Below are 278,722 nucleotides of genomic sequence, written 5' to 3' on the forward strand. Positions count from 1 at the left end.
CAAAAAAGATCTTCACGACCCAGATAATCACAATGGTGTGATCACTCACCTAGAGCCAGACATCCTGGAATGTGAAGTCAAGTGGGCCTTAGAAAACATCACTACGAACAAAGCTAGTGGAGGTGATGGAATTCCAGTTGAGCTATTTCAAATCCTGAAAGATGATGCTGTGAAAGTGCTGCACTCGATACGCCAGCAAATTTGGAAAACTCAGCAGTGGCCACAGGACTGGAAAAGGTCAGTTTTTGTTCCAATCCCAAAGAAAGGCAATGCCAAAGAATGCTCAAACTACTGCACAATTGCACTCATCTCACACGCTAGTAAAGTAATGCTCAAAATTCTCCAAGCCAGGCTTCAGCAATACGTGACCCGTGAACTTCCACATGTTCAAGCTGGTTTTAGAAAAGGCAGAGGAACCAGAGATCAAATTGCCAACCTCCGCTGGATCATCAAAAAAACAAGAGAGTTCCAGAAAAACATCTATTTCTGCTTTATTGACTATGCCAAAGCGTTTGACTGTGTGGATCACAATAAACTGTGGAAAATTCTTAAAGAGATGGGAATACCAGACCACCTGACCTGCCTCTTGAGAAACCTGTATGCAGGTCAGGAAGCAACAGTTAGAACTGGACATGGAACAACAGACTGGTTCCAAATAGGAAAAGGAGTACGTCAAGGCTGTATATTGTCACCCTGCTTATTTAACTTATATGCAGAGTACATCATGAGAAATGCTGGGCTGGAAGAAACACAAGCTGGAATCAAGATTGCCGGGAGAAATATCAATAACCTCAGACATGCGGATGACACCACCCTTATGGCAGAAAGTGAAGAAGAACTAAAGAGCCTCTTGATGAAGGTGAAGGAGGAGAGTGAAAAAGTTGGCTTAAAGCTCAACGTTCAGAAAACTAAGATCATGGCATCTGGTCCCATCACTCCATGGGAAATAGATGGGGAAACAGTGGAAACAGTGTCAGACTTTATTTTTTTGGGCTCCAGAATCACTGCTGATGGTGATTGCAGCCATGAAATTAAAAGAGGCTTACTCCTTGGAAGGAAGGTTATGGCCAACCTAGATAGCATATTTAAAAGCAGAGACATTACTTTGCCAACAAAAGTCCGTCTAGTCAAGGCTATGGTTTTTCCAGTGGTCATGTATGGATGTGAGAGTTGGACAGTGAAGAAAGCTGAGCACCGCAGAATTGATGCTTTTGAACTGTGGTGTTGGAGAAGACTCTTGAGAGTCCCTTGGACTGCAAGGAGATCCAATCAATCCATCCTAAAAGAGATCAATCCTGGGTGTTCATTGGAAGGTCTGATGTTGAGGCTGAAACTCCAATACTTTGGCCACCTCATGCGAAAGGTTGACTCATCGGAAAAGACCCTAATGCTGGGTAGGATTGGGGGCGGGAGGAGAAGGGGACGACAGAGGATGAGATGGTTGGATGGCATCACCGACTCGATGGACATGGGTTTGGGTAGACTCCAGGAGTTGGTGATGGACAGAGAGGCCTGGCGTGCTGCAGTTCATGGGGTCGCAAAGAGTCGGACACGACTGAGTGACTGAACTGAACTGAACATTATTTTGGATTATTTTTATCATAGGACCTATTCAAAATACGTTTACTCTTTAAGGTTCCCCTGACCCCTCAGAGCTGTGAAGCACAGCTGAGAAAGATCCTTTACATGGGCGATGTGCCAGGAGAGCCACAGAGGACTGGAGGGGATAGAGAATATCCTGGGAGGGCAAATCCATCTCTAGGACCCACTTCTAGTAGAGGGCAAGGAGGACCAGGGTCTGTATGTGGGGAGTTACAGGGGAAGTCTGGCTTTCAGAGCAGGCAGGGAGGATGCTCTGGGAATTACTAGGAACCATGCTTACTAGAGGAGCATCATTTAAAACATTTATTATGAAAATGTTCAAATATACTTAGAGAGGTTCTATGAAACCCTATATACTTAATTCAACAATATTGATTTTTGTCCCTTTGTTCCTTCTCCTTTCTTTCTTTTTTTATTTGCCAAAATACTTAAATACATCACTTCATTCCATGCTTCAGTATGCATCTCTAGGAAATAAGGACCTTTTCTTACATAACCTCAAGGCCATTTTCACATTTAACAAAATCAACACTGATTCCTTGGCATTGTAAGTACTCGGTTCATAATTAAATGTTTTTAACAGTCTAAACATGTCTTTTTACAATTGGGAGGTCCCCATCAGGAATCAAACAAGGTCCACTTATTCTATGTAGTAGCTACCTTTGTACGCCCCCTCTCATTGACCCTCCTGTTTAGCCATTGACTAGTCAAAGAGATCAGGTCAGATTTCCTTTAGAATGTCCCACATTCTGGATATTTTGTTTTACTTCCTTGTTGTGCCATTTAATTTGTTCTCCACCCCCCATATTTCCTATTAAGTAGGGGTTAGCGGTAGGGTTTGATTAGAATCATGTTCAGTTTTTTTGTTTGTTTCTTTGTTTGGCAAGAGTCCTTTACAGGTGGTGCTGAGTGCTTCAGATTGCATCATATCAGAAGGTACAGGCTATGTGGTTGTGCCCTTTTTAGTGATGCTAAGATTCATCAGTGGGGTCAGGTAGTTACAACTCCATTCCTCCATCATAAAGTTCTCCATCAACCACCATCCTTAGCTTCATCCATTGAAGAGTCTTGCTTTGATCAATTATTTCATTAGGGGTTGCAAAACGGTGATTTTCCTGATTCCATATTTCTTCTACATTAGCTGGAGTTCTTCTGTAAAAAAGAAATTTTCTTCACCACTTAGAGCTATTTGACCACCCTGAAATATAGTTTACGCAGGACAGGTAGCATAAATGCATAATTCTTTTTCTTTTTAGTTGCCAATTTTCAGAATATGAAGTTGGGAGAAAAAAAGGTTTGGACTTAGAGCTAAGTAAGGATAAGATGGCCTGGACAGTGGGCAGGGGATAAAGGGACTGTTTGGTAGCTATGTCCAGCCCTTGCTCAGTCCAGGACATATGCTGTTTGGGGGACAATGGAGGACTTGGTGTCCTGCCCCTTGGATAGCAATGAGATGGGTATGACGTAGGCCTGTGTGCAGGAAGCTGCAGGACCCAGAGAGATGGGAAGAGACAGACAGAAAGCCAGATACTGGGGAGACAGAAAGAGAGATAGGAATTGAAAAACAGAAGAACAGAATTGGACCCAGAAAGACGGGAACAAGACAGAAAGACAAAGAAGGGAAATAGAAATGGAAAAGATCTAGAATGACTTGCTCCCAGAAGCAGAATAGGACAGAAAAGGAGAGAAATAGGAGGTGAGTCAAAAGACCAAGGAAAAGATCTTAATTTATCTACTTAAAAAATAATTGTAACATATAGTGGAACTATATGTAACTTTGTCCTGTTTAAAAAAAAAGACCAAGGAAGAAAACAAACATAAAGATACAAAATGAGACAGGGAAAGGGGAAAGAAAAAGACATATATGTTAAGTAGATTTTAAATTAGATGGGGAAAAGAAGGGACAGAGTGGGAGAAACAAATGTAAAGACCCAAGTTAGGTGGAGGTAGAGTGTCCAGGTGATAGAAAAAAGGAAACAGAAATGGAGAGAGTGGTGTAGAAAGCTGGAAGGAAGGATAAGCAGAAAGATATACAGAGATAGAAAGGAAAGAACAAAGGGTCCCAGAGAAGGAGGCAGAGAAAGAGAAGATTGAAGCAGATGAGTGTCACATAACTTGGAGAATATGATGGGATGCTTAGGGGCTCTCAGCTTAAGATCCAATCCCAGGCAGATAACAGCATCTATCAGCTCCATCTTCCTTTTTGTGGCTTCTCCAACTCCCCAGCCCCACTCCCAGGGACAGGGGACTATGACTAGCTACGTGTGGATGGAATCATTGGGAACCTCAGTCGAGGGCTCCCAGCTTCCATCATCCCTTGCCAGATGAGCATGAATATAACAGATAGGATTATTGCTGGAAGATTGAGGTCATGAGGCTGGGCAAGCACTCAGAGATTTGATAAGATAAGACATTCAGGTGGAGAGCGCCAGGTTCCTAGAAGTAAAGGACCATAAAGGATGTCATGATATCCAAGGGGAGGGAGGAACCAAGAATCCTCTGTTCAGCCTCTCCTTTCAAGAGCCACTGCCCTTCCTCCAGGCTCACGATGAGAGGTAAAGTGTTCAGAGATTCTTGGGTTATTCAGGGATATGAGTGAAGGTCCATAGGGTAGAAAAAGTGGTCCCTGGATGAAGAAGCCATCTTATCCATGCAAACTGCAGAGAAGACGAGCCAAGAAGGGTCTTCTGGGGAGGTCAACTAGAGGGGGAAATGGTCAACTTGCTCACCTTCAGGGACCACAGGGGAGGCCCTGAGAAGAACATTTTCCACTGCAGAAGTTGCAGAAGAGGAGGTTCTGGAACCAGTGAGAGCGTGTCCAGAAACTAGCTTCAAAACAGATGCCTGACTCTCGCTCCCAGGACTGAGGAGGCCGGGGGGCTCTGAGCAGCCTGCCCCTCTCCCCACCTGGGAGAGGGTCCAGCTGATCTTCTGCCTGCAGAAGTGCTCCAGGAGATGGGCACTCTCCCAGAGGGCAACCGCCCCCTAGACAATCAGACAGTGCCGAGAGGTGCGCTGTCCCCTGAAGCAGCAGCTGCAGCGGCCAGTGGAGGCTGGAGGTCCCCAGGCAGCCCCTCGACCACAGCCACAGCTGTCACTGCAGCCCAAGCAGGAGCTGGAACAGGTGGCTCGACCCCTGGAGCAAGGGTACATGGGGCAAGGAGAGGGGCGGCAGCAGGTCAAGTGCTGGCCAGAGCACTGGCTGCAGGCACTGTGGGGATAAGTCAAGGGAGGACAGGCGGGGCAGGGAGGGCAGGAGCAGGTACAGGGTGGGCCCGGGAGGCCGGGACAGGAGGGGCAGGGAGCTGCGTAGGAAGGATAGGCGGTGCAGGAGCAGGTGGGAGGGGGACAGGCCGGGCAGGGGCAGGCACAGGCAGAGTGGGGGCAGGATGGACAAGGGGAGGCAGCTGGTGGGCCGTGTCCAGAGGGCGCAGGTGGCTGTTGATGGCTGGCTTTCTTGTTCCGAGGTCCCAGACGTAGGCCCAGAGAGAAGTCCATTCAGCGGCAGGGAGCTGCCAGGCTGGGGGTTGGGTGAAGGGGAGGGTAGGGGTGGGGTCAGAGTAGGGACTGTGGGGAGCAGGGGTGGGGGCAGGATTAAACCTAAGACACTGCTGAGCCTCTCTGAGCCATCAGGAGCTCAGACCTCCCCAGCTAGCCCTCCCCTTTCCTGATTGCTGGCTCCCCTCCCCTCCACAGAGAACCCTCCATGGGCACCAGATTAGACCAAGTCCTCTATGATGTGCACTCGTCACGCCTCTGTCCTTTGTTTACTGTTCCTTCTGCTCGGAACGCCCTTTCTCTTTTCTCTACCTGGCAAGATCCTTTTCATCTCTGAAGACTTCCCCTTTATTCAATCAAAAAGTATTTCTTGAGCTCCGGGCACCTGACACCTGCCCATCACTCTCCAGTCCTGATAGCCAGAATGACTGCTTCAGACTTCCAAACAGTCCCCAGCAGAGACACAGGGCAGTGGCAGCAGCACAAGCAGATGCTCTGAAACTCTGCCTGGGATATTGGTGGCAGCTGGCGGGGAGGGGGGAGACCTAGGTTCTGGGAGTTTCCAGACAGGGCAAGTCCCAGGTGTCAGGGAGAGGAGGAGGGCCTGGCTGTCTCTGGGAGCCTGACAACCAGCCTGGACAATTATTATTGGAGGGCCTGTCATGCAGCAGGTACTGGTCATGTTACAGAGCAAGATAGTGAGGTTTCCTCTTATGGAGTACCCTTTAAAGTGAGGGGTGGGGCTGGGTGGGGACAAAAAGCAAACAGGTAAACAAATAAATACATTAGCTTGTCTAGGAGCATGGAATGGCTGTGAAAAAAACCCAGAGTGATGTGATACAAAGTGACTCAGAGAGGTGGATCCTTTAGAAGGAGCAGCTAGACTGCCACCACACAGTCAGCTCCAAGGGCCCTTAAGGATTTGGGAGGAGATAAAAGTCCTGGCAGATCACAGGAGAGCAGCCTGAGGCTGACTGGAACCCAGATGGCTGGACTGTGCGGAAAACAAAAGCTGAGAAGAGGGTAAGGAGGCCTGGAAAAATTTGTGATAGAAAAATTCAGTGGCCCGGCTCCCTGGTGGTCCAGTGGCTAAGACTCTGCGCTCCCAATGCAGGGGGCCCAGGTTCGATCCCTGGTCAGGGAACTAGATCCCACATCTCAGCTAAGAGTTTGCATGCCTCAAGTAAGAATGTACAGGCCACAACTAAGACCTGGCACAGCCAAATAAAGAAAGAAAGAAAGAAAATTCAGTGGTCAGGGACAGTGCCACTGAGAAGTGACATTTTAGCAAGGACCTGAAGAAAGTGAGGGAGAGAGTGATGGAGATGGCTAGTGGAAGAACATTCCAGAGAGGGGGACAGCAAGTACAAAAAGCAAAGAGGAGAGTCATATGGCATAGGTAGAGAGCCAGGTAGAGGCCTGGGAGCCACAGCAGTAACTTGGATCTTACTCCAAGGAAAAGAGAGAACCACTGAGAGTTTTAGGCAAGAAAGGAGTATGGGTCTTCTTGATTTTACACCTGCTCCTGATTAGAATGTTCTACTTCCTGTGTAACTGGTACAACCATTTGGGAACACAGTTTGGGATTATCTGATAAAAATTGAGATTGCCTGCACATACACTTTGACTCTTAGCTTTATAGCCTAGAAAAACTCTTGCATGTATGTGTTGGGAAATATATACAAAAATGTTCTTAGTAGCATTATGGTAGCCCAAACTAGAAACAACTCAAACTTTCACCAACAGTAGAATAAAAAAAAAAAATTGTGGTATATTCATGCAACTGAATACTCTGCAACAATGAAAAAGACAGTTATGTGCAACAATTTGTATCTCTCTCACAAACAAGTTGAACAAAATAAGTCAGACAGGAAAGGGTAATACAGTGTCATATATATATGTCATTATATAAACCTCAAAAACAGGCAAAATTAAGTAATATTATAAAGGGATGCATACATAGGTGCTAATACTATAAAGAGAAAAAAGGAAATAATTATCCCAAAAGTCAGGATGGTGGTTACTTCTTCAGAGAGGAAGAGGATGATGGGAGAGTCACACGGGAACCTCTGGAGTAGGAAATACTCTATTTCTTGAGCTGGATGGCAGTTGAGTAGGTATTCACTTTATTCCAATTTATTCTGTATACTGTTCATAATATATTTCTATACTCTTTTATGAACAGAAAATAGAAATACTATTTCTTTTCTTTTTTAAAGTTTATTTATTTATTTTTATTGGAGGATAGTTGCTGCACAATATTGTGATGCTTTTTGCCATACATTAGTACGAATCAGCCATAGGTATATATATGTGTCCCTGAACCTCCCTCCCCACCCTATCCCTCTAGGTTGTCACAGAGCACCAGCTTTGTGTGCCCTCCTTCATATATCAAGCTCTCACTGATCATCTGTTTTACATATGGTAATGTATATGTTTCAATGCTATTCTCTCAAATCATCCATCCCTCCCTCTCCCACTGAGTCCAAAAGTCTATTCTTTACGTCTGTGTCTCCTTTGTACTACTTCATTCTCTACTCCATGCCACGTTGTTCATATCATCCTGCTGAAGTTAGATACTGCCTAATTCACACACCTATCTCTCCCACCAGACCTTGAGTCAGCAACCTTCCAGATTGCTGGTCTGGCACCTATCAGTGGCTGGCATAGAGCAGATGTTCAATAACTGTTTTCTGAATTGGGTTGAATTGAACTGAATTTTCCAAGTCTCATCTCATGGAGAGGTGGGCAGCTACAGAAGAAGAAGAAGCCTGTGGTGGTGAGGAGAGCTCAGGACCACCAAGACCTAGGTTCCCATCTTAGCTCTGCTACATCCTAGCTGTGTGATATTGGGCAAGCTGCTTAACCTCTCTGGTTCTCAGTTCCCTCCTCCGTGAAATGGGATGATAACTGCTACTTCTCTGGACCGCTGTGTGGATTAAGTGAGTAATGTACATGCCAAGCATAATGCCTGGCATATAGTAGGTGCTCAACAAAGGATAGCTTCCCAACTCCCTCCCCACAGCCTCCCATCTTTTCTTCAAAGGAATCCACTAGAAAGGGCAGCCAGACATCAAAGGTGGTCCCTGAAGGTGGTCCTACATCCACAGGGCCCCTTGGGGCTAAGGCAGAGATGTAGTCTGGAGGAGAGCTGGCAGACAGGGAGCTCCCCCTGTAAGTGAAGTGGGAGAGCTGGCAGAGGAGGCAGGACACCAGGGTTCTGGGAGTTTCCATCTAGGGGAAGTCCCAGATGTGGGCGTGGAGGTGCCAGGTTGGCCCCACCCAACACCCTGGCCCCAGGGGGTGTGGACACAGGGAGAAAAAATGGGTCGTTGGAACAGGTCTAGAACTTAACCCCATTTGGTCCCATGACCTCTGTGCCGGTTCCGGAGGAGGAACAGCCACAAAGAAGCCTATTCTGTCCTCAAAGGACCCTCCATCCCTTTTCTTCAGAAAGGAAGAAGCTTGGAACCTTGGTGTCTAAGCTGGAGGAGCTGGAAGCCCCCCAGTGGACAGAGGAGAGATAACCCTGTAATCCGGGATGGAAGTTCTGTACCAAACAGACTGCTCCACCCACCCACAGGGAGACTGGCAGACACCTGGAGCTCTTAGCTCACAGGCTCCAGGCAACCTTGGAGGCAGACCTGCTCCTTGTTCCAGGGAGCGGGACAGGTCAGGGCTGGATCCCAGAGAGGGAGGGTGCACCATCGAACAGCTCAGAGTAGACAGGTTTTCTGTCTGGTGAGGCTACAGCAGGGCAAACTCAAGAGTCCCTCCACCTCAGCATGGGGCCTTGTTTTCTGTATGGAATCTGGGGCCTAAGCTTGTGGATTGCTCCTCTCTATCTGTGCTTCTGTTTCCCTTTCTGGAGGAAGAGATGAAGGAGTGGATGGAATCTTTCCAGGGCAGGAGCACCAGATATCCTAGGGTCTTAGAGCGCTTTGGCTAGTAGGAGGTGCTCACCATCCCTCCCTTGTGGTGTATCAAAGTCCAGCAGAGGAGCAGGAATGGAGGGCCCCTGTTCTTTTGGGGGGAGCAGGGTGGTTGGGAGCCAGGACCCTGATTCCAGGGCCTTTGCACATACTCTTCTGCTGCCCTCCCTTTTCTCCCCTCTGCTCCTCACTTCCTCCCCTCCCCAAAGTCTTTCCTGATTTCCTTGAATACTTGGGCCCAAGGAGATCCCTATGGATTCCTAGGGCCTAGCATATTGCTTGGCATACAGTGGGTGCATAATAAAGATTTGTTGAATTAATGAATGGTGCTGCGTGCTCAGGGAAGAAATTCCTAGAGTTGTTTAGGCTAGTTCTAAAATCCTGTGTTGCAAAGTCAAGGCCTTATTCTGTGGGGATCTGGGCATCTCTGATGCTGGTAAGACCTTCTCCACACAAAGTCATTCACTGGGAGAACCAACAAAGTGGCAAGCAGCAAAATAGGCCTGATTCAAGGGGTAGAATTGAGAAGCACTCAGGGCAAGGCCGGCACCAGCCTCGGCACAGAGCAGTCCTGGGGGAGGAGGTCGGAGGGGAGTGGAGGACGAGAAAGACACGTGTTGTACAAAACATGTTTTCATCATGCTCTCCCTGGGTGCCCTGGTCTCCAAGCCCCGATGGCACTTCCGTGCTTTAATGATGTCCTTGGGGGTTGTAACAGAGCTTTCCCCTCCCTTTCAAACCCCTTCCCACCCCCACCCCTAGACATCTGCCAGCCACCTCTGAGGGTGGTGTGGGACGTCCACCCAGTAGCAGACTGGGCTTGGGCAGATTACCTATTCAGTGTCCTGATGCTGCTGGGGAGGAGGCAAGGGTGAAAATTATGGGTGGGCTACATGGCAAATCAGGGCAGGTAGGCTGGAAGTTTGGATCCATTTTCTCTCCTTTTTGTGATGTAAGGAAGCCTGGTTCTAGGGCCCCCAAGATATCATTTCTCAAGTTGCCAGGGTGATCAAGTGGAGCAACCACAAACAGAGCAAAGCCTAGAACTAGGGATGACCGAAGAGGAGAAACGAGGGGAGCTCTCTCCGCCAGTTTCCAGAGTGGGAGGCCCTCTTCTCAAGCTTCCTCCTGGAATCACTGGACAGAGCACAGACTGCAGCACAAGACGGAGAGAAGAAACTGAACCCCTCACAATACCCCTCTTCTCTGCTCCCCAATCTGCCAGTTTGGTTTGACTTCCAGACCGCTGCAGGCCACAGACCCCAGTCGTTCACTGGGTCCTGGGGAGGAGCGGGGGCGAGGCAATCCCTAGGGGAGGGACCGGCGCAGGGCGGGTCTTCCTGGGCATCGCCCCCTGGCTGCTGTCCTTGGCTGGGGATCACAGAGGCCAGAAAGGCGGAGCCACAGTTTCCAAGACGGATGGATGGACCACCACCCACCAGAGACAAAGACACAGGCAGACAGACAGACAAACCAAGACAATGAGGAAGGCAGAGACAGATGGAATTCCAGACCACTCCCTCTTTCCAGGCCATCCAAGAGTTTTGTCGCCCCCTCCCTTCACCCCCTTAGCTTCCCTGGCCCCATTCGCTGTCCTGGCTGCGTAGTCTCAGAGCTCTAGCTCTGGGGGACCAGCCCCTGAGCCCCTCTAAGAAGGGTAAGGGGAAGAGTTGGGAAAGGGCTACCCAGCAGGGAGAGCGTTCCAGGGGTGGGTGGCGCCTGATTCTGTGTCAGGATGCCCGGCCAGGGGCCAGAGAGGGAGTGGTGCCCTCACCCGGTTCATGAGGACAGGAGACTCATTCACTGTAAACCAAGTACAGATGTGCTGGGAGGGGGAGGGGGAATCAGGGCCACATTCACTAACCGCAGTTGGGCCCGCCCTCCTTCCGCCAGCCGCCACCATCACCAGGGCAGGAGGGGTTAACTTCGCAGCCTCCTGGCAGGATCCCTGCCACACAGGCTGAGTGCCATCCCACCCCAGCCTGGACTCATGGGTCCAACTCCCCAACACCCGCCCCTCCCACACTACTGAGAGCTGCTCCCAGGGTAACCAAGCAAAGTCAACAGCAGCCAGGCCACCTGGGGACGGGACCCTGGAGTATCTATTCCCAGCTCTTCCCACCCCCAGAGTGGAAGGGGGAGCCTGTCAGCACCCCATCAGCATCTCCTGTTCTCCCGAGAGAGCCACAGCAGGCTCCCTCATCCCCCTCCCCTTCATCTGACTCTGGCTACCAAAAGTGGCCTTTCCCTCTCCTGGGAGGGAGGGTACCTGGTCCTCAGGGTAGCAGTGTGGACAAGGTAATTCCAGTACGGAAAATGTGACGCGACCGAGTCAATGTCCCCAGTGCCGGCTACTTGGGACTGTTACTGGGAAGGTCCTTTGGGTGCATCTCCCGCTCAGCCCAGCCCTCCCTCCTGCTGTTGCCCTTCTCCACTCTCTCACTCCCACCCTAGTCCCTGTAAGAGTGTTGGGGCTCTGCGCACAGAGCTTGGACTTCACACTCCCTCCTCTTCTCTGGCTCTGTCATCAGTAGGATGGATGCTGACACCCTGGGTGTTCCCACTCTAGGGTTGAGAGTCTGTGGTGGTCACGTTGAAGTTGGAGGAATGTCCCCATCAGACACTGACATTCACACTGGGTGCGCGCGTGCGCGCACACACACGTACACGTACACACACACACACACACACACACACACACACACACACACACACACACACACACACACACACACACCCCTATCGTCAACAACATTCGTGGCGCATCCACCAGGCCGGTAGGCAGGCAGGCGCTAGTTAAGGCAGACACACACCCTCGGCTTGGGCTTTCTCTCTCACACTCAGCGCAAGGCTCCTCCCACCCCCAGCTACAGTTCCCCGGCCCTCCTCCTCAGCCTCTCCCCTCCAGACCCAAGCCTAAAGGTGGGGATGGCCTTGGCAGCCAGCCGGGGACCCAGGAGCCCTAGCTCCCACAGCTTAATCAAGGCAGAGAGAGGAGGAGGTCTTTAAGCCCAAGCCTTAGAACCCCTACAACCTCCACTAGTTAAACCAGTTTGCTCCTGGGACCTAAGGACCGGCTGGGGTAGGCATGGGGAAGAAGAGTCTACTTTGACACGCAGGTGAAGGCTAAGCGCGGGGTGAAGACAGTGGCTTCTGCTCTGGCGGATCCCTGCGCGGTCAAGCCACCCCTGGGAGGACGTGGAGACAGCCCTCACTGCCTGTCCTGAGGAGGTACAGAGACTGGCCTCCGGGAACCACAGCCCGGCCAGAGGACTCAACCAGTTCCCCCCGCAAATGGCAGGAAGGGGAACAGTGCCAGAGAGAAAGGGTGGCATAATGGGCCCAGGACACTGACCTCTTCTGCCAGCCTTGCCCGGCCTCCCGGGGACGGAGCCACGGAAGCCCAGCAAATGGGAGGGGCAGAGACCCAGGCGTCCCGGGCCGCCCCGCCCCGCCCCGCCCCCCGCCCCCCGCCCCCCAGCCCCAGGGCACCGAGGAGGGAGCCGGGCAGGGGCAGGCGGCAGGGGAGGGAGGAGCGACGGCGGGAGGGGGAGGAGGGAGCCGGGCTGGGAGGGAGGTGGGGGGGTGGGGAGGGAGAAAAAGAAAGAAAATATTTTCCGTGTCCCCGCCTGCAGAGTCAGTGTGCGGTTTGGGAGAAAATGTGTCGGATATTTTGGGGCGGTCACGTGGGCGGGCGGGCTCCGAGAGGCCCCGGGACCGTCCCAGCCTAGAGTCCGTGCCCCCCGAGAACCCCCCATCACCGCGAGCCCCTGCCACTGCGACGCTCCATCCCCGCGACCGCCCGACGCCGGGACCTCGGGGCTCGGCGGCCTCCCTTCCCCCTCCCTCCCCCTCCAGGTGAGTCAGGCGGGGAAGTAGGCTCCGCCACCGCGGACGCCCGGGTCCTCCTCGGGCGAGGTGGGCTGGGGGCGGGGGCGCCGGGAGCCACGCCGGCTCGGTTCCTCCCCGCGCGGGTCTGGCTGTCCGCAGGGGTGGAGGGGGGCTTCCTGGCCCCGACTTGGGGGTCAGCCCTGAGGTGGGAAGGGATTGGGGAAGACAGGCTGGGCTGGGCTGGGCTGGGCTGTATTCACCCTTCATTGAGGTGAGTATTCTGGGAGAGCTTTGGGAGAAGAGTCTTCAGCCAGGGGGCTTCTATCCTTATTTTTGTGCCCGGAGTGTGAGGGGAGATAGGGTCCTCTCCTGCGGGGAAAGTCCACCATCCGCCTCCCCTCAGGCTTCCCCTGGGGAATCTGAGGGGAGGATTTTTGGTCCACGCTGATCCAAGTTCCTCCTTCCCTAGTGGAATGGCACCACTTGGACATCAGAAGGGCCAGAGGCAAATGATTCTGTCCCTTTGAGTCCGGAAGTTTGGAGAGACAAGTGGATAGGATAGGGATCTGTATAGCTGAACCTCAGTGAATTTGAACCGCCTTGAACCGCAGTGCAGGAGTCACTCTCTCATGTCTGCAACCTTGGGTGTGAGTCCTGGCTCCCTCCAGCCAAGGTAGGGAGCTCCTCCGGAGTATTCTTGAGGGGAGCCTGAATGGAACAAAGGCAGAGCAGGGAGACTGGGGCAGGGACCCAGGAGTTCCAGCCCCAGAGCCTTACTGGCGCTGCCTCCCTGTTTCCAGCTCTTACAGCCCAGTTCCCTTGACCTGACCCAGTCTGTAGGAGGGAATCTCTGCAGGTGGCCAGAGGGTAAGAGAATGCTGGGGGCGGGGTGGGGGGCAAGTAGCCTGAGGAAGGGTCTGTGGGGCAAGAAGCTGAGATGGTCGTGCCCCTTCAGGGTCCACATCTAGGGCAGTTATGGTATGAGTCCCGAAGTCTGAGGTTTGTACCCTTGCCATCACTGCTCAGATGCTGACTTAGGGTTGAGGACCACAGGTAGTGTCTCATTCCCTTGAGGCGAGAAAAGAGAGGGCAGAGGAGGGGGCAGGAGGCAGTGTGGGAGGGGTCCTGGAGCTTGGGTAACCCAAATAGACACACACTCTCACACACACACATGCTTGGAGCCTAGTAGGCAGCACAGGGCACACACCCCCATCCCGGCACACCCCCACCCCTGGCTCAGAAAGCCACCCAACTGGCACCTCCAGTTCCCCCCTCTGCCCCACCCTACCCGTGCCCTCCGATGCCCACACACATTCCACTGGCATTGCCTGCCTGCCTCCTGGGTACTGCCCCTCCCTGGGGCCAGTGAGGTAGAGGGAGGGCACACGGGGATGGGAGGTGGAGACTCAAGGGTCTGGACTCCCCCAAGGGTGGCAGAAGACCAGGGAAACCCGGCCTGCTCTTGCCTCCTGGGGAGCAGGCTGGGGGCCCAGGCCAGAGCAGAGGATGCCTGGGTCCTCCGCCCAGGCTGGGGATGGGGTCATGGAAAAAGGTGGTCGTGTTTATACAGAGGGGAGGGGGGCAGCGGGTGGAGAGCCGCCGACAAGAGCAGCTTTGTTCCAGGCTCTGGAGCGGGCAAGGCAGCAGAGAGACACCCCTGCCTCCATCCAGCAGCCCCCTTCATCCATGCCCTCCCCTCAACTCCACCTCAACTTGAAGAGAAGCAGCTTTGTAAGGGACCACTTTCCCCTGGTCAGCCCCCTCCACCTGAGGTGGCATCTTGGGAGGAAAGAAGTCCATTGTCCCTTCCTCAGGTCCCCCTGAAGTACCATGGTCTCTGGGTTCCTACTTTAGGATTTCCTTTTACACTGTGTACCAATGTCTTCAATTCCTTGGTCCCTTCCTCTACCAAAGACTTAGGACCCTCCCCTTCTCTTCCCAGCCAAGGCAGAGAAACCAAGGTTCAGAACTGGGATGAATCTCTTTCCCCTTCCTCTCTTCACTCAACTCTCAAGTTCCTTCTCTGAGGCAAAATAAGAGGAAGTTCTCGGGAGAACTGGGCTGTCCTTCACTCACTCACAGCTTCCCTCCTCCATAAGGACTAGGAGTCTGAGCATCCTTCTCTGGGACCCTCAAAGCTCTCCTGCTCTGCCCTCAGGTCTCTGTTTCCCACCCACAGGTGAGAAGCAAAGACAGAGAGTGCTGGACCACACAGCCAACTTATCAGCCTAAGACAGTCTGGGGAAGATGGGGGGACCTCTAGTAGCTTCTCATCCTTGGCGTTGGAGGGGTTAATCCACCTGGAATGTGGCCCAGCCTGTTAAGCTGTGGCCCAGGGGCCTCAGGGGCCTGGACTCCTGGCTCTACCCTGGCTTAACCTGGAAAGAGGACTGCAGGGAATAGGGTAAGGTGAAGGAGATGAACCCTGGGGGCTCAGAGCTCAGGGTTTTAGGACTTGGGGAGACACTGGTTTGAAGAGTCAGGGTGCTGGGGATCTGAGTGGTGCCAAGTGAGGGGCAGTGGCTGCTTTATGCATTGAGACTGAGTGATGGCTGGTGGCTTGGGGTCTGAGTTCCTGATACCTCCATGACAATTTACCTTCAGGAACTTGAAAGCCAAGGCAGAGGAGAGATAAAAAAGAAAGGGAAAAAATGAAGAAACAGAGGTACAAAGATGGAAAGATATTGATCGTAGAAGCAAAGACTGACGGAAAGAGATGTAAAATACCCATTATCTACCTCTGGGCCTGCCTACCCTGAGGACTCTGTGTTTCACTCTCTTCCGTCCTTGCTCTCTGACCTTCTTCATGTAGTCCATTATGGTTCTGGCTGGTAGAGGAGGCACCTAGGCTGAGATGACTCTCCTTTCCCAGTCCCTAACTCCCGAGACAGGTGGGCGATTCTGGCACTCCTAGGAAAGCCAACCTTCCCCTTGTCAGAGCATCAGGAGAGGAACCACCTGCCTAACCTAGGATTCCCACTTCCTCTTTCCCTCCATCCCCCTCGCCCTCCCCTGGGCTCAGGGGTCAGGCTATATTAGAGGAAGGGGGGATGCAGAGAGGGCTTCCTATATGTGGAGGGCTCAGAGAAGAGAGAGAAGAGATGGAGAAGCAAAGTAAACTGAGGACAGAGAGAGGAGCTTCCTAGCATCATGCCTGGCATAGAGCGGGGCTTCCATCAACCTCCGTGGATGTGAAGAGAGGTTAGGAAGTGAGGCATAATTGGAGACAGAGACAGACTAGGAGGGGAAACTCTCGGAGAGGGAGCACTGAAGAAGATGGAAAGAAAGGAATGCAAATTAAAGGAGGTATGGCGGAAGAGAAGGGGCAAGGAAAAAGAACATGAGGTACACAAAGCATTTAGTATGTGTCCTATATTATTCTAGACACTTTACATATGGTAAATTATTTAATCCTCGTAATAACCTTATGAAGTGGGCCTTATTATTCACAGTTGGTAAAGGAGGGAACTGAGGCCCAGAGAGATTAAGTAACGCTAATACATCAGAGGTCTTGCAGCTTGGAAGTGGTGGGGATCAATTCAGATAGTCTGGCTCCAGGATCTGTGTTCCAGAGAGGTGTAACATTTTTTGATAAAAGTGTTAAAACAGATATGATCACTTTCTCCAGAGTGGTAGAGAGTTTGAATCTTGGCTCTACCATTTACAGCCATGTGACCTTTAATCAGTCCCTTAACCTCTGTTTTCTCATCTGTGAAATGGGAATCATAATTCCTACTTGGCAGGATTGATGTGAGTGTTAAATCAAGTGTTCAGCCCATGATGGTGTTCAGTGGTCACTACCTAGCTTAGGAGTCCATTCTGCTGTGAGTCTGGAGGCTATCAGTCACCTTGTAAACTCAGTTTACCCTTTCTGGGAGAGTTTCTCTGAGCCTGCATCAGCTCCCACCCTGTGTCCCCACACTGAGTGCCCTGAGCAGTATGAACTGTGGCAGCAAGGAGAGAAAAGACTAGCTGGGTGAGGGTCATGGGGCTTGGAACCTCAAAGTGATCATTCTCTCATCCCTCCTTTTCCTTTCTTTCTCCTTAGGACTCTTGGAGACCCAGTGAGCAGGCCAGGCAGGGCGGGCACGGAGCCTCCCAGGCCAGGGCAGTGGGCATGGGCGGGGGCTGTGGCTGAAGAAGTCCCCCGCCCACAGCAGACCCCAGGGGACTCAGCCTCCCACACTGCCGCGGCCATGGCCACCAATAAGGAGCGACTCTTTGTGCCTGGTGCCCTGGGTCCTGGCTCTGGCTACCCAGGGGCTGGCTTCCCCTTCGCCTTCCCAGGGGCACTCAGGGGGTCTCCACCTTTTGAGATGCTGAGCCCTAGCTTCCGGGGCTTGGGCCAGCCTGACCTCCCCAAGGAGATGGCCTCTCTGTGTGAGTCTCAGGGATTGTGGGGGATGAGGGCAAGTGGAAACAGGAGGGCATTAGTGGGTGGATGAGCGAGAAAACTGGTGTCCCTGTTAGGAAGGCAGGCAGGCTTATGGCTTTGATCTAAAGGAGTAGCCATGAGGGGGTTTGGATATGAGCAAATGAACATCTTTGCGAATGAGAGTTCTCCTGTACAGCTAGGATAGGAAAGTGGCAAGCCTAAAATTTGGGACTCTGCAATTGCCTCCTGAGTGAATCAGCTAGCAGGGAGAACCTCTTTGTATGGGCAGCCAAGGGTGGGTCTGGGGAAGTCTGAGGCTGCTGCCTGCCTGCAGTGGGGGGTATGGGGAGTCAGGCTGTGAAGTGGAGGAGCCTGGGAGGACAATCTGCTGACTCTTGGATCAAGAGGTGAAATTGTCCTGAATTAGGGGGAGGCTGCAAAAAAGAGGAATGGAATCTAGTGCCAGGTACCCAGAGATGTCTGGGGTCAGGAAACTTCCCTCTTGCTTCTGGTTAAGTGAAAGTCGCTCAGTGTCCATGTCCGACTCTTTGTGACCCCATGGAATGCAGGCAGATTCTTTACCAGCAGAGCCACCAGGGAAGCCCCTTGCTTCTGGGAAGGGTGGAAATAGCCGCAAGGAAGGTAGCTCTTGTCTCATAAGTAATCCGGGGAAGTGGAGGGGGGGGTCCCATCAGCATCCTCTCCTCCAGCCATGTGGGCTGTGGACTCCTCTCTCTCTCTCCCTCTCTCTCTCTCTGGTCTGGCCCGGTGCCCACATGCTGTGCAGATCCCTGCTTGTCCCTCAGGCCTGCCCTCTTTGGGTGAAGCTGACAGTAGCAAGCCGAGGCCTCTCCTCTTCCCTCTGGGTCCCCTTTCCTTCCTCTTGGTAGTGAATCCTCCTCGCTGGGGTCATTTCAGGCATGGGTGCCCAGGAGCTGGAGGGCTAGGATGCTGGCTCCGTGTGATACAGGGTCAGCATGGGAGCCGGTGTAGAGAAGTTCCCACCTGGAAAGGAGGGGAGGTGATAGAGAGAGGGGCAGCTCCAGAGAGAGAAACAGAGAGGGAGAAGAAAAGACCAAAAGATAAAGATACATCCTTTATAGCTCCACAAGCTCAGAGAGAGAGAGGTGGAGAGAAGGGGCCTGTGTTCAGGAGCTGGCACTTGGAGGGTTGTATGTGTATGTGTGTGTGTGTGTGCGAAGGGGTGATTAAACAGGACTGGGGCTGGCAGCTCTGCTGGAAAGAGCAAGCTCACCTAGAGAAGGCAAGTGTGTGTGTGTGTGTGTGTGTGTGTGTGTGTGTGTGTGTGTGTGTGTAAAGCCATATGCAGTTGTATGCACAGTGTGGCCCTGAGACGCTGCTCATACACAGAATTCCAGGGTTGCAACAAAGAGTCAGTGTGAGGAGTGAGGTGGTATTTCATGGGCTGCTGACGGTGTGTCTGGGGTTTGGTGAGGCCTGCTGGTGGCCTGTCTGTAGTCCAACAGGGGTTATTTGGGTGGCATGCAGGTGAAGGAGAGAGCACAAAGCCCCCCTTATTGTAAACCTCAGCTGGGCTTCCCCTACCTCATTTGCACCCCATGAATCTGTCCCAGGGTCTTGGAGGTGGGAGGGAACCACCCTCCCACATGAATGCCCCTCTTGCAAAGAGCAGTACAACTCAGTCCCTTGGGACTTGATTTTCCCAAGTTTCTGAGGCAACTAAGGGAGTGGGGGTAGAAGGCAGAGGAGACAGAATGGTGTCGGCGAGAGTGTGGAGAGCCAGGAGCCAGCCCCCAGCAAAGTTCTCCATGTGCCCCTATGCCCTGGACACATGGAGAGCAAGGTCAGGGTTCAAAGTGAGGTCAAGGCAGGGGAAGGGGTCAGACTAAGCTCCATCCCCAAATGCTGCCCTGAAGGAGGGGGGCTGAAAGAAGCAATCCAAGGGAGAAGCCAGAGCCTGGGCTGGTAGCTGGGGAGGGTGTGGCTGGCAAGGGGGACAGGCCTGGGCAGAGAGGTGGCGGTGGGGAGGGGAGGAGGGGAAGGCCTGGGTCCAGACAGCTACCTGGGAGTGGGGCTCGAAGCACCTAGTGGTGGAGGAAAGGGAGGCAGCTGGGAGAGTCTGAGAGACCTCCCACAGAGGGGCAGCAGTGGCTGAAGGGCAAAGTGTAATCTCACTTCCCTTCCCTTTGTGACTGGGCCATCTAATGGAAGGGGACTGGAGGCCTAAGTCAAAGCCATGCTCACCTGGTGGCTGAGTCTCTTTCCTCAGCCTCTGTTGCTGGTCTGTGGGAGGGAGGGTGGTCTGTGAAGGACTCTGGAGCTTCACCCTGGGGCTGGCTCTTGGATCCAACTGCTGGGTCCCCAGCACCTTGGAGACATTAATGTTGAGAAGGGCAGTCTTGTTTCATCTCTTGGGGTGCTGCCCTGAGTGGGTAAGGCATCTCAGAACCGCCTGTTGGAGGAGGGGAGGGGAAGGGAACATGTGCTGCCAAGGCAAGCACAGGCCTGCGTGTGTGGAAAAGTGGAGGGGTGTGTGTGTGTGTATACATGTGCGAAGGTTTGAGTGTGCTTGCTCACTCATACACATGAAACCCTGGTGTCTGTGTCCCTGTGTATCTCAGTGTTATGACCACTGGTGTGGTCTATGTTTTATCAAGACTGCAGGGAACAGAGTGTGATGGAAGGGAAGGGAAGGCCTGCTCTGCCCGCCTCCCCCTCTTTAGAAGATAGCTGGTGTCCTGACAACCTAGCGCTGCTTGTCCTCTGAACTTGGTGACAGTGTCTCTGGGTCACAAAGCCCAGGCTGCACCATACCAAGTCACATGGAGAAACTGAGGACAGGCTGGCACAGGAAGAAAAAGAGTTCTACTTAAAAGAAACTGAAAAAGAGAGACTCAGAGATCTAAACAAGATGAGAGGGAAATATACAGGCTGGAAGGCGCAGACACAGAGAGAACCCAGACTCCGGGAGAGGCCAGGGGCCTTGTCAAGCGGGCAGGCCTGGTGGTGAGCAGGCGGCAGCGAGGCCTCCTCCAGGAAAAAACCCCAGCCGCTGCCTCCTTCCCCTCCCCTCCTGGTCTCTCCTGCTCAGGCTCAAGCTCCAGCTCCAGGCCGACACAAACGGGGCTTTGATTGCAACAGGAAACCTCTCTAGCGGGGGGAGCTGGGCAAGCCGCCGCCGCTGGGGCCCAGGCTGCACCCCCCTCTCCTGGCCCCCTACCCGGTCCCAGCCCCCATCCTGCCCAGCGCTCCTTACCGCCCTGCTTTGGGCCCCGGTCCTCATTCACACCTCCCTATCCCTCGGCTCCACTGCTGCCCCCACCTCCGGAGACCCCTCCCATTCATTGCCCTTCAGGTGGGACTCCTAAGTTAGGACTTACCCTTGGGGTGGGGCCTTCTCTGCTTTGAAATGCCCTCTTTTCAGTTTTTTGAGGGAAGGTTTTGGAAGAAAAGGAGAATTTAGCATGAGGATTTCAGAGCCAGTTATCCTCAAGCCCCTTCCAGAAGGTGGCAGGAGGGGAGCAAAGGAGAGATGCAGAAGGAGCTAGCTGTCCCTCCCCCCCACAGCCCCTTGATGGCCAAATGCATCCTTGCCAGGGTGGTCGGGGCTCTGAGGGGTGACCATGCCAGGCTCAGTGTGAATGGCTTCATTAGTGGGGGAGGGGGTACGCTCTTCCTTGCCTCTGGGACCATGCTTTGTGGGGCTCCAGCTGGGAGGGGTGCGCTTTGGTGGCGGGGATCATAGGGAAGGGGGTGAGTCAGGCAGCAGCCCCCCCTTATACTCCCACCAGGCTGGTGGAGAACATCTGGTTCCCATGAAATGCTAGAAGGCTAATGGGTCTAATTGCTGCAATAAGGGCTGGGGGGACTTTGGGGAAAAGAGGGGGCACTAGATTCCCCCATCCTTTTACCTTCTCCTCAAGGCTAAGACTGTCTAGAATGGGGGTTGGGGTTGGGGGTTAGGGTGGCCCTGACACCGTATTGTCTAGTCCCTTCTAAGGCCCCCTCTCCCTGCAATGCCTGGGAAAGACACACAGATGGGGTGATGAGGAGTGGGGTGCATCTGGTGACTAGAAAGGGGGGCTATTGAGGACTCATAACTTCTCGGAGCCCTCCCCCCACACCTCCTGTGCCCCACTCCCAACCCCCCTCCCTGTGACAGGCCTGGCCACTTCTGGTTCTAATTACCAACCAGGCAGGCCTGACTTAATTGGGACCTTTCAGATTTCTGAGGGGGAAGGGTGGGGTGGGGGGGACTGACAGCCTGGAGTTGACTAATCAGGGCTTTTCCCCCCTTGTTTTGGGGGTACTCCTCATTTTGCACTTAATTGATGTTTTTGCCACTGGCCAGGTTCTGAATCAGAAATCTGTCACCCGTTTTTTCTCTTCGTGGGGAATGGCTGGATCCAGAGATGGTGTATTTGGGGTGGAGGGCAAGAACTGGGAGCTCAGGCAGGCTGGATTGGAAAAGACCAATGCATTCCGTCTTCATCCCTGCTTCCAGCCCCCCAGTCGGCCCTGCCACCCCAGACCCCCCCATCCGCCAACCAGGCCCTCCTTCCCAGCCCAGCCCCCTTCAGTCCCCGGCAGCCACCCCAGCCCCTCCTCCGCGCCTGCCTTCCCTTCCCTCGCCTACTCTGGCACCCCTTCCTGCTCTTTATTCTTCCAAACTGGCGCCCCACTCCAGCGGTACCCCAGTGCGCCCCCCACCCGGTACAACAGATTCTTAGAAAAGCGCGCCCCGCCCTGGCCCAGCCACCGCCGCCGGGCGGGGGAATGGGCCGGGCCGGGCGCCGCTCCTGCTCCCCCGGCGCTCCCCGTGCGAGCGGCGCTGACAGAGCCGGCTGGGCCGGCCCGCCGGGCGGCCGGGCGGCGGGCGGGGCGCGGAGGAGGGGGCGGTTTCCGGGAGTCGCCGCCGCTGGCGCTGTCCCGGGGCCAGGGTCCCCGAGTCGGCCCGGCCCGACGAGGGCAAACTCTTGACGTGGCCAAACCCCCGCCCCCTCACCCCCTTCTTCGCCGGGCGAGGGCGCTCAGTGCCCGGAAGGGGCCCGCGAGGAAGGAGTGGGGCGGCCCTAGGAGATCCGAAGGGCACCAAGTGTGGCACTAAAGGGGAGAAGGGGCAGTTTGCCATTGGTGGGGGTATCGAATGGCTTGGAGAACAGTTACCGACCAGGACTCGCAGTTATTGCCGAGAGGGGCACTGGGCACTTGGGGGCGATTGGCACTCTGGGGGAGGGGAGTTGGCACTCAGGAGGGCAGTGGGGTCTGAGACGCAGACGGCATGGTGGGAGCAGTCTTGCGCCCTACAAGTGATGCCAGTTTCGAGGAAGGGGCGCTGGGAGAGGCAGTGGAGGCGCTCCGGGGATGTCAGCCCCGGGATGGGCCTTGCGGGACTCGGAGGGAGGCGGCCCGGGCCACGGCGGAGGGAGGACCGCTCGGGCTAGGAGGGGTAGACTCCGGCTGCGCAGGAGGGGCGAGGGGGACTCCGCGGCGGCGCTGGCTAAGGCCTGGGCGGGGTGGGGCGGGGCCGGGTCAGGGGGAGGTGAGCGCGCCCGGCCACCCGCCCCGAGGGGGGTTCCCGGAGAGTTCACGGCGGGAGCGCGCTCCGGCCCTCGGACCGGGGGTGGGGAGGACGGGAAGGAAGGAGCAGGCTGCGCGCGCCCAGCCGCAGGAATGTACTGTTCGGCCCTGCGGCGCGCGCGCGGAGGGAGAGGGAGGAGCCAGGCCTGGGAATGAGGGGGTGGAGGTAGTGCAGGTCCCTGGGCTCTGGAGAACTGCCGCGCTCAGGGGACCTCCATGTTCCCCTCTCCCCAGTCCTCCGTGACACCCCTGCCTGTATAGACTTGTGTAAAAAAAAGGACTGTTGGGGGAAGGGGGAAACTCGAAAGGAAATGCGTGTGCTTGGTTCCTCCACTCCTTCCCCCATCCCCGATCGGGGCACGCGCCTGAGTGCAAAAGCTTGCAAAGCCTCCCGGCTGTAGAGAGAAAATCCTTGCAAGCATTCTCCCGAGCCAGGTGTGTCTGCAAAAACGTGTGTGTACACCTCTGATTTTATGCGCGTGCAGACATGCATGTGCACTATTGCATATTTGCAAATGCGTGGTGCCTGCCAAGATAAATGCATGCACGGATGTGTGTCTAAGCAAGCAAGCGCGCGGCGGTGCGAGTGTGTGTGTGTGTATGTGTGTGTGTGTGCGCTCCACTCCCAGCTCTGCTCATCTTGGTGCCCGGCCCCCTTAGCTCTCCAAGCCCCACCCCCCACCCCTCTGGGCTTCGCTTTTACAAAAGGTCTCCCCAGTGCTAGCTGCCGAGGCGCCCAGAGTGAGCTAGACCGCGGCTGGAGCGGCAGCCCCGGCTTTGCGCCCCGCCCAGTCCTTTCCCCTGCTGGGGATCCCCCTCTTCCCCGCCCACCCCTTACCCCCCATGCAGCCCGGCGCCCTACGCTAGCCCTCCCCCTCCCCCTCCCCCCCTCCAGGAGCGGGGCGCCGCCGGGGGAGGAGGGGGAATCGGCCGCGGGTTCTCGGTGTTCCCAGCACCCAGCTTCCCTCCAAGCCGGGTCGCGATGTACGACTGCATGGAAACATTTGTCCCGGGTCCGCGACGGCTGTACGGGGCAGGCGGACCCGGGGCTGGCTTGCTGCGCAGAGCCGCCGGCAGCTCCTGTTTCGCCGGACTCGAGTCTTTTGCCTGGCCGCAACCCGCCAGTCTGCAGTGTAGGTACCCGAGCCTGGGGGTGGGGTGTGGGGTGCAGGACAGGCAGCGGCTCTCTCTCTCCATGTGTAAAAGGTGGACCCGGGGTGCAAGGGGGCATTCTGACCGTTTCCATGTGAGGGTCGGGTGTGTAGGAAAGAGAAGTACTGGCCCTTTAAAAGTGGGGGCCTCAGCGACTCCTTTGGGTGTGGGCAGTAGTGTTTGGAGTGTGTGTGTGGTTTCGATGGTGGGTGTATAGCTAGGATCTGTGGTTGATGCCCCTCCAGGGTTCCCGGAGATAGGGAGAGGCCGAGGTGCGTTGGTAGTTTGTGTCGGCAGGTTCGTGGCCCCGGAGGGCTATGGCACCCAGGACCATGGGTGGCGTTTGTAAAGTCCATGTGGGAAGTTGCGAGTGTAAAAAATATATATATCGTTTGCGGAGCGTGGGCATCCCTTGTGTGTGCAGCGCCTAGCTTAGGCGGTGCGAGTGTGGGTGCAGGGGTCTCTCCACGCAGCATCACCCTCCGCCTGCTTTGGCAGGTCCGCATGGCTGGCCCCGTGTGGAATTGTTTGTGGTGTGAGGCCGGGAGGGTGTGTGCCCTGCGTGGCTGCGGGGGCGGTTTTGGAAAGGGCTGTGTTGGAGCGTGCATCCTCTGGGTGTGCTGTGTGCGGGGTGGAAGGGGTTGTGCACACTAAGGCGGCCAGATTGGGTTCTGGCGCCCCCCTCCCCCACTGAGAAAAGAAATGTTAGGAAATGTGTATAGGGTTGTGTGCACTTTTTCCTATGGCTCCAGCCCACAACTTCAGTAGGAAGGGAAAAGTTTCAAGCAAAGTTTGTGTATGGTGAGGAGGGGCCTGGAGGTAACACCGGCTGGGGAAGCAGGACTCCTGGGTCCCCAATACACATCTTTCCCTCTCTGTGAAATGGGAGATGCCAGGCCTGGGGCCCTGGAACCCCTTTCCAGAGCGGTAATAAAAAGCCGGGGACTGAGAGGCAGTAAAAATGAAGTCCAGATGAGAGGCGGCTTTGAAGCCCGGGCCGAAGTGCCGGGCGGGGGTGGGGGGGTTGGTGGGGGGGTGGGGAGGAGCTGGGAGGGGAGCCTGGAACACCCCCGAATTTCCCCGGGGCTGGGACGGCGCTCCAGCCCGGGGATGCGGGACTGGGGGGCACTCTGGGAAGGGGCGGGAGGCGGGCGCCCGGGGAGTGTGCGCGCGGGGTCACTGAGCCCCCGCCAACGCGCCTCGCTCCTTGGCACACGGCAGCGCTGTTTACGAGATCGCTTTTTTTTTTTTGGGTCTTTTGGTTGCAGGGCAGAGCTGCTCAGATTTAACAACTGGGAGACTGGAAGAGGGAGGTGGCAAATAGGAGACCGAACTGTGGGGTGGGGTGGGGCAAGAAAGAAAAGTGTAGCATTTAAAGGGCGGGGAAAACATGAACTAGTGCCTTGCACCAAACCAAATCCTTGTGAATTCTTAACTTTCCGCTCATAGTCGGACAAGATGGGGATTTGGGGTATGTTGGGAAGTATACTGAGATGGAAAGAATCTCCCAGGAAGGGTTTTTGCGGGGACTGGGCAACGACTTGGTTTTTTTCAGGCCCAGAGAAGCCCATGGGACTTGGCTGGCAAGTCAGTTTGGACCAACAGTTCTGGCTTCTAGGGTCTTGGCGGGGCTTCGGGCCTGCTCCACACACTTGCAGAGAGAAAGTAGTTTAGACCTATGTGTCTAGACTAGGGAACGAAAGAAGTTCTTTGGTGTGTCTGCGAGTGCTTGGCAGCTCCAGTATTCTGGTGCTGCGTTGGCAGGCCATGGGTGTCTGTCTGGTGGCAGAGCTTCTTGCTTGCAACTGTGAAGCAAATGCTGGATGTTGTGTATCTACCTTGTGCATCCACCTCCACAGTGTGGCTGGAGTACATGTGCCTCTGTGGCAGGGTCCCCGTTGGGGTATAGGAGCTGGTTGGTAATGTGCCTGCTTTTGTGCCCTGTGTGTTGTTGATGTGTGAGAGTGTCTCCAAGGAGGTGTGTGTCGTCAGATTGTGAGTCCGGGCTTCTCAGCCCTGGGCCTCGCAGCTGGGAGTGTTTACAGCCGGTTATAAAGAGTTTGTTTGAAGCTCCGCTCAGCCTGGCCAGGAATTTCCTCAATTTCAGCAATTTGGGCTTTAAAAGGAGAAAAACCCAGAGCCCACCCCCTCCTCCGCAGCAGGGGCCCCTGCTTAGCCCGACCAGGCATCATCATGGTGGGGTCTCTGCCCAGGGCTGAGAAAGGAATCTGAGCAGAGCTGACCCACTTAGCCTTCCTGTGCCCTTCGCTCCAGATTGACCAGAGCCACTGAGCTGCACTTTAGGGTTCAAGGGTGAGGGTGTGTCAGAGGGGTACCGAGAAGGGACCACAGTACCATGAGTACGAGAAAAGCTGCCCCTGGCCTGTCTCCCTGCCACCCCCACTCTCGTGATTGGCTGGCACGGGCCCATGCCAGTCTGACCGCACCCAGGCCCTTTCGCAAGAGAGGAAATGAGGCAGCGCTCTGCGGGCAGGGAGGGCGTCAGTGCGGGTAAGCACCACCCCACGCACCGGCCTGTGGGCAGCACATGTGCCCTCAGACACCGGGACCATCCTGAAAGAAAGGCATTCCAGCCCACCCCCCATCTCTCAGCACTAGCCCCCCTCCCATCTCCTGCCCGGTTCTGAATAGGCTCCAGGCACCCTCCTATCCTCCACTCCTCGCTCTCCTTTTTCTTTGGGGAATCTCACTCTAGCTGGATTCTTATGCTAATTGAGTGTCTGTGTGTGTTGGGGGGCGGAGAGGGCTTCCCTCCTGTGGGGAGGGTGGAGCTAGTCCGGAACCCCAGCATCCTGGCATCCCAGGCCTTTCTGTCCTTCTGGCAGCCTGGGTGGACTTCTGACCAGATGGGCTACAGCAGGTTGGAAGGAAGAAGGTGTTCGTGAGGTGGGTGCAAGCAAGGGACACTTGTTAGGGAGGGTTTTAGGGTTTTCTTGCATTAACTTAGGCCTTCCAGGTTTGGGCAACTGGTCCTACAGGTTGAATAATTAAAAGATTTTTTTTTTTTTTCACCCTCTGAAGACCAACCACACACTCAAAAGAGGTTTACTCAGCAGCCTCCTAAACAGAGGGTGTCCTCCCCACAAACTCTCTGCGTGGCATGGGCTGAGATCTTTTTTGAGCAGTGTGTGGCTTTTGCAGGGGAGGTTTAGGAGTGAAGACATAGCTCAGAGATGGTCCAGAGGTACTCCCCTCCCCTATCAACCCCGGTTACCCACTGTCACCTGACTTCTGGTTTGCTACACCCCCAACAACTTCTAGACCTGAGAATCTGAGCAAATACCTGTCTCCCTTTCCTAACTTCTCTCACTCCTAGCCTGGTCAGTTAGATCTAGACCTGAGATCTTCCGCTCCCCCCCACTCCCTACTACCCCCACGCCTGTCCCACCCCCATAGCTGGCAATGTGGCGCTGGGCTGGCCCCATCCCTCCATAGGCCTCCATTTCTTCAGGTGTAAAATAAGGCTTTTGCATGTGCCCTAACCTACTTTCCCAATCCCTGCGTCCCATTTGTTCCACCGTCGCAGCGGTTTCTAGGGAAAAGGACATTGGTGGTTATTTGGGGGATGGTTTGAGGGGGGACTGGAGAAGGAAATGGCAACCCCATTCAGTATTCTTGCCTGGAAAATTCCATGGACAGAGGAGCCTGGCATGCTACAGTCCATGGGGGTGCAAAGAGTCGGACATGACCTGAGAGTGCAAAGAGTCGGACATGACCTGAGAGTGCACGCGCACATACACCTTGAGGGGGGAAAAGATGCAGGACTGTCCACCCTGTGCTGCTTGAGAGAAGATGAGGCTCTCTTCTACCTTCTGAGTCTCCTAGCAGGTGATTTAGCCAGGTGCTAGCCACAGGTGGCCTGGAATTGCCTCTTCACCCCCAGATCTGTGGCCTCTTGAGCAGAAGGGTAGGAGGGAGTCTTCTGACAGGGACCCAAAGTGAGAGGGAGTGACTAGAGAGTTCAGAACCACAGGCCGATACCCCTTTACACACCCACTTTGTAGCTGAGCAAACTGAGGCCCAGAGAATTTAACTTCCGAAATGGCCTGGACCCAGAATTTGGAGAATTGAGCAGTTGTATAGGACATTATTATAGGGGGAGATGGCCAGGTTGGGAGGTAATAGTAGTCATTTGAGGGTTTCTGGAAGTGTTTACTCTGGGGCTGTATATGGGTTGTTGGGACTTTAAATCAGTGTGGTGGCAATGGTGTCATCGCTGAGCCAGAGGAAGAAGTGGGAATGTGGGGTGTGTATCTGATGAGGATGCCTAGAGATCTGAGGGGGCTTCTCCCCTGACCCTCACATCACTGCTTCTCCCCAGCGGTGGAGACACAGAGCACTAGCTCAGAGGAGATGGTGCCAAGCTCGCCCTCGCCCCCTCCACCTCCCCGGGTCTACAAGCCGTGCTTCGTGTGCAATGACAAGTCCTCTGGCTACCACTATGGGGTCAGCTCTTGTGAAGGCTGCAAGGTGTGTATGGGGTGGATGTGGGTGTGTTGGGCATCCAGAGTTGATTGAGTGAGATCAGAGACTGTGTGTGGGTGGGTATCCCTCTGGGGTGGGAGGGGCTGGCTGCTTTGCACAGATGTGGTTGAGCCTGGGACCACCTGCAAGGCCTGTGAGAGGCTGGTACTCCCAGCATCCTGCTTCACTGACCCTCCTCCCTTACCCCCAACCCCAGGGCTTCTTCCGTCGCAGCATCCAGAAGAACATGGTGTACACATGTCACCGTGACAAAAACTGTATCATCAACAAGGTGACCCGGAATCGTTGCCAGTACTGCCGGCTACAGAAATGCTTTGAAGTTGGCATGTCCAAGGAAGGTAGGCCCTTAGGCTTGCCTGGGCAGGAGCACTCCTGTCCTAGCCTGTGGCTGCCACACTCTTCCCACTGGCTGCCCCCACTTCCCTGACCTCTGTGATCAGCCTCCAGCCGCCCTGGAGTGCTGCCTCCTCCTGGGCCAGTCCTATTTGATTAGTTCCATTCACCCAGGAGACCCCACCCCTTCCCATTCCCCCTTCTCAGAGCTTAACCCTTCCTCTGAATGAGGGAATGGGGGTTACCATTGCACATTCCTTGTTTCATGGGCAAGTTGGGGGGCTTGCCAGTCTCCTCCCCTGCTCCCAGCACTCAGCCTGAGGTGGATCTGGGGTGCCCCCCCTCCCCTGCGCCATTGTGCTGCCAAGGCTATAAGTGGATATCCTGCCGCCTGCATATCCTGCCCCCCCTCCCCAGCTCCTGCAGGGTGACAGGAAGGGCAGGATGGAGCCGAATGGCCTGGAGAGGGAGCAGGGGCTGCAGGCCCTGGGTGGGGCTGGGGAGAGCCAGCCTGGTAATGGGAGCTCGTGTAAGAGACTGGGAACCCGAGGCACTGCCCTAGGGTCCCAGGGAATGGGTGCTCTTGAGTGTATTGAGTTAGCGTGAGAGGGGATACGGGAGGGAGATTCTGAGGGTCCTGACCCTCTCCTGATCTGCCTCTACCCCCAAGCCGTAAGGAATGATCGCAACAAGAAGAAGAAAGAGGTGAAGGAAGAAGGGTCGCTTGACAGCTATGAGCTGAGCCCTCAGTTAGAAGAGCTCATCACCAAGGTCAGCAAGGCCCATCAGGAAACCTTCCCCTCGCTCTGCCAGCTGGGCAAGTACACCACGGTGAGGAGTGGGCAGGGCCCCGGTGAGGGCAGGGGACTGCTGACTTTGGAGAATGGATAGGGATGGTGTTGGAGGCCTTGGTCTGGTGCTGCTGGTGCTGATAACAATGAGGGCATCTGGATGCAGAAGGGAGAGCCAGGGGTTTTGGCAGAAGGAAGACAGCCCAGGACGACCCTTAGTTTGTTTTCTAACCTGCTGTTGCTGCAGAACTCCAGTGCAGACCACAGGGTGCAGCTGGATTTGGGGCTGTGGGACAAGTTCAGCGAGCTGGCCACCAAGTGCATCATCAAGATCGTGGAGTTTGCCAAGCGATTACCTGGCTTCACTGGGCTCAGCATTGCTGACCAGATCACTCTGCTCAAAGCCGCCTGCCTGGACATCCTGGTAAGATAAACCCTGGGCCCTGTCTTCCATCATAGCCTGACCCTCAGACGAGAACATGGAGTTGGTCCACACAAAGATTTTGTTATCTCCAATCTGGGACTGCCCCAGATAGCCTCGAAACCCAAGCTCTTTTTTATCTTAATCTTTGCCCCTGAGATCTGATCCTAGACTTCTGAATGCCCTGCCTTCTGACTTCTCTTCTCTTCCCCCAACTTCAGACCCTCCATCTGTCTTCCTTCCTTCTCCTGCCTGCTTTAGGTGGCCCTCCTTTAGGACCTAACTTCCTCGCTTTCTACCTGCACCTCATCCTCTTTTCCCTCCCACCCTATGTGCTCCTTCCCAGAGACAGCACTAACCCTCCCCGCCCCCCCCCCAGATGCTGCGGATCTGCACAAGGTACACCCCAGAGCAGGACACTATGACCTTCTCTGATGGGCTGACCCTGAACCGGACTCAGATGCACAACGCCGGCTTCGGGCCCCTCACAGACCTCGTCTTTGCCTTCGCTGGGCAGCTCCTGCCGCTGGAGATGGACGACACAGAGACAGGCCTGCTCAGTGCCATCTGCCTCATCTGCGGAGGTGCAGGGGCGCCCCCTGGTGCTGACTCAGATTACTTTCCCACTGCACCCCACACCTGATCTCCAGCCTGGCTGGAGACCTTAGTCCTACCCCAGACTCCTCAGCTCCAGTTACAGACTGCCCAGCAGCCTGGAACAAGCAACGAGAAGAGGGGGAGAGCTGGGACGGGGGATAGGGAGCTGAGGAGACCCCCGGTACTAGTGCTGACATAGAGGTCTGTGCTTAGTCACTCAGTCGTGTCTGACTCTTTGCGACCCTATGGACTGTAGCCCGCCAGGCTCCTCTGTCCATGCGGATTCTCCAGGCAAGAATACTGGAGTGGGTTGCCATGCCCTCCTCCAAGGGATCTTCCCTACCCAGGGATCGAACCCAGGTCTCCCTCCAGGTCTCCCGCATTGCAGGCAGATTCTTTACCGACTGAGCCACTAAGGGACGCCCTGGGCAGAAATGATTTACCAGAGAAAACCTCTTGCCAGAGCGGGAAGGAATAGGGATTGGAGCAGGGGAGATGGCTTGAGTGGGGCTCATGGTCAGGGTTTGGGGCCTGGAGGGCCATAGGGCAGGGATCCTTGGGATCAGCCACTCGTCACTGTCTTCCGCATCTCTCTCACTCACCTGTGCTTGTCCCCACAGACCGCATGGACCTGGAGGAGCCTGAGAAAGTAGACAAGCTGCAGGAACCGCTGCTCGAAGCCCTGAGGCTCTATGCCCGGCGCCGGCGACCCAGTCAGCCCTATATGTTCCCCAGGATGCTCATGAAGATCACTGACCTCCGGGGCATCAGCACCAAGGGTTAGTCGGGAGCGAGCCTCCCCTCTGTCTTCTTGGAGCTGCTGGTCTCCCAGGTCAGGCAGAGACAAGAGCAGAGTGGGTTAGAATCAGGTAGCCTGCACTCGCATCCTCGCTCTGCTACATGCTAGTGGGAACACTTGGTGCAAAATACCTTTCCTTTTGGTACCTTGTTTTTCTGTTTGTGAGGATGAAACAAGTTAACACACAACAGGCTTACAACTGTGCTGAGTTATAAAGTTCAATGCCTCCTGCCCTGGACAGAGGAGATGTTTCCATCATCACAGGAAGGTTGATTGGACAGTGTTGGTTCAGGAGGATGCCTGGCAGACAGTGTTTGATAAATGTTAGTCCTAGTGATAAAATGTTATTAAGAACAGCCCTAAGAACAGCTGGCAAGCTATGGGCTTACAGAGGGGGTCCAGGGTGTGTGGCTGGAAGGTGGGCACTGTATGATCTTGGAGGAGACAGCCTGAAAGGAAGGGTGGGCAGTGGGCTTGGCAGAGAAGACAGGCAGAGTCTCCAGGCAGAGGAGTGGTCCCTAGGAGCTTTAGAGTAGAAAGAGGGTGAGAAAGAGGCAGACAGAGGTAACAGGCCTGTGCTGGGAGCCCCCAGAGGGCAGTAAAGCAGAGTTAGGGAGGCCGCCGTAGGGGCTGTACCTCAGCCCCCCTGAATCTTCTTGTTCCTCCACTGCAGGAGCAGAAAGGGCCATTACCCTGAAGATGGAGATTCCAGGCCCAATGCCTCCCCTGATCCGAGAAATGCTGGAGAACCCCGAAATGTTTGAGGACGACTCCTCGCAGCCTGGCCCTCACCCCAAGGCTTCCAGCGAGGATGAGGTTCCCGGGGGCCAGGGCAGAGGGGGCCGCAGCCCCCGTCCTGACCAGGGTCCCTGACTTCCCCTGCCTTGGGGGTTGGGGCTCCAGGCAGCAGACTGACCATCTCCCAGACACCGCCAGTGACTGGGGGAGGACCTGCTCTGCCCTCTCCCCACCCCTTCCAGTGAGCTCCTTGTTTTTGCCAAAGTTTCCAGGGGTGCCTCTGTGTTCATCCCCATCTTGCTCTAACCGGCTCCCTCTCTAGTCCTGGGGGCCTGCCCTGTTCCCTCCAGGAGAGAGGGCAGAGGGGTGAGCCTGGGTTTGGACTCTGAAATCTTAGCACTGCCCCTCAGACACCAGGGTCCAGGGTCCCCAGGGTAGGAGGAAGACCCTTCATTCCACAGCCCCTTCCTCTGCTGGGTGCTTAGGCCTCTGGGAGCAAACAGGAACACTAGAGACCAAAAAGGGGGCCGTAGGGGGAGGGCTGAGCCCACCTTCTTGCCCCTGTCCTTGGTGCCTAATGCTGCGTGAGGCACCTGCTGGGTGCATACTGCCCGCTGTGCCCCGTCCTCATGCCAGGTCAGAGTGGGGCAGCCCGGGCCCTGCATTTCTGTTGGGGGGGTGCAGAGGGTGAAAGGGACAGATGTGGATTGCTCCGCACCTCTTCACTCGGGCCTCCGTTACAAGCCCCTCCCCCATCCCTGTCACGTGCCTTGGGCCTCCCTGCCCCTCATCTCAGCCATGGGGCAGGGACCCTCCTACACTACAGAGGGGCCAGGGGATCCCTCTCCCCCTAGTGCCTTCCCCCTTGACCCCCCAGAGCAGCTTGGCCCAGGGAGAGGTGGGGTGGGCACTGCTTAGCTGATCCCGCCCTGACCCAGAGGAAGCCTCTATTTATTTATTAGCTTTTGTTTACACCCTGGAATTGACCCCTTCCTCCAGGGGACTTGGGAGGGGGAGCCCAGGGCCCCTGTGACCCCGCCCTTCCTCCAATCCCCAGTTTGTATTTAGCTGCCAAATAAGATTCCCACTGGCTCCCCTTTTTCTCTGGGGGGTCCGGGTGCTGTCCCCTCCCCTCTGTTTACATTTCTCCTCCACCCCCACCCCAGCCCCGCTGTATCGCATATTGCTGAGTTTTCTATTTTTGCAAAATAAAGTGATGGAAACTCATGGGATGTGGCTCCCTGGGGTGGGGGAAGCAACCAGGTGACCTGGAGAGGGACTGGATGGGGAGGGTGGATCATGCAGGCTTCTTAGGGCAACTGGGAAATAGGATGAAATGCACTGGGTGGGCATGGTGGGAGGGGGACCCAAAGGGAGTCCACAAGGGCCCTCCCATGTTCACCAGGTGTGGGTGCTTAGATTGGACTTTGTGAACCTCCAGGAAGGTGCTGGGCCTCAGAGGTCTTTAAGCTGTCCCCACCCCCAGTTCTGTAGACTGTGCACATCTGCCCTTCTCTGGGGAGGGGGTCGTTGCCGTTTCATTTGGTTCTCAGGAGGGTCCCTGGCCCCAGAAGAAAAGAAGCACGGTGTACATCTCAGTTACAGTGTGTCTGTTTTACGCCAACCCCTCACCCCATGAGCCACCTGCACTGTGACCCCAGGATCACCTTCTGAGTCAATCCGTCTACCCTTTCTGAGCCCACCCTTCTCTCCATGGCCCTGCTTGCCCTCCACAACCCCACTCTTACCTTTTGTCCTAATTCCTCTCCTTGCCCCTGCATGCCCTAGCCCCTGCAGCACCCCAACCTCAGCCCCACTGCCTTTGACCTCTGCCATTGTGCCCCTAGACTCTCCCTGGACCCCTGTGACTCCCCGTCAACACCCACCCCTCCCTTCTTCCCTGGGATAGCGCCTTGCCTACCTGTGCTTGGCTGTCTTTACCGAGGACCTGTGCATATGGGGGAGAGAGGTTGAGGATGTGGGAGCAGGGGAAGAGAGAAGAGGGGGAAAAGCAGAAGAAGAAAGTGAAAGAAGCTCTAGAGGAAACCACAGGGCCTGTAGGGAAGGAGGGGTCATTTCTGTGGCAACCCTGGTTGTGGGGGAAGGGCAAGAGGTCTGAGAGCCAGAGGCTGGCTGAAGCCCACCCAGAGGAGGACCCCCTTCTCCCCAGTTGCTCCTCTGGCAGCTACACCCCTGCCACCCACTTGATGTTCACTGAACACCTGCCAGGAGATGAGCTCTGTGGCCCCTGCACAGTAGAGACAGACCTGTGAACAGACATCACGTCCAGTTCCTTCTTAAAACACCCTGTGGTCAACTGCAGGCCTCAACCTCTTTTCCCAGCAGCCTCATCCTTGCCCTGCTCCAGTTGCCATGTGGGTGCTCATTTTTGCCCAGTTCACCTCTGCCACCCCCATCCCAGCCTCCACCGCTGTTGACTCCTTGGACCCCCAACCTCATCCTTTGAGCCTGCCCTGTGCCAATGTCTCCCAACTTTCCAGAGTCTGGATTTTGAATTTTTCATTCTCCCACTTCTATTACTTCTCACCCATCAATTCTCACTCTTATCCAGCCCCTAGTAAGTGCCACATTCTCCACTAAACAATTAATACAAATAATCTCATTTCATTCTCACAACAATCATATGAGCTTCACTTGACAGATGAAACAGTCACAGGAAGGGTAAGTAAAAAACTTAGGGCCCCACTACTGGTAAGTGACAGAGCCAGGGATTTGAACTTGGGCAGTTTGGCTCCAGAGTCAATGTAGTTAAGCACCCACTCTAAGACAGTGGGCTCCAGGTTTTCAGAAAGAACAATAGTCACTAACTTCCCCCTCCTACAGTACTTACTGCCTCCATATTTCTTCCTTCTCATCATGTTCCTATATGAGGAAGTAGAGAGATCATCAATTTGGGAGGCAGGCAGACCTGGATTTAAATCCAGACCAGCTAGTTTGCTAACTTTGTGATTTCGGGCAAAATTCTTTGCCTTGTACTTCTAAGCCTCTATGTCTGTAAAATTAGGGGGCTGGGGGAAGTTTCACACCCATGTCATGAGGTTCTTGTGAGGATGAATTATAACATTATGATGATACATCCAGCGCACAATAGGTACTCAGTAGACGAGCTTCCTTCTTCCAGATCCCTGTGTCACCAACTCCCTTGACCCATTTTCACCCTTATCTGCTCTGTAGTCTCCTAGATCAGTCACCCCCACCACCCCCAAGTCTCCCCCACCCCGGGGTGTGTCACTTCCTCCTCTGCAGCCTCCCAGATCAGTACACAAAGGCTGCTGCTACTGCCGGAGGAAGGGCTGCTCCGCACGCAAGCACGCACCTGTGAGTACCAAGGCACCAGCCTTTCTGCCTCTCGCTACGCGCCCAGGCCCCACCTGGTCCCAGCCTCCTGGGAAGAGGCCTATGGCCTGAAGACACCCAGGGTTCAGCTGAGTCTTGAGAAGGGCTCTGAAATCTCTTCATCCCCAAGATCTTCTGTTCCTTTCCCCTCATCCAGTTTCACAAACCCTCCCTTCCCCCACCCATCTCTCCTGGGTTGGTTTCCCAAGAGTGGGACTGGAGACAGGGAAAGGAGGTAGGGGATGTATGAGTGCCATCATTTGCTTTACAGCTACGTGTCAAGGACTAATACAAGGTAAGGTTCTCCCCATATTACTCCCCAGGTGCTGCGCCTGCTGCCTAATGCCTTGTGCTCCCTCAGGCCTCCTCCCTTTGGGCAGATCCCACACTCCTTGGAGACAGTGGCTCAGTGGCTCAGTTCTGTCTCCTTGTGACGCTGAGTGGGCAGCAGAGGTTCCTCCTGACTTGGGAGTTCTGGATGGGTGGGGAATATGCTCTCTTTCTCAGCTGCTGAGGGGGCAATAGGGTATTGGAGTTAGAATTAAGTCCAGGAAAATGGACAACCCAGAGGGAGCGAAGGGAAGATCAAAGAAGACCCCAAGGAAACAGAAAGGGGATTAGGTAGAGCCCACGGGGACTGGTGTGGAGAAGGTGAAACTTTCCATGAAGATGGGGCCTGGGTTGGAGGGGAGAGACCTGATCGGTGTCAGTCCCTGCCTCTGTTCAGGTTCGCTGGGGACCCTGGGCAAGTCACTCACCACTCTGGGACTCGGTTTCCATCTGCGAAAAGATGGGGTTGAAATAGATTTTTCCATTCTATGTTTAGGATCAGAGGGGGAACGGAAGTAAAATCAAGTACTGTAAAGAAGTGGAGGAGAGAAAAGCAGACTAGAGGTGTAATCAGATTTCTGAATAGGAAGGGGAGAGAGAGAAAAGCAAAGAGATTAAGATACAATTGGTGGTAAGTCCTGCATCCCAAGGAGGGGAGAAGGGGGTTGGGGGGACATGTCCAGGGCCCCATTTAGGGGAGATGAGCAACTCCCGGGGAACCAGTGTGGTCCGGAGCCCCACCTGTGAGAGATGAGTCAAAACTGGTCTCTGTTCATGCTGCAGCATCCCCAGCCTGGGCGACCACAGGCAAGCCGAGCCGGCAAGCCTAAGGTTAAGCAGAGGATGAGTCCTGGGCTGGTCTCTCTTGCAGAGGGTGGAGGCTCTGTTAAATATATATCTACTACGCCTGAGGTCACAGGTGGTGGGGAGCAGGACGGAGGCGGTCAGCGGCTTGACACCCCACCCCTTCCCCACACCCCATGTCGAGTGTCTGGTACTGAGTCTCAGCCCAGGCTGAGAAGGATGTTGATGCTTCCTGAAGGAGTGAGCTGGCATTTCAAATGCACCGCTGATAGTTGTGTGAATTGTTACAGCCCTTCAGGAGGTTATGTCGGTTATGTCTGCACTGCTCACCAGTATTACAAATGATTCCTATTTATTAACTCTACAAATCCTCTTCCAGGGTTTATCCTATTAATACAACATGCACACCTGTGAAATGATAAATCCAGGAATTTTCACTCCAGTATTGTTTATAATAGTGAACAATTAGAAACAACATAAATTCTCATCACAAAAACTAAATACAACATGACATATCCGTGCAATGGAAATCTATACAGAACAAGGGAATTCTTTATTTCTTGGGTAGTGGGAACTCTAAGTAGTGAAACTGAGGAAGATGAAAAACTGGGTGCAAAGTATTCTAGCATTTGTGGAATTCTGTCATTTGATTCTATCACTTGAAGACTATATGTATGTTCATGTTAGTTTGTATATACACTAAAAATCTCTTGAAAGATGACAACCAAGAAAAATACTAATAAATGATGGTTATTTGCTTGGTGTAACTGTGGGAACTGGGGTGGATTGGGAATAGGAGAGGGACATTTCTCACAATCTTAACTTTTTGATTTTTAACATTGTGCTAAAAAACACATCAAATTGATCATTTAAACCATTTTAAGTGTATAATTCAGCGGCATTAGGTACATTCACAATGTAGTGTAACCATCACTGTTATCTAGTTCCAGAACTTTCTCTTCACTCCAAAAGGAAACTGTCCATTAAGCAGTCACTTCTCATCCTCCTCTCCTCCCCAACCGTCAGCAATCACTAAGCTACTTTCTGTCTCTATGGAATTGTCTAGTTGGGCTAGTTCATATAAATGGAGGTGTATAATGTGTGCTTGTCCATGACTAGTTTTGTTCATTGAACATCATGTTTTCAAGGTTCATCCATGTTGTAGCATGTATCAATACTTCATTCTTTTATATGGCCAAATAATATTTCATTGTATGGGTATGCCGTATTTTATCCATTCATCAGATGGGCATTTCTGGTGGACATTCATGTGGGTTGTTTCTGCCTTTCAGCTATTGTAAATGGTACTGCGATGAAGAGTCCTGCACAAGTCTGTGTTTCCTTAAACATCCGTTTTCAGTTCTTTTAGGGATATCCTTAGGGGTAGAATTGTCAAGTGCCAGGGTGATTCTGTGCTTTAACTTCATAAAGAATCACCAAACTGTTTTCCACAGTTGCTGTACCATTTCACATTCCCACCAGCAATGTATGAAAGTTCCATTTTCTCTGCATCCTCATCTACACTTATTTTCTATGTTTTTTTTTAATGCTAGCCATCTTAGTGGGTGTGAAGTGGTATCTCACTGTGGTTTTGATTTGCATTTCCCTGAAGGCTAATCATGTTGAGCGTTTTTTAATCTGTTGTTCATCACTTATCAATCTCCTTTAAAGAAACGTCTAAGTCCCTTGCTTATTTTAAAAGTAGAAAAAAAATAAAATAAAAGTAGATTGTTTTTCTCTTTGTTGTTGAGGTGTAAGAGTTCCAGAGTAAGAACATCCAGAGTCAAGTTCTGGATACTTGACAGATACGTGATCTGCAAATATTTTCTCCCATCCTGTGGTCTGTCTCTTCACTTTCTTGATAATGTCCTTTAAAGCACAAAAGTTTAAAAATTTGAAGTTCAGTTTATCTATCTCCTTCTTTTGTTGCTTGTGCTTTTGATGTCATAGCTAAGAATCCATTGTCAAGTCCAAAATTATGAAGATTTACCCCTATATTTTTTTCTAGGAGTTTATAGTTCATGAACTTATACTTAGGTCTTTGGTCCATTTTCAGTTAATTTTTGTGTATGTTGTGAGGTAGAAGTCCAACTTTATTCTTTTAAATGTAGATATCCAGACATTCCAGCACCTTTTGCTGAAGACTTCTTTCTGTATTGAATGGTTTGGCATCTTTGTTGAAACTCAATTGGCCATAAAGGGATGGACTTGTATGTTTCTTTCTTTTATTTATTTAATGCTTTTGGCTGTGCTGGGTCTTCATTGCTTTGCAAGGGCTCTCTCTAGTTGCTTCTAGCAGGGGCTACTCTGTTGCAGTGCGTGGGCTTCTTATTGAGGTGGCTTCTCTTGTTGTGGGCACAGGCTTTAGGTGCATGGGCTTCAGGAATTGCAGCACACTGGCTTGGTGGTTGCAGTTTGTGGGCTCTAGAGCTCAAGCACAATAGTTGTGGCACACGGGCTTAGTTGTCCCGTGGCATGTGGAATCTTCCTGGATCAGGGATTGAACTTGTGTCCCCAGCCAGATTCTTAATCAGTGGATCACCAGGAGAGTCTAGATTTGTATATTTCTGAACTCTCAATTCTATTCCATTGATCTCTTTGCCTGTCCTTATGCCAATACTATGGGGTTCTCAGGTGGTTCAGTGGGTAAAGAATATGCCTGCAGCGCAGGAGATACAGGAAACGTGAGTTTGATCCTGTGTTGGGAAGATCCCCTGGAGAAGGGCATGACAACACACTCCAGTATTCTTGCCTAGAGAGTCCCATGGACAGAGGAGCCTGGCGGGCTATAGTCTATACAGTCACAAAGAGTTGAACACGACTGAAGCTACTGAGCATGCATGCACGCATGCCAATACCACACTGTCTTGATTACAGCAGTTTTGTAGTAAGTTTTGAAAGTTAGAAGTGTGAGTCTTCCAATTTTGTTCTTCTTTTTCAAGATTCTTTTGGCTATTCGTGCAATGCTGTATGAATGTTAGGATCAGCTTTTGCATTTCTATAAAAATGGCCACTGGAATTAACTTTTTGATTTTTGAAACGTTATATTGAATTGCCTATTCAAATTTTAATTAGTAAGTTTCTGTTTTGTTTCGGCAGTGCTATGTTTTCATTGCGGAGCGCAGGCTCTTCTTGGTTGCAGCAAGTAGGTGTTTCTCTACTTGAAATGCACAGGGGCTTCTCTAGTTGCAGCGTGTGGGCTTAGTGGCCCTGTGGTGTGTGGGATCTTAGTTCTCCAATCAGGGATCAAACTTGCATCCCCTGCATTGGAAGGCAGATTCTTAACCACTGGACTACCAGGGAAGTCCCAATTAATAAGCTTTTAAAATTCTCAAATTTGCCTGGTCTTCCCTACAGGTCATTCCAGGAATTACCCTGACTTCAAGCTTTCTCCAAAAATCTAGATCCCCTTTGTGCAATGTACAGTAAAGAGAAAAATTTACCAACTCTGGCCTTTCTTTCTTCATTATCCCAGACTTTTAGACAGCTCTTCTTAAGAGCTGATTGTGATTCCTCTTGCTGTCATGTTGGTCAAATACAGCTGATTTCCCTGCCTTTTTCACATACTCCCTCAACTGCTCCAGCATTCTTTCCTCTCATTGCTAACCCCTGACTTCCCAACCCCGCTTATTTAGAGCCCCTGGCCCTCTTCCTTTAGAATCCAGGGTTATGAAAGCTACAAGGACTGTCAGATTACTTTTTGCAGCTCAGTTACTTTAAGTTGTGGAAACTAAGGCTCAGAGAGAAAGTCTGACTTGACACCAGCCAGTGAGTGACTAAGACTGGATCAGATCTGGTCCATTTCCTCTCTGCTTTGTTCTCTTTCCACTATAGCTTGGAATTGGTGAATAGCCCTGTATGCAGACCTTCGTGCATCCATGTCCCCTCTCCAGACTCTTGCTTAGGCCATTTTGCCCACTCTGGCCTCATAAAGTCTGCACACAGGGGACTTCCCTGTTGGCCCAGTGGCTAAGACTCCACGCTCCCAATGCAGGGGTCCTGGGTTTGATCCCTGGCCAGGGAACTAGATCCCACATACTGCAACTAAAGATCCTGCTTGCCACAACTAAAACCTGGGTCAACCAAATAAATAAATAAATATTAAAAAAAAAAAAAGTCTGTACACAGGAGGAACGGGTCTTTTCCAAGGCTCCTACCTCAGCCTGGGACATGCCCTTTCCTGCCATTTTGAAGAAACTGCTGAATCCACAGGAGGAAGTGAAACTATGGGGTGAGATAAAGAGTTGGAGTAGAGTTTTGAGAGGGACAACCACAGGCTAAGTTTAGAGGACCAAGAGTTTGGGGGCCCTTCCTGAGGACCCACGTGACCCCCTTTATATCCTATTACAGACTATGGTGGCTTTGTCAGTGGTCCTTGTTCTCCTGCTGGCCCTGAGCAGAGGTGAAAGTGAGTTGGACGCCAAGAGCTCATCCCCACAGGATGCCACAGAGTGGAGGGATCCCAATCTGTCCCTGCCAGGGTCCTGCCAGCCAGCTCCCTCCTGCCAAAAGTGCATCCTCTCACACCCGAGCTGTGCATGGTGCAAGCAACTGGTAAAGATGGGCCTGTGGCCTCTGAACCGTGTGTGTGTGTGTGTGTGTGTGTGTGTGTGTGCGCGCGCAACCTGGATATACAAGTATGATTGTGTGGGCACATGTGTGACTTTCTGGGTACACTCTGTAGTCCTGTATATGATTGAGTTTGTGCACATGACTTCTGTCTATGATTGTATGTGTGTGGGCACACACATGCATGTAAGATTCCTCTGCATATATGTTTGTCTGCATCTGTGTATCTGTGTATACATGGAGAAGACTTGTGACCTTAAACTTGGAGGAAGCATGTTCTTGCTGAACTCTTGTTTGTGTATAGCGAGAGGGATCTTTTGTGGGTATACCCATGAGAGCTTGGGGCTGTCAAAATACCTAGACTGGGGGGCTTAAGTGACAGGAATTTATTTCACAAACAAATTGATTGAGGATGTGAAATTTCAGATCAAGGTGGTAGCTGATTCAGTTCCTAGTGAGAGCTCTCTTCCTGGCTTGCCGACAGGCTGCAGACAAGCTGTCTGGTGTTTCTTCTTATGGGGATCTAATCAATAAAACATGAGGGCTCTACTCTCATGACCTCATCTAACCTTAATTTATTCTCTAAGGCCCCAACTCCACATACTATCATGCTGGGGGTCAGTCCACTGCAGAAAGTGTGTGATTGGGTTTCTGGATCTGGGTTGGGGGTGGAGGTGTGTTCCTGGATATGCAGCAGCCTATGACTGGGAGGGTAGGCTGGAAGGAGCTGGAAGCCTGTGGGCTTTGGGCAAAGGCTTGAACTACCTAAGTGGCAAGAAGGATGCAGGGGAGAGGGTGTCTCCCTGGTTGATCAAACAAAGCTGCTCTTTGTTCATGCCTTAAAGAGACAGGGCTCTGGTGTAGCAGAGCACAGGGGTGCCTGAGCTGGGGGGATGGGGCAGAAGTGTCTCACAGGAAATGGGGAGTTAGATGAGATAAGAAATGCGGGCACGCTCATGGGAAGACAGAGCTCCAGAGCTGAGTGGGTCCAGGAGAAAGGCACGTAGTGAATCTGGGAGGCCTGGAAGGGGAAGACTCAGAGTCAGCGGGAGGCAGAGAGCAGAGGTGCCAGGCCAGAGGAGCCAGGCAGGGACTCTTGGGCCAGCTGGATACGTTTCAGTCTCCTCCAGTCCCCAGACCAGAGCCTGGCACCTGGGCCAGCTGAGAAGCTGCTCTAACCATTTCCTTCCCCTGTGGCTCCCCAGCCAGTCCAGGGGTACCAGACACACTGAGGGGAAGGGAGTATCCTCTTCTGTCCCTATCGGTCCCCTTCCCAGGAACTGTCTTAATCTGACCCCCTTCCCATTTTGGCCTGAGTTGGCAGGGGAAGCTGGACTAGGAGGACAGGTTCTTCCTTTTTTAATGGTAGTGAGGTCCCTAAGATCTCAGCAGGAACTCTGTCCTGCTTGGGGAGGTGAGAGGTAGGTATCTGGCGGAAAGGGGGTGTCGAGATAAGAGTAGGAGAAGGGGGATGCTGTAGGAAGTGGGCTCTAGACAAGGAAGCAAGTATGAGGTTCGAGTGTAGCTGTGGAAGGAGGAGGGGAGGGAATTGGGGGTGGGTGCGGGGCTCAGGGAATTGCCTGACAGGGGAGGGCTTGGAAGTGGCCAGGATGGCAGGGTGGTTCTGGGAGCCGGGCTGAGGGTTTCGGGGGACCAGGGTTCCCCACACTCCTCCCCTTGCCGCGCAGAACTTCACGGCGTCCGGGGAGGCGGAGGCGCGGCGCTGTGCTCGGCGAGATGAGCTGCTGGCCTGGGGCTGCCTCCCGGGGGAGCTGGTGGAGCCTCGCGGCCGGCAGGAGGTGCTACAGGACGACCCGCTCAGCCAGGGCACCCGCGGCGAGGGGGCCACCCAGCTGGCGCCGCAGCGGGTCCGGGTCACGCTGCGGCCGGGTGAGTTAGGGGGTGGTGGGCAGTCAGGCCGGGGGCTGGGATTCCACCGCACCCCGCTGACCTCCCCACCACCTCCACCCACAGGGGAGCCCCAACAGCTCCGGGTCCGCTTCCTTCGAGCGGAGGGATACCCCGTGGACCTGTACTACCTTATGGACCTGAGCTACTCCATGAAGGACGACCTGGAGCGCGTGCGACAGCTCGGGCACGCGCTGCTGGTGCGGTTGCAGGAGGTCACCCACTCCGTGCGCATCGGTAAGCCCCGCGGAGCCCTGCCCGCTCCTGCCTGCCCTCTGCCTCCAACCAGCCACACCCCAGCCTCTGCCAATGTCTAGGACACACAAGGGCCTCTCCTGCCCTCTCCTGTCCACCCCCCACACTCCAAGAAAGTAATCGGGAAGATTCCCTGGAGAAGGGATAGGCTACCCACTCCAGTATTCCTGGGCTTCCCTGGTGGCTCAGACAAAAAGAATCCACCTGCAATGAGGAAGACCTGGGTTCGATCCCTGGGTTGGGAAGATCCCCTGGAGGAGGGCATGGCGACCCACTTATTATTCTTGCCTGGAGAATCCCATGGACAGAGGAGCCTGGCAGGCTCCAGTCCATAGGGTTGCAAAGAATCGGACACCACTGAGTGACTAAACACAGGACAAGAAAGTAAAGCGAGGGTTTATTTAAATGAAAGTGTGCTCTCAAGGGGAGAGAGAGCAGACAGACTCAGGTGAGAGGCTGCCCTGAGGTTTTTTTTTTTTTTCCTGCAAACCTGTTACCTGGGGCGTAGAAATGAAGGGGCAGAACACTCATGCCCTCTCCTGGTTTCTAACAGACCTGGCCAGGCCACAGGTTCCTGATATCTATCCCCAGAGACATCTTCTAGGTCAGAGCTAGGGGAGGTTTAAGAGTCGTTCCTGTAGGACCCCTCATTTTACTGGAAGGGTAACTGAGGCCCCGAATCTGGAGAGACTGTGTTCAGACAGCTCCCAGGGTCAGACATGCCTTAGACGTACCACCTGGACACTCCCCTGATGCCACGTCTCCTGGCCAAGGTGTAAATGCACTATCCCTGCTACACCTTCTGCTCTCATCCCTTCTGTTCACCATCCCCTGCTTCATCTTCTGCTGCTGCTGCTGTTACTACGCTGCACGCTCGAGCCTTCTTTAGCCTTCACCAAACCCCTGCCTGCCACCACCATGTCCTCCTCCTCATATCCATCCCCCACTTCCCTGAGCCTGTGCACTCTCCCCTTTGCCCCTGCTGGGTCCTGGGTCCCTGGCCCTTTAGGAGGACCGTCTCTCATTAGCTCCTCTGTGACTGTCCCCCACCACCAGATCTTGGGGACTGTCTTCTTGAGTCCTCAGCAGTGGCCCCCCCATCCAGTGACGTCTGGCACTACCTTCATGACTCTTCCCAGGCTTTGGCTCCTTCGTGGACAAAACGGTGCTGCCTTTTGTGAGCACAGTGCCCTCCAAGCTTCGCCACCCCTGCCCTTCTCGGCTGGAGAGCTGCCAGTCACCCTTCAGTTTTCACCATGTGCTGTCCCTCACTGGGGATGCAAAGGCCTTCGAGCGGGAGGTGGGACGCCAGAATGTGTCCGGCAACCTGGACTTGCCTGAAGGTGGCTTTGATGCCATTCTGCAGGCTGCTCTCTGCCAGGTGAGGGGGCGGGGAGGGTCTTTGAGTTGGATGGGCTGGTAGGAGTCAAGATGCACACCTGTGGTTAGCCAGTGCACAATTCTAAGGGGTGCGCTTTGTATTATAGTCCTGGTAGTTTGCACATTTATTTTGGCAGTTTCCTGGTGGGTTGGAGTGAAATGTCTGGAGGAAGAGGCATACTTTTCTAATTTACAAAGCCTCCACTAGCAGCAACCCTATTTGGGGAGAAGCAAGGAGCTGGAGACAGGGGGATGGACAAACTGAGTCAGAATGACGCCGGCCAAATCCTTGGCTAGTAGAGCTGGTGGGGGTAGCTCAAGAGCCCTCCCAGCTCAGGTGCACAGCCTACCACCCACCCCACTCCAGAAGCAGATTGGCTGGAGAAATGTGTCCCGCCTGCTGGTGTTCACGTCAGATGACACATTCCACACAGCTGGGGATGGCAAGCTGGGCGGCATCTTCATGCCCAGCGATGGGCACTGCCACTTGGACAGCAATGGCCTCTACAGTCGTAGCCCAGAGTTTGTGAGTCGCCACCCTTCCCCGCCCTCCCCATGGAGCCACACCTCTTCTCCTCCCAGGACATCTCCCTGTAGCCTCACTGTCCTTACGGTGACCACCCTGCCATCTTCCCCAGCAGTTCCTCCTCTTCATGTCCCTCCACGCCTCAGACAAACCCAAGTCACTCCACTCCCCAGCCCCTCCCCTCTTCTAGCTGGTGGAACCCTGGATTTGCTGGGCACCTGGATTTGCATTCTGTGAGGGGGGCCTGGGGTACTCATCTTGTCCCCACTCCTTGCTCCAGGACTACCCATCCGTGGGTCAAGTAGCCCAGGCCCTCTCTGCGGCAAACATCCAGCCCATCTTTGCTGTTACCAGCGCCACACTGCCTGTCTACCAGGTGAGAGCTGTGTGAATGCCAAACCCTCCCATGCCCAGCCTTTATCAGCTCCCTCAAATGCCCATTTTCCTCCCCCTATATGCCCTCCTTCCAGACTCCTCCCCCACCCGCAAGCTTATTTCCTGAGAATTGTGACCCACCATTTCCCTCAACTCCCCGCCCCCTGTCACAGGAGCTGAGTAAGCTGATTCCCAAGTCTGCAGTGGGGGAGCTGAGTGAGGACTCCAGCAACGTGGTGCAGCTCATCATGGATGCTTATAATGTGAGGGGTTGGGGGGGGCACTGGGGAAAGTGGAAAGGGACCCCCAGGTAGGATGGCAGAACTAAGAGGACAATCACCTGTTGGTATCACACCCCACAGCTCCTGCCTACAGTCTGTGTGTGGCTGTCATTAACAGCTCATTCACTCAGTCTTGCACTCATTCATAAATCTTAAGTGCCTGATTTGTGCAGAGCATGAAGCACTGCTCTGGGCAAGAAAGGGAATTAATATTGATTTTTATTTCATGCCAAGCACCATCCCAAGTACACACTGTTTGCTGTCTCATTTACTCCACTAAAACCCCTCCCTGCTTGGAAACTATTATTCTAGTTTTATCCATGGGGATACAGATGTAGGAAGGAGGCTAAGTGACTTGCCCAAGGTCACACAGATAACAGACAAAAGGGCTGGCACTTGTCCCATAAAGAATGTGATATCTGGAGACTGCCTTCACTATAAGCTTATCAATAATTCAGAGATATTCTTCACAGGAACCATAGAATTTTACAGGTAGACGGAACCATAAAAAGTCATGTTTCTTGGGTGTAGGTCTTATCTCTGCAACTTGACTGTAGGCTTCTTGACGACAGAGACTGTGTTCTAAACCCATGGTGAGAAAATGTGAGACAATATCAAATTTCCCAGGACAAACTCAATTGAAAGAATCTGTTCTTTAGACCTTGTATGCTCACAGACTACATGTCCAGACATGAGGTTTGAAAAACACAGCTACTGCATGTTTACAGCGCTGGCTAGCCCCTGAGCCCCACCAAGTCTTTGCTGCAACGGCCGTGTTAGAGACCTCTGGGCCCTGTGTTCTCGCTTGAGGCTATCCCAGGTCCTTCCTGCAGAAACTCCTCCTGACTGGGCAGAACGGAAGGAGCCCCCAGGTGGGCTGAGGGTGGGGTTCTGGCAGGATGTGGAACAGCTGGAGAGGGCATGAGGTGTAACTGGCTTTCACATGGTCACTCTCACTTTCCCCAGAACCTGTCATCCACTGTGACCCTCGAACACGAACACTCTATTCTCCCTCCGGGGATCCACATCTCTTATGAATCTCAGTGTGGGGATTCTGAGAAGAGGCAGGGTGAAGCTGGAGACTGGGGCCAGTGCAACCACGTCCGAATCAACCAGATGGTAAGAAGGAAGGGTGTGGGGGTGGCAGGGGGAAATTGAGCAGGCAGGAGGGGATGGGGGAACAGGCCTGGGAAACAATGTTAAAAGCCTGGGGTAGCCCTCCACCCGTCCTTTCTGAGACACTTTAATGAGCAGCTTCCTCAAATGTGTTTCTAGGAAATGGGTGTTAGCAGGACACTGTCCCTTCATTCGCTAAGTAGGGTTCTGGATGACCAGTGGGTTTGGGGTGTGTGTATGTGAACAGGAGTGTGTATGCGCCCAGGATCTTAGTATGATTTCCGCCTGCCCTGTCCTCAGGTGAATTTTTTGGTTACTTTCCAAGCTACCCGCTGCCTCCCAGAGTCTCATCTGCTGAGGTTCCGAGCCCGTGGCTTCTCCGAGGAGCTGACTGTGGAGCTGCACACACTGTGTGACTGTAACTGCAGCGACGCCCAGCCCCAGGCTCCTCACTGCAGTGATGGCCAGGGGCACCTCCAGTGTGGGGTGTGCAGGTGAGGGCCCACTTCCCTTCACCCACATGGCACCCCCGTACTCCTCCCACCTCATCTTCCATCCCTCCACCGGCAACTCTGTCTCTAGGCATCTTTTTCGTAGACCTCCCAAGACTCCACCCTGATTTTCACCTCCTGAAGCTTCTTCCCTCCACTGGAACTCTCCCTGCTCGTCTACTCCTTGGTACTCCATTATATTCCATACTCCTCTCAGCCTCTGCTCTCTCTCCAGCTATCTTGAGATCTTAAGTTTAGAGGGTTTGGGGAAAGGCAGGTCAAGACATAGTCAGATTCTCTGATCCCTCCCTTTCCCTCTCCTCTCTTCCCCTCCCAGCTGTGTCCCCGGCCGCCTGGGTCGACTCTGTGAGTGTTCAGAGGCTGAGCTGTCCTCCCTAGATCTGGAGTCTGGGTGCCGGGCCCCCAATGGCACAGGGCCCCTGTGCAGCGGGAGGGGACGGTGCCAGTGTGGACGCTGCGCCTGCAGCGGACAGAGCTCTGGACGTCTGTGCGAGTGTGACGATGCCAGCTGTGAGCGACATGAGGGCATCCTCTGTGGAGGTACCTGGAGACTTGGGGAGAAGGGTGGGGTCAGAGTGGCCCCCCAAGTGCATTGAGGCTCTGGGAACTTCTTGATATTAAGGGCAGGAATCAGGCTGTGATGCAGGGGTTGGAGGTTGTCTGACACACTCGAGAGGGAAATGGACGCACAGGAGCAGATCAGCTCTAGGCAGCCCATGATAGCATGTGGTGCCCAGTGGCTGTGGGGAGTATGGTTGTCACCCTACATGTGGCCCTACCTCAGGCTTTGGCCGTTGCCAATGTGGAGTGTGTCACTGTCACGCCAACCGCACGGGCAGAGCATGTGAATGCAGTGGCGACACGGACAACTGTGTCAGTTCTGAGGGAGGGCTCTGCAACGGGCACGGACACTGCAATTGCAACCGCTGCCACTGCAACGATGGCTACTATGGTGCCCTCTGTGATCAATGCTCAGGCTGCAAGACACCATGTGAGACACACAGGTGAGCCCTCAGGCCTTGCACCTTGGGAACAGGGCTCACTGAGCCCCTCCTGCCCACCTGCTCTTTCTGTGGGTCATCTGGGTGACAACTGTCCAGCTGGTAACTTACTGGCACCCACTGGACAGGGACTGTGCAGAGTGCAAAGCCTTTGGGACTGGTCCCCTGGCCACGAACTGCAGCACAGCATGTGCCCACGCCAACATGACTCTGGCTTTGACCTCTACCCTGGATGACAGCTGGTGCAAAGAGAGGACCCAGGACAACCAGCTCTTCTTCTTTCTGGCAGAGGATGAAGCTGGAGGCAGAGTTGTGCTCACAGTGAGACCTCCAGAGAGTAAGTGGGCAGGGATGCTGTGGACATGCCACATGAAGCCCGGCAAGTTTAATGGGTAGGGGGCCAGAACCCTGGAGGTGAAGATGCCAGGCAATCAGGCTGGGGACTGAAGCAGAGCTGTAAACCAAGGAAAGAGTGCAGGTGCTGGATCAAGTGGACCTGGCTAAGGCCCTGAGCGCTGGGATAACCCTGACCCTGTGGAAGTTCCCTTTGTTTTCAGTGACAGGCAGGACTAGGGAGGCTGGATGGGGCTGGACACATTGTGGGTGACGGGCTATCAATTCCTAGGCCCTGGCCCCCAGAAGTCCATTATTTCTTCCCCATAGAGGGAGCAGACCACACTCAAATCATTGTGCTGGGCTGTGTGGGGGGCATCGTGGCGGTGGGACTGGGATTGGTCCTCGCTTATCGGCTCTCAGTGGAGATCTACGACCGCCGAGAATTCCATCGTTTTGAAAAGGAGCGGCAGCATCTCAACTGGAAGCAGGTGACGAGGCTGCCTCCTCCCCTACTGGGTGGGGTTTTCCATGCTTCCCCTAGCTACAAGGGTTTTGCTTTCTGCTTCACCATCCCCAACTCCACCCCATTCCTTCTAGCACCCCACACCCCAGGCCTATGCCTCCTCTGCAGGCTTACCCTGGTTCCTCTGCTCATTTCCATCAGTTCCTGGGGTTCCTGCTCAAGTTCTAGGCTGGCCTCTTAGACCTAGATAAAAGAGGAGTCCTGGGACTTTTCCTCATCACTGGCGACTTCTTTCCACAGGACCACAATCCTCTCTACCAAAGTGCCATCACGACCACTGTCAACCCCCGCTTTCAAGAGGCAGACAGCTCCCTTCTCTGAAGTGGGGAGAGAAAATCACTGCAGGGCTCTTCTCTGAGATGAAAGGAGTTGAGGCGTAGGGTCCATCAGGCTACAGCTTGGCAGGGGGCTAATGCCCTGCTGAGCAGGCCCCTCTACTTCATTCTCAGAGCAACATTGAAAGGGCTGCCTACTGCTGCAACCTTGCTTCACTACCTCACAAGCAGTGGGGGCTATCCCACCCAAGTATACAATAAAGTCTTACCTGAGAACGCACCTGTCAGTTTGTTTTACCCCAGGCCAGGACAGGTTGTGGAGCCTGGGCCTCACATGCATTCCTCCTCCTGCCACCTGAGGGCAGGGTGAGGGAGAGTTTCTCAGACTTAACAGTACGCAAGAGCCGCTATGGGCTGCGTGGGGAGCAGCAGCACTGGGCTGGGTGGGCTAGTGAATCCTCAGGTAAAGCCGACAGAGGAGTGCCACAGGCCACACTTGGAGAGACACTGTCTTGGCTGGTGTCTAGCCTCGTTCTGTCCTGCTCCATGTATTTTCTTTCCTTATTCAGAATTGATAGCCTGTTTTTACTTCTCCTTGTTGTTCCTCTGCGAAGGGGAGCTCACAGGGTGCTGGAAGTTGTGGGGTGGTTGTTACATTTGGTGGGAAAAAAGAAAACTACTTTGGCCCCAGTGAAAAAACTTCTCCCAAGGATATCCTTCCCAAAGAGATAGTATGTACAAAAGCCCCATTTTTCTTTATTTAAATATCCTAAATATATCACGAAGGAACATACACTGCACTTTAATGGTAAAAAGATACAAGTTTATAACATCTTATAAAAACTACCATTTAAAAGTGATCTTGTTCATTTGATATTCCCCTCCCCTAATAGCAAAATAAGTATATTAAAAAAAAAAAAAGGTGGAGAGGAAGGGTTGGGTGGGAGGGATTAAGATAAAAGCCCCAGGGCCACATAGAGGCAGAGAACATCTGGGGGGTTAAAAGTTGTGGTGGGACCCCACACCTCATTTAACCCTCCGATGTCAAGCCACGGGGCACAATCAGTAGCTAAGTGATGACAAGAGGTTGTTGGAGGCGGGGTGGACGGAAAAGACTTGAGGTGCTGGGAAGGGCAGGGCTGGTGCCAGCAGGGCCGGTCCAGCAGCCCACCCAGGAACTGGCGCTCTTTCCCAGGTCCCCAGATCCCATGTCCTGGTCTCTTAAGAGCTGGCCCCACTGCCGTCCCTTCACTCCAGACACACCTGAGGCATCTTTCCAGTGCTAGACCCCACCCAGCAGAAGGGTGGAATGTTGGGCCCAGGAGCCTTTGCAGCGGTCTGTCTGTGATTTCCCTGGGGTGTAAGTGGGACTCTTGGGCACTAAGTCACTCCTTTTGCCTCTCAGTTCCCCTCTCCTCACAAATCCATGGCCTCATGAACATCAGCTCCTGGAAAACTGAGCTAACCACCTGCTCCTGAGTTTCCACTCACCCAGTCCTCGGCAGGGGTGGTTCTGGTATGGCTCTCTGCACATATGCTTAGAAGTTCCCTCTCCCCCGCACACCCAAGCAGGAAGCCGAAGCCTGAAGGGGGCTAGGGCACATTCGGACCTAAACACACATTCGCACATGCAAGGGCACACCTCACTAATATGATTCTCTCCACACACACCCCCAATCCTAAACTGACTAGCTGCAGGTGGCAGGGAGTGAAGTCTTCTCCTTTCAAAAGCACTGTCTGGAAGGACAGTTATCTAAATGTCCTAGACAAACCCCAGCCCCCAGCAGAGCTCTCTAACAGAGAACTGGCTCACAGGCAGAAAGAGGCCTGACTTGCAGGGACCAAGGGCTGGTTTCACGACTCGCCGTCTAGTTTCTGGACCACGTCAAACGTGCCAATACAAAACTAGGAGAGAACCGGCTGCAGGCACATTCCCCAGCATTTCCCCATAGGATTTCAGATGCTGTCAGGGAAGAGATAAAGGGTGCCACGCTTCCTTTCTTTTCCCCAAATCCTCACACCTCAGAGGTATGGAGACCGCCCCCTCTGCCCCCCCCACCTCCTTCAGAACAGCTAACAGGAGTGTGCTGTTGCCTACCTTTTCTGTGAAGAGAAATCACTTCCTGCAGACTGCCATCTCAGACCCCCCACTGACAGCCTGGTCAGGTTCACCAAGTCTCCATGATTCTTCTGTAATCACTCACCACACCCCCATAGGTCAGGACAGCCCACAACCTGGGAGTCAACCAAACCCCCAGAACCTCCCATAAGGATCCTTTCCTTAGCAGGAAGAAAGAGGGTTTTTATTTCACTTTAGAAAATTCATATTCACAAGCCCTGGCTTGGGTCAGCAACATCCTAACCAGCAGTCTGTTGAATCAATCCTAAAAAAACCCTCCAAAACGAAGCCCTCCAGTCCCCTCAAGCTGAGTTCTTCAGCTCCTCTTGAACCTCAAGGTTCAGGCCTTCAGGTTTTGGGGGAGGGGCAGTCAGGAGAAGCTGTTTCACGTTCATCCTCCTGAGCTGGGGCTAGAGAAGGGTTTGGCTCAATAATATGCCATCTCCAAGCATACAAACACGAACAGTCACATACCACACACACGCTCACACACACACCCCTGATCACTTCTGGGGAGGGTGTCGATAAGGTGGTGGTGTTGGAGCAGAGAAGAGCAAAGAATATAGTTAAGAGTAAAACCTACATCAGGTTTCTTCTTCGGTGTTTTCTCCGCAGCAGCCCCCCACCCCCCCCACGCTTCTCTGTTGTGTAGGGACGGCCATCAAGAAGGAAGCCAAGATCTTTTCCTTTGGGACCAAAAGCTAGACCCCTATCTCCTCTACCTGAATATAGTGACAGGACGTGAGCCAGGAGAACAGCTCACGCTGCTCAACAGTCACGTCAGGGGACACCAAATTCCTCTGTTTCTTGAACAGCTGTCACCCAACTTGGGGCTAGTCTTGGGTGGTTCCTAAGAGGGCACAAGGAGAAAGAACCCACTGTAACATCCACGACTCCCTGTTCAACACCTCTGTCTGGCTTAGGAGTCAGTCAGTATCAGCGAGGTAGCCAAAAACTATCTCCAAGATCAACTACCCAAAGAGAGAAAGGAAAGGGCTTCAAGGGCCACTCTCACCCAAGTTTCTTCCAAAAGGCACTTGAGCTGACCCCATTAGGTACCAGTGTGGTACTGGCCACTGCAATAGCCTGGGCCACAACTCCTGCTCTTCCCTGAAGGAAATGAGAGGTACCTGGCCACTCTTCCTGGATCCAGCCCTTGTCTGCTCCTCCCACTGCTCTTCCTTTTGTCCCTACAGTGTATAACGAGGCCAAAGCAAGCCCAGCTGCCATCCCTGATCCTGTTCTTCAAACAGGAGGTGAGGTACAGGGCTATGGAACATCAAGGATCAACTGCAACTAAAAACTCAATCTGGGGGAGGGCTGGACCAGCCATAGTCCCTGCTTTGACCAGGACTCTATACCTCCATATTATCTATTTCCACAGTGCGCCTGTTGAAACTGCTTTTGGATAAACAAAAACAAGAACAGAACAAACAAACAAATCCCTCTCCCCAATCTCTTCCATTTCAGCTGCCAGCGGGAGTCCAGAGTTGTGGGAACCATACTTCAGTCTTGGTCCTGTACCTTGAGTCCCCACCTGTGACCTCAGCCAAAGGTCTGGGGACTAGCTTCCCTACCCAGGAATGCTGAAGGAACTTCCCCGAGATACTCAGAGTCTCAGATTATTTACAGAGCTGAAGCTCTGGGGTCTGCCGTCCCCTGATGCACTCTTCCGGTCTCCTGGGTCCACTCCTCCAGGAGGGAGACAGGTACAGACGGGGCGGTGGTGGGACCATCAGACCAGAGGGGGTGCACTCTTCGGTGGATTCTTCTGATCACTCCCACCACCCGGGGCCCCTGCGCCTAGAGAGAAAACTGCCCGTCGGAAGTCTTGGACTGGCACCCTTGGCACATCCGTTTGTGTCTGAGTAATCGATCTGTCCGAGAAAAACACTGAGAAGAAACGGAGGGTTAAGTGCCTGAGAGAAGAAACTTGGTTACCTATTGGCTAGAGCTGTCCTTCCCAAATGGAAGAGGCGCACGTCCCATTCTACATTCCCTTGGCATGTACACAGACAGCATGAGTGCACAGTGGTTAGGAACACAACTCTGAAGTCTAAATCCTGGCCTAGCACGCAGTAGCCATGCAACCTTGGGCAAGCTATCTGAGCCCTGAATGCGTCCACTCATCTGTAAAATGGGGCTAAAGGTACCTACTCACAGAGCAGCTGCTTCATTTATCATGTATTTATTCATTATCTCAAGGCAGGTACAGTTCCTGGGGCTGAGGACAGAGTGGAGAACCAGAGGGACAAAGTCTCTGCCCCACAAAGCTTTCATTCTAGTGTTCTGCAGATACAACCCGAGAGCGTGGAGCAAAGCTTGAGACCCAGTAAAGCATCCAGAAAGTGTTCATTGTTATCATTTTTCATCTCTTGTTCTTGTCTCGTTTTGGTCCTGGATTTTACAGTCACAATACATCAGATATTGACCGCTCCCCCAGGGCAGGGATTTTTATCTCTTCCTCCTAAGTGCACCTGTTCTGAAGTTCCATTCAGTGCGTCGCTATCCCTGATCTGCTATGTCCTTGGGAAACTCAATCTCTGTAAATGTCAATTTCCCCATGGGCGGAATGAAGGCAACACAGCTACCTCACGGAGTTAATGTGAAGGTAACGTCACATATGCTCTCACTGTGCCTGGTACACAGGAAGTACTCAAGAAACGCTATTATTATTATTACCATTATTCTAATGGTCCCTCCCCGAGGGACCAGAAAGATATACCTCGCCCCGATGTACTAACACCATCATGGCCAGGAATGCGAGGTGGCCCCTTGTCAGGCAGGGAGTGGGGGCGAGCCCTGGCTACTGGGGAAGAACGTTTGTGTGTGGGTGTGAATGCATGACACGTGAGCTTACCTGGTGACACCGTTCACACTGGTAGGGCTTTTCCCCACTGTGTACACGCTTGTGACGCTCCAGATGGTACTTCTGGATGAAACGCATATCACATATGTCACACTCAAATGGCTTCTCACCTGGCCCAATCAGAGAGAAGGGAACATCAGGAGGTACACACAGCAGGGACCTCACTCCAGCTATTTTCCCAGAAATCTTTATCTTTTAGTAATGTGCTAATGGGGAAAGGTCCTCAAAGTTGCTGGTCTCAGCAACACCAGACACATACAATCTCTTTTGCCTCATTCACTTACCTTTTTCCACTATTTCTAATACTTACTCCTTAAAATAAATCCAACAGGAGCTACACACAAACATAATAAAACTATGGACTATGCACCCCCTCTGAATGTGAGCAAGAGACTTACCGGTATGAATAAGGATGTGCCTCTTGAGGTGATAACTGCTCCTAAAGGCTCCAAAGCAGTGTTCACAAACAAAATTTTTGGGAATCTTTACTTGAAAAGAACCATTTTGTTCCACTACCACCACCTGGGGGCAAGAGTCAGGCACGTCATGAGGCTCTCCTATCCCTCTGCCCCCTTCTTGCCTCCATTCTGCCCTGGCCCTATTTTCAACTGCTGGACAAAATAACTTCTTTGATGCTGTCATCTCCCATTTCCCTCAGAGTTAAGAGACCCCTGGAGAAAGGAGGGAGGGTGAGCAAGCTGCCTGCACTGTCGAACTTCACACTCTGAACTGACCTTAGAGGGAGGCTGCCTGCCCCTCTGCCACAGGACCTCATGCTGCCCCGACCCTCCCCTTACCAAGGATGTTTCACAGAGGGCAGAGATAAATTGCCAAAGTGGTCTCTGGATGGAGCCAGGGTGACTCACTCACCAGCTTTGAGGAGACCTCAGTGCTGAGCCAGAGAGGGAAGAAAGAAGAGGGCTGCCTTATTCCCAAACTGAACCAGTTTGGGGGTTTCCCCATTACCTGCCTTTTTCTTCCTTTTTGGCCGCTCTGCGTGGCTTGTGGGATCTCAGTTCCCTGACCAGAGAATGAACCCGAACACTCAATAATGAAAGCGTGGACTCCTAATCATTGGACTGCCAAGGAATTCCCCATTACCTGCCTTTTTAACAGTCTTTTTTGAATGAGAGGCCTCAGCCAAGCTGTCATCGTCTTTGCGGCTCCGGGATTTATCACTGTCTTTTCGGTGGCCCTTTAAATACAAATCAAATCTAAATGCACAGTCAATCTCAGAACACAAGACAGGAGGCCAAAAAGGTGCTTTGAGACAACTTGTAAATCACCTGCCCCAGAGGTTTAGAGAAAGTACGCATCCATCTCCTCTCCAAGTACCTTGGTTTTAACGAGCTGTTGTACAGAAAAGACCTTCCTTTCTTGTACCCTCTAAAATACCCACACTCATGCCCCAGCTGTATCCCCTTTCCCACTTCCCTAAACAGAAGCACTGAGGACTCAAAGCTGGGCATCTCCTGGCAGAGAGCTTGGGCCACCCGACCCCCAGGTGCCGCAATGGACTCAAGTGCTGTACCTGACTCGAGCACCTCAGCACATCAGGGCTACCTGCCCGCTCTCCATTCTCGGCCTGCTTGCTGGCAATCTGGCTCAGCATCATCTTCTTGCTGGCTGCAGTGGGAACCAAACTCACACCTGCTAGGCCTTCACAAGCCAGGAGACTTGCCTAAGTTGAAAGGAGATGAGGTGTCAGGTCACCTGGCAGGGCAGGGCAAAAACAGACTGCCAATTTCCAAGGAACTACCTTAAACACCCAGCTACTAATGTGCGGCTTCTCTCCAAGGAGCGTCCCTCCTCACCACAAAACCCTGCTTCCTTCAAGAGTCCTCCCTAACTCATCTCACCAGGACTAGTTATTCATTTTGTCAGCTGTCAGCATTTAGACACAGACCAAGTGAATAATCAGATGCTACTGACATTTTTGTCATTAACACTGTGCTAGGTAAAGTGTGTATCTGTATGTTACTTTGAAGCCACATGAGGCTTAGAAATACCAAGAGTCCGTCCTGTTGACCCACTGACATGGGAGATTTCTAGGGGAACCTCCTTCTTTCTGTCTTGATGACACTTGGCTACACAGAACCTGCTTCTGACTGGCAGATCTCACTGGTGCCAAATGTATAGTCTATCAAGCTCTACAAACGTGTATCAGTAAAATTGGGTCATTTCTCCCTTTAGATTTAAAATTCTCTAAGTGTTGTCAAATTTAAAAATTTTATATTTTATAACAAACATAAAAATTAAACCACTTGGAAGGATTGTGGAGTTGAACATACAATTTCTCTTCCTCCCCTCGTCCTCAACATTCATATGTGTGCATGTTCGTATTTTTCACAATCCTTGCTACACATAGCTTAAAAATTACTTAAGTAAGGAATGCTTAGGAAAATTGCTGCATTCTTCAAACTGACTTTGTTTACCCAGCACTAGACAATATCCTTTTCTTACTAAAGAAACACTTTCAAGAAACAGTTGGTCAGCAAACTTCCACAAGTAATTTAAAAAGAAATTCCTTTCAGGTGATCAGTACATCCCAGGAACCCCCCCTCTCATCTTCAACGATTTCGGAGGGAAAGGTCTGGAGGCAAGACGTAACTCTGCTGTTTGCATTGTACAATCTCAGGCAGATTACTCCACCTCTTTAAACCTCGGTTTCCTTAAATGCAAAATGTTTACCAACGTATCTACCCTCACAGGGTTGATGAGACTTAAGTTAACATAAAAGCAGCACCCCAGTACAAAGTTAGCAGTTAGGGAAAAGCAGTCTTCTCAGAGCTAGAGTGAACAGGATGCTGTGAAGTGGGTTGCAAACAAAGGAGGAAGAAACTGCACGGCTCCTCCTCTGCGTGGAAAAGAAGGAAGCTACGCATGCAGCCAAAGAAAGCCAGTGATTTCTTCCTGGTGAGGCTGGTAGCGCAGGGTCCCTAGAAGGAAGCTGGCAAAAGCTCTGGGGATGCTACAGACAGCTTTTCTCCCCAGATAACTACAATAACCTGTTGAGCCATCCTGTCTCTCCAATCCATCTCGCATCCCCACAAGGGGATTTAGAAGGACAAGTACCTTCCAAATACACTGATCTGATGTCACTCTCATGCTTAACACTCTTCAGAGAGTCCCCATTCCTTATGGAATAAAGCCTAATTCCTCAGCAAGGCATAAAAAGCCCTTCAGTTACACTCAGCTTACTTTTCCAAGAAACAACTCCCTCAGCCTAACGTGGCCGTCTATCACTATCTCCTGTCTTTAACCATCTGCCCCCCCCACCCCAATCCTTTCCTCAACTAGCAAACTACCCACAGTACTCCCCACCTCACCACATCCTCCCAGGACTCTAAGTCTCTGCCCATGCAGTTGTCCTTGTCTGAATGCCCTGTTCTACTTGGTTATCTAGCAAAATCCTATGCATCCTTCCACCTTCAACTTCTTTCTTCATCCAGGCAGAAGGCTCATTCCCTCCTCTACAGTGTACATACCTCTATTATTGCATATTCCTTCAATCAACAGACTCATTGAGTCTGTACTACTAGCCAGCCACCACGCAGTGTTGTGTATATAAAGATAAATAACAGATTGTCTCTTCATCTCCCCCAACCCCAACCCAACTAGCCTGGAAGCCTGCTGCTGGGGTCAGGGTCAATTTTATTCATCTTTATATCCCCAGCACAATGCCTCGCATGTAACAGGAGCTCAATAAATTCCTGTTGAAAAAAAAACAAATGAAGCATTCACCAGACTGTTTACTCCCTCATGCCCCTCAACAGTTACTGTACCAAGTGTAAACTGAGTACATGTTGCTTTGTAAATGTCCCATCAGGGCCTGTGATGCAGTATAGCCTACCTCCTTCATTTGACTGGAAGCTCCCTGAAGGCAGGGGCTGTGGCCTGTCTCCTTTCCTTCCTCTAGATCTCCCCCTGGTGTTTAATACAGAGCTTGGCTCACTGGGTTGGTCAATATGTTGACTAAGGCAGCATTCAAGAGTGAAACTGCAAACACGCTTCCCAGTGATCTTGAAGGAGGAGGACTCTAGAGCTTTTTACCTGAGCCATGCTGATTTCTCACTTTATGCAACTCAAAAGTTCGAGTTTCTTGCTTCACCTTTCCTTAAGACACTGTAGTTTGAAGAACTGTCACCAAATCACTGTAACAACTCTTTCGTGTCCCTTTAGTCCTGCTGCCATACTGAAGTGCCTTTGTCTTCAAATAGAATTTAGTGTCCTCCAAAGTAAAGATAGATGTTCCAAGAATCCTTGGTCTCTGCTTGGCTCCTGCCTATTGTCTGAAGAAAAAGTCTGCCAGTCTTGGTTTTCCAGCTGAATTCTCTGAATGAAATTCACAATCTGTTTCAGAAACCTGAAACCAGAAAGGGAAATGGAGCTGTTAGGTGCAACATCCTCAGGCCATACAACCTTCAGTGGGCTGAACTCTTTTGCCAGGCGCTCTCTGTGCGACTCTAAACGAAGACATAAGAGTCTTCTTTCTAGGTCATGAGAAGAAACTGGTCTCCAGGACATCGACAGGACCAAAAGTAACTTCGGCCTCTAGTGGAGGCACTGCAGCAGGCCAATTGCTAGGATTTGCCAACTTAGGACTGGAAGAAGGGGGCGGAGGCCCTCTAGGGCTTTTGTGTCCAGTGGGCCGGCCCGCGAAGCTCGCACTCTATTAAGGTGACCATAAGTGGGGTGGAGAAAAGCTCAGGAGTTAACGCTGGGCGCCTGAGCAGCAGGCAGAAACCGGACCGGCAGTACGAGCCCAGGCCGGCCCACACGTGTGCATTCCCCGAGACCGCCCCAAGGTACGTAAACTCGCTGCGGAGGTGGAAGACAAGGAGGCGAAGCCCAACGCTGCGCGTTCCCTCCCATCTTCCCTCCCTCCTTCCAGCCAGCCAGCCAGCCAGCCAGCCAGCCGCTGCGCCCGCCGCACGCACCCAGAGAAGAGGGCCCAGGAGCGCGCAAGGTGCGTGCTCGCGCCCGCGTCCCTTCCGAGCAAGCCCCCTCAGTCCGGCCGGTGACGCGACCGCACGGCGGTGTGCGCGTAGCCCCTACCTCTCCTCGGGAGCGCCCTCCCTTCGTCCTGGGCCCCTCCTTCCCTCCCCTCCCCCTTCCCGCGCGGTGCCCCACGGCCTGCGAGCTGCTGGAGGGCTGCCGCCTGCCTCCACAACGCTGCGCTCCCTGGGGCGTGCTCTTACCTGCCAGGCGCGGCCTCTCGCTGTCTCCCCCGCTGCGAGGCGCCTCCTCCAGGCCGCAGCACTCCGTGCCAACCCCGTGGCCGCCGCTGCCCCCGCCGGGACCGAGGCAAGTTTACAAACACCAACCCGGGGCCCGTTTCCCCGGAAGCACTTCCCCTCCCCCGTCTCCTCTCCTCTGTGCAGCACTATCCACTTCCGGGCAGGGGCAGACAGGGGGTTAGGCTGAGGGCGCACCGAGGGAGTGCAGCTGGTGAGTGTGCAGTGCCGGCGGCGCGCTGAAGGACGGGAAGAGGGAGGACCGGCGGTACGGCGCTTGCGCCGTGTTGCGGACGCGCCCCCGCGGCCATCTTGATTCAGGGCAGGGAAGAAGGCCCTGAAATGTTGGTGTGCGGAGTGTTTGTTGAGGGTTTTGCTAGGTGAGTTGGTTAGGACTCCTTGAAGAAGCGTCATCACTCTCCCTTCCTCGCAGATGCTCTCCCTGTCGCTTATGCCTGGAGCCCCAAATAGTGCCAGAATAGTTCGTACCAGGCCTTTCACGTAGCTCTGTCGAGATCATCTTTACCCGAGCTTTCCACCAGGCGCAGATCTGCAGATTCCGAGGGCCGCCCGTCGGGTGGGAGGGAAGTTAACTTTTTTGCACGCTCTTGCTGAGTACACGGAGAAGGCAATGGCACCCCACTCCAGTACTCTTGCCTGGAAAATCCCATGAACGGAGGAGCCTGGAGGGCTCCAGTCCATGGGGTCACTGAGTCGGACACGACTGAGCGACTCCACTTTCACTTTTCACTTTCATGCCCTGGAGAAGGAAATGGCAACCCACTCCAGTACTCTTGCCTGGAGAATCCCAGGGACGGGGGAGCCTGGTGGGCTGCCGTCTATGGGGTCGCACAGAGTCGGACACGACTGACGCGACGCAGCAGCAGCAGCTCAGTACACTCAACTCCAGTCGGAGAAAGGATTCCCTGGCATGTTCGGCGCACTCCGAAGCCTTTTGATTTCCTCATGCCGCTTCCGCCTTTATTTCTAGACCGTCCAGTATGTAATACTGGGTTCCTCGCCTCCGAAAATGCATAGGACTGTCTTGTTGTTCAGTCGCTCAGTCGTGTCCGACTCTTTGGGACCCCATGGACTTAAGCACCCCCGGCTTCCTGTCCTTCACCGTCTCGCAGAACTTGCTCAGACTCGTGTCTGTTAAGTCCATGATGCTGTCCAACCATCTCATCCTCTGTCGTCCCCTTCTGCCTTTAGTCTTTCCCAGCATCAGGGTCTTTTCTAAAGAGTCGGCTCTTCGCCTCAGGTGGCCAAAGTACTGGAGCTTCAGCATCAGTCCCTGCAATGAATATTCAGGATTGATTTCCTTTAGAGTTGGCTGGTTCGATCCCCTTGCAGTCCAAGGGACTCTCAAGAGTCTTCTCCAACACCACAGTTCAAAAGCATCAATTCTTCAAGCGCTCAGCCTTCTTTATGGTTCAACTCTTACATCCATACATGACTACTGGAAAAACTATAGCTTTGACTAGACGGATCTTTGTCGGCAAAGTAATGTCTCTGCTTTTTAATATGCTGTACAGGTTGGTTATAGCTTTTCTCCCAGGGAGCTAACATCTTTTAATTTCATGGCTGCAGTCATCATCTGCAGTGATTTTGAAAGAAAGAAAATAAAGTCTGTCATTATGTCCATTGTTTCCCCATCTGTTGGCCATGAAGTGATGGGACTGGATGCCATGATCTTAGTTTTTTGAATGTTGAGTTTTTGGTTTCCTCATAGCGCTTCCGCCTTTATTTCTAGACCATCTAGCATCTAACTTTGGCTTCCTCCCAGAAAAGGCATAGGGCTCTCCTCAGTAGGAAACTGTGGTCTCGTTGGAGATTTGGCAATGCAGGGTGGCCCGTTGGCCCGGCTACATTAGGAAAACTCGAGCCTATCTTTAAATTCTGTTCCCAACTTTCCTGCTAAAGATGGGCTTCCCCAGTGACTCAGAGGGTAAAAAAATCTGTCTGCAATGCAGGAGACCTGGGTTCGTCCCTGGGTTGGGAAGATCGCCTTAAGAAGGAAATGGCAACCCACTCCAGTATTCTTACCTGGATACTTCCATGAATGGAGGAGCCTGGTGGGCCACAGTCCATGGGGTTGCAGAGAGTTAGATACCACTGAGGGACTAACACTTTCACTTTCTGCTAGAGATGGACTATGCATTAATGCACTTGATGGAGGGAAATGTCCATTTTATTTAGATGCTGTCAGGTTGTGGGTGTAGGGGAATTAACAGAGATGCCTAAAGAAAAAAAATCTTTGTTTATGTATGAAGACAATTTCCAGCCACTTTATGTACATAGATTTCATTTCTGTGAGCACTCCATTTATTTGACCAATTGACAGCAAATCTTTGTGGTGTTAAGATCATCATAGAACAGATAAAGTTGAGTAGATTATCAGAAATAAATCTTGAATTAAGAAAAAAAATTAGCTCAGGGACTTCCCTGGTGGTCCGGTGATTAAGAATCAGCCTTGTAATGCGGAGGGAGTGGGATGTGGATTCCATACTTGGTGGAGGAACTAAGATCCCACATGCCACTGGACAGCTAAGCCTGTGTGCTGCAACTCCTTAGCGGGCTGCTGCAAGTAACACCTGATTCAGCCAATAAATATTTTAAAAAAATAGCTCATGCTTATTTTAATAAATCCACACAGCACAAAAAAAAGGCAAAAAAAAATTTTGCCATCTGTATGCTACTCCATGCTCCTGAAGGTAGACACTTTTATCAGTTTGTTGTATATACCACGAGACTTTTTTCTATGTTCATAAAAACTTTTTTTTTCATCCAGAATTTGTTTCCGAGCACCACAGTGGACCAGACAAATGTATTTTACACATCTTCTAAGTAATTTCACATTTTAAAAATTGTTTCAGTATTTCAGCAATTTGTATTTTAGTTTGTCTAGGCCCATCCTCAATGAACATTTAGGTTAGTTCCAGTTTTTTTGTTTTATAAACCATGCTGTGAACATCCTTATAGTGATCCTTTTGTTTTTATAGATAGATTTATAGGTAGGAAATGGGCATTTAAAATTTTAATAGGTCCCATGAAATTGAATTTCAGGGGTTTTGTAACAGTTTACACATTCAGAGCCATGTGTGAAAGTCCCCAGTTCTGCAACCTTGGCAATACTGGATGCTATGAATTTTTTATACAGTTGCCAACTTGATAGGTAAAAAATAGTAATTTCATTATTTTAATTTGCATATCATTAATAGTGAAGTTGAACATCTCTTGTTGCTTTTTGACCATTTTAATTGTTTTTGTAAACTGCCTGTTCACATCTCTTGCCTGTTAAGGAAAAAGTAGATCGGTTTTCTGTTTTGTATTGATTGGTAGAAATCTTCTCCATGTTACACTAACTTTTCATTTGTCATATGCTTTTAAAATATTTTTCTCTTATTTTTCATTGATTTTTGAACTTTTTTTTAGAGTGGAAGTTGTGTTTTGTGGGAAAATACTTGAAACATTTGTATGAAAGTAGTTACAAGAAAAGAATGTTTACAGTCAAAACTAATATTCTATTAGAGCTACTGGCCACCCAAAAGTGATTATTATTATTTATTTATTTTTGGCTTCACTGGGTCTTCGTTTCTGCAGGTGGGCTTTCTTTAGTTGCAGTGCATGGGCTTCTCATTGTGATGGCTTCTTGTTTCAGAGTGTAGACTCTAGGGTGTGTGGGCTTCAGTAGTTGCAGTGTGAGGGCTTAGTTGCCCCACAGCATGTGGAATCTTCCTGGAGCAGGGATGGGACCCCTGCCCCCTGCATTGGCAGGCGATTCTTAACCACTGGACCACCAGGAAACTCCAATTTTCATATTTTTATATTCAATATTTTCACATGATATATCCATTCACAAAGAGAATCAAATTGACAAAATACTAAAGCCAGTGAGTTCAGCAGCATTGCCAGATGTACAGTTAACAAACGACTTATATAAATAAAATATGAGAACAATAACCAGCCATAAAAATATTGTAGAAAGATATCATTCATAATAAAAATTGACATTTATAGACATAAATGTAACAGGAAATTGCAAGTTATGCATTAAGAAAATCAGATTATTTTAGTGAAAGACAAAAAGGGCTTGATTATTATGATTTTTGACTGTGCCACATGGCTTGTGGGATCTTAGTTACCTGACCAGGGTTTGAACCTGGACCAGGGCAGTGAAAGCACCGTGTCCTAACCACTCACTGGTCCACCAGGAACATCCCCAAATGCTTGATTAAGTGGAGTTTTATCATGTCTGTGAATAGGAAGATTTAATATTGTAGAGACAAAGTTTTTGCTTTAGATTAAGTTAGATTCTTATTAAAACAGGACTTTGCATGGAACTTAAAGTGACTTTTAAATTTGCAAGGAAAGGAATAATTGCAAGAGAGCAAAGGCCATTTTGGAAAACAGTGAGTAAGTAAAATGATGATGGGGCAGGGAGAGAAAAGCCATGAATCATCTTTAACTACTTTAATGTGTCTTTCTTTAAACAGAATTTTTAAAGTTTTATGTAGTCAAATCTGCCTGTGGTTTTGGGGTTTTTGTGAAATGCTACCTCAATATTATAAAAATATTTCCCTGTATTTCCTTCTGGTATTCTTAGAATTGTATATTTTCAGTTTTATGCTTTTACCTCAGCTGCAGTTTATTTTTGTGTGTGGTGAGAAGTAGTGAGAAATGCCAAACTTAAAGGGAAAGGGAAGTCGCACAGTCGTGTCCGACTCTTTGCGACCCCATGGACTATAGCCCACCAGTCTCCTCCATCCATGGGACTCTCCAGGCAACAGTACTGGAGTGGGTTGCCATTGCCTTCTCCGGCCAAACTTAAAAGGGACCAGTAATGTAGTGGGAAAGGTCCTAGCCTAGATGTCACGTTTGTAATCTTGGACAAATTAATTTCACTCTGTCTGGTTCAAGAGTCCTTGACTTGAAAATGAGAGTCACGCTAATTTCTAGCACTACTGTGAATCCCAAGTGAGATCTTAGGTGAAAAGTCTTAAAGAAGAAAGAAAAAACTCTTTGCACATCTTCTAAAGTATCATTAATACTGATTTGTGGTTTATACACATCACATGTAAGTGAAGTGCAGCCTCATTTTTCAGAACTTGGAAATAGTTTATTCAGGTTTGTGCAAGAGACATCTGTGCTGTCTACCTATTACCCCACCGACTCAACACCCACGTTAGTAATGGCTTCAGTTCTTGTGTGTAGTGTTTTCTCCCCTTCTAGATTGTAAATTCCTGGGTGAGGGAGAGAGGTCTAAGTCTTATCCTTAAGTAAAGCACCAAGTAGAAAATAGGCATTCAGAAAAAGTATTCATTTTCATCTTTCCAACTACTACTATTGCTTGGTGGAAGGAAGAGGAGAGTGGGAGAGATGAAGACGAATATTTTCCCAAATGCTTATTTTGTATTTGGTGCTTTATTTAAAGGGCTGGTGCAGTGGTAAAGAATTTGCCTGCCAATGCAAGAGATGCAAGAGATATAGGTTTGATCCCTGGGTTGGGAAGATCCCCTGGAGAAGGAAATGGCAACCCACTCCAGTATTCTTGCATGAAGAATTCCATGGACAGAGGAGCCTGGTGGGCTATAGTCTTTGGGGTTGCAAAGAGTTGGACACGCCTAAGCATGCATGCACATGCTTTACTTAAAGAAGGATAAGACTTAGACCTCTCCCCGCCCAGGAATTTACAGTCTTTCAGAAGGGCAGAAAACACTGTACACACAGGAACTGGAGCCACTATTAACGTAGGGGTTGAGTCAGTGGGGTAATAGGTAGACAGCACAGAGGTCGGTGTTTTCACTTTCTAACAATAAATAAACCTGACTGAAAGTGCTTTAAGAAGCAAGTGCCCTAATCCCTTTGCCCTCATGCAGGCTTCCTCCTGGGCAACCTTCCTCAGCTTCCTTGGTACACCCTCCCTTCAGGCCCACCCCATCACTTTTTAAAGATTACCGATTAGATTGGTCTTTTCAGATTAGTTTTTTTTCTGCTCCAGCTCTCTGTCACCTTAAGGAATGTTGGAGTGTTTTCTCTTTGAAGGCTGCCCTGGGCCAATTGAGTGGACTTAACCAGCCTTCCCTTTCTCTAGTGAGCGACCGTGCCTTAATTTTACACACTGGCCTTCCTCGTGACTTGTTAGTTGTAGTGAGCAAAGCAAACACACAGCACCTGGGGCAGTGCCAGGCAACAGATACTCAGTCACTGTTTGTTGAACTAGCTGAACCCGTTCCTCTCAGAGCCACTTGGGCTGTATAGTAGAAATGAGCGGTATTGGCTACCTTGGTCACCTGGTAGACCTTTTAGATGGGAGTGAATTTTAGGAGTTGGGAAACCACGCTATGTAATGGGGTCATTCCTTGAGCCTGGTATACAGTTTGGAATTTTTGTTGCCCCTTCGTTCCTTCTTTTATGTTGCTTAAAAATAATCTTTATTTTAATTATGTAAGTCAATGGAATTATCACAGAAAATTATAAAAATGTAGAAGTACATAAATAAGAAAATGAAAATCATCTATAATCCCAATACCCAGAAATAACCACAGTTAATATTTTGAAGACTTTTCCAGTTCTTTAAAAAAATGCATGGGAAGTGACTGCTAATAGATAATGGGGTTTCTTTTGGAGATGATGACAATGTTCTTGATAGTGTGATCCATGCGCAATTTTGTGAATATACTAAAAAGCACTTAATTGTACACTTGAAAAGGTGAACTTTGTGGTATGTGAATGATATCTCAATAAAGCTCTTATATTTAAAAAAAAAACTTGTAGGTGCGTATACGTAGCATTGTTTTCTAAACTGAGAGAAAGTGCATATACTATGCTCCTTTGCTGCTAAATGTTTCAGCATATGTTTCCAAAGAATGAGAACATTCTCTTCCATAACTGCAATGCAGTGATCAAGCCATTCATAGATTCCACCAGTTCTTCCAGTGACTTTCTTTACAGCAGTTTTTTTCTTCCTTATCCAGGAGCCCATTTAAGATCACGTATTCCTTTTGTTTGTAATGTCTCTAGTTTCCTTCAATCTGGAACAGCTCCTCAGTTTTTCTTTGATTTTCGTGATACTGACATTTTTGAAGATTACATGCTGTGTTGTTTTGTAGAATGATCCTCAATTTAGATATGTTCCCTCATAGTTAAATTCAGGTGGTGCATTTTTGGCAGCAGTGATGCTGAGAGCTTTTCCATGCCTCACGTCAGGAGACCTACAATGACTGTCTACCCCACAATTGGTGATGTTATCCTTAATTACTTGGGTAAGGTGGTGTCCATCTTGTTTCTCTGCTGTAAAGTTACCACTTCTCTTTGAAGTGCTTTTAAGGAAAAGAATTTTACAACATCACCCAGAGGAAAAAGCTTTATCCAGGTTTTAGTGTTACCTTGATGTTTTGAATGAGAAAGACAAAGTAACCTTTGAAGATTAAATAAAAAGGAAAAAAAAAATCAACTGAGGAGGAGGAGGGAGGAACTCATTAGGCTTCAGAAGATGGTACCATTCATGTAACCAAGGAACTCGAGGTCAAGAGAAGATTTGAGAAGGCTGATAATGAGTCCACTTTTGGACCATTTGAGTGTAAAGTCCTGTGAGACTTCCAAATTAGGCAGGTGGCATCATGGATCTGGGCTGGCGAGAGAGCTCTTGGATGGGGGAGTCACCAACCTATAGCTCTCGGAGTGGATGAGTGTGTAGGGAGAGGTGCAAAACACAAATGAAAGCGGCCCTGGAATAGAACCCTGAGCGGCTCCCGAGGGAGGGCCAGAGGAAGGTGAAGCGGCAAAGAGAACTAAGAAAATGGTCAGGGTAGTCACATGGAAGCCACTGAAAAAATATTTCAAGATGGAATGCAAACTCTGTCTAATGGCTCCAGAGGGGTCAAGTAGGATAAAGATATGTATCCGTTAGATTTGGATGCAGGGACATTCTTGGTGGCCTTGAAGGTGGAAGCTGCATAGTAGTGGGCTCAGGAAAGTATGAGAGGAAAGAAATGGAGTGGAGCTAACTGTTTTAAGAAGGTTGGTTGAGAAGAGGAGGTAGCTGGAGTTGGGAACGTGAGAGGTTTAGACAATTTAAAATGCTGTGATAAAGAGGTAGTGGGAAGGAGAGTTGAAGAAATGGGAGGGGGTAATCAAGAGGGTATCCATGAAGGAGGAGGAGAGAAAGTCTTTAGATCAGTGGTTCCAACTCAGACATCTACAGGGCCAGGTTGGTAAAGCAGATGAGTGAGGTGGGCTATGTGGACTAAGGGGAAACAGAATGCAAAATCCTAAGGGCCTGTGGCCAGTTGTGAGGATTGTCATCCAGTTGTCAACCATCGCCCTGCACTTTGCAGTGCCTGCATGTGGGAGGATTATACATCCTCACCCCACTCACCCCAGGGCTTGTTTTGGTCAAGTGGATCTGACCAGGTGTGCCACGTGCTAGGTCTGAGCTGAAGTTTTAGGAGTTGGTGCATGGTATTCTCTGCCTTTTGCCTTTTTTCCCTCTGCAGTGAGAACTTTGTGTCCCAAGTAGGGGCTGTTCCTTCAGCCTGGGTGTTGGAATAAAGGTACATGAATCAGAGCTATAGCTAATCCAGTGTAAGCCATGAAAGAGAAATAAATCTCTGTTATAAAGCAATGTTTGTGTGTTTTTTCTTTTTGCTGTGCCATGAGGCCTGGGGGATTTTAGTTCCCCAACCAGGGCACCGCTGCAGTGGAAGCACCAAGTCTTAACCCCTGGACTGCCAGGGAAGTCTCAAGACAGTGGAGTTTTGAATCCATTATTTATCACAGCAAAACTAATACAAGAGTTCCACTAAAACTATATTAAGGTAATTTTTACTCCTACAGTTTAAAAAATTCAGAAGTTTGACAGCACACTCTTGCTGAGGCTGAGAACACAGGCTCTTTCATACATTTGGTATCACTTCTATGGATGTTGGCAGTGCTTACTGAGGTTACAAATGCAGATGGCTGTAGTAAAAAAGACAGACAATAACAAGTCTGGCAAGGATGCAGAGAAATGCAAACCCTCATGGGAATATAAAATAGTGTAGCCACTTCAGAAAACACTTCAGTTCCTCAAAAAGTTAAATGTGAAGTTACTTTGTGTGTGTGTGTGTGTGTGTGTGTGTGTGTGTGCAGTCGCTCAGTCACGTCTGACTCTCTCTGACCCTATGGACTGTAGCCCGCCAGGCTCCTCTGTCCATGGGATTTCCCAGGCAAGCATACTGGAGTGAGTTGCCGTTTCCTTCTCCAGGGGATCTTCCCAACCCAGGGACCAAACCCACATCTCCTGCGGCTCCTGCATTGGCAGGGGGATTCTTTACTGCTGAGCCAGCAGGGAAGCCTGAAATGTATATACCAGACACTGAATAAATATTATAGAAAGGGAGGGCTCCAGAATGCAGGTGACAGAGTGAATTTGGATGGCTTTTTGTTTGTTATGAAAAATTTGAAGTGAGAGGGAAACAGAGAGAAGATTGATGGGTCAGTCATTTGAGAGGTGTGGAAGATTTTGAAATAATAGCTCCAGAGACTTGGAGATAGAGCTGTCAATAGCAGAATAGTAATGTTGCCAGGCAGTGTTGTGTGTTCAGCCAAGCAGAGTCACTGCTGCTTTTTGCCTCTGAAGATGGTTACCACCCTCATTACAGCCCTGGGAATTCCCTTCACCTGTCTTCTGCGTTGGGCAAAATTTGATGTGGTCTGATTCTCTGCCCTTTGTCCATGACCTGCTTTGGGTGTGTTTGTTTAGTCGTGTCTCTGGAAGTCTTTGGATCCTCTGTTGTTCTGAAACAGTATTATAATCTGTCTTTCTGTTGGTCATTCAGTGGATCCTTTTGGTCTATCCTTCTGTTCTATAAAGTTTTTCTTTTTTAAAATTTTTATTATTTTCCTCCATTTTTTTGCCCTTCTCTTTCTGTAACTTCTGTTAGTTGACTCTTGAGACTTTTGGATTGATCTTCTAAAGTTCTTTTCTCTTTTACTGTCTATCTCTTTATATTTTATCTTTCTGTGTGATTTTCTTGACTTTGTCATTTCAGTTGTCGTATTTTTAAAACTCTAGAGCTGCTGCTTCTCTGAGTACATATGATGGCAATCTGTTTTTTCTTAATGGATTCAATATCTTCCTGAATTTTTGAAGTTTTCTTCTGCTTCCTATGTTTCTCCTCTTCTACCAAATGCCTTTTTATCAGTTTGTCTGTTTTTGCTTCCGTGGTTCACGTTAGGGGTTTTCCTCAGATGTCCTGTAGTCCCTGACTGTGTCTGCTTTCATTTAAGAGTGGGGCATTAAGGCATATTGGAAGGCCCAAGTGCATATATAGGATGTATTTACTGACTTGTGAGCATCATTGAGTAGGTGATTAGTCAAGGACTGAAAGAAGAGTCTCATTGAGGTCAATATCTCCAGAGAGGGAACACTGTAGTCTCTTGGAAGATTTACCCCTGGCCACTGATTCTGAACATTGGTTGGGAGAAAGGAGTTGACTTGATAGGTTACTTCCTCCTAATCTTCCTGTATTCATTACAGTGCTTCATCCTCACCTCCTGCTGTGCTTGGCATCCTTCAGTCCCAGACTTTCAGTTTCTCTACTTCCTGCTTCTTTGGAATCAGGTGGAGGAGAGAGGAGTCATTTGGCTGAATGGACAGGGGAGGAGAGTGAGGGTCTAAATGTTCCTTATAGAAATTTTCATCTAATTTTCATGTTTTTAGTTGTGCTTCTCCCTCCTGTCTTCCAGGATACCTAGCGTTATAAATTCCTGAGCCTTTCTGGGCCTTTGCCCTAAGAATCAGTTTATATCCCTCTGGCATAGCCCCCTACAGACAGACTGACTTTGACTTTCTGCTATTTGCTGAACCAGTTACCACTTCTCATCTGCTTTCTCTCCTCTACAGTTATTGACATCTCTCACCTCCTGTCTCTCATTTGTTTTATTCTTCAGGATTTAAAATTCCACTGATGTAATTTTAGTGGGGTTTCAGGAAGGAGTAGTGGTAAACATATGTGTTTAATCTGCCATGTTTAATTGGAATGAGCACAGAGACCATGGATTTATAGCAAAACCAATTTGAATGTTTAGTTGGTTTTCACTAGCAGAATCCACAGTCTGGGTGGATTTGGTAAGATAAGGACTGGCCAGCTGGAGTGGGATTCTGCCAGGTGAGTTTGGTGGAAGGACATTAGGGCTAGGGAGTTGAGGATTTTGGACAAAGCGTGGTTGAAGCAACAGACTGTACAACCTGGGTTGTGTAAATAAAGGAAATAAAGATACAAACAAGTCGATGGTTGGAGGAATTTATGAACTGGAGATCCCATGAAGTCAGAAAAACTTGTCAGTTTTCAAATGAACCCTATTTGGCCCTTGCAGCATCTTCTCAGCCAGGGGTGAAAGCGCTCTCCCTAAGTTTATTATTGTTTCTTGGCTTTGTTATTCTATTTTAGGGGTTAATGTCCCTCTTGCTTCGCCACTCCCCCCCACCCTTGCTTTTTAAAAAGAAGACTGTGTATGGGCAAGGGCTGTTCCCTTCCTCAGGTCCCCAGGACAGGATTCTGTACGGAGTGTGAGGGTACAGATGCCTCATCTCCCCATTTACCCCTGGAGGAAACTGGTTGTTCAGAGCCCTCGCCTCAACCTTTCATTTTTTAAAAATTAGTTTTATTTTTTTATTTTTGACTGTGCTGGGTTTTCACTGTGGTGCAAACTTTTGTCTAGTTGCAGCAAGCGAGGGCTACTTTCTAGTTGCAGTGCTTGGGCTTCTCGTTGCAGTGGCTTCCCTTGTTGCAGAGCACAGGCTCTAGGACATGCAGGCTTCCTTAGTTGCAGTTCCTGGGCTCTAAAGCACAGGCTCAATAGTTGTGGCAAGGGGCTTAGTTGCTCTGAGACATGTGAGATCTTCCTGGATCAGGGATCAAACCAGTGTCTCCTGCATCGGCAGGCAGATTCTTTACCACTGAATCACCAGGAAGCCCCCAGCTTTCATTTCTGAGCAGTCACTTTGGCCCAAGTGGACAGAGCCACATCTCTCATGCAGACCTCTCTTCAGAGCTTTGGAAAGAGCCTCCATCCAGGCTGGGGTCTTCCTTTCTTCACTAGTCGTTCCCTTCTCGCAGCCTGTTTTTTGCCCTACTGGCCTGCTTGCCGTATCCAATGGCTTGAGCTGATCAATACCAGCAGATGCCTTGGCAGTTCTCTCTTTGAAGCCCTTATTTCATAAAAACAGGCCCTGAGGTGTCCTCACTCCTGTCCCAGAGGTGTTTGCACCACAGCAAGCTCTGGCCGAGGGAGCCCTGTGTGAGGCTCTAGAGCATGGTAAATTAGGAGTGGGGGCTTCAAAGTCCAGACCCAACTCTAGACACATGCTGGCTGTGTGACCTGGACAGGTTATATCCACACTGTCTCTGAAATCTGTTACCTCATTTAAAAAAAATTTTTTTTTTATTGGAGTGTATTTTGTTTATAATGTTGTGTTAGTTTCAGGTGTTCAGTTCATTTGCTCAGTTGTGTCCAACTCTTTGCGACCCCAGGGACTGCAGCACACCTGTCCATCACCAGTTCCCAGAGCTTGCTCAAACTCATGTCCATTGGTGATGCCATCCAATCATCTCATCCTCTGTCGTCCCCTTCTCCTCCTGCTTTCAATCTTTCCCAGAATCAGGGTCTTTTCCAGTGAGTCAATTCTTCAAATCAGGTAGCCAAAGTACTGGAGCTTCAGCTTCAGCCTCAGTCCTTCCAGTGAATATTCAGGACTGATTCCCTTTAGGTTGGACTGGTTGGATCTCCTTGCTGTCCAAGGGACTCTCAAGAGTCTTCTCCAACACCACAGTTCAAAAGCATCATTTTTTCAGCACTCAGCTTTCTTTGTGGTCCAGTTCTCACATCCATACATGACTCCTGGAAAAATCATAGCTTTGACTAGATGGACCTTTGTTGGTAAAGGAATGTCTTTGCTTTTTAATATGCTCTCTAGGTTTATCATAGCTTTTCTTCTAGTTCTCCAGGCAAGAATACTGGAGTGGGTTGCCATTCCCTTCTCCAAGGGATATTCCCCACCTAGGAATCGAACCCAGGTCTCCTGCATCACAGGCAGGTTCTTTACCATCTGAGCCACCAGGGAAGCCCTGGTTTCAGGTATGTATGGTGAAGTGAATCTTATACATATATTCACTCTTTTTCTTTAAAATAGGATTCTTTTTCCCATGTAGGCCATTAGAGAGTATGAATAGAGTTCTCTGTGCTATACAGAAGGTTATTATTAGTTATCTATTTTATGTATAGTAGTGTGTATATCTCAGTCCCAATCTCACAATTTATCCCTCCCCTGCCCCATTTCCTCATCTTTAAATGTGGGTCATAAACTTACCCTCGATGATTGTGAAGATTAGATTAACACATGTTAAGTTCAAGAGTGAGGCATGTAGTGAATACTTCTACGGTGCCTATTTTTACTAGCCTCTGCACTCAAAACGCCCCCTCAGGGGAGCCAGAGTGAGTGCTGATGAAGGATCAAGTCTCGTTCTCAAGGCTGGCCAGCTCCTCTGGTTTCCCCAAACCCAGTCTACTGGGGAGAAGTCTTAAGCGTAGGACCACTGGTTCCTTGGGGTCCAGTGGCTTGTGACAATGGATTATGTCAGATCAGTCCACTTTGAGGTTGGTTCTTCCTTACCATGTTTTCTGGACCCTCTTGCCTCCTCATTTGGGGGGTTCCCTAGGCCTTGGTTTTGCCCCTCTCTCCCTGGCCATGTCTCTGAGCATTCTCTCCCTGGGGGGAATGGAGCCCATCACCAGGCTTCAGTTATACCCCAGCTCCCAAGGGTGCTTTTCATTCTCACACCTCATCAGGGCACTGGACCTGACTTCCTTCCAAATGAGTGTTTGTAGCCCCGGCCGGTCCCCACCACTTGGATGAGTATTTCCAAGAAATAACAATTTTGCTTTCCATCTAGCTTCCGTTTTGTGCATCCCTATTTTTTTCAGGGGCTCTCTTCTTTTTCCTGGGGCTTGAAGTCCCAGGGTCATCTTTGACCCTTCTCTCCCCTCCAGTGTAGATTCTGTAAGTGTTGAATTGAGTGTAAACCGGCAAGTGGTTAAGCCTGCATGCTCCTCTACCTGTCTTTTCCTCCCCACACCTCCCTTGTTCACATGTGGGTCACCTCTTCCCTCTTACACCAACGGCCTGTTCATTTTTCTGCATCCGGCTGCTATACGCTGGTCTTCTGAGTGCATCATTTTCATCATGTTAACTCGCCACAAAATCTTTCAATGACTTTCCATTTTCTGCAGATAAAATCTAGATTCCTGGCCTGGCTGGCACTCAAGGCTCTCCGTAATTCATGTAGCCCTGCCCCCCTTGGCTTTCTCCCCATGATGTCTTTGCAGATCTTTCCAGTGGCCAGGTGCCTTCACTGACCCCGAGAATCAGCCACACTCACTCCCAATGTCAGCTCGTGGCCTTCCTTCCCTGGCACTGCATGCCTCCCTTCCTCCTTTAAGACACACCCCCAGTTCCCCTGCAGATCTTCCCCTGTCTTCAGCCTTCATCCATCTCCTCTTCTCCTGAGTGGCACTGGGGATCAGCATCTAGACAGTGCCCCCTCCCCTGGCACCCTGGTGTGAACACAGTTGGTGCTCACTTCAGACGCCACCCCCTGTTTCTTGAGCGGCTCAGCCTGCAAGGCACAGGACTCTACTTGTTTAGCGAACTGCTACCCTCAGTGTGCCCTTCTTTCTTCCTCCTCTTCAAGGGAGAGGGCTTTAGGAATCAGGACAGTCTGAGAAGACTCCAGGGGTTGGGATGCAAAGAGATTGGCCTCTGAAAGTGAAAGTTGCTCAGTCGTGTCCGAGTCTTTGCGACTCCGTGGACTGTATAGTCCCTGGAATTCTCCAGGTTAAAATCCTGGAGTGGATAGCTGTTCCCTTCTCCGGGGGATCTTCCCAACCCAGGGATTAAATCCAGGTCTTCCGCACTGCAGGCGGATTCTTTACCAGTTGAGCCACCTCTGAGGCCTGCCTAAACCATTTTACCTCCCTAGTCTTGCTCCAGGTTGCTCCCCACCTCAGCCTCTAGGGTCAGCTGCTGCAGTTTCCTGCCTCTGCCCCACTCCCCACTCTTATCTCTTAGCCAAGCAGCCCTCTCTCTCATCCCCTCTTCAGGCCCTTTGGTTCTTGGTGGGAAGTCCGACGTCCTGCTCGTTCTCCTCTCTGCTCCTCTCCAGCCTGAAGTGGAGGTGGCCCGTGTTTCTGCCTTGTATTGTCTCTCCTCCCTTCATCGTGTCAGCTAACGATTATTCAGGAAACTTATCTCTTACCTGCTGGCCTTGTCCCAAATCTTTAGGGCAAGGGTCATGAGCGTGATGTCACGGTCATGTGACTGCTGCCTATACCTTGCCCCCTCTGCTGCCCTGGTCCTAACCCTCTAAAAAGCCAACTGTGTCCCCTACCTCCAGTTTATCTGGACAGAGACCTGAGCAGAAGGGTAAGTTTCTCACCTTTGCCTTTGGTGAACAGTGGCCACTGGATTCTACCTGCTAAGCACTAACCTCCTTTTTCTTTCCCGCCTGTGTCTGCTGACTCTCCCTGGATGCTCTCACTTGCCCTTATCTGTACAATGAAGGCTGGGCCTTAGGCCCATTCCAGAGTTGAGGAATGGGTTAGGTTAGGTCTCACTGGTTAGGTCTGGGTGGGGTCCACAGGCTGAGTAGGGAATAACTCCTTCTTTGCTCACAGATTTTCTCCTGATGGCTGACTCCCCACCGCTTGTCTCCCTTGATGGGGACCCTGTGGCTGCAGAATCCTTGCTCCAGGATGTGTTTGGGATTGTGGTGGATGAGGTCATTCGAAAAGGGACCAGTGCCTCTGAGAAGGTGGGTCTTTTCTCCCTTCTCCTCCTCCTGTCCATCAAACCTGACTCAGAACTTTCCTCCTCTGTCCAGGCTTCTCCCCAGAACCCATCACCGCCTCACTGTGTCCCTCAGGGATTGCATACTGGATCAGACTATGTTTACTTACCCTTGTTCATGTGCTTCTTGGAAAATGTTCCAAACTGGTGTTATCAGTTTGTGATGTCTATTGTCTGTTGAGATGTGGTTTGGGCAACTGGTCAGTTGGGTGCGTCAGTGTCCCCAGAGTCTCCTGCTGCTCCTCCTAGGTCTGTGAGTGGAAGGAGCCCGAGGAGCTGAAGCAGCTGCTGGACTTGGAGCTGCGGCATGAGGGCGAGTCACAGGAGCAGATCCTGGAGCACTGCCGGGCCGTGATCCGCTACAGCGTGAAGACCTGTGCGTTAGGGGCTTGGGGGAGGCGTGTCTGGAATTTGTGCCCAGCTCCACTCTGAGCCTGCGTCCCCCTTCTCCAGGTCACCCTCGTTTCTTCAACCAGCTCTTCTCAGGGTTGGATCCCCATGCCCTGGCCGGGCGCATTGTCACAGAGAGCCTCAACACCAGCCAGTGAGCCATCCCAGGACCCCCGCCCACTACCCCACAAAGGATTTGGGTTTACGTGAGACAGACCCTGGGAACAGGAGAGGAGAATGGTGTCTGCCCCCTCTCTTTTTGGGGAATCTCTGCTGGCAGAGTCTTTCCCCTCCTACCCTTTGGGTTTCCTTTCCCAAACTTTCTCTTGTATTCCAGGTCCAGTGTTTTCTCACTCTTTCTTTCCTGGCTCTTTGTCACCAACTCAGTTGTCTCTTCGGTCCCTCCTTGCACTCACACTCTTCACCTTCTCTGAGAGTCCCTCCCAGTCTCTTTCCCATTCTCATCATTCCCTCTCCTGGCAGGTACACGTACGAAATCGCGCCTGTGTTTGTCCTCATGGAGGAGGAGGTGCTGAAGAAACTCCGGGCCCTGGTGGGCTGGAGCTCTGGGGACGGGGTCTTCTGTCCTGGTATGTGAAGAGGAGGGGGCCTTTTCGAGAGTTCCTCCTCCCCCACCATCCTCTTTCTCTGGGCTGGCTGGGAGGGGTGATTCGCCTTTGTTTCTTCTCCAACTGGGCTTGGGCCAAACCAGAGAGAAGCTGCCCAGTCCCCTATATCCTCGTGTTTGCCAAACAGTCCATGGGATTGGTGCCTGCCGTCCTGGCAGGGGGGTGGGGGTGGAGGGTGGATCCTGGATCGGCCCAGGGTGAGGAGCAGGGGTAATCAGGAGATCTGCAGATCCTGCCATTCTGGGTCACCAGCATGCCATTTGTCAAGTCCTCGGAACCCATGGCCGGGTAGCCAGTCACTTGTGCTTCTGGGTGGAGAGTTCAGGAGAGCCAAGCTCCAGTTTTGACCCATTGCCACTCCCTTTTGCCACCACTCCTTCCTTCCATGTGACAGGTGGCTCCATCTCCAACATGTATGCTGTGAACCTGGCCCGCTATCAGCGATACCCAGACTGCAAACAGAGGGGCCTCCGGGCACTGCCGCCCCTGGCCCTCTTCACATCGAAGGAGGTGGGAAGAGGCACAGGCCAACCCTGGGCTCCTGGTTCTAATCTCTAGCCAGCTGAGTCTGAGACCCGCAATTCAGCCTGCCTAGACCCATCTCCTCCGAGGCTGGCCTCCCCCATAGGCGGATGTGCTTCCTTCCAACCAAAGGAGCTGTGTGAACGCCCTTGTTCACCTTGCCTGCTGTCTGGGGTAGCGGAGAGGCATCCAGTGCAGTGTACACAGACCACACCCTTTCTCCTGAGAGTGTGGTCCGTGGACCAGTGGCATCACTATCACTTCTTGTTGTTTAGTCCCTAAGTCATGTCCGACTCTTTGCAACCCTGTGGACTGTAGCCCACCAGGCTCCTCTGTCTGTGGGATTTTTCAGGCAAGGATACTGGAGTGGGTTGCCATTTCTTTATCCAGGGGATCTTCCCCACGCAGGGATCGATCCCGTGTCTCCTGCATTGCAGGCATATTCTTTACCACTGAGCCACCAGGGAAGATGAGTATCACTTGGGAGCTTGTTAGAAATGCAGAATCTTTGGCCCCTGTGCAGACCTACTGAATATGAATCTGCATCTTTACCAGACACACTGGTGATTTGTAGGCATGTGAATGTTTGAGAAGTCCTGGTCTGCAGGGTCTCAGCCATTTAACCAGTCTCTTTCCTCCCCACCCTCCTTGCCCTCTTCCTTCCCCCACAGTGTCATTACTCCGTCAAGAAAGGAGCCGCTTTTCTGGGACTTGGCACCGACAGTGTCCGAATAGTCAAGGCAGATGAGAGGTGAAGGTCCTTCTGTCTGCATGGCTCAGACCCAGCCTGGCACAACATGTCTTCCCCTCGCCAGAGGTGCTGGCCTTGGGGCCACGCCCTGGTGGACTTCTCTCCCCAGTCTCTTCCCTCCGAGTTGTCTCTTCTGTCTGCCAGTGCCTGCTAGAGTCTCCGCCCTGTCCCCTGAGATCTGTTTACCCCTCTTAGGGAAAAATCAACATTGTAGCCTCCGCATTGCTAACCACATGTTACCCTGCTCTTGAAAGTTCTGCAGCCTAGCCTAGAGAATCCACTACTTCTCTACCCACTCAGTTTTCTTTTCCAGAGGGAAAATGATCCCTGAGGATCTGGAGAGGCAGATCAGCTTGGCCAAGGCCGAGGTGAGTGAGTGAGAGGCGCTGGGGCAGTGGAGCAGGGCCCCTCTGTTCCTTTCTTGGAGGGGTCTTTGACTGGCCCTACTCAAGGCTCCCCTCCTCCCTCCCCCTGCACTCTGTGCCTGTCTTCCCTGGTGGGCTGAAGTGATCCCTCCCGAGCAAGTGATCCCAGTCCTGCCGAGACTGACGAGCAGGATCAGACCCTGGGACAAGGTCAGAACTGAGTCCTTGAGTCGAGTCCCAGGGGGCACTGCAGGGAGGATGTCGGGGATCTGGAGGGTAGCGCAGAAGGTTTCTGTGAATTGGGAGGGTCTGTGCAGGGCGAGCAGCGTGGACTTGGAGTGATGGGAGATGTGGAGGCCTCTTCACCTGGGGAACAAAGAGCTGCTGCAGCCATCTTAGAGGGCATTTCAGCACTGTCTGTACTATTTTTAAATGTATCTATCCACTGACTCAGAGTCCTACTACTAGGATTAGCCTATACATTTTCATTATAAGTGCTTAGAATTGTGTGCACTGGGATGAAGTATAAAATTTTTTTTTAATTTAATATCAATAAATTATGGTGTATCTATGTCAGTTTCTTCCTTTGTAAAATAAGCATGATATAGAACTGATCACAAAGTTGTTATAAGGCTGAAATTAATGGTATGCATAGCACTTGAAACAGTGAAGCAGTATATACATATTAGCTGCCATTGTTGTTATAGTTATTGTTAGAGTAGTATGTAGCCATTTAAAAGAATAAGATGGGAATATATGTATTAACATGAAAATGCCTCAACTATGTACTTAAATATAAATTTTAAAAATATGTTTATATCTCCACATGCAAATAGTTGCAGCACCATTTTTTTTTAACTTTTTATTTTGTATTGGGGTTAACAGTGTTGTGATAGTTTCAGTGAACACCAAAGGGGTTTAGCCATACAGATACATGTATCCATTCTCCTCCAAACTCCTCTCCTGTCCAGGCTGCCACTTAGCATTGAGCAGAGTTCCATGTGCAATACAGTGGGTCCTTGTTGGTTATCCATTTAAAATATAGTTGTGTGCACATGTCCATCCCAAACTCGCTCATCCTCCTCCCCGCATCCCCAGCAACCATAAGTTTGTTCTCTAAGTCTGTGAGTCTCTTTCTGTTTTGTAAGTTCATTTGTATCATCTCTTTTTAGATTCCTCATATAAGGGATGTCATAGGGTATTTCTTCTTCTCTGTTTGACTTACTTCATTCAATATGACAATCTCTGGGTCCATCCATGTTGTTGCAAGTGGCATTATTTCATTCTTTTTAATGGCTGAGTAATATTCCATTGTGTGTATGTACCACATCTTTTTTTTTTTTAATCCTTGTTTAATTTGTTACAATATCACCTTTGTTTTTATGTTTTGGTTTTTTGACTCCAAGGCCTGTGGGATCTTAGCTTCCCAACCAGGGATTGAACCTGTACCCCCTGCATTGGAAGGCAAAGTCTTAACCACTAGACCACCAGGGAAGTCCCTGTACCACATCTTCTTTATCCATTCCTCTATCGATGGACATTTAGGTTGCTTCCATGTCTTGGCTATTGTAAACAGTGTGCAGCACCAGTTTTTGAAAATGTCTGTTTTCCCCAGCGAATTGTCTTGGCACCCTTGTTAAAACCCAGTGAGTGTTTAAGTGTGAGGATTTATTTCTGGACTCTCAGTCTATTCCATTGATCTGCATGGTTATCCTATAGACCACACTGTCTTAACGTAGCTTTGTAGTAAATTTCGAAATCAGCGTTTGTGAGTCCTCCAACTTTGTTCTTTTTCAGGATGATTTTGGCTTTCTAGGTCCCTTAAATTTCCACTTGAATTTTAGGCTCAGCTTGTCAATTTCTGCAAAGAAACCAGTTGGGGTTTTGATAGGGATGTGTGCCATTTGTGGATCCATGAACATGGAATGCCTCTGTTTATTTAGGTCTTCTTTGATTTCTTTTCAACAGTTCTTTGTAGTTTTCACAGTATATGTTTTGCATTTCTTTTGTTGAATTTATTCCTAAGTATTTTATTATTTTCAGTGTTCTTATAAATGAAATTTTCTTGTTTCCACTTTTGATTGTTCGTTTCTAATGTATAAAAATACAACTGATTTTTGAATATTGATCTTGTACTCTGCAAATTTGCTGAACTCATTTATTAACTCTGTCTTTTTAATGGGTTCCTTAGGATTTTCTAGATATCATATTATCTGTAAATACAGATAATTTGCTTTTTTCCTTTTTAATATGGATGCCTCTTATTTAAACAAAAAAAGACCTTTTTTCTCTTTAATCACAAACTAGACAAGATTGGCATCAACACTGTTTTATTTACTTGGCCGTGTCGGATCTTTGTGCGGTTCCGGGGTTCCTCTTCTGGTGGCACCGGAGCTGTAGAGCATGTGGGCTCAGCGGGCCCCGTAGTTACAGTGCACTGACTTTGTTGCCTGTGGCATCTGGGATCTTAGTTCCTGGGCCAGGGATTGAACCCATGTCCCCTGCACTGGAAGGTGGATTCTTAACCGCTGGAACACCAGGGAAGTCCCTGGATGCCTCTTATTTTTTTTTACCTAATTGCCCTGCTAGAACCTCAGCACAGTGTTGAATAGAAATGAGGAGAATGAACATCCTTATCTTGTTCCTGGTCTTAGGGGGAAGGCTTTCAGTCTTTCACCACTTGAGTATGATGTTAGCTGTGGGTTTTTTGATAGTTGCCCTTTATCAGGTTAAGGACATTCCCTTCAAATCCTTTTTTTTTTTTTGAATGTTTTTGTCATGAGGATTTTGTCAAGTGTTTTTGTATGTCTGTTGAGATGATTACTATACCACATTGAGATGTGGGTTTTTTTTCCTTTATTTTATTGATAGGATATATTATATTAATTGATTTTTAGATGTTAAACCAAACTTGCACTCTTAGGACAAATCCCACTTTGTCATGGTATATGATTCTTTTTCTATGTTGCTGATTTTGGTTTGCTAGTGTTTTGTAGATTTTTATGTCTTTATTTAGAAGGGATATATTCTGTATTTTTCTTGTGATATTTTGTCGGTTTTGGTATCAGGGTAAAACTCATTTCATAGGATGAATTCAGAAGTGTTCCCTCCTCTTCTATTTTTTTGTAAGTTAATGAAGAGCTGGTATCAGTTCTTTCTTAAATGTTTTGTAGAACTCATCAGTGAAGCCATCTGGGCCTGCACTTTTCTTTGTAGTAGTTTTTTGAATACTAATTCAATTTCCTCATAAATTTTATACTATTAGAATATTTAAAATAGTATTTTGATCTTCCAGTAAGACATTCAACTTTTTTGAAAGAGTATAAGCTTTGGAGATAGACTATCAGACAGACATAGGTTTGAATTACATCTCTTGGAGTTTCAGCTCAGGGGCAAGTTTCTTAACACCTCTGAACCCTAGTGTCCTTACTTGCAAATTAAAAGGGGCAGTAACACATAGTAAGGTTGCCAGGGCCCAGGTCAGGCCTGTGAAGAGTTTATAGAGCTCAGCACCAGGCTCTGGATAGCTCTTCAGATGAGTTCTCAGCCTTGGTCTCCCTCTTCATTTTTGCCACAGGGTGCTGTGCCATTCCTGGTCAGTGCCACCTCTGGTACTACCGTGCTGGGGGCCTTTGACCCCCTGGAGGCAATCGCGGATGTGTGCCAGCATCACGGGCTATGGCTACACGTGGACGTGAGTTGGGACGGGCCTGAGAATGGGGTGGGCTGAGCCAAGGCCAAGGCCCATATTGTTCCTTCTGCTCCACAGGCTGCCTGGGGTGGGAGCGTCCTGCTGTCAGAGACACATAGACATCTCCTGGCTGGGATCCAGAGGTGCAAATGGCCCCCTACACCCTGAATCTCACCCTTCAAATTCTTGATCCAGAGAACACTCTTGGACCGGGGAACTCAGATGGGAATAGGGGAAGGAGGCTGGTGGGAGGGAAGTGGGAGAGATGATTGATTGGGGCTGGGAGGTTAGACGTCAGATTTGGGAATTCTCCTCTGGGCTGAGGTGAGACCAAAGCCCCTTTTACTGGAGATCTGGAAAGGGGCGGGGGGGCTCCAGTTGGGCAGCTTGACTGGGAGCTGGCTGACCCTGCTTTGCTCTGCCCACCCCAGGGCTGACTCCGTGGCCTGGAATCCCCACAAGCTCCTCTCCACAGGCCTGCAGTGCTCAGCTCTTCTTCTCCGGGACACCTCGGTGGGTCTGCCCCCACCCTGCTCTGGGCCCCCTCCCAACATGGACCTCTGTTTTCTCTACTGTCTCACTGGAGGGGAGCTCCAGGCCTTACCAATGTTCTTACCATCCCATCTGAAGTGGAAAATCTGTGACAACCCTAATTCCCGGTAGTGGGCTCTCTCACTCCCCCTGTCTTCAGGCAAAGGAAAAACTTCCCAACATAAGTTGTAATCAGAGGGATCCTGGGTCATTTGGGAAGAACTCTTGAGTGTTGGAAGAAAACCCAGAGAAAAGGTTTCAGCCAGCAGCCATCCCATCAATGCTGCCTGGTCCCAGAGAAAGAAACACGTGGACTGAGCTAAGAAATCACCTAGTGCAGCCCTGGAGGGAAGCTCGGTGGAGTGAGTCTGACTGTCCCCCCACCCTCCGCAGAACCTGCTCAAGCGCTGTCACGGGTCCCAGGCCAGCTACCTCTTCCAGCAGGACAAGTTCTACGATGTGGCTCTGGATACTGGAGACAAGGTGGTGCAGTGTGGCCGCCGTGTGGACTGTCTGAAGCTGTGGCTCATGTGGAAGGCACAGGGCAGGCAGGGGCTGGAGCGCCGTGTGGACCAGGCCTTTGCCCTTGCCCGGTAGGAGTGGGGGCTACAGCCCCGCACCCCTTTCCTGCTCTCGGTGTTCTCTTGGTTCGCTCTCTGGGTCGCTTCTGTTTCTGTATCTCCGCCTTTCCTCCTCCACCCATGATTTCTCACTTTCTGATCACAGGTATCTGGTGGAGGAGCTGAAGAAGCGGGAGGGATTTGAGTTGGTCATGGAGGTATGACCCACCTTGTGCTCTTCTGCATCCTCCGGCCCCCTGCCCCCAGCCTGTGTCTCACGCAAAACCCAGATGGGAGAAGAGGGGCGGTGAGAGGGGAACGGTCCCTCTTCCTCTGCTCACACCTTCCCCCTGTTTATTCCTCCCAGCCTGAATTTGTCAATGTGTGTTTCTGGTTCGTGCCCCCCAGTCTGCGGGGGAAGAAGGAGAGTCCAGATTACAGTGAAAGGCTGTCTAAGGTAGGCTTTCTCCCTGCTCTGGTTAACCAGTGCAGCTGGTGCATTTCCGCCCCCTGCTGGCTGTGAGCGGCATGGCGGCTACCTTTGCTAGTCTCTTGCTCTGATGTGGGGACAGTGAACCAGAAGATGACACCCGCTTGTCCCCATTTCTGTGAGCCTGGGGGATGGAGGATAAGGTATGCTTCTATAAAGTAAGAAGAAGACAGAGAGGGGCATTACAGAAGTCACCAGTGTGCAGTACATAGATTGGCTCTGTGGGGCGTTCTGGGAGCTGAGTGAGGCAGAAAGGTCTCAGAAGTTTTACTCACTTATTCTGGGTACAGAACAACCCTGTCAGGCTAGGAGATATGTCCTGGCCCCTAAGGTTAGATCGGTACTAGGGGTGGCAGATGATCCAAAAGGATAAGAATATTCTCGCCCTTAAAGTAAAGTCGCTCAGTCGTGTCTGACTCTCTGCGACCCTATGGACTGTAACCCTGCAGGCTCCTCCGTCCATGGGATTTTCCAGGCAAGAATACTGGAGTGGGTTGCCATTTTCTTCTCCAGGGGATCTTCCTGACCCAGGGATCGAACTCAGGCCTCCTGCATTACGGGCAGACTCTTTACCATCTGAGCCACCAGGGAATCTCACCCTTAAGGAGTCATTCATTTAGAAAACAAGCATTACCTATTTGAAACCTGTGTGTTCAAGGCAATCTTGGAAATTACATATTAGGTCACAGGGTGCAGATCAGAAATGTTACAGGAATTTAGAGAAGGGAGAAGAGGTGTCAAGGATGATGAAGGCCTGAGGTTAGACTGAAAAAGCGGTTGTTGAGATTCAGTGAAAAGTCAGGATTTAGCAGAAAATGGCCCGTGTGACAATTTGGAGAATGATGAGATGGAGGAGAATGCAGGAGGTAGAGAAGGTCCAGTGGGCCAGGTGTGGTGGCAAAGGTAAACTGGCGCCACGGTCAGAATCCAAGCAGTGAGTTGCTGTCTCTGGAAGGCAGCTAGAAGGAGAGAGCTGCAAGTCGGGGAACCCATCCTTTCCCCTGACCCCAGGCTGCAGCTAAAGGGTCCCTCCACTCCTCCCGTAGGTAGCCCCAGTCCTCAAGGAGCGCATGGTGAGGAAGGGTTCCATGATGATTGGCTACCAGCCCCATGGTACCCGGAGCAACTTCTTCCGCATGGTCGTGGCCAACCCTGCGCTGACACGGGCTGATATGGACTTCCTGCTGAACGAGCTGGAACGGCTGGGCCAGGATCTCTGAGTTGCTCCATCTCGCTGCTGGCCTGGACCCCTCCCCCCACCGTCACCATCTCCCTGTATCTCCTCCCTACGTTCTCAAGAAGAAACTCTCTAGGAAACAAAACTGTCTTCATTTTTATGTGCTTTGACCCACTAGCTCTCCTGTAAATTTTGGGCTGGCCAAAAAGTTCATTCTGGTTTTTCCTTGTAACATGAACTTTTTGGCCAACCCAATGTTTGATATTAAGAGGATGTTTAAATAAATGGTAGGATATCTATATGGTAGAATATTACTCTGCCATTTAAATTGTGTTTACAAAGAGGACTTTTATAGATAGGAGAAAAATAATTTTAATACAATGTTATGTTGAGAAAGCTGGATGTGACTTTATATATGGTAATATTTGAGCTATATTCAAAAATATATAGGAAAAGACTGATGAGATGGAATATGCCAAAATATTAATAATTTTACCTGGGATGGGATTATAAGCAGTTTTAAAATTAACTTCTTTATGCTTTTTGTGCTCCCCCCTTTTATAATGAATATCTATTTTATAATAGGAAAATAATAAAAGTTAAATTTTCAGCCATATTATTTAGGTATATTGTAAAGTTTGTTACCTTTCAACAAAATAGTGGGGAATGCAAATTCATTAAAAAGGTATAATAGAGGCTAAAAATAGGGGAAAAAATTCTTTTTTCCCCAGAAATCTTGAGTGGGAGGAGAAAGACCAAAAGTGGAGTTGCTCTGAAGTTAATTGTACTTTAATGACACTGAAAACAAAATGGGCACTGATTGTATCTTGAGACCAGAACCTTGTCCACTAATCACTCTTGAAAAAAATCTTCACATACACCAAAAAGGTAAGAATCCTCCTTTTCTAATTTAAAGAACAGAGACCAAGTTGGAAAAAAAAAAAGCCCAGCGACGAAACCAGCCACTGTTATGTCTTCTATTATTTGCTATTTTCTTACATAAAAACATCCATTTAACACTTCAAATCCTAAGCTGGTGTTGCTTCTCAGTCACTTTTTTGGAAAGCGGCGTTTAGCTACACAAGTTATTCAGGACAAGTGGCAAGTCTTCCAGAACTTTCTGTTATTTCCAATTCCTAAAAATACCGTTTATGAAAACAATAATGTGGTCATGTAAAAGTCATCCAAAATTATTTGAAGAGGCAAATACAGACTGTACAAACCATAGTAAAAGAACATCCAAATCTCAAACCCAATTCTCTTGACCATTTGGGGGAAAAAGATTTTCTATTCATAAATTACTAATAATTTCCCTATAAATTTGTTATTTTTATTATAAATGATATCTAATTTATTCCAAACAATAAATTTTTTTTAAGAGTACTAGTAATCTGAGCTCCAAGCCCTAATCTTTTTTTTTTTTTTTGTGCCCCTCCCACACCGCCTCCCAAGCCCTAATCTTAAAGAGTTATTTGTCTGAAAAATGTCTTAAACATTGTAAAAGCAAACTAAAAAAATCCCTGTTTTTTAACTCAAAGCAAAACCAGAAAGCAAAAAAAAAAAAAAATCTTCAAATTTCTTGACTCATCTCCATCAGCAAAGTATTTTTTAAGGGTAGAAAGACAGGACATAAAATCAGTCAAATATTTTTCTCCAGCTTTATGAAACTGATTCTTATTTCCTCCATTCCCAAAATTCAACCTCAAAATCTCTGGATACAATATGGTAACCTCTTTCTTTCTTCTTCTCCCATCCACAGTTACTGAGCTCCCGCTGTGTTGTAATTCCTTTCCCTGCCTTCCAAGAGCCTACCTAAGATTGAAGCAGTCATTCCTCAACTGAGGCTCATCCCTGCTCCAGGGCCTTTGCACTGCTGTCCCCTTTGGCCTCAGTGTTCACCTGTCTACATGGTTCTCGCTCCCTCATTGCCTTTATATTTTTGTTCAGATGTTATATCCTTAGTGAAGCCTTCCTTGAATTCTTTATTTGAAATTACATTTTCACCCTCTATTCTTTTATCTGCCCTGTTTTTCTCTATAGCATGTATAAGCATCTGGCGTACACTATAATTAATTAATTAACTTATTTACTTACTTCCCCTAGCCCCGCAACACCTCCGTCCCCCTGGGTCTCACCCAACTAGAATGTCAGCTCTGGGAGCAGAGATTTTGTATCACTGCCTCCCAAACTGGAGTCTGGTATTTCCTAGGTGGGCAATGTTGAGTAAGTGTTTAATGAACTCCAGGTACTAGTCGGCTTACTCTCAGTCACATAACTTTTTTTTTTTTTTAATTTATTTGACTGTGTGGGGTTTCAGTTGTGACATGTGGAATCTAGTTCCCTGACCAGAGATTGAACCCAGGCCCCCTACATTGGGAGTTTGGACCTTACCTGCTGGACCACCAGAGAAGTCCCCAGTCACGAAACATTTAAGTGGTGGGTCAAAGCTAAATTCAGACCATCTTCCTCTGGCTGTTAACCGTGGGTCTAGTCTGCTTCCGATGACAGGTGTATGCATGTCAGGGCTATTTTATTAACCCTGTGCCTGGATCTACTGCTTGTGGGAAAGGATGAAGGCATGTGCAGGTTTGGTCCCTCACCTTGCCCTTGGCCTCAACAAATCATATTTCTATCAAACAGGAAATAAGGTTTTTGGGAACACCTGAGTGAATTACAGTATTGGAATGGGTTTTTTTTTGTTTTTGTTTAAAGGGGTCAAAGTATTAAAGAGGCTAGCCTCCCCATGGCTCGGGAAGGAAGATGGTGACTTTACAGGGTGGCAGGCCAAGATCTGGGGAACTAAAAGCTAGGTGGGGCTCAATGGATGTGGCAGCTCTTGAGACTGGGGTGAGAGTCTTTTTAGGAGAGTGGATGAAAGGGACCAAACTACAGTAAAGTTAGTATTTGGATACTTAGAACTGGTGTAATGCATCCTAGGTCCTCAGTTGGCTATTTCTTTTCTGTTTATATACTTTAAAAAAATCTTTTTATTTTGAAATAATTTGAAACTGCAAGTACTTCAGTATACTCTTTACCTGAATGTATAATTTTCAGAAATTTTCTTCATCATTATATATGTACTATAATCTTTTTTTTTTTCAGAACCATTTGAGAGTTAGTCATAAACAATACGACTCTTTATCTCTTAATATTATAGTGTATATTTCCCAAGAACATTATCTTAACCATGATATAATGATCAAATTCAGGAAATTTAACATGACACTCTACATCTGAAGTCTATATTCCGAAGTTGTGGATTGTCCCAACAATGCATTTTTTCTCCTTCCAGTATGAGAGTCCAGTCCAAGATCATGTATTACATTTTGTTGTCATGTCTTTTTGTCTGCTTTGTTCTAGGATAACTCCAAGACTTCCCTGGTGGGTCCAGTAGTTAAAGACTCTGAGCTTATAATGCAGAAGTTTGATTCCTGGCTGGAGAACTAAGATCCCACCTGCCGTGTGGCATGGCCAAAAACGAAACTAACTAATTAATTAAAATAGTTCCTCAGCCTTTCTTTGTCATTAGCTTTGACATTTTAAAAGAATACAGGCCAGTTGTATTATAGAATGTTCATCAACTTTGTTTTTTCCTGCTGCTTCCTCACAGCTGGATTCAAGTTATGCATTCTAAGCTGTAATATGATTTGCCATGTGTGTCCTTTTCAGAGAAGCACATCACAGGGTCTATACTGTCCATCTTCTCCTTATTGGTGATATAATTTTCATCAAGGTCAGTAGTGGTCAAGGTGGTATCTGGTTTCTTCATGGCATAGTTACTATTATTCCCTTTGCAACTAATAATCTGAGGAGACATTCTGAGATTTTGCAAATACCCTGTTCCTCTTCATATTTTCCCCACCTAGACTTAGCATCCACTCGTAAATCTTGCCAAGCCAACTTTTAGTGTAGTGGTTGCCAAATGGTGGTTTTGTAACGCCAACATTCCCTTCACTTTTACAGTTTGGGATTTGACTATAAAGAGCCCTCCCTTCTCCTTACTCATTTAGTCGTCTATATTTTTTTCAATATAGACCCTTGTTTTATTCAGTCATTTCTAATCCATTTCTATCCTTACTTATTTTTTAATGCTCAAATTGTCCCAGTTTGACCACTGAGAGCTCCTTTTATCTGGCTCCCATGTCCTTTAGACATATCTTAAAAAAAAAACCCAAAACTCACAGCTTTTGTTTCTGGCACAGCAAAAACCTCGTCCCTTCTCTGCCCAGTCTTGCAATCTGCAAGGAGCCCTGATTCCTTTTAGTGGAGAGCAGCATTTAGAAACCACAGCCTAGTCACAGGTGTGTTCATTGACACTGGATATATGCATGTACTCTTAAAATGTATACTAACATCCTTGGGAGCTCCTAACCCATCTTAACTATGCTAAGGGAAACAAAGGACCAGAGCTTTAAAGGGGGAAGTGATGTACCCCTGGGAGCTGGCACGGGAACAGCAGAGAGAATGGATTGATAACCTAGGATGGTAGTGGGAGAGGTGAGGTACAGAGTTAGGGTGCTTAGTTTATTCATCTTTATCTTTTTGCTTTTTTAAAAAATATATTTATTTGTTTATTTGGCTGCACTAGGTCTTAGTTGCAGCATTCAGGATCTTTAGCTGTGGCATATGGGATCTAGTTCCCCAGCCAGGGATTGAACCTAGGCCCCCTGCATTGGGAGTATGGAGTCTTAGCCACCAGACCACCAGGGAAGACCCTTAGATTTTTCAAATCTTTAAAAATTTTTTTAAAAAATTAGAGTATAGTTGCTTTACAATGTTGTGTTAGTTTTTGCTGTACAGCAGTGTGAATCAGCTATATGTATACGTATATCCCCTCTCTCTTGAGCCTCCCTCCCATTCCCCACATCTCACCATGATTCATCTCTTTTTTTAGAGAGGTTTTTTTTTTTTTTAATGTTAAGTGAAGAACCTTGCCAATTGGGTTTTGTATAAAGTGGCAATTCTCTTACAGACCCTGGTTTAGCATTGGCATTCCAAGTGTCATAGAATTTTCCGTCTTAGAGTTGAGAGGCCAGCACAAGAACTCGTCTAGTACAACCTCAGTCTGTAGGTAGATTTTTAAAACCCATATTTTACAAATAAGGCAGCTGAGGCTGGGCAAAGTTAAGATTCTTAACAAGGTCATGAAAGTGTCTCTTAAGCAGAGGCTACATTTTGTTCTAAAGAGGAATATGATTTGTTTGTATAAGCTACCATCTCTTTAATTTTATACCCCCAATGCAATAGTTCTGTGCTTTCTTTTCTACACTGATACTCTTTTAGTTCTTGAGATCCAGTTTCCGCATGTTAGAAGAATCCGGTAGTCTGATGGCCTAGTTTTGAAAATTTCCTGAAGTTCATTTTTAGCAAATTCTCTGGTGCCAACATAATGAGCTTGCACATTTCCTTAGTTTGTAGCATGTTATTTTTAGCTCTTTCTTATTACCATATACATTTTAAAGTTGGCTCAGAGGTTTAAGTGTTTTTACTGTCAACTGGAGGTGTTGTGCCGTTCCCTTCTACTACATACTGTCACACATCAATGCTGAGACAGGGCCATGTCCTGAACGGAACTTCAATCACAATGGAAGCTTTGATTACCACAAAGATCCATTAATCAAGACAGTGCGGGCTACAGGATAGACATGCAGGTCAATGAAATAGACTGAGAATCTAGAAATAAACCCTCACATTTGCACTTAATTGATTTTCAACAACAATGCCAAGACAATTCATTAGGGGAAAGAATAGTCTTTCAATAAATGATGCTGGGACAACTGGATATCCACGTGCAGAGTTTAACCCCTTTGTCACATTACACACAAAAGTTAACTCATAACAGATCATAGAACTAAATGTAAGAGCTGTGCTGTACTTAGTCGTGTCCAACTTTTTGTGACCCCATAGACTATAGCCCCCCAGGCTCCTCTGTCCCTGGGGATTCTCCAGGCAAGAATACCGGAGCCAAGCTCTCCTCCAGGGGATCTTCCCAGTCCTGGGATCGAACCCGTGTCTCCCACATTGCAGGCAGATTCTTTTACTGTCTGAGCCACCATGGAAGCCAAAGAATACCAGAGTGGGTAGCCTATCCGTTCTCCAGGGGATCTTCCCTACCTAGAAATCAAACCGAGGTTTCCTGCATTTAGGGTGGATTCTGTACCACCTGAGCTATGAAATGTAAGAGCTAAAACTATGAAACTCTGGGAAGAAAATAGAGGAGTAAATCTTTGTGAGCTTGGGGTAGGCAAAGACTTCTTACGTATGACACCAAAGCACAAGCAACCAAAGAAAAAATAGATAATTTTTCTTAGCAAAATTTAAAAATTTTATACTTCAAAGTTTATGCATCAAGGAGATAAAAAGACAGCCTAAAGAATGGAAGAAGATATTTGCAGTCATACATCTGAAAGGGACTTATCTCTAGAGTAGATGAAAAATTCTTACAACTCAATAATGAAAGACAAATAACTCACTTTAAAAATGGGCAAGAATTGGGACTTCCCTAGTGGTCCAGTGGCTAAGACTTTGCGTTCCCAATGCAAAGGGCTTGGGTTAGATCCCTGGTCAGGGAACTAGATCCCACACGCTGCAACTAAAGATCCTGTGTGCCACAACCAAGACTGAAGATTCTGCTTGTTGCAACTAAGACATGGTGCAGCCAAAAACAAAAGGACAAGGGATCTGAATAGACACTTCTCCAAAGAAGATACATAAATGGCTAATAAGTTCATTATGAAATGCTCAACATCATCAATTATCAGGGAGCAAGATACCACTTCATACCCCCAAAGATGGCTATAATTAAAAAGAGAAATAGCAAGTGTTGATGAGGATGTGGAGAAATTGGAGCCTCCTACACTTCTGGTGGAATTATAACCTAGTGCAGCCACTTTAGAAAACAACTGCCCGACACTGGAGGGTTTAGAGGGAATGGGTACAAGATTTTTTGAGACAGTGATGAAAATGTACTAAAATTAATGAATTCTGGTGATGGTTGCACAAATCTGTGAATGTACTAAAATATTAATTTCTACCCTTTTAAAGTGGATAGACTGAATGGTATGTGAATTATATTTGAATAAAGCTGATGAAAAACTCATCTACACATATCCTTCTCTCTAAATCAGGGGCAAGGCAAAGATGTCCACATTCACTCATTCTATTTAAAGTCGTGTTAGAGGTTCTACCCAGGCAATTAGGTGAGAAGAATAGAGGACATGGCAATTGGAAAGGAAAAAGAAAAGTTGTCTTTATTTTCAGGTGATAAAATCATCTATGTAGAACATTCTGATGAAGCTGCAAAATGCTACTATTAATAGACTTAGTTTAGCAAGATTAGAAGACACAAGATACAAAATTCAGAAATTGATTTTGTATATACTAGCAACAGACTATTGGAAGTTGAAATGAAAAGACAGTATCACTTACAATATCACCAAAAATGAAATACGTAGGGACAACTCTGACAAAAGATGTGGAAATTCTGTACACTGAAAACTAGAAACGTTGCTAAGAGAAATGAAGATTAAATGGAAAGGTATACCATATTTATGGATTGAAAGACACAGTATTGCTGAGGTATCAATTCTCAAACTGATCTAGAAAGTAAGTGTAATTTCAACCAAAATCCTAGCATTATTTTTGTAGAAATTAACAGTTGATTCAAAAATTCATGTGGAGGGACTTCCCTGACGGTCCAGTGGTTAAGAATCTGCCTGCCAATGCAGAGGACATGGGTTTGATCCTTGATCCAGGAAGATCCCACATGCCTTGGAGCAGCTAAGCCTGTGCGCCACAACTACTGAGCCCACGCACCACAACCACTGAAGCCTGCATGCCTAGAGCTCGTGTTCTGCTACAAGAGAAGCCACTGCAATGAGAAACCCATGCGCTGCAACTAGAGTAAAGCCAGAAAGACAGTATGGTATTAGCATAATAATAGATCAATGGGACAGAAATCAGAGTCCAGAAATAGATCCATACATATAGGATCAGTTGGTTTTTGACAAAGTTGCAAAGGCAATACAGTGGAGAAATTAGTGTTTTTCAACAAATGGAACTGGCTGTTTATATACAAAGTTAAGCTAAATATCTCCTGCTCTTAATATGTGAGAAAATCTCATGCACTGATGGTGAACATGTAAATGACTCCAAGTCTAGCTATCCTGGAGAATATTTGGCTGCTCTTAGTAAATTTAGTAAAATTAAATATGTCTTAAGAACTAGTTCCTAGGAAATCCCAAAGAGAACCCCAGTCTCCTCAGGCCCATACTAAATGTCCACTGCAGGGACTTCCCTGGTGGTCCAGTGGTTGACTTTGCCTTCCAATGCAAGGGTTGCAGGTTTGATCCCTGCTCGGGGAGCTAAGATCCCACATGCCTTGCAGCTGGAAAACCAAAACATACAGCAGAAGCAATATTGTAACAAATTTAATAAAGACTTTAAAATGGTCCACATCCAAAATAAATGTCCACTACTAAATGTCCAAGGAGGGCTTCCCTGGTGGCTCAGATGGTAAAGCCTCTGTCTGCAGTGCGGGAGACCCAAGTTCGATCCCTAGGTTGGGAAGATCCCCTGGAGAAGGAAATGGCAGTCCACTCCAGTACTCTTGCCTGGAAAATCCCATGGATGGAGGAGCCTGGTAGTCTACAGTCCATGGGGTTGCAAAGAGTCGGACATGACTGAGCAACTTCACTTCACTTCACTTCACATCACTTCAAATGTCCAAGAGACATAATATAAAATGTGGTGCATAAGTATGATGGAAGGAACAGTCAGCAGAAATTAACTAAATGTACTTGTAACCTTGGTGGAGGAGGTGGCCTGGATTGAGCCCAGCTGTGTACAAGTGTCGGTATTAAGAACAAATGGGAGAACCCAATGTAAGATGAGGCAATGATACCTCCCTGGAACTGGATTACTTTCCTTGTCCCCCAGAACAGTATCATTTTGAAGAAGATGAAGAAGGAAGGCTTGGTTTGATATATTCTAACACAGAGGTTGTCACATTGTGGTTCCTGGATCAGCAGCGATAGCATTCTCTGGGAACTGGTTAGTAATGCAAATTCTTAAGCCCCACCCCAGACCACATGAATCAGAAATTCCTGGGATGAGTTTCAACCATCCATATTTACAAGCCCCGGAGATGATTCTAATTCACGCTTGAATTTGAGAACCACCGTTCTAAGGGAATTTTTTACTCCCATCTCTGAACACTTCTCTCTCTTTAGCCATATTGCTGCTGGGGCCAGTGGGCAGGGTATGCAAGTGTAGGCTTGGACTTGGCATTAGTCTGGGGAAGGCCTGGTATAGAGACAGGTGAGGAGTTTCCTCATTCTCACCACACAGGAGCCTGGAGAGCAGCTCTGGAGAGCCCTGGAGCAGAGGTGAGGACAGTGGGCATATTGGAAGAGCATGACTCAGAGGGCCGTGGCCCTACAGGAATGAGGTCATTACAGCTGGTCTTGCCTACCAGACAGCGCAGGAACCACTGAAGAGGTATGGGACAACTCAAGAAAACATCAGGAGCAGCTAAAAAGATTCAAGTAGTGTACTAAAAATTTACTTTCTGAAACTAAAACTAGTATTTTCAACAACAACAACAAGAATCAGCATACTTATTGAAAGAAAGAAGTCTGTTCACTGCCGGGACTCAAATTAGTGGCTTGGCAGAACAAGTGGAAAAATATTTCAAAGCACGGAGCAAATAATACAAAGAAATGGAAATAATGAGGAAAATATGAGACTTGGAGATAGACCCAGTAATCCTAACATTCAAATATATTAGTTCCAAAAAAAAAAAGGCATAAAAGAAGGAGAGGCAATAATTTAAAAATAGGATATTTTGCTGACCCGAAGAAAGTTCTGACTTGCAGACTGAAAGTGCACACAGGAAGATACAAAAAGAGAAGGGAGACATCTATGCTTGGAACTCCTGAATTCCAAGATTAAAGAAAGACATTTTCAAGTATCTAGACAGAAAGAACAAGTTATCTACAAAGCAAAAAGAATCAGATTGACACAGAACTTTTCATCTGCAGCACTGAAATCTAACAGTGCATGTATACTGAGAGAAAAGGATGGCTACCCCAGAATCTCATACCCAGCTGAGGAAGCATTCAACTGTTAGTGCAAAAGAAAGATACATGGAGATATAAAGGATTCAGAGGGTATATCAATTCCATTTCTCACCTGAGGAAAATACTCAAGAAAATTTTGGTTAGAGAACAGAGAAGTCAAGATAGGGGAAGATGAAAAGGAGAAAGAACACAGAGTGAGCAACAAATCTGGTAAAATATTATACTGTTGTTACATGTTTATGGAGATTGATAGGCATCTAATTATATCTAGAACCATAAATATACGATTTCAGCAAAACCTAGGAATCAGAAGCAGAGTGAGAGAGGTAAGTAAAAGAATTCTAAAGGTTTCTTTTATTGAGGTGAAAGTGACAGGAAATAAAACACATTAATGGAAGAAATAATTGGTATATTTTCAAATAATGGTAAAGAAATACATATTTTATTATCTGTGCTGGAAAGGAAGATTACTATCAAAGGAATGGAGAAGTATAGTATTACTAGAACTTTCAAAATAGCAAGGAAGGAGGGGAAATGGAATGAATAATGACTTGCTCAAAACAGCAAAAACATAGATTGAAGAACAATAAAATATAATAAAACCTGGGACTTCCCTGGTGGTCCAGTGGCCAGGACTTCGCGCTTGAACTGCAGGGGGCGCAGGTTCGATTACTGGTAGGAGAATGAAGACCTTGAATGAGGCCAGGTGTAGCCAAAAAAAGAAAAAAGAGATGAAATCAAATGTGCCATTCATTCCACTTGTGGAATCATAATTAATTCAGAAGTACACAGAGAAGAGGCAAAATTGGAAGAAAGGCAGTGTGATTATAATAGTATTTGGTGAGATAGATTTCAAAGCAAAGTATTTTACAAGGGATAAAAACGGCTGTTTTATAATGAAAAAGAGGTCAGTTCATTAAAAAGGCATAACCTAATGTTTATGTACTTTCAAAAAGAGCTTCTCAGACTCACAGCTGCTGCTGCTGCTGCTGCTGCTAAGTCGCTTCAGTCGTGTCCGACTCTGTGCGACCCCACAGACGGCAGCCCACCAGGCTCCGCCGCCCCTGGGATTCTCCAGGCAAGAATACTGGAGTGGGTTGCCATTTCCTTCTCCAGTGCATGAAAGGGAAAAATGAAAGTGAAGTCGCTCAGTCGTGTCCGACCCTTAGCGACCCCATGGGCTGCAGCCTACCAGGCTCCTCCATCCATGGGATTTTTCCAGGCAAGAGTACTGGAGTGGGGTGCCATTGCCTTCTCCGAACTCACAGATACAACAGTTAATAGCAGTTACCAGTGAAGGTGGAGGGTCAGTGTAGGGCTGGGGGAGTGGGACGTACAGACAATTGGGTGTAAGGTATGCTCAAGGATGTATTGTACAACATGAGGAATATAGCCAGTGTTTTGCAATAACTGTAAATGGAAAGTAACCTTTAAGAATTGTGTAATAATTTAAAAATTATTTTAAAAAGAGCTTCAAAATATGTGAAACTAAAGCCAAATATAAAAACCCACAATTATTTTATCATCTCTCTTTCAGTAATTGATAGAACATTTAAAAAGTCAGTAAGGACATAGAAAATTGAACAATACCAGTAAATAATTTGACCTAATTGACATTTATAGATACTCCACCCAACAACATATTGTTTCCAAGTGCCCACTAGACATTTACAGATAGACCACATTCTGGACAGTAAAACAAGTGTCAGTAAGTTTAAAACAATGCCAATCAAACAAAGTATGTTCTCTGATCAAAATGATTTAAATTAGAGATATAAAACAGAGGGACTCCCCTGGTGGTACAGTGGTTAAGAATCTGCCTTGCAATGTGGGAAACATGGGTTTGATCCCTGGTCCGGGAAGATCCCACCACGGAATGACTAAGCCCGTACACCAGAGCTACTGAGCCCCTGTGCCACAGCTACTGAAGCCTGCGTACCCTAGAGCCTGTGCTCCACAACAAGAGAAGCCACTGCAAGGAGAAGCCTTTGTGCCACAGCTAGAGATAGCCTGCGTGCAGCAACAAAGACCCAGCACAGCCAAAATAAATAAACATTAAGATATATTTTTTTTTCATTAAGATATATTTAAAAAAAAATAAAACAGATGTCTGAAAAGTCCCCTAAATATTAGGAAACTAAGGCACATACTTCAAAACCACCCACAGACCAAAGATGAAAAGTGAAAATATGAAGTATTAATATTTTGAACTGAATGAAACATATCCAGATTTGTGGAAGGCACTTAAAGCACTGCTTGGAGAGAAATTTACACACCAAATACCTATATTATAAAGAAAAAAAGATTTCAAAGACCTCAGCTTTTGCCTTAAGATATTGGAAAGAAGAAGAGAAAATTAAGCCCGAAGTAAGAAACAAGGGAGTTAAAAAGATCATAGCAGAAATCAGGGAAGTAGGAAACAGGAAAACAGTAGAGGAACTCAATGAATCCAAAAAGTTTTTTGTGTGAAGATGAATAAAATTGATAAACCAAAGTCATACATTATTAAGGGAAAAAAAAGAGAACACCCAATTACCAATATCAGAAATGAAAGAACTTCCCTGGTAGTCCAGTGGTTAAGGCGGCATGCTCCCAATGCTGGGGGTATGGGTTCGATCCCTGGTGGGGAGATCCCGCATGCCTGCATGTCCCTTGGCATGGCCAAAAAAAAAAAAGACAATAAATGAGAGAATGGACATAACCACAAATGTTACAGATATGGAAAAGGATAAAGGAATATTATGAATAAAATTTTGCTCATAAATTAAAAAAAATGCTTATGTATTTGGCTGCGTCAGGTCTTAGTTGCAGCACTTGGGACCTTCCTTGTGGCCCACAGGCTTTCTAGTTGTAGCGTGCGGGCTTGGGTAACACAGGCTCAGTAGTTTGGCACACTGGCTTAGTTGCCCTGCAGCACCTGGGATGTTAGTTTCTTGACCAGGGATCGAACTGGTGTCATCTGAATTGAATGGCAGATTCGTAACCACTGGACCACCAGGAAAGTCCTGAATCTTGCCCATAAATTGACAATACAGATGAAATGGACAATTTCCTTGGAAGTCACAAACTACTAGAGCTCAGGTAAGAGGAAATAGGTAGCCTGAAAAACCCTAAATATATTTAAGAACTTGAATTTTAAAAACCTTTTTCCAAGAAAACTCTGGTCTCAGGTGGCTTTACTGTTGAACTCTACCATACATTTAATTTTTTAAAATGGCACTTCTACACAAACTCAGAAAATCAGTGAAGGGAGTATTTCCCAACTAATTCTGAGGCCAGAATTGCACTCATATCAAAGTAAAGGAGTTACAAGAAAATTACAGATCAATAGTCCCTCAGAACAGAGATGCAAAATTATTTTTAAAGTTTAGTAAATAGAAACAAATGATACATTTAAAAATGTAACATCATTAAGTAGGATTTATTCCAGAATGTTAACTCAATGTAATTTACATACTGAAAGTTTAAAAAAGGAAAAAATATGATCATCTCAGTAGATGCAGAAGAAGCATTTGACAAAATTAAACATCCATTTATTTTTATTTTATATTTTGGCCATGACACATGGCTTGCAGAATCCTGGTTCCCTGAACAGGGATTGAACCCGAGCCCACAGCAGTGAAAGCATTGAGACCTAACTACTGGACTGCCAGGGAATTTGCTAAACATCCATTTCTGGTAGGGAAAAAAAAAAAAAAGAAAAACTCTTAGCAAACTAGAAACAGAAAGGAACTTTCTAAACTTCATAAAGGGCATCCATGAAAAACCTACAGCTAACATTAATATGAAAATCTGAATGCTTCTCCCTGAGATCAAGGCAAAGATGTCTACTATTATTACTTCTTTCCAACACTGGAGGGTCTAAGTAGTTCAATAAGGCAAGAAAAAGGAATAAAAGGCGTTAACATTGGAAAGGAAGAAATAAAATTATCTGCTGATGACATGACCATCTCTGTGGAAAATCCTTTGGAGTCTTCAAAAGTAAGCAACTCCTAGAAATAATTAGTACATTTAACAAGGTTTAAAGATACAAGGATAATACACAAAAATCAGTTGATTGGGACTCCCCTGGTGGTCCACTGGTTAAGAATCCACCTGCCAAGGCAGGGGACACAGATTTGATCTCTAGTCAGGGAGTTTAGATTCCCACATCTGGGTGAGCAACTAAGCCCCTGTGCCACAACTACTGAGCCTGCATGCCCTAGAGCCTGTGCTCCACAAGAGAAGCCACTGCAATGAGACGCCCATGCGCCACAACTAGAGAGTAGCCCCTGCTCACTGCAACTAGAGAAAGCCCACACTCAGCAATGAAGACCCAGGGCAGCCAAAAAAAAAAAGTTGACTTCACTATATTAGCAATTAACAATCAGAAATTGTAATTAAAAATATCATTAAAACATGTGAAATACTTAGGGGAGAGATTCTGACAAACTGTGCAAATCCTGTGCACTAAAAACTACAAAATGTTACTGTAATAAACTAGAGAAGATCTCAATAAATGGAGAGATATAGCATTATCAATGGATGGGAAGACTTAATTTTGTTAAGATGTCAATTTTATCCAAATTAGTCTACAGATATAATGTGTAATTCCAACCAAAATCCCAGCAGACTTTTCTTTCTTTTATTAAAAGAAACTCACAAGCCTATTCTAAAGTTTATAATGAAAATTCAAAGGACTTCAAATAGGCAAAACGACTGAAAAAGAAGGTTAAATGACTTACACTACCTGTTTTCAAGACATTATAAAGCTACAGTAATCGTGGAAGTGTGGTGGTGTGTAAAGAAAGACCAAATAAATAGATGGAACACAATAGAAAGTTCAGAAATTGAACTACAATTGCAAAGTAAAATGCAATGAAAATCACAGCAGTGAAAGCATCAAACCCTAACCATTAGACTACCAAGGAACTCCCTAAATGTCCATTTTATAGCTGTGGAAGCTGAAGCTCATGAAGTTAAAAGATTTGGCTAAAGTCTGTACAGGAAGTTCTTCTCCTGGGTCCTCAGAAGGAAAGGAGGTCAGCTATGTGCTCTCTGAAAACGTGCTGGAGATTGCCAGGATTAGAAGGATTAAAGGGTTGTGGAAATATGATCTGAAGGAGTAGAGGTAGAAGGAGGAGTGATCTGAGTTTTGGGCAGATTGGGGTGGCATAGAAAAGATAAGGGAGGATATCACTCAGTCCCTCAGCCCCTCCCATCACAAAGTCCTGCCTTTGCAGGCACACTCTTCAATTATGCCTGTCAAAAGTGGGCCGTCAACATGTTGTTCAATTGCTAAGTCATGTGTGACCCTTTGTGACCCCATGGACTGCAGCACTCCAGGCTTCCCTGTCCTTCACTATCTCCTGGAGTTTGCCCAAACTCACGTCCATTGAGTTGGTGATGTCGTCCAACCATCTCATCCTCTGTTACCCGCTTCTTCTGCCCTCAATTTTTTCCAGCATCAGGGTCTTTTCCAGTGAGTTGGCTCTTCACATCAGGTGACCAAAGTATTGGAGATTCAGCTTTAGCATCAGTCCATCCAGTGAATATTCAGGGTTGATTTCCTTTAGGATTGACTGGTTTGGTCACCATGTACACAATGCTGTATTTAAGATGGATAACCAACAAGGACCTATTACACAGCACAGAGAACTCTGCTCAATGCTATGTAGCAACCTTAGATGGGAGGGGAATTTGGGGAGAATGGATACATGTACATGTATAGCTGAGTTGCTTTGTTGTCCATCTGAAACTATCACAACATTGTTAATAGGCTATACTCCAGTATAAGATAAAAGTTTTTTTAAAAATGAGTCTTCACATAGAGAACAGACTTGTGGTTGCCAAGGAGGTGGGTGGGTTGGGGAGGGATGGACTGGCAGTTTGGGATTAGGAGATGTGAACTATTATATATAGAATGAATAAACAACAAGGTACTACTATATAACACAGGGAGCTATACTCAATGTCCTGGGATAAACCCTAATGGAAAAGAATATAAACAGGAATGTATACACACACACACACACATATATAAAGAAGTCACTTTGTTGTACAGCAAAAATTAACATTGTAAATCAACTTATACTTCAATTGTAAAAAGTTTTTAAAAGTGGGTCTTCAAGGGACTTCCTTGGTGGTCCAGTGGTTAAGACTCTGTGCTTCCAATGCAAGGAGTGTGGGTTGGATCCCTGGTCGGGGAACTAAGAACCCACATGCTGTGTGGTGTGGCCAAAAAAAATGGGTCTTCAACAAATGAATGAATGAATAAAAAGTGATACATACAGTTTATTATTGTATTGGAAAGAGTACAAAGAAACAAATCCTTTTCAGACCTTGATACCTCAGCTTGCTTTAAGTCAAGCCACATTCACCAAGATCCTTCGTGTCTTTGCCAGTCTGAACAGCCATGGAGTGAGAGGGGGCCCTCTGCCCAGTCCACAGGGATGGGGGCTCAAGAGGCATCACCATTCTGAGTCTATGAGCATAGGTCCACAGATCTCAGTCCCTGGAGTTCCCTGGTGGGGTCAAGCATGGCAGCCCCCTTGACTCAGAGCTCGGTCTGAGAATGCAGAGAGGAGCCCTGGTCCCAGACTTTGCAGGCAGAGAAGAACTTGGTGGTATCATCTGCGCAGTGACAGTACCCTGGCATTTAGGTATGGCAGGACCAAGATCGAGGTGTCACCAGCCCCCAGAAGGTTGTCTGTGCCAGAGAAAAGTGAGTTGTGAATAAGATTCCTCCCAGGGCTTACCCTGTGCATATAAGACATGGGAACCCATCATCCCCAAACCAGGCCCTGGCCCCTGACCATGGCTGTTGAATGGGGCAGCAATAGGGGGCTGACTGTTGGGGAGAGGAGGCGTGTCCTCCTGGGTGAGGAGCTAAGCGGGCGGGAGAGGAGGGGTCATGGTCGCTTACCTGGGGTAGGGGGCAGTGGCGCCGTGCATACCACTCCTGGCAGTACAGGCTGACTTGGATGCCCTGGCCCAGGAAGAGCAAGGTCCACATGAGCACGTTCCACGCTGGGCCCGTGCGCCGGTCATCCATCGTGAAGTTCAGTGGCCCTGATGCAGGAGGAAATGTGGTCACCTCAGCTCCAGACACCTGTAATTTATCTTCCTGGCTGCCTTCTTATCTCAGGGCACAGGGGAGAGTTGGAACAGGAAGACTGAGGAAGATATTGAGCCCAACTCCAGGCACCCACGGAGGTCTCAGGCATTCCTCAGGATTCCTCAGTTTTCACTTCACTGTCCTGGCTCCCTTACTGAACCTCCCAACCCAACCTCCCCTCCCGCTTTGTCTCCTTCTATGTGTGCCCTGCTCAGATGCTCCTCTCCAGTTAGAAGTGTTTTCCCACTGCACCCCCCTCCAGGATACCCCTGTGCTGCCTCCCAATGCCACCTCCCTTCCCAGCTTCCAAGTCCCCTGCCCCCTCAACTCTCACACACAGCACTCATGCCTTCCCCCAAGAGGCATGCACACCCCGCTTCTGTCTTGGGTACGTGGCCTCTCCCATCAGTCTGGAATCTCCATCTCGGGATGTCTCCCTCTACAGGGGCAGGCAGAGGCCAAGCTCACCTCCAAAGACAAGGAAGAGCAAGAGCATGACGGGGTAGAAGAATCCCAGGACGAAGCAGAAGATGTACTCATGGACCACTGCTGAGACCAGGAACACGCCCAGCATGGCCACGCCTCGGGCCCGGCCACCAAGGAGCTGGCAGGGGTCGAGGGAGGAGGGTAGAGTGAGTCTCCCTAAGCCCCCTCAGCAAAGAGCCCCCTCCTTAAGGAAGCCAGAGGGTATGTAGTATGGTGGAAAGAATATGAGGTTTGGGATCAGAAAGGCTGACATGTCTTACTTAAAAGCATTGTATTAGCCTATTGGGGCTTAGAGGCAACTTTCAAAAGGGGGATATAATAATACTTACTTCTCAGGCTTACAGTGCAGATTATACAGTGTGGGAAAATTCTTGGTAACTGAAAAGTGTTCCTTAGAAGGCTAAGGAGGGGAGACTTACCCTGTGGAGAAGGTGTAGTTGAGGACAAGGAAGGAAGGAAGTCAGATCATAAGAAGGACTTTCTTTCTGCCCACTGGGATGGGTAGAATGAGGGAGGTGAAAGTCAAAGGGGCCCTTAGGTCTAGAAAAAATAGAGTGTGCAGAGAAAGGGAAAGAGAGGCTATCTCAGAGAGATTCTATTAACTGTGGGAGCTGAGCCCGTACCCAAAGCCCATCCTGATACACGTAGCTGTACAGCCAGTCATGGACCACCACGTTCCATGTGCGGTAGTAGTTGGAGAAGGATGTTGAGTTCCACCAGTCCTGGGGGTGGGGTGGGATGGGGCCAGGGCGGGGGAGGAGGTGAGCATGAAGGCCCTGTCTCTACCCAGTTCCCAGCTGCCCCTCCCTGCTCCCCACTCCCTGTCCTTGTTCTCTGCAAGGGCTGGCTCCCGCCAGGAGAGAGACAGCAAGCATCCGCCTAATTCCCTCCTCAGGCCCTGGGGCCCTTGCCTTCCCTCCTACTCTCCCTCCCTTTCTACTCTCAGGAGAAGAAGATTCCAAAGTACCATCCCCACAAAAGCAGTGAGCCCTGGCTGGTCAGGAGGTGGACGGGTGACATTATAAGCATACCCAGAGGAGCACATTTCTCACTGTGGCAGACTGACAGCACAGCTGAGGTTGAAATCGTGCCCCTTGGGGTTAACAGAAACTGGTGACTAACAGAAATTCTTGAGCTTGTCTTACAGAATAGCAGGTAAGGGAATAGTTTGTTAAAAATCCTTCTGCTGTAACCTGCCTTCACTGACAAAGTCTTAGTTTTTTTTTTTTTGACTCCTTAACCATCCCGTACAGATAACATCTCTGATGTATGGGTCACTCTAGCAACAGTAGGCATACATTCTCCAGGAACTTGAAGTTGGCTCCTGTCTAGTTCAAGTGGGCTAAGACTGGCTAGGACCACTGACCCTAAAACTGGGCCTGTAAAGCTGTTGGATGAATGACTTTTTGACATCAGAGAGCCAAAAACTCCACCCTCAGATCATGCCAAGTGCCTCCGTTCTTTAACATGCATCCCATGAAGAAGCATGTAACTCAGATACGCCTGTGCAGAACACTGATTACCTCACCTTTTCTCTACCTCCAATCACTTTTCCCAAGCCTAAGATCTCCTTGCTTCTTTATCCTATAAATATCTCAAGCCTTTGGCCTTTGGGGAAGCAAATCTGAGATTGTTCTCACTTCTCCTTACTTGGCTGCCTTGTTGAAGAAACTGTTTCTCTGCTGTAAATCTCGGTATCTCAGTGTTTGACTTAGTGAGAATTGGACAAAGGCACCTGGTTCGGTAACAAGGGGACAACCAACATAGCCACCATCCTCCCCTAGGTCCTTCCCTAGCTCTCCCTGCATCCAGCTCCCAGGTAGCCCAGGTCCAGGCCCCACCCGATAGAACATTCTGTCTCCAAATCGTAGCATCTCCGCGAAGGCGTTGAGCCAACAGTGAAGGAAGGCAAAGAAGATGAGCAGCAGCATAAAAATGCCTGGGAAGTGAAGACAAGGGGCTGCAAGTCAGACTGGTCCCCCTGGTCCCCCATGAACCTCTAGGGTCCTCCCAGGAAGCCCTCACCCAGCAACCTACCAATCACTTATTAATCATTCACTAATTTATGCATTCATTCATTCAATCCATTTGCTCATGAAGCCCATCCCTGGTGTTGGAACATAGAGATGAATGTTAAAACCTCTGCCTGTTGGGAGAGGTTGGGGAGAGGACGGCAATCTGAAGTGCTGCTGCTGTTTAGTCGCTAAGTTGTGTTCAACTCTTTGCGACCACATAGACTGTAGCCCACCAGGCTCCTCTATCCATGGAATTCTCCAGGCAAGAATACCGGAGTAGGTTGCTATGTCCTTCTCCAGGGGATCTTTTCGACCCGGGGATCGAACCTGTGTCTGCTGCACTGGCAGGCAGATTCTTTCTCACTGAGCCACCAGGGAAGCCCCAATCTGAAGTGAGACTCTGACAATGAGCAACCATAGGAGGGAGCAGATGTCAGAGGGAGAAGGTGTTGAAACTAAGAGTGAGAGGAGGAAGAAGTTCCCTGCTAAGCGTTCTCCAGGGTGCAGCCTTCCGCAGCTCTGTCTCCAATGGGGATACCTGGCAAGGTAGCATGCATGATGGAGAGCACCAGGGCACGGGTGCTGAAGGGCTCCTGGCTCATGTTGGCAAAGACAGGAACACAGAGGCGGCCCAGGATGAAACAGGCGTAGAGCACGCAGCCCAGGGCCTGGAGAGGGGCAGAGGACACATAACTTTGAGAGGAGTCACTGGCAACTGCCCCCTTCCTCTGGAACTGGACTCTGGCCCAGCATCTGCCTTCCCTTCTCTTTGCATAACCCTCTGACCTCTTCCCGGCCTCCCCTACTTCACTCCCAGAAATGCCCCCTCAGCCACCATGAGCCACAGGTAGTCCACGCTTTGACTCTGTCTGCTGACCTGGGCAAAGTTCTTGGCCACATAATTCCACCTGACGTTGGGTGTCCTGTCGCAGCAATGGAGACAATATGTTTCTCATCCTTTTGTCTTGTTCCTTCCCCAGGGCAGACATAGCATCCGCGGCCCTCTATCCACAGCTCCCTCAATTGCTCAGGCCTGGGAAGATTACCTGGGGAGGTGGGGATCTAGAACACTTTGGATCTTCCTTAACAAAGATGACAAGTGGAATTTTAGCTTGAGTGTCCACTAAGTTTGCTCCAGACTGAGGGGTTTCCCAGGACATAGGAATTTCAGTGCTAAAACTGGAGCAATCCTGGGCAAACTGGGGCAGTCCTGAGCAAACCAGGACAGTCAGTCACCCCTGCATCACCATGGGCTGGGGCAAGAAGAAGGGGCAACGTATCTGTCCCTTATTCCCATCTTTATTGTGAGGTGCTTCCTGAGAAAGTGGCCAGTGTCTGGGTTGAGACTAAACACCTCAGGGAGAGGAGAGAAGAAGGGTTGGTTCCCTGGTGGGCCTGGGCATGTGGGGAAAGGGGTGCAGGCTCTTACCTGGGGTAGGTTTCCCTATAGATGAGTGTGGGGCAGAAGAGGAAATAGAGGTAGCTGGAGAAACTGGGGGCCCGGATCCTCTTACCTGAAGAGGAGTAAGAGGGGTCTCTCAGTGAAGAGGGAAGGGAGAGAGGACACAGGTGAGTGGGGTGCTCGGGAAGGGCAGTGGGACTGGTGAATAGAACTGGGTAGGATAGAGGTGCAGGGATGGGTGAGCACCTGGCTATGGGATCTGAAGGCGGGGGGAGGAGGTGAAACTGGGCAGGAGTTGAACCTGCTTTTTAACAGCCTTTTGCTTCCGTTCCAGTTACCCCCCTTTTCTGGCACAAGATCTGCTGTGGCCAGAGCTTCATTTGGTACCCACCAGTCCCACCACCCGATTCTCTCTCCTTCTGGTTTGACTTTCTCGTATAAGGCTCTCATACCCTGGGTCTAAATAAGGATGAGCCAGAAGTCCTGGGCAGTAGAGCAGCCTTCTCAGAAGTGGGACCTAAGAGAACGCCGATTGACTAAGGCCCAGAGAGCCCAGGTGGTGGCTGGAGGTGTGCTCTGTGGGCAAGATGGGCTTATAAAGTTGGAGCTTTTATGAGGCTCTTGCACCTGCTGGCTTCATTCAACCAACCAAGAGGACTGAGTTCACAGCAGCGCCCGCTGAAGGCCTCACCTCCTCTGGCCCAAAGTGTCCCAGGTACCGTCTCTCTCAGGAAGGAGTAGCTTTTCATCAGGAGCCTGACCTGAGGTGGAATAGAAAAGAGGTTAAGGTGCTGTGGGATTTTGAACAGATCACTTAACCTCTCTGTGCTCATGTTTACACAGGGAGAAGGGCAGGCAGACTGTAAACTTTGTATGGTCAAAGCCCATACTTTTATCTTTTTGTTGGACAGTCTTATAGCCTAACACAGATGGCTGCTGGGATGAATCTAGGGTAAAGGAGTACCAAAAAGGGCAGAGCCTCTAGCCGGCCAACTCCCTTTGATTATATGATTATATCTGCATAGCTGTGTCCATTTATTTACATTTCTTTGGAACTGCTGGTTGGCTCAAATCTCTAGCAAAGGACTCTGCCCCTGATAATTAGCTCCACCCCCACCAATACAGCATCCAATGCCCTCTCTCCTAGGGGCCCCACCCCACCATTAGTCCCGCCCATCACTTACCTGCTCAAAGACTAGGACACAGCGGGAGGCTGGTGGGAGCTGATACTCCACTGCCACGTGGACTGGGAGGATGCCCAGCACCGCAGTGTGGGCAGCCAGCAGCAAGCAGCCCAGGCCCACCCCCAGGATCCAGGCCCCTCCAGACTGGGGCCTCTCCCACAGGCGCAGGGCCTGGTAGGGCACCAGCAGAGTGGATAGGAACATGGGGACCCACGTCACCAGAGCCAAGGGCAGCTGTCCAAAGCTGAAGGTCAGTAGATCAAACTCCATCATCAGCCTGGGAGTGGGAAAGGCGACAAAATAGACAAGCGTGAGGCCCATCCTTGTCCCCTTCCTCTGCAGTCAGAGCTCTTAGAAGACAAACTACTGAGCCCACGTGCTGCAAGTACTGAAGTTCTCAGGCCCTTGAGCCCATGCTCTGCAGCAAGAGAAGCCACTGCAGTGAGAAGCCCTTGCACCACAACTAGAGTGGCCCCTGCTCTCCACAAGTAGATGCAGCAAAGAAGACCCAGCACAGCCAAAAATAAATAAATAAAATTATAAATAATAAGTGTAAAATTATATATATATATAACATATTTTATGTGTATAGTTTGGGAAATCCCTGGAGATCCAGTGGTTAGAACTCTGCGCTTTCACTGCGGTGGCTCAGGTTCAATCCCCGGTTGGGGAACTAAGATCCAGGAAGCCACGCAGTGTAGCCAAAACAGAGTGCATGGCTTGTAATGGTAAATTAGAAGCGATTTATAAGTCCATTAGTAAAGAACTAAATGATCAAAAGCTGGCACTTCTAGAATCTTCAGCCATTAAAATCAATGGAGCAACATGGAAAGATCTCTAAGGTGGGTCTTTAGGGAGTGAAAAGGAAACAAAAGTTACAGGAAGTATCTTAGTAATGTAAGCCCCTCCCCACCCCCCCAAATACATCCCCTTGGTTCTTACATACATCTGGAAGTGGAGGTGTGGAAAATGCCCTGGAAAGAAACTCTTACAACTGTTAAATATGTTACCTCTGGGGAGCGGTCTGGGATAGAGGGGATGGTAGAGGAGTCACTCTGCATGTATTTGAAAATTTACTGAGATTTGATCCTTAATTATAAGGATTGACAACAATTTTATCAAAAGGAAGTGCTGTTGCTGAACCTGCAAATCCTTGGTCCTCTTCCTTTTACTGCTTCCTAAGCTATCTGGAGGGTGAGGTGGGATCATGCAAATCCAGACCCCCAGGGGTCCACAGTCCCCTGAGGCTCATCCCAGAGAGGGAAGGGGTTTTGTAGGGAAACCTGGGCTCTTGTGTGCACACGTCTGTCTTCCCCCCAAGGCTGGGAATGCCTCACAGACAGAGGCATGGCCCATCATCTCTCTGGCCCTCAGGTCTGGTACTTAGGGGACTCACTGGAGGTTGCTTGAACTGAACAGCACTGTCTTGGAGTGGAGTGCATGAGAGCTGTGAGGTGGGAACAATACTTACGAGTGCATATACATGCATGTCTGCCTCAGGACAAGGGTTCCAGAGGATTTGAGTGGGGTCTAGTGTCCCCAGGGGACTGATCCTGGGTAAACAGACCAAAGGCCATCCAAGGCTGTGCAGAGAAATCTAAGAGGGCTTTGGGGTAGGAAGGTGGTTGGAACAATGTTGATGTGTGTCTAATAATCAAATGGACCTGCTCTATGGGGCCCCAGTGGCAGGTGGAGTTCTAGGGGCCCAGGTGGTCTGACCTGGTCTGTGGGCCTATGAGAGGGAGGGGTGCCTACCTGCCCTCATCAATGAGGTCGATGGCCAGGGTGCTGATGATGAAGACACACAGGCCGGCGACAAACATATGGTAGATGGTGCGGAAGTGCGGCACCTCCATCAACTCGCTGGAAGGACAGGGGCCTGAATGTCAGTAGGAGGAGAGTCCTTGAGGTGGTGCAGACCAGCGCAGGCGCTGTACACAGTGGGGATGGGGCCTAGTGACTGGGAACTTGAAGCGACAGGCTATGGTACGGCTAGGACTTCTGTCCAAAGCCCTTTCCAGCCCAGACAACTCTCATCCTGGTGGCCTTTCCTGCACGATTACACCCCGGGCAAATAGAGAAACGGAATCTTAGAAACCATCTCCACGTCCTCTCCCAAACCACCCAGAGCCTGAGGATGACAAATGAGGTGTCCTGGACCCCCAGACAAAGCTCTTTCTTTTCTCCCCATCCTGTGTCCTCACCCCTGACTTACTCAAGCAGGGACTTGCGGATGATGAAAACTTTTCGTTTCCTGAAGGATGGCTCCCGGGTCCTGAATTGAGACAGTTATTCTGGGTTAGGAACCAAAGGCAGAAGGCTATAAGCAGAGCGTAGGGCTTTGCAGGAGGTCACTACTTGGGAGCCGAGGGCAGTAGTAGGGGAAGGTCAGGGTTAGGGCCAGCAGGCAGGACGAGGTGAAAAGGTCATGGCCAAGGGAGAGCAAAGCCCAGTAGTGGAGGTCAATATCAGGAAGACAGAGGCGACAAGGGAAGAAGAGGGAAGACTGAAGTCGAAGTTACATCCGTGCTGGTAAAGGGCACGTGAGATAACATCTGTAGCTCATAGTCCTTATGATGGAGGAGGCTGCACAGCCGCTCCCTAGCCCCCGGCTCCTGAGACTCTTACTTGCGCAAGGAGTGTGGAGGGATGGAGGGCACTGGTCTGTCTTGCGGTGGGTAAGCTTGAACGGCCTCCCACATGGCCTGATCCAGCAGCTCCATCAGCTGGCCCTGCGCTTGCTGCAGCAACTGTGTCTTTACAGCCTACAGGACGAAGCAGGGCAGGGTGCACGGTCCCTCCATCCATTCAGCCTTCCTCCCATTCACCAAACAATTCCTGAGCCTCCTTCCATGCCAGGCACACTACTAAGTGCCCAAGATGGACAGAAGAACAAGCACAGTTCCTGCCCAGAGGTTCCCCCTACCCCCAATTTAACTCCTTCTGGTTTCCCAGGGCAGCAGTGAGGATCCAGCAAAGATACTTTCAGTCTCTGGATCTGACCCCCAACCACCTCATCATCTCTGATCCTACTCTCTTCTCCCTGACCCCAGCCTTTCCTCTCCTGACCTCCAGTCCTGCTAACAGAAGACTGTTCACCAGCTGACTTTGGGCCCCTGCCCTGATAACCTGTGCTTCAAACTCCTCCGTCTTAACCCTTAGCTCTACCCCATTCTGAGAGGTTTGAACCCAAGAACAAATTGTCTTTATCACCAAACCAGTCCTCATCCTTTCCTCCCTCTACCCCAGAACCCGTCCGTTTGACCTCTGACATCCTCACCTGCATATGTTGGGTCCATTGTACCAAATCTGGCCCTCTGTGCACCTCTGTGTTTCCTAGGAAAAGGAGGAGCTAGGGTTCTGCTGTCTAGTGCAGACCCAGAGGCTTTCTCTGTCCAGCAAGTTTGCTTTCTGTGTGCTCAACAGCCTCCCCTCCCCACAACCAGTCAATATCTAGTATCATGGCCGGGGTAGGGAGGGTGACAGGGGTGGGAATAATCAGAAGGAGGGTATTTTTGCAGGGGGTGAGCAGGCCATTGGCAAGTGGGGAGCCTGATGACATTACTGGAAACAGGGTTCCCAGGGAATAAGAAGCTACTCTAATCACCGACTGGGGTGAAAAAGAGTCAGAAAGAGAAGGCAAGGCATTGAATAGCCCTTTTCTCCTTACTTCCCCAGCTGGGGAGTTAGGAGGCAGAGGCTGGGGTCTGCCTTTACTGGCCTCCCAGGACAGCAGGAAGGATTGAAGGTAGATAGCAGGAGCCCCCTCTCGACAGCGCATCCCCACCTCCAATGCCTCCTGGGCGTTCTGCACCCCCAGAGCGGGGCTCCCCTTCTCTGGAGGGCCGGTCCTCCTGCTGTCTTCCTAGTCTTTCTCTCCTCCGCACTTGGGCCACCCTTGGCTCCATGATGTGAGTCTTGACCGGGTAGTGGCGGCTGGTGAGTGTTTTCTCCCTTCCTTCAAGCTTGCCTGGCTGAGCGCTTATCTCGGCACCTCTGGCAGCACCAAAGACTAAAGTCCTTTCAGGAGGAGGGGTTATAGGTTATCTGATCCCCTATTCTCATCCAGAAGGCAGCCCCATCTCAGCTACAGGCTCTGCTTTGCTGGCTGTCACAGGGATAGACATTCCCCACCCCACCCCACCCCCACCAACAAACACCTCTGGCCACCATCCAGATGCTCAGCTCTCTCCCACAGGAATGGGGGCTCTGCACCCATACGCGTCATGGGGAGGGGGACTTTGCCCCTCTGAGGCTTATCACCTGGTATGGCCGCTTCACCTGCTCAGTAGGCTGAAGGTTGGGGAGGAGTCAGCAACATCTTCAGGTATGAGGGCACTCAGCTCCCTGAGACCATAAGGTGTGTGAAAGAGCCTTGTGCACATGACTACTAGTCTCTGAGGTGGGTACCTGCGACAACTGCGGGGCTGTGGCCCCTCCAGGGAGGGCTGGGTGCTGGGGTCTCTGGACACCAGCTCTTCCCTACACCTGCTTGAGTTAGCAGGTAAGCAGAAAGGAGACAAAACAAAAACTTATTCAGCACTTGAGGGATGCCCAGCGTTATCATGTATGGAAGAACCAGATTTCAATCCTCCCTTGATCATTTGCTGGCTGTGGAATTTCAGGCAAAGGACCCAAATAGTTTAAGCTGAAGTTTCCTCCTCTGAAAAACAGGTTCAAAAGTCCCTATCTCACAAGGTTATTGTAAGCACAAAATGAGGTAGTCCAGGGCATGGCCCATGGCAAGAGCACAATGAATACTAATTTCCTTCCCTTTTTAATAAGAAGTAACAGAAGGGTAAGTGCTTTGAATTTCTCTTCGTTGAGCTCCTGGTGGGGATTAACTATTAATCCTTCCTCTCCCTTTATGTCCAAAGATCAATGGTAGAAACAAGGTCACAACTTCAGACCAAGGCCTGTCAAGGCTTCAGTGTCTCCCCACCCCCATCTCCTGCCTCCCACTCCCTGGTGGGCAGTTGGGTGAGGCTTGAGGCTGTGAAACCTCTACCGGTGGCTGTCTCTGTCATTCCAAGTGTGGAAGGAAGGACTGAAGGCAGTCCACAAGAGAGGAGAGCTTCTATGGGGGTGCTGGACAGAGGTAGAAAGAAGGGCCAGTGACTCCATAAATGTGAGAGGTGAACACAGAGACATAAACCAGAGATCCCCCCTCAACACAGCTTTATTAACACCCCAAGACGACACCAACAATCTTTCCACATGTGAGGTCCCAGGGGTGAGGGGGACAGTGGGGCAGGGCCTGAATGTGTAGTTGCCCATCACTCAACAAATAACCCAAGAGGACGGCCCCATGCTCCTGCCAGTGGCCCTGCAGCCCCCCAACACAGGCTTAGCCGCTGCTTCCAGTGGGGCAGAGGGAGCTTCCATCGCCGCCTTCTGAGGACCCAGGCAGGGGCTGGCCCATGCGATCCACACACCAGCAGGGACCTCGGCGCTGCCCCTGGGAGGAGCGGCACTGGGGAGAGAGGCACACGATCAGAGGCGCGGCGAGGCTCTAGCGGGAGAGATGGGAGGGGCCCCCGGGGTGGGGAACGTGCTGTGGACTCCTGAGTCTGAGTCTGCAGAAACCTCTGAGTGTTCTCAGGATAGTGAGGCCCACTTTCCCTTCCGGGGCTTCTCTTCTCCACCCACCAGAGAGTGCCTGTTCTTCTAGGCCAGAGCCGTGGTTCTCAAAGTGTGGTTTCTGAAGCAACAGCATCAGCATCACTGGGGGCCACGTTAGAATGCAAATTCTCAGGCTCTTAGGGTGGGGCTCTGCCACCGGTGTTCATGGCAGGGTGATTTCTGATGCTCCTCTTATGTGAACCTCTCTCAGAGTTAGACATTCTGTAGATAATCTAAGGGCTTCCCTGGTGGCTCAGATGGTAAAGAATTCTCCTACAGTGCAGAAGACCTGGGTTCGACGTCTGGGTTAGGAAGATCCCCTGGAGAAGGGAACGGCTACCCACTCCAGTATTCTGGCCTGGAGAATCCCATGGACAGAGGAGCCTGGCAGCCTATAGAGCCCATGGGGGTCACAAAGAGTCGGACAGGACTGAGCGACTTTTAGTTTCCCTTAGATAATCTAACCCCTCCCACAGCTGCCATCGGCTATTCTCTATGAGTAGCCCTAAAGTTGGGAGAGCCCTAAAGGCAGGGCAGCGACTCATTTATACAACTCTGTAAACCTCCTACCCAATCGTCTTGTACGATGGGCCATGGTTGGGGAGGAATGGCCTCACCTGCCGCTTCCGGTAGAAGCCCCTATGGTCACAATTAGGCACGTAGAGGGTGTGAGCCCCGCGGAAGACCTCGGTCTGGAGTTGCTGCAGCACGGAGTCCAGATGTTTGCGGCAGGGACCCTGGGGGGAGGGACAGCCCCACTGCAGAGCCTGCTGGGCCCAGCAGCCAGGCTCCCAGGACTGGGATGGGAGACTTTGCCAAGCCCAAGTGAGTGGTCTCAGAGGAGAATCTCCAGGGCTCCCCACCCCTTCTGCACTCTGCCAGCCCCAAACCCACCATCTCAGTGTCTTGGATGCCCCCAGAATTGGGCCGAGCAGGAGTGGTAGAGGTCCCCGAGTTCCTCTGTTGGTCTCTGCGGTTCACGTCCTGCGAGCGAGCGGTCCCTGCTTGGGGCTTACTCTCCTTAGGATTCTCCCCTACAGCCACAAGAGGAATGGGGGAAGAAGAGCCCAGAAATCAACCAGATGTCAAACAGAGTTAAGTAGAGAGGAGTGGGGCTTTCAGAGCAGTGATGAGGTTTAGAGTCTGGCTCCACGGTTACCTCCTCCAGGCCTCGGTTTCCTTCTCTGAAAAATGGTGATATTACCTTTCATGATAATATCCTCAGGCTAGTTTTAAGGCTTATAAAAGACAAGTATTTTGGAAAGCGAAAATCAATACCGTACATGCATTGATAGAGAGCCTTGGGGCTTTGGGTAAAAAGGCCTGGTTGTTCCACCGGAGGCCAGCAGGGGACGCACGAAACCAGGGAGATGGGGCAGAAGAGAAACGGCGGTGCGAGGGGGTCAGCAGGGACCAAAGTGGAATGTGTGTCCCCGCTGTGACCCTAATGTGACTCAGCCTACCCCTCCCAGGCCGGAGACACAGTTAATTTGGGGGCACTGCAATGGAGGCCTTTTGGTCCCCTGAGGCTCAGCCAAGCTCAACTCCCGCGGTCCCAGGAACCTGTGCGATTCAGCCCTTAACCAGGAGGTGGAAGGCGGGCAGGCTGCAAAGGTGCAGGAATGAGCGGTTCCAACCTGCAGGCTGCTCCCTTCTCACGCATGGTACTGGGGGGCTTGGGGAGAGCTCAGGATGAGAAAGGAAAGTCAGACTGTCGGTGCGAAAACAAGACACGGAGGAGAGTCGGCGCTGCTCGGAATCTGCCCCAGCTAGAAATGCGAAATTATGAGCCCTGAAGTGATGTCTCTCCCTCTCCATGCACAAAGACAAGCTCTGCTCAGCCCCCAGACCTCAAGCCTAGATAGTTGCTCCCATCTCAAAACCCAAGAACTATTTCTTCTGCAACTTCTCAGATCTTGCCTCTCTATTCAGTATCCTACCATGATCATGCTCCCAGCTGCCTCCTCTAACCCACCCAGACCATTACTTTCCAGGAGAACCCCAAGCAGCTTGGACCCAGGCATTTGGAACTGAAAGAAACTGAAAGTTGATTTCCCATCCCTTCCCATGGAAGTGCTCAGATGTCCCTGGGGTAGGGGCCGTTTACATTTCCTGCTTTCCGCATCTCCCTGCTGCCCCCCATCTTTCAGGTTCTGACTCACTTCTGTCCCACCCACTCAGTGACTCAGCCTTCTATTCTCCTCTCTGGCTTAGGGTGGGGTGAGGTGGGTGGAGGGTTCTGAAAAGCTTTAAATCATAACCCTGATTTGGCAGATTCCTTCTTTTCCCACCTCTAACCCTCCCCCTGGGGGCGAGGGAGAGGGCCAGCGCCAACCCTCTGACCCTCGTCTAGTCTAAAACAGCTCTGGATTTGAGCCATCTTCTATTTTTCACTCTATGTTCAGGTGCTTTGGACACCCTGATATTAAAAGGAGATATTTCTCAGTGTGTTCAGGGTTTGGGAGTCTGGAGTTCTCTTCCCTATTTTTCTAAGTGGAAGCTGGGAACAATGTCTGGGTCCTTTTTCCAGCTTGGGGGTCTAGGGCTGAATGAGCTGGGCCTCTATGGCATACAGCAAGTCCCTAAACCCTTCCAACCCTCCTTTTCCCCTCAAGAGAAAATAGGCAGAGGGGGCAAAAAAGGTTGCAGGGTCAGACATCTCCCTGCTTCATCCCTTAGGCCGTCAGCCTCACTCCAGCCTTGTAGTAGCTCCCCGCATTTGCCCTTTCACCCCCAAAAATATACCACCCCCCACCCCCGGAGCTCAGGATGGGAAGGCAAAGTCAGGGTGTCAGGGCGAAGAAAAGTCAGGGAGAGGAGCAGGCACTGCTTGGAATCTGCCAGAGGTGGGGAGAAGGAAGCGTCCATCTGCCCAAGCTCATCCCTCGGGGACCCAGTCTGCAGAATTGCGGGGCTCACGTGGGCAGGGCAGGGGCGGGGCGCGGCGGACTCACCCGAGGGCGTGCGCGCCCGGCCGCAGCGGCCCCGGCCCTGCAGCAGAGCCCGCAAAGGCAAATCCTCTTTCTCCGGCGGCTGGCACTGCAGTCCTGGGGCGCAGTTGGGAGTGTAGACCCCGCACTGCTGCCCCTCCCTCCTGAGACAGCCCCCAGCTTCCGCACAGCCTTCCGCCGCCGGCCCCCCATCCTCCTCCGCGCAGCCCCCTGGACAACCCGCCGACACCCCCTGCCCGCAGCCTGGGCACCTTGCCAAGGCGCCTCCTGGGCGGGCAGCGAGCAGCAAAGTTAACAGCAGTGGCGGCAGCAGTCTGTGGGGGGTCATGGTCAGGAATTTTGCCCCGTCCACTCCTCCCAGAGCAGTCGTAGCGCAGCTGCTGCCCGCCGCCGCCCCTCTGCCTTAAGTAGCCGCCGGCAGGGGCCGGGCCCTTTAAGAGCCAGGTGAAGGGGGGGCGTGTGGAGAAGGCAGGGGCCATTCCCTAAACTGGGTGGGACTGGAGAGGCCCCCCCTCCACCTGGGTCCTCCCCACTCTTCTCTACCTCCTCCCTTCCCAGTTTCTGTTTTCTTCCCAAATTACTCGATTTTTCTTGCTTTGTTCCCGGGAATCTCGCCCGGAATTTGGGAGCTGGACAGCTGGCTGGGGCCCTGGAGGGTGGGAAGTGGTGGAAGCAGGAGAGGACCGGAGTTGGGATGAAGGGGAAACCTGAAAGCCAGTTCGGGTGTGTGTGTGGCGGGTGAAGGAGACCCAGGGACTCCGTGGGGAGGGAGAAGATGGCGGACTTAAGTGGACGGAGACGGGGTGGTGTGGGGGTCGGGAGGAGGATGTGGGCGAAGAAAAGAGAGAAAAGGCGGAGACGACGGAGCAGTGGGGTCTTGGGAGAACCGACTGCTGATGGGAGAGAGTAAACCGAGGGCGAGGAGAGGAAGAGCAAAGCTAAGGGAGGAGCAAGAGAAAGTTTCCCTGAGACTGTGACTGAGGGGAAGGCAGGAGATGGGGCCAGACTTGGGTAGGATGCTGGAATGCTGGAAGAGAGGGGGAAGTACACCCTGAATGAACTGTCAGAAATCCTAGGACTATATTGGGGCCATGAGAGTCTGGAAGGATTGTGGGGCATGGCGGGGTTGGGGGGAGGCAGCCAGGCGGCAGTGTGGCAACAGGAGAACTGGCTGAACACCTGGGAGGTAGGGATGGGTGACTGACCAGCTGAAATTATGGGGGGTGGGGGTGGGGAGGTAGTGGAACCCATACTCTGGGTGCTCTAAGGGACAGTGGCCAAAGAGCAGACCTCAGCCAACCTCTGTCCTTCATCCACGTCAGCCCACCCCTCCATTCCTCTCCTTTCCCAGAATCTGGCCCCCACTCCATCCCCACCCAGTATCATCCATTGGGTTTTCTGGATTATTCAAGCTGTTCTATGCCAAGGGGGGTTGGACGGTGATGGGGCTGAGTGTTTCGGGTCAGCCTGCTCTCCAGGGCTTTCACTCCACTGGTGTGTCCACCCCACCTCCCTTACCCGTGGCCTCCCTTCCCCAGGCAGTGCCCTGCCCAACCCCAGAACTCCTAGCTGAGCCTTCCTAGAGGGAGGAAGAAGGACTGTTTCCTTCTGCAACCCCCACCCACACAGCTCTGGGTTATGCAACACTGGCCATCTCATTCTTTCCTAAAACAAGGGCTCTGGGCAGTGACTAAGTTTAAATTCTGGGCCCCCAAGCAAGAATGTCAGCGAGAGCTTCCTGAACTTTTCAGTAAATGAAATAAAAAAAAAAAGTTACTCCCAGCCCTCTCCCCTCAGGGCTACCCTAGGACCCTAGGACATTTTGGGAAGCAGTATATCCCAGTGGCCCAGAGACAGTGACGCAGATTGGGCAGGCAGGGAGGAGGGTGCTGGGGCAGTGGGGAGGGGCAGCTCTCCTCTACTCTGGGAGGCTCTGGGGCCTCCTGCTTCAAGCTCTGACCCCAGGGTAGTGCGTTCCATCCTGTCCCTCCGTCCTTATCACTCTTTATTTTGCCCAGCATATGTCTCTGGCTAGGGCTTTTCTCCTGACTCCACCTTGTTGCTCTTGAATAAGATGGAAAGTTCTGTGGAAAGTTGGGATGGGAAAGAGATGGCCACGCTCCCTGCAGGATCTCAGTGTGGCTTTTAAATGAAGTTTGGGTAAAGTGATTTTGCAGGTTATATTGCACAGAAGCCCAATACTCTGCTAGCCTCTCACATCCACCACTCCCTTCCCAAATTCCCCCATGCACCCGCCTACATCACCTCTACAGATTTCCCCTGGTTATACTCCACTGCCCAGCTTAATCCTGCCACGTAGTCTCAGCACAGCCCTGAACAGCCCAGTCCCACCTGCCTCCCCAGCACTGCTCTTCCCTCTTCCCCATGCCTCCAGCCTAGGTGTCCAGGGCTATGTGCTTCCAGTGCTGAGATCTAACTAGGCTCTTTCTTGCAGACTGAGACTCTCAAACTCTGCTTTCCTCACTTTGGGATGCCTTTCACCTTAGCACCCAGAGCAGAGGTCTGAAGGTCACAGTAGGTGCTCAGGATGGAGTGTGGGTCAAAACAGACCCCTGGGACCCTGTCTGGCCTCTGTGGAGAGAAAGCTTCTGTCGGGGCTGTGAAAGGCTAGACAGCTTGGGCTGTTACTTAGGCTTTTTATAAATAAACCTTGACACGACTTCCTCCTTCTCTTGCAGGTTACACTCTGTCCTCCTACTCTCTCACCCAAACCAGTCCCTCCAAACCCACAGCACCATCATGTGCTGACTTCCTTTTGAGAACCAGGGGTAAAGGAGGGGGCCTGCCTGGATCCTTTTGAGTGTTGAGTCTGCAGAAAGACAAGTGGTAGCATAGTCTACAGATGGAAAGCCCCAGAGAGATGGCTAAATGACCACATCATGACATGGCCTAAGTCTGGTATGGGTCTGATGGGAACTGTTGTGATAACCTCAGCTGGTCTCCAGCCTCTGATTTCTGCCATCTGTCCCACATGCAGCCTCCCAATTGGTCTTGCTCCTGTGGCTCTCCTCCTCAAACGTCTTTGGTGGTACTCTATGCCCCTCTCCCCTGCCCAAGGACCTGTGCTCCCATATGGCAATCACGGCCCCGTGGACAGTTGGCCCTGGAAGCACACTCTGGTTCAACCAGTTGGTGGAATCACCCTCCCTAGAACCCCTTGGCAGTTTCTCATCTCTGAGTCTGAACTGAGATTAGGGAAAGTGAAGGTGTGATGCTCAGAGGTAATCTGGACTACAAGTTTTCAACTCATAAGGATGAAACATCCCCGCCCCCCCCCCGCCATTCCTCTTACTACAGACCAGATTCTGCCACCTCTTCCCCACCTGCTTGGCCAGCGGTCTGCCTTTCTCTGAATTCATCCATATTATTGTGTTGCTGTCTTAAGTGTCTGCTTATCTTTTCTCGTGTCTTATTTTTCCAATTAGATTATGAATGTTTTGAGAACAAGAGCCCCATACCTTCTTCATCTCTGGACCCCCCAGCTCCTAGCTCATGTTTGGAATTGATACAAGTAAAGGTTGTTTTGGGTGCCAACACAGGCAGTCCTGGGGGAGGGCCTTGAGAGGTGAAGCGGGTACATTGTAACTGTCTGGGGGCTCCATTGGTGCTTCTATGCTTCTGAGCTAGTCCAGGCCACCCAGGGCAGCTCTTGGCTTTCTCAGTCCTTCAGCCCCTCCTCTTACTTTCCCTGTCCTTCCTGTTGTTCTCAGAGTAAAGGCCAAAGAGACTGAGAGGCCCATTGTGGTCAGGGGGCAATAAGAGAGGGGAGACCTGGCCTCAGGATAAATCAAAGAGGGTTTCCTGGAGAATAGGTCTTTAAAATAGAATTTAGGCTAGAAAAGATAGGTTAAGATAGGTTGAAGAGAGGGAAGGGTGGAGGCCATCTCAGAAAAGCACATCTTTGTGTAAGAGGTATGAGAGTATAGGGTCATGTAGCGGGTGTGTGTGCATGACTTGTTCTGCCTAGATTCCCAGTGTCCCAGTTATACCAGAGAAAGGTGAACTAGAAAGGGAACAGAGTTTTCTAGACTGGGCTGGAATTAGCCAGATGGTTAGGAACTGGGAATCATTAGTGAAGAAGGAGTAATAACTGCAGATCTGAAGTTTGCTTTTTCTTTTTGATAATTACATGAATAAAAGTCAATAGATTGATAGAGCATTTATTTATGTGGATGTAACTATATGACATGGACATAATTAAGGAGGAATTGTGTTCACAGGGAGCTTAGAATTAATATCTGTCCATCCAACACATGCTTAACACATAAAAAAATCAAACAGGATGGTAGGGTATTCCAGGATAGAATGCAGACTGTAACAGGTAAATCTAACTGTATTATACATGTATGACATAAACACACTAAGATGGTGAGGGGAAAAAAATGGTGACCTAAGTAACAGTGTTTTGACTGGAAACTGTAAGGCTAATGATAAATGGAATGGCATGCTCTATACGCTACATAAACACTGTATTCTAGTTGATAAACTTGTTTCTCATGGGCTTATTTGAAACTGCTTCATGTAGACTAGGGTGGAGCAAATAAGTAATGGATATTGGGTTTCTCTTTGTCTGAGACAGAAGTTACAGAGAAGTAGGGAGGAAGGCTAGAATGAGCCCTGTGGTACTGGATTAGAGTGGAAGACATCACTACAATCCTTGTGGATTGGACTCCATACTGTTAAAATGTCAATTCTCCCAAAATTGATAAATAGGTTTAGTGTAATGCCAATTAAATTCCCAGAGTGTTTTTTGGCAGAAATTGGAAAACTGATAGTCTCACATGGAAATGCAAAGGACCTGGAGTAACTCAAACCAACTTTTAAAAAGAACAAAATTGAAAGAGTTATACTACCTGATTTCAAGATTTATTATAAAATTATAATAATCAAAACATAAAGGTAAAAAAACGGATCAGTGGAACAGAGAGTCTAGAAATAGACCCACAAGAATATGGCTAATTGATTTCTTTTTTTTAAACACTTTTAAAATTTTATTTATTTTTGGCCACACCCCGTAGCATGTGGGATCTTAATTCCCAACCAGGGACTGAATCCACACCCCCTGTGTTGGAAGCATGGAGTCCCAACCACTAGACCACCAGGCAAATCCCCTAAAGACATTTTTAATAACAGTTGTTCAATACATGTTTGACAAAGATGCAAAAGAATTCAGTAGAGAAAGGACAATCTTTCCAACAAATTCTGCTGGAACAATTGGATCTCCATGTGTAAAAAAAGAAAAAAAATAACTTTTATTTATACCTCATAACATATACAAAAATTAACTTAAAATTACTCGTAGATCTGAATAAAGTTGTTAATGTATCAGTTCAGTCGCTCAGTTGTGTCCGACTCTTTGGGACCCCATGAATCACTGCACACCAGGCCTCCCTGTCCATCACCAACTCCTGGAGTCTACCCAAACTCATGTCCATCGAGTCGGTGATGCCATCCAGCCATCTCATCCTCTGTTGTCCCCTTCTCCTCCTGCCCCCAGTCCTTCCCAGCATCAGGGTCTTTTCCAATGAGTCAACTCTTCGCATGAGGTGGCCAAAGTATTGGAGTTTCAGCTTCAACATCAGTCCTTCCAATGAACACCCAGGATTGATCTCCTTTAGGATGGACTGGTTGGATCTCCTCGCAGTCCAAGGGACTCTCAAGAGTCTTCTCCAACACCACAGTTCAAAAACATCAATTCTTCGGCGCTCAGCTTTCTTTATAGTCCAACTCTCATATCCATACATGACTACTGGAAAAACCATAGCCTTGACTAGATGGACAAAGTAATGTCTCTGCTTTTTAATATGCTGTCTAGGTTGGTCATAACTTTCTTTCCAAGAAGTAAGCATTTTGTAATTTCATGGCTGTAATCACCTTCTGCAGTGATTTTGGAGCCCCCCAAAATAAAGTCTGACACTTTGTTTCCACTGTTTCCCCATCTATTTTCCATGAAGTGATGGGACCGGATGCCATGATCTTAGTTTTCTGAATGTTGAACTTTAAGCCAACTTTTTCAATCTAATAATGAGTAAAATGATAGTCGGATACAATGAAACTGAGGGACATTATACAAAATAATTGGCATCTACTTTTCAGGAGACTGAATAACTGTCCCAGATTAAGGAGCCTAAGGAAACATGACAAGTAAATGTTAGTCACAGATCTGGGTTCTAATTCAGATTTCCTAATTTCCAGTCTACATCTATTTCCATTATGCCAAGTGACCACTGTTTATGTTATAGGAGAGCATGGCTTCCATTTCATTCAACATCTGTAGAGCACCTCTTTATGATAAGAATAGGATAGCTCCCACGGGTCAGAAGGAGCTCACACTCCAGCAGAGAGAGATCTACACACATAGATTACTTTAATAGTAAAAGTAAGACTGTAATAAGTGCTGTAAATGAGGTACAAAGAAAATGGTATAAGAATACAGAGGAGGGGGAATGTCCCCTGGTGGTCCAGTGGTCAAGACTTCACCTCCAGTGCAGAGCCTGTGGGTTCCATCCCTGGAAGGGGAGCTAAGATCCCACATGCCTCATGGCCAAAACACCAAACATAGAAGCAATATTGTAACAGATTCAATAAAGACTTAAAAAAAAAATACAGAGGAGGGAAAAAAACCTTCCTACCCAGAGAAGAGAAATTTGGTAATGGGAGGAAATGGTTTGGAAAGTCCTCCCCAGAAGGGAAATAATCAACCTCCAGTAGGTGTGCGATGAAGGTCAGTACCATATTCATCTTCCCTACTCATTATGGCCCCAGCGTAACTTTCCTTAAGTCACACCAATCCCTCTGCTTTTTACATTCGAAGTTTTCTCCTGGTAGGACTACCTTGCCCAGAATGAAGGCAAGGTGACATGAAATGGAGCTCGGGAGAATATAAAGCACACGGTAATGGTATAACTCTGGAGAATACAAAACATATGGTAACAGGCACACGCGTTATGGAGACCAGTCTCAGGCTCTGGACGTGCAAATAGGATTTAATAATAAGACTTATTTCATAAGGTTGTTGAGCAGATTAAAAGGACATTCCTACAGAGCTCTTAGCATCACGTCTGACACGGAACTAGCGCTGAGGGAATAGTCACAGTATTTGTGGGTACGCAGCGACATTACCCGCCCCCACCCCCCGCCCGGGGCGGGAGCCGCCCCTTGACCGACCAGTCAGCGCCCGGGGCGCCCAGTGCGGCGTCCGGGCCGCCACGTAACCGCCTACCACCCTCTAGACACCCGGGTTTACCAGCCCCTACCCGGCGCTAGGTACCCGGTTCACCGGGCCGCGCCCAGTCCGGCCTGCTTCCTTCGATTGGCTTCTGCAGGTGCCTGTCGTCCTCGGCCTCTGCAGATTGGCTGGTGTGGGTGCAAAGGGGCGGGGCTGGGGAGCGTAGGAAGGGCGGGGACCCGGATGTGTGTGGTGGCGGCGGCCGAAGAGCTAGTGTGCGGAGCTGAGAGGCCTATGGATGAGGAGGACGCGGCGGCCCCGGTAGGCGGGGATCGGGGGCGGGGTCCCGGAGGCCTCGGGTCGGTCTCCACCGAGCCTGAGGCGGGAGGCGGGAGGCGGGGGTCCTGGGCGGAGGCTTCGGAGTCAGGGGCGGGGCCTTGCGCTCTGGTCGCTGGGCTTCCTCTCTGGGGACCCTTCTCGGCCCAGTGCAGGGCCTGGGGAGTCTGGGCGTAATCACACTGACGGGCCAGTGCTTCTTTCCTCCGGGTCTCCTCTGAGTGATCCGGGTGGAGGCCGGGCCCGGTGCGGCCTCCTCTCGCTGGTGCCAAGGCTATGGGATTCTAGGCAAGCAGATAGATGCCCCTAGGTCTGGGGCGCCAGCATCAACTTGGGGTCGAGCCCTTACCGAGTGCCAAGGAGGCCAGTCCTAGGGCTTCCCCGCAGGTGCCTGCCCTCCTGAGCCACACAGTGGCTTGTAGCTACCGCAGAAGCTTGTAATATGCGCATGGGGAGTGAATTTAGCCTAGCCAGATTCCTAAGCCCCTACTGTGTGCAGGACACTGTCAGGCCTTGATGGAACTCTTGTCCCAGGGTTTGGGATATGGGAAGAGAAAGTAACTCCTCTTTTTGTCACTTTGGGGAAAATTCATTCACTTATGCTTTAGCACTGTTGGTGGTTTAAATACCTGGGTCATCCTACTCCTCTCCATCTTCATTGCTACCATCTTTGTGGATGCCATCTCTCATTAGAACAGCAGCAGCAGCCACCTGATTAATTGTTTGCCACTCTGTTTTGCTCATCTTGTGATGAGTTTAGTCTCCAGCCAACTGCCTGAATGATCTTTACAATCAGATAAGCCTTAGAAACATATCATTTCCTTGCTTAAAATCCTCCAGAGCTTTCCCATCATACTTGGAATAAAATTCAAACTCCTTAACATGGTCTGTAGAGCATTGATCTGGCCCGTACCTTCCTTCCATCCTTTTCTGGTACATTTTTTCTGCCTCACATTCCCTGCACACCAGCCACCCGTCCTTTCTATTTTCCTATCACACCAGCTGCCTTGCATCTCAGGACCTGTGTTCTGGCTGTCCCCTCTGCCTGGGATGCTCTTTCTTGGGTTTGTCAAATGCCAGTGACCTTTTCATCTCATAGAGTTCAACTCGTTATTCTTTTGTAACGCCACTCTGCTTGTTCCTGCACTGTCTAACATTGTCATGTCTGTCTATTGTCTGTCATGTCTCCCTCAGTAGAATGGAAGCGCTATGAGAATCGGCAGCCCATCCATCTTGTTCACAGCTGTATCCATAGCACCTTGGATAGCAGGAGCACATAGCGGGAGCTCAGTAAATGTTTGCTGAATAAAAGGATGAGGGTGGGGATTGTTAAGGTCAATCTAGGCAACTGGCTTCAAGTTCAGTGTCCTTTCTGCATTCTGGGTAGAACCGGCCAAGGTGCTCAAGGTCCTGCTTCCTCTTTCTTAAGTCCCTTCTCCCCCTGGCAGGTTTGTTCTCATGAACAAGATGGATGACCTCAACCTGCACTACCGGTTTCTAAATTGGCGCCGGCGGATCCGGGAGATTCGAGAGGTCCGGGCTTTCCGATATCAGGAGAGGTTCAAGCATATTCTTGTAGATGGAGACACTTTGAGGTGAGTTTCAGGGAGGGCGTTCACATTTTCCTTTCTATGTCAGGTCTTAGAGATGAAAAGGGGCTTTTGCAGAAGCAGAGACCTGTCTACACTGCATGGGGATGCAGTGGACTCTGGAGGCCTTTCTGAATGGAGCAGTGTATGCTTCTTCACCTTGCACCCATCTGTGCCTGTGTCTCTGGGTCGCTCTGTCCTGGTCTGCATTGGAAGCAGTCATGTCAGAGATGGAGGCTGCTGGGGTCTTAGGAGTTGCCCAACTGTCTTGTTGAGAGGACTCCAGTGAGTCTGTGCGATGCCTGGATCTCCTGCCTGCATCTCTTGAGCTGGGTTTGGTGGAAGAATGACCATTTCAAAGGCAATGGACTTCCTGTTTTGGGAAGGATGGTCCTGTAGTGCATCCTGCTCATTGCCTTCCAACCCTTTGGTTTGTGTGTTTGTTTTCTCTCTGTTTTCTGGCTTGAAACTCTCCCCTGACTCCATTGGAACCTAATTCTCTCACAGAGTTGTCACTGGAAGGGGGACAGAAGTAGTGCTATCTAGCCTGGAGACAAGAAAGTTGAGGAGTGGGGAGTGAATAACTCTTTCAATATATGAACGGCTTTGGTCCAGAGGATAGAGACTAGCCATTTTCAAACTCCACTGAAGACAGAGCCAGAGGAAAAGGGCTGAAGCTGCAGCATGAAGGATTGAGTGTGAGACTGCCTAATAGGCAACTGCGGGAGGCTCTGCCTTTTCTTCCCCACTGGCAGTGCGTAAGCCAGGCTTACAGTGGTCTGGTATGGGTTGGACCCTGGCTGGAGGCAGCAGGTGACCTCAAGTATCTTGTTATGGTGTTTGTGCAGATGTCCCCAGTGTGACCAGATGGATTCTCCTCTCTGCTGGCCCTCACAGGGTGGGGGTTGGGGACACTAAGGTGCTCCCCCAAACTCCTGGGCTAGGATGCTAATGGACCTCCCACTTCATTTCTCCTTCAGTTACCATGGAAACTCTGGTGAAGTTGGCTGCTATGTGGCTTCTCGACCCCTGACGAAGGACAGCAATTATTTTGAGGTGATCAAGGCCATGGGTGGGCAGAGCAGGGGGTAAAATGGTTTAGCTCCAGGGAGCTCTTTTACTGGATTCTTGACCTAGTTCTTTAAATTTTCCATCAGGATTATCCTGTTGGCTGGGAAAAGGGCCCAGGATATCATGATGCCTAATCTGAGAGGCACCGTAGAGTCCTGTCACCCTGTCCCTTTGGCTCTCCTGCCCTTCACCTAGGTAGAATTTGACCCATGTCTTTTCTCATCCCCTAACCCAAGCCCAGCATCTATTCCATCTCCTATCTTTTTCCATAGCTTGGAAATTATTTTCTAAGTAATTGTGGTAAAGTGGGCCCCCACTTTCCCCAGTTCTCCCTCTGGGTGCCCTTTCTCTTTGATTCCCCTGTCTCCTGGCTCTTTGAGCCTCAACCCCTTTTGAGGTCTGTTCCTCTCTGTGCTAACTGTGTCCTGCTCTCCTCCCTCCAGGTGTCGATTGTGGACAGTGGGGTCCGGGGCACCATTGCTGTGGGACTGGTCCCTCAGTACTACAGCTTGGATCACCAGCCTGGCTGGTTGCCTGACTCTGTGGCCTACCATGCTGATGATGGCAAGTGAGTTGCCTCTTGTGGCACCCAACCCCTATTCTGCGGATTTGGGAGTCTTAGATACAATGGCCTACCTCAGGGTGGCTTTGGCCATTCCTTCACTGGTCTTGGGGTATTTTCGTAGATTTTTCTGGCCAGGTCAGGAAGGTGGCCTGTTGACTCTCCTTGGAGGTTTGTAGACTTAAAGGGGAGGGTGGAGCTCATACGAGGACGCAGGTAGATGACGTTGCGGAGTGATCAGGAGCAGAAGCACTGGGGAGAAGTTGGGAGGCCAGGCTCAGATCGTGTGTTGTTCCGCCCTGTCCACAGGCTTTACAATGGCCGAGCCAAGGGTCGCCAGTTTGGGTCAAAGTGCAACTCTGGGGACCGGATTGGTTGTGGCATTGAGCCAGTGTCCTTTGATGTGCAGACTGCCCAGATCTTCTTCACTAAAAATGGGAAGCGGGTAAGTGGGACATCCTGAGTGGGATTTAAATGGCTTGAAGCTGTCCAGGGACTTGTGTGAGTGCTGTGAAAGAGTCTGCTGGCTGGGACCGGCCCAGGGTCCCCTAGGCTCATTTCCCATCTTCTTTAGTTCAGTCTTAAATTCTCCTGGGCTCTTCTGCATGTAGAAGACCCTCCCCTCACCCAGCGGAAGCTGGGACTGTCCCCAGGTGATAGACACAGAGGGGCAAGTTTATGCAGTGGAGGAGGGGGTGGGATTTGTGGGGGAGAGAATGGGGTGATATGGGGGAAGGTTTTGAGCAGGAAAAAAGAGGGAGAGTTTATGGCCTGGCTCTGTAAGCTGGAGGTCGATTTGGGACTTTTGACTTGAATGCTTTTGAGGATATGTCTTTTCTGTTTTGTGTTGCTTGTTTCACTTCTCCTTTCCTTCCCTCTTCAAAGGCTTGTGATGTTGGAGGGCTGGGATAAGAACACATAAGAGAGACCCGGGCTGTCTTCCTTCTCCTCCCCAACCCCACCTCCTGCCCAGGGAAATCGCTTTCTCAGTTCTCCACTGAGGGGTTTTCCTCCCTTAGCATCTATCCTGAGCTCTCTTCCTGCTCCAGTCCACACTCAACATGTACCAAAAGTATTTGGCGGCACGTCGAGAGACTTGGCGTTTGCCTTCTAGCTCTGTGGATTCCTTGCTCAGCAGCTTTTTTAAAACTTCTTTGTACCTCTCTTTTGCTCTCCTGTCAGTATGTGTGATGATGACTGGTTGCATCATTCTCAAAAGTCCCCTTGTGAGAGTTAGATGAGCCATGGGAAAGGTGAGCCAGGCGGCAGCTCCCTTTTCCTTCCCTCCCGACAACGCAGGTGGGCTCCACCATCATGCCCATGTCCCCGGACGGGCTGTTTCCGGCAGTGGGCATGCACTCGCTGGGTGAGGAGGTGCGGCTGCACCTCAACGCTGAGCTGGGCCGCGAGGATGACAGCGTCATGATGGTGGATAGTTACGAGGACGAGTGGGGCCGGCTACACGACGTCCGAGTCTGTGGAACCGTAAGTAAGGGGCGGTGGGCAGAGGGCACTGGGTGGAACTCCGAGGGCCCCAGCAGCTCTTAGGATTGCTTAGAATAGGCAGTGAAGACAGTGTCTTCTATAGGGTTTTGGAACATGAGAATTTGGGCAGGAGGGCCTGGCACCCCAACACGATCCTTGAGTCCAGGTGTGTGTTCTCTTAGCATTGGTCCTCCTTTCCCGCCTTCCCTTTTGTTTGAGAGCTCAGGCTCATCGCTCAACCCTGGGAAAAACAGGAGCTCTCCTTTGCCTTCTTTGGTTCCTTCAGTCCTCAGGGCGGTGCACACTGCTGCCCTGAACGTCTGTGTGCCTTTGAGAGGCTGGGCTGACTTTGGAGAGGCCGGATGCTGGACCTCCCTTTTGGCTTGAACCCAGCACAGCTGGCCCAGCTTTCCATTCGCTGCGATGTGGGACAGGTGTCATTGTAAATCCTACTTGTGTTGGGAGAGGTTCTTCAAGATCTTTTTTGAGTAAGCATCCATGTCAATCTTTTCGGCCTTCCTACATTTTATAGAGAATGAGAATAGAGGTGAATGATGATTCAGTGAAAGTCCTTGACCCTCCAAAGCTGGCCTTTTCATACATCTCATCATACCTGCGTTAGTCCCCTGACTAGATTTTAAACTTGGTTGGGAAGTGTATAGACCTCGAGGGAGGGAAATTCTTCATACCTACCCTCTGTGCCTCATGCTAGCTTGGAAGTGGATGGCTGCTGAGTCAGGGGTCTGGCCCTGACCTCTAGTGGGCTGCTCAGGCCTCCCACTTGGAATTGTCCCTCTGCTGCCCTCCCGCTCCTGGCTCAACCTTTTCCTCCACCCTCTGGCCTTCTCACCCCAAGCCAGGCTGTTTTCAGCTCAGCCTTTGATAGCAAAACAGAAGCAGTGGGGGGTGGGGGTGGGTTATGAGCAAGGCTCTCCACTTCTGGAGTGCAAGGTGCGTCCAACCCAGGGAAAATGGCAGGAAGCATGCACTCCTGCAGCTTCTCACACTCTGCACCCCCTTCTGGCACTGGGGTCTAGGGACTGCAATGGCCACCAGCCCGGAAACCTCAGATGCCCACTCCCAGATCTTCATCTCTCCTTTCTTTTCCCCTTCCACCATCATTCTGACAACATCTACAGAGTTGAAGTTGGGGCTGAGCCAGGGCGATGTTCCAGCTCTCATCCTTGACCTCTCCTCAAGAGTTTTCCTGGCACCCTTTCCCTGCCTGGACCTGTCCCCACTCTGCTCCTTGCTCCTCCCAGGCAATCTTTTCTAATTGATGCGGAATCCTGTAGATGTTTATAAATAGCCTTCCTTCCTCTCTGCCCTTCCCCCAGTGCCCTCAGGCCACACATTTAAGAATTTTTTTTCTTTCTTAGATGTAAGCTATTGAGTTTAACTCTTCTCTTAAGCCCCAACCCCAGCTTGGGACAGCTGGTAGGGTAGGCATGCTGTTCCCTGCTTACTTGCTCCTCTGGGGCTGCCTTGGACATGAGCCTCTTGAGGGACGCCTCTCTTAGTCTTGCCAACCACCCCATCTTTCAAGTGAGGGTGACTTACCCAGTTTCTTCCAGCCCTTTGACCCGCCATCCCCACTCTTGCCTCCTGGCCTCCTCCTTCGCGTCCCTTCTGACCATCCACTGTATTTCTGATCTGGTGATCCGAGTGGTGTCAGCCTTCAGGAGCCTGGGAGAGGTCACTGGGCTGTGCCTGTGCCTCCTGTTTCTAAAGATGTCTAGTGCAGCTGCTTCTCTCTTCTGCTCTTCCTGTTTTTACATCCCCCTCTGTGTGGAGCCCTTCCCAGGGAACTCGACCTCTGCTGTGGTTGCAGCCTGTTTCTCCTGCCCTGATGATGTTCCCAGGAGAGCACCCTGTGGAACCATAATGGTCTGGGGCAGGCTTTGATGCCATCCTGCCCAGGTTTCTCAGTGTGGAGGCTGTGGGCATCTTAAGTGAGACAGTTTCTTGATGGGCAGGACATTTAGCATCCCTGAGTCCAAGACCCAAGATGCTGGTAGATCCTCAAACCACGCCCCCCTTCCCCTCAGCTGTGTGACTGCCCGCACATTCCCACGTATCCTCTTGTACTGCTGAGAAAACAGTCCCAGAGCAAATTAAAGAGACTTGATCAAATGTCACAGTGAATTAGTAGCAGAACTAAGCCTAGATATTCATTCTGTGACCCCTCCCCCCATCTTTCCCACTGTCTGATATATGCTGCCTTCTACCCAGGCCCACTCTACTGTAACCAGTCTCTCTTGCCTCCTCCTCACAGGATGAGTCCAGAGTTCCTGGGCTTAAGCCCACTTTCCCAGAGATTTTCCTGTCTAGTGTCATTAGCCAGGGGCTTCCTAGGTGAGTCTTCTTGGCCACCTTGGAAGTCTTTTACTCCGGTCTTTCTTTCAGTTTTGGAGTGTCAGTTATCCTCTCTTCTCCTTTCTCACTGGTTCTTCTCAGACAGAAGAGAGACTTCAACTCCAGACTTTTTTTTTTTTAACCCTAACAATTCATTCTGAGAAGTTTCCAACATACAGAAAAGCTGAAAAAGTAGCACAGTAAACATCCACTGGGTCTCCACTACCTAGATTAACAATCGTTAATATTTAGTTGTGTTTGTTTGATCTGAGGATCTACGTATGGACAGACCTGGCTCTTTCCAGAGGGCAGTCTTTCTGTGCTTCCTGCTGCCTTACTTTCCCCTCCTAGAGAGCACCCCCTTCCCAGAGCTCTGGGATACTGAAGAGTTGCTGTTGCAATGTTCGCTCTGAGATGGGGGAGGCTGCCCCTCATCCCCATCCCCAGGCCTTGTGCAGTGTGCTTACGTGACATGTTGAGGGCGAGGGGCAGTAGGTAGGGCTGGGGGGTTAGACTCATTCTGTCTTTGTTCCTCATTTCTGTTCATAGCTCCTCTGACAGTTCCTTAGTGACAGGGCAACAGCTTTCATACACAAAGTGGGGTGAATGAGGCCCCACCCTCTCAGGGGTCCTCCCCAGACCCAACCCAGGAGGAGACCGTGTTGGGGCCTGAGCTGGCCGGTGGGAAGCATGTTCTTGGTTCATGTTTCAGCTGCTTCTAGGCCCTCTGGGCGCTGAGCCCTCCCTTGCTCCTGTCAAGAGGGATTAGGGTCTCTGCTGGCAAGACGAGGGCGGGTTGCAGCAGGAGAGGAGGCAAAGAGTAGGTGCTGCGGGTATGAGGGAGGGGTGGGGTGCGGGAGGCTCTCTGCACTCTGGTCTGCAGCCTCTGCTCTGTAGCCTCTGCTCTGTGGGGGTGAACTGTTTGGCCTCTCAAGGCTTCTGTTGTGTGTAGAGTGAGGTGTAGGGGGTCTTGAGAGCCTTAAGGAAAGAGTTCCCCTACCCCACCAAAGATGTTGATAGGGGCATTGTTAGAGGAGAAAGCCTGGGAGGAAGACAGTTGGTCATCTGGGCGGAGTCATGTGGGGTGTATCCTTGGGAAACAGTGACCAGTCCTGAGAGCCTCAGGGGCCGTTCTGGTGCGGGGGAGGGGGGTAAGGGCTGAGATGAAAGATCCTTTCCTTCTTTGTGATTGGCAGTTCCAGTCTGTTGTAGCTTTGGGGTGATTGTTAATGTTTAGGGAGCAGTGGAACATTGGGGTATTCTAGTATAACCCTTATTTCCTGAGTTCGGGAAAGGCTGACATGTGCATTTATCACCTGCCGGGGGTCAGACTAAGCCCTTGGCACTCACTTCACTTTGTCACCGGTTTTTGGAGATGCAGGTGGTGGTTTATCTCCTGACTGCAAGGAGCCTAGGCTTCTGGGCGGTGAGCCACTGTGCTTTCTGAGCTGCTCTGCAGGGTGGGGAGTAGGTTTTAGAGCCCCGAATTAGTGTGTTGCATTAGTGTGTTTCATCCTCCTGGCCTTGTAGCTTAAGGAAGCCTCCCCACCCTATCCATAGACAAAGAGGCAGCCTGCCCTCCTCAGGCAGAGGGAATGGTTGGGCGGGTTTTTCCCAAGGATCAGGATCTGGATCCGCTGTCTTTTGGCTCTGAGAATGGAGAACACTGTGTTTCCTACGCTGAGGCCAGTTGGATGCCGTGGGTCAAGGGCAGCTGTGGGGTCCCCCACCCAGTTCGGCAATGCAGAGGAGAGGGTGGGCTGGGGGCTGCTCAGACTGGGTGGAGTCCATGCTAGTTAGTGTGCATCAGACTCATAACCCCGCATGCCCACCCCCGGCCTTGTGGGGAGAGAGACAAGTGGAGGAATTCAGGCCAAGCCGAGCCCACCCGGAGGACCAGAAGTAGAATTTAGACAGGGTGGGCCTTCACAATACCCGGTAAATCAGAAGATTACCTGCAGGGGGGCTCTTTCTGATGGAAGAATGCAGTGTGAGATAATGGAGACTTGGGCTAGGAGTGTGACATCACAGAGCCAGGGTGCCCTGAAGTGTGTACAGTCCTGGCTGGAGGCAGGAGGGGAGAAAGGTCCAGTGATCTGCCACACACCTCCAGCTTTTCTCCTGGTGCCCCTGTCCCCCGCCTGCCTGCGGTTCTCTGGGGCGGAGGGGAGGATGGACTTGCGGTGCCAGGGCTTCGGGGATCCAGGGTGAGGAGGGGCCAGTGCCTCCCTGAAAGGGTGGTGAGGATGTGGCCTATCCCTCTGCTGAAGACACATGGAGGCTTGGGCGCTGATGCCAGCGAGCGTGATGCCTTTCCTGTTCAGGCAGGAGTTCTTTGCGGGGTGAGAGGCCAGTGTCCCAAGGCGTGCCAGGGAGAAATGGAGGAAGTCCCCAGGGAGTGAGTTTTCTTCAGGACCAGAAGGGTGGGAGGGTAGAAGAAAGTCTTGAGGGGCAGTTTGGCTAATTAAAAAGGGATTAAGGAATCCCAGGTGATGCTGAGGGTGGGGGACAGAGGGGACAGGGTTGAGTCACAGCCCCACTATTACCATGACAACTGATAAATAAATCCTCCCAGATTGGGGGTTGCCGCCCTGTCTTGCCCAGACAGGATCACTGTGGGTCTGAGGAGCCCCAGGAGCCCATCAGTCAGCTCCCCTCCACACCCCTGCTCCAGCTTAAAAGAGCCACGAGGGGCTGGGAGCAGGAATGCCTGCCTTTCTAGCCCTGCTCTGCCTGCCCCCCTCCCTCACATTGAATGCAGGAGCAGAGCTGGTTGGTCCCTGGCTCCCCAGCACCTCCCCGACCCGGCTACAAACAGCTCTGTTCAAAGCCAAGTACAACAAAGACCTTGAGAAACTATATCAGTCCCATCCCAGGCAGAACTGTCTTCTGCGCTGTCTCCCCTCCCCCAGACGTCTAGACTTGGCCCCTAACCTCTGCATTCTCCTCGGCCTCCCGAGGCACCCTGAGAAAGCCGTCAGGCTTTCTTAGTCTAGCCTTTGCTTCTCCTCTTCTCTGTGTTCAGGGCCTCTGGGTGGCCCTTTCCCAGCAGGCACGGTGACTGAGGGAAGTGATGGCCTAGAGAGCCCTATGTGGTCCTGGCGCCCAGCCATTGGGATCTTGGGGCTGCTCTCCTGTCTCCCCACAGCAAGGAGAGGGTCCTTGGCTCAGTAGGCAGGTGGGTGCAGTCTTCAGTAGGAGGCTCAGCCCTCTTGTTCCTGCTGCTACCTCCACTCTCCCGCCCCATCCCTGTTCTCCCCTGCCTGCTGGGAACACTGAGTCCCTCCTTGTGCCTCCAGCACCACTTCCCTTTCAGCCGGGCTTTCTATGAGAGACAGGAAACTGGTCCCCAGACAGCCTTGGAACCAGGTTTCCAGGCAGGGTGTCAGCCTGGCCCCCACTCCTGGCTCTCTCCCCACAGCTGCTGGAGTACTTGGGCAAGGGCAAGAGCATCGTGGACGTAGGGCTGGCCCAGGCCCGGCGCCCACTCAGCACCCGTAGCCACTACTTTGAGGTGGAGATCGTGGACCCTGGAGAGAAATGCTACATCGCCTTGGGGCTGGCCCGGAAGGTGGGCACTAATGCTGGCTTTCTGCCTGGGGGGATGCTCAGCTCTGGCACTTCTGGTCTAGAGCTGGGAGATCCTAGGGAGGTGAAGGGGCTGGGCTGCAGAGAGGGGTCTTATCCTGAGACAGAAAGGTCGTATGTGTCCACTGTGTAAGGGTACAGACCCCCAGTCACCTTGGGGCTGAAAGAAGGTTGTGAGCCTACCACACACACACACACCAGGGCCTAGATGGGGGGTGAGGGCACCCCACAACTCTGGCACTCCAGCACCTTCTCACTCTGCCCCCCCCCCCCCCCCGCAACCTCCAGTGCCTGAGAGTGTGAGCCTGCCGGGGTGGGGCAGCCATCTGGGTTGTAGCTTGTTCCAGAAGGTGAGGGTTCAGATGCCACTCTCCCATCTTCTTTTCTGCGTGGTACCACAGCTTTCTTTTTTTCACGTTGGCATAGGATTATCCCAAGAACAGGCACCCTGGCTGGAGCAGAGGGTCTGTGGCTTATCATGCAGGTGCGTGAGGGGCTGCCCTGGGGAAGCAGGGGCTGTGGGGGTTGGGGGGTGCAGGGACACCCATTTTCCTGACCCCTTACGAGGGGCCTCTCCTCTAGCATCTGACCTGAGAGACTCTCCCCTGCTGCCCCCTGCTGTCCCCTTCCCAAGCTGCTAGCGCTTTCTCTGTTTTTCCTCCCAGCCCTACAAGGCAGGGGAGCAGAACAGGGGCGGGGAAGCTGGGCCCAAACTGGACATTCCAGGCCTCTGAGTTGGCTCCCTCTGCTCCCTTCCTGCAGATTCTGCATTTTCTTCCTTTGACTGGTTCGATTTCCTTGCGAGCTTTCTTTAGGAAGGACGAGCCTTGAGTTCCTGGTCCCACCTCTCCCTCCCCTCCGAGGCTCCTCTCCGCTCTCTGACCAGCTCCCAAGGGAGTCCCCTCTTAGCCCTTTGAGGGGACAGATGTGTGTCTTTCTTTTGGTGCCCTCATCGTCTTTCCTCCTTTCCTTGGGGCCAGAGAGGGAAGGAGGGACACTTGGGCTTCCAGCAGGGGCGCTCTCTGGGGGTGTAGGGTTTCAGCCCCTCCTGCAGGTACGTGTAGTCTCCCCTCCTCCCAACAGACGACGGGAAGATCTTTCATGGCAGCGGCGTGGGGGACCCCTTCGGGCCACGCTGTTACAAAGGGGACATAATGGGCTGTGGAATCATGTTCCCCCGGGACTACATTCTGGACAGTGAGGGTGAGTTGGGGGGGACCGTGGCCAACCTGGCTGGTCGGGCAGAGGGTGAGTTCTGTGGGCAGAACCGCAGGAGCTCAGGTTTCCTGGCCTCTTAGGTGACAGCGATGACAGCTGTGACACAGTGATCCTGTCCCCAACTGCCCGAGCTGTGCGGAATGTCCGGAACGTCATGTATCTGCACCAGGAAGGGGAGGAGGAAGAGGAAGAGGAGGAAGAGGAAGATGACGGGGAGGAGATAGAGCAAGAGCACGAGGGCAAGAAGGTGGTGGTGAGTGCGGGGGTCTGGGGCTGGGCCGGGGCTGGTGTCCGTGCGGAAGAGAGGGCAGAACCTGGGGAGGGGGCGCAGCGTTGGTGAGTGGGGAGACTGGTCGAGAGGCTGGTTTCCGGCCTCTGGATGCCCTCTCGTGGTCACCTCCTGCATCGCTCTCCGTCTCTCCTGCGGTGGAGGGAGTTGGGAGGGATGGGGTTCAGGCCTGTGTAGCCCCAGCATCATGTAGAGCCTGCTGCCCATCCCACTCTCCTCCTCCACCCCTAGGTTTTCTTCACTCGGAATGGCAAGATCATTGGGAAGAAGGATGCTGTTGTACCTTCTGGGGGCTTCTTCCCCACCATTGGGATGCTGAGCTGTGGGGAAAAAGTCAAAGTGGATCTGCACCCCTTGAGTGGCTAGGCCTTCTCCCCGGACCTGCCCCTCCCCTCTCTCCCCTCCCTTTGCAGAACCAGGTACCCAGTTCCTGACCCCCTGAGCATCTGCCTACCCAGCAGGCCCCAGGGGGCGTGTCGGCACTCTGCCCCTACCAGATCAGGCCCCTGCCAAGCTCCTCCATGCCCACGTTTCTGACCTGGGGCTGCCCCAGTCGTCAGTCCCTGGGCGAGAGACCCTGGTTGGACAGGAAGGATGGTGTTGCTCTGTGGCCAGGTCCCCTTGGTTTTGGACGTGGGGCTCCTGTGTCCCCCCTCGGTACTGGCCCATGTGAGGGGAGAGGAGTGAGTGCTTCTGTCTCAGCTGCTGTTGGGCCTGAGGCTTGAGAGGGTGAAGCCGGACAGCCCCTGCCTCGTTTACCGGTGTTCCTGGGGCACCTCCTCTTGTTCCCTGTCCTCGTCATTGTGAACCAGTTGCTGCTGTCACCCCCCCGGCTGGGCTGGGGGGGGGCTCTCTAGGGCTCTCGCTCTCCTTCACTGAATGCTGTCCCTAGAAGACTACTCGAGGGCCTCTCTTCTCTCCCCAGAGTCAGCTTCCTCCCTCACGACCTGCTGGGGCACCACAGTCCCCTGAGAACCCCCGTCTCTGGTTCCCCCAGCTGTACACATGCAGATGGTGCCCATCTCACGTAGAGTGAGAGAGAGGCTGTCAGGTCCGTGGATGGAGCCTTTGCTCCTGTCTCCCTCTGGCCCTCCTCAGCTCACCTGTGGCACCTTTGTCTTCAGTTCCTGAGGATGCAGGTTGAGACCCCAGAGCCTCTCTCCCCCATGTGGTGAGGGCAGGACCCCAGAGCCCAGTGAGAGCCCATGCTCCCCTGCCCCACCTACACCCTGCTTGCTGCCTGTGCCAGTTGCCTGTTTTGCTTCAGTGTTTGATCTAGCACTTACACGTGTCCTCCCCCACCAAGCCCTCCTGTCTCCTAGCCTCTTGACCCCGACCCCTTCCCACACAGTGACTTCCGGGAGGGAGAGGGGGCAGGAGCTGTTGGCCTTGGTTTGAGGAGAGTGGGCAGGGCTTTAGGAGAAGCAGTGAGCTGTTGTACTGCGGGGGCCTCCACTTTGGCCATCCCTTCAGGCCCTGCACTATGATGTATGAAATGTATGTACAGACCAGAGATGTTTATACAGCCAATAAAGATGGAGTTTCCATATTTATCAGTACAGCCGGGACAGGGGAATCGTTTCTGGTACACAGGGCCGGGGACAGGGCTGAGGAGGGGGCAGCGAAGGGCACTTGCTCACGAGGCATGTGTGGGCTGCTGTGGGGCCAGGGAGAGGGATTGTGTGTGTCCCACGGACATGGCTTGGGCTTGGGACGCCCCAAGAAACACAGGTGTGGTCCTGGGAGACCCGAGGCTTTGACCTTCCTGGAAACAAGCATGAGTCCAACTCTGACTAAACATTATAGAAACTCTTTATTATTAGACAAAAATAGACTCTTTTTTTTCCCCCCCTTTTCATGTGATCCTACTCTGATCTCTCTGCTCAGAGGGGAGGCAGAGGAGGGAGTGCCTTGCTCCCCACACCTCTCCCCTCTCCCTGCCGTGCTGGGACCTGCAGCCGGTGAAGCAGGCAAGGCCTGTCTCCCCTGTCAGCGCTGATGCTCCCCTGCAGGTGGGGCCTCCGATCACCCCTTCCAGGCTCCCCACCTCACCCTCACACACCCGTCTCTGCCCTCTGCTCACATGCAAGGTCATCTCGTGGGCCCATCCACTTCACTTAGCAGGCTGGGGGCGGGGAAGGAGAGCAGTGTCCCAGGCCGGTGTGTCCGCTCCCCATTCCTAGAGGAGAGGCCGGCTCCCGGGTCTCCTGGGTCCAGGCCAGGGGAAGTGAGGGTTGTGTGGTGCTGAGAGGGGCACAGTGTCGACGCGGGCTTGGAGCTTGTGGCCTTCCTTCATTTCCTCTGGCCCAGTAAAACTTTGGTGATGAAGGTGACAATGGCGCCTGCAGGCTGATCTGGGTCAAGCTCTGCAAAGAGGTGACACACATTCTCCCAAGGGCTTCCCGGCTTCTTGGCCACGAAACCAAAGATCCTGGGGGTACAAAGGCAGGGTGGGGAGGGCTGAGCATCCCTTCCTCAGGGATGGCCATGCCAGGGATGGGGAGCAAGGAGGCGCCTAGACACCATGCTGATGCCATGCTGGGAGGGGACGTGGCACTCTGGGGGAGGCTTACTTGGAGGTGGTCCCATCGGAGTTGGTCCATCTGCAGAAGGAGAACAACTGTGAAGGGATGCACCCAGGGAAGAGCTACCAATGGAGAAGCTGGGCTGGGGACTGTGGGATTAAAGGGCTGGGAAGGAGGGTCACCTCCGGTCCTGAGGGTCAGTGCTGGAGAAGGTGATGGTGTTCACTGGATAATGGCGGCGAAAGAAGAGCCTGTAAGGACAAGGGTGGGGAAAGTCATCCAGAAATTGGGGCCCCTGGGGTCTGTGCCTGGGGTCCCCCAGGGGCTTATCCAGCACACATACTCACTTCCTTTGGTTGTCTGTTAGTGTGATGCCCTGGGCTGAGACCTTGAAGTGGACAACAGCTGGCGTGGGGCGGGGGCTGCAGCTTAGAGCTGCGGAACTGGCCCGTGCCACCGCTTGGGGGCCCGTCAGTGACTCCGTCTCCACTGAGGTCAGGTAGAGCACGCTGCAGGCTGCAGGGTGAGGACTGGGTTGAAGGGAGCAGGGAGCAGTGGCTCTGCCAATCCCCAGCTCTATCTCCCCTCCGTGTTCCTCCCACCCGCTCAGCTCTCGCACTTTGCCCAGCTAGTGCTGCTCAAAATGCATCCATCACACAGGTAACCTGTTAAAAAGGTAGACTTGGTGACTCCACAAGATCTATAGTCAGAGATGCTGGAAAGAGGCCGGAGAAGCTGCATTCTAGCAAGACCCAACCCCCTGCAGCCTAGGAGGATTCCCTGTCCCATCGTGCCTATGGATACAGGCCTCCTTTGCCTTCCTGGGTGAGGTGCCTCTGCCAGGGCCCGCCCACACACATCGAGGCCTTTCTGTTCCCCATGTGTCAGGGGTCTCCCCTTTGGTGCCTGGGGGAGGGAAGGAGGGAGAGGCCCATACCGGCGCCTTGACGCAGGAGATCTGCCGCAGTACTCATGTTGCTGGGCACTGGGGCCTCTGGGACCTCCTCCAGAGGATCTGAGGAAAACGGGGGTCAGCAGGGAGTGGCAGTCCCAGGAGCTGAGGGCGCCCTCTGCCGTCCCAAGGGAAGGCAGGGGGCAGGGAGCCAGGACCGGAGATTCTGCCTTTGGCCGCAGTGAGAGGGGAGAGGTGGGAGGACAGATGACCAGACACCCACCTTTGCTGGGAATGCGCAGGCAGCAGGGCAGGGACAGTGGGGAGATGGAGTGCTGGGAGACCAGGGCTGACAAGCTGCCTGCAGGGGAGAGGCGAGCGGGGTCCCAAGGTGCCCAGAGATACCTCCAGTCCTCCACCTCCCTCCTGACACCTCTTGGCCTCCCTGGAATGCCAAGTGCAGCCTTCCCCACCCCTGCTTCTCACCAAAGTAGAAAGCTCACCAAAGTAGGGCTCGCTGGGACAGCCCTTGATCTTTACCCCTTTGGGCCCAGTCTCAATGAGAAAATGGCGGACCAGCTGTTCCAAGGGGTCCCCTGATGGGAGTGGAGAGGAGGGGAGAAGATTCCAGGTTCTGCTTCTCTCTGCTGGAATTCTCTACCAAGCAGGAAAGCTCATCTCCTCCTCCTCCCCACTACGAAGTGACACGGGCCACCCTGCCTGGTGTTGCCTCTGTGCCTCCCCTCACCCCACTCCCCTTCCCCTTCCCCCTCAGGCTGGGCCACTCTGTACCTTTCCAGGACTGGGCACTGGGAGGGGGCGTAGCCACCTTGAGAGCCAGCCCATAGGCTCCTTGGAATGAATGACTGTCCCTGATCAGGAAGGCCCCGGGGTCTTTGTCCTTCAGCAGGGCGATGGCTGGGGGAGGCGGGAGAAGTTTTCACAGCGGCTGACCAAGCCCCAAGTAGCCCCTCCACTCTGCTGCCTGAGCCGCCTAGACCTCTGGCCCTGACAGCTGTGGTGTCAGCACCCAGGATGCCACTGGGGAGTCAGTGCACTGGGCTCTGACCGTGTGAGACCTCCTTGGGCCTAAAACCCAGAATCACCTGCTAGAGAGAGGCTCAGCCCAGAGGAGGCCTGCTGACATGGGGAAGTGGCACAAACCAGAAGCTGAGCCAAAGGCCTGGAGGGGGTGGGGGCAGGCTGGCTTCTCACCTTGGTCACGGGACAGGTGTGGCTTGTACCAGAACTTGGACGTATCCTGGACAAACTTGACATTGCTCTGGCTCTCTTGCATCGGGGGCTCTAGAACACGGAGGGACTAAGCTTGACCCCAGGGCTCCCCAGTCCCCATGCCATGCCCCTCCCTGGAACCAAGGGTTCTCCCAAGGTGGCCCCAGGCTCCTGAAGGCCTTTATACCTGGAGGTTGGGGGGCATTATCTGGGAGCAGAGGTGCAAAAGTGACATGGTGACTAGCGCCTCTGGCTGGTGGTGATGCCTGCTCTGGGCCCCAGGGTCCCAGCTGTTGCCCAGGCCCCAGCAGGTGGCGTTTCTCAGGAAGAGGGGGCTGGGGGGGGCCGTTGATGTCATAAGATGCAGCGAGAGGAAAGGCAGGTGTGGGCGAGCTCTGAGGGGGTTCTGGGCTAGCCACAAGCCAGGGCATCTGAGTAGGCACAGGGGTGAGGGGGGACCCGTCCGGGCTGTCTGGGGGGTCTCGCAGCCCCTGCCAAGGGGCATGACGGAGGCCGGGCAGGGTGTTGGGTACAGGGCCCCTTAGACTGGTGTTGTCCGAGCGGCCCCCTGGGCTCCTCTCCTGAGGCCAGTCATTGGGAGAGCTGGGTGGGGAGGTTGGGGAGAAGGTGCCAGGGGCTGGAAGCTCAGGCCCACTTCTCGCAGGCAGCTCTGGAGCCTTTTCAGCGCCTCCCTGGGAAACAGGCGGCAAGGCCTCTCCAGGACTCAGTCTCTGAGTGGGTGCCAAGATGGGGGACCGGGTGTCCTGCCGTCGGGCGCTGCAGGGAGGGAAGGCAGGCGGGAGTTAGTTGGGTTGCAGAGCCCTGTGTGAGCTGCCTCCCAACCCAGGCTTCAGTGTCTACCCAGACAAGGAGGCCCCTGAGCTGCCCAGCCCCATGAAGCACCTCTCCTTGCCCTGGACGGGGCTGCTGGTGTGCAGCGGCGTGGAGGGACCAGACAGCTCAGAAGCAGCGCTGCACTGGGCATCTCGCGGGGACCGGGGCAGGGTGCTGTGCCCGCTGGGACCCTCCCTCCAAGACACGGGCTCCGGCGACTCTGTGGGGAGAGAAGGGGCTGTGGGCCAGGAAAAGCCCCTCCTGCCTGGCTTAGCTCTTCCTCACTCTGTGCTTCCCCCACCATTTCCCAGAACCCTCTTCTGCCCTGGGCACCCCCCTTCCCAGGGCCTCACCTGCAGATGCCAAGGGTCCTGCTGGGGCCAGGTGCCCAGGCAGCGGATACCGGTCCCCTCCCTCCTCTGCAGGGATCTCGTAGCTCAGCTTCCTGGACTGAGGGTAGGGCGGGCTGCCCGGAGAGATGGAGCCAGCCCGGGGGGAGTGGGCACGAGGGCTGGGATACCGTCTGCCCTCACCTGGAGACCCACAGCTGTGAGGCACCCGGCCATATGCTGGGCAGTAACTGGGAACCGCTCCTCCATAGCCGTATGTCACCAGGGCAGGGTACCCTGGGTGCCCATACCTGCCTTCAGGGCACATGGCGTAGGAGCAGCCCTCATGCCCTTCCTCGCCTGCCTTGGGTGGCTTCAGGCAGCTGTAGTCAGGCATCGGGGCATGGTGGTGCCCGCAGGCAGGCACCAGCAGGGGCAGCGGGTGCCCAGGTCGCACCGGGTGCAGGAGGGGCTTGCCAGCCTCACTCACCCACCCGTCTCCAGCCTCCCTCTCCAGCCGCAGCCCATAGAGGGCTGCCGTGGGCAGTGCTAGCTTCTCCTCACAGGCGGGGCACGAGCACAGCGCGGGCAGCCCAGCATCTTCCAGGATCACCACCTCCCGGTAGCCTGGGGGGCGGTAGCCAAAGTCTCCATTGGCGGGTTTCCCCAGCTCAGGTGGGTAGGGGTACGGCCCCTCGGACAGCGAGCGGCAGAGGCGCCTCTTCTCTACGGAGGGCTCGGCATAGCCCTGGGGGGGCCCCTCATAGGCTCCGTAAGCCAGCCGCCGCCTCTCCAGGGTTCCCTCTGGCCGGTAGTAGCCTCCATTGGGGACCCCGCAGGGTTCCCGGTAGCCCGGGCGGCAGGAGCAGTGGCGGCTGAGGCCAGGCCTGTGTCCCGAATACATTCCGAGGTGGGGGCCTCCGCTTGCAGCAGGCTGGTCTTCATCATCGAGGATGGCCGTCTCGCGCCCAGCTCCCCGGCTCCCACTGGCCACTCCACAGCCTCCCAGCAGGCGCTCGAGCTCCTGCCGCTCGGCAGCCGTCGGGGGTGGCCGGCCAGGGGACTCGGCGGCTGGCTCCGTTGTCAGCGTGGAGGAATGGCCAGAGTCGCTACTGACAGAAAGCAGCGGGGGTGGGGGTGGCTCCGGAGATGGGGCCGGCGGGGTCTGGCGGGGGGCTCGCTGCACCTGGGCATAAGGACTGCCATCCAGGGGCCCCCGGGTGTGGGTGACAGAGTCTGAGTGGGGAGAGGATCAGGGTGGGAGAGCAAGCAGGCAGAAGTGGGAGAGAGAGAAGGAGAGACAGATAAAGCGTGTATGTTAATAGGGGATGGTGCCAGAGACTCCAGCTCAGGGGGTGTCTCTTGGGAGGGTGTTTGTCTAGGGAGGGAAGCATGTGCCCTCCCGAAACTCCACCTCCCGCCACCTCTGGGGGCACCCCACACACCGTCTGCACTGTCCTCATGGTGCAGGTTGAAGTTCTCGTAGGAGTCCCAGCGCACTGCGGGCTCTGCAGTGTTGTAGTCGACGGAGACGGAGGGCTCATTCCGTGGGGTGCTACCTATAGAAGGGTGCCCCGGGGGTGAGGAGCAGGGAGAGACAACCCCTGAGTCCTGCCCCATCCCAGGCTTGGCTCTTACCTTTGATCTTCTCTGGGCTGGAGGAGAAGACGAACTCCACCGAGGCTTGGAAGGGGAACCTCTCGTCTGTGGGGAGTGGACAGTGAGGAGCCAGGAGCCTGCCTCCCTGCCCTTACCCACCTGCCTGCCTTCACCCGGGCTCCAGCCCCCACGCCACTTGTCTCCAACTCACCAGCCCAGGCCTCATCCAACTGGTCCTTGGAGAAGGTGAGCTGTGGTCCATGGATGGTGCATGTGTGGAACTGGACTCGGAATACGAGGGTCCGGTCAGTCCCCCGGCTACCCTTGTGATAGCATGTTACCTGGGTGAGGGGAGGGAGACCAGCATTCAGGCTCTGTGTCCACACACATCTTCTCTGTGCTTTCGCTCTGGGGACTATCCGGTTGTGGCTCTGCTCTGCCTCAACTCCAAGGTGACCTTCCCATCAGGAAGACACCCTCCTTGCCCTCCAACCTGCCTTGAATCGACGGCTCTCCAGAGATGGTGCAGCTGGCAGCGTTCACCACCACCCCTGACCCCACCCCCAGGACTCTCCCTGTGGCTAAGGCCTCCTCACCATGACATCACCCTTGAGGAGGAGAGCTGGCTCCAGGCTGATACAAAGCTGCTGGGGACCAGGGCCTGCAACGTGACTGGGGAAGAGAGAGGGCAGAGCTGAAGCAGGGCACTTGGGTGCACTGGTGGCTGTGAAGAGTCCGGAGGGAGTTGGGAGACTGGAGACTGAGCCCTCCCTGAGCACGAGCCCTTTAAGCATCAGCTTCCCCATCTGTAAAATGGACTCTATGATGCTATTAGTTTTGGGGTGCAGTGGCTAGAGCCGGAGGCCCAGCTGTCTGGGAGAGGCTGGAAAAACAGGGATTCAGGGAGAGGGGGCCTGGGAACAGAGCACTCACTAGATTCCAGATGTGTAGACAAGCTGCATGGATTGGTAGATCTTGAGGAAGGGCTGGAAACCTAGAGGGGCAAAAAAGAGAAGGTACATGGAGGGTGTTGAGTGGAGGGGGTGGGGGACAGCCCCCCTCATGGAGCACATTCCAGGCAGACTCACCTGCACCAGGTTCAAAGGCTGGCAGCATGGGCACCAACACGTAGTGCAGGAAGAGAGGGCTGCTGTTCATGCGGATGGAGCCGGACAGCAGACCACTGAAGTAGGTGATATACCTGGTGGTAGGGTGTCAAGGTGGACGTAAGCCCCTTCCAGATCTCGATCTCACATGATACAGCAATGGGCCCTGACTATCCCGTGAGTCCCTCTTTATCTCAAGACTCAGCTTTATTTTCTGTATAGCTCCTGCTAACATCCAAAACGGTTTTGTCTATTTATTCATAGGTTTATTGCCTTCTAATAGAAGGTCTATTACCTTCTAGCATGCAAATAAGCCCCATGAGAGCAGGGACCTGGGATTTGTTCTGCATTCTCAACACTTGGCACAAGCCCTAGCACACAGGAGGTGCTCCCGGAAGGTGTGCTGCATGAATGAGATAAGCTTGGCCCGTCCCCACCCAGGCTGCTCACCGGCGCTGGGAGGGCTGCAGTTCTGCGGCAACCTTGTCTTCACAGAACTTCCGCATGGTAAGGGTCGCCAGCGCCTGGTCTGCCCTAGGGAGAGAGGGGCCAGTGTGGGGGCTAAGGGGGTGGTTTACATCCTGGTCTCCCTTTCCTAAGCTCCAGGGGAGGGAAGAGAGGTGTGATTCCCCACAAGCCTAGAGGAAGTCCAGAGTGGTGGTGAAGAGAATTAGAAACCCCACAAGCAGTCACTTTACTAGTTGTTGGACTGCAGCAACTGTTCCCTGAGTTTTAGTTTCTTTCTCTGTAAAATGGGACAACAAGACCATGCTATGGGTTGAACTGGGGCTTCCCCGGTGGCTCAGTGGTAAAGAACCCACCTGCCAATGCAGGAGACATGGGTTTGATCCCTGGTTCGGGAAGATCCCCTGGGGAAGGAAGTGGTCACCCACTCCAGTATTCTTGCCTGGGAAATCCCATGGCAGAGGAGCCTGGCGGGCTACAGTCCGTGGGGTCGCAGAAAAGTCAGACATGACTTAGCGACTAAACAACAACAACGGGTTGAATTGTGTCCCCCCAAAAGATATGTACCTCAGAATGTGACCTTATTTGGACATAGGGTCGTTGCAGATGTAATTAATTAAGATGTTATACTGGAGTAGGGTGAGCCCTTAATCCAATGTGATTGGTGTCCTTAGAAGAAGAGAAGAAGAGACACAGACACACAGACACACAGGAAGAAGGCCATGTGATGATGAAGGCAGAGATTGGAGTGATACATCTGTAAGCCAAGGGACACCAAGGACTGTTGGCCACCACCAGCAGCTGGGAAGAGGCCACTCCCAGAGTCTCAGTGGGAGTGTGACCCCGCTGACACCTTGATTTTAGACTTCTAGACTCCAGAACTGAGACGACCAAGTTCTGTTGTCTTAAGCCACTTAGTCTGTGGCACTTTGTTATAGCAGCCCTAGGAAAGTGGTGAAGTACAAGTGAGAAAAAAGAGGTGGAAAGCTCACGTTTATAGTAAATGCCTCTGAACCCTGAGGTGGGCTTCAGAGGAAGGGGGGCTCGTCAAGGGCCAGTTAGAGGGAGGGTCCCTGAGGAAGGGAGGACTTGGGGCTGGGGCACCTTACCCTGCAGAGATCTTGCTGTAGTGCATGTAGGCAGAGACAATGACCCCGAGCTTGCCCTTGCTCCCCTGAGGACAAAGAGGGATAGAGGACTTGCTGGGGCCCTTTGCTGAGAGCCCCCAGTCCTGCAAACCTGAAGTTCGAGCTCACCTTGCAGTACAATACAACCACGTGCTGTGGGTCAGCGCTGAGCCAGGTCTCCATGGCTTTGCAAATGGAGCACAGCTTGTCTAGGGGGGGCGCATGCAGCTCAGGCCAGCCAAAGTCCTGGACCTGAGGGGTACAAGGGTGGAAATGGGGCTGGTGGCCACCAAAGAAGAGGTGGGTGGGGTGGAAGAGGGATAGGGTTTAGGTGCCTGGAGACAAGGTCAGGGGCCTGTTGCTTGTGTCAATGACAGCCTCAACTCTTTCCTCACCTAGATGATAGGTTGATACCTGCTGCACCATGCTTTGGGCTGTCCCAAGTGACAAGTCATATGGGCAAGTGTCTCAGAGTAAAGTAGATGCCAAGTGCTACTATTAATACTGAGAAGGCTGGGGGTGATGGTTTTAATTCCCTCCTACCTTAGGGTTTAGGCGGGTCAGGTCATGTCTTTTCTCTGAAAGGTTGAAGAGCTGCAAGTAAAGTGGGGCCGTTAGGTGAAGTGACCCCAGGCAGCGAGGCGTGGTGATTCTTGGAGGTGTCACCTGCTGTGACCCTAAGTAAGGGTCTTTCTCCAAAAGGAGCAAGTGACTAAGGCCCGACCTAACTTTGACAGCCGCATCAGCTGTCTGCCTTCGAGGTCTGCTCCCTGGAGCGTCCGGGGCCCCGCCCATTCGGGGCCCCGCCTCCACAGGTGTGACGTCACGGAGCCCTTCTGGCCCTCCAGCCCTCTCATTGGCTGACTGAAGCAGGTCCCGCCTCTCACCAGGTACTTGTCGCGGTGCTTGGATTGCAGCACGTGAGCCAGCTCGCGCAGGTGGCCCCGGTGTCGCTGCTCGTCGGGCCGCGCGGGGAAAGAGGCGGCCAGAATCCGCTCTGTCACGTAGGTGAGGTCCAAGTCCCAGCGGCGCTCCATGAGCGGGTCCAGGCTGAAGCTCCTGGGGAAGAGGGGGCGAAGCTGTGTTAGGAATGGGGCGGGGAGAGGGTGTGGGGCGGGCACCGGGAGCTGGTGTGATGGAAAGGTGTCTGGCCGACTATAGGTGAGGCCTCCTGGGTCCTGATCTTTTGGGGGTGGGGCTGGCCTAGAGAGCTTTGCTGGGGGTAACTGCCCTGGGCTGAGGTGTGGGGTATGAGGAAATGGCTCATATGGGACCACACCCCGCACCCTACTTACCTGGGTAGAGTGCTGCGCTGCTTTGAGTGGTTCAGGGACTTGGTGGATCCCTGGTGGATGAGATGAGATTTTGCACACATGGTTTGTGCCCCTCTCTCTAGGCCTCCCCACTCCAGAGTTCCATGAATTTTGCTCCAGGAGAGACCTAGGTCCTTAGTCCCAGAGCTATCTGCTGCCGCCCCCTCACCTCTGCAGCATCACCTTACCAGGTGCTCTATGCGCCTCACAGGGGCCGTGTTTCTCCGCTAGAGGGAGAAGGCGGAGGAAAAGGGAGTGGTTAGGGAAGGGGCAAGGACCAGTCTGGGCCTGGGGGCAGTGGGGAGGGCTTGTATGTGTCCCTGTGAGGGCTGTATTAGGTGGGGCAGGGAGAGAGGGAGGAGTCCTAACCCTGAGCAGGCCCAAGACATAAGAGCAGAGGGCTCAACAAGTTTTCCACTGTCTCAGGATGGCCACTATGCACAGCAGTCCATTCAAGGTAACTTCTTGGGGCCCCGTCTGTGGCCACCAGACCTCTGGAAACCGCAGCCAGGTTCTTTAGATCCCCCTCGCCACCCCCATCCCAGAACATACTCACCAGCTCCGCGGGAGGCAAGGCCTGACAGGACGAAGTCACCTGGAAGGAGACTGGAATGAGGAGCTGAGCTGCTGGTGAAATGGGCTCTCCTGGGCTTAAGGATGGGGCCACCCCTCAGCTTCAGCAAGAAGGTGGAGGGGCTGTCAGCAGACGGGCACAGGCTGCAACTGAGGTTCCTCTATTTAAGGGCGCCTCCCCTCTGGCCTCTCGGTCTCCCACCCCTGGGCCCCCAACATGTTACTCTTGGCTCCCAGCCCCCTGCCCACACAGACCCCCATTCATCCAGCTGCAGGGCAGGAGTTATATATAGAGCCATGCAGGCAGGCCACGGCCAGGGACAGACACTGGCCTCTTTCACTGGGAGACCCCGCCCCTGGGCACACAGCTCCCCAAAGCCAGCTCCAAGGCCCTAGGACCCCTCACATTGCAGGAGGAGGACTAGGGCACCCCAGAGATGGGGCTGTCTCAGGTACCCAATGGATAGTGGGTGCTGCCTACATCTTGCATCTTCTTCTGCCCAGCCTTTCCAAGGCCCAGGACAAGACCCACTCAGGCATCCTGAGGACCCTTCCCCAGAGGGAAGGCACAGCCCATCCGGCCACCAGTCTCTGCTTTGACCCCCACCCACCCCACCCTTCCTCCTCCTCGTTCTCCTCCTCTTCCCCACCCCCCATCCTCGCGCCAGCTGCAGCCTGGGCACAGCACCAAGACAAACGTGCTGTCTTGCTGTCCACCCGCCTGGGCCAGTCCTCCAGGGGGTGGAGTAGGGTGGTTCTTAAAGGGCCCAGTACAGTACCCTCTGTTACCCAGCAGGGGTTCCCCAATGATGAGAGGGGTAGAGGGGAGGAGAAGCCCATTTCAGAGGAATGCAGGCCCCTCTCCCCACATCAGATTACCCACCTTTGCTTCACATTTTCTGTGTGTTGCCACCTTGCAGACTAGAGGGGATGGAGGGGAGGAGAGGTGTTAGCAGGAGCCTACTGGGGCAGTGGAAGGGGTGGCTCTCTTGTCTCCCCAGGTCCTGGAACTTCCCGGACTCCAGCTGTACTGAGCTGGCTGGAGTCCGGGAGCAGGAGCAGAGTTCAAGGGAAGCACATGGCAGTGGTGCGCTACTGCCCAGGCCAGGGAGTGGGGGATCCGGGGGTGATGTGCTAGGGTGGATGCGGGTGAGGAGGAAGGGACAGGAGGAAGGCACGGAGGGAAGCCTCCAGTTCCAGGTTAGGTGGGAGGGTAATTTAGAGCACTAGGCTTCCTGGGGTGCTGGGGGAGCAAGGGCTGTTTGGAGGGGAGGCAGTTCCTCTTGGCCCCCATGTTGCCCAGTAGTACACGTTCTGTTCTGGGGTCTGCCTGCTGGGCTTGTGCAACCCAGTGGCGCTGGGTGATGCTCTCAGAGTCACAGCCTAGGGTGGGGCACCTCACCTCTGCATGAGACGCCCGTCCCATCGATGGTCACCTTACACACGGCACAGACTGGTGGTTTCTTCCGGAAGACCTTCTCCCGGAAGCTATGTGGCTCAGCTTTCCTAGGCTGACGGGTGGAGGGACAGACAGAAAGACAGAGGTGTCAGTTCCCACGGGTCCATCTCCAGGACTGGGCTGGGCCTGAGTGCAGCACTTTTTCTGTCTTCTTCCATCCTGATATAGCCCCCAAACTTGTCAAACGCACTTGGCCACAGCTGTTTCCAAGCAGTTATAGTGCTTGTCCTCGACAGTGCATGGAACCTGGCCCCTTGCGTCACCCTAGCTGGGTCGGCTCCTCCCCAAGGGATCACTTAGGCCCCTCACGTGGCCCTGGTGTGTGATACCCTTGTGGTCACTGTTACCCAAACCCTAGAGCTTCCGTTCTGGTGTGGGGGATGGCGTTCCCTGACTCTTCTGTGAAGGCAACCTGTTGCTCCTCCCATCTTGCCCTCCCTAGCGGGAGGTGCCTGTAGAAAGCAAGCAGGGAGGGGGTCAGACGTGAATGTAGGGTGTCAGTCACGAGCACCCAGATGACCCAGCAGGAGTGTCCTCAGCCAGGCCTGCTTCCCTGGCTCCCACTGTCCCCATCCTCCCAGCAGCTGACACGCCCTCCTCCCCCCCCACTGTCAGAACAACATGTTTACTCATTGTGCACCAAGGCAGCAGGCAGCAATTGTGTAAGGAGGGGGCGGTAATGCTGGAGGGAGAGGCAGATGGAGGCATGACATGGAAATATTTAGCTGCTTTACTGCTCCAGGATGTAGTAAGTACCCAGTCACTTGAGAAGGTTCAAGAGGGATTCCAGCATTGAAGGGGGAGAGGGTGGACCCGATGCTCTCCGGCCTTGGCCTCTCCCCTCCCAGAGTGCAGTGAACGAGGAGGCTGGGATGTCCCCCATGGCCCAGAACTACCTTTCCCATTCATCCATCCTCTGGGGACCATTTACCTCCTTGTCTCCTCTCCTACCTATTTTTATTCTCCTTTGGCATTCAAGTTCCTGCCTCCCTCCCCCATAGTACTGTCTCATGTTGCCCTAAGATGCCTTTTTGAGGGGTAAGCCTGGAAAAAATGTGGGGAAAGGCAGTGATGGGGCCTCTAGGCCCCCCAGCCTGGGGATGCAGGCAGCACCTCTGGTCTCTTGGCTGTCCCTGAAGCTGCTGGATTAGACCCAACTTGAACTCTTCTGGGCTGGACCACCTCTGCCAGACCCACTAGGAAACTTGGGTGCATTTTGGTATTAATGGCACAGGCAGATGATGTCAGTGGAAAGCAAGTCAAGCTCCCTTGTCTAAAGCACTTCTGAGACCTGGCCGCCTCCCTTCCTTCCTTTGCCACCCCTACCCCATTTCCCCTAAACTTCTTAGCTTAGGGAAGTCTTCTCCCGGGCTCCAAAATAGTACCCGGGAAGGTCCTACCATAATGTATACCTGCCCGTGCAGGCAGGGCTGGCCTGGGCTAGGGCAGGGAAGGTGACAGGCAAGCTGATGAGGATTTGCTCTCACCCAAACTTCTGCTGCTCATGTCACAGCCCTGGCCACTCCACAGAGACAGAGTAACGAGGGGATACAGGACTAGGGAAGAAGGCTGAGGAAGCTGAAACTGGGAGGAAGCTCTGGCTGGAGTTCTGGCCCCCTCCCCCATTGCCCACACCTCCACCCTCACCCCTTTGCCCAGTCAAGGGCACTCCTACCCTGCTGGTGGCCCGGCTGCTGTCCCTCCTCCCCAGGGCTCTGAGCAGCCTCTCCACAGGGCCGCTGGACTTCATGGTGTCTGGCTGTCTGGGGTGCCGGCCTTGGGGCCCGAACAATGCTGGGGCCTGGCCCGGGGCTTCCTGGAAGCGGCCTGGCGGAGGCAGCCGCTTCCCTTGGGTGGAGAGTAGGCTGTCTGGCTGGTGTGAGGAGAAGCCCAGCCCTGGAAGTGGAGGGGAGTGCAGGCGGGAAGGGGGCAGGTCGCTGCTCCAGGAAGTGGGGTGGGGGGAGGATGTGGGGGAGGCCAGGAGATCAGATTCCCAGGATCTACCCTGCTGGGAGTGTCAGCCCAGGATCTTTTGCCCCCACCCGGATCCTGCTCAGGAGCTGCCCCCAGGCCTGGGATCTACCCTATCCAGGGATCTGTGGGATCCTGAGGTCCAGCCCCTAGTGGGGCGGGGCAGGGGCGGGGTGGGAATTTAGGTCTCAGGGCCTCGGCTCCAGGGCCAGAGGGGAATGCTGCGTCCCTGCCAGGCCAGCCTCCCCGCCTGAACTCTCAGGCTCTCTGGGGACCTTCTAGTGGGAGGGAGGGGGAGCTGGGAATTGCTGTCCCAGCCAGCTCAGGACCTGGACTGCATCCTGAGGGTCAGCTTTCTGCCTCAGTTTCACTAGTTGTGAAGCAACAGGAAAAGGAAAACATGCACTGGCCCCTTGCCCCCACCATCTACACGGAAAGGCCAAATTCCATTGGAGACTGCTCTGCCCACAGGAGTCAGTTATTCTGCCCTAGCCCAAGGCATTTGAGGCTCTTCGACTGAAAGCACCCCAGCTGCCTTGCTCCGGACACAGTCCTTCACTCACCTACTCCCTGGGTCCCTAGCTCCTCTTTGGAGCCTTGCCACTTGGGCCCTCCTCCTCCCTATCCAGCCCTCCCCCCACCCCTAGCCTGAGTACTACCTTCATGGCTTCCCCAGCTCTGCTCTCCTTCCTCAGCAGCTGTCCCAGGGCCGGAGGACTGGACAGGAGGCCCCCCTCCCAACACATACTCCACCCCCCTCCGCGGGCCTCCGGCCTCCCTCCTGGGAACACAGCCAGCTTCCTGTCCCAGGAGTTAAGGGAAGGAGATGGACTGGGGCATTGGAAGGGGGGGGGGGTAGTAATCTTCCAAAAAATGTTAGGGGTTAACAGCCTGGGGGTCCTCAGCCCCAAGTCTTGGATCACAGCCCCCCAGAGCAGTCCAGTGGAACAGTCCAGCTGCTTGAAAGAATGTGCAAATGTGTGTGTCCTGTCCGCCCTCCCCTCTCCCAACATTTGCACGGTAGTTACTGAATGTCCCAGGGCTCTGGCAGCTCCCCCAGCTCTGGCTTCTCCCACCAGGTCCTCAGCCTTCCCTCTCCCTCCCCTGTGCCCATCAGGGTTGGTCTAACCCTGCCTCCTCTGCCATGAGCCCACTCAGGACACTTCCTTAGGCTGGGCCTAGCCCGAGACTTCTCCCTTGAAGCTCTAATTTCCCTTCCAGGTCAGGAAGTCTGTCCCCAGGGTACCCTGGCCAGAGGGAGGCCTAACCAGTAACTGGAGAGGGGCACTGGCTCTGCAACCCACTCCCACCCCCAGCCCTGGCTGGGTCCCAGGACATTCCAGGCCCCTGGCCAGTGTGGGCAATCGGCCCTGGTCTGGTCCAGTCCCCAGCTCTGCTGGGAGCAGGTGAGGTGCTGTGGTGGTGGTGCGGGTGTGGATGGTCTTTCTCCCCTCCTACTGCAGTTACCCTGACCAGAACTCCTCTAGCAGGCTTGTCTCTACTTCTGCTGCCTCCGCAGGGGCTGGAAGTCCTCTAACGTGGCAACGGGTCCCCAAACCTCCTTGGACCCTCGTTCTTGACCTCGTGGGTGGTTCACTAGCCCCTGTGTTGGGTGGCCACGGAAGATGGCTTTGAGTCCCTCCCCACCCTCTGGAGCACCTCTCAAGTGAGATGGAAGTAGGAGAGCGCTGAGCCCGCTGCTAGTGCTGAGAGGAAAAGCAGCTCCCTGGGGCAGGCTTGGGAAAGCCAGGCCAGAGCCCTGGGACCCTCACCCTCTTCTACCCGCAACTTTGCTGAGCCTGTCAGCCTCTCCCCTAGCCCGGCCCCCTCTCACTCCGAAGCCCTGGGTTTGCTTGGAGAAACCCCTCCACCCACACTCCCCCTTCCTGGAAATAGCTGTGGTTGGATGAGCGGCTGGGAGCCCAGCCGCGGAGGAGGGGTTGAGGCCCAGGGAAGGAGACAGGGAGGGAAGGAGGGGTGCGCGAGAGTGCCCAGGGTGATCTGGAAAACTGACGATGGAGGCCGAATGTGCCTCGGTTTCCCCAGATGTAAAGTGGAAAAGGAAAACCCTGACACACGCTCTCCCCGGCCAGTTCCCGCCCAAGTCCCGGGCCTGCGGGGGCGGTGCGCGTGCGTGGCGGGACCGAGCGGCGGCTAGTGCTCTCCCGACGCGCGAAGGCGAGACGGCCGGCCGGGGAGTGGCCGTGGGCTGGCCCCACCCCCGGTCACCTTTCCGGCCTCTGTCGGCCGCGGCCCCCGGCCCCCGGGCTCCCGACCCCCGACCTGGCGCGCCCGCTCCGCTCCCCGCGCCCATTCGCCCCTCGCAGCGGCCCCGCGCCCCCTGGCGACCACCACCGGCACTGCCAGCCGCGCCGTGACGCACAAGCCGCCGCCCTCCCGCCCGGGGCCTCGCGGCCACTCACCTGCGGGGGGCGCCCGGCGGGGCGGGGGCGCGGCGGGGCGGGGCAGCAACAGGGGGAGCCCCCGGGCCAGCCCATCCCGCCCCGGGCCCGCGCCGAGCGGACGCGGAGGAGGCGGAGGCCGGACGGGCGCGCCGCGCTCGCCCCCGCCGCTCCCCGCGCCGCCCTCTGCTCCCTCCCGCGTGCTCTCCTCCCTCCCTCTTTCCCTCCTTCCTGGGCTCCAATCCCCACGTGCCGCCCGCTCCCCGCCCCTCCTCCTCTCTCCCTCTTCTCCCCACCTTCTCCGGCGAGTCCACGCGCCCAGGAGCTGGGAAGGAGGCATGCGGGGACTGGCAGAGACCCTCGGAGACAGAAATCGGGGAGAGAGGTGGACACGGAGAACACCTGGACAGGAAATAGACTCTCGCAGAGACTGATCCAGAGGGAGACAGGCAAAGAAACTTATGAGCCAGCAGAAGAAAAGGTGAACAGAAGGCGCCAGAAGCAAGGACGGCGAGGACTGCCTCAGCCTCTTTCAGTCCGGCCCCTTCTCAGAAGTGTATTTGAGAGTGGGCTTGACCCTCAAATTAGGGGACACCCGCGGCCTGGCCTAGTGAAGCTAGTGCCACCTTCCCACTGGGGCTTCAGACAAGGCACCCGGTGTCACTTGTGTCCCAAGTCACTGGACATACTTCCCTTGTCCTCTGCCCCACGGGAGACTTCTCTCTTGGATGCCACTTATGCTCCCCCAAAGGACTCCGAGCTGAAGACCTCCAGGTCAAGTTCAACCCCCCATCCCTAACCCTAACAAGTGAGCCCAAACATCCCCTGCTTTGGACCTGGCCTGGCCTGTTTCCTAGGAGAATTCTGTTTAAAAAGTCCTCACTTTTAACTCAAGTTCCTGGCTTCCCAGTGGACACGGAAGTTCATTCTGATCTCATTCACTACTTTTGCAGTGTCTGATCTGGTACTAGATTGGCACTTCCTGGAACTGAGGCTCTGGGATTGCTTTGAGTCTTGCTGCCCTGGAGGGGAAGGTAGAGGGAAGGTATGTATTTCTAGAAGCTCAATCTATTCCCATTCCCAGATTCCCCACTGTGCTTTAGCAGTGAGCGGTTTCTGAAAGTTTCTCCCTCTTTCCTCCTCCCCTTTGGATTTTCCATGATGAAAACTGGCCAGGGGGAGGGAGGGAAAGGGGTCAGGTGGATTCTGAGGAGCCAGTGCCCAAGCCTCAATGCCCAACGCCAAGCACTAAGGCCCTCTGTTCCTCACTGGCTCATCTCTCATCTGGGTCTTTTCTGTGTTCATCTAGCTTTTGGCAAAGGCTGAGAAGTCTGGTTCTGATTACGAGAGAGTGGAGCACCTGATTCTAATCTGGCGGCAGGGAAGAGGTTGGAAAGTGGTGGATGGTGACAGTGCAGGGCCCCCAGAGACTGGCATTTGGGAGGGGTAGGTGTGGCTGGGACCTGGGAACCTTAAACTTACTGCTCTTGACTGAACTGGTGTGCAATAGGCAGCCTCAGATTAGAATGGCAGGAGTCACTGGGCTTTGGAGAAAGGGATGGAGGATTGGAATGGAGCAGGGGAGGGAAGAGATCAGGAGGCACGAGGAGAAGGGGAGGGGCTAGAATTCAGAGGACAGGAATCAGAACTTACTGGGGGGGGGAGGGCTGAAGATCATTCAGTGTATCTTGGCCAGATCTGATTATGTAATGAGATACCGAGATACGAAAATTCACTCGCTTCTTTGGAACCTAAGGCTAGCTCTTACAAAATCTTGCCTCTTCCAGAATTTGTTAGGGTCTTTGGCTGGGCCCTGGGATGCACACCAAAGTGGGTAGGTTCTAGAGGTACCAAAGGAGAGACTGGGACTCAGAGAAAACATCCTTGATTGGATCCCAGAACGGTGGGCAGGGCTAGAGCCTCACACTCATGCTGGTATTGCTGCCCCTAAGAGAAACTTTTTTGGCAGGTGGGGGGGGCATGCTGCCCAGCCAGCAGGATCTTAGTTCCCCAACCACGGATCAAACCTGGCCCCTGGCAGTGAAAGTGGATGACCGGGGAATTCCCACTACAAGGAACTTTTGAGGTGCTGAAGCATTGGGGGAGGTCATAAGATGGGTAGCTGAACTTGCAGCCCAGGGGAAGGGGGCTGCAGGAGGGAAGCTGAGGAAAGTGGACAGTGAAAAAATAAAGAAGGTGGCTTGGAGAGGGTGAAATTATAATGGGTGGCATGGGGGGCCAGCCAGGCATCCTGCCTATCATACCAGCTGAGAGCAGAGGGAACTTTAGAAAGGAAGGGGAAAGGGAGGAAAAAAACCAAGATGGTTTCAGTGAAGGTGAATCAAGTTTTGTCCCTTCTGACCCTTCCTGCAGGTTTTCCTTACCTTAACTATGCAGAGGGCAGCCCATCTAGGCACGGAAGGCTGAAGCCCCTCTTCCGTGGTCTGGGGTGATCCCATGCTTGTGACCGAGTGTGCTCAGATCCTTGGGGTGGGGGATTACAGGAGGAGGGCATTGAAAGAGTAGGCTGTTCTGGCATGAAGAGGTCAGGGGGACTTGAAGGAAGAGTTTGGGCTCTGGGAACCAGGAAGGGCAGGGGAGGGGCAGAGCTATCTCCAGAGGCGGATCTCCTGGCTGAGGACAGAGGGTATATTGTCCAACTGGGAGGTTGCTGCTGCTGGGCGGGAAGCAGCACAGCTTGCCTCTTCCAAACTTTTCTTTTTGGTGAGACTGGGGGTGAGAGAAGGCAAAGTCTTTCATCCACACTTGTGGCCCTGGGGGTTACAATGGTTGCTGAGAAACAAGGTTTTATTTGAGCAACAGCTTCCCAGAAGATGTGTAGGTCTCCTACTTCCTGAGAAACCAGATGCTGTGCACTTACTTAGCACTCACTGGGACCCTGCTTTGGGATCCGGAGTCTAATGCTTAATTCTGTTCAGGAGAAACTAGGCCACGTGGACTGGAATACACGCGGGACCTGGCCAGACTCAAGTTGATGCCAAACCTGCAGCCTCTGGTTGCTCAAGACGGCAGGTTGACAGGGCTGACCCATCTTGAAACCCAGTTCCACAGTTGGGCTTCTGAGAGTCCACACATTCTCATGACTGAGGCTGGGGGGCAGACCGGTGAACTTACCCTGTTGGGACATAGAACGGGGAGTTCCTTCTTCCCTGCCTTTTCTGTGCACAACCAACATGAACCTCTTTCCAGTCAGCCTTTTTCCCATCTTCACAATTCTTTCCATCATTGTTTATCCAGACCTCAGTATTACAGTGGAAAGGGTGGCTTGAGATGAAGGCTTTGGAGGATGTGACTGAGGCAGGTTATACAGGCAGCCTGGGTGGGAGCTTTTCCTCCCTGCCCACAGGGATCACAGCACAGCACACGCCCCTTTATCCCTCAACTTCGAAGTCAACGCACCAGCAGGAAACTACACGAGCCGCTGCAGCTGGAATTGGCCCAGGAAAGCCACCTGTTTTAACTGTGCTCCCATCTCCCACCCCACACTTCCTCTTGGCTCCAAGTCCCCAAAATTGTCCACTGTGGTTTCTGTGGCTTTTATGCCCCACCCCCTTGTGACCTTAAGGATTCTCTGCCACTGTTCTAACCTCTTTCCTGCCTTCAAACAATGAACAGTCTGTCCCTAGCTGTTTGGAAAATTCCCACCGTTGGTGCTTTAAAAGCAGCCTCAGTTGTAACCTGGACCACCCTAACTCCCCTCCGCCTGCACAGTGCAGCTAGGAGAGCAGACACAGCACCCTTCCAGACTGGAGTGCAGGTTTGCAGAGACACCACCTCAAGGACCTGCAGATGTAGCCCTAGAGTTCCTGCTTCATGTTATGATTAAAATAAACAGTACAGGCAATGGGATGCAGATACTCTCAGATATTAAAAAGTTAACACCAGGCAAAAATGATGGAGGGGCAGATACTCTCAGGCAAAAATGATGGAGGGGGAGTTGATACGTATTTCCAGTTCTGGGGCCTTAGTCAACAGATTCTGTAGTCCCACACTTCAGCTGCATAAAGTGGTATTGAGTACTGAGAGAAAACTTCAGCAAGGTGTGTGTGTGGATAGCAGACTGTCAGTGGACAGAATGTGGTATGCATATCAAGAAATTTAAGCATTAAAGTGAACTTTAAAGATCAGATTTATTTGGAGAAAACAAAAAAACCCCAAAACCCAAAGGATGGGATTTTACATCTCAAGACATTTCCCAGGTATTAAGTCTACAGGTTACAAATCATTTTCATAGAAGATATTTTTGTACAAATTTTACATGTAATGAGGAGCGGGTCATAAATCCCTGTTTGTTTTAACAGGGTGGCAGAGTAGAGGAACAGGGGAAAAAAACAGCCTTTTTGTATACATCTATTTGGAAGTAGACATGAAGAGGGCAAACCCTACCTTTTCAACATCTATAGCAAATGGTTTAAAAAATACCCTCTCAACCTTGGGTATCTCTAAAAGCCACTTCCTAGCTACTAGCCACTCCAAGCCAATTATTTAAAGTTACCTCACTTGGTATGTCCTTTATGTCCACTGGGTAAATGACTCATTATGCTCACTGCTGCAGCACTCATAAACCAACACCCTGCAAGGTTGGACAGGGTCTAACCTAGGATTGATGGGAAAAAAGCTTGCAAATAAAAGAGACCCAAGGTGTCTTTTCTCTGTAGGTACCAATACTGTCCATAAGGACACCATCTATTGAGCTGACAGTACCAAGGTGCACATAAAAGCAGGCAAGTAAAGCTATTGTGTTTTAAGCAAGAACCTTGTTAAATTGTTCTCCATTATCATTTATTCTCGCAAGGAATGCCAAAAAATAAAAAGAACCCCCCCCCACATTGGTCTAGGCCACATTATAAACCCAAACATTTGTGTGGGATTTCAGTGCAGAGATGGAAACCTTTTTAAAAAGCACCCACCTCCCCCCGCCCCCCGCAACACCAATCAAGGTTGTAAGAAAGGTTTCAAATTTAACCACACTCACCACCTAAGACTGGTAATTCTAAAGTTTTCTGAGGTGTAAAAGGGGTCAAAGCAGCAGGAGCAGGAACGGCTGGAGGGAAGGAGTGAGACTCAAGACATGAAGGAGCCAAGAATTGCTTAAGAAAAGCAGTAGTGATTCCTCATTGGACAGCTCCCGGGGGGGCTCTAGAGGATGCCTAGGAGATCAAGAGCGTGACTGAAGTCCAAGTCGTCTGTGGGAAGGTAACAACAAAGACTAGCACGAGGAACCTAAGATGATGACAAGAGTCTGAATTTTTAAAACTTCAAGATTTCAACAGAATGTGGATTTATTTGAACTTTCAGAAGGGATAGTGTTTAAGAAAGGGTGAAACCAGGACACATAAAAGATCTGGGAATTCCCACGAGCCCTAAGTGCTTCCTGCTCTAGGAAGTAAACCATTCATGTGTTTACTGGAGGTCATATACCATTTTCTCTATTACTGGTGCAAAATAATTCACCAAACCCCCAAGCTTCTTTTCAAACCACGATTTCCCCGTTTATTTTGGTCACCAAACAGTCCTATTCTTCAGTGGCCTGTGGACTCACTTCCACCTACCCCCCTGGGGGGTACAAATGAAGGAACTCCCCGTAGGCTGGCCCCACTAACTCAGAACTAAATGAGAGGAGGGGCTGGCAGCCTCCTGGAGACTAAACCTACCTTGCTGAGGATGGAGAATTTATTCAGGTAATATTTGAGAATTCATGTATGCCACAACAGGATAATAAGAACTAAAAGTAGGAACCTCACTCTTCCTTATACCTGTCTATTGTCCAACTAGATTTCAGACACTGCATCACCGTCACTGCATTTTGCTAAACGGAGACCCCTAGGCACTAATCATACAAGCAATTACATGTGTCATAAAAACACACCACAACTTTTCCATTAAAAGCTGTATGTCTCTTTCTCTGGCTACACTGGTGATTCTCCTGTTAGTTCAATGCTTTAAAGGCTGCAGCAGCATGCAAAAGAATTTCATTTTGTGTTTTAAAAAAAAGTTAAGAAAGGTCTCCAGGAGATGGTGAGTTTTATTTTGTCTTGTCTGGATAGAGGTTTGATTTGCTCTCGAATGTTCCAGGGTGGAGAGAGACTAGGAGAAAGCACAGAATGCAGAGGTCTATTCGGTGTAATCTCCCTCATTTTCATCTTCACCATCAATGGCGAGAGCAGCATATTTGCTTGCAGAACTGAACTTCTGTAACAGACAAGATAGATAAGGCCTTGAATTCTCACAGCAAAAACCAAGGACCAGGATACTGTGGCAGATGGGAGGTGGATGTCCAGACCACACCCACTTGTTTGCTTATCGGGCTTTTCTGATGGAGCTGTAGCTGAGGAGAGTTGATTGGAGGCAGGTGTGTTCTTATGGAAGGCATACACCACCTTTTATCTTGAAGAGGAGATCAGAGTAGTGAAAGGTACAATGAAGGAAAAAAAGCTAGCTTAAGCTGCTTTCACTATTTCAAACAAGCAGCAATGCCCACTTTCAACCCCTCTGCAGCATTGTACAGAATTTCAGTGGTGAAAGTGGGCCACAGGAAGTTGAGGAAGTCTTTGACACTCACCGAGGCTGGATTTTCTTCAGCTTTCTTTGGCTCAGGTGCAGATCTGGAGTCGTGATCCTTTTTGCCATCTTTCCTGCAGAGACAGAAATACCTTTAGGGGAGGACTCTCCCAATACCCACAAGCAGTTTTCAGATACTGAATAGGCACATCAACAATTTTGGCTATGTGGACCTTTTGTAATTTCTCAGAATTGTAACTGACTATATTGGCTGACTTTAACAGGTTCACTCACAGTGGGTACTGGCAATGCTTGAAGAACTTAATTACAAAGAGACAGCTATCTAGCATTGGGTCAGAGGTTAGAAATGAAGAAGGGACATGCATACCTGTCTGACTCCTTCCAGTGGTCTCTGTTCCCTCCATCTCCTGGACCACGGCTGGAGTTCCCACTTTGGCCTTTTGGGGCACTCACCCCATCTACTTTATTTTCATCTGCTTGAGGGACACAAAAATAAATGGAAGTCAAGTAAAATAAACACTCCCACTCTCTCAGGTTTCCCTGAAGCTGAAGAGAAGTGTACCCAAAGGTACTGAGGGAAATGAAAACTACCCCTGATCCAGACTTCCTTCCTAAGCTCTTCTTCCACGTCCTCTGCATCAGTCACACACCCTAAATAAGATCCACTAAAAAATTCCGCCATGGGGTTAACGCCATCATGAAAAGCAAAGTGGAAATAAGGACTATGACGCCGTGTAGTGACCTTGGCCTTGCAGATGGCAACATTTCTAATCTGGACCAAGCATGTCAATTTCCTCCCCACCCCCTTTTCTTTCCCTTTTCAAAGAAATGTTCTACCAGGAAAGGGCAGGGCTCAATGTTTTCTCCAAACAAGCCACTCCTGCCCTCTACTGGCAAGAAAAGGCAGACAATCAACAACAAAAAAGGTGCAAAATACAATGAAGTTCAGTATTTTTCAATTCCTCTATAGAATCTTTTTTTTAAATTCAGGTCTCTATCTTGGCAAATGACCTACTTCCCTCTTGGCCTTACCTTTCCTTGCTGATCCTTCCTCAGATGGTTGAGCTGGAACTACTTTCCCTCCACCACTAGAAAGAAAACATGTAATCACATTCATCAGCTTATCTTAGGAAAGGAACAGAAATGTCTATGTCAAGTCTTACAGAAAACCAAAAATACATACTTAATGCTTTTAAACATTAAAATATGGGAAAAGACAACAATCAGAGCAATTATGTGAATCTGACCAAGTGTCACATCCTTAGAATCATCGTAGTCATGTTAGGTTAATCTTATCCCTCTACTTTACAAATGAGAATCCTAAAACTAAGGGAAATGATGTGATCCCCCAAGGCCATACTGCCAAAATGTGGCACTTGCGGGTTCTGATTTACAGTGTGTGCAGACTGAGTCACCAAAGTGATGTCAACCAACTAACAAAACTCCAGAAAACTGAACCACCAGCACACCACAGAATTTGCACTATGAAAGCCAAGATGGCAGGACTTATCAGATGCCATAAGGCCAGCACCCCAGAGGGCACCTTCCACCACGAGAACACAGCACCGAAGAGCCTATAGCCAACCAACTGCTATGTTTCCAAGCTGACTCACCTGGTAGGGGACTGCTGCTCTGTGTCTGAGCTCTGAGATCGAGCAGGAGGGTTAGAACTTCGCTTCACCCAAGCATTCTCCTTTGGTGGAGGGGCTGGCATTACCTTTAGAGGCTGTTCAGGTTTGGGAGGCTTAGAAGTTGGAGACTGACAGTCTTCCTCTTTATTGGGGGTTTCATTTTCTAGAGACTTCTCACTCTCTCTTCTTCGTGCATCTGTGAGGTCAGAAATGGGAAGGTCAAACCATCAGGAAAAAAGGCTTATTGATAACAATCTGTCAGGACCTCAAGAGTAGAAAATGGTCCACATCCAAGTATACTGCTTTCCATCATTATTCTTAAATACAGAGCTGAATTTTGGCTCCCAACAGATAAAATAGTGATATAAGACTTTGGACCTCATGATACAAGACTTTGAACCCACTCGGGACACGGATTTCATTTCTGGTCTTGGAATATTCCACATTCCGTGGAGAAACTAAGCCCGTGCGCCACAACTATGGAGCCTGTGTGCCGCAACTACCAAAGCCCATCGTCTAAAGCCTGGGCTCCACGACAATGAGAAGTCTTTATGCATCTTAACTGGAGAGTAGCCCCTGCTCTCCACAACTAGAGAAAGCCCATCTGCAGCAATGAAGACCCAGCACAACAACAACAACAACAAAGAGACACAAGGACCTAAGATGAGGGGACAAACCCAACAGTCAAATATACTTTTCAGTGGGAGGTTATTAAACTGATCAACGAAGTCTCTTCTGGCACCATTACCCAGATTTTTTCAGAGCAGATATGAAAGTCAGACCAATCCATGATAACCCAAATAAAGACTCCATAACTAAATTTCATATTCCAAAGTCTATGTATAATTTGGCTATGGATAGGTTAGGTTATGGAAAAGGGCAATAGTGAGATACCCACCCTGGTCTGACTTACTTCTGCCAGATGTGGCTGAGGTCCCAGTCTGTGATGACTCACTTCCTGTCCTCGATCGTTCCCGTTCCTGAGTTTCTTCACTTCGCCAGCTTGGGTGTCTGTATAAAAGAGATTTAACAAAATACATCACGTCTAGCTCAGTGATGGCTACCTTGGACCCATGCTGACCCCTCAAGAGCTATCACTTTTTAACTTTTATCGTGTTGGCTTTATCTGCGGGTGTATCACCTGTCTCTCTTGCTCAAACCATTTAAAAGTGGCAGACATTTAACACACTTGGGTTCTAAATACAAGTATCACTTGCTTCAAAGTTACCCTTATGATACTTTACTTTTACAAAAAGACCCATATATGCTGCTGCTACCAGAAAGTAATCCTAAGAGGATTCTGCTTTTATAAAAAAGATGAAAAATGAAAATAGCGTTCAGTGTTGGTTTTCCAGCAAGCTTTTTATCTGTTAGCAAAATGTCCTAAAATAATTGCTTCTTTGATTTACACCATTTTGGCTTATAAAAAGTTTTGTAGGAATGCTCTACTTTTGGACATCGGGGAAACCTGTACTTTACCAAGTGTTGGCTAGGGTTAAGAACATTCTCCTACAGAATCTGTAACTCTGTGCTCCCTTATTGACAACACAATTCTGCCAATCAATCAAAAAACCAGGCCTAGTTTTGTCAGATTATAACTGGAAAATAATTCACAGCCTATACTTAGTACTAGTACTTAGTGAAATCATTCTTTCTACTCCATCTCCAATAACTTGAAAAAAGATAAATCCATTCACCTCACTTTGGTGGGATTTTACTCTATACACTAAGGCAGGGTTTGGCAAATTTTTCCTTAAAGGTCAGCCAAAATTTGCAGACGCTTGTGAGGGCCCAGGAGGCCTTTTGAAAATCATGAGGGACAGGCCACAACTCTTCCCTGACTAAAGAAACTGTCTCACTCACTGCCACTTGGCAGCTTCGGCCCATGAGCACTAAATGCTAGTAAGTGACAACCAGTAATACTCACACAAATTTCCCAAGAGTCCTAGAGCTACAACGCCCCCATTAAGAGTCATGGGATTATTGGATGGGAAATCCGTCACTGAAGATCACCTCACCTCTCCCGAGGCCGCCGTTCTAGTTTTGGCTCATCCAGCTGACGCTGCAGTTTCTCCTGTTCCTTCTGTAGCCGCTCTTCTACTTCTCGTTCTCTAGCAGCTGTGTCAACAGGTTTTGCCCCTCCAAAGATAGAGGCTGCACGACTGGACTGGGAGGTGCTAGCGGAGGAATCATCTTCCTTAGGAGTACTCCGAGGCTTTAGGTTCAGTTTGGGTCTTTGGGGGGGACCTAAGTTAAATAAAACTCTAAGTAATAGTTTTTGGAAATCATCAGAAGCTGATGGCTAAAAATCAGATTGCCAGTCATATCTCTTATGAAATGCTATTTAGTATTCAGATTAAAGAGTGGCCTAGCCAATCCAGCAAAGGTAAGGAGGCATATCACTAAAATGATCATTTACTATGATCACTATTATTTGGGGGGATTTTTAACTATGATAAGATATTGGATGAAAGTATCTTGTTAAAATATGTGGTCTCGAAGATGAATCATTTCAGTAGGTTAAGAAGAACTTGTAACACTATGCTGGGGAAGACTCCAGCTCTTATATTCTTTATCTCTGTGTATAATATATAAATTTGATGGGGATTCATAGGGCAAAGCATGCAACAGTGAACACCACAATGTCAACTCTAAAGAAGTCTGATTTCTTCCTGGATCTAAGCTGTTCAGAGTATTTCAAGATAAACCTGAGTGCTTCAAGGAGATTGTATTTCTCAAAAATCAGTGTTTATCCTAAACATTTCAAACATACAAAAGATATAGAAGATATAAAGAAAGCTTGTGCACATCAACCACCCGACTTAAAACATTGCAAAAATTACCAAAGCCTTCTCCGATAACATGCTTAGCTGCGTTGTCTTCTCCTAACTACTATGCTCAATTTGCTATTTATCCTTCTCATGCATGTCTTTATTATTATTTTAGTACATATTTTGTATTTGCAAACAAAGAGGGTATTGTTTAGCAAAATTTAAATTTTCTATAAAGGTTTTACATTAATAGTTTATGTAACTTTTAAGGTAACATTTTTCATCTGTATAACTCTGTCAAGGGGCTATAACCAATGTGAATAGGGTACAACTGGGGTCAGAAACAAGAACTCATTGAAGTCACGCACCTAATATCTGGTGGACCAAACAATGAAATCCACGTTAGTGAAGCAACTCTACTACTCCTCCCATTGTGGTACACAGTATCCCCTTCTTCTTTGATAATTTCATTTACCTACTCAACAAATAATCTGAACACTTATATTTCAGATACCATATCAATGCCAGGAATATGAAGAGGCAGAGCGGTGAAGGCCCTTGTCTATGTCAGAAGTACAAAAGGCCATAAAGAGACAAAAAAAGGGTTTTAGAAGAAAAATAATAACCTAATTAGATATTGCTCCAGAAAGACAACCCAAGCCAATGTGAAAATAAGAGGGAAATGTTAGTAACATGGGCACAGCAACGATGTCTGAACAGTGACAGTGGCAGTGACCCTGGAGGAAAGGGGGCAGATCTTAGGAGTTGGAGGTGATAGGGGGTGGAAATCAACTATTGGGGAAGGACATGGCATGAAAGGCAAAGGTCAGTAGCCAACGAAGACTGCATCTGAGCCTCTACTTTTCTCATGAGTCAAAGTGGAGACAATACTTCTACCTCTACCACGTTGAATACTTAACTGGAAACATTAAAAACCTTTTTGTTTGAGGGAGGAGGAAAGATTTTACTAATCATTAGCTCTCTAAACCTTTTCGTTTAAGGGAGGAGGAAAGATTTTTACTCATCATTAACTCTAGGTATGCTGTCTAAATAGAATTACAGAGAAGAATTCTGGACCAGATACTTTACTTAAATCTTAATTTTGGCTGTGCCACATTCGGAATCTCAGTTCCCCAACAGGGGCTGAACCCAAGCCAGGACAATGAAAGCCCAGAATCCTAACCACTAGGCCACTACGGAGCTCCCAAATATATTATTTTTAAAATGACATCGCTGAAGTCAGAACAATAAATGGTGGCCATTTACGATGCTTTTTGAGAGATAGAGTTGTAACACAATGCATGTTTTATATAAGTGATCATAACGTTGGGGGCATTAATTTTACAATAGGTACACTGACATCTTACCATTAATGAATGAATACCAACCATTTGGTATAATGGCATTGAAATAAGCAACACTTGGTTTTCAACCCACACCACCTACCAATTTCTGGCTATGAGACTGTGACTGAGTTTCATTTCTTCACTTGAAAAGTGGGGCTAAAACAGCCTATTTTAAGCAAGACCTTACTGTAAGAGTCTGGCAAATGGTTTTTTCCTTTTCTGTCTATTCAATTAAATGTTAATCTATACCCTAAGACAGGTTAGAACCAGACTTTATTTTCATCGTGTTCACATTAATCTAATGCTCTTTCAGTCCTGTTCTGATGCATTTTTTTTAACTATCTGCAGATTCTATTTGTGCCCATAACTGGAAAAATTTTCAACCAGTTACTACTCTAGTTGTAATGCTCCATCAAGAAAGCAGACAAGATGATTACCTCTATCATCCCGCCTATAATCATCCCGAGAGTAATCATCTCTGGAGCTCCACGACCGGTCATCTCGTCTGTCGTATCTGTCTTCGTAGCGGTCCCCGCCTCCCCTGTAGTCGTCATCCCTACGGTAACCGCTACCAAATGCTCTTCTGCCACTGCCTATCCTGGAATCGTAGCCTGTAAACAGATCCCAAATTGTAATCATCACACCAGAGGGAAGCAGGAAGTTCTTAGAAGAAGGCCATATAATTTGTGTTTTATAATGACCTCTGTCATAGTCTCTGCCACCTCGGTCATCATAGCGATCTCGGCCCCCGTATCGATCCATGTCCCGGCGTGGGCCATCACGATAACTGTCCCGATACCCATCACGATATCGGTCTGAATCGTAACGATCTCGATACTCTAGAGAAGAAGAGACAGGTAATGTCATTCCTTTTTCTTTGACACTACTAATAAAAAGCAGCATGACAGCCCATTAGGTCAGTTTGGTTCCGAGTTCATATTCACTGAGGTGTCTGTTTTTATTAACAACAAAAATATTATATCCAAGGCAGAATAATTTGTATTGAATTAAGTTTTCTCAGTAGTTATTCTGTGATTCAATAAATGTTCCTGGGGTAACAATTTAGGAGGAAGTTGGGGGGAGATAAATATACAGTGGTCCTGCCCTATCTGTGGTTTAGTTTTTTGAAGTTTCAGTTACCTGTGGTCAACTACAGCCAAAATTTTTTAATGGAAAATTCCAGAAATACACAATTCTTAAGTTTTAAAATGTAACAGCAATGTGTGCTGTTCTGAATAGCATGATGAAATCTTATGCTCTCTCCCTCCAACCTGTCCGGGATACGAATCATCCCTTTTGTCCAGCGTGCCCACACAGTTTAAGTATAGTACAGTAAGATATACTTTGAGAGAGACAACACATGTAACTTTTATTACAGTATACTGTTATAATTGTTCTATTTTATCATTAATCATTATTGTTAATCTCTAGTATACCTAATTTATAAATTGAACTTCATCATAGGTATGTATGTATAGGAACAACACAGTGTCACACACAGGATTCGGTAATATCTGAGGTTTCAGGCATCCATGTGGGGTGGTGGTGTCTTGAAATGTATCCCCACAGATATGGGGGGGAGGAGACATGGACTGTTGTATATTCCATAATAAACTTCCAGGATTAGCAATTTAAATATTAAACCATATAAGCACAAAACACCAGAAGAAAATATAGCTGGAATCTTTCACACTTGATATCAAAGACTACTTAAAAGTTTAGCATGGCGGGAACTCCAGGTGGTCCAGTAGTTAGGATTCCAAGCTTTCATAGCAAGAGGCATGAGTCTGATCCCTGGTTAGGGAAAAAAGATGCTGAAAGCCATGTGGTGTGGTGGTGGTGGGAAACAAAAGTTTGGCATGGAAAAATAATTACATATACCACAAATCAAAATGAGAAAAATATATGCAACATATGACAACTGGTTAATTAAAACACCTTAACATCTCAATATGAACCAATTAATTAAAAAATGAAACAGCCAACTTAAAAGATGTTTTGAGTTTACATTGAGTAGGTCAAAGAAAGAAATTATTTTTGTGACAGCTTCATTTTAAACAATGGTTTCATTTTGCAAAGGTCATCATTTTGTCTACATGAACATTCATCCACAGGTAGTTTAGGTTTTATAAATTAAGGGGCTTCCCTGGCAGTCCAGTGGCTTAAGACTGCGCTTCCAACACAGAGGGGCACAGGTTCAATCCCTGAATGGGGAACTAAGATCCCACATACCTCGTGGCATGGCCAAAATAAAAAATTAAACAGATAAACTTTATAAATTATAAACTTGCACTAAGAGAGCAAAGATCCAGTGAAAAGAAGCAAGCACAGGAGTTAATGCTATCATAACGTATTATAATATGTTATAAGATAACATATTCTGGAAATATACAAAACATTTAGCTTAATATTTTGTCCCACTCCCAAGGTATCTTTTATGGGCTACCTGCTTGGGACAGGGGTCTTTACCCTTTGTGGCACAGTGCAGGACCTACCTCCACCATGTTGGCAGGGCTAACTTTGGGGCCCTGGCCTAGTCTTTCCTTGTTATTATCCATCTTGCTTGCTCTAAATTTAATATCTGAGGTGAGAAAATTGTCATATTCTTGGGACCCCTTGGTCTGATTGTCTGCTTTTCAAGAGCCATTTCTCCTTGTTAATAATAGAACCTCTTGCATAGATACTGAAGTAAAAGTACCTAGGTAGTTCTCCCAAGGCTCTATTGAGTCATAAAGACTTCTAAAAATCAGATACAAATGTGACTCTGTCCTTCTACATCTTAACTATGTCAAGGAGGACTCTCTTAAAATGGGAATGTATCGCTGCTTCCTCAATTATATTTGGCACAGGGGTTCACTAATGTCTCACAAAAATCAAAATGTTCGCGGATTTAAGTTGCTCTTTCCATTTTTTAACTTCAAAATATTCCAAACATACAAGAAACTATAGAAATGATAGCTGACTTTGAATCTATTACTTAGGTTGAGTGGATGTCAGTATTTTGCCATGTTTATTTCAGTTTTAAAATTTAAAAGTAGCATGTTACAAACGTAGTGAAAGAATTCCTTCCACCCTCTACCCATAATCATGAGGGCGGTTATGTTACCATGCACACAGCTTTACAAACTTACATGTTTACACTACATGATACTGCTCTAAAATTCCTCCATTTTTGCTTTTCTTCCTCACCCAAACAGGTTTCGGAACTTCCCTGGCGGTCTAGTGGTGAGGACTCGGCACTTTCAGTGCCGGGACCCTGGGTTCAATTCCTAGTCAGGAGGATTAGTATCCCATAAGCCATGAAGCTCGGCCACACCAAACAGGTTTTGAATTTTATCCCTGTCATCACATGTATGTTATGCTATCAAGTATTCCATTATATCAACAAACCACTACTTAGTCATCTCTAAATTATACATTTTATTTGCATACCATTTCTCTCCCCTGTTAAATAATGTCCAGAGAGCAGTATTTTATGTTTTGTTCACTGCTATATCCTGAGCTCACAAAAGTACCTGGTGTATGGTAGACATTTAGGATTTTTTGAAGGTAATGAATTTTCTGTTATTTGTCCAATTACAAAACACCCCCAGAACACAGAAGAAATGGGATGAAAATGAACTTACTGTCTCCAAAGCTATCATCACCCCTTCTAGGTGGGTAGTCATCAAAGCTGTCTGCAGCAGGACGGGCCCTCCAGTCTGTATCTGTTTTGTCAGAATCACGATTTCTGTCTCGGCCAAAAGAACGATCATCCCTGTCTACGGATATATCAAATAAAAAAACCACAGGTTAGCTCACAAAAACTGTTGTCAAATATTTCTCGCATGTGTAGACAACCCCTGCTGCCGCACATATATTACCTGCTTATACCACAGCGTTGTCATGAAGTCATCTCAGCCCTGTAAATGCACTCTTCAACTCAACCAAGTGACTCCCTTCCTCACTCTTATTCCTACTGGTTTAATGCTTACCTGTCTCATCTTCTATATAGGCCAGGAGCCTCTAAAATATATGTGAATCAGGCTCCTTTGGTGTCCACAGTGCTAGGTATGTAATTTATTTAGTATATATTTAATGTTCATATAGGTCAATCAGGGTTTCTCAGTCTCAACACAACTAACATTTTGGGTTGGACAATTCTTTGTTGTGGGGGACCATCATACACACTACAGAACAGCCCTTCGATTCTTTTAGATGTCAGCCCTCCCCACACTTGTGACAACCCAAATGTCTCCCAACACTGACAAATGTCCCCTGTGAAGCAAAACCACCTCAGTCAACAATTACTGATTGAGATTAAGGTAGGCCTCCACTAAAAATTTCTGGGGGAGGGCACCTCTGGTTTGTCATCCTAGGACCAGATGAAACACAACACTTGAACACATTCAGTCAGCTTTCTCACCTTTATCCTGTGCTTGATCAGCAACGTCCACTCGAATTCTCCTGTTACCTAGAGACTGAGAGCATAGGACCATATTAACCAACCTTTTGCCCCATTATGCACAAATCCCATGAGTGACCTTGAACGTCTGGGCATAGCAGAAGCACTGGGGGAAGGAAGATAAAGGAAAAACACTGTAATCTAGCCAACACTACACTCTGTTGGCTCAAGAATCCTCTATAAAGACTTGAATATAAAATAACCTAGTAGAATTAACATTTAAGTTGGGCTTACATAAATGTCAACTCAATTACCTTACTATTTTTATAAAGTCAATCTCACAGAATAGATTTAACTTTTTAACTATCACAGGCAATTTATTAAGTGTAATCCTTTTACATTATAGTCAATTCAGCAAACTTCAGACAATAACAGTTGTATGGCATCCTTTCCTTATCCAGGCTGAGAAGTTAAAAATTAGTCATGTTAATGAAACCTAGAAATGACATGAAAAGAAAAACTTCTAACAACTTTCGTTTTTCATACATTAATATTTAACTAAACACAAATTTTATTCCTATGTGACATTTGCTTCAGATTATCATGGTGGTACTTAAACCTGAGACAGGAAAAATATTTTAGGAGGAGTTGCTTTCAATCACGTCCAATGTCAGATTTCGACCACAGAATTATGCCACAAATGTCACTTCTCAACAAACAATGAGAGGTTTCTAAAATTTAAAAAAGAGCCTTTTTTCCTTTTCAGATATAATCAGTTCGATTTCTAAAGTCACTAGAGGTAAAAAAGCAGTTTCTGGATTAGAAACTTTTTATCACTAATAAGCAACTAACTTTTAATATTCCTGTTTGGGCAAGTCTAACAATCCATACATGGCCTTAAATAACTGATCACAATTTTATTTCATCTCCATTCCCCTTCCTGTATTAACAGCTGAATTTCCTTTCCCTACTGAACCTCTGGTGTGTCTAGATAGGGAAACATCTACAGGCAATAGTAAAAAAGCAGGACTGAATGTTTACTATCATTCCTAGGAGCAAGTATTATTGATATAAATGACATTTTAGAAATGTTTCTGAGCCACCTTAAAATTATTACTAGGCCCTGATGAACTTGCTGAAGGGAAGTGTGACTTGCTAGATGTTGAAAGTTAACTGGAATACTGATAAATAATCTAGGCTTTTCTTTGTAGATATTGTGGGAATCTTTTTTTTTTTTTAATTTATTTTAGTTGGGGGCTAATTACTTTACAATATTGTAGTGGTTTTTGTCACACATTGAAATGAATTAGCCCTAGGTTTACATGTGTTCCCCATCCTGAACCCCCCTCCCACCTCCCTCCCCATCCCATCCCTCTGGGTCATCCCATTGCCCCAGCTCTGAGCGTTTGTCTTGTGCATCGAACCTGGAATGGTGTTCTGTTTCACATATGATAATATAGATGTTTCGATGCTATTCTCTCAGAACATCCCACCCTCACCTTCTCCCTCAGAGTCCGTAAGACTGTTCCTTGCATCTGTGTCTCTTATTCTGTCTCGCATATAGGGTTATGTGGGAATCTTTAAAATAGCTACAGACCCAGACTATAAACATAAGCGTTGTTAGCTCCCAGCCCTCAACCCACCCTTATTTTATTTACCTCTTCGTTGAGGCTCAGGGCACTGAGCAAGGAATCCAGGTCCTCAAACTCAGCATAACCAAAACCTTTTAACCTCTCAGGATTGCTGGGTTCACGCGGTAAACGCACCGCACTGATCTAAAGAAGAAACAAAAAATAGTTTCCAAATTCAATGTTCTTGTTCACTTGCCTTCTTTTCTTGACACTGTGTAGACAATGGATTTCTCTGAAGAGTACACAAGAACCTAGATATCTCCAGGAGGAAAACTGATACAAGAGAGACTTCACTATATACCTTGTTAAAATCTTTTCAACTTGAACAGTATGAATTTAACCTTTAAAAAACTTGGACAAGTTCAGTGTACTCCTTGTACCCCTGACTTCTGCCTCATTTTGTACTTCTATCTTTTAGTTGTTTTTCAATTAAGAGGAATTGCCTATTTCACAATTAATTGATTTTCAATTTTTCTCTCTCAGAAACTAGACTCAGTTTTTGCCAAAAGGTTTTCTGGGCAGTATATTTTACGACAAGCTGACTTATCTGAGAAACATTATTTACTGTTTTAACACATTTATAGCTTGGCTGAATCAAACACTGAATTGTAAACACTCACCATCCTTACCCTCTCTGCCAAACTCTAAGATGATAAAGCACTAAATCATACTTCTAACTACTTTCTTGTCACCTTTTGTTGTCTGTTTTCTAACCCTTTTTATTTATTTCTTCACTTCTCCAATACTGTGCATATATTCAAGTTATCTTTTGCATCACTGATTTGATACTTTACTCTGGGCTTCTGAAATATGGATTCTGTTAGTTGCTTTCAAATTCTATTTTAACTTCACTCATGAGTAGAGCAGGAAAAGGAACAAAATAAAAGGGAATTAAGAAACCTACTTTTTAATGTCTTCTCATTGACAAAGACTCTGGAGAAAAACCCAATAGAATTGGAAATTATTACTCCTTCTTCCATTTTTGAAATCTTAAGTATTTTTTCATCAAAGTTTGGAAAAAGGACTTTTAAGCACCTCATACTTACTTTGTCTTTCTAGAAACTTTCAGATCAGTGTTTTCAAACATCTTGCCTTAAGCTTTTAAAGCAAGTCTGTGAATTATATGTGAACAGATTCTGTTAATATAAACTACATATCTGCTCAGTTAAATGTATTCATATAAAATATTAAAATGTAGTTTTTATTTTTATTTTTTTACATTCAAATTTATTTTTATTCTTACTGTTTTCTTAATAACTATGCTATAAATTTGGATATAATTTTCAGGTCTTTATATTTAATTTGTCATTTAGATATACATAGCTTAGAGTTCTTTTGATTTCCTTGTTAACCTGAGAATCATTAATGCTTATAAGGGTTTTTAAAATTAATTTTTATTGGAGTATAGTTTCTTTACAATGTTGTCTTAGTTTCTGCTGTACAGCAAAGTGAAGCAGCTGTAGATATACATATGTGCTAAGCCACTTCAGTTGTGACCCTGTGGACTCTAGCCTGCCCGACTCCTCTGTCCATAGGATTCTCTAGGCAAGAATACTGGAGTGAGTTGCCATGCCTTCCTCCAGGGGATCTTCCTGATCCAGGGATTGGACCTGAGTCTCTTAGGTCTCCTGTATTGACAGGCGGGTCCTTTACCACTAGTGCCACCTGGGAAATTCATACATATACATATATCCCTTTCCTTTCGAACTTCATTCCCATTCTGGTCTCCACAGCGCATCAAGAGGAGCGCCCCTGTGCTATGTATTTTTTTTCTCCTGTTTTACCATATGGGTTTTCTTTTCTTTTAAATTAGTTTATTTACCTATTTTTTAACTTTACAATATTGTATTTGTTTTGCCATACATTGACATGAATCCACCATGGGTGTACATGTTTTCCCTTTCCAGAACCCCCCTCCCACCTCCCTCCATCCCATCCCTCCGGGTCATCCCGGTGCACCAGCCCCAAGCGCCCTGTATCATGCATTGAACTAAAATGTAGTTTTTAAATGCAGTTTTGCTATAAGCCTGAATGTCATTAACAGAATAGCTGAGTTCAGAGAAACTTTCTTCCCACTTTTCAACATTCAACTGTCACCTTTAAGTTTCTTAATGAGACAGGTATATGTTCTTGACAGATTCTCCCTGTATCAGTAAGTTATTAAATTTGCTGATAAGACTGTCCGACTGGTGTTGGACGAGAACATTCTCAGCCAAAGGGCCTAAATGCCACTTAATTATATACCCATTTTTTTTTTCTCAGTCTATATATAACCTCAGAACTTTTCTCAACACAGGAATTCAAGAGACAGTCACTATGCTACCCTCCCTATCTAGTTAATTACCTAAATCCTTTACACTTACATTTAATCCTCTAAAGAATTCCTTAATGGAGTCTTCTGTCACATCATAGGGCAGGTTCCCTAGAAAAGCAGTGTAGGGTGGAGATTTGGGAAGACGGCTCCGGTCGATATTGGGTTCCCGAGCAGCCCGTGGAGCAGTGGGCAGGATGGAACGGTCAATTGGAGGTGCCCGATACACATCATCATCATTACTATGCCAAGTGGTTGAAACTAGGGTAGAAAAGTAGACATTAAACAACAGAAGAAACTTCCCTTAGTACCACTGTAGAATAAGAGGACCTACACTAAGTGCCAAGTGTTAAATCATTTTATTCCACCTTACCTTTGTAGTAATCTTGTGAGTTTGTTCCCCATTTACTAAAGGAAACTAAGATTTTGGGAAGGCTTTGTAACTTGCCTACCAAGGTTACACAGATGGTAGCCCAGCAGGATGGTAATCCTAGTGGACCTAGGATATACTGTCCCTACGGTACTGCCCCTGAGTTTGTACTTCAGGTATCAACACTTACAGAAGGTACGATCTAGATGAAATTTTTTAATACAAAAATAGGTCACAAAAGAAAAAGTATTTTTCAGTTTGCAATGAAGGCTTTTAGACAAAAATGATGGGTGATCAGATTTGTCAGGCCAGATAACTTTATAGCTCCTGCCTATTGCCAGCTATTCTGCGAAGGCACAAAACTTCAAATATTTTCCCACCATAATTACTATTCCCATTCCTTTCCCTCAGATCATTTTTGTTTACCCAGGAACACCATGCCTTCATACTAATAGCTCCTAGAACAAATTATTCCTTGACTGTTAAGTATAAGCAGCTTATAGATTATACTGCCATATTACTTTATGAAGACATCACAGAATTTTAGACCCAAAATGAAATCTAGTCCTTACTTTCCAAATGAAGACAACAAGGCTTAAAAGGACAGTACCCTGACAAAACTCTAATACTGTAATAGCCAGAATTGGCACTAAGGCCAATTTGAAATAATCTCTATTTCAAACTCATAGGCTTAACCTATTTTGTTATGTACAAATACATAAACATAAGATTTCAGGTTCTACAAAATTAGTAAGCTTCTTACAAATTGCAAGTGTGACCCATTATTATGGAATAGATTTTGTCCAGAAGTTCCAGGCGTGATGAAAAATAGAAGGAAACGCACCATCTCCTTCCAGGTCGTCTGTTTCATCAGCCCAGCTGACTGGTTTGGGGACATAGGTGCTGCCTCCACCAGTCCCTCCATCCTCAGCCAGAAAGTCTGTTAGGGAGATAGTCTTCCCCTTCTTATTCTTCTTTTTTGCTGTTTCAAAAAGACAAGAGAAAGATTATCCATCAATACTTGGGTCTTTACAGAATTGTACACTGCACTATTGTTAAATGTACTTATAAGAAAGCAACAAAAAAGGCCCATCAAAGGTTTAGATTGTGGTACATTTATATGAAAGAATTCCATGCAGATATAAAGGAGAAAGCACAATGTACTGGGACAGAAAGTTCAATGAGAAGTGAAAAATAAAATGAGGTATCCCTACTCTTAATATTCTGACACTTTCGAGACTTGTTTGATACTTGTAAATAACCACGAGGCAGAAATCATTGCCATCAATTTACAGAGAAGGAAACCAAGTCTCAAAGAGGTTAAATGACTCCCCTAAAGTTACAGTCAGATGTCAGAGCTAGAATTAAACCCAAGATTTTGGACACCAAGTCTAGGGCTCTTCCCATAGGAGTCCCAGTCTCCTTGTTATTAGTTCTATGGCAGGTTATCACAACCAGGGCAAATGTACTCATTGTCATTTGAAACTGTTCAAATTGTAAGACTCATATACACAGTGATCCTCTGTCCCCTAGGAGGAAAAGAAAAAAAGAGATCTCCTTCCCTACCTTAACACCACATATGAAAATGAGATAGTATACTAAAGGAAAAACATAAGAAATCCCTGAGAACCAGCAATTTAAATGTTTTCCCCAGTTATGAAATCTTTAGGAATCCTGACCGTGTCTCTTTAAACTCTCCAGTCCTTAGAACTACTTCTGAGATGGCACCAGTCAGCAGCTAATGCAGAAGAGCTGAAAGGACTAACTGAAGTTCTAGAATTGTCCCTTCAGAGCAGCTGTGACACGGTTAAGGAAAAAAAACAAAAACAAACCCCCCAGAAAACCATAACAAGCAGCTTTGTTGTAACAAAGATGAGTTTCATGCCTTTTATAAGGATGAGTTCTTTCTCCGTGTTCCAACTCTCAACAAACTTTCAATTTTCAATCCAAAATGATGAAGAGTCTGTAACTCGATGCACCATTTGCTTAACTGAATGAAGGCTGTTCTCTCACCTGGTACTTACCTTTCCTTTAAAATACAATTTTCAGAAACTAAAGACCTGTTTGCTATGAATGTTATGAACCTTCTGGACACAAAATGAACCTCAAGAATTATGGCCTCGGTGTGCAAAACAGACAAACTTGGCTACAATTATACAGGGAAAATACAGTCCTGAATGTGAAGTTTTCATGCTTCTCTCAAGTGACTTAATAGTAACCCTGTTCCAAAACTCATTTATGATCACCAGGTTATATTGTGGATCTATTCTATGCTTTGAAAGAAAGTAGCTATGCAAAGTTTGATAATACTGATACTGCTCCTAGCTCATATGCAAAGGCCTGGGGGAAATTTTAATTTGAATAAGACATAGAACATACCTCTGTGGTAGAATGATAGCGTATAGGCTTATTTTAGTTGTTCAATTAGAAAAGAAATGGGATTAGTATGATGCTAGCTAGAGAACGTTACCTTCATGGGGCTTCACGATCTGTCTGGTCACTGAGAAAATAAAAACTAATCTGCCCTTTGTTTGATTTTGGCATAAATCAATTTTCTAAATCAGGTTTTCTCAGTTTTTACTCCTTGACTCTTGACAAACTGATCTCACATTCTCCTTTAGTGTCATTTGAAATTTCAAAATAGTGTGTCCAAAAAAGAAGATTAAAACACTGTTTTAGAATATCTTTTCAAACGATACATACCCCTTTCCCCTCTGATTCTGTGACTGGCCCCTCCAAAAACTTCTGGCTGAGAAATCACTGTTGGATGATGGATAGCCCTCATATAAAGACAGACCAAAACTCTTCCTCAAGACCTCTAACTTCTTTAAATCTAGTAGCAGCACTGACTCAATCATAATATAAGCAGCAGATTTAACAGAACAAGCCTTTAAAAAAGTAAAATTAACAAACCTAAATGCTCTCTCCACTCTGTTTTATTCTAACTGAGAAACAATGTTATCTAAATCCTTCATGCACATTTTCTTCCTACAATATCTATGTCCATTCCATGTTTAGGACTTCAGTGATGTTCTCTTCTTTATTAAGTAAAGCATCCTTTAATGCTCCAGCAGTATCAAACCCCTGACACAATGACTGAGCTGATCCAACTCTTAAATGTCTTTAAATTTTTCATGAATTGGTGAAAGTTCAACCACGTAATAAAACACATCTCAATTACTTAAGACCAAATCCACTTGGACAAGAAGGAAAAAGAACACAAGTCCCAGAAATTTTATTAAACCCTCTAACTGCCTGCTTGCCTCATTATAATTGTAATTTACCTACTAAATACTAGGTACTTGTGAAGCTCTTTATATACTCATCTAGTTAAGCTTTGTTATGATAGGTATAAAAATAAATACTACAACTGACCAGCTTAACCCTTTCTCAGTTTCTGCACTGCTGGCTGACATTTTAGGTTGGGTAATCCTTTGTTTGGGGGCAGGGCGGGGAGACACTGTACCGTGTATTGTATACATGTATACAGCAATCTCAGGGCCTAGACTTAGTGTCCTAGGTGGGTAAGACAAAACTGTCCATGGTTGAGAACCAGCGTTCTAAGTGGTATTTTCACATCAATAAATAAGTAGACAAACAAAAGGAAATGTTAGCCCTATACAAAGCACATTAGCAGAAAAGTGACTACAATAAACCAAATCCTCAGGATTATCAGGCTAATTGAAAGTAAAAACGCTTCCTTTAGTTTTCTTGGAATGTTTTCCTGTTCTAACTCCATTGTATTAGTAATAAAAGCTCCAACTGACATACACTGGAGTGATAAAATCTATGGACAGGCTGTTAGTTCTTTAAATAAAACAGTAGACACCTTAAAGTACTTTAAGCAATAAAAGCTTATTTGTTGTACAATGCAGCCCTACTTCTCCTTCTTTCTCAACCTAGTATCTTTTATTCAGGAAGGAGAATTCACATAGTTCTTAATAATTAAATGAGGCATTGTTAAAAAAATTAAGTTTCTTGGACTTCCTTGGTGGTACATTGGCTAAGAATCTGCCTGCCAATGCAGGGGACACAGGTTCAATCCCTGGTTCAGGAAGATCCCACACTGCCACTGAGCAACTGAGCCTGTGCCACAACTACTGAGCCTGTCTCTAGAGCCAGTGAGCTGCAACTACTTAAGCCCACACACCTAGAGACTGTGCTCTGCAACAAGAGAGACCTGTGAACCACAACTAGAGAAAGCCCTCTCACAGCAAATGAAGACCCAATGCAGCCAATAACAATTAAAAAAAAAAATGCCATCTGCCCAAATACCAGAGTGCCTAGAGCTAGACTTATTTACTGCTGTTTAGAGCACAGCATGAAAAGATGTTTCATACAGTGTGGCACAGTATCATAACATTAAGAGTCCTCGACCTTTACTGTGCTGTTTAGCAGAGCAGAGAATAAAGACAGAGCCAGGATCAACAAGCTTCACCATCTTGCTCATGATTAAGTCATGTCCAACTCTTTGCAACCTCATGGGCTGTAGCCTGCCAGGTTCCTCTGTCCATGGGATTTTCCAGGCAAGAATACTGGAGTGGATTGCCATTTCCCTCTCCAGGGGATCTTCCTGAACCAGGGATTGAACCTGCATATCCAGCATTGGCAGGCTGTTTTTTGTTTACCACTGAGCCACCTGGGAACCACCTTGACCCCTATGTTTAATTGTTACGGGATCTCTTTGTCCAATTTCATCTTGACACAATCTGAGGAAAACGCCACAATGCTTTTTTCCTTACCTCTCCACACATACTCAATTTTGATCACATATGGACCACAGCAATATCCGATACAAATCTAAGAAACTGACTTTGGTTGAGTGCACTTATAAATGTACATACATATATTTAACTACAAACAACCAGTTGAACACACCCAAAACTCCAAAGTTAATCCCCTTCCTCACGATCAGGAAAACAAATTCTAGGATGTTTTGGGAAACAACCAGTTAAAACAAAAAACCCCCAAAACTCTAAAGTTAATTCCTTCCCCCATGATCAGGAAAACAAATTCTAAGATGTTTTGCAATGAATACAATGTAGTAGGTTATTCTATCTCAAGTGATATATACATGGTATGTGACTTATACCTCAAGATTCTCTGAAAGTACACATTCTTTAAAAATGACATTACTTAAAAATACAATGTTTTATCTTAATACTTCTCTTTGTATTTGTACTTGAATTTTCGTAAGACATTTTAACCTTGACTTTCTGAATCTGGGGATCTTACTGCCAGAATAACAAACATATGGTACAGGAAGGGATATGAAGATAGGTAATACATGAACAGCATATAACAGCAGCCAGTGAAACTGTTTTTAACTATAGGGGTCAGCACTGTATGAAAACCGCCACTGGATACTATCTTACCATAAAAAATAATCAAACAAGATGCCACATATGTGCACACGGGTGCACTGTTAACCATCCCAAAGCAGTCTAGTCTCACAAACTGTTAACCTGTGTCAAACACATTTGATCCCCTATAGGTAAGGACACAGATGCAATAGTTAGCTTTGGGACACCTCCAGTTCTTGAAGGTCAATGATGGGTCACACTGGATACTGTATTATTGCAAAGAATTTTTTGGTTTCATTTAAAAGTAAAAGTATATGCACAGTTATAGCTGTTTCACCTGTGTACAGCGGAAACCAACACATCATAAAGCAATTTTCCTCTAATTAAAAAAAAAAGTAAAAGAGGCCTGTTAAGTTTTATCATGTATTTTCATAAAGAAAATATCAGATTTTTTTCAGGGGCCATCAAGCAGTATACTGAAAATACATTAGTTTTATAGACCCATTAATACAGTCATCTGGTCACTCAACCAAATCAATACGATGGGAAAAGATCCAAAGTGGGGAAAGAAATTTGATAATTTCTCAAGGGCTGACTGTCAGATGTACCACTGTACCCGGATACTAGCATTAAGTGTCCCTTACATATAGTACACAAGCTAAAAGATTCATGTAACTGAATTAAAGGAGATGAAGGCTTCCAATCGGGTAGAGGGGAAGAAGAGACCTCACTAAACACATCTGTTTTACCAGTCTGGACTTTATTTAACATTGCAAAACGAACACAATGCTATCAGTGTCTTCCACCTCTAAAAAAATTCCACACAAGTTATACAGAAAGGGAATACAGGCTTTTCACTAATTATGACACTAAGACATCAAGATGGCAAATTCAGGCCAAAGTACTTCAGATGAAGCTCCTGGGCAGCATCCCAAACTTATGATGACACAGAAACCAACCTTGTTAGTCCCAAGTTGACAATGGGGAAGAATGAGAAGTTTCACAGATTTCGACCTTACTCTGCCATCTGCATACAGTGACCTTGAGCCAGTAATTTTCATCTTCCTCAGACAGGAGATAACCGACATCTGCATTATCTCACAGAACATCAAATTAGACAACACACACAAAAAAGTGCCAGGTCAATTGTCAAGTGCTACACTAGTAAAAGATTTCCTCAACTGCACCTCAATTCCCTCAACATTTTCCAAAGACATACATCTCTATGTAATAGAGAAGAGAAATTCTTGGTGAGAAATGAGTGTTCAGAGAAAAGTTGTTACTAAGTCCATCAGAAGTGCAAGCAGACTTACATGAAAGTGGTATTTCCTCTCAAATTTTAAACAAGAAATCAACTCCGGCCACTAGTATTCTTCTAAAAGCAACTCTTAGCAGTTGTGCAGTTACCTTAAAAAAAGGGGGGGGCCCTACCCTACTACTAGGGCTATCAAAACTCAACCCAAACGGAAGCTGTCAAGGGCTCTGATCTTGCTCACCACTGGATCTCCAATATCCAGAACCATGCCTGACAAATATACAGTTCACACTCAAGTAAAACTGTTGACTGAGTAAGAAAAAGTCCAGAAGAAATCTAGGTCTCCACCCTGCTTCCTCTCCTCCAACACGTGGGCGCACCACACCGGACTCCCACCCCCGTCTAACTCTAGTAGTGCCAACCTCCAAACCTAACACATTTACTCTTGGAAGAACATAGGGGCCGGATCACACTTTAGAAGGGGAAGAGCAAAAAGTGGAAGGACCTAAAGGGAAAGCAACACAGACGCGTAAAACCTTCCCATCTGGGCTCTCGCGCGTGCTTTTCAGGAGCGCCGGTCTCCACTACCCTAGGCTCTCCGACCGCGCACGCGCACCGCCGCCTTCCTCCGCCCCTCCAGCAACTCGCGCTCGGGTTCTAACTGCCCCCCCTTTATTCCCTGCCCCCACTCCCGTCCGCAACGGCCTCGCGCCTTGGAGACCTAGTTCAGAGTGCACTCGTCCGCGCGCCAACCGCCTCCTTCCTTCCTCCACGCTTTCACGCGGGCACAGTGCTTCACGTCTATGAGAAGGCCTACATCTCCCGCTGATCTTTCTGCGCCTCCTCCTCACTCCAACTCAAGCCAGAATCTACCATTACTCCCCAATCCAACCTCGCGCAGATGGGGTGAAAAGGGTGTGAGGGGGGAGGGGAAGGTGTCCTTCCCCTCCCCCTAGACATCCCGAGGCAATAACCTAACATGGCCCAGTCGCCAGCCTGCCGAAGCCCCAAAATCCGAAGGGCAGAGGTGCCGTCCACTCCCCGACTCCAAAGAATCAGTGGATCAGGCTCGGAGAGTCGCTTCGGAGCCTGGTCCTTGGCCGCGCTCCGCCGCTCACTCACCTGAGGCCGCCATGTTGGGAGAGGGAGAGAGAACGCAAAGGACCCGGATGAGGCAGTCACGTGATTATAGCGAGCGCGTAGGGCTAGGAGACGCGAAACTGGGAGGGGGCGGGGAATTGAGGAGGGACACAGGAGACGGAGCGGCGCTTCTCTAGGTTCGTAAAGCAGCGCGAGGAGGTGACGCGGCATCCGACGGGAAGACCTGCGCGACATGTGGCCAAAGGGGTGGGGCCTTCGCTATCGCGAAACCCCTCACGCTTTACGTAGGGCGACGCGCGGACGAGGGGCAGGTCTGAGCCTGGGGCGGAGTCTCCTGATCCACAGACTTCCTGCCGGTGCGGTAAACGGAAGGGGTGGCGCCGCGCTGTCAAGTTCCACCTCTCTGGCACCGATTGGAGGTGGCCTGGAATCCAGAATGGGCGTGCCACAATTGGTTTCCTGGGAAGATTCTGAGTTTCTTTGTAAATCGCTTTTTGTTAAAGCAAAATAAACCCATCTTTCTGCTTATGGATGGTTTTAATTGGGGATGTTTAGAAGGAGAAGAAAGTAACATTCATCACTTACTTGCCATGATCTTTTACTAAAAGTCTTTTAATCCTTCGTCTTGCAAACTAAATTCAGTCAAACTCAGGCCCTTAGGATTTCACAGTCTAATGCTATCTGCGCTTCCTCTTGTTGCCAAGTCTTGTCAGACTCTTTGGGACCCGGTGAACTGTAGCTCGCCAAACTCCTCTGTCCATGGAATTTCCCAGGCAAGAGTATTGGAGTAGGTTGACATTTCCTTCTCCAAGGGATCTTCCCCATCCAGGGATGGAATCCACGTCTCCTGCATAGGAAAAACGATCTTTTACCAATGAGCCACCAGGGAAACCCCATAGGTAGTAGTTCATTCATTGAAAATATGCTTTGAGCTCCTACCATGTGTCAGGCGCTTTTATTGGCATTTTAGGTACAACTGGGGAACAAAACTGCTCCAAAGGATGTTACATAATTCAGTGAGGGAAAGACAGACAATAAGCAGTAATTAAATGAAATATTAGAAATGTTAAGCACTCTACAGGTAATTAAGGTAATTTGATAAAACTGATTTTGTGCAACTTAAATTGCATGGTCAGGGAAGGCCTCTGAGGAAGTGACATGTAAACTGAGATCTCAGTTACAGAGAGCCAGCCCCCTGAAGAACTAGATCAAATGCTCCAGGACAGGAACATGCTGGCAAGTTGGAGTCTGAGTTTGGTGAGGGAGGGGGAAAAAGTGGTAAAAGATGAGGTTTGAGAAGTATGTTGGGGTTGGATCATGTGAGGCTCTGTGAATCAGGTTTAGGAGTTTGGATTTTATTCCAAATGGATTGGGAAAGTGTGGAAAGATTTTATGCAGGGGAATGTCAGGACTTGAAATAGTTTTGTAAAGGGTTACTTAGCATCTTGATGTGGGTGATGGTTACATAAGTGTATATTTATGTACATCAGATTGTACACTCAAGAATTGTGCACTTAGTGTATAGACGTCATACTTTAAACAACAGTGATGACAACAACAGGATTACTCAGTTTACTGAATGGAAAGTGGGTTATACACCTGCACTAATGGAAGAGAAAGATCAGTTAAAAGGTTCTTGGTACCAGGACCTCATAATGTCTTCATGGACCCTAGGCACTTTTGCCTTCATAGGCCCTTATCTCCATTAAAACAGTATTAACATTACTGGCTGCACTGGGTCTTCCTTGCGGCATGTAGGCTTTCTCTAGTTGCGGCACATGGTAGCTTCTCTTGTTGCAGAGCATGGGCTTAATTGCCCCATGGCATGTGGGATCTTAGTTCCCCAACCAGGGATTGAACCTGTGCCCCCTACATTGGAAGGAGGATTCTTAGCCACTGGACCACCAGGGAAGTCCTAAAATTAAAATTTGTATTTTATGATTGTCCTGGTATAAAAACCAACATATTGATAAAATATATTTTCTTTGACCTGAACGTTTATTTCTTCTTATAATTTAAAAATAAGCTAAAATGTTTTGTGGGGCCCTTAAAGTATGGTGGTGTCCAGGCACTGTGTCTGCTGTGCCTTCTGAATAAGTCAACCCTGGCTGCTGTCATCCTGGTGAAAGAAGCTGGTGCTTTAGACATGAGTGTAGAGATGGAAAGAGATGGATGCAGATTGTGAAAGTGGACTAGATGTAAAAGGGCACAGGAGAAGAAACTCTCCTAAGTTTTTGGTATGAACACTTAGGTGATGCCATGCGTTTAGTTTCTTTTCTCAGAAAGTTGTTAGGGAATCCTGTAAAGAAGAGAGCCTGAATTCTGCTGTTGACTTTACCCAAACCGCTGACTGGTCATTGAAGCATGAATGCATGAACAGTTCAGCTGAGGAAAGCAAAAAAAGAATTGAACTGAGATCTAAGCTGATGTCCGCCTCGTGTGAGAAAGAGAGTTGGTAGTTTGGGTCCAACTAGTTTAATCATTTGCTAAAATAAAAACATAAACATTTTTGGAGGATACATTTGTTCCCTGTTCCTCCTGTAGGAAATTTCCACAAATTTAGTGGCTTAAAAAACATAAATTTGTTCTTTTACGACTCTGGGTCAGAAGCCTGAAATAGGTTTCACTGAGCTAAAATGAAAGTGTTGGCAGGACTGCATTCCTTCTGGAGGTTCTGTGGGAGATTCTGTTTCCTTGCCTTGTCCACCTTCCATGTTTCTTGGCTCATGGTCTGCTTCCTCTGTTTTCAAAGCCAGAAACGTTGGGTTGAATCCTTCTTTTATTGATCAGTTTGATTCTGACTTTTCTTTTCTGCCACCCTCTTTCACTTTTAAGGACCCCTGTGATATAATTGGGCCCACCTGGACAATCCAGTATAATCTCATTTTAAGGTCTTCCAGTGTGCCACCATAATTCCATCTGCAGCCATAATTCCCTTTCGCCAGGTGATATAACATATTCACAGGTTCCAGAGGTTTGGATGTGGACATCTATTTGTTTGACTGCACTGGGTTTTAGTTGCAGCTGGAGGGATCTTTTAGTTTTGGGAACTCGTAGTTGTGGCGTTCCTCAGAAGGATATAACAGAATCTAGAGTCTTCAAAACATAATATACATGATGTACATGATACAAAGTTGTTCAACATGTGAAGAAAATGGAAAATGTGACAACAAGACAACAGAGACCAACCCTGAGATGAGCCAGATGTTGAAATCATCAAACAAGGACTTTAGTGCAGCTATTATAACACTGCTCAATGAGTTAAAGTAAAATATGCTTGTAATGAGTGAAAAGGTAGGAAATTTCAGCAGAGACATAGAAAATATGAAAAGAACCAAGTGGACATTTTAGAATAAAAAAATACAATGTCTGAAATAAATTTCATGGATGACATTACAAGCAGAATAGAGATGATAGGAAAGAGTCTCTATACTTGAAGGTAGATCAATAGAAATTATCACATCTGAAGAGAAGGGAAAAAAGATTGGAGAAAAAAGTGAACAGACTCTCTGGGACCTGTGGAGAATATAAAAAAATAGAGTGTTGTTGAAGTCTCGAAAGGAGAGGAGAGAGTTGAGGTATAAAATATTCGAAGGAATAGTACCCCTAAACTTTCCACATTTGGTTAAGATTCAGGAAGCTCAGCAAACCCTAAATAGTGTAAATATAAAGAAAACTGCATTGGTGTATCATAGGCAAAATGCTGAACACACACCAATGATAACAGAAAAATCTTGAAAGCATTCAGAAAAAAAAGTGACATTGTGTATAGGGGAACAGTGATTTGAATGGCCATGGGCTTTCCATGAACTATAGAGGTCTAAAAACAGAGAAACAAGATTCCTAGCATGCCAGAAGAAAGCTGAGAAGAAATGACACCAGAGGAAATTCAGATCTTCAGGAAAGAATGGAGAGTTTCAGAAATAGTAAATTGATGCATAAAGAAGACTTTTTTCCCTTTTAATTTCTTTGAAATTCATCTGATTGTTAAAAGCAAAAGCAAATTTTAGAATATTGTCTTGTGGGATTTGTAATGTATTTAGGTGTAATGTGTGTATTATTTACAACTATAGCGTAAAGGATGATGGTTCTGTCTGAAGAAATACGATATTAACTCTAAGTAGGCTATGAAAGGTTAAAGATAGATATTCTAAGCCTTAGAACAGGAACTTTAACAATAATGCAAAGAAATATAGTTAAAATAAAATTAATTAATATGGGATTTAAAAAGACATTTAATCAAAAAGAAGGCAAAAAAAGAGGAATAGATGATAATAATTTTAAAAACTAGCCGGGGGAAAAATAAGATATGTAAAGCAAGCACTTTAAAGGGATGGCACATGAATTGTCTTCCTGAATAACAGTTTACATGGGGATTTGTACTTTCTAGAGCCTAGGAGTGCAGATTCTTGTTGCAACTCTGTTGCTACTCATCTCTGCTGAACAAAAGTAAACAAACACAACGCAAGGGGGAGTCAAATGGATAGAATATAGTAGAGTATTCTTGACTGTGAGGAATTTGAAATATGCAATGGCTCAGGCCCAGTTTGAATCATCTCTGGAGAAGAAGCAGGCATCCCTCAGTGGTGTACCCAGAAGAGTGGGAAAGAGATGGCTAGGTGTGGGTGTGTGTTCTCTTGGCAGCCAGCTACCTTGGGGAGGAGAGGAAAAGCTGAAAGACACCTGCCACTTGAGGGTTCTGTTGTGAGCTAGCATTTGAGGAGGCTCTCTCCCAGCCCTCCTTTCTTTTTTTTTGCCCAAAGGCTAAGGAGGCAGATGCCTCCAGGAGCTAAGCAGCTAATGGGAATGATTTAGCAGCCTTGCAGGCATTGTGGCGAACTTCATGCAGAGCACTTGCTCCGTGTGGCAGAGATGTTTACTGCTCACCCGGATTCACAAACTCCCCATTTCTCAGCTCCTTGCTGAGGGGTGGGGAGGGAGACGGACTGGCAGTGGAGGAGCTGTGTCCCATCAAGTAGGAAGCGTGTTAAAAGCTATGGAGCAGCTTCATCTGAACAGCTGCTGCTCCTTGCTGATCATGGAGAACGTAAGTTGAAGTAGAGCGAAAAGGTGTAAGCAACCTGGATCCCTGCGATGTTGCCAGGAGGAGAGCTGCTCCAGAGAGTTGCCCGACCGACCCTGGACTTGGAGTGAACAAGAAATAAGTCTTCATTCTAAGCCCCTTCCTCTATTTTGTAGCCTGGCCTATCCCACATACTTTCTTTAAAGGCAGCAGTCACAGCTCAGTTCAGCCTCTTACTAGCAAGTGAAACGTAAGCCTAATGTCACCAGATCTTCCAGTTTCTGCAAGATAAACCAGAAATATGGGTTTTTTGGTGAAAATGTCAACATTTGAAAATAGATGTTAATTAGAAAAGTAAAACCTTTTTTTAAAAAATTAGTTTATTATCTATTTTTTAACTTTACAATATTGTATTTGTTTTGCCATACATTGACATGAATCCACCATGGGTGTACATGGTTTCCCCTTCCAGAACCTGAAAAGTAAAACCTTGTGTACCCCAAATAAGACTTTCTTGGGGATCAGCTTAACCCCGGGGCTACTCAGTTGCAACTTGAGCTCTGCATTTGGTGACTCATCAGTTCTCATCAGTGACTCAAAGCTTCTGTTGTCACTCCTGTTCAAATGGGGCAGAGATCAGATCTTTGATTCACAGCACCTGATGAGCTCAGTGATGACTCCAACTCTGGGTTTCTGGCCCTGGTCTAAACTGTAGGGGGCAGCTACTGATTGCTGAGTCACGAGTCTGACCTGGCTCCCTACAGCTGATAAATGCAGTCTGTAAGAGTCCTAGATGGTTCTTTCTCGTGGCCCTGACCTCGGTCACCTTTGCCTGACATATTTCATGCTCAACCTGAATGTTTCTTTATGCTTTCTGACCTAGTGATATACTTTCCCATATATGGCCTTGCCCATTTATGGTTGTGCCCTTTGTACCTAACCCTCCTCCTTTCAACCTTTTTCCTCTCAGTTTTTTTTTTTTTTTAACCGTTTGGAGATTGGGATTTTGCCTTCCAGTACCCTGTGGGTTTGCTCTGGAATAGTCCTGGATTTTCAATTAATTTCATATGTGCGTGCCTGCTAAGTCACTTCAGTTGTATCTGACTCTCTTCGACCCTATGAACTGTATAGCCTGCCAGGCTCTTCTGTCCATGAAATTCTCCAGGCAAGAATACTGTAGTGAGTTGCCATGCCCTCTTCCAGGGGATCTTCCCAACCCAGGGATCGAGCCCACATCTCCTGTGGCTCCTGCATTGCAGGTGGATTCTTTACCGCTGAACCACCATGGAAGCCCAGTTAATCTCATAGATATCTCATGTTGAACAAACATTTTTCTATCTCAATTCTCCTATCTTCACTAAAGGTACTGCTGTCTTCCATGTCACAATCTCAAGCTGTTGGTGTCAAGTTAACCTCCCCATCTAAAATCAACCCAGATGTTAAGTATTCATACAGTGTGTCCTGATCTAGGCACTGAGGCTATGATAGTGAACTAAAAAAGTCCATGTCCTCATGGAGCTTGCATCCATTTGGGAGTGAGTGATAAGTGCCTTGGAGAAAACTGAAGAAAGGTAACAGAGATAGGGAGTGCCATGATGGGGGAAGGGGGTCAAGGGGACTTGAGAAGAAGTAAAGAAAAGAGGGAATGAGACTTAACGTACTTCAGGGCAAGAGTGTTGCAAAGGCAGAGACCCTGGGTGGAGGCAGGCGTGGTGTGTTTTGAGGTCCATGGAAGGAGTCGCCCAACAGGGAGACTATTGTGGCTGGAGCTTGGTGGGGAGGGGAGAGGGTGATAGGGGTGGTTACCCACCTCTCTCATCTTTGCCTTCTGCTCCATTCCCACCACCTCTGTTCCAGCTGTGACTGTCCTTTCTCCTCTGGACTGGTTCAGAAATTGTCCCAGTTTGCCCAGTCTACCCAGCAAAAGCTGCCTGGATGAATCTTCTTAAACGTGGGTTCTATGATGGTTTATTTTTTTTTTCTTAAATTTTTGGCTGTGGCGGATCTTTGTTGCTGCTTGGTCTTTGTTCAGATTTTCTCTAGCTGTGGAGAACAGAGGCTCCTCTCTAGTTGCAGTGCAAGGGCTTCACCTTGCTATGGCTTCTCTTGTTGTGGAGCACAGGCTCTTCTAGAGCATGCGGGCTTCAGTAGTTACAGCACATGGGCTCAGTAGTTGTGGCTCCTGGGCTCTGGAGCACAGGCTCAATAATTGTGGCACATGGGCTTAGTTGCTCCAAGACGTGTGGGATTTTCTTGAACCAAGGATCGAACCTGTGTCTCCTGCATTGGCAAATGGACTCCTTACTGCTGAGCCACCAGGGAAGCCCCTGTGATGATTAATTTTATATGTCAACAGGATTGAACTAAGGGATGACCAGATAGCTGGTAAAACATCATTTCTTGGTATTTCTGTGAGGATATCTCTGGAAGAGATGTGAGTTTGAATCGCTAGACTGAGTAGAGATAACCTCCACCAATGATTCTGGTGGGTGTCATTCAATCCACTGAGGGCCTGAGTGGAACAAAAAGGCAGAGGAAGGACAAATTTGCTCTCTCTGCTTGTGCTGAGACATCCATCTTCTCCCCACCTCAGACATCTGTGCTTCTGGTACTCAGGCTTTTGGACTCAGAGTGAATTACACCACCAGCTTTCCTGGCTCTCCAGCTTGCACAGAGCAAATCATGGGACTTCTCAACCTCCATAATAATATGAGCCAATTCGTATAATAAACCTCCTTTTATATTTACCTCTGTGTGTCCTGTTGTTTCCATTTTCTCTGGAGAACTCTGACTAATACACATTCCATTTCTTTCCAAGGCACTCCTCCCTAGCACTGAAAGCACTTCATAATCTGTCTTCAGCTGGTTTCTCCAACTTTATGTTGCCCCCAACTTTTGTCTTGCTCAGAGCAGATGCTGGGCTTTCCTGCTGTTGCTCACAATTCTCTTCACCTAGAATAGCCTGTACCTTCTCAGTTTTGCAGGAGAAGCCCTACCCACTCCAAGACATTGTCCCAAGACTTCTTGGCCTGGCTCCTATTTAGTTGTGTACTTGGTTGATTTTGCACTCCCTGGTGTCTCAGATGGTAAAAAATCCGCCTGCAATACAGAATTGCAGTTCAGTCGCTCAGTCGTGTCTGACTCTTTGCCACCCTATGAACCGTAGCATGCCAGGCCTCCCTGTCCATCACCATGTCCATCGAGTCAGTGATGCCATCCAGCCATCTCATCCTCCGTCATCCCCTTCTCCTCCTGCCCTCAATCTTTCCCAGCATCAGGGTCTTTTCCAATGAGTCAGCTCTGCATCAGGTGGCCAAAGTATTGGAGTTTCAGCTTCAACATCAGTCCTTCCAATGAACACCCAGGACTGATCTCCTTTAGGATGGACTGGTTGGATCTCCTTGCAGTCCAAGGGACTCTCAAGAGTCTTCTCCAACACCACAGTTCAAAAGCATCAATTCTTTGGCGCTCAGCTTTCTTTATAGTCCAACTCTCACATCCATACATGACCACTGGAAAAACCATAGCCTTGACTTAATGGACCTTTGTTGGCAAAGTAATGTCTCTGCTTTTTAATATGCTATCTAGGTTGGTCATAACTTTCCTCCCAAGGAGTAAGCATCTTTTAATTTCATGGCTGCAATCACCATCTGCAGTGATTTTGGAGCCCAGAAAAATAAAGTCAGCCACTGTTTCCACTGTTTCCCCATCTATTTGCCATGAAGTGATGGGACCGGATGCCATGATCTTAGTTTTCTGAATGTTGAGCTTTAAGCCAACTTTTTCACTCTCCTCTTTCACTTTCATCAAGAGGCTCTTTAGTTCTTCTTTGCTTTCTGCCATAAGGGTGGTGTAATCTGCATATCTGAGGTTATTGATATTTCTCCCGGCAATCTTGATTCCAGCTTGTGCTTCCTCCAGCCCAGCGTTTCTCATGACGTACTCTGCATAGAAGTTAAAGCAGGGTGACAATATACAGCCTTGACGTACTCCTTTCCCTATTTGGAACCAGTCTGTTGTTCCATGTCCAGTTCTAACTGTTGCTTCCTGACCTGCATACAGGTTTCTCAAGAGGCAGGTCAGGTGGTCTGGTATTCCCATCTCTTTCAGAATTTTCCACAGTTTATTGTGATCCACACAGTCAAAGGCTTTGGCATAGTCAGCAATACAGAAGATCTGGGTTCAATCCCTGGGTTGGGAAGATCCCTTGGAGAAGAGGATGACAACCCACTCCAGTATTCTTGCTGGAGAATTCCAAAGGAGCCTGGTGTGCTGTAGTCCGTGGAGTTTCAAAGCGTCAGACATGACTGAGCAACTAACACTTGGTTGATTTTATCCTCCTCATTAGATGATAAACTCCAGGAGCTATTTTACAATCTCCTCCTCCAAGGCCTTGTTTTTTTTTAAATGAGAATTTCTGCTTGACAATTGTGGGTGGGCATTTTCTTGCCCAAATCCAACCTCTGACACCAAAGATGCCATAGTTTCACTTCCTGGGTTAGAAGTTGTTAGTCAGTGGAGGAGCAGGTGAGGGCTTTGGCTAGAGATTTGCCATGTAGTGTTTTAAACCTGAAACTCACTGTGAACTTTGGTAAGAAAGCAGTCAGGTTGCTTGTTAGGACAGTCTTATTTGACAGCAGCAGCCTCAAATTCCCCTTCTTTTCCTTCTCACTTATCAGTTCAAGCTTTTTAATGCTGAAGAATGTTTGAGAAACAACTAAAGGCCCAACCCTTGCTCCTGAGGAGTTTACAAAGCTGTAGTTAATTGTGTGCTCTTGACAGGTATTGGTAAGAATATAATTCAGCTGATTAATGTTTTTATTGTATTTCTGTGGAGAAATGGATAGTGAAATGTTCTTTATTAGACAAATCAAAGGTAAACACAACAGAAGAAGGAGCTGAGGATGAACTTGTCACAGATCCTGGTCATATTATACTTCTTCCCACCTTGACCTTGCCTGGCCTGGGACCATCTCCTCCGCCTCTCTTTCCTTCTCTAGATCTTGCCCATCCTTCAGGAAGCCTCCTGGATGACTCCAGAATCCACTAAGCTGTTTTGAACACCAGGGTTAATAACCTTTGCCAAGCAAGTTTAGAGCTTGAAGATATCCTTAAACTCTTTGCTGCTGTTTTGTGTGAGTTCCCAACTAAATGATTACTCCTTTGAATAATAGTAAGAATAACAACAATAAAGCAGTTAGTATTTATTAAGCATTTATTGTGAGCTTGGTACTTTGCTAATATATCTATGTATTTAAGGTAATTTCATCTGTCCAACAGCCCTATGAGGAAGTTCTATTATTATTGCCATTTTACAATTGAGGAAGCTGTGTTATAGTATAAATTTTCAAAAAGGTAACATAATGACTTTCACACAAACATGGAGTGAATACACATCAAAGATATTATTTAACTCCCTTAATTAAAGAGAAAACCTGCAATTTGTTAAAAACCAACTGAAAGGAGACTCAAGAGCAGACAAATTTATGGGCAATCAAGAATACTGAAATGAAGTTGCCGTCTCCAATATATACTAAAATTTGGAATTATCTTTTCTGCTGGACGGAAACCAATTTTATTATTTTTTTTAATTAAAAAAAGGTGTGCTGTTCTGGATCTTCACTGATGCGAGAACTTTTCTCTAGTTGAGGCGAGCGGGAGCTCATCTATAGTTGTGGTGGGGTCTTCTGATTGTGGTGGCTTCTTTTGTGGAGCACGGGCTCTAGAACACAGGCGCAGTAGTTGTGGCACATGGGCTTAGTTGCTCTGCATCACGTGGGATCTTTACCACTGAGCCACCAGGGAAGCCCAGAAACCAATTTTATTTTAAAATATATTTTATTATCAATTTTTTTAATGAACAATCTATTTATTTAGCAGAGGGAGGAGATGGCGACACTGGAAAGAATTGGTCTTCTGGCATGCAAGGCAGTAGAAGAGTCTGTCTATTAAAGAACTTGAGTAGCAAAACTGCCATCATTCAGCCTGGAGCTCCATCAGTGCTGAACAGAAGCAGCGATGGTGTTTTCTCTACAGCTGCCCCAGCTGGGACCAGGTAGCACAGTGGTAAAGAACCTGCCTGCCAATGCAGGAGACATCAGAGACCCAAGTTTGATCCTGAGTTGGAAAAATCCCCAGGCTTCCCTTGTGGCTCAGCTGGTAAAGAATCTGCCTGCAATGCAGGAGACCTGGGTTCAATCCCTGGGTTGGGAAGATGCCCTGGAGAAGGGAAAGGCCACCCACTCCAGCATTCTGGCCTGGAGAATTCCATGGACTGTATAGTCCATGGGGTCGCAAAGAGCGACTTGCACTGCACTGCACTGGAAAGATCCCCAGGAGGAGGAAACCCACACCAGTATTCTTGCCTGGAAAATTCCATGGACAGAGGAGCCTAGCAGGCTACAGTCCATGGTGTGGCAGAGTCGGATATAACTGAGCATGCACCAGCAGCATGTTGTGTGCGTGAGTGCGTGCTAACTCGCTTCAGTCGTGTCAGACTCTTTGCAACCCTATGGACTATAGCCCACCAGGCTCCTCTGCCCATGGGATTTTCCAGGTAAGAATACTGGAATGGATTGCCGTTTCCTATTCCAGGAGAGCAGCGTGTTACCAATCAGCAAATAAGCTAAGTCATGTATGACTCTTTGGCGACCTTACCCCTGGATATTTAGCCATAGAGCCTATCTCACTGTCCTTCTTAGAAATCTGTGAGCTACTTAAAAGCCTTTAACAAACGTGTCTTCTTCTTCTTTAATTCAGAAAGCAGTTTTATCTCACTGTTTACCTCAGTGTTCATTGGCATTTCTACGGCCGCACATTATCTGCGTTACTGTCAGTTTTTCCAACTTGCAGAGCTATAAATGAATTTAATAAAAATAATCAAAAGAACTTCCCTGGTGGCACAGTGGATGGGAAGCTGCTTGCCAATGCAGCAGACATGGGTTCGATTCCTGGTCTGGGAAGATTCCACGTGCCTCGGAGCAACTAAGCCTGTGAGCCACAACTTCTGAAACCTGCAGGCCCTACAGCCTGTGCCCTGCAGTAAGAGAATCCACCTAGAAGCCCGTGCACCACAATGAAGGGCAGCCCCCACTCACCACACCTAGAGAAAGCCCGAGCCTAGCAACGGAGACTTAGTACAGACACAAATAAATTAATTTAAAAAATTGAAAAACAAAAGCCATCAGAGGTTGTACTGAACACATTATCTTCTTGGCCCATCTGAAAATAAGATATGACGTCCTATTGAGAGTCTTTAAAATAGTTTTACAAACTTAAAAAATCAAAGGCGTAGACATGAACAGAATCAAGTAATGCTGAAAGGTCCCTAGACAAAGCCCAGCAGTCCTCCGAAAGGCACCCAGTAATCTCTTGCTCATTTTGGTCTACGATTTTTCCTACGTTGACGGGTCTTAGAGTTCTTTCATACTTCGGTATTGAGCACAACACCTAGTACGTGTCAGACTTTCCATGAGTGCAGATTTGTTGATAGACGAGAATTACTTTTTAAATTACTTATTTATTATTTTTGGTTGGGTTGGATCTTTGTTGCTGCATGTGGCTTGCTCTGGTTACAGAGAGCAGGGGCTACTCCTCATTGCAGTGCACGGGCTTCTCATTGCAGTGGCTTTTTTTGTTGCACAGCACAGGCTCTAGGTGTGTGGGCTTCAGTAGTTGTGGCAAATGGGCTTAGTGGCTCCAAAGCATGTGGGATCTTCCTGGACCACGGATGGAACGTGTGTCCCCTGCATTGTGGCAGGTGGATTCTTATCCACTGTGCCACCAGGGAAGTCCTGATGAGAATTATTAAATAATTATAAAGCTTGTGGTAGATTGAACACCACGACCAAAATATTTTGCATCTCTTTCATCAAGATGTAGAGTCTAATGTCCTGCTCCTTGAATCTGGAATTGCCTTGTGACTTGCTTTGACCAGTAAAAAGTTAGAAGTGACAATGAGTGACTTCTGGAGCCTAAACTTCCAGAGACCCCACAGCTCCCACTTTCAGTGTCTTGGGACCTGCTGTTGCCCGGTAAGAAACCCAGGCTCTTCTTCTGGAGAGCCACACGGAGGAGAACCAAGGAGCCTTGACTGAGAGTCCCAGCCAACCCTCGTGTATGTGAGTGAGGCCAACTTGGACCATCCTGGTCCTGGTGACTTGTAGCCATTTGAGCAACTTCAGGTGAGGCCAGCAGAACTGCCAAGCTGAACCCAGCTAAAATTGTGACCTAATAAATGATTGTTGTTTTAAGCCTCTAGTCTTGGGTGTTTTGTTTTGTGTTGTTGTTCAGTCGCTCAGTCATGTCCAGCTCTCTGCGACCCCATGGACTGCAGCACGCCAGGCTTCCCTGTCCTTCACCATGTTTTGCTATGTAGGGATGTCTAAACTGACGGAGAGGTGTCTCTGCAGTCATAGAGTGTCAGCTGGGGACAGGGGACAAGTAGCAGATATATGCTACTCCCCGGGCTTGAATTTTCTGGCTCAACTATCTTGTGCCCTAGCTGACTGGCACCCCTGTGCTGCTCCTTGACAGAAATATCACTACCTAAGTATGCTGTTTGGCCCCAAACCTTCTAGGTGTGCACACACCTGCTTTGACAGGAGCACTGTCTGCACTGGGGGGGCTGGTGACTCAGAGCAGCAGGAGTCCACCCTCTTCAAAAGAAGAGAGGCAGTGAGCAAGCAACTTTCTTCTAGGAACTTTACATCTAATGAGAACATGTGCGTCCAAATTAAGGTATAAAGTTAAACCTGTTGTCAATATCGGCCTCCTCCCTTCCTCAAATGTGTCAGGTGACACTTTTACTTTCAAAATATCTTTCTACTTAGCATGTTTCAGTCCCACATAGCCCAGTGAGTAGGAAGAACAGGTGAGGAAATCAAGAGAAATCTCCACAGCAGCTTAATTGCGGACCAGATTGCAGGCCTCCTGCTGTAGTGTCTACTGACCCAGTGCCAGAAACTACCTAGAGCTGGTTTCCTGGGCAGCCCGGTCTCTCTGATGGCCCTCAATCCAGGCTGTACATCCAGGACATACGTGTGAACTCCTGAGATGATGTCGGTGGCAGTATGGTGTCCAGGAAGACCTCTATTCCGTTCTATTAGCCCCTTTCGCTGTGTGATCTCAGGCAGTCACTCAACCATGCTCAGTCTCAATTTCCTTACTTGTAAAATGAGATTTAAATTATACTATAAAATTACAGAAACTTAAAAAACCTGTAAACAATGGCTACATCTGGAATAAGGTATGAGGCTGGGAATCTGGGGTAGGGTGAACACTTACTCTTTTTTGCTGCTTTATTTTCTGGTTTGTTCTATCTTATTTTTAAAATTTATTTATTTATTTTTTGGCTATATCTTGAGGCATGTGGGATCTTAATTCTCTGACTGGGGACCGAACCTGTGCCCCCTACAGTGGAAGCTTGGAGTCTTAACCATTGGACTGTCAGGAAAGCTGCTTTATTTTTCAGATTCCACATATAAGTGGTGGCTCAGACAGTAAAGAATCTGACTGCAATGCAGGAGACTGGGGTTTGATGCCTGGGTTGGAAAGATCCCCCTGGGGAAGGGAATAGTTACCCACTCCAGTATTCTTGTCTGGAGAATTCCACAGACAGAGGAGCCTGGTGGGCTATAGTCCATGGGGTCGCAAAGAGTCAGACACAACTGAGCGACTAACACATACATACATAAACGGTAACGTACAGTATTTGTGCTTCTCTATCTGACTTATTTCACTTAGCATAATGTCCTCCAAGTCCATCCATGTTGCTGCAAATGGCAACATTTCTTTCTTTTTTATGACTGAGTAGTATTCCAGTGTGTGTGTGTGTGTGTGTGTGTGTGTATACACACCACATCTTCTTTATCCATTTTTCTGTTTTATTTATTTATTTTTAGCCATGCCATGTAGCTTGCAGGATCTTAGTTCCCTGACCAGGGATGGAACCTGGGCCCTCGATAGTGAAAACACTGAGCCCTAACCACTGGACCACCAGGGAGTTCCCTATCCATTCTTCTGTTAATGGACATCTTGGCTATTATAAATAATGCTGCTATGAACATTGGGGTTCGTGTATCTTTTGAATTAGTGTTTTTGTTTTCTTTGGATATATACCCAGGGGTGGAATTCCTGGATCATACATTAAGACATCCTTGGAGGAGGAAATGGCAACCCAATTCTTGATGGCAACCCCGGTATTTTTGACTGGAGAATCCTGTGGACAGAGGAGCCTGGGAGGCTACAGTCCATAGGGTTGCAAAGAGTCAGACACGACTGAAGGGACTTAGCATGTACCCATGTTAAGACATACTTTTCATTGTATATCTTTTTTACCATTCAAATTTGTGGTTGTGATGATTGAGTTTATGTGAACTTGACTGTGCTAAGACATGCCCAGATTGGTAATAAAATTATTTCTGAGTGTGTCTGTGAGGGTATCTTTGGAAGGTATTAGTATTTGAATCCAGAGATTGAGTGAAGAAGATCCTCTTCACCAATTTGTGTGAGAATCATCCAGTCTGCTGAGGGCCTGAATAGAACAAAAAGTGTAGGAAGGGTGAATTTGCTCTCTCTACTTGAGCTGAGACGTCCAACTTCTGCCCTCAGACATTAGTGCTTCAATGGGTCCTTGTATCAGACCAGGACTGATGGGCCCCATCAGACCATTGGGCCCCAATTTGCAGGCCTTTGGACTCAGAATGAATAACACCACTGACTTTCCTGGGTCTCCAACTTGTAGGCAGTAGCCTGTGAGACTTCTTGGCCTCCATAACCATGTGAGCCAATTTCCATTATTCCTGTCTTGGGAATTCCCTGGTGGTCCAGTGGTTGAGGCTCCATGCTTTCACTGCGTAGGGCCCAGGTTTAATCCCTGGTCAAGGAGCTAAGATCCCACAGGCTGCGAGGAATGGCCAAATATAAGTAAATAAATCTTGTCTTACGTATCTCTCTATATTTCCTCTTGGTTCTGTTTCTCTGGAGAACTCTGACTGATACAGTAATTGAAGGGCAAATGTTATTAATTCAATAACAATGCTAATTAACCAAGAAATAAATTATTAGCTCATAATAATTCTAATTAGCCAATAAATGTGCATGAGTGCTAAGTAACTTCCATCATGTCCAACTCTTTGCGACTCTATGAACTGTAGCCTGCCAGGCTCCTCTGTCCATGGGATTCTCCAGGCAACAATACTGGAGTGAGTTGCCATGCTCTCCTCCGGGGGATCTTCCTGACCTGGGGATCAAACCCAAGTCCCTTATGTCTCCTGAATTGGCAGGCGGGCTCTTTATCTCTAGTGCCACCTGAGAAGCCTCAGGCCAGTAAATAAATATATCTTAAGAAAAAAAAACCTATGTCTTTCTCCAGTGGCATACTTGAACACTCCTTCCTCTACAGAACAAAATTATTGTTAGAAAGAATCATTTTTTTTTATTCATTTTTTAGCTTCAGAACAATTAGAAATTTAAAAATATCATTTAAGTGATTTCCCTGGCAGTCTAGTGGTTAAGACTCATGCTTCCACTACAGGGGTCATGGGTTAGATCCTTGGTCAGGGAACTAAGATCCCATAAGCCATGAGGTACAGCCAATTTTACATATATATATATTATACACACAAGATATTATTCAAATTCAGTATAATATTTTATGTATGAACTAAAGTTTACAACTTATCAAGCAAAATATTCTACATTGCAGTTTGTAGTCATTATTTTTAATTTTAAGCACAAATAAAATTTTGAAATGTCCACACAGAATGATGAGTTGGAGTAAGCCAAAGTCTGTTTCTTAATAATCACTGTGTGTGGTCATTGTCTATTTCTCATCTACCATCTAAATAAACCCAGAAGATGTATTATCACAAAGGCTGGCTGGGCAAGTTAGTTCAGTCGCTCAGTCGTGTCCGACTCTTTGTGACCCCAGGCACTGCAGCATGCCAGGTTTCCCTGTCCATCACCAACTCCCCTAGCTTGCTCAGACTCATGTTCTTCAAGTCAGTGAGGCCATCCAACCACCTCATCCTCTGTCCTCCCCTTCTCCTCCTGCCTTCAATCTTTTCCAGCATCAGGGTCTTTTCCAGTGAGTCGGTTCTTCACATCAGGTGGCCAAAGTATTGGAGTTTCAGCTTCAACATCAGTCCTTCCAATGAATATTCAGGACTGATTTCCTCTAGGATGGACTGGTTGGATCTCCTTGCAGTCCAAGGGACTCTCAAGAGTCTTCTCCAATACCACAGTTCAAAAGCATCAGTTCTTCAGGGCTCAGCTTTCTTTATAGTCCAACACTCACATCCATACATAACTACTGGAAAAACCATAGCCTTGACTAGACAGACCTTTGTTGGCAAAGTAATGTCTCTACTTTTTAATATGCTGTCTAGGTTGGTCATAACTTTCCTTGCAAGGAGTAAGCGTCTTTTAATTTCATGGCTGCAGTCACCATCTGCAGTGATTTTGGAGCCCCCCAAAATAAAGTCTCTCACTGTTTCCATTGTTTCCCCATTTATTTGCCATGAAGTGATGGGACTGGATGCCATGATTTTCGTTTATTGAATGTTAAGTTTTAAGCCTACTTTTTCACTCTCTTCTTTCATTTTCATCAAGAGGCCCTTCGCTTTCTACCATAAGTGTGATGTCATCTGTGTATCTGAGGTTATTGATATTTCTACTGGCAATCTTGATTCCAGCTTGTGCTTCAACCAAAGGCTTGGAGAATTCTGAACTGTTACAAACTTCTCTCAAAATGAACAGGGTTTTTGCTGGGTAAAGAATATTATGTTTATTGAAAGATAAGTAATGAAAGTGTTCATTTGAAGTTTACACATTTATTATCAAAACTCAACAGTCATCATGGCAATCATTTAGCACTTGGACCAACAAAAGATTTTCTTATGAAATATTTGATCATTGACCTTATTTTTTTACTTTTTGGCCAGGCAGCATGACTTGCAGATTCTTATTAATAGTTCCCCGACCAGGGATGAAACCGGGGGCTCCTGGCAGTAAGAGCAAGGAGTCCTAACCACTGTGCTGCTGCTGCTGCTAAGTCGCTTCAGTCGTGTCCGACTCTGTGCGACCCCATAGACGGCAGGCCACCAGGCTTCCCCGTCCCTGGGATTCTCCAGGCAAGAGTACTGGAGTGGGGTGCCATTGCCTTCTCCGCCTAACCACTGTACCACCTGGGAATTCTCTTACTGACCTTGTTTAGAATTGTCTACACATGAAAATGAGGAAAAAAACAGGCTTTTAGTCAGTTTTATTTTTTTTTTAATTCTCCACTGACAGCCACCTTGATGCCTAATTCAGGGTGGATGGTTCCCACAGCCCTGCTCTCCTTACAAGGTCCTTGTTAAGGACCAAATGGGGTAATATCCTCCTGGGTCTCAAATTCAAATGCTGCAGAGTTCCGAGAGGCATGTCTGTAAAGGGATGTACGTCACAGAGTGCTGTGCAGTCCGTGGAAGACCAGGAGGGCATGCCCTGACTAGAGGTGTTCACTATCAGTCTTCTTTCTTTCTTTCTTTCTTTCTTTTTTTAAGTCATGTCAATCCTGTGAGCTAGGCAGGAAACACCTTTAAAAATTTATTTATTTTGGCTGTGCTGGGTCTTCGCTGCTGGGTGGGCTTGTCTCTAGTTGTGGTACCCAGGCTTCTCATTGCAGTGGCTTCTCTTGTGGTTCCTGGGATCCAGAGCACAGGCTCAATTGTTGTGGTGCACAGATTTAGTTGCTCCCTGGCATGTGGGATCTTCCCGGACTAGAAATCGAACCTGTGTCTCCTGCATTGGCAGGCAAGTTCTTTACCACTGGACCACCAGGGAAGCCCTCAGTCTCCTTTTCTGAGAGAGGTCCGTCTGTCTATGGGGTGGGCTGACAGCCTATGACACCCACAACTAATAAACAATTCAGACTTAGATCTGGGCTGACTTCAAAGCTCTTTCCACTATACCATAGTAAAAATATCACCTTACTTTTAATTCATAGGTGGATACTGACTTATGTCCCAAGTCAGAAAAATAAACAAGAGAGAGCCCTGGAGAAGCAGAGAGCTGAAGCAGGTGGGATTTAGATGAGAGGCACCTACTGGCCCCTGTGATACAGAAGGAGAGAAGGGGATGGACCACAGGGGCTGCAAGGGTGGCTCTGTATGAGGGGAAAAGGTGCAGGGTTGTTCTATCTATGGGGTCCTCACAGCTGAACAGAGTAAGCAGCCCACCTATGGGAACATTTACAATGTGAAGTTATTTTTTAAATGATCAGAGAGATGTTTGTTGCAATTCAGTTTATGATGGCAGAAAACTAAAGTCAATGTAAATATCGAAAACTAGGGGAATGGTTAAATAAATTGCTCTATATCCATTCAATGAAGGTGTACTCTTCAATCCTCAAAAATATTATTAGAAGAATGTATGACAGGGAAAGAAATTCACATTATATGTGTGATATGTGAAGAGGAGATTATAAAACAGTGGGTACAATCCAATCTCACTTTTGTGAAATTAAAACAAGTATGTAAAAGTTGCTCAGTTGTGTCTGACTTTTTGCGACCCCATAGACTGTATACATAGTCCATGGAATTCTCCAGGCCAGAATACTGGAGTGGGTAGTCTTTCCCTTTTCCAGGGGATCTTCCCAACCCAGGGATTGAACCCAGGTCTCCCCCATTGCAGGTGGATTCTTTACCAGCTAAGCCACAAGGCTCAAGCCCCAATAGCCACAAGCCCTATTAATAAAAGACCTTGAAAGCTACACATCAAGGTAATAACAATAGTTATCTTTAGGTGGTGGTAATCTGAAGGTTTAAAATTTTTCTTATTTCTACTCATCTGTGTTTTCTAATTTTCTACAGTGAACACATCTTACTTAGGTATAATAAGGAAAAACCACATTTTTTTTTTTAAAGATGGTGAGAGTCACTGGATAGGAATCAAAGATTGTGTTAATAGGTTAATGAAAGTGAAAGTTGCTCAGTCGAGTCTGAGTCTTTGCTACCCCATGGACTATAGATCCCCAGGCTCCTCTGTCCATGGGGATTCTCCAGGCAGGAATACTGGAGTGGGTTGCCATTTCTTCCTCCAGGAGATCTTCCCAACCCAAGATTAAACCCAGGTTTCCCTCATTGCAGGTGGATTCTTTACTGTCTGAGCCACCAGGGAAGCAACTGAGCTAATCTGGAAGTGAACTCAGTAAAAGGCCAATGACTTTCCACTCAGGATGAAGGACAGTGATAGGTGTTTTTATGTGAGGAGGGGCCGAGGTAGGGTGGTGAGGAGATGGAGGGCCAGACCAGGAAAGCTGGGATAGTTTGGGCACAAAGAAGCTGTCAGGGACTGGGGCTCTGCACTTGCCATGCATATTACCAGTCCCTTGACTGCTGGACTATGGTCTTTGCCTCCCTGTCCATCCCTCTTGCATGGTCCTGCAAGAATGAACTTCAAGCATAGATGAACTCTGGATGTGACTTTGTCCACTGAGGTCATTTGCATTCGAAAAGGCCATGATTCTATGAACTCTGCCCAATGAGAAGGACGGAAAGAAATTAGAGGTGAATGTGGGTGATGGTTGTTGTTCAGTTGCTCAGTTGTGTTGCACTCTTTGTGACCTCATGGACTGCAGCACACCTGGGTTCCCTGTCCTTCACTATCTCCCGAAATTTGCTCAAACTCATGTCCATTGAGTTGGTGATGCCATCCAAGCAGCTCATTCCCTGTTGCCCCCTTCTCCTCCTATGCTTGATCTTTCCCAGCATCAGGGTCTTTTCCAGTGAGTTGGCTCTTCACACCAGGTGGCCAAAGTATTGGAGCTTCAGCTTTAGCATCAGTCCTTCCAATGAATATTCGGGATTGATTTCCTTTAGGATTGACTGGTTTGATCTCCTTGCAGTCCAAGGGACTCTCAAGAGTCTTCTCCAACATCATAGTTTGAAAGCATCAATTCTTCATTGCTCAGCCTTCTTGGCAACCCACTCCAGTATTCTTGCCTGGAGAATCCCATGGACAGAGAAGCCCGGTGGGCTACCGTCCATAGGATTGCAAAGAGTCGGACATGACTGAAGCGACAGAGCATGCACGTGCAACCATCTTTATGGTCCAACTCTCAAATCTGTACATGACTACTGGAAAAAACGTAGCTTTGACTAGATGGACTTTGTTGACAAAGTGATGTCTCTGCTTTTTAACATGCTGTCTAGGTTTGTCATAGCTTTTCTTCCAAGGAGTAAGCCTCTTTTAATTTCTTTGTAATTGAAATGAAAAGAATGTGGGTGGAGAAGCCGACTATTAATAGCTTTGGCCAGATGGTTGTGCTAAAAGGCAGAGAATCAGAGCACAGCGCAGTAGTCCGGGGTTAGGCTGAAAACAGTCATCTGCTTCTGAAAAGCCACCAGGGGGCAGTCGAAGGTTAAGAGGGTGCTGCTTCCGAAGGGCCCGCTGGAGCCACCGTTGTACAATACCGTTCAATAAAACGGATCATTATAACAATGAAGTGCCAGGGACAAACCAGAATAATTCAAACAGGTGCAGATCTTGATGCTAAATGCTCAAGGGAGCTCAGAGGACCTGTCCAGCCACTGCCCTCAGCCCTCCCCTTCTCCCACACACACTCCTGGCTGTGAGCCTCCTCCCTCACCATACCTCTTCCTTTCCCCTCTCTGTTCTCCCTCCCTACCCCATGTTCACTGAGCACCTGCTGGACACCAGAGCACTTGACCAGAGCCTGGAGAGGAAGCCAGAGCCTGACAGATCCCTTGAGGATGAGGTAGGAGGGAGCTAAGTGAGGGGCAATGCATATGAGTAGTGTGGGTGGGTGAAGTGTGGCTGTCACACTCTCAGGTCCTTGGGCTGGAAAAGTGTGCCTGGTTAGGAGAACTCGGTGAAGCTCAGTGTCCCTGAAGGCTGGAGAAACCGTGTTAGTCGCTCAATAGTGTCCAACTCTTTGCAACTCCATGGACTGCAGCCTGCCAGGCTCCTCTGTCCATGGGATTTTCCAGGCAAGGATACTGGACTGGGTTGTCATTTCCTTCTCCAGGGGATCTTCCTGACCTAGGGATCAAACCCAGGTCTCCCGCATTGCAGGTGGATTCTTTACCATCTGAGCGTAGTTTGCACATTTCTAAGACCACTGACGGATTCCAGGTAGGTGAGAGACATGATGAGATTTATTTATTTTTATTTATTTTTTGGCTGCTCAGAGCAGCATGTGGGATCTTAGTTCCCTGACCAGAGATCGAACCCTCGCCCCCTGCAGTGGAAGCCTGGAATCTTAACCACTGTACTGCTGGGGAAGTTCCATAAGATTTATTTTCAAAGAAGACAGTGCTGGCTGGCATATCAAAGAAAGCTAATGGGTCATAGGTGGCCACAAGAAGGCCTTTACTTAGGGAGACAGTGTAGTACAGGGAAGAGATGGCTGCAGCCTGGATACCAAGTATAGAAGAAGAGAAGGGAATAGGTTTGGATTTATTTTGGAAGTAGACTTAGTAATTCATTAGGTGCAGACGGATGGGGTAAGAGAGAAGAGGTCAAATATGATCCCCAGGTTTTGAGATTGAGCAGTTGAATGTGTGTCACTTATTAAGCTGAGCAATAATTAACAAGGAGCTGGTGAGGAGTTAAGATCAATAGGTCAGTTTTCGGGTTTGAACAGGTTAAATCCAAGATGTCTAAGAGACATTTAAAAGGAGGCATCAAGTAGAAAGTTCCACTGACTAGTCAGGAGCTCAGAAGGAAGATCTGGGTTGGACATCTGAGACTGGAAGCCTTTGGTCTATAGAGGATGGAGTTACAGCCATGGTATGGGTGAGATTACTCAAGGGATAATACACAGGAATAAATGCAGAGGCATGCCAATGTATATAGAGCAGATTAAACGGATGAGCTGAGAAAAGAGGCTGAGGAGCTACATCTGGAGGAGAACCTGGAGTGAGGTTCAAGGAGACGAGGGAAAGAGAGTGTTCCAAGAAGGAGGGAGTGTTTATGTTCGGCAGCTGAAAGCTAAGAGGTCAAGGAATAGAAGGAGTGTCAAGCATCCACTGATTTGGATAATGTGGAGTTTCTCGGAACCCTGACTAGTGCAGCCCTCATGGGAGCCCTGGCCAGCTTGGACCAGGCTGAGGAGTGGGCGGGGGCAAGGGAGGGGAGGGCCTGTGGAAAGGAGCAGAGAACTCCAGAAGGGGATGCTGGGACAGTGGTCCAGGGAGCCTGTCTTAAGATGGGCACCACTAGGACATGTTTGAGAGTGAGAAAGAAATCTTTTGGAGAGAGAGGAAGGTAAGTTGATACTGTTTAAGAAGGGATGAAGTCCAGATCTTGGCTCATGCTCTTCCCTAAACAAGCAGTGCCCTATCTTACCACCGCCTTGCCATCTTGGACGGATCCTTCAAGGACCAGCTCAGCTGTCAGTGCTTCTGGGACATCTGTAAGACAAAGTTTTGTCTCCATTCACTCATAGCATGTATATAGCTGGATTACAGCTTTTGTCATATATTATTGAAAACAGAGGTTGCCACAGAAGCATCTGTACCCCAGCACTGTGTCTGGCATGTATATAACAGGCCTTAATAAATGACTTTGAATGGACAGCCAGATGGATGGATGGGTGAAGTGTCAGCACCCTATACCACGGTGGTGAAGGAAGGGCAACGTGGGGGTTGGCACTGTTTTTTTTTTTCCTGCAGGAGTGGAGCCCTGACAGTTCCCAGACCCCCTCATATTATCTCTCAAGGAGCTTAAAGGATCCCCCCAATGTGGATGAAGAAACAGAAATGCAGACTATGCCTGCTCCCACCAGTGTATCCACACAGCAAGCCTGGAGGTCAGAGGTGAGGGGGCCCAGACTGGGGTGGGAGTCAGGAGAGGTGCCTGAATTCCTTTCTCAGAGCACTTAGCGGGGGCTCCTCAGGTATTTTCTAATTAAGATGAGAAGCAGCAGCAGGGGCCCTCTGGAATGTAAACGTCAGATAAGATCGGTACCCCCTCCCCTCCAGGAAGCTCCCATTTTCTTTCTTCTAGCATGAATAACACATTCTTTCCCAGGAACTAGTTTCTGCCCCCTTTAGTCCCTGCAGTTTATCCTCTTTCCTGGGGAGAGTGAATCTTTGTTTCCCAAGTGCTTTCCTTGCCCCCAGCTTCAGGCTTTGCCTCCAACTTTGGGTCTCTTTGCATCTCTGTCTTCTTCGTTTTATGTGGGGCCTGTGCTTCTGAACCTGGAGGGGGACATCTCACTTTCATCACCATATGTACATCTCCTGGGTTTGGCCTGGGGACCATTGACCCCTGCTATGGGCTTTTCTACCCTCTTTCTTCTTGGAGAGTAGAGCAGACGCCATCATAGAGCCAAAAAACATTCATTCAAAGAATCAATTCCAGCCAACATATGGGACCAGGCACCCCAAATACTAAAAGAACAATCTCAATGAGTGATCTTAATGAGAGGGCACCAGTTATCCAATGCCAGAGCTATGGGGAAGGCTTCAGGGAGGAGGTGTCCTTAGTGCTGAGCCTTGAGGGACGTGTGGAATAGGAAACAGAAGAGTAGGGGGAACAGAGAAGTGGGCAGGAGGCAGCTGAGCAAACGTGAGGGAGCAAAGAGTTTGAAGGAGGAGTCGAGTTAAGTAGGGAGATAAACACAGGGTGGTGGGAGAGATGGAATGCAAGGATAAGGAGGTTGGATTGTATACTTTCAACAATGGGATGTCATTGAAGGTATCTGTTAGGGGAGGGAGTGGTGATAGGGGACAGGTGCGGATTTACAGATAATTCTGGAAGTGAAGTGTGGACTGTGTTCCAGAGTAGAGAGGTAAGGGTCCCATGCACTCTTATCTCCCCTACTCCTCACCCTCTGCAGTTGCTGTTGTCCCAGCAGGCCCAGGAGTGTTTGGAGTAAAGGTCCAGGAGGCACGGGGCTGAGGAAGCCAGGAGAGACACGTGCCCCCATCTCTCAATCCAGGGATTCTCCAGACCTTGGGTCTACACTGCGCAAATGGTTCTGTCCACAGTGGAGCTTCCTTGCCTCCTGGGTGGCACAGGACAGGGTGAACTATTCTGGACCAGAGGACCTGGCACCTTACAGGGAAGGGTTCAGTTCCTTGGTACCACCTGACTTGTGCACGGCACACTCTGACCTCAGTCCACTGGGAGGGAGGTGGGAAAGGGGGGATGGAGAATGGAGAAATGGAGGGCAGAAATTCAAGAGCAAGGTGGTAGGTGGTTTAGGGCTAGCTCACTGGGTTCAGGGGTACACCCCAGAGGCTCAGTCTACTCACAGAGGCTCCCCACAATATCTCCTTTCTCTCTTGTGGCCCCCAGACCCATGCTTTGTTGACTTCTGGGGGTCAACTGTCAGTGAAGAGAACTGTTCACTGGAATGCAGATACTGGGCCTGGGAGACCCTATCCCTGAGATGGGATGGAAGCAGTGGTCTCTCCAGGGTTGTTCTTGTGGGGCCACTGGCTGGCCTCTTGGACTGCTGTCTCTCTGGGAGTCTGGGCCTGGGCCGCTTGCAGCTGCTATTACAGGAAGGCAGAGAGCATTTAGCAATCGTGCTGGGAGCCCAGACCCTTGAATTTTCATTCCTCCCTCTACTTATCCCAGGGTGGCTCACTTGCCTTTTTTGGTGCCAAGATCCCCTTCTCTGACTCCCTGCCCAGTGCCCAATCCCCAGGCTGCCTCACTTGGGTGAGAAGGAGGTGGAAAGCCTTCATGTAGGAGAGCACCTCACCCAGTCCTTCATGTGAGCAGAGATCTGCCCCCTGCGATACATATGCTTTGCTCCCCTGGGAGTTACAAGTGAAGTGAAAGTAGCTCTGTCATGTCCGACTCCTCTTTGCGACCCCATGGATTATACAGTCCATGGAATTCTCCATTTCCATGGAGAATTCTCTAGGCCAGAATACTGCAATGGGTAGCCTTCCTCTTCTCCATGGGATCTTCCCAACCCAGGGATCGAACCCAGGCCTCCCGCATCGCGGGCCGATTCTTTACCAGCTGACCCACAAGGGAAGGCTGTTCACAGGGAGTTACAAAGACAATGTCTAATTTCTCTTCTAAATGACAGGCCCTCAGATCATAGAAAGGAGAAGGGAACTTAGAGGATACTGGAGGCTAACCTACATTTTGTCAGTGAGGAAAATGACCCAGAGGGAAAAGAGCCACGTTAGAGTTGCCTAGTGAGTCAGCCTGGCCCAACCCACATCTCCTGACACCGCCCAGGGCGCTTTTCTTACCTCCCAAGCTTTCTTTTCTCCATGCCAAACTCTCCTCTCCCTGGAGATCTTACTTTGATCTTCACTTTTAATTGTGTGTGCACATCCTCTCTCTCCTTGAGTTCACCCTGTAACTTACACATTGTCTTGCCCACAGGGGCCTAGCTGTACAGGGTGGTCCAGGAAGACGTCACTGGGTGAAGGAACCCTTCAAGTAGTCCTTACCCTCTGAGTTCCTTCAGTTTCAGTTCCTTTCGTCCCCACCTGGAGCTCCTCCAAGGTGGGTTCACTTAAATGGTGAAGAAACCCAGGTGAGGAGATGAGGGTGTTGCTCAAGGCTGGACTGCTGGAAAGGGTGAGGCCACGGCTGCTGGGCAGCAGGTATGCCCCTGGGCTGCCTCGTAGTTGTTCAAGTATGAAAACACTGCACTTGTGTCTCAGTTGGGAAATAGTCACCGCCTGAGTGGTCCCTGTCCTCCCCCACTCTGTCTTGTCTTCCTGGGGTCCCTACCCCTCATCAGCTCTAAGGAGTAGGTATTCAGGCTTGGAATCTGTTTGCTCTAAATTTAAGCCTGGGCTGATGTGACAAGTCCACAACCACTGAACCCAACCCTGAGGTCCAGATGACGCCTGGAATTCAGAATCTTTTAGATTTTAGAAAGGAAATGCAGTGCATGTAATGTTTAAAGAAAATCACAGTGGGGGTTGAGGTGGCCTCTGAAATCATGAAATCAGATACTTTTACTATTTCATCAGGGAGATGTAGGAACATTCCTCCCAGGTGAGATATATAAAACCTAGACACAGCCTCATGTCAGGGTTTCAGGTAAGTAAATTACAAAAAACTTCTAGGGACTTCCTGGCAGTTCAGTGGTTAAGACTTCACACTTCCGCTGCAGGGGGTGTGGGTTTGATCCCAGGTCAAGGAACTAAGATCCCACATGCTACGCAGCCAAGCAAAACAAAATTCTGGTATTCAGAGTTTTCTGTAATTTGAAACTGTTGGTTAAGGGCTTGAACATTATGATACTGCCTTTTAAGGATGATTTTTCGTTACTTGGTGGGAGCTTGAACAAGTCAAAGAAGTTGCGAGGAAAGGCTAAGGAGAGGTGATAGAGGCCTAGGAGTGGGTGGCAAATGAGAGATAGCTTCAGGGTACCCCAATGAGGCTTTGCTTTGACCAGGGCTCTCATGGTCCATCCACCCTTAGCTCTGCCAGCGGAGGGATCTGAGAGCTCTGAGAAGCTGGGCCTGGTGCCAGGCAGGCTCAAGGAAGCACTAAGGTGGACAGCAGGCCTTTGAGACACTGGCTGAGCAGAGCCATGTTCGGCAAGCAGGATATTGCCTCCTTATTTAGACCTGAGATTTTGGAGCAGCTGGGGGGCTGGCATCCTAGATAGCAGCTGCAGGGACAAGACCTTTTTTGTTTGTCCTTTTGGCTCAGCTCAGCCCTCAGATATGCTCCTGGCAGCCTCAGGTTATCTCCCTGGAGATGGACTGACTGCCTGACACCTGGCATTTGCCCACCCATGCTCTCTTGCCATTGCCATAGCCAAGAGCAGATGCAGGTTCTCTGGGATGCTAAGAACAAGTGTTTATTGAATACCTACTACGAGGACATCTTCCCTGATAGCTTAGATGGTAAAGAAGCTGCCTGCAATGTAGGAGACCTGGGCTCGATCCCTGGGTTGGGGGAGAATTCCATGGACAGAGGAGCCAGAGGACACTATGTGCTAGTGTTAGTGTCACTTTCATGGTTGACCTTGGGGACTGTGTTCTCATTATTCTCTCATCTGGAATGCACACTGCTCCCAGTGCATAAGCCCTGGCATCCCTCAGATCCCACTTCTGCCTGAATCACAATCATCATCTTTGCTCCGAATGCCTGTAGCTGTAGCATTTACTGCCCCGCCATTCCTTGGCTTTGAATTCAGCTCATGACCTTTCTCATATCCTTGTCTCATACTTTGTTGACTGAATTTTTATTTGAGCACTCTGTTGTTTTGAGTCAGTTAGGGCTAAGGTCTCCACTGGGAGTTCAGGCTATCTGAAAAGTAGGAAACCTGCCCCTCCTTTCTTGAACACTTGTGGAATGCAGGATCGACCCCAGGGGAGAACTGCCGAGCCCTTCAAAGGAGAGGTGGAAAATGGTGCCTGGGGCCAATAAACATTCGCACTGAGCATTCCTAAAAGACAGCAAGATTTATAGCTTTAGCACATCCCATTACAAAGGCTATTTACGTGACTGGGGGAGGCTGTATAACTTCTGTACCTGGAAATTAAAAAAAATGATAACTATATTACATGAGCTTAGTATTCAACCCACATGCTTTAATATTCATTCAATAGCTTTTGTAATACACAGGATTTTCTTCTGGCTAGAATGGCTTAGATTGGGGCCTGTTGGAAAGTCTTTGAGGTTTCCTAACAGTCTGTGGTTGTGAAGTGGGGCCACAGACTGAGGAAGTTCAACCATTCTCCCAATGGGTTCTATTTCTTTGTACAAAGAGGGATTACAGAGGGAGAAAGATTATTTTTTGTTTGTTTTTTCTGGCCATGCCACAAGGCTTGTGGGGTCTTGGTTCCCTGACTAGGGATTCAACCCAGCCCTGGGGGCAGTGAGAACACAGAGTCTTAACCACCGGACTGCCAAGAAATTCCCAAAAGATGACTGTGGACAACTTAAAAAATCTCCCTTACTTGATCCCTGGGTCGGGAAGATCCCCTGTAGAAGGGAATGGCAACCCACTCCAGTATTCTTGCCTGGAGAATTCCATGGACAGAGGAGCCTGGTGGGCTACAGTCCATGGGGTCTCACAGAGTTGGAGACGTCTGAGGGAATAACACTTTCACTCTCCTTATTAATCTTTCCCTTGAGTGTTCTGCTTATAGCGTCCCATCTTGATAGGTTATTCACTCATTTATTTGTTCATTCATTCATTCAAGCCAAGCGCGAATGAGGGGACTATCCTGGTGGTTCAGTAGCTAAGATTCTGAGCTCCCAGTGCAGGGAGCTGGGTTCCATCCCTGGCCTGGGAATTAGACCCCACATGTTGCAAATAAGACCCAGTGCAGTCAAATAAATTAATTTTAAAAAAGCCAATGAAAGTTGATTGCTAAATTTAGGAATTTTTCCAATTAAAATAAATAAATTTATATTAAAAAATAAAATAAAAATAAATTTAGGAATTTTGCTTGCCAGAATTAAACCATTAGTAGCTTGAAATTGACCAGGGTAGGAGTATTTATACCATGCAAACTGGAAAATGCTACAGGTCAGGGACACTTTATTCTGTCTCAAAAACAAAAACACCTGGCTGTTTATAGGTGACTTACCACGTGCTGGAACTCTGCCAAGTCTCAGAGGTACAAAAGTGAGCAAGACAGCTTAGTCTCTGCCCACAGGAAGCTTTCAGTATAGAACTTCGCTGTGCAATACAGTAGTCTTTAGCCACTAGCCACTACTATGACTATTCAAATTTAAATTAATCGAAATTAAATATAGTAAAAATAAATTTCCTCAGTCATATTAGCTATACTTCAAGTGCTAAGTAGTCCCTATGGAGTTAGTGGCTACCATACTGGACAGATATAGTATACTTCCTAAACTGCAGAAAGTAAAGTTCTTTTGGATGCTCTCTAGAGGAGGAAGGAGGAAGAGGGATGGGTAAGGTAGATGGGTCATATATCCAGGTCCAGATATATGTCATCAAAATGACAGAACCAAGTGCTTTAGACTGTGGCTTTTAAGACTTTTTTTTGATTAAAATCCACAGTTATATATATATATATATACAAGTATGCATATATATATTTATAAAACAGATCTCTCTCTTCACATTAAGAGTTTCATGAAACAGTATGACAGTATCTACCCTTACCACATGGGATGCACTCCAACTTAGTTTATATTACCCTATTCTATTAATTTTTTTAAAAAATTACATGTATATGCTGGTTAGAAAACTCTTCTGCTCATATCCCTCCATTTGAAAAATACTGCCTTAGACATTAGTGAGGGTAGCGTGAGGTGACGGGGATAGAGAAAAGAAGAGTGATGGAAGAGTGAAGAAGGCTTTCTGGAAGAGATTGTAGTGACTTTTGGAAGAAGAGGGAAAGGAGGAATATTAGTCTGGCAAAGTGAACTAAGTTGGGGTGGAGGACTTGGGCCACAAGGGACTATAATTCATTCCCCAAATCTAGGTGGCTTCAAAGTCTCTTCCCGCCCTCCTCCCTCCCCTGGCGGGCTCCCAAGCCCTTTCATCTGGCCTTGAGTGTAAATCGTTAGCTCTAGCAGGGGACACAAAACAGGACTCTAACACAGGTATGTGTGGGAAAGGCCTGGAGGAAAGTCAATAATGTAAATGAGTGTCTTCAGATCCTGAGGGGTTGGCTGGTGGACAAAGGTCAGCTACTTTGGTAGGGACCTGCTGACCCTACTGCCTGGGGTGGGGTTGGGGGTAACTCTGCCTGCTTTAGGTCCAGGGCATTGAATCCCTAGAAGTTTACCCTAAATCCCTCCTGTTGCAGTACCAGCCACTTCTTCATGTTCTGGTCAGAGCCTTTGGGAGAAGCAGCTTCCCAAGAGATGCTGCTGCTGCTGCTGCTGCTGCTAAGTTGCTTCAGTAGTGTCCGACTCTGTGCGACCCCATAGAGTTGCACACCCACCAGGGAGCCCACCCACCAGGCTCCTCTGTCCCTGGGATTCTCCAGGCAAGAACACTGGAGTGGGTTGCCATTTCTTTCTCCAATGCATGAAAGTGAAAAGTGAAAGTGAAGGAGCTCAGTCGTGTCCAACTCTTTGAGACCCCACGGAGTGTAGCCTACCAGGCTCCTCCATCCATGGGATTTTCCAGGCAAGAGTACTGGAGTGGGTTGCCATTGTCTTCTCCTCCCAAGAGCTGAGGATCACTAAAACCATTCATTCATTCAAATTCTTTGATATGTTCTTAGGTAGAGCAATGCTTTCCCAGCTCAGTCCCAAGCAGGGGGAGTCCAAGGCCAACAGTGGAGCTAAATCTGTACACAGTGCTTGGAGCTCCCTCTACACAGGTTAGGAGAATAATAATCACTCACAGATGGCTCAGACAGTTAAGAATCTACCTGCAACGCAGGAGACCCGGGTTCGATCCCTGGGTTGGGAAGATTCCCTGGAGAAGGAAATAGCAACCCATTCCAGTATTCTTAGTTGGAGAACTCAATGGAGAGAGGAGCTGGGTGGGATACAGTCCATGGGGTCAAAAAGAGTCGAATATGACTGAGCAACTAACACTTTCACTTTCACAGATAATATCTCACCGAGAAGGGAGTTCTGTGTAATTCTAGTGGGCAGAGCTGTGTCTTGAAGATTACAAGAAGGCAGATTTCAGCCCAGTATCAGTGGCAATAATGCTCTAGTAACTAGAGTGCCCAATGGGGGCACTATCTTTTTAAGTTTTTTTTTTAATATTAGAGTATAGCCAGTTAACAAAGCTATGATAGTTTCAGGTGGACAGCAAAGCGACTCTGCCATATATATATATGTATCCATTCTCCCCCAAAATCCCCTCCCATCCAGGCTGCCACACAACATTGAGCAGAGTTCCCTGTGCTATGCAGTAGATCCTTTTTGGTTATCCACTTTAAATATAGTGATGTGTGCATGTCTATCCCAAATTCCCTAACTATCCCTTAATGGGGCACTATCTTAAGTCACTTACAGGCTATCTTTAAAAACACTTTCTGTTTTTAAATGGAAGTATAGTTGATTTCTAATATTATATTAGTGATTTCAGATACTTACAGGCTATCTTTAAAAAAATTATTTATTTATTTATTTTTGGCTGTTCAGTGTCTTCATTGATGCACACAGGCTTTCTCTAATTGTGGTGAGCAGGGGCTACTGACTAGTTGTGGTCCTCGGGCTCCTCATTGCAGTGACTTCTCTTGTTGTAGAGCATGGGCTCTAGGGCACACAGGCTTCAGTAGTTGCAGCTCTCTGGCTCTAGAGTGCGGCTCAGTAGTTGTGACATACAGGCTTAGTTGCCCCACTGAATGTGGGACCTTCCCAGACCAGGGATCAAACCCGTGTCCCATGCGCTGGTGGATTCTTAACCACTGGACTATGGGGGAAGTCCTTTACAGGCTATCTTAAAGTCTTCACACAGAGGACAGATGTCAGGAGGGCCACAAGGAAGATTCCTACCCTGAGAGACCAAATTTGAACCTCTGTTACTTCTGAGGACAAAGCAGACCAAAATCCCTAATCTCCTGGAGCCAGCATGGCTGGGAGGTGGGAGGAGTGGGAAGTCAGGCACTGAGTGACCTGGTCCGCCTCCTAAAACTCCAGGTCTGTAGAATGTGTGGAATTCTATGGAACATCATGACTCACTTCCACCTGTATTATTTCAAGTAATCCTCACAACCGCCCATGAAGTAGTTAGGGCAGGGCAGACCAGTTGTCTACACCTAATAAATGTGTGCTCAAGAAAGCAATATCTTTATTTCACTCATGAAAAAACTAAGGCCCAGAAGGTGGCTGACTCAAGGTCACAGAGGTAGTGACAGGGCTGGGACAAGGATTTGGATTTTTTTTGCCATGGCATGTGGGATTGCAGATTCCTAACTAGGTTCAGGGCTTGAACCTGGGCCCCTGCAGTAGGTGCAAAGTCCTTAACCTCTGGACCACCAGAGAAGTCCCAAGGATTCAGAGTTTAGAACTTCCCTGCTTTTCACACCCCAGTGGGTGACCCAGCCCAAGCAGAGTTGGAAAATCTTTCTCCTTACCCCTCTTCACCAAGGAGAGCTGAGACTTGCCCCAGGGTGGGGAGATGGGAGAAGGACCTGGGCCAGAGTGAGGAGACTCACTAAATAGGAGGAGTCTGTGCGCCACCCTTCTGATTCCTCGTGACCAGTCGGCATGAGCAGATTGTGACAGAGAGGGAAAGGGCAGGGGAGGGCAATTATGGAAACTGAAGAGAAGAGGGAATTCTAGTGGTCACCTGCTTATAATAATATCCAGCCTTAGATAGCACTTACTATAGGTTAGACATGGTACAGGAGGCAGTGACCAAAACCATCCCAAAGAAAAAGAAATGAAAGAAGGCAAAATGGTTGTCTGAGGAATCCTTCCAAATAGCTGAGAAAAGAAGAGAAGTGAAAGACAGTGGAGAAAGGGAAAGATACACCCATCTGAATGCAGAGTTCCACAGAATAGCAAGGAGAGAAAAGAAAGCCTTCTCAAGTGAACAACGTAAAGAAATAGAGGAAAACAATAGAATAGGAAAGACTAGAGATCTCTTCAAGAAAATTGGAGATACCAAGGGAACATTTCATGTAAAGATGGGCACAATAAAGGACAGAAATGGTATGGACCTAACAGAAGCCGAAGAGATTAAGAAGAGGTGGCAAGAATACACAGAAGAATATACACAAAAAGGTCTTAATGATCTGGACAAGGGCTTTCCTGGTGGCTCAGAGGTAAAGAATCTGACTGCAATGCAGGAGACCCGGATTCAATCCCTGGGTCAGGAAGATCCCTTGGAAAAGGGAATGGCTACCCACTGTAGTATTCTTGCCTGGAGAGTCCCATGGACAGAGGAGCCTGGAAGGTTACAGTCTATGGGGTCAGATAACCATGATGGTGTGGTCACTCAACTATAGTCAAACATCCTGGAGTGTGAAGTCAAGTGACCCTTAGGAAGCATCACTACGAACAAAACTAGGGGAGGTGATGGAATTCCAGCATAGCTATTTCAAGTCCTAAAAGATAATGCTGTTAATGTGCTGCACTCAATATGCCAGCAAATCTGGAAAACTCAGCAATGGCCACAGGACTGGAAAAGGTCAGTTTTCATTCCAATCCCAAAGAAAGGCAATGCCAAAGAACGTTCAAACTATTGTACAACTGTGCTCATTTCACATGCTAGCAAAGTGATGCTGAAAATCCTTCAAGCTAGGCTTTAGCAGTCCTGAACCAAGAACTTGCAAATGTACAAAGCTGGATTTAGAAAAGGTAGAGGAATCAGAGATCAAATTGCCAACATTTCTGGATCAGAGAAAAAACAAGGGAATTCCAAAAAACATCTACTTCTGCTTCACTGACTATGCTAAAGCCTTTGACTGTGTGCATCACAGTAAACTATGGAAAATTCTTCAAGAGATGGGAATACCAGACAACCTTGCCTGCCTCCTGAGAAACCTGTATGCAGATCAATAAACTAGTTAGACCTGGACATGGAACAACAGACTGGCTCAAAACTGGGAAAGGAGTACGACAAGGCTGTATATTATCACCCTGCTTATTTAACTTATGTGCAGAGTACATCATGCAGAATGCTAGACTGGATGAATCACAAGCTGGGGAGAAATATCAACAACCTCAGATACAAAGACGATACCACTCTAATGGCAGAAAGAGAAGAGGAACTAAAGAGCCTCTTGATGAGGGTGAAAGAGGAGAGTGAAAAACCTGGCTTAAAACTCAACATTCAAAAAACTAAGATCATGGCATTTGGTCCCATCACTTCATGGTAAATAGATGGGGAAAAAGTGGAAACAGTGGCAGATTTTATTTTCTTGGGCTCCAAAATCACTGCAGATGGTGACCACAGCCACAAAATTAAAAGAAGCTTGCTCTTTGGAAGAAATGCTATGACAAACCTAGACAGCATATTAAAAAGCAGAGACATCACTTTGCTGGCAAAAGTCTATGGAGCCAAAGCTATGGTTTTTCCAGTTGTCATGTATGGATGTGAGAGTTAGACTATAAAGAAGGCTGAGCACTGAAGAATCGATGCTTTCGAACTGTGCTGGAGAAGACTCTAGAGAGTCCCCTGGACAGCAAGGAGATCAAACCAGTCAATCCTGAAGGAAGTCAACTCTGAGTATTCATTGGAAGGACTGATGCTAAAGCTGAAGCTCCAATACTTTGGCTACCTGCTGCAAAGAGCTGACTTGTTGGAAAAGACCCTGATGCTGGGAAAGACTGAGGGTACGAGGAGAAGGGGGCGACAGAGGATGAGATGGTTGGATGGCATCACCTACCAACTCAATGGACATGAGTATGAGCAAACTCCGGGAGATAGTGAAGGACAGGGAAGCCAGGTGTGCTGCAATCCATGGGGTCGCAAAGAGTTGGACAAGACTTAGGGACTGAACAACAACATAGGTTAGACGGGTCCAACAAGCTTTACATGTGTTAGTTCATTTAATTCCCCCCAACATTGGAAGGACTGATGTTGAAGCTGAAACTCCAATACTTTGGCCACCTGATTTGAAGAGCTGACTCATTGGAAAAGTCTCTGATGCCGGGAAAGATTGAGGGCAGGAGGAGAAGGGGACGACAGAGGATGAGATGGTTGGATGGCATCACTGACTCAATGACATGAGTTTGGGTAAACTCTGGGAGTTGGTGATGGACAGAGAGGCCTGGTGTGCTGCGGTTCATAGGGTCACAAAGAGTCAGACACGACTGAGCGACTGAACTGAACTGAGCAACCCCAAGAAGCAGGCACTACCCTTAGCTCTATTTTAGGAACAAGAAAACTAAGGCACTGATAGGTAAGGAATCTGCCCAGGGGTCACCCAGTCTGTGAGTGGTTCTCCTGGGATTTGAAGCTGGGCTGTCTAGTGAGGGGGCTGCCTCTTGGGTCCTGGAGCTGTCTTCCCTCCCTAGCTCCCTCAGTTGGCACCTGGCCAACCCACTTCCCTGGCACCCAGAGGGCCCTATTCAAACCAGATCACATCCAAGGCCTCCTCCAGGGCCGCAGTCCTTGTGGGTGGGGCTGAGGGGCAAAGAGGAAATGTGAGAAATGTGAGAACAAAAGAAGCTTTGTGTCGGGGTGGGATTCCCCTTAAAGCCACAGCCAAAGTGGAACGGATGGGGGTGCTGAGAAGGACGCAGAGAAGGCGCCAGAGCGTGAGGCCGCGGGCAGGAAGCCGGACCCTAAATCTCAAAAATTCTCCTTAAAGGACTCTCTGGAGCTGGCGGAGCTGCTTCTCAGCTCTGCGCTGCCGTCTCGGCTCGTTTCCCGAGCAAACCGCGTGGGGAAGCTGCATTCCGGCCCGCTCCCTCCTTTTCCCACTGCGTCCCCACACCCTCGGGTCTGCCTCTCCTATCACCAGTCCCCAATGGAGTCAGCAGAGGGCGCCTGGGTGTCTGCAGCCCCGAGGGCTCAGGGCTGTCCCGCCTGTCCCTGTCCCGTGGCCTCTGCAAATGTGGGTTCGCGCCCGGTGCAGGGCCGCTGTATCCCCAGAACCCCTCAGCTGAGTCTCCTGGTTTCCAGTTCATTCTGGAACTTCTGGTAGCACCCAGGGCGAGTCCCGGGGCACCTGCAACGCCTCAGTCTCCTAAGATAAGAAGGAGGAGCACTTTCCTATCATTACACATAGAACTCAGGGGGAAAAAATCTCAGGTATGTGTGTGTTGAGTGCCTATATGTTTAAGGTAAGGATCCAGTATTAAAAAGTAATCTTAAGGTTATTTTTGGAGAGAATAAATGAGAAACATTTTACAAACCCATTTTTAAGAAATTAAATTTTTATTTTGAGATAATTGTAGACACATGCAGTTGGAAATAACACAGGGCAATCCCACACACTCTTTACCCAGTTTCCCCAAAGGGTAGCCTCTTGCAAAACTGTAGTACTATAGATCACAGACAAGGCTTTGATCTTGATGAAGTAAAGATACAAGACATTTCCATCACCGCAAGGATCTCTGGTGTTATCTTTGTATGGCCACACATTTTGCTCTGGCCCCATTTCCTCCTTAACACCTGCACCCCTCCCCCTAACCACTAAATCACTAAGTTGTTTCCCATTTTTATAATTTTGTTATTTGGAGAATGAAATAGACATGGAATCGTACAATATGTGACATTTGGGACTGACTTTTCTCAGCATAATTCCTTGGAGATTCACCTGGGCTATTGCATATAGCTGAGAAGTATTCCACTGCAAGGATGTAGTACTGTTATTTAACCATTTATTTGTTGAAGGACATCTATACTGTTTCTAGTTTTTAGCTCTTTTAAGAATACAGTTGCAGAACTTCCCTGGTGGTCCAATGACTAAGACTCTGCGCTCCCAATGCAGGGGGCCTGGGTTCAATCTCTGGTTGGGGAACTAAACCCTATATGCCTCAACTAAAAGATCCTGTGTGCCACAAGTAATAAATAAATCTTTACAGATAAATTAATTTAAAATTTTTAAAAAAGAATAAAGTTGCTTTTCCAGTACAGATTCTTTTTGTGAAGATAAAGTTTTTGTTTCTCTAGGATCAATGTCCAGGAGTGCAAGGCTGCATTGTGTGTGAGATTTTTAAGAAACTGCCAAGCTGGATTTCAGAGTGGTTGTGCTATTTTCCATCCCTGCCAGCGATGTATGAGTGTTCCAGTTTTTCCACATCCACTCCAGCATTTGGTGTTGTCCATTTAAAAATTTTTAGCCATCCTAATTGGTGTGTAGTGATATCTTGTTATGATTTTAGTTTGCATTTTCCCAATAGTGATATTGAACATCTTTTCATATGCTTATTTGCCATCTGTATATCCTCTTCAGGGAACTGTCTCTTCAAGTTTTAACCCATTTTCTAATTGGATTGTTTATTTTTTACTGTTGAGTTTTGAGAATTCTTTATATGTTCTAGACAGTGGTACCTGGGAGATGTACGGTTTGCAACTAATTTCTCCTAGTCTGTATGAACAGCTTCTTTCACAGAGCAAACATTTTTAATTTTGATGAAGTCTTATTTAACAATTTTTTCCTTCTATGGAGCTTGCTGTTAATGTTAAGTTTAAGAGCTCTGCCTAGCTCTGGATCTCAAATATTTTCTCCTATATATTTTTTTTCCTTAGAGTTTTTTAGTATCGTGTTTTACATTTAAGTTTGTGATAAATTTTGAGTTAGTTTTTGTATAAGGTGTAAGACATAGGTTGAGATGGTGGTGGTTGTTTTTGATTTGTGATTGTCCAGTTGCTCCAGTACTACTTGTTGAAAAGGCTGTTTTTTTCTCCATTGAATTGCTCTTTTGCTTTTGTCAAAAAGTGGGCATATCTGTGTGAATCTATTTTTGGATTCTGTATGTCATTCCAGTGAGCTGTATGTCTGTCTCTCCACCAGTACCACACAGTCTTGATTACTACAGTGAAATAATGTGTTCACATCATGTGGGCTGATTTTTCCTACTTTTATGTAATTGTTTTAGCTATTCTTGTTTCTTTGTCTTTCCATATACATTATATTTTTATTTTAAAAAGCTTTTCTTATTTTACTATAGAGGAAAAAATAGTCTTGTGACTGTAAAAAGATTGCAAAGATATTAAAACTAATAATATCAGCTTCACTGGTTTGTTGTGAGGATTAAATGTGTGGGTTGTTGTTGTTGTGAAGTCGTATCTGAGTCTTTGAGACCCCATGGACTGCAGCCCGCCAGTCTTCTCTGTCCGTGGGATTTCCCAGGCAAGAATATTTGCAGTGGGATGTAAATTTTAAAATAATCTTGTCTCTACACACACACACACAATCCCATTTCATTGTTGATGTTGGCAATTTGTTTCTTCTCTCTCCTTTGATTTGTCAGTCTTGCTATAGATTTGACAATTTTGTTCATCTTTTCAAGGAAGTAGTTCTTTTAAAAAAATTTTTATTTATGTACTTGTTTTTGTCTGGGTCTTCATTGCTGCACACAGACTTTCTCTAGTTGCGGTGAACAAGGGCTGCTCTCTAGTTGCAGTGCTCAGGCTTCTCATTGTGCCTACGGGCTTCAGTGCTTCACAGCAGGTGGGATCTTCCCAGATCAAGGATCGAACCTGTATCTCCTGCTTTGGCAGGTGGATTCTTTGCTACTGAGCCACCAGGGAAGCCCCTCAAAGAAGCAGTTCTTGGGACTTCATTGGTGATCCAGTGGATAAGAATCTTCCTGCCAATGCAGCAGACATGGGTTCGATACCTGGTTGGAAAGGATTCCACATGCCATGGGGTGACTAAGCAACTACTGAAGCCTGTGTACTTAAAGCCAGTGCTCTGCAACAGGAGAAGCCACTGCAATGAGAAGCCTGTGTATTGCAATGAAGAGTAGCTCCTGTTCACTGCAACTAGGGAAAGCCCCAGTGTAGCAAAGAAGACCCAGAGCAGCCAAAAAAAGTCCTTTGTTTCATTGTTTTCTCTATTGCGGTTCAGTTTTCAGTGTCACTGTTTTCAAAATTTCTTCCTTTTAAATTTCCTTCTTTCTGCTTGCTTGTGGTTTATTTTGCTGTTCTTTTTCTATATTCTTGAAATGGGAGCTGAGCATAAATTTCCCTCTTAACATTGGTTCATCTGTATCCTACCATTTTTCAGATAATGTATTTTAATTTTCATTCAGTTCATTGTGGTTTTAAATTTCCTTTGAGACTTCTTTGACTCATGGGTTACTTAGAAATGTGGTATTTAATTTCCAAGTTAAATTGGAGATTTTTCTCTTATCTTTATGTTGTTGTTTTCTAGTTTGATTCCATTGTGGTCAAAGAAAACATTCTATATGATTTAAATTCTTTTAAACTCTTTTCAATTTTCTGAGGTTAGTTCTGTGGCTCAGGATATAGCCGGTCTCGGTATATGTCCAGTGGGCACTTGAAAAGAATGTGTATTCTGCTGTTGGTGGTGGTGAACTGTTTTAAACATGACAGTGAAGTCTTATTGGTTGATAGTGTTTTTGAGTTCCTTTCTCTTTAGCTTTGCTGATTTTCTGTCTAGTTGTTCTATCAGTTAGTAAGAAAGTTGAAATCTCCAACCATAACTGTAGATTTTTCTGTTTCTCCTTTCATTTCAATCAATTTTTTTACTTCATGTATTTTATAACTCTGTTGTTCAGTGCATACACGTTAGGATTGCTGTGTCTTCCTGGTAGATTGAATTCATATCATTGTATAGTGTCTCTATCTCTGGCAATTTTCTTTGCTCTGAAGTCTACTGTATCTTATATTTATACTGCCACTTCTGCTTTCTCTGGATTGATATTCCATTACATATCTTCTTTTTTCATTCTTTTACTTTTTATACCCTTCATTTTAAAAAATTTGATATATTTATCTGTAGAAAAATTTTTCATGTCAATATTCTAAATAGATTTAACAACCCGTTAGATTTAATAATCCATTAAACAATCGTTCAAAAATGTATTCAACCAAGTCCCTATTGTTGGGCATATAGATTATTTCCAAGTTCAGGACATTGTAAAATTTTGAAAATTTCTAATATTTTTATGTCCTTGAAGTGAATTTCTTTTTTAAAAATTTTATTTTTAATTAGATAATAGTTACTTTACAATATCGTGATGGTTTTTGCCATACATCAACATGGATCAGCCATAGGTATACATATGTCCCCTGCCTCTTGAACCCCCTCTGCCCCCTCCCTCCCTGTCCCACCACTCTGGGTTGTCACAGAGCACTGGCTTTGGGTTCCCTGCTTCATACAGCAAACTACCACTGGCTACCTATTTTATATATGGTAATGTATGTGTTTCAATGCTCTTCTCTCAAATCATCCCACCCTCTCCTTCTTCCACTGTGTCCAAAGTCTGTTCTTTATATCTGTGTCTCCTTTGCTGCCCTGCACATAGGATCATCAATACTATCTTTTTAGATTCCATATATGTGCATTAATATACCATATTTACCTTTCTGTTTCTGGCTTACTTCACTCTGTTTAGAAGTGAATTTCTTATAGACACATTTATAACAAAAAAAGATGATTTTAATAGACTGCCCAATTATTTTAGAACTGGAACCGTGTGACAAGGTAATTACTGCCAAAGATTCCTGAAAGTCAGACCGTTCTGATTATTGCACTGACCTTGTTACCTTTTAAAGTAACCAAACCCACTTTGCCTCTGGTGGTCAGCTGCTGCCTCTGGCCCCTCCATGCTGGTATCTATCATTGCTATGGAAATCAGGAAGCCCATTTCCATAGCAGCCTGTCCATCTTCATTCCTGAGTGCAGAGAAAAATCATATAGCACTTTTAAAGAATGATGTGCTTCTCTCACCAGTATATTTCTCAGTGCCTCAGTGAAGGACGTTTCCCCTAGGCCCTCTTGGGGGAATTATTTAGGGGTGAGTGAATGGATTGTACGTGATAAATCCCCTTTAACATTCCTGTCTAAGTCTTTGGATTTCTTTTTCTGTGTTATACAATAGGATTTCTCATATTACAGCTTCATTTGTTGTGCACCACTCCTGAATCCAGGTTTTAACAAATTAAGGAAAGAGATAAAAATCATTCCTAACTGCTGGAGTTAGCACACTGAGTTTGGAATCTTGGAACCCATATTAAAAAATTCAGCCCAGGAAATTCCCCCTGGCAGTCCGTTGGTTAGGACTCTATGCTTTCACTGCTGAAGGCCGGGCTCAATCCTTGGTTGGGAGCTAAGATCCTGCAAGCCATGCAGTGGGGTCAAAAAAAAAAAAAAAAAAAAATTCAACCCAACTCTAAAACTGTGTTCCTTCCTCTCTGGTTTAATATCTTTAGAATCCTACTCTATACATATTCTCCAACTTGTGCTTCGTAAACTAGTAAATGTTTGCAATTTTTGTGAGTTTTCTCCTCTGGGGTCAGATTTTGTGTTGTCCCTCTAGTTGTGTGTCTGAGGCCTCCATAGCACATTGACTGCCGCAAGTGAGGCTTTTACAGAGTTTCCAAGTAAGACAAAACCAGCCTCATTAAACAGAGAAAGAGGGGCTGCCTCTGCCAGCCAGTGAGATATAGCAGGGCCTGGGCATTCAGCATCCTCAAATATATCCCAAGCCCCTTTGCCCATTCTTAGAATTCCTCCTTAATCTCTGGGCTTTTCTCATAAGACCTGGCAAGGTTGTGATTTCAACATATGTAATCCAACAACCTGCAGAATCAGGCTTCAGCTGCAACAGCCCCATGGCTACAGGAGTTAAGAGATTCACTTAGGAAGTCTTTCTTAGGAGCAGCCTGGTCCTCTTAAGCCAAGAATTTAAAAGGTCAAGCTTGCCATTTCCTTTCCTTAAGCTCATTAGTACCGCCAAAGCAGCCAGACCACACCAGAGTCCTTGATCTCCTTTTCCTTTCCTGCATTAGGAGGGAAAGCCATGGTGCTGACCCTCCGTACAGACCAGGTCTGACTCTCAACTTTGCCTGCCCATTGGAATCACCTAAGGGCTCTTTGGGGCTTCCCAGGTGGCTCAGTGGTAAAGAATTCACCCGCCAATGCAGTAGACTCAGGAGATGCGGGTTTGATCCCTGGGTTGGGAAGATCCCCTGGAGGAAGAAATGGCAACCCACTCCAGTATTCTTGCCTGGAAAATCCCATGGACAGAAGAGCCTGGTGGGCTACAGTTCATAGGTCACAAAGAGTCAACACGACTTAGCGACTGAGCACGCACGAAAGACTCTTTTAACACTTGCCTTGAGTACTGTGCCCCAACCTCAGAACAACTGAGTCAGAATGTCTGGAGATGGGACATGGCCTCGGTATTGTTTATAAATCTCACCAGGTAATTCAAATGTGCATCCAAGGGCTGAGACTCCAGCCCCTACCCACCTCCCCACCCCCCACCCCCACCCCTCACCCAAACCCCAGTTTTAAATTGTAATCCACAGAGGAAAGAGTTTGGGACTGGGAATCTGGAAATGTTGTTTCCTGTGTTAAGCTTCTTGCTCTGTGGCTTCAGATCTGCCACATGATCTCTGTGGACCTCAGTGCCCACCTCTCTGGGCCAGAGCCAGTAATAACTACTGCCTTGCATACCTCACAGGATTTTAATGAGGATCAAATGCGTGAGCGCCCTGGGAACTGTAAGACATTGTCCAACGGGAGGGCTAGTCATACCAGATGTCTCATCTCAGGTTACTTCGATCATTTGCCTCAGATGCAAGCACTACTTGGGCTTTGCCAGGGACTTCCTGCTTTAACCTCGGGCAGGTGTGTGTGTGTGTGTGTGTGTGTGTGTGTGTGTTAGTCACTCAGTCGTGTCCAACTCTTTGTGACCCCCTGGACTCTAGCCCACTAGGATCCTCTGTCCATGGAATTCTCCAGGAAAGAATACTGGAGTGGGTTGCCTTTCCCTTCTCCAGGGGATCTTCCCGACCCAGGGACTGAACCCAGGTCTCTTGCATTGCAGGTGAATTCTTTACCATCTGAGCCACCAGAGAACCAGGTACATATACTGTTTGCTGAGTTTAGTCTAGTCTCAGGCCTGTCTACTCGCCATCCCACATAAGTCTCTTTGTTTTAGAGGCCGGAGAAAAGCTAGATTCCTCTTGACTAAATTTCAGTGAGGTGACTTTCCTGGCAGTCTAGAAGTTAAGACACTGTGCTTTTACTGCAGGGGCACAGGTTTGACCCCTGGTGCGGGAACTCAGACCCCACATGCTGTGCAGCGGGCCCCCCCCAGAATTCCAATGATGGCCCACAAGGGCAGTGGAACACTTTGTAGGAGGCTCATCAGCCTTCTGGGGCACCTGTGTGGTCAGAGGGGAGCACTTGCCATGTCATACTTACACATGTGGAAAATGGTGGAGAGGACCACTCCAGACTACTACCCTGATGGCCTTCCTATAACAAATCTCAGAAAGTAAAGCTCAACCATCTTGCCCCAAGGTTTCATTTCCTGTAGACTCCTGCGAAGATTAGGGTGAGGGGATGATAGCGGTTGGAGAGAGATGGGGAAAGAAAAAGTGGGATAAGAGATTGTTATGTTTATTCAGGGAAGGTAGGTTTAAGAAGGATGAGAAACACCTCACTAGGGCACCTTGCTTTCAGGAAGGATGTTTTGAAGGACCCAAGTGATCTGCAGAAGCTCCCAGATGACCTATCCTTGTGACTCAGGAAGAATGACCCCTGCTCTGCTCACTTCACCCACCCTCTGACTCATCTTCTCTCGGGGAGCCTACTGCGGTAAAGACGCCCAATCCCTTCCTCTGGGGGCTTCTCTGTGCCCTCAGGGGCTGCCTGTCCTGGCACCGTTGTCCTCTGGACCTCTCAAGGACAAAGGGGCTCCAACAGTACTATCTTTAGCTTTTCTTCAAGGACCTTCATGTTTTTAGAGATTGTAGAATAAACACACTGTATTTCTTAAGTAAAAACTAAGTTTTCCATTTTAGTCAGAGATTCATTATCTGGGGGCACCACCTTTGCACTTTCCTGATTACAGTCTTCCTGGCTTGCTCTATCTGGCCTATAACACTTAACTTCTTGCTAACATGCTGTATTGCAGTTATTATCTCTTTCCCGTCAACAGAATATAAACTCCATGAGGACAGATATTTTGCCTATTTTGTTCACTGAAAATCCCTAGTGCCTAGAAGAGAGGCTGGTACATGGTAGGCGCTCAGTAAGTATTTGTTGAAAGAATAAATAAAAATGCACATCCTTTTCATCATTAGGATGTGAGCCCCACGAGGTAGGGGTAATACCCACTTTGTTTACCACATACATGCTGACAGGGCCTGGCACAAAGTAGGCACTGCATAAATGTTAATGTTTGGTAATATGGCAGTCCAACATCTCATTTTTAGGAATTTATAGATAAATTCCTAGATATGCTGACATATGACAAATTAATTATATATTAATTGCATAATAATCAACATTAATTGCAGCATTTTTGCAAAAACAAAACTACTGGAGACCAAGACATTCATTGCTAGAAGACCCGGGTTAAGTAAATTCATACTCCACACACTAAAATACCAAACAGCTGTTAAAAATAATGAGACATATGATGTGAGATCATATGTAATAGCCCCTTTCCCATCAAATGACAGGTTTTTTTTTTGAATTGCTGAGACCTGAGAGAAAATTACTGAGGATTCTTTTAAAATCATGATGCCAACATCATTCCTATACAGATGCAATAAGAAGTCTTATGTAAAATGGTATTGTATTTTGTATGATGTTTCTCAAGCTAGATGGATGACAAATTACTAAGGCAAGGATCAAGAAAAATCTAAATATCATTTCTCAAATTGGTCTGTGGAGCATGATTGAACCTTATACAGAGCAAGGTTCTGATTTTTTGAAAGAATTTGTAGAGTGTAGTAGTTACTCTATATTGCAGATTAAAAGCAGATTTATGTGATATAAACATTCAACTGGACGATGGATAGAAAAAGTTAATTGAAATTGGCACCAAAACAGGATGTGTGACAGAATGCATAATCATTGCAGTTTTGCACTTTTTTCTCCCTCGATCCTGGACTAACAATTTTTTTAGTAAATGGAATATGCATATGGATTCCAAATGAAGGTAGAAGAGATTCCAAATTCACTCATCTGGATAAAAAACAAAAAGGTAGGTCTACATATATTGGTTCAGAAAGGTATTCAAGATACACTGTGAAATTAAGAAAGCAGAGTTTAAGAAATCGAGGTGCAGAACAGTATGATCCTACATATACAATATAAAATGTGTTTGTACATGTCTAGTTTAAGAAACTTTTATAGTGGTTAACTCTGGGGAATGGAATGGGACATATTTAATTTTCTTTCCTTATTTCCTTTTGGATTTTGTGCATTTTAAAAATACTTTTTAATTAAAAAAAATAAATTACCATTCCAATCAAGGCATGATTAGTTTTAGCCATCCTTTTTTTTCACTACTAGATGATATGACACATTTCCAATGAAAAGGACAGAATTATGCAACCAGACAATCATATTAAATAAGTCAGAAAGAGAAAGACAAATACCATATCACTTATATGTGCAATCTAAAATATGGCACAAATGAACCTATCTATAAAACAGAAACAGACTCACAGACATAGAGATAAGACTTGTGGTTGTCAAGGGAGGAGATGGGGGAGGGAGGACTAGGAATTTGGAACTATCAGATGTACACTATTATATATAGGATGGATAAACAAGGTCCTACTGAACAGCACAGGGAACTATATTCAATATCCTGTAATAAGCCATAATAGAAAAGAATATAAAAATACTAAAAAATGTCTCTATGAAGTAAAAGAAAATGGGATATCTACTCCATTAGGTTGATCGTGAGCATTACGTGAGACAAACTGGCAGAGGGCCAAGCAAGAAGCAAACTTTCAATAGTAGCAATTAACTGTAATTATTACAGTTATTTACCAGAAACCCACTTACACACACATACACACAGACACATCTGTCCTTGGCACCACTTCTTCCTCAGGCCCAGATTTGTACCAAGGAGCACTTGTCAGGTGGGAACTTTATGATCACCAGTTTTCTTAACCTTAGGTTCACAATTCTATTGCAATTTTTCCCACTGCCCTTGGCCCATCTCATCTATTAGCTCCCTCTTATTTCTCTGAGAAGCTGTTTCCAAGGGCCCAGATGCTTCCTCTGCCCACACCCCCACTCATATGAAACTCTTGAGCTTAGAGGTGATTTCTGCCTGATCAGAGAGACAGGTCTATCAGGTCAGGGCTTTTGTATGGGTCAGGGCATTTGTATGCTCATAGTATGAAAACAGACATGGAAGACACAAAGTGATATGCAATAACATCTCAACTTTTATTGACCTCCTGCTCCCCAGGGGACCCTGCTTCTGCTGCCTCAATGCCTCAGAACTTTGGTGTCTGAGGTCTCAGACACCACTTTGCCATCCACGAGCCTGAGGGTGGTGGTCTTCTGGATGGTTTGCCTGGAGTTGCTGCTGTCCAAAGCATCGCTAAGACTGTAACAGAAGACAAAGCCCCAGTTATAAACAGCCCTGAAGCGAAAAGAGAAACAAGGAAAGTGAAAAAAAATAAGCCTGACCTTATTTCCTAATTCCCCCTTAGCTGCTTAGGCCAAATTCCACCTGTGCCTTAAGAACAGCTAGGGGTGACACTTAGTCATTTCTCTTCTTGGGGCACACACAGAGGACCAGCCCAGTGTTCAGTGGGCCAATGAACAGGCATATGGGGGCTTGGGGATAAGTGGTAGCTTGTTCCTAGTTTCTAGGGGTAAGAAGAGAGCCTCACTCACCTGAAATCCTCCCCATCTTCTAGCAGGCGGCGGTAGGTATTGATCTCAGCCTCCAGCTTGACCTTGACATTCAGCAGGGCCTCGTACTCCTGGGTCTGGCGTTGCCCCTCTGCCCGGGTCTGGGCCAGTTCTGACTCCAGGTGCAGGAGGACTCCGTTGAGCTGCTCCATCTGCATGGCGTAGCGGGCCTCCACTTCCCTTAGGTTGTTCTCCAAGCTGGCCTTCTGCAGGGGCACAGGGAGGAGGGTGGGGTGAGGCAGAGTGGAGAGAGAGACTGCAGCTTTCTTTCAGCCCTTTTTGAAACTTTGTTGAGTGCCTACTATTTGCCAGGCACTAGGCTAGTGGGTAGGAGCAGTGGGAAATGCAATGGGAGAAACAACTGTTTCCAGTGAAAGGAACTGAGGGTTCTTACCATATTTCTCATGGAGTCCAGGTCGATCTCCAGGGACTGGACGGTGCGCCTCAACTCCATGAGGGTCATCTCAGCAGCTCCTATTTCAGCGGTCTGCGAGGTGACCACTGTGGTGCTCTCCTCAATCTATATGGTGGGTACAGTCCTCAGGTTCCTCCTTCTCCATTAGCCTCCCTCCCGCACCCTCATGCCTCTGTGCCGAGCTTGGCATCCATCACTGTCTCTCTTGTACCTGCTGGGACCAGTACTTGTCCAGCTCCTCTCGGTTCTTCTGAGCCAGCTCATCATACTGGGCCCGGATGTCTGCCATGATCTTGCTGAGGTCCTGAGGTTTGGGGGCATCCAACTCCACGGTCAGCCCAGAGTTGGCAATCTGGTTTTGTAGACCCTTTACTTCCTAAAAGAGAGAGGGACAAATGTGAGGAGGGTCTCAGGGTCAGAGCTCCAGGAAGCCTCTATCTGTGACTGCCTCTTCCAGGAGTCCTACAGATCAGTTGGGGAACAGAACTGAGGAATCTTTGACTTTGCTCTCTGGGCAACACCACTTCTGGCCTTCTACTCCATATGGATAAAATGCCCACTGTTAACCACCCATGCCTGTTGCTCACAGGTGGTGGTTTCTCTCTCCTTTCTTCACCCTGTCCCTCCATCTACAGAACTACTCCTTGTACCTTCCTCCCTTACCATCCTCTATCACATCTCACCTCTACTACTAGCTGTTTCCACCTTGGTCCTCATCTCATCCTCTCACCCATGTCCTTTTGATCTCACCATCCTCTGATTCTGGTGAACCACTGACCATGGCAACAGTCTGATTAAGAAGTGCTCAGGCTGGCAGTTCTCAACTTCCCTGTAAGTCTTCTTGTTCGTGGCTTTCTCCATCTACTCGCCCACCCTGACTTGTCTTGACCCCCTGGTGGCCAGGGGCCCCTGCTTACCTCCTCATGGTTCTTCTTCATGAAGAGCAGCTCCTCCTTGAGAGCCTCGATCTCAGTCTCCAGCTGCAGCCGGGTGACGTTGGTGTCATCGATGACCTTGCGGAGCCCGTGTATGTCACTCTCCACAGACTGGCGCATGGCCAGCTCCGTCTCATACCTATGGGGAGTGGAGGTGATCAGAAGGGCCCCGCCTCTGGTCCCAAACCTTCTCAACCCATGCCACCTCCTAAAAGCAGCCTCATGCCCACTGCACACCAGCCACCTGGGTCAGGAATCAGGCACTAATCCTCTGAACCCCGTTCCTGGCACTTGGGGGGCAGAGTTCTTAACACTGAGTTCCATGAAGAATAAATTGATGGTGCTTTATTCTCATCCACCCAGCTCCACCCACAACCGAACAAAATCCCCTTGACCCCAGCTTCCAAAACCCCCAGCCATACTTGACTCTGAAGTCATCAGCAGCAAGACGGGCATTGTCAATCTGCAGAACGATGCGGGCGTTGTCCACAGAATTTGCAAAAATCTGGGGATATTGTAAACACAGGTTGCTCCATGAATAGGAGTAAAGTGATGGGTCCACAGAATTTGCAAAAATCTGGGGATATTGTAAACACAGGTTGCTCCATGAATAGGAGTAAAGTGATGGGGTGGGCTGAGTGGAGGGTGTTATGTGTCTCTGAAAACACCTTCCTGGTCCCTGCAACAACCAGAGGCTCTCCTTGTATACCTAGGCCCTTCCACTTGTGCTCCTCATACTGTTCCCTCCTTTCCTGGACTCCCAAATCCCAGCTTTCCCCGTCTCCCACTGCCTCTCTTTCTAGGCCTCTGCTGGCTGGCCTGTCTACTAAGTGAGCAGCTACTAAAAAGTCCATTCCCAGGTTCTCTCCTGCTATTTTTTAGTGCACCTGCTCAGCGCCGTCCCCATTGGCCTCTCCCACAGGTAGGCCGCCTGTTTACTCCAGGATGACTCAGCCTTAGCAATATCCGCTTAACCCCTCCAACTGTCTCCCGCCAGAAGCCGGAGTGTCTGGGTCCTCTGTGTGGGCCTGTTTCACCTCCCTCCTCTTCCCCCTCTCCCCTGGGGAAGCTCTTTCGTGCCCATTCACCCACCCTTGGGGTCCCAGTGAAGCGGGGGTGGGGAGGCGGTGTGTGTGGAAATCCCGGACATCTCTAATCCCCGCCGGGTGGAGTTGGGGGCGGGGCGGGAGATAGGGAGAGAAAAGGAGTGCATACACCTCCCCCTACTAAAATTCCTACCCTTAGGGTAAGGGGAGGAGAGAGAAAGGAGTGGGTAACTGGAGGGTCACACTGGTTGGGAGTGGGAGCCACTCCCTCGGTGCCCACTTACCTGAGCCCTCAGGTCCTCGATGGTCTTCAGGTAATGCCCCCAGTCTCTGACCTGGGGTCCCTTCTTCTCCAGGTGTTCCCGGATTTTGCTCTCCAGTCTCCGGTTATCAGCCTCCAGGCTCCTCACCTTCTCCAGATAGGAGGCCAGGCGGTCATTCAGATCTTGCATGGTCTCCTTCTCGCCCTGGATGCCCCCTACACCCACCAGACCCCCGGCCATCCCGGCGCCCAGGTTCCCGGACCCCCAGCCGCCCCGGACGCTGGTGGAGCGGGACACGGAGATCCGGGAGCCCGAGCCCCCGGCGCCTGCATAGACGCTGGCCGCGCTGCTGACCGGTCGGACCCGGTGGCCCGACGACTGCATGGAGCCCAGGGACCGGTAGTTGGAGAAGGTGGATTGGGTGCTGAAGCTCATGATGTTTGTTCGCGAGGAAAGAGCGAGGCCAGGACTCAAGTGCTGGGCCGTGGTGTGTGTGAGGTCTGCAACTCAAGTTATAGCTTCCAGGGTTGGGTGGGTGGGGGTTGGGTCCGGCCCAGCAAGCCCCGCCCCCGCCTTCAGAGTCGCCGCGGAAGCCTGGGTCACAGGTGGGACCGCGGGGACTTGGCGCCTTTGGTTCCTCACCCTCTCGGCCTTTCCCCGCCCTCTCTGCACCGCCCCACCAAGGCCTCCCTCCACCCCCCAGGGAGGGGGTGAGTGAGTGGGACCGGGCCAGCCAAGGGCAGAAGGTGAATGAAGTTGACTCTGGCAGCTGGGATTTCAGGGCAGGAAATGACGTTATTGTACCCCCTTCTGCCAGGTGGAGGAGGTACTGGCCTCATAGAGAATTTGGGGGATGAGTGTCGAGTTTTGTGTGTCCTTGTCCTCAGCCTGCAGGCCAAGTTCCCACCTGCAGGGGGCGTCTTGGGGGAATCCCAAAGCCCCAGGAGTCTTGGGGAAGAAAAGTTGGGGGCTGGGGGAGAGGAAGAGAGACGCCATTCTGAGCCTCAAGTCCGGCTGGTTTACTCTCGCCCCTCCTGCCCGTTGTTCCCTAGCACACACTCAAGACGTGTGCTGTCATTGCCCACAGACACACTCACTCACCAGTTACGTTCAGACTCCCGAAAACTCACCCTGAACCTCCCCTCCCCTGTGCCTCAGCTCACTCCCATGGAGGCCTGATCTCCTGGGAGTGCTTTGTGGTTTCAGCTGGAGTCCTCACTTCAACACACCTGTGTATCAGCCTTACCCACACCCTTGGGTAAACAAATAATTTCTGAGCACTGGCAGTTCAACAAATATTTGTTAGGTACCTACTGTGTGTCAGGCCCTGTTCTAATTGCCGGGACAACAGCAGTGAGATAAGACCAGTAATCCCTCATGGAGACTGTCTGAGAGGACAGATGTGCACAGCTAGAAACATTTTAGCTGAGACTCAGCCCTGGTGGCCAGCTCTCTTTCCTCCCTTACCAGGACTTTCCTGCAGGCCCCCTGCTTCTCCTCCAAAGGCTCTCTGCATCCCATTCCTGTCTCCAGGGGGCTGCCCTCCAGGAAGCTTATGTCAGGACATGGGTGAGCCGATGGAGGTAGGGAAGTACCCTCTCTCCCCTTCACCTCAGAACCTGGATGATGACCCTCTGCTGAATGAGCTGGAGGAATCCTGAGATACTGGGCCTTCAAGTCTGTCACCACCGGCAGCTTGTTTGTCTGGCAGGGCCTGGCATTACACGCCTGTCTGTACTCTTTGCTCTGGAGTGGACCTATCGATTCTTATCAAGCTGCCAGCTGAACTGAAGAGAAGGGGGCAGACAGGAAAGGAGGCCTGGGAAGAGAAGGGGTCCCGGGAATAACTAGGTCAGTGGACCAGGCAGGCACAGCTCAAATGAGGGACTTGGCCCTGGATCATCCCAGTCCTGGCATCTTCTGTCGGGGAGAGGCCCCCCACCCAGCACCCTGCACCCAGTGAGAGCTGGCCGGGGGAGGTTAGAGTAAAAAATGGCCAGGGGAGGGTTAGGGTCTGCTGAAGGCCAAGAGGCAAATGAGATGCAAACTTGCATACAAATGAATGACCACTAGATTTGCCTGGAAGATTTCTGGGAGCTTAGAAGTCCCAGCCAGTCAAAGGGGTTTCTCTTGCTTTCACCTTCACATTCTCCCACAAGGTTCCAGAATTGTCTTGTTGTGCAGAATTGCACAATAAGGTATAAAGATTACATATGTGGTGTATTGCCTTTGCTGTTTTTGCTTAACTTGAAGTCAGCCAATTTGGGTATGTTGCCAGCTGTGTGACCTTGGGGAAGTCACTTGACTAGGCACTTCAGCTTCTTCTCTCGTAAAAGGAGAAAAAAGCAAAAAAGCGTGACCAGTCTGTCTCCTGGGATGGCAGTGGATACTTATGTTAATTATCACTCACTTATTCACTGAACAAATGCTGATTACTTACTGTGGGGTAAATCTCCAAAAGGACAGATGTCTCCAGGATATAGGGACTCTTTCTAAGTCACTTAAGATCCCTGGGGGACTTTGAATTCCAACAGGGATCAGGTCCAGATCTAAGGATTCTTATCTAAGCTCTTTCCAGATCATTCTCTGACGGCTGCCTGACTCCAACAGCCTGGGACATTTTGGGGCCTGGGGAGGGAGGCGCTGTCTGGGGGTGGTGGAAGGAGCACTGCCAGTCGGGTCTTATCTCCCATAGCTGATGTTAGTGACCACATTCCTGACCTCTTGCAGCACTGGGGCAGATACCGACCTCAGGTTTCCAGCACCAGCCTGCCCTTTTCCACCACATCTAGATTCCTCTGTGGTTCAGAGCCTTTTCATTTTTATCTGAGTGTCTCTGGGAGAGCTGGGGAGGGGGCATTTTTGAGCACCCTGGTTCCCAACACTGAGGCTCTGAGTTGGGGGTGGGAGGCTAGGTAGGAAGGGGGTTGGGTGATTGTGAGGCCAGTCCCTGGTGAAGGAGGAGCAGGAGAGGCCCTGGTGAGAGAGGCCGGAACAAAGACATTGAAGAGAAGGCTAGCTGAGTAAAGAGACTTGGCTGAGGGGGGTCCTGAAGGAGGGGAAATGGTCCCCACCCCCACCCTGTCCTGGGTTCCGGTGTCCTGCTAAGGGGTCACTGGGGAGCTGGGAACCTGAGAGACAGGTTTAATTCCTGAGTAAAGTCTGAGATGACCCTGATAAGGACGGGTCAGCTCTTTCCTCCCCCTCCCCACACTCTCCCACGGAGAGCGGGAGCCAAAGCCCTGGGAGAACTAGATAGTGGGGGGATTAAGGGATTGGGGGATCATGAGGGCCAGGAGCCCCTTAGGCTTTGCTTTATCATTTAGGCTATAAATTTTGTACCCAACCCTGAGGAGGTGGTTGTTTAGAAAAGGAACTGAAATGTGAGGGTGGGGGTCTATAGCTGGGAGTTGTGGGGTGGGGTGAGCGTTGGGCACATGTCTGATTCTCATCTTCTCCAACAACTGAAGGATAGAGAATGACTCCAGAAAGGATTTCCAAAAGTGTGTGTGTTGCAGGCAGTGAGAGGTCCTTGCAGGGACAGTAGGGGGCAGTGAGGCGGGTGAGCAGTTGGCCTGGGAGGCTCCCTTCAGCTCCCCTCAGTGGAGGGCCTAGCTTGCAGGCTGCCCACAGGAGGACTGCAAGGGGTCCTGAATCAGGGGCAAAGCCTGAGAGGAAGAGAACAGACAGAGGGAGGGAGGGAGTGAAACCTGAGGGAAAAGAGTCTGCGGCTGTGTAAGAATTCCTGGCATGTAAGGGAAGCTCCATAAATGACTTTGATTCAAACCATTAATGAAAAGGGGGTTCTAGGAGAGGCAGGGGGATCAGGAAATGTGGTTAGGTAGGCTGTGGAGGCCGGTGGGATGATGGGGATGGCAACTGGGTTGGGAGCAGGAACCTGTGAGAATCCCTCATGACTTTTGGGAATTTCTTTGAAAGTGTCCCTACCCCCTGTGGAGGCCCTGGACCTGCCTGCCCAGTGTCAGTGGAAGAGGGCTTCTGAGGGTTCTGTCCAGGCCCTGTCCCCAGGGTTCGGAAGGTTAAAGAAGGCTCTGGTATTTTCATATCATTGGTTCAGTTGGATTTGTATCCTGGCTTATTTTCCAGGGATAAAGGTCAGCTCTGAGAAGCATTTAGCTGTCCAGGAATCTCCACTGATAAAGCTCAGAGAAATCGGGCCCTTCCAGAGTCCCCTCATCTCCCTGGGGTCCCCTGCGGTCTCCTCTGACAAAGCAACTGTCACCTACCAGGGCAGGGGTGGCCTCTCCTATTCTTATAACCTCTTCCCCTTCCCTACTTCTGACTCTAGTGCTCCTGGTCATTCTACAGATACCTCAGTGCCATCCCCCAGCCCATCACCTCTTTTCAGTCTGCTGAGAGGTGGGTGGGGCATAGAGTGAGTATGGCACTTGGTGTCCAAAGACCTGGGCTCAGAGTTCCGCTGCTGGCTGGGTGAGCTTGGGCAAATTTACCTGCCTTGGTCTCCTTAGTTGTAGGATAAGGATAGTAGTTATATCTACAACTAGATTTTCATGAGGATCAAATGTGACAGTCTGCCTGGAAGACCCTTGACAGCAGAATAAGCTAGTCAGTTTCCTTTCTTGTCTGGTTTGCCTGCATTTATTTCTTTTCTTTCCAGTCCCTTTATTTCACTCTCACTACCTTCTAGCCTTCTGCTCCCTGCTCATCACTATTTCTTTTACTTTCATCTTGAGCATGGGGCAGGAGTGACTAAAACTGAGTCTATGGAAAAGGGATGAAATGGAAAAGTAGAGTGTCTGAGAACCCAGCTCAAACTCATCCCATCAACGTCCACATCTCTATCAGCCTCTCTCCCTTTGGCTTTGAACCTGGCAGATCTATCAGCGATGTCTGGGGAAACTGTCCTGTGAGTAGCAAGACAGGCAAGGATACAGCTTGAGTGAGGCATGGGGTATGGAATGCAGCTTGTGGGGCCAAGGCTAGCCTGCAGGGCCTTTGCACAAACTGGAGGAAGTCAGCCTCCTTGTCTCTTTGGCCTGGTGCCCTTGTGCACTGACCGACTTGCACAGGCAGATGTGGTAGCCCTGTCTGAAGCCCACCCCCCTTGGGGATTTGGGGAAAACCCTGGTGTGGATGAGCTGGCCTGTGATAAAAGATCAGACAAAAAAAGTGGGCAGAGTGCACAAAGGGACCCAAGGCAAGAAGAGGAGGAAGAGACAGAGGGAAAAGAGAGGAGAAAGGAGAGGAGGTCCAGATGTCTGTCAGCTCCCAAAAGAGACCAGGGGAGAGGGCTGTCATGAAAGCCAAAGAGAAAGAATTTCAAGGAGGGGCAGACACACACAGAGATCAAGGGGGCTGAGGACAAGCACAGTACTTCCGATAAAGCGATGGAGATCAAAGCCAGATGCTGAACGGACAGGGTGTAAGTGGTTAGTGCTAGGTGGAAGCAGAATGTAAACTTTTCTTTTTAAGAAGTTTGGGGTAATTCCCTGGTGGTCCAGGGGTTAGGACTTTGAACTTCCACTGCTGAGGTCCAGGTTCAATTCCTGGTCAGGGAGCTAAAATCCTGGACTGAGTGGTTGAGTGGCATTGCCAAAAAAAATGTATGTACATACATAAACATATATATGTATGTATACACAAACTTTTTTGTATATATATATATATATGTATATATAATATGTGTGTGTGTAGATTTTGTTTGTTTAGCCGTTTAGTCTCTAAGCCATGTGAAGTTGTGACCCCATGGATCCCATAGACTGTAGCCCTCCAGGCTCCTCTGTCAATGGGATTTCCCAGGCAAGAATATTGGAGTGGGTTGCCATTTCCTTCTCCTGGAGATATTCCCAACCCAGGGATCCAACCCGGGTCTCCTGCATTGCAGGCAGGTTCTTTACCATCTGAGCCACCAGGGAAGCTCCGTATGTGTATCTTTTTTAAAAATAGTTTTATTTATTATTGGCTGTACTGGGTCTTCCTTGCTGCATGGGCTTTCTCTAGTTGCAATTCGTGGGCTTCTCATTGCAGTGGCTTTTTTGTTGCAGAGCACAGGCTCAGTAGTTGTGGCACATGGGCTTAGTTGTCCAGCAGTATGTGGAATCTTTCCCGACGGGGGATTGAACCTGTGTCCCCTGCATTGGCAGGCAGATGCTTTACCACTGAGCCACCAGGGAAACCCCCTGTGTGTGTATCTTTAAACAGTAGAGAATCCACCTGCAATGTAGGAGACTGGATTCAACTAAGTTTGTCAGGGATGGAAAGGAGAGAATGGGGTGATATCTTGTTGTAAGTAGCAAGGTTGATGAAAGGTGTCCTCAGGATGGTACTTGGTACTGTTTAGCCAGGCTGATCAACAATTAAATAAGTAATGACAATGGAGTGAGGTTGGTGCTGTGCTTAAGAGGCAGGAGGAAGTGACATTTCAGCTGAACCCTGAAGAGTGCTAGTACTAGTAGGTGGCAGACCTGGGGTTTGTCATATGAACCTCTACATGTTTCTGCCTCCCTATCAATGTGAAGAACAGGACAGAGACAAAAGGAGTCTATATCTACATGCATGTGGTACACTAGGTTATGTGAATGGTTTTGAAGTCCCAGTGAAAGTCACATCACATGGCTGTGATGAGGTCAGCCACATAAGAATCTGTATCCTCGGGGAATATCTTGCTGAGAGATGAGAGGGAGGGAGTGGTGGAAACTCAGAAGCAAGGGAATCTAGGTTTACCACATTGTTGAAATAGACTCTTGGGGTGGGTTGAGTGGGAAAGCTAAGGCAAAGAAGACCTCAGAGGAAAAGGAGTTTAGGGCTTGGGAGCTGACATGATGGATGGCAGCAGCTGTCTGGAAAACAAAGGAGCATGCAATGTGGCATGTCAGAGAGGAGATTGTCAGAGTTTGAGGTCAGAGCAGATGATATCATTCTAGCGTGGCCGAAGATGCTGAAAATCACCAAATTAAGCATCTTAAGGAAAAGAAAGGATAGGAAAAAAGGCATACATTTTAGAATCAAACAGATCTAATGTTCTAGCTCTGTTGTTTCCCTGCTGAGTGACTTCGTTCAAGTGCCCAAGCCAGTGAACTTCTCCGTGTAACAGTTTCCTCATCTGGTGTTGCGGGAATTAAAGAGCCTGGTAGGGCCTGGAGCATCACAGGTGCTCCCCTGCCTCCTTCTCCTGGAAGAATTATCAGCATGGAGGTTCAAGTCTCTCACTTTGGTTCAGTTCCACAGTAAGCTGGGGATACAGAGATAAATAAGAATTAACAACAATAATCAAGGAGAAGACTATTAGAGGGGACAGATAACTGGACCAAAAAGAAAAAACCAGTATGATAGATGCTATGAAAAGTCCTAAAGTACTATCAGAGGATAGAATAATTCATCCATTCATTAACAATTTGTAAGGCAACTGTTTTGTGCCAGCCATGTTCTAGGCTCTGGGGGTACAGCAAAGAAAAGTCAGGTGAGGTTGATGCTCTTACAGAGGTCACATTTTATGTGTTGAATGATGGGGATCATGGAGAACCTGATGTAGGAGGGAATGCGCCAAACTTCAAAAAATGAACAGGAACTTGCTAGAGAAACAAGGGGGTCAAGGAGAATTCTTTCCAGATAAAACAACCAGCACAGTGACCTGTTACAGTATCCAACAGAGTCCCCTCCTCTGAGTTTCAGATCTGTACCTCCTGAACATCACTGGGTATTGTAGCCAGCTGGAGATTTCCAATAAATCTTTTTTCATGTTTTTACTTTTTAATTTTTGGCCTCACCTGTAAGCTTGTAGGATCTTAGTTCCCAGACCAGGATTCGAATCCATGCCCTCGACAGTGAAAGCATGGCATCCTAAACACTGGAATTCCCAAAGAAATCTTAAGGCTATTATATCTAAGGCATCTGTTTTTATTTTTTTTCTTTCTTTAAAAAAATTCAGGAATAAAACCATCATATGACCCAGCAATCCCACTCCTAGGCATATACCCTGAGGACACCAAAATTGAAAAAGACACATGTATCCCATTGTTCACTGCAGCATTATTTACAATAGCTATAACATGGATGCAACCTAGATGTCCATCGACAGATGAATGGATAAAGAAGTTGTGGTACATATACACAATGGGATATTACTCAGCCATAAAAAGGAACACATTTGAGTCAGTTCTAATGAGGTGGATGAACCTAGAACCTATTATACTGAGTGAAGTAAGTCAGAAAGAGAAAGAGAAATATCATATTCTAACGGATATATATGGAATCTAGAAAAATGGTACTGATGAATTTATTTACAGGGCAGCAATGGAGAAATAGACATAGAGAATAGATTTATGGACATGGGGAGAGGGGAGGAGAGGGGAGATGTATGGAAAGAGTAACATAGAAACTTACATTACCGTATGTAAAATAGGTAGCCAACGGGGATTTGCTGTATGGCTCAGGAAACTCTAACAGGGGCTCTGTATCAACGTAGAGAGGTGGAATGGGGAGGGAGATGGGAGGGAGTTCAAAAGGGAGGGGATTATATGTATACCTATGGCTGATTTATGTTGAGGTTTGACAGGAAACAACAAAATTCTGTAGAGCAATTATCCTTCAATTCATAAATAAATAAATTTAAAAATTCAGATTTATTGAGGTACAATCTGCAAACAATAATGTTCACTCTTTTAGGGATACAGTTCGATAGGTTTTGACAAATAATACAGTTGTAGCTCTCCCACCACAAATCAAGATATAAAAGTTTTAATCACCTCAAAAAGTCTTTCATAGTCAGTCTCCCTCACCCATCCCCATCTCCAGCAACCATCAGTCTGCTCCTATCATTTTTCCTTTTTCGGAATACCATGTAAATTGAATCACACAATATGTAGCCTTTTGTCTCATATCTTTCACTTAGCATGATACTTTTGCCTTTCATCCATGTTATTGTGTGTATCAGTAGCTTGTTCCTTTTAATTGCTGTATTTGTTGTTTAGTTGATAAGTTGTGTCTGATTCTTTTTGCAACACTGTGGACTGTAGCCCACCAGGCTTCTCTGTCCACGGGATGTTCCAGGCAAAAATACTGGAGTGGGTTGCCGTATCCTACTCCAGGGGATCTTCCCGACTCAGGGATCTAACCCGTGTCTCCTGCATTGTCAGGCAGAATCTTTACCACTGAGCCACCAGGGAGTATTGCTGTGTAGTATTCCATTTTGTGGAAGTACACAACTTGTTTATTCATTCACCAGTACATGGATGTTTGAGTTGTCTCGAGTTTTTAGTAGTTATGAATAAAGCTGCTATAAATATTTGTGTACAGTTCCCTGTGTGGATTTATGTTTTCATTTCTCTCGGATAAGAGAAATGGGATGGTGGGTTGTATGATAAGTATATGTTTAACTTTATAAGAAACTGCCAAACTATTTTTTTTCAATTGAAGTATAGTCAATTTACAATATTGTGTTCAAACTATTTTCTAAAGTGGCTGTGCCATTTTGCATTGCTCTGCACCCTCACCTGCTCTTTCTATTATCTTCTTTTTCTTTTCTTTTTAAAAAATTAACCTTCCCTGGTGATAATGTCTCATCAATTTCTTTCTTTTTTAAAAAGATTTTTATTATTTATTTATTTTTGGCTGCTCTGGGTCTTTATTGCTGCACTCGGGCTTTCTCTAGCTGTGACGAGTGAAGGCTCCTCCCTTGCTGTGGAGCACGGGCACTAAAACACAGGCTTCAGTAGTTGCAGGGCATGGGCTCAGTAGTTATGGCACACAGGCTTAGTTGCTCCACAGCATGTGGAATTGTCCTCAATCAGGGATCAAACCCATGTCCCCTGCAGTGACACATGGCTTCTTAATCACTGGACCACCAGGGAAGTCCTATTATTATTATTAATATTTTTACTTTTATTTTTTCTGTGCCATGTGGCATGTGGTATCTTCCCTGACCAGGGATCAAACCTGTGTTTCCTGCATTGGGATTGGAAACACAGAGTCTTAGCTGCTGGACTACCAGGAATGTTCTGTTTATCTTTTTTTAATTATAGTTGGTTTTTTTTTTGTGGTGGGTGCATAGTAACATCCCATGGTAGCTTTAATTTGTATTTTGGTAATGTGGAGAAGGCGATGGCACCCCACTCCAGTACTCTTGCCTGGAAAATCCCGTGGACGGAGGAGCCTGGTAGGCTGCAGTCCATGGGGTGGCGAAGAGTCAGACACGACTGAGCGACTTCAGTTTCACTTTTCACTTTCATGCATTGGAGAAGAAAATGGCAACCTACTCCAGTGTTCTTGCCTGGAGAATCCCAGGGACGGGGGAGCCTGGTGGGCTGCCGTCTATGGGGTCGCACAGAGTCGGACACGACTGAAGCGACTTAGCAGCAGCAGCAATGACTAATGACATTGAGCATCTTTTTTATGTACCTTTGTTGCTGCGTATACCTCTGTGCAAAATATTTGGCTTAATCTTCAAAATATACAAATAGCTCATACAACTCAACAGTAAAAAATCCCAAACAACTCAGCTGAAAACTGGACAGAAGACCTTAACAGACATTTCTCCAAAGAAGAAATACAAATGGCCAGTAGACACATGGAAAAAATGCTCAACAGCACCAATTATTAGAGAAATGCAAATCAAAATTACAATGAGGTACTGCCTCACGCTGGTCAGAATGGCCATCTTAAAGAAGTCTACAGGGTTTCCCTAGTGGCTCAGTGGTAAAGACTTCACCTGCCAATGCTGGAGACATGGGTTTGAGCTCTGATTTAATAAGATCCCACATGCCACAGAGCAACTAAGCCCATGCACCACAGCCATGATGGAATAGTACTCAGTCATAAAAAAGAACAAAATAATGTCATTTGCAGCAATATGGAGCCAACTGGAGATTATCACACTCAGTAAAGTAGGTCAGAAAGAGACAAATACCATATGATATCACGTACATGTGGAATCTAAAACACAGCACAAAAGAATCTATCTACGAAATAGAAACAGACTCACAGACTTCCGGTTGCCAAGGGGGTGGGGCTTAGGGGAGGGAAGGACTAGATATGTGGGATTAGCATATGTAAACTATTATATATAGGATGGATAAACAACAAGGTCCTATTGTGTAGCACAGGAACTATTTTCAGTCTCCTTTTATAAACCATGGGCTTCCCTGATAGCTCAGATGGTAAAGAATCTGCCTGCAATGCAGGAGACCTGGGTTGGATCCCTGAGTTGGAAGATCCCCTGGAGAAGGGAAAGGCTATCCATTCCAGTATTCTGGCCTGGAGAATTCCATGGACTATATAGTCCATGGGGTCGCAAAGAATCGGAAACGACTGAATGACTTTCACTTCACTTTCATAAACTATAATGGAAAAAATATTTTTAAAAAAGCATGTCTCTATGTGTATAACTGAGTCACCTTGCTGTACAGAAGAGACTGGCACAACATTGTAAATCAATTGTACTTCAATAAAAAATTAAATTAAAAAATATTGAGTTGTCTTTTTTATTATTTATTTTTGAGATTAAAAAATATATCTAGATTTAAGTTCTTCATCATATATATGATCTACAACTATTTTCTCCTTTTGTGTTTGTATAATTCTATATTCTTCATGGTTTCTCTTTTGGAGAAGCTATTAATTAATTTTGAAGAAGTCCAGTTTATCAAGTTTTTACCTTGTATTTGAGAAATACTCTGGTACTATATTTGAGAAATCTTTGCTTATCTGAAAGTCACAAAGATTTTTTTTCTGTTTATTCTAGAAAATTTGTGATTTTAGATTTTATATTTTGGCCTAAGATTCACTTAAGTTAATGTGTTTGGCAAACATTTACTCCCAATCTGTGGCTTATTTTTGTATTTTCTTAATAGTGTCATCACAATAGGTTAAGTTTTTAATTTTGGTAAAATTACATTGCCAGATTTTCCTTTAATGGTTTATGTTTTTTTGTGTTCTAAGAAATCTTTATCTAACCTGAGATCACTAAGGTTTTTCTTATGTTTTCTTCTAGAAGTTGTATATTTTTAGGTTTTTTGTTTTGAGTTGATTCTTGTCACTGACAAGCAGAGCACTTGGGTTGAGGTTAATTTTTTCTTACGACATGAGGATGTCTAATTGTTCCAGCACTATTTGTTGAAAAGACTATCTTTTCTGCAATGATCTACCTTGATACCACTGTGTCCATTGTGTGAGTCTATTTCTGGACTCCTTTGATGTATATATCTATACTTATGCTGATACTCCACTGTCTTGATTACTGTAGCTTTATGGTAAGTCTTGAAATCAGGTAGCATGAATTCTCCAACTTTCTTCTTCTTTTTCAAAATTGTTTTTACTAGTCTAGGCCCTTTGCTTTGTTCCTGATCTTGTGAGGAGAGCATTAATTCTTTCAGTATTAAAAGTGATGTTAATCATGCTTTTTTGTAAATGCTCTTCATCAGATCATCTGATGAAGGTCATTTTTGCTGAGAGTTCTTAATCATAAACAAATATTGAACTTTGTTAAATGTTTTTCTGTATTGATTGAGATGGACATACAATTTTTCTTATTTAGTCTATCAGTAAAATAAATTATATCGATTTTAAATACTTGGCCCATCTTCTGTATCTGGGAGAAATCCTATTTGATTTGTGATGTATTGTTCTTTTTATTTGTTGCTGGATTTGATTTGTTAATATTTTGGAAAAGATTTTGCATTAATGTTCCTGGAGGATTTTGATCTATTCTTTTCTTGCAATGTTTTTGTCTGGTATTGGTATCAGAGTAAAGCTGACTTTATAAAATGAGTTAGGAACAGGGTCCTCCTCTTCTGTTTTCTGAAAGAATTGTGTAGAATTGATATTATTTCTTCTTTAAATGTTTGCTAGAATTCATTAATGAAGCAATCTGAGTCCAGACTTTTCTTTGTGGAAGGTTTTTAATTAAGAATTTAATTTTTTAAATAGATATAGAACTATTTAGGTTTTCTAATTCTTTTGCATGCTCTTTGGTATTTTACATTTTTAAAGGAATTAGTTCACTTCATCTAAGTTGTCAAGTTTATAGGCAGCAATATTCCCTTATTATCCTCTTAACATCTACAGGAGCTGTAATCCCCTCTTTCATTGCTGATATTGGTAGTTTATGTCTTCTCTCTCTTTTTTTCTTTCCCTGATATATGAGTTTTACCAATAGTTTTCGTTTTCCAAAGAATCAGCTTTTGGTATCACTGATTTCTTCTACTGTTTTTCTATTTTTAAGGTCATTGATTTCTGCTCTTTAATTTACTATTTCCTGTCTTCTGCTTGCTTCTTGCTTTGGTTTTAATTTGCTTTCTTTTCCAGTTTCTTAACTTGGAGGCTTAGGTTTTTATTTCAAGGGTTTAAAAACAGTAAGTATTTAATGCTATAAATTTCCCTCTAGGCACTGCTTTATCTGTGTCCCAAAATATTTAACTAATTTAAAATATGTTCTAAATTTCCTTGTGAGTTGTTTTAACCATGGATTATTTATAAGTATGTAGCTTAATTCACAAATATTTGGAGATTTTCCAGATATACTCTGCTATTAATTTCTATTTTTAAGCCTCTTATGGTAAGAGAACATAGATTGTATGATTTCATCTCTTTTAAATTTGTTGAGATCTGTTTTTTTTTTTTTTGACCCAGAATATGGGCTATTCTTGTAAATGTTCACTTGAAAAAAATATATATTCTACTGTAGTTGGGTGAAATTTTTTATGTATCAATTAGATCACATTGGTTGATGACATTTTTTGAGTCTTTTACATCTTTACTGATTTTCTATTTATCTTATTAATTACTGAGATAGGAATATTGTAGCCTCCAAGTATAATTTTGGATTTATCTACTTCTCCTTTCAGTTCTTTCAATTTCTCTTTTATGATTTTTAAAACTCTGTTGTTGAGTGCACACACATTTAGGATCACTGTAGCTTCTTGATGAATTGGCCTCTTCATCATTCTATAATGTCCTTCTTTATCCCAGATATATTCTTTGTTTTGAAGTCCCTTTTGTCTGATATTCCTGTGACTTTCTTCTCATTTTCACCTTTTCATGAAACGGTATCACCATCCAAAGAGGTGTCTAGGGCAAAAACTGAATTGTCATCCTTGACACTTCTCACCCTCCATCACCATATCAGCCTAGGGTCAAATCTTGTCCATTTTACCTAAGTGACTGTTTTTCCCCACTTTTTATTTATTTATATTTTAAAAACAATTTTATTTATTTGCTTTTGGCTGTGCTGGGTCTTTGTTGCTATGAGGGCTTTTCTCCAGTTGCAGAGAGTGGGGGCTACTCTTTGTTGCTCTGCTTGGGCTTCTCATTGCAGTTGCTTCTCTTGTTGCAGAGCATGAGCTCTTGGTGTTCAGGCTTCAGTGGTTGGGGCGCACAGGCTCAGTAGTTGCAGTTCCTGGGCTCTTGAGCACAGAATCAGTGATGTGGCGGACAGGCTTAGTTGCTCCATGACATGTGGGATCTTCCTGGACCAGGGATTGAATGTGTGTCTCCTGCATTGGCAGGTGGATTCTTTACCTGGGAAGCCTCAATATTTACATGTTCATTAGTGTGATTATTAGGTTACTATCTTTCTCTCCAACTAAATTGTAAGGTCAGGGGCCATGTCTATTTTGCTTACCCTTGTGTCCTCAATGCCTGCGTTTATTAGGTGCTCAAAAAATATTTGTTGAATATGTGGGGAGTCAATGTATAGTGGATAGAAGGAAGAGGCAGAAGATGAAGTGGGAAAGGTTGCCGAGGGCCAAGTCAAGGAGGACCTTGCAGGCTTTATAGAATTTTTCCTTCTTTGCTTCTTAATTTTATTTTACACCAGATACATCAGGGAATATGTTATGAATGCATGTGCCAAGGTACCCCCTAGGCCTGCAAAGGATTGGGGTCTGAACCTCTATTTATAACAAGCTCCCTAGGAGTGCGCCAAAGGGTGTGGGCTGCTGTTTTAGGATCTAGGAAGACAATGAAGATTAAGTAGGGAAGTGTCATGGTCAGAATTGCATTTTGGCAAGACCATTTTAGCTGTATAACTTGGAAAGATAGGAAAGAACAAGACTAGAGATTACTGCAGTCATCTAGGCAAGTGATAATGAATGCCCAGATTAGGGGAGAATTAGTGGAGAAACGGAGTAGAAAATAGATTCAAGGAAAGTTTAGAAGTTAGGGCTGGCAAGCTTTGGTATCTAATTGGATATAAGGGGAAAAAAGACAGAAGAATAACAACCATAATATTGAACAATTACTGAGAAGTGCCAGGCATGATCCTATGTGCTTTACACATATCACATTATTTAGTCTCATAACAACCATATTAGGCACGTTATATAGTATCATCCCTGGATGACTCCAAATTTTCTTGCTTTGGAGGCAGTAATGCTGTCTACCAGACAAGGATTATGAAAGGAAGGCCAGGAGGGTGGTGTTAAGGCATGACTTCAGTTTGGGAACTTACTGACTTTGGGACTTGGGAGAGATATCCAGGTGGCAATCAGAAATATGGGTCTGAAACTTTCCTGAGAGTCCGGAAATGTGGGTCCAGGAGCTGTCATCTTTGGGAGTGGATGGGATTGGCGAGAGGAGGTTGAAGTACCATGCTGGGGATCCTAACATCCAAGGCCGAGGCTCTCAGTCTGGCTTTTGTGACGGTTTCCTGAGTCCATGAGCCCCCTGAGTTGTATGGGAGATGCTGACAATCTGTGATTGTGTTTTAGAATCTCAAAAGGGTGCAGTTAAGTTCAGTTCAGTTCAGTCGCTCAGTTGTGTCTGACTCTTTGTGACCCCATGGACTGCAGCACACCAGGCTTCCCTGTCCATCACCAACTCCCAGAGCTTGCTCAAACTCATGTCCATCGAGTCTGTGATACCATCCAACCATCTCATCCTCTGTCGTCCCCTTCTCCTTCTGCCTTCAATCTTTCCCATCAGTTCAGTTCAGTCAGTTTAGTTTCTCAGTAGTGTCCGACTCTTTGTGACACCATGAACTGCAGCACACCAGACCTCCCTGTCCATCACCAACTTCTTGAGTCCACCCAAACCCATGTCCATCGAATCAGTGATGCCATCCAGCCATCTCATCCTCCGTCGTCCCCTTCTCCTCCTGCCCTCAATCTTTCCCAGCATCAGGGTCTTTTCCAATGAGTCAGCTCTTTGCATGAGGTGGCCAAAGTATTGGAGTTTCAGCTTCAACATCAGTCCTTCCAATGAACACCCAGGACTGATCTCCTTTAGGATGGACTGGTTGGATCTCCTCGCAGTCCAAGGGACTCTCAAGAGTCTTCTCCAACACCACAGTTCAAAAGCGTCAATTCTTCGGCGCTCAGCTTTCTTTATAGTCCAACTCTCACATCCATACATGACCACTGGAAAAACCATAGCCTTGACTAGACGGATCTTTGTTGGCAAAGTAATGTCTCTGCTTTTCAATATGCTGTCTAGGTTGGTCATAACTTTCCTTCCAAGGAGTAAGTGTCTTTTAATTTCATGGCTGCAGTCACCATCTGCAGTGATTTTGGAGCCCAGAAAAATAAAGTCAGCCACTGTTTCCACTGTTTCCCCATCTATCTGCCATGAAGTGATGGGACCGGATGCCATGATCTTAGTTTTCTGAATGTTGAGCTTTAAGCAAACTTTTTCACTCTCCTCTTTCACTTTCCTCAAGAGGCTCTTTAGTTCTTCTTTGCTTTCTGCCATAAGGGTGGTGTAATCTGCATATCTGAGGTTATTGATATTTCTCCTGGCAATCTTGATTCCGGCTTGTGCTTCATCCAGCCTGGCATTTCACAAGATGTACTCTGCATTCAAGTCAAATAAGTAGGGTGACAATATACACCCTTGACATACTCCTTTCCCAATTTGGAACCAGTCTGTTGTTCCATATCCAGTTCTAACTGTTGCTTCTTGACCTACATACAGATTTCTCAGGAGGCAGGTAAGGTGGTCTGCTATTCCCATTTCTTGAACAATTTTCCACAGTTTGTTGTGGCACGGCCCATCAAAAAGATTAAGGGCTACAGATACAAATGATGGGTAGATAAAGTGAATTCAGGAGTGCAAAGGAGTGGCCAGAGAGATAGTAAGAAATTCAGAAGGAGATGTCAGGAGGTTAACGAAATCATCTTTCAAAAAAGAGGGAGTATCCACTCTAATATTTCAGGAGGTCAGATAAGAAAAAGCTTGAAATGGTCTACCAGATTTGGCTCTCAGTTGATCATGGATGGTTTTAATAACTTCTGTGGCTGGTGGCTGGGGTCAGAGTAGATAGGATGAGATGAAAATAGAGAACGAATATGGCCTCTCTTTTAGGGGAAGAGCAAAGAGAGGGGTCAAGGATAATTTCCCTCCTTTCTTCCCTCTTTCCCTTCTTCCTTACCTTTTTTTTCTCTTCTATTTTTGTCTGCATGACATGTGAAATCTTAGTTCCCTGACCAGGGGTTGCACCTGTGCCCCCTCAGTGGAACTACGGTGTCTTAACCACTGGACTGCTGGGCAAGCCCCCTTCTTTGCTTTTTTAAAGGAGGAAGGGTCTTGAGCAGGGATACAGATAGAGAGGAAAAATCCCTCCTAGGATGAAGGTGAGGGGAGCAGGACCAGAGAGAGAAGCCAGTTGATGTAGTGAGGTTCTGAGGGGTGGAGTTTGAAGTGCAGCTGAAGGGCCTGACTCAGAGCACAGCTAGGGCCATACCCCAGAGGGAGGAGGAAAGGCTGGGAATGGATACAGACAGCGGGTAAGGGGATGTTGTTAAGGCTGGTGGTGGCAGCCATGGAGGTCCCTTTGGGCACCAGGAGTTTATGATTCTGACGACTAGCAGAGGAGAGTGATGGTGCATCTGGCCTCACATTAGCTAAGAGGACACTACTTTTTCCTTAGCCTGGATCACCCTCCTCCTTATATGGGGCCTTGGAAGGCTTCCTTGACTGATACCTCCACTCTGCCCTTTCCCAGTACCTGCCTCAGCTCCCCATTCCCTCTTTGCCTTCAGGACAGAGGCCAAGAGCTCCCCTTGGTTCAGTGTCTTTCTGTCTGTCTGTCTCTGGTCTTCAGAGAGAAGGCTCAAGGCAAGAGGTGAGAAGGTGACGGGAACACATGTGAATCTGTAAAATGGGTGGCTTCTCCCTCAGGACTCTCCCCCCAGCTCTCAGGACAGGCTGTGCCCACAAGGGGGTGCTCGGCCAGAGAAGGCCTGCGTGGCACCATCTGGGCAAATGGCCCAATTGGCAGGCTGGCAGCAGGGCCCTCACTCTGGTCAAGACCTTTGCTCCCTGCTCAGATGGCCCTGGCCTGCGTTGCCATGGCTGCTTTTTAGTTTGAGGTAAACAGAGCTCTTCCTCCTCCTGTCCAGACACCTAAGTGTCTCTCTGGGGAGGGTTTGGAATTTCAAGCGTCCAGGTGTCCCTCACTTCCCTTCCCGGAAGGCACAAGGGCGGTGAGTCATGCATTTGGGCCCCTCTCCACCCCCTCACTGCTCTCAGGCCGCCCTGCTTCTCCCTCCTGCCCCACCTGGGTGTTGAGAGAAATCGGGGAGGATGGGGTGAGGGCTGGGTCTCACTATCAAGCTGGGTGTGGGGTGGAGGGCAGAGCCTTCCTGTCCTCCTTTGGGCTGTTTCCAGCAAGATCCAATCTAGGGGCCTGGATCCTGGGGCCTCAATCCAATCCCTGGAATCAATGAGAACAATTACCGCTTCTTTCCTCCTTATCTGCTGGATCCTTAGGGCCTAGGATGAGAGAGAGGAGAGGACAGAAAAAACAAATGTGGAGAAGAATAGGGATCAGAGTGGAGAAAATGATTCGCCTGGGTAGAATTGACTGTTGGAACCATTCATTCATTCATTCACTCATTCTCTCATTCTGTGAATCAAACAAATTCCTGTGCTGGGTGCTGAGGGAAATAGAAACTTGAAACACAGAACCCTGTTTGTTTGTTTTTTTTTTCTCTGATGTGGTCCATTTTTAAAAATCTTTATTGATTTTGTTACAATATTGCTTCTTTTTTTATGTTTTGGTTTTCTGGCCATTAGGCATGTGGCATCTTAGCTCCCTGACCAAGGATTGAAACTGCCCCCCATGCACTGGAAGGCAAAGTCTTAACCACTGGACTGCCAGGGAAGTCCCACCACCCTGATTTTGAGGAAGCGCCTTAGAGCGGGTGTGAAGGCCCTGGATTGGAGTCTGGGGGCCCTGGCTTGAGCCCCAAATACCGCTGGATAGGCAAATCACTTCTCTAAGTCTGTGAATGAGGATAAAGATACTGAACTCCCAACGTTACTCCCAAGATGAGACGAATATGGACGACTGCTTCATTCGCCCTCATCCACTGCCTGTTGGATGCATGTGGCTCGGGTTTACAATCAGGGAGGGGTGCTCAGACAGGTATCACCCAGCCCAGGGTGTAACAAAGGTCGGTTCTTGGGGTCTCTGTGGGAGGGGCCACTTCCTACTGTGCTGACTGTGGTGGGTCGGTGTGGGGAGGTGCCTGCTGTGTGATTTTCATTCAGTAAATGTTTGCAGAGTGCCTGGGGTGTGCTGGAGCCAGGGCCTGCAGGGAGGGTAAGGTTTCAGCAGGTGCAGGGCCAAGGATGGCGGGAGAAGGGACAGGCAGGGCCCTGGGGCTGGGGCAGGAGGCAGCTAGTGCCAGGCAGGAAGGACTCAGCTCCATCCTTCACAAGGAGCTTGACCTTTACTCTGAAGGCAAAGGAAGTTCTGAGCTGGGGAGTGCCAGGATCAAAGTGGTGTTTGTAAAACAGTCTGGCTGGGCCCTGGGCCCTGGGAGAGGACAACTTGGAGCAAAGCAAAGCGAGCGCAGTGCGGAGGCGGAGGGGGTCTGGGCCACAGGGAAGAAGCCTACATGTCTAGGAGCCTCAGGTGGGCAGTGAGGTCACCTCTCCCCCAACTCCGAGAGGAGGAGGGCGTTTGTGGCTGCACGTCTCTGTCCCTGGGGGCCCTTCTCACCTGCCTGCCAGGAGGCGGGAGGGAACATGGCAGGGAGGTGGAGAATCTCTCAGGGACACAGACAGCAAGGAACACTGCCTCTTCTCTCCTCCTTCCTCCACGGAAACCAGGGCTCCGCTCAGGGGGGAAAGGGGACAGACTAAGATTAGGATTGGGTTCCCTTCTGGGTCCTGCTCCAATCCCCCAAAAAAGAGGGTGAGTCAACTGCCATTTTTGAAGCTGGAGAAGTAGTTGATGGTGGCAGAGAGAGGGAAAGCCCACAGGCCACAAGAAATTCACTGTCCTAAATGTCCAAAGTTGCTGCCTGCAATACAGTGCTGTCCAGCCCTGGGACCTAACTTTCTTGGGAGGGAAATTTCTGGCTAGGGGCTGGCTGATAGGAATCTAAGACACTTAGCCTTTGTTGGCATCAGCCATCCTGGCCACCCTTTGCTCCCACTTCATTTCCGGGTGGACCACCCATGCTGGGGTGACTAAGGTGTATGGCCGAGGCCTCCCAACCCCCAGGTCTGACTCAGCCTGAACTCCTGGGAATGCGGAGATAGCTCTCCCTAGCTCTCCGGAGGCGGAGAGATAAGGTTTACAGCTGGCTCTCTGCAAGGTGGTGGGCTGTGCGGATATACCTCCAATTGCATTCTTCTTGGGTCTGACCTTGCGTACACAGACTTTTCCAGGAATTTCAGGCATCTCAGCACCATATTCAGAAATCTGGTCCTTGGTACCTCCTCCTCCAGGAGGTCTCCTCACCATCCAGACTGTGGCTTGTTCTTGTCCCCTCGAGGCGTGCTGTTCCCACTCTCCTCTGGGCCTTGGACTCTGGGCCCCCTGTCCCACTGTAGGTCTGAGTGAAAAGAAGACTCACCCCACCCCCTGCCCCTGCCCCTGCACCACTCCTTTGGCAAAGGAACATCCCCTCCTTTCCTTTTCCCTCATTCTACTTCTCCTCCTTGCATTAGCCGGTCCTTTCTTCAGTCTAGCCTTTTCTCACTTTCAATGCTTAAACTTCCACTTAATTTAATATTTATTTTCATTTTACCTCCAGGTCACATTTTCTATATTAAAATATAGTCATATAATAACAATAGATGGAGTATAACCTTTCAAAATTGTAACTATATTGTATATGCCTTTAACTTGTATGATACTGTACAGCATTAAAAAAGACTTCGTGAGTATTGAGACTTCTTTGGTGGTCCAGTGGCTATGATTCCAGGCTCCCAATGCAGGGGGCCTGAGTTCCATCCCTAGTTGGGGAACTAGATCCCATATACTACAACTAAAGATCCCACATGCCACAACTAATACCTGGTACAGCCAAATATATATATATATATATATATATATATATATATAAAAGACTTCATAGATACTGAAAAAATTTGGATTTGGGGAAAATTTATATATAATCATACTCACTTCCCATATCCCCTACACCATCAGAGAAAAAAGTGAACTTTACACACCTTGAAAGATGAGATGCACAGAGAAAGATACACCCAAGTAATAAAGAACACAGAGAACAAACAGCAGACATGTCAGAAGCACAGACGAGACAGCTCAGGGCTCATAGCAGAGAGGAAGAGTCACAGAAAGGATCAAGCTTTGAAATACCATCGCTGGGGCCTTATTGAAAGGGAGAAAAGACTAGACTGAAGGGAAGACTGGCTAATTCAAGGAATAGCAGGAGCAGAAATGAGTGAAGTAGGGCGGTGATGCTCCTTTGAAAGAGAGGAAGGCATTACTTTGGAGAAGGAAATGGCAACCCGCTCCAGTATTGTTGCCTGGAGAATCCCATGGACAGAGGAGCCTGGCAGGCTACAGTCCATGGGGCCTCAAGAGTCAGATACGACTTAGCGATTAAATCATCACATCAAGGCATTACTTAAAGGAGCTGATGCTCTTTTGTTCAAGGGTTGGTATTGCAGGGAGGTAGACTCCGGAGGGCAGGTGAGAGTGAACTTATCACAGGAGCCCTTTAACGGAGGAGAAGGAGGCAACAGACAGGGGCTGGGTGAATTCTTGGAGGAGAGTTTATAGTTTTCACCCATCAGAGTGATAGGTTTTTTTAACTTAAAAAAAACTTTATATCTGGTATTGGAATATAGCCAATTAACAATGCTGTGATAGTTTCAGGTGGACAGCAAAGGAACTCAGCCATATATATATACTTGTCTCCATTCTCCCCCAAACTCCCCTCCCACCAGGCTGCCACATAACACTGAGCAGAGTTCCCTATGCTATACCATAGGTCCTTCTTGGTTATCCATTTTAAATAGAGCGGTGTGTACATGTTGATCCCCAACTCCCCAACTATCCTGTACCCCATCCTTCCCAGCAGTAGTTCTATATGGGGACTGCACAGGGGCAAAGTAAACCTCCTGCAAACATTAGCATTATATAATTGATTTTATATAGGAGAGAACAAAAGCTGAGTGCCCAAATCAGGTGTGATTTCAAGCTTAATGTTTTCCCCAAGACATTGCAATCACTTTGGGAAGATCAAAGTTCTAAAAACGAAATGAATTTAAATGTCATTAACAATAAAATGTAATTTCAAGGAATTTTAAAAATAAATGGGACTGCTCCTTCATTGAACAGATGCAACAACTGTAGCTCTGAGAGGGAAATTGACCTGTCTAAGGTCATACAGCATCTTAGAGACTGAGTTGAGACTGGAGCACGGGTTATTTGATTCCCCAGTTTAATCTGCTGCGGCCCTGTGTGTTGTTTTGAGAACTGCTGGAAACAATTCTTAAAATGAAAATGAAAAAAAAAAAAGAATTCTCATGACAAAGCCTAGTGCACTTTGGAGGTGGTGGAGGAATTTGCAGAAGTGAAAGGACTTGAGGGTGTGTCAGCTCACAGGCTTTATGGGCTGGGCAAGGAATGGGAACAGGAGGTCAGCTAGCCAGGGAGCCCGCTCTCAGCTGTCCTGGGGTTCCTAAGCCTCCACAGATCAGCAGGGCAGCTTCTGCAGTCCTTCTGGAGTCATCTTCCTTTGTCAGAGGTGCTGGCTGATGACAGTGGATGCTTTCATGCTGGCCTGGAGGATCTGTACCCTATCCCCTGTGTCTCTGTGTCTGGTCAGACTCAGGACGGGCAAACCCAGCTGGACTGGGAAACCTAACTGGGTTTCGGAGCTAGAAGAATTGGGTTGAATTCTGACCCTGACACCTAGGTGCTACGTGACCTTACAGAATGGATCTAAAGTTTCTAAACTTCTGCATCTTAATGTATAAATAAGACTAACTGTAGTTTCCTCATAGGTTTAATTGTGAGGATTAAATGGGGTTATAAAAAGTCTATGATTCAGGGAGTGCATATGGTAAGACCCTGAAGGGATGGGGAGAGAGGGAGGGGTAAGACAGGGAGGCAGACAGGGCCAAGTTCTACTGTTAGAGCACAAGCTATTCTTAACCTCCATGCTCAGTTTCCTCAGCTGTAAAATGGAGATAGTGCTGATTTCATAGTTTCTCTAAGGATTAAAAGCTGTCATTACTGCCTTAAGGAAACTCCTAAGTCATTGGGTGGGGGGGTACTTAGACCCATGTCCAACTCTAGGAGACCAGATCAGAGTCCTGGATGGGAAACCCGGGGAGAAGTCTGAGAGGGAAAGTCTGGGAGGGCTTCCTGTTAGGAGGTATTTAGAGTGGAGCCAGAGAGAGGAGAGTCTGGGGAGGAAACCAGGTGGAGAGAGAGTTTGTGTAGGAGCTGGCTGTCATGCGAAATAGGGTCAGGCTGTGGGTGGGAAGGGGTGGTTGGAGATGGAGGGTTCTTGTGGCTGCAAATGTGGGGGGCCATGGCAGCCGTGGGCCCATGGGACTAGGAGGAGGCCTGGGGACTCTGACTTCTGTAGCGGGATACTCCTGAGCCAGAAGCTCTGATCTGGTAAGGAAATGGCCCTCTCCTTTGTCTCCCAGGGCTTCCCTTGAGGCTCAGCTGGCAAAGGATCCGCCTGCAATGTGGGAGACCTGGGTTCGATCCCTGGGTTGGGAAGATCCCCAAAGAAGGGAAAAGGCTACCCACTCCAGCATTCTGGCCTGGTGAATTCCATGGACTGTATAGTCCGTGGGGTTGCAAAGAGTCGGACTCGACTGAGCGACTTTCATTTGCACTTTCTTTTCGGTATTCTGGGCTTCCCTGATAGCTCAGTTGGTAAAGAATCCACCTGCAATGCAGGAGACCCCAGTTCAATTCCTGGGTTGGGAAGATCCACTGTAGAAGGGATAGGCTACCCACTCCAGTATTCTTGGGCTTCCCTTGTGGCTCAGCTGGTAAAGAATCCACCTGCAAAGTGGGAAACCTGGGTTCAATCCCTGGGTCGGGAAGATTCCTTGGAGAAGGGAAAGGCTACCCACTCCAGTATTCTGGTCTGGAGGGTTCCGTGGACTGTATAGTCCATGGGGTCACAAAGAGTTGGACATGACTGAGCCACTTTCACTTTTGTCTCCCATGTTATGGAGGCTGTTTCTGTGGCTTGTGACTTCCCCTGTGGCTCAGATGGTAAAGCGTTTGCTTACAATGCGGGAGACCCGGGTTCAATCCCTGGGTCGGGAAGATCCTCTGGAGAAGGAAATGGCAACCCACTTCAGTACTCTTGCCTGGAAAATCTCATGGATGGAGGAGGGTGATAGGCTACAGTCCATGGGATCGCAAAGAGTCAGACACGACTGAGTGACTTCACTTGGTCACTTGGTGCTTCTCTTAGCTTTCCAAGATGATCACCTGGGAAACCAAGGAAGGAGAGGGCAGTACAGGAGCAATGCCGTGGGGAATCCTGGCCTCAGGCTGGAATTCTGTTGGGAATGCAAAAACACATACTGCGTTGTGTTGCCATAGAAGCTTGCCTAACACTCCTTGAGGCTAAACAGGTTCCGGCTGGCTGGGACCAAGCCCAATTCCACCTTCCAGGTCAGCTAGGGTTGTGTCACTGTGATCTGTTTTGGAGTTGTCTTAGCCCTTAGAGACCAAGGAATCCCGGAAGGTATGTTGGATATTGGGTGGTAGGTAGTACCAACCTGACCTGACCTGAGCTGCTCTCCTACCCTCTCTAATACACACACATACCCACACACACGATGGCATGGACTGAGTCAGTGATTAGTGAATTCATTCATCATATGTTGGAAGGTGCTTTCTAAGCACTTTCTAAGGCTGCAGATATAGCAGTCAGTGAGGCAGTCAAGGTCTCTGCTCTCATGGGCTTTCTTTTTTTTGGGGAGGAGTCCCCTAGGTCTGTCTGGATTACTAAGTAGTAGAAGTCATTTAGATGTTCAGTGAATGAATATAATATATATGTTTTGGATTGCTAAATAAAAGAAGAAAAATTTTGGGGGGGACATTTCTTCTAGGTTATTCACACAGACTGCATGAGAGAGCATCACTGAAAATAGCATGCCCAGGCTTTGCACTTACCCCAGACTTGAGGTCAAATCTTGAAGGACCTTTAGATTCCTTATCTGTAAAATGGGGTAATGTTACCTTCCTCCTGGGTTATTTTATGATTATAAATATGTAAGAGACCTGACACTTTGACCGTTAGTGGGAACCCAACAAATGAAAGCTGACATCATTATCACCATTGTTCATTTCCCACATCATCACCTTCACCATCATCAAGGATGGCAGGGAAAAGAGCCCTGGGTTGGGAGCTGGGGAAGCAGAGGGGGTGTCACAGGCAGAGCTCAGTTTGCATGGCTGGCTCCCTTGGAATTGGATTTGCAAGCTTCTGTTTTGCATTGCAGCAGAGTTTTGCATGTTACCCCTTTATTACAGTCCCAGAGACTCCTTCTTATACTCGCAATCACCACCTCTCTCTAGTTACCCTCAACCCTTCTTAACGATCACTCTCTGCCTTGTGAACACCTCCCATGGGCTGAGTAGACATTGCAGAGGACACAGAGATGCATGAGACATGGTCCCATCCTTCAAGGACTTCAATTTTCACCAGGCAAATGAGTCAAAGTGGGTGTGAACACAAGTTCCATGGGCCGCTGGTCCTGAAGATGGTAAAGGAATGGGGAGGCTGCACATGGGGGAGGGTGATGAGAGTCGAGCTAACATTGATTGAAAATCTACAACTGTTAACTTACCTGATCGTCAGACCAGTCCTTAGGTAGTTGCATTTTCAGCTGCAGAAAAGGAACCTCAGAGGGATTAAGTAGTGTGTCCAGCTTCACACAGTTGAGAAGTGGTTACAAAATTCTTTTGATCGCATTCACTATCCTCTGGCCTTCAGTCACACTGGCTGCAGTAGGACATGCATCAACAGGCTTGGTCAGTCCCACCAGTGAGGAGTCCACCACGTTCAGGGTCCAGGCCTCTTCAGAGCCATGTGGATTTGGGCACATACCCATCCCTGCCTGGAGGGATAAACTTACAAACTCTTTGTAAGTTTCCATGAGGTGAAGTTCACAGTGCACATAGTAGGTCTTAGGATGTGTGTCTGGGGCCCTGCCAACCCATCTATTGAACTTCTGCCATCACTTCCCAGGTGACAATGCAGACTGCACTTGTCCAAAGCTTGAGATTTGGGGGAGTCTTTTCTCACAGCCAGTAGAAGTCTCTCTCTGGGGGCTCCTTCCTGCTAGTGCTGGTCATATCCTACGGGCCATACAGATGAATTGGAGAAGGAAATGGCAACCCACTCCAGTACTCTTGCCTGGAGGATCCCATGGGCAGAGGAGCCTGGCAGGCTACCGTCCATGGGGTCGCAAGAGTCGGACACGACTTAGTGACTTAAACCACCACCACCACCATACAGATGTCCCTTCTTCCTCTGGCAGTCTGTGCCTCTTTTCCAGGGAGCATACTCTCAGTGCCAGCTACCTAAGAGGCCTGCAGAATGTGGTTTGCATTCATCTCCTTATCCCAGACATCTCTTTGCATTGACTCCCCTTTGTCCAGGTCCCTCGACAGAGTCAGACAAGAGCCAAACCCTGTTCTCCAAGCATGGCATGATGGGAGGGGAGAAAATAGGTTCTCCCAGGTTTGGATCTCCTGTTGAGGACCACAGAGGATTTCATGGTGGCCTCATCACCCTGTTGCTGGTGTGAAGGTGTGTGTGTGCGTGCATGTGTGATGAACAAAGGTAAGGTGATGGGTGTAAACTGCGTGTGCTCAAGGGGAGAGTCTACACATTCCCTCTGCGGCATCTTCTCTGGGTGGATGTTCTGCCAGACAGAGGCTGGCGCAGGGATGGGAACCAGACATAGACACTAGCGGATGCTCTCCCGTCTGCGAGAAGCTGTGGTCAGACGCTAAGGTCCAGCACCTCGTGGTGAGTGTGACCTGCAGTCTGCTAGAGCAGAAGGTGCTAGGGTCAGAAGGGAGCTACTGGAAGTGCCTCTGAGTCACCTTCTCGCTTCCCTTCATGTTGGACTCTGCCAGGCAATCAACTGCCATATCCTGTTGGTTCTTTCCTTTTACCATTCTCTCACCATCCTGCTCCTGGCACCCCACAAGCCTTTTCACTTGTGTGCTACAACAGCCCCCTGTCTAGTCTCCTGCCAGTTTTAGCCCCTACCATATAACCTGCACATTGCAGCCCCCTGAATCTTCCTAAATCACTGCTTTAACCGTGTCTTCCTCCCGGCCCACATCTTCCTTGGCCCCTGTGACCTATAGGATAAACTGTCTGGCCTTCGAAACCCTCAATCCCATCCCTTCCTCCCCACTTGGCCTTGCTGTTTCATAGGAAACCTGTTCTTATCCAATAACTCACTGCATTTCATATATTTCTTTTCTAAACTCACTTCTATCAAGCCCAAACTCATTTTGTTTTTTTTTTCAAACTCATTTAAAACAGCTCTTCAAATCCTCTGAATTCCTATATCCTATGTCTGAATCACTCATTTATCTGAGATCAATATTTCCTTGATAAGTAGGGAAGGTAGACTTTGACCAGGCAGGATTTATATTTATACAATGGCTGTGTACACCGATATCTTTATACCCCTATAGCCTCTGTATTTCCACATCTCCTTTGTGTACATTGGGGTTACAGTAAGTAGCGAACATCTGTTGTTTTTACCCGCCCAGCATCTCTTCCTCTTCTTTTGGTGAATTACCTTCTTCTGCCCTTCTTCTATAGAGTTTGGGAGGGGCTGACCACCTTGTCCCCTACCTTTCTCACAATCTGGTATCCCAGTCCCCCCGCCACTGTGATTGGTTCCAGGAGGAGCACGTGACCTCAGTCAGTCCAATGGGAGTCAGCTTTGGAACTTAAGCCATAAAGACTGGGAAAGAGGCTCTTCCTTGGTTGCCATCCTTGCTGCAGCATGGACATGGTCAGCTGAAAAGGAAGTCCACACAGAAGGAAATAGTCAAGGGAAGGAGAGAAAATCCAATGCCATCATCAAGCACCTCATCTGGCTATGAGGGGCCAAATATACATCCCGAACCTCCCAATTATGTAAGCAAATAAATGCTATTTCATGCTTAAGCCCATTTGACTTGGATCTCAGTCACTTGCAGTCAGGAGTCCTTAGCAATAATGAGTACCTGAGTGTCTTGGTTTGGATGATTTAGCTGTGTGTGCACAGGGACTTGTGTGATGCGCCTTGAAGGGTGGCATGCACGTGGCTGTGACTGGTGGGAGAGGTGGCACTACTCACCCTTGGACGAAGTGTGTGTGTCTAAGCGGGGAGGGCAAGGGGCTGACTAGTTGTTAGGATCAGAGGGGATGTATGCACACAGGGTGGGCATGTGAGTGGCTGTTTGTTCTTGACTCCTGTGTGTCCTGAGGGCAGGGGCTGAGTTTGAATTGCATGTATCCAGGGAGAACCCAGCAGGTGCTCAGAAAATACCTGCTTATCATCATTAGGCTCTACCCTCTGGAGAAAATCCCCATTGTTTTCAGATTGAAGCCAAATTCCTTGGACTCCTTGAGTGATATATAGAATCATAAAACTTGTGTTAATGTTGACGACTGACTATCCCCACCCCTAATAACAGGAGAGGAAACAGATCCATATAGGAGTCATTTATCGAGGCACAGCCAGATGTCGCCTGGTGGAGCCTTTACTTCCTTTTTCTCCAGCAGGTGGTGACAGAGGCGGGCGGGGCTGGCCTTGGGCACTTTTGAGGAGACCCCCCCCACCCCCAGTCCTGCTTCTCCATGGGCTGTGGTTGCGTTTATGGTAGGTGATTAACCTCACGCTGGATGTTTATGGTAGAATTTCTGGGAATTTATTGCCAGCTCCCATGAATCTTGATCTCTGAGCCCTTTCTCCGAGGTGGGCTGGGCCATAGCTGCTTGCATCTCATTTCTTTCTGTTCCTCCCTCAGCTCCTCACTTCACCAGAACAGAATGGTCTCCCCAAGCCAGAGCTTCCCCGCCAGGGTGTCTGGTCATACCAGGTGTGCCAAGAGTGAGCTATAGCTGTGTGATGCATTGGGCCCACCAGCTCTCTGAATGTCGGAGGGAGGTTTTGCATGGCCAGAGCACATCTAGTCCCAAGCATTTACCCCAGCTTACCACGCACAAATGATCATTTCCTGTGGACCATGACTCTTGACTGCGGAGAAGGTTTGGAATGACCTAAGTGGCTGTTTCCTAGGATGAAGTGGTGAGATCTGGAGACCAGGAGAGCTCTCAGAGGATCACGCCTTGCCCATGACTTTTCACCACTCCACCTACATTGTGCAACTTTCTCTTCTGAACCAGGTGTGGAAGGGTCACAGCTCCTGTGTATCAGGAGAGCAAGAAGGGGCCTTTCCTCTTAACTCAGGGCTGGACTGGGTGCATGGGCTAGTGTGTCAGAATGTGCCCTACCCTGGGACTCTGATAAGTATGAAGTATCAAGGCATTCAAAGGTTCTTTTTTTTTAAATTGAAGTATAGTTGATTCATAGTGTTGTGTTAGTTTCAGGTATACAGCAAAGTGATTCAGTTATACATGGACATATATATGCTTTTTCAGATTCTTTTCCAATATAGGAAAGATATTGAATATACTACAAGATATTGAATACAGTTCCCACTGCTATAGAAAACATCCTTGTTGTTTAGCTATTTTATATACAGTAGTAGTATGCGTCTGGTGATTTTGAAGTGTAGAGCTGGAGAAGACTTGAGAGTCCCTTGGACAGCAAGGTGATCAAATCAATCAATCCTAAAGGAAATTCACCCTGAATATTCATTGGAAGGACTAATATTGAAGCTGAAGCTCCAATACCTTGGCCACCTGATACGAAGAGCTGACACACTGGAAAAGACCCTGATGCTGGGAAAGGTTGAGGGCAAGGGGAGAAGGGAGCGATGGATGATGAAATGGTTAGACAGCATCACTGACTCAATGGACATGAATTTGAGCAAACTCTGGGAGGGAGTGGAGGACAGAGGAGCCTGGCATGCTGCAGTCCGTGGGATTGCAGAGTGGGACACAACTTAGTGACTGAACAACAACAGTGTGTATTTGTTGAACCCAAACTCCTAATTTATTCCTCTCCAAAGGTTCCTATTCAACCCCACTAGTTGTGGGTTTTTAAGGGGGAAACTAGGGGATGTTTTTCAGGCCACAAAGGGCTCTTTTCAAGCAGATCCCTAGATTTCTCTGAGGCTGGGGAATGTGGGCTGAAAAATCAATACTCAGAAGTCCATTGCAGCCTGAAACTTCAGGCAATGTTGTGGTAAGGGAGCTCACCTCAGTATCCTTCCCCACAAGACCTCTTGCCTCCCCAGAGGGCACTTGGACTCAGTGTTGACACTCTGTTCTTCTTCCCATCAAAGTACGCTGCTGTCCTCAGCATCCCCTCTCAGGCCCTGACCCTGGGAGTGTCAGTTTGCTGATCTGAGAATGGTCTCCAGGCTGCTAAACCGTCAATATACCAAGTTAGTGACTAAGGACTCCTAATATTCACCTTTCAACAGAAACCTTCAGGCTATACCTTGCTTAATTCATAGGAGGCTGCTACCTGCACTGCACTGGTATGAAAGGAACCAAAAAGCTATCTCCCCACATTGTTTTGGAGCTTCCCTGGTGGCTCAGTGGTAAAGAATCCACCTACAATGCAGAAGATGCAGGAGATTGGGGTTTGATCCCTGGGTTGGGAAGATCCCCTGGGAGGAGGGCATTGCCACCCCTTTCGATATTCTTGCTGGAAAATCTCATGGTCAGAGGAGCCTGGCAGGCTATAGTCTGTGGGGTAGGAACACCACACTGTTTAGGATATTGTCTGATAAGCAAATACCCTAAGTGGACGAGTGAATGAATGTGTGAATAAAAACAGGAGGGAATAAAGGCTTGGGGTCCTTTGCCCTAACTCCCTGCCTTGGTCTTCAGGTTGCTGGGCAGGAAATTCAAAACAAAAGACCTCTGGACAATAGCTCCATTGCCAAGCAACCCAGGCCACAGGTAATTCTCAGGGCTGGGAGTGAGAGTAGGCATGGGGGCTGTAGCGGAGACCCAGGTCCTTGCAGTTCCTTTCCCCCTCCTGCACTCCTGCCTGGTTACCTGAACACATCTTTAGGAAAGCTTTTTTCTTGCAGTGGAGGTATGTAGGTGGATGGGCTGTGCAACTCCTTCCTTAGGGACCCATCCTCCTGGGGAGCCAGTGACTCCCTGTCTCCCCCTTCCCATCACTCAGACCTCCTGCATGTTGTCCTCACCTCTATGAGAGGGACCCATTTGGCTCCTCTCTCAGTCTCTGTGTCCCTGGAGTGTCAGGCTCTGGGGACTGGTCACTATCTTCCTTCCTAAAGGGCAGGTATCTCATTCTTTCTGACCAGGGACCCTGAAGTGCTCTGGACTTGGGCTGTAGCCTATATCCTCTTGGGAGAGGAGAAAGGTGTGTTCCTGGAGGTCTTCATGTGAGAGCAGAGCCAAGGCCAAGAGCTCAACCCTGGCTGCTGCAAGAAAGCTTTTAAAACGTGCAGGTGGGCTTCCCTGGTCACTCAGTGGTAAAGAATCCATCTGCCAATGCAAGAGACATGGGTTTAATCCCTGATCCAGGAAGGTCCCACATGCCTTGGAGCAACTAAGTCCATGTGCCACAGCTGTTGAGCCTGCACTCTAGAACCAGAGAACTGCAACTACTGAACCCATATGCCACAACTACTGAAGCCCGTGATTCCTAGAGCCCATGCTCTGCAACCAGAGAAACTACTGCAATGAGAAGCCCGCACACTGCAACTAGAGAGTAGCCCCTGCTCGCCGTAACTTGAGAAAAGTCCGCACAGCAATGAATACCCAGTGCACTCAAAAATAAATTAATAAAATCATTAAAAAAATAAAAGAGTTATTGTATTAAAAAGAAATACAGGGGCAGCCTGGGTGATTTTGGTGTGCATGCTCCAGACAGAGAACCAGAATTAAGAGGAAGGATGCCAATGACTGAGCTACGCTTGACTGTCTGTCCAGTAGACGGCTGCTTCCAGTTTGGTATCAGTGGAGACGAGGGTATAAAGAAGGGAGAGCAGGCTGGAGACCTCATCATCTCCAGGCTGTACGCTTGTCTCCTTTCCTCCATTAGGAGGCTTACCTTCCTACTTTTCTCCCTGTGCCTGTTCTAATAATTTCTAACTACATCTTCTGTCAAAATAAAAAGTTTGGTTTGGAGGACGTTCGTGGTTGTCCAATCAAAATGTAAGTTCCGTGACAGCAGAACATGGATCAAAGCTCTCAGAGTGGGGAGGATCTGGAAGTTCTAGTCCAAACCTCTACCTGAGTTAGGAATCCTCCTACAGTGAACCCAGAGGACAGCTGGTTAGCACACCTTGTTCTCCAGACTTCTAGGGACAGGAGCTTGTTGCCTCTCTAGGCAGTCTATTCCCTTTCAGACTGGCTTTAGTCATCAGAGCTGTGTTTATCACAATGACAAATAGTCACCATTTACTGAGCACTGACTATGAACAATTTTGGCCTTGAGGCACAGGGCACAAAAATGAACAATCAGATCAACTTTATTATTCATGATGTGGCTTACTGATGGGTTTTCCCACCATCTGTGGCTTTCCACTTAAATTGGTTTTGATGCCTCAGCACTAAACTCAGATATTTCCATGTCAACAGTAAGACTCAAATGCTCATCTTTTAAAGTGACTTCAGTTCTTTGGAGACTTTGCTCTGGTTGCTAACCTAGAGGCAGGGAATCTACCTTCAGCATCTAAACAAAATCTTCCCTTCTGTCCCCTGAATTCTATGCTGGTCCGGAAAGTCCCTACTTTATATATGTGATTGATTTATGCTTTTGTGGATTGCCTTTTTTTGTGACAGCTTTATTAAGCTATAATTCACATACCACACAATTCAACCATTTAAAATGTACAATTCAATGATTTTTACTATTTTCACAGGCTTGTACAATGATCACCATAATTGAATGTAGAACATTTTCATCAGCCCTAAAAGAAACTCCATATTTTTACCAATCACTTCCATTCCCCCCAGCCTGGAGGTAGTTTGGCAACCATGGATCTGCTTTCTGTCTCTATAGAGTTGCCTCTTCTGGACATTTCATACAAATAGAATCATGCAATACGTGATCTTGTGTGACTGGCTTCCTTCACTCAGCATAACGTTTTTCAAGGTTCATCTGAATTGTAGCAGGTATGGGTGATTCATTCATTTTTATTGAGAATGGTATACCATTGTAGGGGGATGTTGCATTTTGTCTCTCCATTCATCAACTGGTGGATGTTTGAATCGTTTCCATTTTGGCTTCTGTGAGTAGTGCTGCTTTGAATGAGGTGTTTTTGTGTCACCAGTCCTGACCACTGAGACGAATGTGTTCAGACCATCTTTTCGGAGGATTGTGAGTGACGTATGATAAGAGCTACCCTGCTCACCCATCTCTGCCTGCAGCCTTGACCTGAGGCCTCTGGACCTCCCTGGTGCCATCCTGCGCAATCACCATCAGGTGGAGGGGGCGAGCATCTCCTCCCTCCCTCTTCTGATTTCCAGGAAAGGCAGTTTGGAGCAGAATCTGGGTCTGGGTAGGGCAGTCACCAAGAACACTTTCCCTTTTGTTGGGTAGGAAGCAGTGTGCAGACCTCAGTGGCCAGAGACAGCTTTACCAGTTGTCCCCCCAGGCCACCTTGGTCCCATTTTCTGTTCCTTAGCCCTAGTCCTGGAAGTGAAGTGAAGTGAAAGTTGCTCAGGCAAGAAGACCGAAGTGGGTTGCCATTCCCTTCTCCGGGGGATCTTCCCGACCCAGGGATCAAACCCAGGTCTTCTGCATTGCAGGCGGATTCTTTACCATCTGAGCCACCAGGGCTTCCCTCTATTGCTTTCAAGCTGGAATCCCAGGCAGGGGCCACAGGAATGGGCAGGTCTGGCCTCTTCTTGCACCCCAAGCTGGGTTTCAGGCATGGGGGAGGGGTTGGCTGGGGCTCTGGGCAACAGGGAGCTGACAAGAAAGATGCAAGCACTTTCCACCCTGGATCATTCTGGGCTGCCCCAGTAAAGAGGAACTCCCCCTGGGTGAGATCTGGGCCTTCTTACAGCCTGAAAACCACAGGGTCCTTGTAGCCCGCTTTGTCTTCATCTTAAACAAAAGGCACTCCTGCAACCAGGGAACCTGGGGCTGGGGCTGTGGGTGGCAGGGCTGAGATTTCAGGGGAGGGCTCTGGGCTGCAATTCTGTGTTCAAGACTTTAGGTAAGGTCTCTCCCCTCTGAGTGAGCCCAGGTCTGCTGTGTGGGCCACAGCGTGGGGGAGGAGAAGCAGGGAGCTGCCCGTCCTCCCTCCTCTGGGCTGCCATACCTGTCTGACCAGCCCCTCCCTCTCTCCTTCCGCCTTCTCTGTGCCTGGTTTGGCACCAGGCCCATTCCCCTCCCTTTGGTCTCAGGAAAGTGAAGTCTCTCAGTTCTGCTCTGTGTGGGTATTTGTTGGGGAGGGGGGAACTTGCATTCAAATCACTTCTTGGAAAACTAAGCATTGTTTAAAGGGGCTGAGAGAGGGCCTGGTACAAACAGGTACTGCCTGATTCTGTGTGGCAGGAGGCCAGGCCTGGGGAGGGTGGGAAGAGAAAAGAGGGGAGGGAAGAAAGGGATGTGGTCATTGTGTCCCCTCTGAGAGTCTCTGGGTTTGTCTTTCCGGAAAGGACTTCAGAGTACGTTCTTTTGTGTATGTGTGCATGGTCTGGTATGTGTGATCTGAGGGGAGCTTATCTGCATGTCTGTCTTTTGGGATTTGTCCGTCTCCCAGGGAGAGGGTTTCTGGGTCTCGCTGTGCCTCTGTAAGGGTCTCTGTGCCTGTGCTCTGGGTGCCTGGGATGCCTGCTGGAGAAGGACGGAGAGTCATCTGCTCATCTGGCCTGGGGACAGGCATGGTAGCAGTCACCTTGTTTCAGGCTTGGGGGCTATGGGCCGCCTGTTCCTCTCCTCCAGGGAATCTGTTGGTTTCTAGTGAACAGCCACCCACTCCTCTCCATTTCATGCCCCGCAGGATCTATCAGAGAATCCAGCATCAGCCATTAGGTAATTGCTACTGGAATCTTTGCCTTGGGGACCCAAAACGTGTGTTTTCTACCCACAGCCTGCCCCACCCTGCCCCACCCAAGCCCTGGGTGCCTTATTCAGCTCCCCATTCTCCAACCTTCGGCAGGTGCATGCAGTGCCCCAACCTGCTCTCCTGACTCATTTTCTTAATGGGTTTGGGGAGACAGGTGCAGGGACTCTTTTCCTTCTCCTATGGCCAGCGGGGGACAGGGGGGTGGCTGGGGAAGAGAAAGAGGAGGGCCCATGTGGCTGCCGGTTGACTCACCCTACCTCACAGTCCTGCCTCTTTCCTGTGATTCACCCACTGGGGGCTATGGGAACTACTCCTGCAAGCAGTGATGAGCGATGAGATGAAGCGCCCAATGCAGCCACCTTCTCTCCTGACCTCCCCCCAGCCTGCCCTTTAGCTCTTGTTCATCCTTCTCTTTGCCTTTCAGTCCCAAGAATCCTGTGATCTTGGGAGGAGAGAAAGACACCACGGAGTTGTGTCCTGGAAAAGCACTGTGTTGGATCTCACTTTAACTTTCACATACAACCCCATAGCTAAGACAGTGTGTGTTCATTCATTCATTCATTCATTCCATGAATATTTTCCCAGTGCCTCTTGGCACTGCACCAGGGGCTGAGAGCACAACAGTAACTGAGGAAAGACCAGGCAAATGGTTGACCTCAGGTTCAATGATTTGGAACCCAAGTGTCTAGCCTGGGCAGACCTTTGTAATCACACAAAGTAGAGGAAAGAACACAGGGTGGTGTCTTTGGAGTATCGGCTGTTCAGAGGAGACTCAAATGCCAGGGGGTCCCTTGCTGGCCCTGTTCCCCAGTCTGTGCATTTATTTCCCATGGGAGGGAAGGAGATAAGACCCAGGATTTGGGGCAGCAGTGGCTGGGCAGCCCTGGGCAAGCTCTGTTACAGGGAGCTTGTAGAGGCTGGCAGAGTCCTTGCACTTTCACATTCACAGAATTGCCTTTTCCTGGGCTCCAGGGTGGTGCAGGCGTGGGCTCCGGGGAGGGAGCAGCTCTCTGCTGCCCCCACCTGAGTCCGGCCTGTAGGTGGCAGGTGTCAGGTTAGGCCCTGCCCCCTCAGGGCCTAGCCACTCAGCTACAAGGCCAATCCCCTCCTCATGGGCTGGGCTCTGTTTTATAAAAGGCCATCAGGGAGCTGTACCCCACCGAGAAGCAGCTTCTCAACTCCTGACTCTTACTCAGCTTCGGCCTCCTCGCCTCCTCTCCAGCCTCCACCATGTCCATCAGGGTGACCCAGAAGTCCTACAAGGTGTCTACCTCCGCCCCCAGGTCCTTCAGCAGCCGCTCCTACACCAGCGGGCCCGGCTCCCGCATCAGCTCCTCGGCCTTTTCCCGAGTGGGCAGCGGCAGCAGCTTTCGGAGCGGCCTGGGCACCAGCATGAGTATGGCTGGAAGCTACGGTGGGGCCCCAGGTTTGGGGGGCATCACAGCTGTCACCGTGAACCAGAGCCTGCTGAGCCCCCTCAAGCTCGAGGTGGACCCCAACATCCAGGCCGTCCGCACCCAGGAGAAGGAGCAGATCAAGACCCTCAACAACAAATTTGCCTCCTTCATCGACAAGGTGAGGGTTCCCCTCTGCGTGGCTGGCAGTGCCTGGGGCTGGACCAGGATCCCAGCCTTTTCTCTTGGTCACCCCACCCTCCATGGGCACATCTCCAGCCCCTCACTGGTGTCCTGCTGGGCCCCACCCACTCTGGCAACATTGTGCCTTCCAACCAGTGATTTGGCCCCTCTGCGCACTTGGGCTTGGGCAGGGGAAGGGATAGGGAAGGATCTTGGAGGCTTCTGACTCTAAATCTTGGGGGCCCCCTGCCTCACTCGCCCATCTCACCCCAAGTCTGTAAAGCTCTCAGCCTCGAAGTGTTCTAGGTGTTTAGCTGTGGGGTGGGAGGGGAGTTCCTCCCTCAGGGGCACCCTTCTCCCTATCCCGGTCCCAAGGGCCTTTCCAGTAGTGCTCCTGTGCTTAAAAAAAAAAATTTTTTTTTTTTAATAGGAATTTGATAGGAGTCTAGGAGAAGGAAGCAGCAGTCTTGACTCAAGCAGGCAAATATTGATCCAGGCCTTTGGCGTCCCAGGGATCTGAGAGTAGGGGGCATCGAGATGAGTCATAACTTGGCCAGGGCCCCGAGAGCTGACCTTGTGGGCGTGGCCGGGCGGAGCAGAGACCCGCCCCCACGGAAGGGTGAGGGGCCGAGACTGCGCGCTGGAGACCCGCACCTAATCTCCTGGGGAGCACTTAGTACCTGGGGTTTGGGGGTTAGGCGGTGTGGGGGGGGTGTCGGGGTGGAGAAGGGTAGGGGTGGAGAAGGGTAGGGGTGGGGTGGGGTGGGACGCCAGGGACTGGCTTCAGGAAAGCCCATGCAGGATTCAAAGTCTGCGGGCGTGGGACACCCTACCCGCGTTTCACGTCCTTTTAAACCCAGGATTTATGGTTTCAGATAAGGCGTTTATCCGCCAACGCCCCTCTCCCCCCTTCTCGGCCCTTGTCCCCCAACTCTTCCCTCCTCGGCTCCGCCCCAGTGACCTGGCTCCACTTTCCCAGGGAAGGCGCCAGGCCGGCTTTTGCAGCCTGGGGTTGGGAGGGGGTTGTTGCTCCTTTAAGGCCCCAGGGCCCCCAGAGCTGGAGGACGGGTTCCTCTCTGCTGACTGGCTCCTGGGAGGCATTGTGGGAGCGGAAGGAGGGAAATCCTGGGGCAGATTGACTCCTTTAAGAATTGGAGTTCCCTGGGAAACGGGCGGGAGGGCTCGGTGGTTCCCTGGCCTTAAGGACCCTTGACTTGACTTCTTGACTGCCTTTTGCTAGCTCTGGGGTCTTCCCAGTGAGTAGTTAAGCAGAGGCCGAAGGTCCCGAGTGCTCTACCCTTTCCTTTGATGGACTAACTTGCTAAATCTGATTTCCTCATCTACAAAATGGGCTCCCTAATCCCCTATATCCAAGAGGTTTTGCCTATTCAAGCGTATAATGTATGTAAGAGCTTAGCAGTGCTTGGCCTACATTAAGCAGTCTAATAAGGGTAAATGTTATAATCACTTATTTTTTATAATTTTGGCACAGAATGAGCTGAGGAAGAAAGGGATTTACAGAGATGGATTTGCTGGATCTGAACCAAACCCTTAAGTCAAACTTCTCTTCTAAGTCCTCCTAATTTAAAAGAAGTTCCAACTTTGGGTTAATAAAAAAAAAAAGCATTTCTCTTCTTGGAAACAGTTTATTATTCTTTCTTTAAAAAAATTTCTCTTCCAACATGGCTTAATTACATCCTAAAATCTGGATTCCTCAAACCCAAGGAACCTAGGACCTTTGTGTTTTGGACAGGAAAACTGGATTGTGGATTCAGGGTGGAGTAGGGTGGGGTTGGATGTTGGAGAACTCAAAGAGAGGGCTGTGGGGAGGAAGGTCTTCAGTTTGCAGACAGATTTACCTAGTTTCTTGCTCTTACCCTGCTAAAAGTGCCTTCGGCACAGAGATGGGGTTCGGATAGGGCTTGCCTGAGATCTTCTAGGCCATTGCAGGGTTGAGGAGACCTAGGCTCAGAGGGAAAGCAACTCAAGATCAGTAGCTTCCCTGTAATCTATGAGTCTCTCAAAGCCACCCCAAATAATAATCATGATTGTTTGATATGAACCATCTATATTTCTTTCAATCATGAAAAGTGCTAATCAAAACTTGGCTACTTTTACTGATGTGTAATATACAACTGAAGTGACTTAGCAGCAATATACAATCTCAGTCAATAATACCTTTTTTTCCCCCGAAAGTATAACTTCAACATAATTCTTAGATATCTACTTCCAACCATGTACCCCATTGTCTCCCCGCAGCCCAGCACTAACGGAGTTCCAGAGACTCCACTGCTTGGGGAGTGGATTAAGGGAAAACACAGTGCTTGCTTTGCACCAGACTTTGAGCCCTGGCCTGATGTGACTGTGGACTTTTCTGCCCCATCATACAGGTGAGGCACCTGGAGCAGCAGAACAAGGTTCTGGAGACCAAATGGAACCTCCTGCAGCAGCAGAAGACTGCCCGGAGCAACATAGACAACATGTTCGAGAGCTACATCAACAACCTCCGTCGGCAGCTGGAAACTCTGGCCCAGGAGAAGCTGAAGCTGGAAGTGGAGCTTGGCAACATGCAGGGGCTGGTGGAGGACTTCAAGACCAAGTGAGCCTCCATCCTCCCTAACTGAAATCATCTCACCCTGTCTGGCCCCTTTGGGACCAGAGGTTTCAGACCCCAAGGCCCTCTGCTTATTGGGCAGTGCAGTCCTATATAATTAGGGTGACCCCAGGACAGTCTAGGTTTATGTCCATTGTTAATAGCACTTCCCCTCCCCCTTCAGTTGCAGAACTGTCTTGATTTGGACAACAAATTATCTTCTAGAGTTTGCATAGTAAATCTAAGATGGGAGACAGAGGTAGCCAAACAGGCCTCTGTTGTATATTAACAGCCCTGGCCCCTGTTTCTTCCTTATCCCTGATTTCCGGCACATTCCAGAAAGTTCTGTCAAAGGTCTCATGTCAGTCACTGTTACCCTCCTCATACACCTAATCCAATATATATTCATGGATTTGGAGAGACACTTCCTGCTCTAGGCTTCCTCACTGACTGAGGATGGCGTGGGGTAAGGCTGGGGAGACAGTAGCTGGTTGGGGCAGAATGACCGGACCAACCATCTCATATCTTTTTCCATTTCCAGTAACTGAATTTTCTAGATATTCTTGCCCCCCTCAAAAAACCCATGGCAACCTCACCTTTTCCTTTCCTCCTCTGATTCTATGTCTCTTCCTTACCAGGTATGAGGAAGAAATCCAAAAGCGCACAGACATGGAGAATGAATTTGTCATCATCAAGAAGGTGAGGGAGCACCCCTCCCCCCACCAGACACAGAAGGCTGGCGCTTAGAGACTCAGGCTGGAGGCTTTCTATTCTTAAATGTTTCTATGTAATGGGACAACATTTGGGTGCCTCCTAGGTACTGAACATAGAAGGACAGAGTTAAGTGCATTCGGACAGAACTGTGGGTATTGGGACGTGGTTAAGAAAATGGAGCAGTAGAACTGGAGGTCCAGCTATAGAAGGCTTCCAGGACGAGGGGGAGGGGGAGAGAGGGCAGGAGGAGGAGGAATGAGCAGGAAGCTGAGGTAAAGGGGCTGGGAAAACAGGTGTGGTGGGGCAGAGACAGGACTGGATCTTTGAGGTGGGAAGGCAGTTAGAAAGTTCTAAGTATAGGCCACTGGGTGTCCCCAGCTTGGAGTCAGGAGTGGGCACTCAGCTCTGGCTCCCCTTTCCCCACCCCACAGGATGTTGATGAAGCTTACATGAACAAGGTAGAGCTGGAGTCCCGCCTGGAAGGGCTGACTGATGAGATCAACTTCTACAGGCAGCTGTATGAAGAGGTACGTTCTTCGTTGCCGGAGACTGGAGTTCCCTGGCCTGGTCAGAGGCTCCTTCCAGCCCCGCCAGTGCACCAACGGACAAGGGCCCAACCCGAAATAATTCCAACTGCCAGTAGTAACCTGGCATGGATGTCCTTTATGTTCTGTCTCCCTGCATGAGGGAGGGTTTATTACCCCATTTCACAGATGAGAAAATGGGCTCAGAGAACTGAAAGAGACTGTCCAAGGTCATCATACATAACGCAGAGTGGTGACCCAGCTACCTCAGACCTGCTCTGTCCCTAGGGTTTAGATAGATCCTTTGGGCCGTATGGGAGCCCTCTGGGGGTGCCATACTGGTAGCTGAGAGCATGGAAGGGCTCTGCCCCTCTGATCTCTCACCCAAACCCGGATTTCCTTTATCCTAGCCTCATTTCATCTTTACTTCCCTCCAAGTTCCAGGTCTTCGACCCATCTTCCTTCTTTAGGAACTTTGCCTTCTCTCCCGCCCTAACTGTCTTGACCTCTGTGGAAGGCCCTTCTACAGAAGGGGACTCCTTGTGTGCAGGGCCAGGGCCTCACCACCTCCCCTTCCTGCCACAGGAGATCCGTGAGATGCAGTCTCAGATTTCTGACACGTCCGTGGTCCTGTCCATGGACAACAACCGCAACCTGGACTTGGACGGCATCATTGCTGAGGTCAAGGCCCAGTATGAGGAGATCGCCAACCGCAGCCGGGCCGAGGCCGAGACCATGTACCAAATCAAGGTAAACAGCAGGGTCACAAGCTGGTGCTCCCCTTTTGGGTAGTTCTGGGTGCTAGTCCTTCCTTGAGGGAGAAGCAAGATTTCAAACTCTGCCTACTGGGAGCGGGGCTGCCGAGTTGTGCTGGGGGATAAGGATGGGGTGTTCCAGGCCCAGAAGTACGGAGGCGGGCAGGCATGAGATGACCTGGGCTCTGGTGACTTGGCTGAAGGTACTTTTTCCTCAGAGGGACCAGGAGTCCCCTCTCAACCTCACTTCTCATCTCACCTCTGCAGTATGAGGAGCTGCAGACGCTGGCTGGGAAGCACGGGGATGACCTCCGTCGCACGAAGACGGAGATTTCTGAGATGAACCGGAACATCAACCGTCTCCAGACTGAGATCGAGGGCCTCAAAGGCCAGGTATGGGCTGGGATGGGAGTGGGAGAGGGTTCTGGGACACCTCTGGGTGGGAGGAGATAGTACAGAAAGGAGTGAGGTGTCTGGGGGTTAGGGAAAGGATCCTGGGAGTTGGAGGGATAGCTATAGTCCAGACTGTTCTGGTAGGCTGAGGGGTCAAAACAGCGGTCACAGGGGCTGGGCAGGTAGGTTGGAGGTCCAGGATGGGTTCCCCAGGCTTGCTTTATCTGTCTTATAAATCAGGGTGCTTATCTATCAGATGCCTTAAGGGGGTTTAGAAAGCAGAGATCTAGTCCCGTTGGGAGTGGGGATAATACTGTACAGCATCCCAGGTGAGAAGTGTGTGCAGGAGGGATTTGGAAGCTGCTCATATTCTCCCATTTCGCTTCCCGAATCTCACCCACCAGTAACATTTTCTTCCTTTTTTTAAAAAAAATTATCTATTTGGCTGCTTTGAGTCTTAGTTGTGGCACATGGACTCTCTGTGTCTCGTGGGTTCCAGAGCACACTGGCTCACTCGCTGACGTGTGGGATCTTAGTTCCCTGCTCAGGGATCGATCCCCTGCATTGCAAGGCAGATTTTTAACCACGACCATGAGGAAAGTCCCCTCTAACATTTTCTTGGAATAAGGCAGGTGGAGTTGGTAGGTCCAGGTCAGGGAGAGGGGGTCCCTAAAGGAGGGGAAAGGGAGAGTGGGTGCAGGGGGAGAAGGAGAGGAGGCAACCAGACTCTGCTTTACCTGCTTACTTGTCCCCTCCCCCTATAGAGGGCTTCCCTGGAGGCTGCCATCGCTGACGCTGAGCAGCGTGGTGAGATGGCTGTCAAGGATGCTCAGGCCAAGCTGGCTGAGCTGGAGGCCGCTCTGAGAAACGCCAAGCAGGACATGGCGCGGCAGCTGCGCGAGTACCAGGAGCTCATGAATGTCAAGCTGGCCCTGGACGTGGAAATTGCTACCTACAGGAAGCTGCTGGAGGGCGAGGAGAGCCGGTGGGTGTGGGGGTTCTCTGACCATCAATGGTGCACCGTCCCTGGAGTGCGGGAGATGGGACCTGGGTCCTCAGGGCCAAGGGTTGGTCCTGACATTCCATGTGTCCTCTGGGTACAGGCTGGAGTCTGGGATGCAGAACATGAGTATCCACACCAAGACCACTAGTGGCTACGCAGGTGAGTGTCCTCGTCTTGGGGGCCAGGGCAGGAGGGCAGCTCCTATACGGTTCCCTCTGGTACAGCTGAGGAAGCTGGGGCCCAGTTAAATGTCCTGTCCAAGGTCCCATGCATGCGTGCATGTGTGCTCAGTCACTCAGTTGGGTCTGAGTCTTTGCGACCCTACGGACTGTAGCCCACCAGGCTTCTCTGTCCATGGGATTCTCCAGGCAAGAATACTGGAGTGGGTTGCTATGCTCTCCTCCAGGGGATTTTCCCGACCCAGGACTCGAACTCAAGTCTCTAACATCTCCCCAAGGTCACATAGCTAATAGCAAAGCCCTGTCCCACCCTGCTCCTGGTTTTCGCCCAGTCATCTTGGAGAAGTGAACCAGGGCAGTTCCCCCTCCCTGGGGACCACTTCTGGAGTGTCAGGGAGATAGGGGAATAGCATCTGATGTGAGCATAGCCTCCTATACTCATGCGGCTGTCTCTTCCCGACCAGGTGGACTGACTTCATCCTACGGGACCCCTGGCTTCAACTACAGCCTGAGCCTGAGCTCTGGTGGGGGCCCCGGCTCCTTCAGCCGCACCAGTTCCAAGGCTGTGGTTGTGAAGAAGATTGAGACCCGCGATGGGAAGCTGGTGTCTGAGTCCTCTGATGTCCTGTCCAAGTGAAAGGCTCCTGCGGTCCCTCCCAGCCTTCCCCCACTCGCTGGCTCCTGCAGATGGTGCTGTGCAGGGGAGCATCTGCATGGGAGACCTGAAGTTCCACCCCATCCTCCGCCCACACCTGGGGGGAGTTGACTGCCTGGAGTTGCCCTTTTGCCCATGACCCCAACTAAAAGCCAATGCAAGCGTCTTTTTCAGAATAAATCCAATTCGAGTATCTTTTTTCAGAATAAAGCTTCAGTTGGCTCTGCCAACCCGCTATGCTGTATGCAGCCCTTGTTTGTGAGGTGGGAGAGAGGTTGTCAGGAGGCCTCTCTCTGGGATCAGAAGCTGGGGTGGGGGGCCACATGTAGGAGAGTCTGGCCTCCTCCAGGCTGTTCCCAGAGAGACTATTTTTGCTGAAAAACTCGTTGATGCCTTGGTCTCAAATACCCCACTTGACTTTCATCTGTGCAGCAAACCCTGTTGGGGAGCAGAGCAGGTTTTGGGTGGGAATATCAGGAGGGTTTCCTTTCTGTAGACCTCACAGGTGATTGGCATCAGGATTGGGCCCAGAGAGACCAAGTAATTGGCCTAACTAAAAATCAGGTTTTTGAACCCCAGACCAAGTTCTCAAGCCTGTACTCCTTAACCAGGCACATGGCGTTTTCTCGGTGGCCAGAGATGCCTTTGTACCATCTTCACTCCTTAGCACCTGGGGACAAGGAATCCCTAGGGACACAGGAAGTTCCTTCAGAGATCTAGAGTCCATTCTCAGCAGCTGGGTGTGTCACGCCCGCAGTTTCTAGAAGCCAAGATGGTATAGGGACTTGGCATGGACTGATGCACCCTTCCCTGTTCCACTCACAGTCACAACCACCCCCCGTAGCTCCTCGCCACTCATTTACATGCAGTGGTTATGTGATATACAGTGGAGTATGTAAAGGGCGTGTGTGTTCTGTTTGCACATGGAGGGTGTGTTGTGTGTATATGGGTGTGGATGGGTTCTGTGGAGTGTGTATAGGGGTTTTGCTTATCTCGTGGGAACACGGTCTCCAGGGTTCAGGGCAGGAGCAGGGCTGGGTGGAGCAGGGCGTCTCTGGTACTTGGCTCCGCAACTACTACCACCACTCCTGGAGTTCTGGGCAGATTTGCTGGCCCCCCAGTGCTGGACTAAGTGAATCCTTACTTAGCATGGCTTAGATGGGGGGCATTTTCAGACTTTCCCAAACACCAAATGAAAATGAACAGGTGGGGGCTGTCTCACTACCTCCCTTGCTGCCCACCTCAATACAGCTGCTTCCAGATCCAGTTGAGGCAATCTGCCTCCTCCACCCCCTCCACCCAGCCCGGGACCAGGGCCAGGGTTCCGTCCTCTGTCACACGAGAGGACTTCACTCTTTGATGATAAAACTTAACAGCACCATTTTCCGGGGCAGCGACTCTTCACTACTGTGGCAGCAGCTCTCAGTACGAAATTCATTTTTATCAAGACCTGCAGACCTTTATATCTATACAAATGAAAGAAAAATTTCATAAGACAGTATCAGCCCTCTGCCCTCTGTTCACATGTGACTGGCTGTCTTACTGGGAGCCTGGAAGATGGTGTTGGGACCCGAACAGGCGCAGCAAACACCCAGTGAGAGAGAGCTCTCCCCCACTGAGGCCCCAAGTCACTATTTTCAATTGTGCCCCACTGGTGGAAGCCCACCACCTGTCTTCTCAGGCCTTGGCCCTGGGGCATCGGGCATGTGGTGGTGGTGGGGGGGCAGCTATAAAAGGTCCCATCAAAGCTCTCCTGGAGTTTCCACCCCTCCCTCCGCTGTTTGGTTATGAAAGAAAGCCCCAGGGAGAATTCCTTTTCTCTCTCCTACTCCTGCCTTTCCTGGTTATTGTGTATCTAAGACACCATCTCCTTTGGCTTTCTGTATTTAATCCCGTAAAAGAGCCGGGTCCTCCAGTTCTCATTAGATGAGACACTGCTGAAGGATGGACGCTCACATTTCCTTCATACTTGTCTGGTGGTAGATCTTGTGCTTCATCACATTTCAAGCCTCCGGGGATCCAGGGAGGCAGGCATTAGAATCCCCCCTTCTTTCAGGAGCTGTTTTTCCAGCTCCAACCCCGTGGTTCTGATAGCATGCCCCTAATAGCACCTCTTCTCTGGGGCCAGAAAGGTGGAGGGAGCCAGGCTTGGCCAATCACAGGCCCCTTTGTGAGGTTAACACTAAATGCAATAAAATGCAGACAGTGTTCAATGGGTTTCTTTTGACATTCATACTGTAATGGAGAACATGGCCTGTGTCACAGAAGAGTCCCTTGGGCCCCTTGCCAGGGTACACCTTTTCTTTTAATTGAAGTATAGTTGACTGACAATGTTGTGTTAGTTTCTGGTGTACAGCAAAGTGATTCAATTTATCTATCTATATACTCAAATATATACACATATATATTCTTTTCTAGATTCTTTTCCATTATAGGTTATTGTTGTCGGTCAGTCACTAAGTTGTGTCTGACTCTTTGCGACCCCACAAACTGTAGCCCACCAGGATCCTCTGTCTATGAGATTCTCCAGGCATGAGTATTGGAGTGGGTTGCCATTTCCTTCTTCAGGGGATCGTCCCAGACCAGGGATCAAACTTGTATCTCCTGCATTGGCAGGCGGATTCTTTATCTCTGAGCCATAGTTCCCAGTACTGTACAGTGGGCTTCCCAGATGATAAAGAAGCCGTCTGCCAATGTACGAGACTTAAGAGAGGAGGGTTGAATCCCTCAGAAGATCCCCTGGAGGAGGAAATGGCAACCCACTCCAGTATTCCTTTCTGGAGAATCCCAGGGACAGAGGAGTCTGGTGGGCTACAGTCCGCATGGGGTTGCTAAGAGTTGGACAGGATTGAAGCAACTTGGCACACATGTAGTATACAGTGGGAAACTGTTGTTTATCTATTTTATATACAGTTGTGTGTATTTGTTAATCCCAAACTCCTAATTTATTCCTGCCTCCGCCCCACCCCCACTTTCCCATTTGGTAATCAGTAAGTTCGTTTCCTATGTCTGCAGAGTACACATAAAAAATGCAAATCAAAAGAAAATGCAAATCAGATCCAGTTACTCTCCTACTTAACCCCCAGAATGTTGACCCCCCAGGATAAAACCCCAAGCCCCCCCTGCCTTGGCCCACAGCCTGGGCCAGCTCAGCCCCCACCCCCCTTAGCACTTCCCCACACACACCTCCCCCACCCCCCACAGCTGTGC

At 48.6% G+C, this 278,722-nt stretch overlaps 12 protein-coding genes, 1 long non-coding RNA gene and 3 other non-coding genes across 57 annotated transcripts; 8 read left to right on the forward strand and 8 right to left on the reverse strand.

Moving 5' to 3' along the window:
- Positions 1–4,587: 4,587 nt before the first annotated feature.
- On the reverse strand, positions 4,588–5,100 carry LOC145547194 (uncharacterized). Its single transcript, XM_081596116.1, has one exon. The coding sequence runs from the start codon at positions 5,098–5,100 to the stop codon at positions 4,588–4,590; it is 513 nt and encodes a 170-aa protein (XP_081452242.1).
- A 1,071-nt stretch (positions 5,101–6,171) lies between these two features.
- TRNAG-CCC (transfer RNA glycine (anticodon CCC)) lies at positions 6,172–6,244 on the forward strand. The gene has a single exon. It is a non-coding gene; the product is annotated as a tRNA-Gly (tRNA).
- A 6,407-nt stretch (positions 6,245–12,651) lies between these two features.
- On the forward strand, positions 12,652–33,364 carry RARG (retinoic acid receptor gamma). 6 transcript variants are annotated; one of them, XM_081596118.1, is made up of 10 exons: positions 12,652–12,890; positions 13,664–13,730; positions 16,912–17,243; positions 28,295–28,443; positions 28,655–28,796; positions 29,462–29,622; positions 29,830–30,006; positions 30,383–30,587; positions 31,221–31,379; positions 32,073–33,364. In XM_081596118.1, exons 3-10 carry the CDS (start codon positions 17,060–17,062, stop codon positions 32,270–32,272), a joined length of 1,377 nt encoding a protein of 458 aa, XP_081452244.1. In that variant the 5' UTR covers positions 12,652–12,890; positions 13,664–13,730; positions 16,912–17,059; the 3' UTR covers positions 32,273–33,364. The 6 variants fall into 6 exon arrangements, with proteins under 6 accessions (XP_081452244.1, XP_081452243.1, XP_081452245.1 ...); XM_081596117.1 differs by lacking the exon at positions 13,664–13,730; XM_081596119.1 differs by lacking the exons at positions 12,652–12,890; positions 13,664–13,730 and adding an exon at positions 15,043–15,267.
- A 2,054-nt stretch (positions 33,365–35,418) lies between these two features.
- Positions 35,419–49,961, forward strand: ITGB7 (integrin subunit beta 7). 7 transcript variants are annotated; one of them, XM_081596992.1, is made up of 17 exons: positions 35,419–35,476; positions 35,766–35,789; positions 36,321–36,455; positions 40,979–41,182; positions 42,886–43,087; positions 43,172–43,342; positions 44,500–44,741; positions 45,108–45,266; positions 45,547–45,642; positions 45,815–45,904; positions 46,889–47,041; positions 47,339–47,532; positions 47,867–48,090; positions 48,335–48,554; positions 48,680–48,888; positions 49,215–49,375; positions 49,651–49,961. In XM_081596992.1, exons 4-17 carry the CDS (start codon positions 40,982–40,984, stop codon positions 49,729–49,731), a joined length of 2,403 nt encoding a protein of 800 aa, XP_081453118.1. In that variant the 5' UTR covers positions 35,419–35,476; positions 35,766–35,789; positions 36,321–36,455; positions 40,979–40,981; the 3' UTR covers positions 49,732–49,961. The 7 variants fall into 7 exon arrangements, with proteins under 7 accessions (XP_081453118.1, XP_081453116.1, XP_081453117.1 ...); XM_081596990.1 differs by lacking the exon at positions 36,321–36,455; XM_081596991.1 differs by lacking the exon at positions 35,766–35,789.
- Positions 49,962–50,416: 455 nt separating this feature from the next.
- On the reverse strand, positions 50,417–60,017 carry ZNF740 (zinc finger protein 740). Of its 4 annotated transcripts, none has more exons than XM_081597002.1 (7): positions 59,875–60,017; positions 58,727–59,039; positions 56,205–56,354; positions 55,779–55,868; positions 55,072–55,195; positions 54,665–54,783; positions 50,417–53,697 (listed from the first exon to the last, which is right to left on the reverse strand). In XM_081597002.1, exons 2-7 carry the CDS (start codon positions 58,733–58,735, stop codon positions 53,608–53,610), a joined length of 582 nt encoding a protein of 193 aa, XP_081453128.1. In that variant the 5' UTR covers positions 58,736–59,039; positions 59,875–60,017; the 3' UTR covers positions 50,417–53,607. The 4 variants fall into 4 exon arrangements, with proteins under 4 accessions (XP_081453128.1, XP_081453129.1, XP_081453130.1 ...); XM_081597003.1 differs by having other exon boundaries at positions 58,527–59,039; XM_081597004.1 differs by lacking the exon at positions 50,417–53,697 and adding an exon at positions 53,981–54,201.
- On the forward strand, positions 59,501–86,915 carry CSAD (cysteine sulfinic acid decarboxylase). 6 transcript variants are annotated; one of them, XM_081596999.1, is made up of 16 exons: positions 59,693–59,980; positions 72,895–73,032; positions 75,628–75,764; positions 76,049–76,175; positions 76,253–76,343; positions 76,673–76,779; positions 77,213–77,328; positions 78,012–78,091; positions 78,405–78,459; positions 82,034–82,150; positions 82,226–82,290; positions 82,579–82,660; positions 83,072–83,271; positions 83,405–83,456; positions 83,606–83,695; positions 84,775–85,521. In XM_081596999.1, the coding sequence occupies exons 3-16, from the start codon at positions 75,639–75,641 to the stop codon at positions 84,946–84,948; spliced, it is 1,482 nt and encodes a 493-aa protein (XP_081453125.1). In that variant the 5' UTR covers positions 59,693–59,980; positions 72,895–73,032; positions 75,628–75,638; the 3' UTR covers positions 84,949–85,521. The 6 variants fall into 6 exon arrangements, 5 of the variants coding, with proteins under 5 accessions (XP_081453123.1, XP_081453125.1, XP_081453124.1 ...); XM_081596998.1 differs by lacking the exon at positions 59,693–59,980 and adding an exon at positions 60,076–60,290; XR_014083843.1 differs by lacking the exons at positions 59,693–59,980; positions 72,895–73,032; positions 84,775–85,521 and adding exons at positions 60,094–60,290; positions 85,637–85,793; positions 86,665–86,915.
- TRNAH-GUG (transfer RNA histidin (anticodon GUG)) lies at positions 72,947–73,018 on the reverse strand. The gene has a single exon. It is a non-coding gene; the product is annotated as a tRNA-His (tRNA).
- A 14,324-nt stretch (positions 86,916–101,239) lies between the features above and the next one.
- SOAT2 (sterol O-acyltransferase 2) lies at positions 101,240–111,075 on the reverse strand. Its single transcript, XM_081597001.1, has 15 exons — positions 110,955–111,075; positions 110,448–110,503; positions 109,796–109,932; positions 109,383–109,442; positions 108,923–109,030; positions 107,168–107,444; positions 106,675–106,744; positions 106,011–106,095; positions 105,459–105,504; positions 105,120–105,249; positions 104,408–104,505; positions 103,190–103,288; positions 102,549–102,684; positions 101,889–102,034; positions 101,240–101,672 (listed from the first exon to the last, which is right to left on the reverse strand). The coding sequence occupies exons 1-15, from the start codon at positions 111,073–111,075 to the stop codon at positions 101,622–101,624; spliced, it is 1,620 nt and encodes a 539-aa protein (XP_081453127.1). The 3' UTR covers positions 101,240–101,621.
- A 1,253-nt stretch (positions 111,076–112,328) lies between these two features.
- On the reverse strand, positions 112,329–116,119 carry IGFBP6 (insulin like growth factor binding protein 6). Of its 2 annotated transcripts, XM_081593103.1 has the most exons (5): positions 115,744–116,119; positions 114,681–114,694; positions 113,684–113,818; positions 113,407–113,526; positions 112,329–112,640 (listed from the first exon to the last, which is right to left on the reverse strand). In XM_081593103.1, exons 1-5 carry the CDS (start codon positions 116,066–116,068, stop codon positions 112,515–112,517), a joined length of 720 nt encoding a protein of 239 aa, XP_081449229.1. In that variant the 5' UTR covers positions 116,069–116,119; the 3' UTR covers positions 112,329–112,514. The 2 variants fall into 2 exon arrangements, with proteins under 2 accessions (XP_081449229.1, XP_081449228.1); XM_081593102.1 differs by lacking the exon at positions 114,681–114,694 and having other exon boundaries at positions 113,684–113,823.
- A 7,059-nt stretch (positions 116,120–123,178) lies between these two features.
- On the forward strand, positions 123,179–136,981 carry SPRYD3 (SPRY domain containing 3). The gene is made up of 11 exons (XM_081593128.1): positions 123,179–123,250; positions 124,714–124,860; positions 125,835–125,910; positions 126,369–126,493; positions 126,797–126,932; positions 127,787–127,972; positions 133,749–133,898; positions 134,342–134,399; positions 134,999–135,118; positions 135,214–135,386; positions 135,654–136,981. Exons 1-11 carry the CDS (start codon positions 123,228–123,230, stop codon positions 135,786–135,788), a joined length of 1,329 nt encoding a protein of 442 aa, XP_081449254.1. The 5' UTR covers positions 123,179–123,227; the 3' UTR covers positions 135,789–136,981.
- A 235-nt stretch (positions 136,982–137,216) lies between these two features.
- TNS2 (tensin 2) lies at positions 137,217–153,439 on the reverse strand. 22 transcript variants are annotated; one of them, XM_081593109.1, is made up of 29 exons: positions 153,272–153,439; positions 148,821–148,929; positions 148,302–148,339; positions 147,402–147,440; positions 147,034–147,072; positions 146,828–146,877; positions 146,420–146,591; positions 146,076–146,126; positions 145,662–145,784; positions 145,515–145,579; positions 144,391–144,474; positions 143,923–144,035; positions 143,768–143,828; positions 143,431–143,506; positions 143,046–143,175; positions 142,874–142,939; positions 142,681–142,794; positions 141,260–142,471; positions 140,976–141,126; positions 140,260–140,849; positions 140,055–140,144; positions 139,632–139,757; positions 139,343–139,435; positions 139,123–139,200; positions 138,885–138,962; positions 138,295–138,463; positions 138,130–138,198; positions 137,996–138,025; positions 137,217–137,853 (listed from the first exon to the last, which is right to left on the reverse strand). In XM_081593109.1, the coding sequence occupies exons 1-29, from the start codon at positions 153,344–153,346 to the stop codon at positions 137,715–137,717; spliced, it is 4,230 nt and encodes a 1,409-aa protein (XP_081449235.1). In that variant the 5' UTR covers positions 153,347–153,439; the 3' UTR covers positions 137,217–137,714. The 22 variants fall into 22 exon arrangements, with proteins under 22 accessions (XP_081449235.1, XP_081449234.1, XP_081449233.1 ...); XM_081593108.1 differs by lacking the exon at positions 153,272–153,439 and adding an exon at positions 150,553–151,789; XM_081593107.1 differs by lacking the exon at positions 153,272–153,439 and adding an exon at positions 150,553–151,789 and having other exon boundaries at positions 142,645–142,794.
- On the forward strand, positions 146,455–154,696 carry LOC145546393 (uncharacterized). The gene is made up of 3 exons (XR_014082882.1): positions 146,455–146,540; positions 154,204–154,295; positions 154,560–154,696. It is a non-coding gene; the product is annotated as an uncharacterized LOC145546393 (long non-coding RNA).
- A 2,686-nt stretch (positions 154,697–157,382) lies between these two features.
- On the reverse strand, positions 157,383–181,958 carry EIF4B (eukaryotic translation initiation factor 4B). Its single transcript, XM_081593127.1, has 16 exons — positions 181,918–181,958; positions 176,708–176,737; positions 175,082–175,219; positions 173,920–174,128; positions 171,584–171,700; positions 169,947–170,001; positions 169,168–169,302; positions 166,243–166,380; positions 165,979–166,152; positions 163,443–163,671; positions 162,338–162,435; positions 161,407–161,620; positions 160,826–160,881; positions 160,161–160,269; positions 159,834–159,906; positions 157,383–159,463 (listed from the first exon to the last, which is right to left on the reverse strand). Exons 1-16 carry the CDS (start codon positions 181,928–181,930, stop codon positions 159,386–159,388), a joined length of 1,866 nt encoding a protein of 621 aa, XP_081449253.1. The 5' UTR covers positions 181,931–181,958; the 3' UTR covers positions 157,383–159,385.
- Positions 181,959–228,594: 46,636 nt separating this feature from the next.
- Positions 228,595–232,234, reverse strand: KRT18 (keratin 18). Its single transcript, XM_081593129.1, has 7 exons — positions 231,770–232,234; positions 230,862–230,944; positions 230,422–230,578; positions 229,716–229,880; positions 229,484–229,609; positions 229,072–229,295; positions 228,595–228,778 (listed from the first exon to the last, which is right to left on the reverse strand). The coding sequence occupies exons 1-7, from the start codon at positions 232,181–232,183 to the stop codon at positions 228,658–228,660; spliced, it is 1,290 nt and encodes a 429-aa protein (XP_081449255.1). The 5' UTR covers positions 232,184–232,234; the 3' UTR covers positions 228,595–228,657.
- A 4,982-nt stretch (positions 232,235–237,216) lies between these two features.
- On the forward strand, positions 237,217–237,288 carry TRNAG-UCC (transfer RNA glycine (anticodon UCC)). Its single transcript has one exon. It is a non-coding gene; the product is annotated as a tRNA-Gly (tRNA).
- A 30,989-nt stretch (positions 237,289–268,277) lies between these two features.
- On the forward strand, positions 268,278–275,749 carry KRT8 (keratin 8). Its single transcript, XM_081587292.1, has 9 exons — positions 268,278–268,694; positions 271,087–271,295; positions 271,928–271,988; positions 272,435–272,530; positions 273,113–273,277; positions 273,550–273,675; positions 274,440–274,660; positions 274,779–274,837; positions 275,322–275,749. Exons 1-9 carry the CDS (start codon positions 268,350–268,352, stop codon positions 275,492–275,494), a joined length of 1,455 nt encoding a protein of 484 aa, XP_081443418.1. The 5' UTR covers positions 268,278–268,349; the 3' UTR covers positions 275,495–275,749.
- Positions 275,750–278,722: the final 2,973 nt, after the last annotated feature.

The sequence above is a fragment of the Giraffa tippelskirchi genome, chromosome 4, assembly GCF_054371585.1.
Source record: "Giraffa tippelskirchi isolate mGirTip1 chromosome 4, T2T-mGirTip1v1.2.pri, whole genome shotgun sequence".
Classification (NCBI taxonomy): domain Eukaryota; kingdom Metazoa; phylum Chordata; class Mammalia; order Artiodactyla; family Giraffidae; genus Giraffa; species Giraffa tippelskirchi.

Bases quoted from the DNA above. Each gene is read 5' to 3' on its own strand.
- LOC145547194 (XM_081596116.1), bottom strand. From the start codon at position 5,100: ATGGACTTCTCTCTGGGCCTACGTCTGGGACCTCGGAACAAGAAAGCC.
- RARG (XM_081596118.1), top strand. From the start codon at position 17,060: ATGGCCACCAATAAGGAGCGACTCTTTGTGCCTGGTGCCCTGGGTCCT. The intron at 17,244-28,294 runs GTGAGTCTCAGG...GCTTCTCCCCAG, and splicing joins CAAGGAGATGGCCTCTCTGT to CGGTGGAGACACAGAGCACT. The intron at 31,380-32,072 runs GTTAGTCGGGAG...CCTCCACTGCAG, and splicing joins CCGGGGCATCAGCACCAAGG to GAGCAGAAAGGGCCATTACC.
- ITGB7 (XM_081596992.1), top strand. From the start codon at position 40,982: ATGGTGGCTTTGTCAGTGGTCCTTGTTCTCCTGCTGGCCCTGAGCAGA. The intron at 41,183-42,885 runs GTAAAGATGGGC...CTTGCCGCGCAG, and splicing joins GTGCATGGTGCAAGCAACTG to AACTTCACGGCGTCCGGGGA. The intron at 48,555-48,679 runs GTGAGCCCTCAG...CCCACTGGACAG, and splicing joins ACACCATGTGAGACACACAG to GGACTGTGCAGAGTGCAAAG.
- ZNF740 (XM_081597002.1), bottom strand. The intron at 55,869-56,204 runs GTACAGCACTTG...TTGTATTTAAAG, and splicing joins TGCTGAGGTGCTCGAGTCAG to GGCCACCGAAAAGACAGTGA. The intron at 54,784-55,071 runs GTAAGTCTCTTG...TGATTGGGCCAG, and splicing joins GCACATCCTTATTCATACCG to GTGAGAAGCCATTTGAGTGT.
- CSAD (XM_081596997.1), top strand. From the start codon at position 75,639: ATGGCTGACTCCCCACCGCTTGTCTCCCTTGATGGGGACCCTGTGGCT. The intron at 76,176-76,252 runs GTGCGTTAGGGG...CCCCTTCTCCAG, and splicing joins CCGCTACAGCGTGAAGACCT to GTCACCCTCGTTTCTTCAAC. The intron at 83,457-83,605 runs GTATGACCCACC...TATTCCTCCCAG, and splicing joins GATTTGAGTTGGTCATGGAG to CCTGAATTTGTCAATGTGTG.
- SOAT2 (XM_081597001.1), bottom strand. From the start codon at position 111,075: ATGGAGCCAAGGGTGGCCCAAGTGCGGAGGAGAGAAAGACTAGGAAGA. The intron at 106,745-107,167 runs GTAAGTGATGGG...ATTCCACCTCAG, and splicing joins GTGTCCTAGTCTTTGAGCAG to GTCAGGCTCCTGATGAAAAG. The intron at 105,505-106,010 runs GTAAGAGCCTGC...TTGCTGCGACAG, and splicing joins TATAGGGAAACCTACCCCAG to GACACCCAACGTCAGGTGGA.
- IGFBP6 (XM_081593103.1), bottom strand. From the start codon at position 116,068: ATGACCCCCCACAGACTGCTGCCGCCACTGCTGTTAACTTTGCTGCTC. The intron at 113,527-113,683 runs GTGGGTTTGGGG...CCCTCCCCCCAG, and splicing joins GCATCCAAGACACTGAGATG to GGTCCCTGCCGCAAACATCT. The intron at 112,641-113,406 runs GTGAGGCCATTC...CTCTCTCCCCAG, and splicing joins GCTTCTACCGGAAGCGGCAG to TGCCGCTCCTCCCAGGGGCA.
- SPRYD3 (XM_081593128.1), top strand. From the start codon at position 123,228: ATGAGGAGGACGCGGCGGCCCCG. The intron at 125,911-126,368 runs GTGATCAAGGCC...TCCTCCCTCCAG, and splicing joins AGGACAGCAATTATTTTGAG to GTGTCGATTGTGGACAGTGG. The intron at 126,933-127,786 runs GTAAGTGGGACA...CCGACAACGCAG, and splicing joins TCACTAAAAATGGGAAGCGG to GTGGGCTCCACCATCATGCC.
- TNS2 (XM_081593105.1), bottom strand. From the start codon at position 153,346: ATGGGCTGGCCCGGGGGCTCCCCCTGTTGCTGCCCCGCCCCGCCGCGC. The intron at 138,464-138,884 runs GTATGGGCCTCT...CTCACCCTGCAG, and splicing joins TCTCCTGCGTCAAGGCGCCG to CCTGCAGCGTGCTCTACCTG. The intron at 137,883-138,129 runs GTGACCCTCCTT...AGGGATGCTCAG, and splicing joins ACTGACCCTCAGGACCGGAG to CCCTCCCCACCCTGCCTTTG.
- EIF4B (XM_081593127.1), bottom strand. The intron at 166,153-166,242 runs GTCATTATAAAA...ATCTGTTTACAG, and splicing joins TGGCAGAGACTATGACAGAG to GCTACGATTCCAGGATAGGC. The intron at 163,672-165,978 runs GTAATCATCTTG...TATTTAACTTAG, and splicing joins TTATAGGCGGGATGATAGAG to GTCCCCCCCAAAGACCCAAA.
- KRT18 (XM_081593129.1), bottom strand. From the start codon at position 232,183: ATGAGCTTCAGCACCCAATCCACCTTCTCCAACTACCGGTCCCTGGGC. The intron at 230,579-230,861 runs GTATGGCTGGGG...CACTCCCCATAG, and splicing joins GCTGATGACTTCAGAGTCAA to GTATGAGACGGAGCTGGCCA. The intron at 229,610-229,715 runs GTACAAGAGAGA...CCCACCATATAG, and splicing joins ACAAGTACTGGTCCCAGCAG to ATTGAGGAGAGCACCACAGT.
- KRT8 (XM_081587292.1), top strand. From the start codon at position 268,350: ATGTCCATCAGGGTGACCCAGAAGTCCTACAAGGTGTCTACCTCCGCC. The intron at 268,695-271,086 runs GTGAGGGTTCCC...CCCATCATACAG, and splicing joins TTGCCTCCTTCATCGACAAG to GTGAGGCACCTGGAGCAGCA. The intron at 272,531-273,112 runs GTACGTTCTTCG...TTCCTGCCACAG, and splicing joins ACAGGCAGCTGTATGAAGAG to GAGATCCGTGAGATGCAGTC.